General features: G+C 43.1%; 1 protein-coding gene across 1 annotated transcript; it reads left to right on the plus strand.

Moving 5' to 3' along the window:
* The first annotated feature begins 76,160 nt into the window (after positions 1–76,160).
* Positions 76,161–232,810, plus strand: LOC126481688 (protein patched). The gene is made up of 23 exons (XM_050105629.1): positions 76,161–76,654; positions 113,162–113,354; positions 189,813–190,008; positions 195,724–195,793; positions 195,881–195,984; positions 196,132–196,246; positions 204,038–204,130; positions 208,894–209,015; positions 209,099–209,246; positions 209,338–209,478; positions 211,008–211,166; positions 211,250–211,345; positions 211,682–211,807; positions 215,485–215,853; positions 217,848–218,003; positions 218,374–218,686; positions 220,541–220,950; positions 221,264–221,590; positions 222,773–222,915; positions 223,619–223,718; positions 223,941–224,192; positions 227,315–227,441; positions 231,434–232,810. The coding sequence occupies exons 1-23, from the start codon at positions 76,493–76,495 to the stop codon at positions 231,526–231,528; spliced, it is 4,017 nt and encodes a 1,338-aa protein (XP_049961586.1). The 5' UTR covers positions 76,161–76,492; the 3' UTR covers positions 231,529–232,810.
* The last annotated feature ends 45,119 nt before the right edge of the window (positions 232,811–277,929 follow it).

Consider the following 277,929-nt stretch of genomic DNA (forward strand, 5'->3'; position numbering starts at 1 on the left):
ACTGAAGTCACTCTCAGAACTGTTCCACAAATTCAGTCTCGTTCCCCCCTCAGCACAAACGCGTTACTGTTCCTGCTCCCGACCTGCTTCCTTGCTCTTCTACACCCATCTCCAGACTCTGGGATTACAAGAACACGTGTATTTTCGCAATGTTTGCCATAATATTATACCATTTTCGCGGTGCTCCTCGATATAAAGCACACAGCAGTATCCTACTGCATGTTTTTGGATAGGGTCTGCTTTTAGGAAATAAAATATTTAAAATAGTAGTAAGACCCAAACAATAACAGATAATATATTGGTACTGTTGCCTTCTAGATGAAACACCAAGTCGCATCCAACAACTCCACACTGATATAAACAAAGTACACCCAAAACCAAAATACACCATAGAAACAGAATACATCAAAAGGTTAAACTTCCTTGACCTCAAATACACAGACAAAACAACCCCCACTAATTCTCTGCATTCAGGAAAGTGACCACCACTAGCAAAGCCATTCACAAAGATTCTAATCATCCGATTACACACAAAGTAGCTGGCTTCCAGTATATGCTACACAGACTGAACAAAACCCCACTCACTGAAATCAACTACAAGAATGAATTATAGACAATCAGACAAATAGAAATGGAGAATGGATATGACACAAACACTATAGATAAACTGAACCACAAAATCAAAACGAAATTAAGAAGGTCATGCAACACACAAAAACAAAAGCCTCCTCATCGACTTACAAACACATAGAACACACATATGAGCACAGATGAACAAGAAACACCCACAATGACAAACAAGTGGTTCACTCTCACCTACAACAACAAAGCAGTCCTCAGAATAGGCAACATACACAAAAAAACAAGGTGTAAAAATAGCCTATAGGAGAGACAACTCAACACAGAGAAAACTAAGGACAACCAGCACAAGCACAGACAAACACAACACATCTGGTATTTAGCAACTAACATGTCAGGACTGAAAATCAGTCTATATAGGGCAGACAAGCAGAAACTTTAATACCAAATGCACAGAACACAAAAGAGCATTAAAAAGTGACAGCTGTCATTTCACATTTGCTGAACACCTTATGGAGAAGAAACATAACCTAACAAACATCAATACTGACTTGAAAATTCTCAAATGCAGCAAGAGCCCCCCACAAAAATTAATAACTGAAGAAAATTATCAGATACAAGAAGCCATAGTGGAAGGAAACCAAGTGATAAATGAATACAAAGCTCCCTGCAATGGAACTCAGTTCTCTGCCCTCAAAGAATTATCAGACAAGACCAACCTACAGAGCTCTCACCCTTCCCACCCCACCCCACCCCCTCACACACACACACACACACACACACACACACACACACACAAAATCCTCAAACCTACTGTCATACTCACCTTTCCACTCTCTCTCTCTCTCTTCACACACACAGAACTACTCGTAATAATAATAATGAAAAACCCTCAAACCTGCTCTCTCTCACTCTCTTTCTCTCTCTCTCTCTCTTTCTCTCTCTCTCACACACACACACACGCGCACACCAACACACACAAACAAACAAACAAAAAATGCACAGACACCTCTGAAAGATTCAGAACAACCGCCAGGAACACCTTCAACTGTTCCACTGTCAGCCATCTTGTTTTTACACCTTCAACTGTACCACTGTCCGCCGTGTCTGTTTTTACAGCTGGTAAACAGTGAAACAGTGACAGTGACAGGTACAGTGACAGCTCGATATATAGTGTTTGACAATGATGAAGATGAGGAAAAAGAAAACGTAAGTGAAACATAATGTAAATAGACCCACACATCCACACACAGAGAATTAATGAATTTAAGGCATAGAAATAACAGTTTTCAAATCGCAATTTTGGCTTAAACAATTCATCTACTTTAAGGTGTAATTGGTTGCAGATGACAAACTGTGGAACAAAACTGTCGCTTTAGAAACACAACACATCAGAAAAACTAAACCATGTGGTAAAAACGTATGAATTCATAATTTTTAGTGTTTATTCAAATATCCGTAATTATGATTTAAAAACTAATAGTTACATGTATACAAACAGTAAAGAATATTCTTTATCTTTAACAGCCATAAAATAAAAGCCCACTGAAGATACTGCACCTGCAGTGAAACATGTTTGGGTTAAAAAAACAAAACTGTGTTTTGCTAAAGGCAGACCATATCCAAAAACATACGTATTGTTACAGCAAACACGGAAAAAAGTGCTTCAACCCCAAAATGAGTATCCTACCGATCACTCGCGCAACATAATTCGGAAGATATATAGACCTGAAATTATTTCTCTACATTCCCGAAACTTTAGCTAGGTGGGGCCAGCTGTAAACTACTGACTAACTAGAAACTTGTCACGTCTGCGAAGACATTTACGTGAAAACTCGAAAAAAAGAGAGAAAACTGATATTTTCACTCAGGAATACCGATGTCGATGATGTAGGAGATTCCAAATCATCCCTATAATTGACAAGTGTTTCTCATGTCTAGAGAACCGGAAAACTTGTCTTACACATGCTAGATGCACACTCCACAATCGATCTTCTTTCAACTAACTAAGGCACGGAACGTGCAGAAACAACCAAACAATTTACATCGGAGGGAATAGCGGTCCAGCGCAAACACACGTCCATATTCAATCTTCTCAGATTTCCACGCGATCGCGAAAGCTATCCAACACGTACTAAGTATTAGTTCGCTATTCGGCTGTCTCCATTCAGACGGCCGTTGTCGTTCGCTGGAAACGTGAATCACTTCCACCACAGGCCACGCATAGACGGAATCATCCTACAAAAGCAGTCACATATATATTTGATCGCTATACTTATAATTAAATGTTATGATTGCAATTTCAGTTGAATGACATTTGACAATGAGCGAAGTATCGGAAATACATCCTGCTGATGGCTTTGGCTCTGGAAATAGAAATATCTGTACCATTCTTATGACTTAACATACTCTTCCCTCTGCTATCACAGTAATCCACAGTCATCTCCTTTGCACATGTCGGAACACAAACACATACTTTATAAGCCTGATGCTCAAGGCAAACCTGTCACGCATCCCCTACTAATACTAAGTATAATACTTCGTCAATAACTGATTGCCTACAATACGAAATAATACTGAGAGAAAATCAGTGATGGGTAGACATGTCTAATAAGTTTTTCTTGTGAGTGATACCACTGTGTCTCAGAAAGATAGGCGTAATCGTCTCATATGTTAAAAAGCCCGATCTCAACAACTATTCTATGTTACTGTCACACGTGCTCTTAGTTCTACATGTGCGCACAAGTACCCATGCTAAAAGCTATACTTGTTTCACAAATCGAGATACGACATTACCTGTGAATGAGATGGTTTTTTGTCCAGACAAATACCGAGACGGTGATCGCTGGAGTGTATATTATCAAACCAGAAGCCCAGTTACACGTAGCCTATGATGCAACCTCGTAATAAAATCGCTGAATTTTGAAAGTGATTCAGCTAAGGAACATGGTATGTAAGCAGTATCTGCGACTCCCTCACGCCGCCCCAGCTAGCTATTTCTATAGTATTTGTAGCGTATTCTGTCTCAATACCATGTCAGAGGTTTTGCGATATATCAACTGATCTATAGGCGATGAATGATTGAGAAGAACCACAAACAGTAGTAGTAGATGGTGTGCTGATTGAGGTCATAAGAAAATGTACACTAGCATTTCAGAGATCTAGGTGTTACGCTGTCTGCTAGTAATGATGTCTATGATTTGGAATCAGGTCTTTCCATTCAAACACATACTTGCGTTAGATGCTATTTACAAGTCCTTCAATGATTTCAACCATTACTCAATCATATTTCTGGCACTGTCATGTCTCGAAACGAGTCACCTTTCTCGAACCTGTCTGCTACAGTAAAATTTCAACCTGGTTTTAGTTAGCCCCTATGCAGCTTGCAACTCCTTCTATTTCTACATCTTTGACCATGTGATCGTTCCAATTTAAGTTGGAACTGAGCAGAAGTCGGAGAAAGCTATATCCACCACCTTCTGCAACCCGTGTAGAAACAGAACGATCTGAGTTAGTGCAAAAGGACCGTGTTTTAACCATTCGTTGGAAATGTGCACATTGTGGTGCGTCTCCAAACCAGTTACAGATACTACAGTCCAAAGCAGAACCGCGTTCATACACATCTATCAGCTCAACATGCTATCATCGTTATTCTGTACCACACAACAGAGAAAAATTACGAACTGTAAGAGCTCCACTAACTTCATTCAGTATGGAACTCACCTTGGCACCGATGCTGGCACGATGACACAGCTGTGGCGGGGGCCCAGCATGGAGAGAGAGATGTCGCAATGCTTCCCAGATTAGTACAGCGTGCATTCCTCCTAGCAATCCTAACGGGACAGCCCATCCATCACTGAATTCACCCGTCAAACTGCTGTTGCTGGTGGTGGTGTGGGATGATCCTATTAAATACACAGGTATTGATCAACCGCAGAGGCCAGTTTAAAGATTCACCACCTGTACTGTAGAAGGATGATAGTATCGTGTGGACTATACTGTAAATCGCAAGAGACGCTCTTTGTGGCCCTATCTCGTTGTTTGGAACATAATTTTTTTCTGGTGTTGCACGCTTTGTACACTGCCATACATTTTCCTTTTCTGCCACCATTTCGAGGTCAGTGTCAGGTTCTAAAATGATATTAAGATGTTCCGATCCGCAGCCTCTCACAGAAAACTAGACTTCACACCTTGTAAAGCATATTGTTACTGCGGCTACCATAATATTTCACACAAACTGGAAGATTTTAAATAAAGGCAGTTACAACATAAGGAAACTGGAAGAGTCTGGTCGCATTGTGGAGAGTTTCCAGACTACAGTCTGAAGGTGATCCACGAGCTCTACATTTAAATTCATCTGTCATAGCGATGGAATAGCTGATGACTCTATGTTCTGTTTCGACTGATTCATCATACTGCAGTCATGTACATGATCACTGTTTCGGTGATATCAACCCTAGAAGTTGCTGTCCCTCCACCAAAACTCTTTCTTCAACTCAAACAAGCGATGTCAGTCAATCATTATTTGGTAACCAATAGCGTGCCGGTCAGCAGATGGGATGGAAAAGGCACCATGGATGTACTCTAATAATAAGTATCACAGTTGATAGTGTGAATAGCTATAGCAGTTTTAAAGTAATTTGAACACCGACCAATGATGTGACAGCATGTTCCCCAATTCCAGTATCATAGCTAAACCACCCTTCTCTACTTTGAGAGAAGATTGAATATGGAGGTGTGTTTGCGCTGGACCATTATTCCCGGCGATGTAAATCGTTTGGTTGATTGCTTCCGCACATTTAGTACCTTTATTTAGTTGAGAGAAGATCGATTGTGGAGTATACCCTCAAGCATGTGTAAGACACGTTTTCCGGTTCTCTAGACATGAGAAACACCTTAGTTGATTTTGTCAATTATACGGATGATTTGGAATCTGCTATATCACCGACATTGGTATTCGTGAGTGGAAATATCAGTTTTCTCTTTTTTTTTCGAGTTTTCACGTAAATGTCTTCGCAGGCGTGACAAGTTTCTAGCTAGTGGTTTACAGCTTGCCCCACCTAGCTAACGTTTAAGGGCATGTAGAGCAATAAGTCCCTATCTTCCGAATTATTTTGCGCGAGCGATCGGTAGAATACTGCTGTGTGTTTGATATCGAGAAGTACCGCGAAAGTGGTATAATATTATGGCAAACCATCCGGAAATACATGTGTTCTTGTAATCCCAGAGTCTGGAGATGAGTGCAGAATTGCAAGCAAGCAAACAGGTCTGGACCAGAAACAGTACGCGTCTGTGCTGAGGGAGAACAAGCCCGAATTTGTAGAACAGTTCTGAGAGTGACTTCAGTCCACTGAGTGCACTCTGGTCACCTGTCGGGAGTGGATGAACGCCGACCTCGCAGGGAAATATCTAGTGCTGCGAGGAGTGTGTACGGTGTTGGCTGTCTTCATAGTATATCTATAAATGATGTAAAAGGACCGATTTTGTATGGCGCAGGATACAAATTGTATGTTTACTACATCGAAATGGTACGCAGTGATACTTTGCTGGGTTGGAGAACTGTTTCGAACTCTAATATTCAAGCTGCTGTCCACAGTGGGAGAGCAATGTAATTGAGAAAGAGTCTTTCTGTATTTGACGATCTTAGGTCACGTTGCAGGGTTTAATTGTCGGTGCAATATAGTAATCTGTACAAAATACAATCATAATGCTCTATTCATTCTGAAGACATCCTTTGTGCCAGGACATAGGAGCGTGCACAAACTGATTCGCATAAGATGGAGGCGAGGTATGTATGGAAAGTTCTGAGTAAGCAAGTGTTCTAAGACAACTTGAAGCAGAGCATCCATCTCTGGCGAGGATGCTGTCGCTTATCCACAACTGTGCCATTAGGACACCTTGAGACCTGTAGCTGTAGGATACCAAAAATTCCGGCCATTTTTTCTCTCCTATAAGACAGAATTCTGTTTGCGTAATTGTTCCGATTTCCCCCCATCTGTGCTTAGACAGTGCTCTCTTTCCAAATAACAAGAATGCTTTTATGATTAAAGTGTTTTCGCTAATGGTGAGAACATGTAACGTTTCCGAGATGTATATTCATAGCAGGACGAACATTTTTCACGATGCATCAGCCACGCTGGGTATGCATGCACGGCTAGACGCAGCTCGCAAGTTCGTTTAGGGACAATGCACCCTGTGCTACTCTGTGACATCAGTATCCATAGGTATCGCGCCAGCAGTGGTAAACACACATGCTGCCCAGCGGCGCCTCGCATATTGGGGCAGCGTGAGCCTGCCTTGGAGTTCTGTGACATCAGTGAAGTTCTGTGAAGAACTCTAACTGCATACACGAAAACAGAGAAAACTTTCACCTGTTCGCTGTAAGCAGCAGTGGCATGAGAGCAATGACTCACAATGCCTTGCATCCGATGGTGGCATCGAAGCGCTTGCCCCCTTGGAGCATTTGAGCTCTGCAAATAGGTCTTTGCTCACGTCAGGTCTCGTCAGCATCAGTGTCTAGGTGATCATGTAGTTTGAGAGGAATTTATGAGGTGTCAAGTATGAAAGGGATGCTGCCACCTCATGCTTGAGGGATCTGAACGGGCACCTTTGTGTGGCTTGGCAGCTCAAGGCTGCGCCACTTTGCAGGGGCTGTCGGTGCATCCCAACTTCTGGGAGCATGTGCAGTAGTCTCCTGTGTGGTCCAGTGGAGAGGGGGAGGGCGGTGGACAGTGCATGCACACGTTGTTTGTGTGTCTGTTGCATTATTTTGCGAGCAGATCTGTTGACTGTGCTATGCGTTATTTGGACAGTTCACAAGTTGATTTCTGTCTGCACATCAGTGTGCTGCATTATTTAGGAGGAGTATGCTTGTCTGTATGCTGTCTACTGAAATTATTTCGGTAATCTTGGATGACGTCATCAGATGACGTCACAGCCGCCATATTGCATAACGTCATCGCCGCCATCTTGGGTAACGGTACTTTTTACTGATGTCCCCTTTTCCCCAGTACTTACGTTTGCTGCGAAGCCCCACGTGGAGTGGCCGTGCGGTTCTAGGCTTGGAACCGAGCGACCGCTACGGTCGCAGGTTCTAATCCTGCCTCGGGCACAGGTGTGTGTGAGGTCCTTAGGTTAGTTAGGTTTAATTATTTCTAAGTTCTAGGCGACTGATGACCTCAGAAGTTAAGTCGCATAGTGCTCAGAGCCATTTGAACAATTTTTTGAACCCCCCGTTCAACAGTGTGTGCTGAACGGTTTGCTCCGAAACTCTTGTCCCTGCACCAGCACTGTACTCTTCCGCCAGACCCGCCATGGATCGCCGCCTATCGTGCTTACAGAGAGACGAAGCCTCCGACCTCCGCATTCTGTGATGAGGGGTGGACCTCCGACAACTTTTCATCTTCTCGTGGTTTCACCGTCCTTCAACTACTTTCCATAGATGAACGACAGTTGCTCACGAACAGCAAGCCAGCTTCGCCGTTTCCGAAATACTCGTTCATGGTCACCGGGCCGTAACAACCGGCTCTTTATCAAAATAGTTTATTTAGTGGATTACCATATTTGTAGTCCGTATCGTCGTTAGAATGATTACACTCGCCGGTTGTATTCTTTTCTTGTCTCGTTACATGCCCCCAGTGCCATCACGCGGCATTCAGTCTCGCGGTGGGAAATTATCATAATGTTTTGATTGATCATTGTGTCCTGCTCTACGCCATTTCCTCGACAATCGCGCTATCGACCTGATGTCTTTCTCTCCACTGATAACATTCAGTACGTGTGCAGTTAATGGCAACGTTCTCGATTATTACTCATCATTATCATAGCTCTCTCTCTCTCTCTCTCTGTGTGTGTGTGTGTGTGTGTGTGTGTGTGTGTGTGCGTGTGTGTGTATGTTAGTTTCATGCCACACACGCAAAGGTCTCCATTCGATTCTTTAACCAAACGCCGTGTTTAGCCCTTCCAGTGATTCGTTAACTAGAAAAACGGGAAGTTTCAACTTTGTTCGCGGCCCACCTCAAATTGTAGAAGCGAAGGGCAATGACCTCAACAGAACAGTGCTCAGTAAAGCACTACCCTACCAAGAGTGAAATATCACTAGAGTGTGTCAGTTAGAATGGTCTGCATGCCAAATCATTCGAGAGCAATCCAGTAAGTGCTGAGAACTGGGCTTCAAATACAATGCCGATACCTGACAGTAAAAACTTTAGGGTAACTCTGTTACAGATAAAAAGCTGGGTGTGCAGCGATGTAAAGTTTATCTGAATAAGTTCTCTAATGAGGCAACAGAGAGCATTCGAATGAACAGCACCGTACACTTAACTTCGATGTGATCTAGACATGAATCGATGATGCTGACCGAACTAATTCATCGAAAGTCGGGCAGACTAACAACATTGCCAGCCATTAAAGCTGTAACACCAGGAAGGTGGCTTCCAACAGGTGTTTCATCGGTATTACGCGTACAACACCCTTGGATATGCAAACTATTAACCATTCAGCGTAATCGCAGAAAAAGGTGTTAGAACGCCATTTACATTCTGTACGTAAGTAATCAGTACTCACATAGTCTGTGATTCAGAAATTATACTGGGATATAATTAGTTTGAGAGAATGTCGTGTTCCGCTTCGTATAAAAAGAGAAACATCTACCAGCATGTGTTAGAATTCCACAGCGGCGGGCATGTGTTCAGTCATGGTTTCAAAACAGCCATACTCAACGCTATGCAGCCTCTCCACGAGCCAGTGCAACTAGTGCCCTAAAGGACTTATTGTTCTCTCAGCACTACAGAATCGTTCACCCAAGTCACGCAGTTTGAGTCAGGAAATGCGCTTGTTCGCCGAAAATGATAAGTATAAGTGAAGTACACAGAAATGAAGGAGGAAATGAAATGAAAGATCACGGGTTCAGAGGGTATGTGATGCTATTTCAGTGAATTATCATATCGAGTTAAATTTACAAAGAATTTGGCAGTATGAACCCACTTGTCAGCATTGTTTTGCACCCCACCTACATCTACAACTTCATGGCAACTCTAAAATTCACACTTAATTTCCTAACAGAACGTTCATCAAGCCACCTTCACAATAATTCTCTATTATTGCTCTCTCGAACAGCGCGCGGGAGAAACGAACCCTATAAATTTCCGTGCGAGCTCTGATTTCACTTATTTTATTATGATGATCATTTATCCCCTTGCAGAGCGACGTCAAGAAAATATTTTCGCATTCTGAGGAAAAAGTTGGTGTTGAAATTTCAGAAAAAGATCCCGCCGCAATGAAAAACGCCTTTGTCTTAATGATGTCCACATCAAATCCTGTACCACGCCAGTGACACTCTCTCCTCTATTTCTCAATAATGCAGAACGTGCTGCCCTTCTTTGAACTTTCTCGATGTACTATGTTAATCTTATCTGGCAAGGAACCCACAGCGCGCAGCAGTACTCCAAAAGAGGACAAACAAGCGCAGCTGGATGCATGCATTGATTCGGTTGAGAAGGGTGTTATAAAGTAGTTGTACACTCTTCTAAGACAAGCTGACCCACAACAGCTGTAACTGGCATCTGATGCCGGCCGGAGTGGCCGAGCGCTACACTCTGGAACCGCGCGACCGCTACGGTCGCAGGTTCGAATCCTGCCTCGGGCATGGACGTTTGTGATGTCCTTAGGTTAGTTAGGTTTAAGTAGTTCTAAGTTCTAGGGGACTGATGACATCAGAAGTTAAGTCCCATAGTCCTCGGAGGCATTTTTTGGCAGCTGATATCCTGGGTACTGCCAATGAGACAGAGTTGGCGTCTGAACTGGTCCCACACGTTTCTGTCGGAGAAAGATCTAGGGATCTTGCTGACCACGGGACTACATCAACGTCACGCAGACAGTTCATAGAGGCATGTGTCAGTAATAAGAGCATTGTCCAATTGAAAAACGTCACCAGGGTACTGTCGCTTCAGAGGCAACATAAAAGGACGTAGGATGTCTGTGACGTATCGTTGTGCCACCAGACTTCCCTCAATAACTACCAGTGGTGACATGAATCATATCCTATGGCTGCTCACGCCATGACGCCAGAAGTACCACAGCTGTGCCCCTCTAAAACGTTGGAAGTTTGCGACCTCTCTGCTGGTCGCCCCCATAGTCGCCGGGGGCAATTCATCGCTGAACACAATGCGATGCTATTCATCATCAGTCCATATTTCCTGGTTACTGCGCAGCACGAAACGCAGACATTTGTGTGTCACGTCCCAGCTCAGGTCCTGTCAGAAGCTTTGGACGAATGTGTGACCTGTATGCTGCAATCAGGACAATTACGATAATATGGCCCGAGTTTTAGGTGACAAAAATGACACCGCTGTGCGAATATGTGCAAGCTTGGCAGTATGAACCCACTTGTCAGCATTGTTTTGCACCCCATCTACATCTACAACTTCATGGCAACTCTACAATTACTCTCTCATTACTCACACTAACAGCTCTTGTGCAGTAGGAAAAATGATTTATGGATTTACTAACGTGCTAGTGAATCAAGTCCACTTGTATTATTCACTAAAAAGACAGTATTCCAAGTTTTAATGGACTGTGTTGGTATGACTACGACTGATGAAAGAGCAAAGCGTATAAGCACGAATCTGCATGGTTTTGCTGCAAGCATGTAGGGGGGTTGGCCAAGAGGCAGACGGATAACAGCTGAAAGCCACGTGACAACTTTAAAATAAAAAAGGAGTTCCTACGCAGTTGCGCGAGGGCATTGATTCATATAAATGTCTATCGCTTGAAGAACTTTACAACAGAAATATTTTGAAATCATTGATATGGCTGTCCAAGGGTTTAGATATCGAATAATTGCCCAATATGGCGTGAAGAAACAGGTTCCTTGAAAAAACTGTTGTTGGAGAAAAAAGGACATGTGGTAGAGCCATATGCTACCCGAAAATCGATGTTTAGTCTCTGATAACAGAGCTTGAATTCTTTTATCTATGATCCAAAGTAAAATGCCTCAAAGGCACAAAAGATGTTTTGGTTTCTATGAAAAAAGAAGTTCGAGAATTATTTTCTAATGTTCAAACTTTGATAAGATTTATGCTTACGTACTCAGCCTCACGCTGCGAGCGTGGTGTAACACAGTTTTACTGCTCTATGACGACTGAAAAACTATCTGCATGCAACAATGACACAGCAGAGGTTCAATCACGGAACAGTTTTCAGTGTCCCCAAGTTGCCTATGGGTCAGATAGACTTAACATATGTTGCTAGAATACAAAGTGTGTGTCCCAGTTCTGTTAGAACTGCTTATGTGAAATTTCAAACTGCAATGCTATCTCGTTGCAAGCTGCGCCGTTACGAACCTTGAAGTTTCGAAAACATCTGTGCAGGAAGTCAAAGCTCTGGCATTGCTGCAGCAGGCATTCTGGGCGCGAATGTAACAGTACATGTCTGACACTCATCAGAAACTGACAGTGGAGTAGTGAGGAAACATCAAGTTTTTTGAGTCCTCCAGCGTTTGTGGCTCAGAATTCGTCGAATTCGTCCCGAATACCGATTGATTGGTTCGATGGATGTTTAAAGGAACCAAACTATTAGGTCATCAGTCCCTTTGTTCTCGAATAGGCGGGTCCATATGACTGTAGATCAGTGATAGCCTACCACGCAAAACCCAAGGTACAACAACCCCAAGATCCACCAATGTCAGTGCAGCTGAGGTAAGGAACAAACAGAAGAAAGGGAGACAGAGGAAGAAAGGCAAACAAGGGCGCCACATCTAAGGAGCAGCTGGAAGCCCCTGAAAGCAGAGTGCAATGAAGGGACATACATCCCCCAGCCCCCGCCACTTACCAGTGGTACTCTACTCCGAGACTGCCTTGAAGAGACTAGCAACAGGGGCAGGGCAAGAGAAGCACAGAAAGACGAAAGACGAACGAATCTAACAGACCAAATGAGAGGGGGGAGAGGGGAAGAAGTCTAAAGGAGCAGGTACTCTGGGGATTGGGCTGGACCACCAAGCCCAAGCAGCTGCAGGCTGGTCTGGGCAGAGGAAGCAACAAAGTGTTCTGCCAACCCCTCAATGAGCTGAAAAGGTTAAGTGGCCCTCCCTTATTGGTAAAAGCCCGCCTCACCAATAAAACGTAAAAGTGAGTCAGCCTCTGAGGCATCGTCTCCTAACATCAGGGGTAGTGAGTCAGGGAGATTAAGAGTCAGCTGCAGGGTGGCTAAGTTGGGACAGTCTAGCAAAATGTGGACCATCGTTAAATGGGCGCCACAACAACACTGGGGTGGGTCCTCGCTACGGAGGAAATGACCACGAGTCAGTTAAGTATGGCCGTTGCAGAGCCAGCAAAGGAACGTTGAGACCTTGGAACAGGCCTGCATGGAGGACCTCCACAGATTTTTAGTATCCTTTATCACCTGTAGTTTGTTTGGTGAAGTCAGAGTGAGCCATTCAGTGTTATGGGCACCTAAAACTTAATGGCGTAATACCGATCGGAGATGTGTTTCCGGAATACCGATCTCAAGAGTAGGTTGACTGGCAGCTAGTTTAGCCAAGCTATGAGCGAGTTCATTCCCCAGGATCCCGATGTGGCCCAGGGTCCACACGAACGTTATGAAGTGTCCACACTGTTCAAGGGCATACAAGGAATCCTGGATATTAATGACCACAGGATGGCGAGAGCTTGAAAACTGCTCAAATAGTCGCTGCAGATGAGAAAGCATCCCATCAGTGCATGAAAAGATATGCTCAAGAGCCCGAGAGATGAATAGCAACTTCACAGTGAAATCACTACAGTCATCTAGTAAGAGGAGTAATTCAGTATGTCCTGCATAAGTAAAGCCTACATGGCCAACACCCATCGAATCATCAGTGTAGACAACTTGGGATGCGCCAAAGATGGAGAAAAATTGGCGGGAGCGCCTCAGGATGAACCGAGTCTTCTGGACCTCATGACTAGTCAAGATGAAGCCATGCTCAATGAATGCATCATGAAGGTGCATGGGTGTGGGTCCAGAGGAGGGTTGGAAGAAGAAACAACTGAAGTTCAGAGAAAACAGATCAGATGCGGATTGCGATTGTAATCTAGGATCAGGGCCCATGTTGTGGGAGATTCATTGCCACGTTTGGAAAGAGGAGAAAGTAGTTCAGATGCTTAGGGGAGCTGCAAACGTGGGTAGCATAATTGACAAGCCGTTGTTGGCGCCTGATCTGCAATGGAGGGACCCCAACCTCTGCGAGTAAGCTGTTTAGAGGGCTAGTTCGAAAGACTCCTGTCGTAAGTCGAACACCACAATGGTGTATCGGATCCAGTATCCACAATTTCGAGGTTGATGATGAACCATGTGCCACACTCGCATAATGGAGGTAGGATTGTATCAGGGCTTCTTAGAGCTGCAACAGGGTATTGCAATCAGCACCCCAACTGGTGTTACTCAGGCAGTGAAGTGTATTAAGGTGCAGCCAGCACTTTCGCATAAGCTGGCGAAGATAAGGAATCCATGTCAACCATGAATCGAAGACCAATCGTAAAAAGCGATAATTCTCCACCATATTGAGTAGTTGGTCCTCAAGGTAAGTTCTGGTTGTGGGTGAACGGTACAATGTCGACAGAAGCGCTTAACGTGAGTCTTGATGGTGGAGAATCGAAAGCCATGGGTGAGGGTCCATGGCTAAGCATTTCGTATGGCGCCTTGTAGTCGTCGTTCAGTGATACCCACACTACAGGAGGAATTGTAGAGTCAAAAATCATCATCATACAAGGAGCATGATACTGAAGACCCCACAGCTGCTGCTAGACCATTGAAGGCTATTAGAGGGACTCTCAGTACAGAGCCCTACAGGATCCCAGTGTCTTGGGTATGGGGTGTACTCTGGGAAGCACAAACTCGAACTTGGAACATACTGTGCGACAGGAAGCTCTGGATCAAAATCAAGAGTAACCCCAGAGATCCCAATCACGTAGAGTAACAAGGATGTGGTGTCATCATGTGATGTCATTAGCCTTTTGCAGGTTGAAGAATATAAGGTGATGACGTTGGGCAAAAGCTGTTCACATGGCAGACTTCAGGTAAATCAGATTATCAGTATTGAAGCGGTCTTGCCGAAAACCAACCTGGGATGGAGCCAGAAGAGCCCAAGACTCAAGGAGCCATACAGGCGCTGACTCAGCATATGCCCAAACACCTTACAGATGACATTGGTGAGACTTATTGGATGATAACTGTTCATCCTTATGGGGTGCTTACCCAGTTTCAATATTGGGTCAATTATGGTTCAAATGGCTCTGAGCACTATGGGACTCAACTGCTGAGGTCATTAGTCCCCTAGAACTTAGAACTAGTTAAACCTAACTAACCTAAGGACATCACAAACATCCATGCCCGAGGCAGGATTCGAACCTGCGACCGTAGCGGTCTTGGTCAATTATGTTTTATCACCATTATGACGGGAACTAGCCTTTGCTCCAGGTGCAGTTAAAGATGGCAAGGATATGGTGCTGGCAATCCACCAGCAGGTGCTTCATCATTCAGTTGTAGATGCAGTCTGGCCCTCAGGCTGTATCAGGGCAGTGAGCGAGGATACTGACGGATTCCCACTCACTGAATGGAGCATTATATGGCTCCAGGAGGAGTGTAGTACAAGATTATTGCTTTCACTCCACTGCTGTTTTAGGACACGAAAGGCAGATTGATAATTCTCAGACACAGACGCTTGAGCATAGTGCAGACCAAAATGTTCGGCAATGGTGTCTGGGTCAGTGTAGATAATGCCATTCAAGGTTATAACAGATACACCAGCAGGCGTCTGGTGTCCATACAGACGTCTGGTCTTAGCCCAAACATGTGATGGAGAAGTACGTGGTCTGATGGTTGAAACATACAAGTCCAAGTTTTCTTGCTTCAGTCTTTTTATTAGGTGGCGGACCCAGGCATGGAGCCACCTACAGGCAATGAGGTGCTCCACACTTGGGTGTCACCTATAGTGTTGGAGACCCTGCTATGACCTCGAATGGCCTTTGTGATTTCTGATGACCACCAAGGTACCGTCTTCCATTGGGGAAGGCACAACGAACAGGGGATAACTAAATCAGCTGCTGAGAGAATGGACTGCCTCATCGATATCTCCTTGTGGCAGGGAGCCGAGATCGACAGCAGAGGCGAAAGCATCCCAGTCATCACTGTTGACAGCCCATCTGGACAGGCGGCCATGGCAGTGACAATGAGGGAGGGCAGGAAGACTGGGAAATAGTCAATACCACACAGGTCAACATGTACTCTCCAGTGGATCGATGGGAGTAGACAAGGGCTGCAAATGGAATGGTCCATATCCGAGAAGGTTCCATGCAATACACTGAAATATGTGGGGTACCAGTATTTAGGAGGAAAAGGTTAAGCTGTGCCAGTGAATTTTTGAGGTCTTTACCATGACCAGTGACCATGGTTCCACCCTGAAGTATGTTCTGAGGTACTTCACTACCAGGAGGGAGGTAAATATTGCAGATGGTAATATCTTGAAATGCCGTCATCTGAACAGCTACTGCCTCCAAAGGTGTCTTAAGAGGAACGAGTTCGCTATACATAGTGTCTAGAACATATGTGCAAACTCCACCTGACACCCTGTCATAGGCAGCGTCATTCTTATAATAGTCCCATTCTCCAAGACTGAATGGGGTCTGCATTGCTGGAAACCAAGTCTCCTGAAGAGCAATGCAGAGGGCAAGGGAAGTGCTTACAAATGTCATAGCTCAGACAGGTGGCGAGAACCACTACAGTATCATTGGAGAATACTGTTGTCAATGTACAATGAGGCCATGGAGGGACCAAGGGGCAGGTTATGCTTTAGGATCACCTGCTGCCACTGGTTGAGGTGTTGTGACATCAGTATACATTGGTTCTGAATCCCATTGTGTGGTGTGAACTAGGACTGCAGCAGCTGCTGGAGTCTCCAACTAGGCCACAGGAGTGGACAGGCAGGATCTGGTGGTGTGGAGACCACCAGAATGTCCTCCTTCTTGGAGGACTTTTCCTTATCTTTCCCCTCCTTAGAGGATTTCGATGATTGCAAGGGCTTCTCTGAATCAGCTTGAGGTAAAGAGGATAGTTGCAAACCCCTGTGACCAGCAGACTGTGGCTCCTTCAGCCACTGGCTGGTGTCGAGCTGTAGACTTGCAGAAACGTTGGAAGGTAGTTTCCTGAGGGACCCCTTCCTGGTGAGAGAAGCTGGAAGAAGGTGATTTGTCTGTGGCTGAGAAGTGGGGACCAATGTCCCTTGTGTGTGGGAAACCATTGATCCCAAAATAGATGTGGGGAAAGCAGCAAGAGTGGAGTCTCCAACCATCACAGGGGCAGGCATGGTTGAATGGCCCTGAGCGCCCACTGTAGAAAGTGTACTGGACAGCAGTATTGTCAGCAGAGGGTGTGACATTGTTATAGCCATAGCATATGACATTGTCTGACATACTTAAAGAGTCTTGTATTCTTGTATCTTCTTTCCTCTCTGGGAAACAGTGCAATCTGGTGAGCAAGAAGAACGATGTTTTGCACAATTGACACAGATGTAGGGAGGTGCAAGGGAGCATTTGCATGCAGTGCTCGTCCACAGTCTCTACAACATGAAGATGTGCCCAAATTCCAAGAATTTGAAGCACTGCATTGGGGTGGGGGGGGGAGGGGAACAAACAGTTCCACATCACATCGATATACCATCACCTTGACATTTTCAGGCAATGAATCACACTAAAAGGTCAAGGTAAAGGCACTGGTATCAATCCTATTGTCCTTTGACCCCTATACACATGACAGACAAAGTGTACATCCTGTCACTCCAAGTTGATGAGTAGCTCATCATCTGATTGTAAGAGTAGGTGTCTGTGGCTTGTAGCTTATCATCATCATATCATAAGAGCAGGTATCTGTGGAAAATGATCCCCTGAGCTACATGTAGACTGTTATGGAGAGTGACAGTCATTGCTATGTCACCCAGCTTGTTACAAGCGAGCAGTGGTCGTGATAGGGCATGGGATACCGTTTTGGTCAGAACTAACCCACTTTTCATTTTAGAGATGGCTGCCTCTTCCCCAAAAATGTCTTCTAAGTTATCCACAAAGAACTAAGGCTTTGTGGCCAAGAAGGAATCACCATCAGTTCTTGTACAAACAATATACTGTGGGGACTGTTGCTCTGCTTGCCACTTAGCCCTACATTCCACCCACAGCACAGCAAAGGAAGGAAACATTTTGCGGTCATATCTTTCTGCATCAAAAAAGGACTGTCCTTTCATAGATACTGCTAGGGTTATATAGCCACCAGTGGTAGATAAGTTCATCCACTACATTTGCAGCTGCCACCCACTCTGGATGGGAGCTCTCCCCATGGGCACTACCCAGCCTGACCAGTAATCCATTGCTCGGAAAACCCATGCCCCAGTCATAACAAGCACATTCTCCCTGGCATGCATGGAGAGTTCTCAGCTCAGGCACCAACAGTGCAATTCCTGAATGGTCAGGGAGCTACCACCATGCAGCTACTTGACAGTATACCCCACAACCCCATGACTACCATACCGAATTTTGCGTGTACTATTTCACTAAAGGGAAGAGCGCACAGATGGAAAGGCACAAAGATGAAGCACACACTACATTGGGCGGCCTCCCTTGCACGATCCGCACTTCCGGAGAATTTTGAAAACTGGTGGCAGGTCAAACACAACGACAGGGACCATGGTTGTTTGATGAAAAGTTTTAGAATTTACTGGAAGTGAAATCTCGAGACCCAATCACAAACCAGCTCTAAGCAGGCTCAGCACCAATAAAACCATCCGATGGAGAGGCAGAGGGAAAAAGGGACAGTGGAAGTACAAGCATGCAGTAAAGAAAGGAAATAATGCTCCAAAGCCTGGGACCCCATGGTAGCCAAGCATATACCCACAAAAGAGTTACGAGCTCCCTGGAGGCCTGGGGGGCCGAATATCGAGAAGCATGTTCCTGTTTGCTGCCCCACGACGACACTCCAGTCCACAAAGCTTAGATTGTGGACCAGCTTTTAGCCAGCAAATGAATCACAGTCCTGAATTAACCACTGTATTCACCGGATTTTGCCCCAGCTGACTTCTGGTTGTTTCCCAGGTCAATTTGGCAATGGAAGTAAACCGTTACGGCGCAATTGAGGACATCCAAGAGAGAACACTTTTAAAACGATTTCAGCTGTGTTTTGATTCAGGAGGAGACTATTTTGAATAAATACAATTATTTTGTGAACATAATCTATGATTTTTTTTTTCATAGCCACCGATCTAAGGGCACTGCACTGGGACCACTGTATATTTACATCCAAGGTTCACAAGAGGAGAAATATCTGGATCACTATAGGGTGAACTTAATGAGATTATTTTACCTTATGCTCCAGACATTTTATTTGTCATTTCTTACTTTTTAACTACTTACATTTTTATTCCTAATTTCATAGTTTTCAATTTGTTTTTAAATGAATTTTTAATGTTTGAAAACTAAACTAAACAAAATCGTGTATGAAATGCTCTATTTATTTACATTTCCAATAAAAATCAAGCAGAATTTAGTTTGAAAAACTATTCAGTTTCAGTTTCCTGGTTCCTTGTGACATAATAATCATACACACACTGTCGATAAATATAAACGTTAATATTATACAACGTTTTTATAATTGGTATTCGCAAAATACGTTTTAATCCAGGCTTAAATTGACAGACTTCAGGAGTTCTAAGTGACACTGAAATATATGGTCTGATGCATCCAGAATGCATAAAAATGTGGTTTTAGATCATAATTTTTTTCAACTTTTTCCAAAGGAATGTTCAGCTAATGCTCTCTTGTCATCTATACCCTTTCTATATTGAGTCGTCTCTCCCCAACAATTCAGTGCTGATGACGCCCCTGGGAGGAAATGGCACGAAAAAACTCTACAACTCCAGAGTGCTGACGGATGAATGTGGCATGGAGGTGGGTCTAAAGGTCACTTTTGTACGTTTTTCTAGAATAACACGAAGACTTATTCTAGTACAAGATGTAATTACATTAAATATTCTACAAAAAGATACTGCTTATTTTTTCTGTAGGACTAACAGTTAGTGCGTAGCGAGCGAGAGAATATGAAAATCTCGCGTATAGTTTATAAAGGCCAGTTATGACATTGCGGGCTGCGTAAAACACAGCAGTAGGAGCAGGTGAATCACACTGAATACTGACTTTTCAGGGCTCTTGGACGAGTTTCTCTCATAGCGTCGCTTTCCCCTAACTCTTCTCTAATTCCTAGAAATGTCCGACCTCGGTTTAAATCATTCACAGGTCTGTGACATAAAAATTGTTTCAAATTTGTTAAGTGATTTTTATAGCGTTTCCAAAGCTGATTTCGGGAAAAATAGTGAAAAAATTCCATCACGTACAGTTATTTCACAAACTGCTTGTCTAGTTTTAGCTTTTTTCGATATTTCAGCACTCTAGTGAATTTGAATTTTGGTTTTTAGGATCTCCATAAACTGTTATTTAGCCGTTCTTGGATGATATAGATGATCACTAGTCATTGGCTCAGCAAGGTCACAATGAAGAAAACAGAGATTGCTACGATCCTGGCACAACCGATCCCATTCAATTCTCACAATCTGAACTGAACGATTTAGTTAGATACCTAGGCCTTTCTAAAGAATCGGCAGAGGTTTTAGGATCTAGATTGAAAGATAAACGTATGTTGGCTCCAGGTACATCCTTTTCGTGGTATCGGTCAAGGGAAAAGGAGTTTGTATCTTTCTTGTCTCAAGAAGGTGAGCTGGTATTTTGCATTGATGTTCCTGGACTTATGGCACATTTCAAAATAGGATATGCTCCTGATGAGTGGAGAATTTTTATTGATTCTTCAAAAAGAAGCCTCAAAGCAGTACTTCTACACAATGGCAATAAGTATGCTTCTATACCAGTTGGACTCTCGGTTCACTTAAAAGAATGTTACGAAAACCTTTAACTGTTTTGAAGCAAACTCTGCTATTTACACCACCAATGGACACTATGTGGTGATTTAAAAGTGATTTCAATGCTGCTTGGTCAACAAAGTGGCTACACAAAGTTCCCTTGCTTTCTCTGTGAATGGGGCAGTAGAGACAGAAAACAACAGTACATAAAAAAGCTTAGCCCTTGAGAAAAACCTTACAGGTAGGGGTAATAAATGTTGAGAGGAAAAGCCTTGTGGATCCCAAAAATGTGTTACTTGCACCACTTCACATTAAGTTGGGGCTGATGAAACAATTTTTTAAGGCATTGCCAAAAGAAGGGGAGTGTTTCAGATATCTTTGTGGACAGTTTCCTGGTTTATCAGAGGCAAAGCTATAGGAAGGAATCTTTGTCGGACCAGACACTAGAAAACTAATGACAGATCCCAACTTTGTTGACAAAATGAAAACAAAATAGAAGGCAGCATGGACATCTTTTAAATTAGTTGTTACCGGTTTCCTAGGAAACAAAAGAGATCCAAACTACAAGACAATCGTCGCAGGCATGCTCGACAACTTTAAGAAGCTGGGTTGTAAGATGAGCATCAAAGTTCATTTCTCCACTCACATCTTGACTACTTCCCTGCAAACCTTGGTGATGTAAGTGAAGAGCAGGACGAAAGATTCCACCAAGACATCAAATAAATGGAAAGAAGATATCAAGGAAGATGAAACGTCAACATGATAGCGGACTACTGCTGGATGATAAAAAGAGATGATCCTCAATGAGTCCACAGCCGGAAAAGCAATAAAAGAAGTGTTATTATAAGGATTTATGAGCTTAAAGTGAAGTGGAAGTGTTCTGGAAATGTAGTTTACAACATGAATTATAAATAAAATAAAATTTTGTAACTTTGGAAAAAATGTGATAAATTGCTTAAATTTTGTTATCATACCCAAAAATACTCCCTTTTTGTGAGAAAACCTGACGTGCTAGAAAAAAAAAGTCGATTGCATTTTTGAAATCAGCGCTGAAAAGTACATAAAAGTCAGATAACAAATTTCAAACAACTTTCGAAAAATATTTTTTTGCAGACCTGTGTAATTCTCAAACGCAGGTGAACTTGCTACCATTTCCACGTTTACTTCGGCGGTTTCATCGCTGTTACCGACGTTTCATAAAGGGCTGCTATGTTCTGTCAGTGACCGTCGCTCAATGGCCGCTCCACTGTCCCCTCTGTGTGCTTTCACTGCTGTGAGACCTTCTACTTCACACCAGCCGCATCATACCTCTCCTTATATTACTAGAATTTGACAGCGATGGGATGGTAATTCCCTAGTGCGGCTGCAGCTAGTCTCAGACTAACGGTGCGGTATGATACAGAATGTGGCAGTCAGTCCATTACCTGTTCTCACATGGCAAGTGCAGGTGTGTGTTGGTACGCAATACGACCGTCCTCCATTATGGTGGTCAAACGCAGTCGACTGGAACCTCTATAATGAATCTGCTTGCCCTCACGTTGCATGCCGTCCAACAGCGAGCCACTGCCACATCCGAATGACCCACAAATCTGGATGTTGCGCGATGTGACCGGCCGGCCAAATGGAGACCCACAATAAGGTCCCTTTCAAACTCTGTGAGGTACTGATAACGCTTTTTACACGAAGACATGGCGTCTCCGTGTCCTTCACTGTGATCACTCAACATATGACGTTGTTTATGTCCCTTGTACACATATACCGTATCAGGTCTGGTAACAATACCGTACACAAACAACTCCGATGCACCAGTACTAGAGAAAAGAGAGCATGAGTGCACTTTGTTAGAGCAGGTTGCATACACTCAGGACAAGCATACATTCAGGGGCAATGATGACGTCATGCTAACATATGTTCTTCATGTCAGCCCTTAAATATTGTTTATGGCATTTTGTATAAACCGACATCAAATTATCCATGTAAATTAATTAAATTGATCAGTTAATTACCCCACACCCTTTTGAAAACTAGTTCTGAGCCAGTTTTCTTTATCACCTTTCCCTCTGGGAAATCCCCACTCCTCACCCATCTCTTCACCCTCCTTCCTCCCCTTAATCTATTGTTCAGTTCTACGCCACTTTTCCCAGTATTCTGTCATTAAACACGAGCTTCTTCAGATCGGGCCCTAATTATTCAAATAGCCCCTCCCAATCTAGCAATTTTACTGACTAATTAATTACATTGATAACCCTTTGTGTGGGACAGTTTTCCTTGGTGGATACTGCCCCCTTCTTGAAAGATCGACTGATTGGCTATTTGGCAGGAAATCGATTGCAGTGTATGGAATATCGGTTAAACAATTTCTGATAGACAAGGCAGTGTGTGGAATATTGTTTATTAATTTATGGAGTTTGTTGGAAAATTGACTGCAATGTATGTAATACTGTTTATTTAAACAATTTGTGAGTGACAAGGCAGTATGGAATATTTAAAGAATTGCAGCACTTTTTTATTTCACTCGTGGAAGGAAAACTGTCATGAAACACTCACCACACATAATCATACCATCACAGATTGCGTTAAGTGTATCTGGGGAAAAAACTCCTGATCACATCACTGACTGCTGGGTTGATTGTACTGCACCACACCACACACGCCAGGGACTGCAGCAGCGCTGGAGTGCACTAATCATCCACAAACAAAGCATCAGGTAGTGGCATCTCTTTGAAATTTGGTACCAGACTCACTTCCTGCCTGCTCTCTCCCTCCTCTCTCTCCCTTCTCCTATCTCCCCCGCCCCCTCTCTCCTCCACCTCTCTCTACCACCATCTCTCCCCTACCTCTCTCTCCCCGTCTCTCCCCCTCTCCCCAACTTTACTCACCTCTCCCCCCACCTCTCTCTCCCCAGTCTCTCCCACCCTCTGCTCTCCTCCCCCTTCACCCTCCCAACTCACTCTACCCTCTTCCCCTCCCTCTCCCAGCTCTCCCCTCCCTCTCTCCTCCCTCACTCCCTTCTCCACGATCCTCCCCCCCCTTCCCCCATGTGTAATTGTATTAAATCCTAGCTGTACTTTGTGCCAGTTACTCCTGTTTGGTGTCAATTAATGAATAAGTTATAGCTGTTGTGTGGTGTTCAACAGTGTCCTACAGTTTGTCTACTGAGGCAATAAGAACACCTGAAAATTGACTGGTGTACAAATAAGCTTTCCAGACAAGCAAGATGGAGAAAAGATTATGAATTATGTTGCATCTCCATACAGATTTAATTATTTATCTGTGAAGTAAGAGGAAAAACTTAATATGGACGCCAGCAAAAACAACATAAGTGTTATAGTAAAGCAGAATAAACATATTTTTCGAATTCAGGACATTGTTCTTCACAATACAGTCATATATAGATATTTCCGTATTGGAACTGGTTCCCACGAATAATTTTATTCCATAGGGATCAAGAAAATGAACCAGTGTATCAAAGAGACTTAAAGCATTCCCTATCAAAGAGACTTAAACCATCCCCCATTAAAGAAATTACTCCTTTAGGTGCAGTTAATGTCTTATGTGCACGGAAAACAAAACTGAAAATGGAAGAGGTCATAGCCAAAAAACGAAAACTGAAGGTCATGCAAAAACAATTACCACAAAAGAGGAATATAAACTGCTACTGGAGAAAGTGAAGACCATTGCAGATGTGCTCGAAAGGCTTATATATTACTTTAAACACAGTGTCTGGAAAAATCTGGATGTAACTGGGGAATATAAGATATAAGCATTTGCTGCAAATGGCATTGGTAAGGAGCCATTTGTTGGAGTACTAGCCGAAAAAGTCGGAATCTAGAATGTTTAAAAGGACACAAAAATTGTTTATAAATCTCCATCGCCATCTGGATCTGCTTAAAAAGAATTAGCTCCAAATGCTGTGAACTGGATGTTGTGCGCCTTACAATAGAACAGCCACTCACAGAGTTCAAAACCGATGCAGTAACAACATTTAACGCTAATTTGTTTGCGAAAGTTGTAAACTTAAAGTTATAGGTGGAAATTCCAGAAGAATATGGAGCAGAAGAGTTGCCATTGTACACCTGGGAGGATGAGGACTATTTTAACAACAGTGCTGTTCATTTTTGGAACACAACCTACGACCAGCTTAGAGACAGAAGTGATGACACTTTCTGCTGGACCTGACCATCATTTCGCAGGACAATGCTCAAGCGGGAACAGTGCAAGCTGTTACTGATTTGTTTGACTGATTCGGCTGCTAAGTGCTATACCACCTACTGCACTCCCCTGACTTAAGCCCTTGTGAATTCAACTCGATTTGTAAACTGAAGGAAACACTTCACGGCATCCACATCAGAACGGCTACAAATTCGTCGGGCAATAGAACGTGCCGCTCGAACTGTCAACACAACTGGCACTGTTCAGAGTATCCTACGACTTCCACATCACTGGAATGGGTTATACACAATACTGGGGACTACTTTGAATGTCAGTAAAACTTCGAAACCGGTATCTATTTTGAACGAGCTGTAAAATAAATAGTTGCCATTATTAATGTTCCAATCCTCGTAATAATAATCGTTTCAAATTATCGATCCATAATTTTGTTCATCAGATGCAGTCACTTGTGCGTTAGGGGACAAATTACTTGTAAATTTCACGTGAAATGAGGGGATAAAAAATAATGCAGCTAGGAGCATGGAGTCACTGATATCAACACTACAGTTGAGAAGTATTCACTAGCGAGTAAAAACGACACACGGCATTCGTTCCTTCAGTTATATTTTCATCTATCGGCAAGGCACAAAGAGTAATACAGTATTCGGCCACAGTAAACGAACAACACCAGAGAATAGTGCTGTACACGCAGCCACAGCTGAGAACGTGAGCCAGGTGTCAACATCACGACTAGGTCGCTAAGACCGGAATGGATCGTTTTTCAGTTCACAAGCCTCCACCACTAGCAGAAGGTTTGACTAATGCAGCTAGAGAGCTGTAAAAGTTTTCTGCTCACATGATCGTACAAGATCGAGCTACTGCCGAAATGGGAGTGAAGATTGTACTTGAAGGAATGTACAGAGCCCACAAGTAACCAAGTCAAACACATATTTGACTACCAGCAAACACTGAGCATTGAAAAGATTGTTTTGACAAATTGGCTAGTTCCATCACCACTTTGCAAATTCAGTACATTCAGTAACAGCTGTGACTATCCCAAAACATAATACGAAACAATATTTAAAACTTATTATCGTATTAGTTTTCAACAAATATCCCTTCCCTTACCAACATTTCCAACACTGATCATACAAGCCTTGGGTCAACAAGGCAAAACATTTGATTGGAAAGCTGTTCAGAAACGCCGTCACATTCGATTGAATCTATTCAGTACTCTTAAAATGGTCCCCTTGAGTATGGGAAAGAGCGTGAAGTTTGCTCGGACCAAATCAAGCAAATATAGGTCTGAGGGATTGTTGGAAAGCTATCATCCCTCTCTAGACCAAAATCTGACACAATAGAACAGTGTTGTGGGTCACCAAACAATATGAAGAAAATTACAGCAAACATCCTTCTGCATAGATGCATATTTGATCGATTTGGAGTAGTAATTACAATCCATGAAGAAGAAATAAAAACTTTGACGTTTGTCGATGACATTGTAATTCTGTCAGAGACAGCAAAGGACCTGGAAGAGCAGTTGAACGGAATGGACAGTGTCTTGAAAGGAGGATGTAAGATGAACATGAACAAAAACAAAACGAGGATAATGGAATGTACTAGAATGAAACCATGTGATGCTGAGGAATTTAGATTAGGAAATGAAACCCTTAAAGTAATAGATAAGTTTTGCTATTTGGGGAGCAAAATAACTAATGATGGTCGAAGTAGAGAGGCTATGGCAAGGAAAGCGTTTCTGAAGAAGAGAAATTTGTTAACATCGAGTATAGATTCAAGTGTTAGGAAGCCTTTCCTGAAAGTAGTTGTATAGAATGTAGCAATATATGGAAGTGAAACATGGACGATAAACAGTTTAGACAAAAAAAGAACAAAAGCTTTCGAAATGTGGTTCTACAGAAGAATGCTGAAGATTAGATGGGTAGATCACGTAACTAATGAGAGGTACTGAACAAAATTGGCGAGAAGAGGAATATGTGGCACAACTTGACTAGAAGAAGGGATCGGTTCTGAGGCACCAAGGTATCACCAATTTAGTATTGGAGGGAAGCGCGGAGAGTAAAAATCGCAGAAGGAGACCAAGGGATGAATACACTAAACAGATTCAGAAGGATGTAGGTTGCAGTAGTTATTCAGAGATGAAGAAGCTTGCACAGGATAGAGTAGCATGGATAAATGCATCAGACCAGTCTCTGGACTGAAGACCACAGCCGCGCAGAGTAGCCGCGCGCTCTGCGGCACGTTGCTACGGTCCGCGCGGTTCACCCCGTCGGAAGTTCGACTCCTCCCTCCGGCATGGGTGTGTGTGTTGTCCTTAGCGTAAGTTAGTTTAAGTAGTATGTAAGCCTAGGGACCGATGACCTCAGCAGTTTGGTCCCATAGGAACTTACCACAAATTTCCAGTTGAAGACCACAACAATAACAATAGCGTCACTTGTATCCAGGTCATCTCGATTCAGGTTTCCATGATTACTCTGAATCATTTGAAGCCCTAACATTAAGACAAAAATTTTATTTCTCAATTCTCTTCTTCTTAAACTGACACCGCTGTTCTAGGCTGAAGATTCGTACCATCATGACAGGACTTACTGACTTACGGTACTTCTGGTTGTAGTATTCCCTTGTTCCGTGTGACACAGACCAACTCACTCGGCGAAATAGGATGTTGTCCCAAATTAAACGTGCAGATTTATTATTGGTTATTTCAGGTGAACCATATATCACTCTGTAGTCCTAACATTACCTGATACGAAACGAAGCAAAAGAAGAGAACTTACAGGTTTCTATTTAAGTCACTAATTGCGTTGGTGTTTCCTCTGCCATGTCGGTTGACGTCCTGCCACAGACTTTTATTTCATTCCACATCATTCAACGTACGAGTAGCTAATAATAACGAGTTCAAACTAGGAATCCATAAATTTTCAATGATTAGGCCTTGAAGTTATTTTTGGCTGTGAGCAGCAGAGGATTACACAAAAATCAGTCAACAAGTTGCGCATCCGAACTGAGACGGAGGACCACCCGTAAAAGAATGAGATCTATTGTGGATGTGGTGACTAAGACAAGAACCCAGCTAGTTGTATGTAGTTCTGCCAAGTGCTACTTTGTTACGGGTGCCAAAAATGCGACGAACGTTATGGCTCACACTGTGCAAATACGTTCTAAATTCCAGTAGTGTGCACTCAAGAGCGGCTTGATACGCCTCATTTACCTACGTCAATCAAACTAAGAAAAGTCACAACTAATTTTTTTCGCATTTCTTTGCGTCTTATTTGTTTTATATACTTATCTTACAACGAATATAGTCGCATAGATGTAATCGCTCCGTCACACAACATAAACAATATTATCGCTTTAGATTGTTAGCCTTTTTTATTTCGTTGTTGAATTGGGCAAAGAAGTAAAAAGGTAGGATGAAGATTCTTCCTTCCAGCTCTAAACTAAATGTTGACGTTGATTCTGAAGTGACCGTTACTTATGATTATTTTATATGGTAGTTGTATTGTGCTCAATGTTGAGAACGTCTAATCTGTTGTAAAATGGCTATTTCTTTATGATGTTATTGGGTGTATTAATATTTCTAAAGCCGGCCGAGGTGGCCGAGCGGTTCTAGGCGCTACAGTCTGGAACTGCGCGACCGCCACGGTCGCAGGTTCGAATCCTGCCTCGGGCATGGATGTGTGCGATGTCCTTAGGTTTGTTAGGTTTAATTAGTTCTAAGTTCTAGGCGACTGATGACCTCAGAAGTTAAGTCGCATAGTGCTCAGAGCCATTTGAACCAATATTTCTAAAGGAAAATGAAATATTTGAAGAATTGTGGTCAGAGAAACAGTTTTTAGGCAACAGTATCTTTGTCTGCGATGGCAGCACTGTTGAGTAGTAGAATCTTTGACGGTCAGCAGTGGATAGCTGCAGTGTACAGCAGGCGGATTCTTTTGTTGAGTGTACAGCGTAATGCATGAACGCAGTTTTGGAATTGTACATTTATTACGAGGAGGAATGATGACTCAGAACAATGGCTGGATGGCATATGGACATAAAAAAGGTTTGGAAATGAAGAACAAGGTATTACTTGATGAGTTTATTTTTATTTTTGTAGTCTTATATTGTTCGTCAACTTCACCCTCGTCACAGTCGAGTTTTTGATAATTGTTCTATTGATTGATCCTCTGAGTTAATTTACTGTACCATGGAAGTTATTAGATTAAATGAATATTCATATCAGAGTCTCTAATTGATCGCATTAATAAGTTCCTTCCTAACTGAAATTTCAGAACTTAAAGGTTGAGCCATGTGTTTCATTGGCATTCTGTGTCAAGATTACGAACGCAATTTTCCCAGATCAACGGTAGTTAGGTTTGGCAGTATTTTTTTGCTGTTTCGGAGTCTTGCTGTATTGCTGTTTCTGCCAGCACTTCATTTTGCAGGCGAGATTCACAATACGTGATTGTTTCGTTTCCTTTGCGCAATGTAAGCTGTGTCAGGTTTTTTATTTTACCAGCGCCATATGTCAGTCCAGAAATTTATGTGTGTTCTGGTTACATTCTTATACAGGTTGACATTACAGTTTGTTTGTTTTTTATGTACAACTACTTTTTTTTCAGTCAGTTCGCACTGGCCAAGTCCAGTCTGAGCGTAAAATTATTGGTTTGCTTTTTTTTTCATATGAATGAGATCGGTTTTCACACACACAGGATTCTTTTCAGTTTAATGTAATTGATGTGGCTTTGAGCTCAGGAGCACATTTAGGTTGTCGGTTCACGTTCCCTGGTTTGTATTTAAGATAAAACACTCAAGAAAAGGCTACTCACTTACATTATGTCGAACTCTACCTGAACATATGATATCCAAGTTAGTAAAGCGACAGTATTGCCGACTGAATTCAAAATCTCAAACGCAACAATGTTATATTTTGTAATCTGGCGCATAGTGTTTACAAATGGTTCAATAGTACCAAACAGTGCTGCGGAGATGCAGTCCTCGATAAGAATTCATGGTGTCTTCTTTCAGAGATGTCAGCCGCATCAGGACTTCGTGCAGAATGAGAGGCGACGAGTAAAAATGTGTGCCGGGCCGGAACTGCTGGCCCAGAACTGCTGGACCGGTGCTCGAACCCGGGATTTCCTACTTTCTAGGCAGTTGCATTAACCAATGCACCTCCTGGACACAAGAGTTTATCGCATGTCCAAAAGAAAAGATACCACGCATTTATATAATTGATTCCCCTCGATGGGCATTGAATCCACCACCTTCAATGCGGACGCACATTTACCTTAGACCTCAGCGGGTATCTAAAATTAGCGAGCATGGAGGACACGGACAGGGACGGCAGATAGGCGGCTCTAGGCGGGGATGCGGGTCGGCCGAGAAGCGGGCCGAAATAGTGCGCGCATTTGCGATAAATATTGTGTCTGGGTCGCGCACTGGGTATCACAATCCGCCCAGTAAGCAGGAGACCGTGGGGTCGAGTCCCCATCCCACACACATTTTAACTCGTTGCCGCGGACTCCGCACAAAGTTCCGATGCGGTTGATATCATTAGTAAATCCCCGTTCTTTTCCTTTCATTCCCCCCCCCCCCCCCCCCCTACATCTTCAGTTTACTCGATGTGGAAGTTGCACATGGCCAAGCATTTTTATTACTCATGAAAACGTCCGCGCTAACAGTTCAATTGCTTGCTGCTTTACTAGCTACTCTACAAGCACCGTCCGCAGCTCGTAGTCTCACGCTAGCGTTCTCGCTAACCGAGCGCGGGGTCCGGGTTCGATACCCGGCGGGGTCAGGGATTTTCACCTTTCTCGAGGTGACTAAGTGTTGTCATCATTACAGTCGGAGGAAGGCAATGGCAAACCTTGCCTAGTCCAGCGGTGCGGGTCTCCCACATCGTCTCCTATGCTCCGTCAAGGAGTATGGGACTTCATCAACATCTACAAGCACGAGAGCTACAAGTTGACAGATTCACAATATGTGAAATTTAAAATTTTCCCGGCGAACTAAATATTCAAAAAGATTTCGGGCTTGCAGCCAGCCATCCTCAGGCGAGCCATCGAAGACTGACGAAGACGCCTTTTTTTTTCCTTTATTGTAATTTTCATCACCTGATACAGGCGGACTGGCAGCAGCATAGTACGCTGCTCTTCAGCCTTAAGTGGAACAATAACAAGGCATATAGGTGATACAGACACTACAGTAAAAACGGCGGGCAAAAAAAGGAGATTTAAAAAAACAATAAACATGAAGCTGTTCACGCTGGACTCGAAAAAACAGGAAACACTTGGTGACATGGCGCACAGAACACGGATGACGGCGAAGGCACACGTGAACAGTTGATGCGTGACGGTGACAGAACACTAAACACAAATCGAGGCACACACACGACACACAGATGGCGACGATCTCCGGCGCGCGAAAGTCCACTGAGCGTGTACGAGTCCGGGGACCTGCCAAGAGAGGAGGAGGAGGAAGGGGAGTGGGACAGCGAGAGGGGAGAGCAGAGATGCCACGGGCAGGGGAGAGAGGTGGGGAGGGAGGAAGGGGGAGGGGAAGCCTGGGGGAAGAGGGGTGGAGGGAGGGGATGGGGGAAAAGGAAAAAGAAGGGAAGAGAAGGGAGGGAGGGTGCCGAAAGGAAAGGACACCGGAAGTGGGGGGTGGGGCAGGATCAAAGTTGATAGGAGGGGTAGATGGAGGGGACGAGGACATCATCAGGGAGGGGGAGCTGGTGGAAGCCACCTTGGGAGAGGGTAAGGAGGGTGGAGAGATGGAGACCGGGTGGGACGTGGGAATACAGGTGTGGCAGCGGGCAGGGGTGGGAGAGGATCGGGGACACGAGCGGGTGAGGAGGATCGAGTTTGCGGGAGGTGTACAGGATTCGTATCCTTTCAAGGAAAAGGAGGAGGTGGGGGAAGGGGATGAGATTGTACAGGATCCGCGTGGGGGAGGGGAGACGGATGCGATAGGCGAGGCGGAGAGCATGACGTTAAGGATTTGGAGGGATTTATAAAAGGTAGGGGGTGCGGAGATCCAAGCCGGATGGGCATAACAAAGGATAGGGCGGATGAGGGACTTATAGGTGTGGAGGATGGTGGAGGGGTCCAGACCCCACGTACGGCCAGAGAGGAGCTTGAGGAGACTGAGGTGGGAGCGTGCCTTGGCTTGGATTGTCCGGAGGTGGGGAGTCCAGGAGAGGCGACGGTCGAGGGTGACGCCAAGGTACTTAAGGGTGGGAGACGAAGACGCCCGCCATTCCGTAATATATAGCGTGCAGCGAGTATCCCGCGCATGCGTCAAAATCATATGGAGAGACGAACCACACCGCCCACCAGCCCCTCGCTGGTGGAACTGCAGAACTCAGCTTGTCAGTGTGGCATGTCATATATAGGACAAACATTGCGAACAGTAGAAGAACGTTGCACTGAACATCAGAGCTGTACTCGTCTTTTGCAACCTAGCAAGTCTGCAATTGCTGAGCACTGCATTTCCACTGGACACTCAATGGAGTATGACAAGGCAACAATTTCGGCCACAGCAAGATCCTTTTGGGACTCCGTCATAAAAGAATCAGTGGAAATTCGCATGACAGACAATCTTACCAACAATGACAATGGCTACCAGCTAGATAATGCACGGAATCCCGTCATTTCTAAGATCTGCTCCAGACGAAGACGTCAGAGTACTCCGATGGCCGCGGCAATTGACAACGCCGAAGACAGCTGAGTTCTGCAGTTCCACCAGCGAGTGCGCTGCTGGCGGGCGGCGTGGTTCGTCTCTCCATATGATTTTGACGCATGCGCGGAATACTCGCTGCACGCTATATATTACGGAACGGAGGGCGTCTTCGTCAGTCATTGATGGCTCATCTGAGGATGGCTGGCAGTTGTCCAGTCGAAATATCGTGGATGGAAGCTAACGACGATCGGCTGCAAGCCCGAAATCTTTAATGCCTTCTGTTACTTATGATGGCATCAGGAAGAACTTAAAGACATCGAGCAGAGGAATCCTAATTAATTTTACTATAATGATTGACCTGCACAAATCTATCTTTTTTTAATACTATGCAACACCACATAAAGATCAAAGAACAAACTGTCAAGTTTTCCAGAAATGTAGTAAAAATTTCAACAGTTAGTAACCTACTCAACCTTCTTTAAAATTCTGATTACATTCAAATACGTACATGCCCTGAACAAATGCCTTATTCAACATAAAGCTTAAACCAAATAAAAGATAACATTATCTGACTACTAGTTTTGAACAGAACAAGAGAAGAATAGGAGTAGCTTACTTTGCATAACTTAATAACACCTGGATTGAGTCTATGATCGTACTAATTTGTGATACACTCGTAGCATGGATACAAAACGTGTAACTAACATAACTTGTAGCCAAGTTAGGTGCTGTGAGCATGCTTGCCTCAGTCTGGATAGAAATATGAAATTTTAAGCATCGTTGTAATCAACTTGTATATAAAGTTATGAACCGCCATCTCTCTCTGCACTTCCGACTGATGACATCTTCTGGCCTGAAAAAAAAAATGTGTGGAAATAGCCAAAAAGTACTATTGACTGCAGTTTTGATTAACGTGTATACTGATTGTAATAGTAACCCAGTAATACGTGAGTGGTAGGACAAGGCCAGCGTCGCCCCACTCTACATTATTGCCAAATTTATTCAAGATGGTGGATCCAAGATGGCGGCGACAGATATGGCAATGTCGCAATGACGTCATGGGGGGACCTACAAACTTTAGCGGGAAAATAGGTCAATTGGGTTACCTCCACTAACCTAACCCCCTTCCCTTGTCCCTCCCCCTCCTCCCACCCCTCTCAAAGAAAATGGCGGGAAGATTAAATTTTAGTGGTAAAAAGGTCAATTGGGCTTCCACCACTCACCTGAGAAAATGGCGGGAAAAAAGGTTTCTTGGGCTACCTCCACTAACCTATCTAACAGCTACCTCTTCCTAGGAATTGGCGGGAAAAGAACTCAGCCTGTGCTCGGCTGCTGGATAGGGTGGATATAACTCTTTATTTTGCATGCAGTGCTCATTTAAACAATTTGAGGCAGTAGCTTCATCCAGTGTGTTCACTATGGGTATTCCAGATCCCTATTGACCTAGTAGACAGTACTGCCACCAGAGGGCACCATCACCCCCCCTTGATGTAATCCAAGATGGAGGTCTGGGGAAAAGTAGCAGGAAAAGGAGTCAGACTGTTCTGGGCTGCTGGGCAGAGGAAGAAGAGTACTTTATTTACTTTGGAACAATTTATTTAGGGATGGATTTGACAACACCACAAAACTTTTATAATTTCCTTATAATGTGACTGTCTTTCAGTTAAATTCATCCACTGTGTGTGGTGTGTTATGGTAGCAGAAGTAACTACATGATTTACACCGTGCGACGTCTAGATTTCTGTGAGAAGCAATGGATCAGAATGTGTTAATGTCAGTTTAGGACCTGACACAGATCTCGAAGTCGTGTTGGAATAAACAACATGTATGGCAGTATACAAAGCGTATTACAGCAGAAAAAACAATTTCCAAACAAAGACACAGGGCCACAGGGGGTGTCTCTTGCGACTGATAGTATAGTTTGTGGGACGGTCATCCTCCTACAGTACAGGCGATGCAACTTTACACTGGTCTGTGCAGAGGATCAATACCTGTATATCTAATAAGAATATCCCACGTTCTCGATGCCGGCATGCAGATGGTATTTGTTTTCGATATACGGGAGGAGAGAGATGCACTAAAAATCTTACGGAGTTCTCCATCGGATGAAGTTAGTGGAGCTTTTATAGTTTGTAATTTTTCTCTGTTGGATGGTACAGAGTAACAATGATAGCATGTTGCAGTGATGGACATGAATGGCCCCTGAGGGACACGGATCTAATTCGAACTGAAGTATCTATATGTAGTTTGGTGATGCACCATAATGCAGTAGCAAGCTCCCCATCCTTCTCCCGGTTCCAGTACTGTCTTTTATACAACCTCTTGTTGCAGAAGCAGGCTTCGTTTCTCACTGGTCTTACACATCATACATTGCTGGCGGAGCTATGACAATTTGTTCCCATTTTGACCGAATGGTCAAAACACGGTCCAGTCGCACTAACTCAGGTCACTCTGTTTCTACATGGGTTGCAGATGGTGGTGGATATCGCTATCTCTGACTAATGCTCAGTTCCACCTTAAATTGAAATGATCACATGTGCAAAGCTGCAGAAATGTCAGCAGTAGCAAGAGGCATAGGACTTATCTAAAACTTTACTGTAGCAGATAGGTTCGAAAAAGGTCTCTCGTTTCGAGATTTGAGAGTGCCAGGAATATCATTCACTTGAGGCGGTAATCATTGTAGGACTTCTCCATGAGATACAATAGTGGTATGTGGTTGAATGGAAAGACTTGATTCCAAATCACAGACTTCATTTTTACCTTAAAGCGTAACACTATAGATCTGAAAAGCTAGTGTACATTTCTTACGACTTCAATCAGCACTCCATCTACTGTTTGTGGTCCTTCTCAATCAACCATCGCCTATAACCCAGTCGATATATCACCAAACCTCTGATGTGACATCAAGACTGAACCATTTCAAATATTGGAGAAATATCTATCGGCAGCATGAGGAAGTTGCAAATACCTACTACATACCATGTTCCTTAGCTGAATCATTTTCTAAATTTGGTAATTTTATTATGAGTTTGCACCGTCAGTGACGTGTAACCGTTCTGTTGGTCTGATAATATACACTTCCATGTCATGGTATTTGATGGTAAAAAACCACTTAATTTGGAGGAAATGCCATACCTCTATTTATAAATCCAGTATAGCGTTTAACATGCATACTTGTATGCATCTGTAGAACCAAGACTGCTTGTGTCAGTAACATACAGTAGTTGTTGCGATCGTGATTTTTAATTTCTGGTGGTTGGTAAGACGATTACGTCTCTCTTTCTAAGATACAGCGGTATAAATCACAAGAAACACTTTTGAGACATGTCCACCCATCGCTGATTTTCGGTCAGTATTATTTCGTACCGTCAGTAATCAGTTATAGGCGAAGTATTGTACTTAGTAGTAGGGGATGCATGATAGGTTTGCATTAAGCATCAGGCTTGTAAAGTGTTGTGTTTGTGTTCTGACATGTGTAAAGGAAATGACTATGTCCAGTCATAAGGAAGGTATGGATTTAACGTGGAATACCGTAATATCAAAGGGAAGAGTATGTCAAGTCATAAGGATGGTGCACATATTTCTATTTCAAGAGCCACAGCTGTCAGCAGGATGTATTTCCAATACTTTGCTCATTGCCGAATGTCGTCCAACTGAGTCCACGATCGTAATATTTAACTGTGAGTATGTGATAAAATATATAAATGTCCGGTTTACTAGGATGATTCTTGCTTCACCGGTAGCCTGTGAGGGGAATGATTCACGTTTCTCGTTAACGGTAGGAGCTGTCCAAATGGAGAGGCCTGTTGGGATGCAGGAATGTCGCTGACTTAACAGTGTCGTCCTCTAGACGCCCGAATACAGAACTAATACTTAGTATGTGTTGGATAGCTTTCGTGATAGCGTGGAAACTTGAGAAGATTCAGTATGGACGTAAGTTTGTGCTTGACCATTATTCCCTCCCATGTAAATTGTCTGGTTGACTGCTTTTACTCATTTCGCACCTGTATTTAGTTGAGGAGACATCGATTATGGTGTGTGCCCCTAACAGGTGAAAGACGGGTGGAAGACACATTTGCTGGTTCTCTAGACAAGAGAAATACCTTAGTTGACTTTGTTAATTATAAGAATGATTTGGTATCAGTTACATCACCAACACCGTTATTCGCAAGAGGAAATATTTTTTTAAATTTATTTATTTATTAATTAATTTATTTTTTTTTAGTTCTCACGTAAAGGTCTTCGCAGATGGAATAAGGTTCTAGTTACTCAGTGGTTTATAGCACGCTCCACCTCTCTGAAGTTTCGTGTTTCTAGAGAAATGGAAATTGAAATGAGTGTTTGACGTCATTGGCTGGGAGGGGCAGGTCCGGCCGCCTTGGTGCAGGTCTTATTACGTTCGACGCCACATTGGGCGACCTGCGCGCCGGATGGTGTTGAAACGATGATGAAGACAAACACAACACCTAGTCCCTGAGCGGTGAAAATTCTGGCCCAGCTGGGAGCCGAATCCTGGCCGCTTAGGACAGCAGTCCGTCACGCTAACCATTCAGCTATTCTGGCGGACTCTAGAGAAATAATTTCCAGTCTATATCTTTTGAATTATACTGTGCATGCAATACTACTACAATACAATCGATATTGCCGTGTGCTTGATATCGAGAAGTGTCACGTAAATGTTATGATATTCTGGCAAACCATGTGAAAGGTCTCTGTTGCATTCTTTTCACGTTAATTTCTTAAATCTGTTGTCATTTACGGCATACATTCCACTTCTAAATTTACTGTGGTGTTTCTGACTCTATCTGGGAGGAGACTGAGCAGTGGAACGTGTTACTTTTACACATAATCAAGAACGATCTGTCACATTACTACACTTTAAAACACAGTTTATTTGTAATTCATGTCACACAGTCTCGTACGGAACCTACATCCGCTTTCTTTGATATACTGTATATGATAAGGTACTGTCATCCCCCTTCCTTTCTGTGTTAAAGGATGAAGCAAATGTATTTCTAGTTGTATGCTTGATGGTAGCAGACAAGCCTGTCTGCTAGAGAACAGTAGGACTAACGTCGGAACAGGTAACTACGCTTTCTAAAATCAAAGAGGTTTCTATTCTTAGTATGGTCCTGTCCGTCCCTTGTCATGTTGGTATAGGAAGCTGCCTATCTGGTCACTTCCGTTTTGTATCTAGAAGCACCCTTGCAGGGGCCCACGGCAGTCTGTCTGCGGCGAGCGTCTGAAGTGGTAAGATCTCCAGCTAAGTGCGTCTCTGCTAAGTCCGTGGGACAATGGATTCCTTAAGTTCAGCCTAACTGAAAATTTAATCATCTTTATTTCAGGTTTAGATCTAAAATATCTAATGTTATCTTAAATTGTAACACAGTGTAATTCGAGTGTGAAGTTCAGAAGACGTTCCAGTAGTTGCTTTGTCACTACTTTGTGAGCAAATTGGAACCACGTGTGGATGATCCGTAACTCTAACTAAGATCATCAATCTTAAATGCGAATGTGTATGAGATTATAACGTCTCGTCTTGACAATATTTTTCAATATAGCAACTTTTCTTTATCTTTAACCCATGTGGGTGTACTTTGTGAGACCAGTACCACGTGCTTATACAATTGTTTGACCCATCAGGTTAATAGTAAGACAATAGTAACCAGTTCGATGTTTTTCTTTTGTAAATTGCGTTTCGATGTAATTTATTTTAATTATCAAAATTATTGTGAAGTTACACTCTTTGTGTAAACCAAGTTGACCACGTGAAGGATGTGGTGTAATCATCAAAGTAGCCCTCAGCTATTTTTTTCGGGAAGATTTCACAGATAGTTAGTATGAATTTAGTATACCAGTATGTGGTAATTTCATGACGGACAGGATTGCGCTACGAACGTAACTTCTTTGGGTGCAAATTGAATCGGTTGGTTGTGGTTAATTTCCTCTTGCATGAACCATGGACCTTGTCGTTGGTGGGGAGGCTTGTGTGCCTCAGCGATACAGATGGCCGTACCGTAGGTGCAACCACAACGGAGGGGTATCTGTTGAGAGGCCAGACAAACGTGTGGTTCCTGAAGAGGGGCAGCAGCCTTTTCAGTAGTTGCAGGGGCAACAGTCTGGATGATTGACTGACCTGGCCTTGCAACATTAACCAAAACGGACTTGCTGTGCTGGTACTGCGAACGGCTGAAAGCAAGGGGAAACTACAGCCATAATTTTTCCCGAGGGGATGCAGCTCTACTGTATGGATAAATCATGATGGCGTCCTCTTGGGTAAAATATTCCGGAGGTAAAATAGTCCCCCATTCGGATCTCTGGGCGGGGACTACTCAAGAGGACGTCGTTATCAGGAAAAAGAAAACTGGTGTTCTACGGATCGGAGCGTGGAATGTCAGATCCCTTAACCGGGCAGGTAGATTAGAAAATTTGAAAAGGGAAATGGATAGGTTAAAGTTAGATATAGTGGGAATTAGTGAAGTTCGGTGGCAGGAGGAACAAGACTTTTGGTCAGGTGAATACGGGGTTATAAACACAAAATCAAATAGGTGTAATGCAGGAGTAGGTTTAATAATGAATAAAAAAATAGGAGTGCGGGTAAGCTACTACAAACAGCATAGTGAACACATTATTGTGGCCAAGATAGACACGAAGCCCCCGCCTACTACAGTCGTACAAGTTTATATGCCAACTAGCTCTGCAGATGATGAAGAAATTGAAGAAATGTATGATGAGATAAAAGAAATTATTCAGATAGTGAAGGGAGATGAAAATTTAATAGTCATGGGTGACTGGAATTCGAGAGTAGGAAAAGGGAGAGATGGAAACATAGTAGGTGAATATGGATTGGGGCTAAGAAATGAAAGAGGCAACCGCCTGGTAGAGTTTTGCACAGAGCATAACTTAATCATAGTTAACACTTGGTTCAAGAATCATGAAAGGAGGTTGTATACATGGAAGAATCCTGGAGATACTAGAAGGTATCAGATAGATTATATTATGGTAAGACAGAGATTTAGGAACCAGGTTTTAAATTGTAAGACATTTCCAGTGGCAGATGTGGACTCTGACCACAATATATTGGTTATGAACTGTAGATTAGAACTGAAGAAACTGCAAAAAGGTGGGAATTTAAGGAGATGGGACCTGGATAAACTGAATAAACCGGAGGTTGTACAGAGTTTCAGGGAGAGCATACGGGAACAATTGACGGGAATGGGGGAAAGAAATACAGTAGAAGAAGAATGGGTAGCTCTGAGAGATGAAGTAGTGAAGGCAGCAGAGGATCAAGCAGGTAAAAAAACGAGGGCTAGTAGAAATCCTTGGGTAAAAGAAGAAATACTGAATTTAATTAATGAAAGGAGAAAATATAAAAATGTAGTAAATGAGGCAGGAAAAAAGGAATACAAAAGTCTCAAAAATGAGATCGACAGGAAGTGCAAAATGGCTAAGCAGGGATGGCTAGAGGACAAATGTAAGCATGCAGAGGCTTTATCTCACTAGGGGTACGATAGATACCGCCTACAGGAAAATTAAAGAGACCCTTGGAGAAAAGAGAACCACTTGCATGAATATCAAGAGCTCAGATGGAAACCTAGTTCTAAGCAAAGAAGGGAAAGCACAAAGGTGGAAGGAGTATATAGAGGATCTATACAAGGGCGATGTACTTGAGGACAATATTATGGAAATGGAAGAGGATGTAGATGATGATGAAAGGGGAGATTTGATATTGCGTGAAGAGATTGACAGAGCACTGAAAAACCTGAGTTGAAACAAGGCCCCAGGAGTAGACAACATTCCATTAGAACTACTGATGGCCTTGTGAGAGCCAGTCCTGACAAAACTCTACCATCTGGGGAGCAAGATGTATGAGACAGGTGAAATACCTTCAGACTTCAAGAAGAATATAATAATTCCAATCCCAAAGAAAACAGGTGTTGACAGATTGAAAATTACCAAACTATCAGTTTAATAAGACACTGCTGCAAAATACTAACACGAATTCTTTACAGACGAATGGAAAAACTGGTAGACGCTGACCTCGAGGAAGATCAGTTTGGATTTCGTAGAAATGTTGGAACACGTGAGGCAATACTGACTCTACGACTTATCTTAGAAGCTAGATTAAGAAAAGGTAAAGCTACGTTTCTAGCATTTGTAGACTTAGAGAAAGCTTTAGACAATGTTGACGGGAATACGCTCTTTCAAATTGTGAAGATGGCAGGGGTAAACTACAGGGAGCGAAAGGCTATTTACAATTTGTACAGAACCCAGATGGCGGTTATAAGAGTCGCTGGGCATGAAAGGGAAGCATTGGTTGGGAAGGGAGTGAGACAGGGTTGTAGGCTCTCCCCAATGTTATTCAATCTGTATATTGAGCAAGCAGTAAAGGAAACAAAAGAAAAATTCGAAGTAGGTATTAAAATCCATGGAGAAGAAATAAAAACTTTGAGGTTCGCCGATGACATTGTAATTCTGTCAGAGACAGCAAAGGACTTGGAAGAGCAGTTGAACGGAATGGACAGTGTCTTGAAAGGAGGATATAAGATGAACATCAACAAAAGCAAAAGGAGGATAATGGAATGTAGTCGAATTAAGTCGGGTGATGCTGAGGGAATTAGATTAGGAAATCAGACACTTAAAATAGTAAAGGAGTTTTGCTATTTGAGAAGCAAAATAACTGATGATGGTCGAAGTAGAGAAGATATAAAATGTAGACTGGCAATGCAAGGAAAGCGTTTCTGAAGAAGAGAAATTTGTTAATATCGAGTATAGATTTAAGTGTCAGGAAGTCGTTTCTGAAAGTATTTGTATGGAGTGTAGCCATGTATGGAAGTGAAACGTGGACAATAAATAGTTTGGACAGGAAGAGAATAGAAGCTTTCGAAATGTGGTGCTACAGAAGAATGCTGAAGATTAGATGGGTAATCACACAACTAATGATGAAGTATTGAATAGAATTGGGGAGAAGAGGAGTATGTGGCACAACTTGACAAAAAGACATGTTCTGAGGCATCAAGGGATCACAAATTTAGTATTGGAGGGCAGCGTGGAGGGTAAAAATCGTAGAGGGAGACCAAGAGATGAATACACTAAGCAGATTCAGAAGGATGTGGGTTGCAGTAAGTACTGGGAGATGAAGAAGCTTGCACAGGATAGGGTAGCATGGAGAGCTGCAGCAAACCAGTCTCAGGACTGAAGACCACAACAACAACATGTTTCAACATTCTTTGTGTGTTATTTTATGAATGCAGTGTTGTATGCATTATCCCATTCTTGGCTCCATATTTGATGTGTTCCGTAAGATTACAAACTCACATTTTCGCAATCCTAAATAAGGCACCAGTTTAGTTATGAATCAAGTTTAATATGCTGAAAATTTAACGGAACAATGATCAATGTTAAAATAAATGTCCAAATATAAACTGATTTATTTCTTTTTATTTAAATTCTCTTTTTACATATATATCACCAGTTGTTGTAAGATGACTATTAAAAGATTATAATTATTGTTAGTCTGGTTGGAAATTTGGTAAACTTGACTGGATACCTAGTGAAACAGTTGCTCAGTAATAATGTAATGCGAGGTTAACTTCTCCAGATAGCTCACAGCTTTTAACCCGCTTTTATTGTCTTGATTATCAGCACTGCTATAAGAACAAATTAATGCATCAACATTACACATGTGAAATTACACATTTTCTTGTTATCCCAGAGTCTGGAGATGGGGATAGAAAGCAAGCACCCAAGCAGGTCGGGTCCAGTAACAATAACGCCTTTGTGCTGAGGGGAAATGCTTCAGTCCACTGAGGGCACTTTGGTCATGCTCATGAGCGGATGACTTGTGACGATCAGCTGCGATGGATGACCACCCAGTCTTGCTGGAAAATATTTACTGGTGCAAGGGTATATACAGTGCACAGACTTAAGCTGTCTGCCTATTTGTCATATGTACAAGTGTCTGGCGGTTGATAGCTACATGAATGATGCAAAAGGGGCGATTTTGTATGGCGCAGGATAAGGATTGTATGTTTACTACATCGACACAGTAGATGATGATATATTGTCTGGTTAGAGACCAGTTTCACGCTCTAATATTCAAGCTTCCATCCCCAGTGCCAAAGCAGTGTAATTGAGTATCAGTCTGTCTGTATTTGACGATGCTGCCACTTTTTCAGGGCTTAACTGTCGGCGCAATATAGCGATCTCTACAAAATAGTTTTGCCATTGAAAGTCTTGTCTGCAGAAAGAGAAAGGCGGACAGTGCTTACACACTGGCAGCATCACTAACTTGGTGGGTAAATTCAGTAAGAGCCAATCATAATGCTCCATTCATTCACAAGACATCCTTTGTCCTCGGACTTAGGAGCTTCTACATAGGGTTGAGAACATTTGTTTTGGAGATGTTTGTTGAAAGCAGGACTTAACGATTTCCAGGAAGGGTAACACGTGTTGGACATTGTGCCACGTTAGGACCATCAGGAGGAATGCATTCGACATTATTCTGGGCTATTTTCGTAAACAGGTTCTGTTAGGAAAAGAATTTCCATGTGGACAAGCTGAGACATCATGGAAGCTCCTACAAAAGCGACCGTTAACTATTTCTGCGACACTTTTCAAATTCCAAGAGGAAAACTTGACTCTTATTTACATAGCCACATGACGTCAGTATAACATTAAAATCTTTTAGATGCACCTGCAATGGTGAGTCACTACACAAACATTACGTTGCAATGCATCAATTAAGTTGGGCAGGTAAATGCATGCATGGCTAGATGGAGCTTGCTTGTCCCGTTAGGATCGCTAGGAACAATTCACCCTGTGCTATTCTGGGAAGCATTGGAACAGATTTCTACAGCATGACCTGTGATGTCAATATAACATTTTATCAGCGTCTGCGAGGGTGAATCACTTGCCAATCAGGTCTTCACTGGACCGTAGGCAGAGAGGCATCGTGCCAGCAATGGTAAACGCATGCACGTCCAGAGCGTGGCTTGGCTGTTATTTCCATAGACATGTGACATCAGTATAACACTCGTAGTATTCTAAATGTATACCCGTAAATATATGCGACTTTCTCCTACTTGCAGTAGGTGGCAGTGGTATGAGATTGATGGCTCATGGCTCGCACCCTGGAGTTTGTCTCTCCGGAGCTGGCTTGTGTCCGACTGGCCCTGTATTGCTCCTGTGCAGTGTCGGCAGCATCAGCATGTGTGCATCTGGAAACACTTCACTGATACATCATGGTTGACGATAATTTGAAAGCCTTTTTTACGTGCACTGACTGTTTGTGTAGCTGTTGTGCGGCTGTTTAAGCGTTGTGAGCGTGTTTGCAGTGCCTTTTACATGTATTATTATGACAACTAATTGTCTGTATATATGTGTACTGCATTATTTCGGTAAATTACGAGTAGTTTGCAGGTTTGTATTCTGTGTACTGCATTATTTTGACAGTTTAGAATTAGTGAGCGTGTCTGCAGAGCATTTTACATATGTTATTTTTGATAATTTACGAGTTGTTTTCGTGTCTGCACATCAGTAAACTGCATTATTTTGGTGATTTATTAGTAGTTTACAGGCCTGTAGGCTACGTAGTGTGACCGCAAGCACGTCAGAGCGACTGTTTTGTATCATTGTAATAAATATACTACATCAAATCCATCCATAAATAAATTGTTCCAAAACAAATAAAGTAAACTCCTTTCTTTGTCCAGCAGCCGAGAAGAGGCTGCATCCTTTTCCCGCCACATTCCCCGACCGCCATCTTGGATTACACCACGGGAGGGACAACGGTGCCCTCTGGTGGCAGTACTGTGTACTAGGTCAATAAGGATCTGAATCTCATGGTGAACACACTGGATGGAGCTACTGCCTCAAATTGTTTAAATGAGCACTGCATGCAAAATAAAGAGTTACATCCACCCTATCCAGCAGCCCAGCACAGTTAGAGTTCTTTTCATGTCAATTCCTAGGAAAAGGTGGCGGTCAGATGACTTAGGGTAGTGGAGGTAGCCCAAGTGACCTTCTTTTTCAGCCAAAATTTGAACTTTCCATCATGACGTCATTGCAATGTTGCCATATCTATCACCGCCATTTTGGATCCGCCGTCGTGAATAAATTTGGCAACAATGGAGAGTGGGGCGATGCTGGCCTTGTCCTACCTAATGCTGGTACCTCTGCTGATGGCTAAATATTTGTACTTTTGGTTATATAGTTCGACACAGATTACAAAGTACACACTCTATCGTAAAAAATATTGGAATCTTTGAGCAGTAACAGGGGATCACGCACAAACCTCGCAAATTTTGTCTCAAGACAGAATACAGCATAATGCAGCACACAATCACTAGCGCATGAAACACCTGGTACAACAGACCACGCCCAAAGGAAAAAAAATTAAAAGAATTTTATTTTCTATAGGATGTGTTGAAACCAGTTCACTAGACGAGAATGGATGAGTTCAGCAACGCTAGTATTCGGATGAACAGATGTACATCCTATTCTGTACTATTCCTGGAGAACTTACCACCTCACCAAACAATGAACATTAGTTTGAGGGTATTTTCGCTCTGTCGTTGCAACTACAAATAAATGCGTGATTTTTCACCAGACGCGTTTCGCTCTATTTTAGGTAAAGCAGCATCAGTGGTCTGTAATTAAGTTACTTGCGTTTTGATTTGCTTTAAGACGGAAAACAAGTTCGTTAACAATACGCTGGTTTTCACTTCTTCTTTTTACTCCGATCTTACAGAAAATAAAATGTAAATAATTTGATTACAGACCACTGATGATACTTTACTTCAATAAAGCCAAAGGCATCTGGTGGAAAAACCACGCATTTTTTGTAGTTGCAACGCCAGAAAAACTTCTCTCAACAATTGTAAAGCAACTACGGACAATATGGCCACAAACAAGGAATTTAATGAACATTAGGTTTGAATACAGGTAAATGCACGCTAAATACAAGGAAGTGCTGCAGATACAAATGCGCGAAACCGCGCGATGCACGGCGGACCTCGGCAAATACCTGTAACACGAGATCAACAAAACGTGACTTCAATTCTACTTAACACATTACTCCATCAAAGCAGCGCCTCTGCACTCCGAAACACGCCAACCGCAAGCAAGACTAGCCTTCGCTTTGACCGTCTAAACCGCAAGTTCCCAGCTTAACATGCGGCGTGCTCGTCCCTGATTGGCTGGCCTTACAGCTGGTCAAAGAGTTTCATCTGATTTAGTGCGCCTGCTTAGCTGGGTGGTAACGTGCTCGCCTCCCATGCAAGCGGACGCTGTTTCGATTCCCGGCCGGGTTGGAGATTTTCTCCGCTCGTGGACTGGGTGTCGTGTTGTCCTCATCATCATTTCAGCCTCATCCCCGGCGCGCAAGTCACCCAATGTGGCTTCGAATGAAATAAGACTTGCACTTGGCGGCCGAACTTCCCGGGATGGGGCCTCCCGGCCAACGATGCCTTACGCTCATTTCCATTTCCCATCTCATATAGCGCTATCTGCGAGCTCTATACTAAATTGGAGAGACTACTCCCCGAAACCAAGCCATGACGCAATACGTCAGAGCCGCCATGGGCAAACTGTCAAGAAGTCCTACTAAACAGGAGAAATGAAATCACCGTAAAAGATAACACGTGACGCTGTGTAGTTTAATGACTTCCGAGAAGCATTGACACAACCACACTACAGACTATTTACAGAGATACAAGCATACGGCATAGGTTCCCCAACATGTGAGTGGCTCGAAGACTATAGCAACAGAACCTAACATTCTGTCCTCGATGGCGAATGTTCATCAGAGACGAAGGTAATGTCGAGAGTGCCCGGAGTTCCCCAGGGAAGTGTGATAGGACCACTGCTATTTTCTGTATACATAAATGATCTGGCAGACAGGGCGGGCAGCAATCTGCGGTTGTTTGCTGATGATACTTCAAAATGGCTGTAAGCACTATGGGACTTAACATCTGAAGTCATCAGTCCCCTAGACTTAGAACTACTTAAACCTAACTAACCTAAGGACATCACACACACCCATGCCCGAGGCAGGATTCGAACCTGCGACCATAACAGTAGCGCGGTTCCGGTCTGAAGCAGCTAGAACCGCTGGGTCACAGCGGCCGGCGCTGATGATACTAAGGCATATGGTAAGGTACCGAAGATGAGTGAGTATAAGACGGTGCAAGACGACTAACAAAATTTTTAGTTGTTGTGATGAATGGCAGCTAGTTCTAAATGTGCAAAAATCCAAATTAATGCGGGCGAGTAGGAAAAACAAATCTGTAGTGTTCAGTAACAGCATTAGTAGCGTCCTACTTGACACAGTCACGTCGATTAAATATCTGGGCGTAATGCTGCAAAACGATATGAAATGGAACAGGTGTGTGAGAATTGTGCTAGGGAAAGCGAATGATCGACATTCGGTTTACTGGGAAAATTCTGGGAAAGTGTGACTCATCTGTAAAGGAGGCCGCATATAGGACGCTAGTGCGACCTGTTCTAGCGTACTGCTCGAGTGTTTGGGATTCATATCAGTTCGGATTAAAGGCCGCGCGGGGCAGCCGAGCGGTCTTGGGCGTCTTGTCACGGTCCGCGCGGCTTCCCCTCGCGGAGGTTCGAGTCTTCCCTCGGGCATGGGTGTGTGTGTCGTCCTTAGCGTACGTTAGTTTAAGTTAGATTAAGTAGTATGTAAGTAGTCTTGCAGGAACTCCGGAAGGTGGTGGAAGAGAAGAGTCTAGATGTACTCTGTTTACAGGAACCGTACTCCCAAGCGGGGCGGATCCCATTCATGGCTGCCAATTGGCAAGTCATACACTCTGACATAGAGCCAAAAGCTGCAGTAGTAGTTACCAACAGATCATTTAGAGCCACAGTCCTTGCGCAGTTTTCTGGCGAACACTGCAATGCCGTGGAACTTCAAACACCTACAGGAGTGTTATACATCTCCAATATATACTTCCAATATGGAAAGGAAATAGACGAGTTCTTGGAGACACTTACACAAGTTGCCAAGGCATTGCGGGGACGCGGGATGCTCGTGACGGCAGATATAAATGCGAAGTCCCCCCTATGGTTCAGTGGCACGCACGACGATCGGGGGCTAAAGGCTGAGGAGACTATCATGGCATTGCAACTGGTGGTTGCCAACCAACAAGGGAACCCCCCCCCCCCCCCCACCTATATTGGCGGCGGGGGAGAAAGCACAAACATTGACGTTACGTTAGTAACACCAAACCTGGCAACAAAAGTCGACAACTGGAAAGTGTGGGACAGAGCAACCACCAGTGATCATAATTTAATGACATTCACTATTGGGGAAAGGGAGTGCCACTGGGACATGGGGTGGGAACTGCAGCTCAACTACAACAAGACCAACTGGGACCGTCTCGCGGAAGAGTGCAACATCCCGACATTGCTGGAGGGTGACGAAAACGTGGAAGAATGCGCCGAAGGACTGGTACAGGCGATCACCAGGGCGGTGCGAGCTGCTGTACCAACCAGGAGGAGAGCCGTTGCGGCCACCCCCACACCATGGTCGGTCGAATTAGGACAGATGCGCCAGGCTGTGAGGAGGGCAAGGAGGTACTACCAGCGGAGTGTCGTCTGGAGAGAAAAACAAAGATGGCTGCAGATCTATAGAGAAAGCAAGGATCAATTTCAACAGGAGCTAAGGGCAGTCAGACTTAGAAGCTGGGAAAATTACGTAAAAAGCCAACTGGCTACAGACCCATGGGGAGCCCCGTACAAACTGGTACGAGAAAAGATAAGATCACCTATGGTGCTATTCACCGTCAGGGACGGGGACCGGATGACGGGCACGTGGCAGGAAACTGCTGAGGCCCTCCTTCGGGTCCTGTTACCTGACGATGTGGAGGAAAACGAGACAGAAGAACAAAAAAGAATAAGGAGAGAAGACCGAAGGGACTACAACAATAACATTAGAACTTACCCCTTCTCTGAGGAGGAGGTTGCTGCCCAGATCAGGGCCCTCAAAAGAGGAAAAGCTCCTGGCCCGGACGGCATTACTGCGGAAGTGGTGCAATTCCTTGCCCCCCAGCTCGTAGCTCCTCTCACTAAGTTATACAACGAGTGTCTGAAACTCTGGAAATTCCCAGAAATATGGAAAAAAGCTAATGTAATCATCATTAAAAAGAGTCCAGACAAAGATCCCACAGAAATTAAGTCTTACAGACCCATCTGCTTGTTAGACGTACTGGGCAAACTTTTTGAGAGGCTACTGGCGAACGGACTGACAGCACACCGCATGCTGTGCGGGATGAGTGACAGACAATTCGGTTTTCGGTCTGGGCGTTCTGCGTCTGACGCAATCGCCCTGGCTGCCGAGGTCTGTGGCTCCACCCCGAACAAGTATGTCGTCGGCATCATGGTGGACATCAGTGGCGCCTTCGACAACCTGTGGTGGCCCTCACTCTTTTCCTGCTTGCGGGAGAAGAACTGCCCAGGGCTACTATACGGCTGTCTGAGGAGCTATTGTGCAGGCAGGGAGGTCTGGCTATCGCCCCTAGCGGCATAGTCAGGAAGACTGTTACCAAAGGATGTCCTCAAGGCTCTGTCCTAGGACCTCTCTTTTGGGACATCAATATGGAGCCACTACTTGAAAACCTAAAGAACTGTGACGATGTGCTAGAGGTCATAGCATACGCTGACGACCTCCTCCTGCTGGTCGGCGGCCGAAGCCGCGAGGACTTAGAGCCGAAAGTGGAGAGAGCCTTAACTGTACTTACATCGTGGTGTCATAAAAGCAAAATGACGATTGCGCCCAATAAATCCACATACCTACTCCTCAAAGGCCAATTGGTCAGAAACCCCACTGTAAGAATCAATGGCACGCCAGTTCTTCGGCGCCGCGAGGCCCGACACCTGGGTGTAATCATCGATGAGAGGTGGAACTTTGCATCACACATTGATACCGTATCTCAGAAATCTTTGGTTCTATTAAACAATCTCATCGGAATTGGTCATAAGCGGTTTCACCTTCCACCCAACTTAATCAAGTTATATTACAATAGCATCTTGACCTCAATAGTAGGATACGGATCAGGAGTCTGGGCGCACAGACTCATGAGGGTCATGCCTGCCATGGCCGTAAGAAGAGTGCAGCGGAACATGCTTCTACGTTCAGCAGGGGCCTACAGGACAACACCTGGGGGAGCGCTGTTAGTGCTAATGGGAATCTGTCCATTGGACATAAAAATTCGTGAGCAGGCTGCCTGGTACTGGGCGAAAAAGGAGAACAGGGACAAAACCAGGGAGATACTTGGGGTTTATGCTGGGGACAAGTACGCCATCAAAAAGAGAGGGATCGAACTGTGGCAAGAACAATGGAACAATGAGGATACGGGACGCAGAACCTATGAGCTGCTACCAGATATAGAGGAAAGAATAAAACTTACATTTTTCACGCCTACGAGAGGAATGCTGCACTTTCTTACTGGACATGGACCATATCCAACATATCTATGCAGGTTTGGGAAGCAGGCTACACCAGCGTGTGACTGTGGCGCAGTGCAAGGCACCCCAGAAGATGTGGTGTATGAGTGCCACCTCTTCGATAATGTAGCCCATGATTTAAGACAACACCTACCAAACAATGACACGTACCACTTATTAAGGCACGACAACACTTTTAACACCCTAAATAAACTCACAGATGAGATATCAAAAAAGGTACTTAAGAACTTTTTAAAGGACAATCATCATTAAAGGCAAAAAACTTTCACCGACTTAGACTTCGTGCACCCTTCCTGTACCGCCGGGTAGGGACTGGCCAGCCGCTTCACGGCTGGAATCCGCCTTGCCCTGGACTAGGAGGGAGGGAGGTACATAAACACCGGACTAAAACGCACACCGATTATGACTTATGTAATTAGAGTAGATGTAGAAGATAGGATAACACCTTAGAATAGACTGCAGCGATACTAAGTTAAGGGCCAGCCCAGTGCCAGGGGCATGCCCACTGGGATTAGCTCAGTGGGCCTGGCCAACAACTAGTAGGTTTATAGTAGCACTGGCACACTTGTAACGCTGCATGTAGCATGTAGTTTCCTCGTAGATTAAGTAGCTTAGAGCCTCATAGCGGTAAGATTAGAGTAAATAATAATAATAATAATAAAATTATCTGTAGTGTAGAACAAAAAGCTGCATTTTCTCTGTATCATTATTAGGACCCACTAATGTAGTCAGGTAGTGGGTTAGTATGTATAATGTAATGGATTGAATAAAGATTTTTTTTTTAAAGTATTATGTGAGCTTAGGTACCGATGATCTCAGCAGTTTGATCCAATAAGACCTTACCACAAATTTCCATTTCGTATTAAAGGAAGCAATCGAAGCAATTCAGAAGCGGGCTGCTAGATTTGTTACCGGTAGGTTCAAACAACACGCAAGTATTCGGAGAAGATTCAGGAACACAAACGCAAATCGTTAAAGAAAAGGTGACGTTCTTTATTATTGAGAAAATTTAGAGAATCACCATTTGAAGTTGACTGCAGAACGATTCTAATGCCGCCAAAATGCATTTCCCATAAGGACCGGGAAAATAAGAGAAATTACGGCTCATACGTAGACATACGGACAGTCGTTTTTCCCTTTCTGTATTAGCGAGCGGAACAGGAAAGGAAACAACAAGTAGTGATACAGGGTGTCCTCCGCCACGGATCGTACGGTGGCTTGTGGAGTATGTATGTAGATAAAGCTGAATGAAAGAATCGCTCGAAAGTCGTAAGCACAAACAATACTAACATGCCCCCCGCCAATATGGCGCGCTTGCCAAATGCAGTCAGGGTTTTATATGCAAAGACATCTTTGAATAGTCTCTCCAACGTAACTGACCTCACTGATCGCTAATGTGAGTTCGTCAAAGGTAATGGTACCTTCAGAGATCGATTTTTCTGTATAGAAACAGCTTTGCAGAAAATGTTCAAATGTGTGTGAAATCTTATGGGACTTAACTGCTAAGGTTATCAGTCCCTAAGCTTACGCACTACTTAACCTAAATTATCCTCAGTGCAAACACACACACCCATGCCCGAGGAGGACTCGAACCTCCGCCGGGACCAGCCGCAAAACAGCTTTGCAGATTGTCTGCAGTTTAGAATATGCGGAAGAAAAATCAATCCTGAGAGTTGTGACTGTGACAGTCAACTGACAAACTTTAATTCTCCATATTCTCTATTCGCCCTGAAAATCCTACTGTCTTTTTGCAGTCGACATTTTGAAACGAAAACATTAATAGGGCTATCCAACAGGTCATGCCACAGCACCTATAGTTCCTTAATTTTCGTCTCGACCGGAAGGAGATAGTCACGGAGCACATAAAATAGCTATGGTACGAAGAAAACGAAACACCTACCGAAGTTAGCACTTCCTGCATTGAGATTGTTGTGTAACAAAAAATATTACATTTTTAAAAGAAAATACGTTAAGACACAACAAGTAAAAAGCTAAAACACTCAAGTTGGCTTCTGTAGTCAAAAAGAAACTTCTCTGTAATGCATGGAAGTAAAAGAAACCGTAAGATAGCTATAATTAGTGATTTCTTTATTGCCATGACCTATTTCGTTGCATTAAAACAACATCCTCACGTGAACTACATAAAAAGGAAAGGATCCAATTTAATAGATACTACCATAATATTATAATATACTTTTAAAAGTTTTTTTTTAATTTTGATTTTATTCGAGAATTTTTAAGATAATTTTTTAACATTTTTATAGGTCCTTTGTAAGGTATTTAAACTGGAAGAAAAAATCAAATTAAAACGTCCTCACACCAGTGTCATATTAGCGGTGCCAGATAACATCCCAAAGATGTTCGGCTCACATGCGGTTCCTCTTCGTCGAAATGTCTTGACTCAAACTCGTCTAGGGGTTGAACCGCAGGTGTCGCATTACACGCCCTAAATTAGACACTTTGGTTAAATTGTCTGGCTGGTGGCAAGTTTACGAAATATGAAGTTAACATATCTTATAAAAACAGTGATAATAATATCGGGAAGCTAAATTAACGACCTATAAATGATGTGGGCCACACAGTTGCGAATTGGTTAGAATAATGTTTATCCAGAAAGCAAACAAAAAGCGAAAGTGGTCGAATTTAGAATTACTATTACACTCGACCGCATATACATTTGACACAGTTCGATCATTCACAATGTCGATACTCCACCTCGTTAACTATGCGAAAAGTTGAGAGTTCACACCAGGCGCGCGGGTGCTCACCGCTCAGAGACTAAGCCCCGCGATACCACACAACGCATTTTCTAAGTCTTATATGGATATGGTGTACGAATGTAGTGTGTAGACATACACGGTGAGAATGTGGGTCTCGCGGGAGGCGTGCGCGACGTAGTCCCTGCAGTCGCACTATCTTCTGTGCCCTGGTGGCTCAGATGGGCGCCGGCACGGTAGCTCAGCTTGTTCGGTCAGACGGTTACCTGCCTTCTGTAAAAAACAAAATGAGTTAACCGATCAAAGATGAACTTAAACGGGTGTCTTACGACGTCCGCCCCGAGCAGATGCAACGAACGAAAACGAAAAAAAAAAGATTAAAAAAAAAAAAAGATGGTAGAGCGTCTGCTATGTAAGCACTCATGTCATGCAGTCATAGTTCATTGTGGTTTGTGTGGGGGAAATGATGATTTTATCCTTAACTGAAAATGCTGATAATTTTAATTTTCTGTATCTTTTAAACAAATGAAGTTACGGTATTGATATTTACAACATTTGTCATTTTAATGATGCGTTGCTATATGAAATGTCGATCGTTACGATCGACTAAAGCGTTCAGATCTTAGCATTCGAGTCTTTGCTACAAAACTTGTGAATTTCACTTTAATAGTAAATCCTACACTATTATAGATTGATCAATATTCAAGTTTTATTGAGATTACCATGAAAATTTATGAAGGATGGTAGATTAAACTTAGTGTGGCTTGATTCCCTGCACTACTTGCACAGGATAGGGTAGCATGGAGAGCTGCATCAAACCAGTCTCAGGACTGAAGACCACAACAACAACAACAACATAAATGTATCCATTTAGGACGACCTTAGGTCCGCCGTATTTAGCACTGCTACGTCTCTTTGGCCACAAAAGCCTTCTACTGGGTTTCCCTATGACGTAGGTTCTCGTCTGTCTCACTCGCACTCTACAGCGCTTAGGCCTCAACAGACAATAGACGCCTGTGAGTTTCCCCATCTCGTGGTGAATCTGCGCCCATTGTGGCATGCGGTCCTGGACAACAGGGTTCGTTTCACAATTCCTGTAGGCTGACACTTTCGGCCGCATATTTAAATGAGAGCGCAATACTCGTTAACTGACAACGCACAAAGATGCACCAACGTTCGTAGTCAAAAATCAAACCCCTGAAGAGGGGAAGTAGTCAAAATAATCAGAATAGGACATCAGGTCTATTAGTGCGGTGGCGCACTACGAAGGAAGAAAGATATCCCAGCACAATGAGTGGAAACGAAAGAGATAAATAAGTAAAGATCAAAACTGGGGGTCCAGCGAGCTAAATAACCAACATCCCCCGCCAACGCTTTCTCACACCCTTACCCCTTCACTCACCCTCATACCATTATGAATAAATGAATAAATGTCAAGACTATAAGGCTAATTGAGCAATAAGCCGATAAGCGTATTCGTGTGGAACCCATGAAATGGAGAACAGTGAATTAAAACCCCTACATACTGACAGTTATTGGCACAATAAAAATTTTTAAATCGGGCGCACTATATCAAGTGCAAGGACATCTAACCATGACAGAAATTTAAGATAATAAGATAGTAAGGGACTAAGATAACGAAGTAAAATAAAAGGAGACTCTCTACACATCCTGTGTTGGTTGCAAGGGTACAGCACGGAAGGCGGTCGTTTGTCTACTAACAAGGAAAGATGACATACGAAGGGAGGTGCTAGTAAGCGGCGGTACGACCGCGACATAAGGTCAACCCGGCGGTCTTTTTGAATGCGGAAGGTAACCATCAATTATAGCTGTCTTGCTGTTCATTTTACTTCCGTGGAGTATGAAGTTTAACGGCCGTGGCTGCCAGCATTACAAAGTTCTAAGGTTCTGCTACTGCTTTTCTCTTGCGAGTGCGGTAGAGGTTCATGGCTTGACAACTTAGCCAGTAAGACCATTGCCCACGAAAGTCTGGATACTGGGTTTCAACCGCTGTCCGGCAAACAGTTCTCATCTGTCTGGAAGTTTCAAAACAGAGTACACAAAGTTACAGCGAGTGATCCATTCTGGGCAAAGAAAAATACATTAGAGTGATGAAGATATCATAACTGATTTATCCGTCATCAAACAACTGTGGTGTTGTATAAGGCATCGTCAGTACATAGATAATTATACAAATGGTTAACATGTGTAAGTACTGTTAGACAGAACTGCTTATTTGTACTCGTGACATAATTAGTTTTGCTACACGATTTCATAGACTACAAGTTAGGTTGAATGCCACAAATTAAAATTTGGCTTGTTCAAAGTCATGTACATAATAAAAGATAGTTAATTTTCACACTACATATGAACTTATTTGTGTTACAGAACGCAGTTTCCTTCAATCATGCCTCTACCGCGATTTTAAATTTATTTTTACGCAATATCCTTGTGTCGTATGGTACATTGTTGAGGAGACAAAAGTCATGGAACAGCGATATGCACGTATACAGATGGCATAGAAAAGGTAGTGCGTTGGCGGATCCGTCATTTGTACTCAGTTGATTCGTTTGAAAAGGTTCCTGACGCGATTATTTCCGCACGAGGGAAATTAACAGAGTTTGAACGCGGAATGGTAATTGGAGCTAGAAGCATGGGACATTCCATTTCGGAAATCGTTAGGAAATTCAGTATTCCGAGATCCATAGTATCAAGAGTATACCGAAAACATAAAATTTCAGACATTGCCTCTCGCCACGGAGAACGCAGTGGCCGACGACCTTCACTTAACGACCGACAACAGTGGCGTTTACGTAGAATTGTCAGTGCTAACATACAAGCACCACTACGCAAAATAATCGCACAGATCAATGTGGAACGTACCACGAATGTATCCACTAGGACGGTGCGGCAAAATTTGGCGTTAATGGGCTATGGCAGCAGACGGCCGACACGAGAGCCTTTGCTAACAGCACGACTTCGCCTGCAGCGCATCTCCTGATATCGTGACCATTGCGGTTGGACCCTAGACAACTGGAATACAGTGGGCTGCTCAGATGAGTCTCAATTTCAGTTGTTAAGAGCTGATGGTAGGGTTCGAGTGTGGTCCAGACGTCACAAGGCACTGTGCGAGCTGGTGATGAATCTACAATGGTGTGAGCTGTGTTTACATGGTATGGACGGGGTCCTCTGGTCAACCTGAACCGACCATTGACTGAAAATGGTTATGTTCGCTTACTTAGAGAGCATTTGCAGCCATTCGTGGACTTCATGTTCCCAAACAACGATGATATTTTTATAGAAGGCAATGCGCCGTGTCACAGGGCCAAAGTTGTGCGCGATTCGTTTGAAGGACATTCTGGGCAACTCGAGCGAATGGTGTGGCCACCCAGATCGCCCGACATGAATCCCATCGAAAACGTTTATGGGACGTAATCGAAAGGCACTCACAATTATGGACGGCTACAGAGGCAGTATGGCTCAATATTCCTGCGGTGAAGTTCCAGCGACTTGTTGAGTTCGTGTCACATGAGTTGTTGCCTATGCCGGGCAAAAGGAGGTCCGACACGATATTACGAGGTATTCCCTGACTTTTATCAACTCGCTGTAATGTATGCTTACGAAACTGTCAAAACGATCCATTTAATTAGTGAACTGACTCTTTGGATGCATTGCCGATTGCCATTCAAAAGAAAATCGATAAAGATTGGGGATAAGGAAAGACATCTCAGATCCATAAGCAGAATAAAAAAAGCCGGTGGCAGGAAACCGACCACCCGTGTCATACTGCGGTGTTTAATACTCCAAACTCGGCGATGATCTCAGAACTTTTCCTTCTAAGAGGCCGATTTTCCATCGCGTTTCTGCCCAGTTGAGTTAGTGATATATTTCTAACGCTCTTGACAGGGCATTAAATTCCAATCATCAGTCGTTTTCCACGGAGATTTCCCGCAACAATTAGACAAATGTCAGCACCGAGAACCTCTCTTACACAAAACAAGAATCTGTAACAAAAAGTAAGCATATACAACCCCAAATGTGGAAAACGAACTGATTCAAACAGCGAAACATTCAGTTCAAAAATGGTTCAAATGGCTCTGAGACCTATGGGGCTTAACATTGGAAGTCTTCAGTCCCCTAGAACTTAGAACTACTTAAACCTAACTAACCTAAGGACATCACACATATCCATGTCAGAGGCAGGATTCGAACCTGCGACCGTAGCGGTCGCGCGGTTCCAGGCTGAAGCGCCTAGAACCGCTCGGCCACAGCGGCCGGCAAACATTAAGTCAGCTGACAAGTTTAAAGAACATAGCACTCTGTGCAGCATTTTTCGAAATTTGCTTATTCAGCAAAGTCTATTCGTTTCCCCCTGGGGAGGCCATCTACCCTCCGATTGGTTTGATGTGCCATGCCACGATATCGTGACAATCTCTGCATCTCAGAGTATGACATACACCCAATGTTCTCAGTAACTCGTTCTATGTGTTCTGATCTAAGTCTTCTCCTCCAAATTTTGCTCTCTATAGCTCCCACTAGAGCCGTGCAAGTTACTCCCTGGTCTCTTAGCACAGTGCATATCATCCTTTCCCTTCCAGTTAGTGCTTCCCATATATTCTTTTTCTCGTAAATTCTACGTTGAAACTCCTCATATTACCTGTGCACTTCATTTTCAGCATTCTTCTGCAATACCATATTTCAAACTCTTCACTTCCTCAGTGGCGTAAATAAGTAATTGTGGCTGCACAGCTGCATCTGTGTAGAAGTATGCTCTTATGATACATACAAGTAACTTTATTGTTTTGCCCAAGATGATTTATGGACACCGCCGCTTTTTTGTAAATTTCACTGATGAGAAAACTGCAACAAACCACACTTTTTGAATGAGTGATTTATTTCACTGCAGGCATAGGCCAATTGTCATACGCCACCGAGAATGTCTCGTCTAACTCATGGTTCTGCATGTTATACACGATATGTTAAAAAAATAGGACGACGTATTTTGAAAGGTGGTATGGACCAATATAAGAAATAAATGTGCAGTAATTGTAGGTTCTTCAGGTGCCTTCAGACGGGCCATATTTTACGGCAATATTTGGCGGCAACAGCGTTGCTGCAATGTGGCTGCAAAAGACGGCAGTTTTACGATATGACTGTGCAACACTGCTGATGTTGCAGGCTGTTGGTGATAGTTGCTGACTTATTGCGGAGTGGAGAATATTTCATATTGCATGTATGTGCTACCTTCTCGCCCTCACCTATGTTTACTGTTCCATCGACGAAAGCACTGCAGTCACGTGTCTGACCGAAAACAATATCGTTTCGCTTTTGCCATGTCGTTCGCTTTTGTTGCCAGGAGTTTCATAGTATCTCGAGATTTACATGGAGTAAGAAATAATAGTGTAAGCATTGGCTGAACAAAAATAAAATAAAAATTGTGTTCTTTTTTTCAAACTTCCCTCAATGAAATGTTTCAGTCCTTCCTCCAAAGCACTGTATACTTCTGGTACCAAGATGCCTATTGACGGATAGTGAACTTTAAAGAGGTACATTAAACTTCTGTAGAAATCGACATTGGCTAAGAGCAGAAAGCTGATCGCCAGTTGGGTTGTAATTGTTATACACTCACTCATATTTGTATCGGTTTTTTAACAGTTCTCGGACAGACTGCTTGTACGAGATATTCAAAATCGTGTTCCGACATTCTGCTAAAAATTTGAAAGAGACATGTATCCAACATCAGTTCACTAGTTAAATTTTCTGAAACACTTCGCTTACTTAAAAAGGAACGCATCTACAAAGCTCGACTGCTGTTGTCATTTTTAACTGTATTCCTCGTGTGATGTAAAACATGTGGAGCCGCACTTCATCTAGCTCGCGTCCGTCCATTTCGTGGCAGTAGTGTTGTCGCTTGTAAAAACTTCAGCCCGAAAATTTATTGCCGCAAACATTTCTCGGCTGTAGTGGTCGGTAATGTTGTAGTGCATGTTATTGCAATTTTTTTGTGGCCGCGGTGTCCCGGACAACGTAGTCGGGATATATTGTCGGCAATATGGAGTTTTATGGCACATGTAAACGTACCATAAATGAATACCTCAAAAACTCTGAGCACTTGTTCGTCTTCTCTACAGTGAAACACGTATCTTCTACTGCAGGCTCTTTGCTATTACGGACCTGCAGAATGCAGCAAATAAACGAGTAAACAATTGAGAACACGTTATGCTATTACTGTGAAACAGCAGAGCTTCTAATGTTATCTGCCTGCTATTTCATACGACCTGCACTTGTGGGCCATCAATAAAGGAGGTGTGCTTATGTTGTCCATTGATAGTAAGGCATGCTTCTGTCCGACGTCTGAGGGAATCACACACTCTCCGAAAGTCTGCGGGTTGGCCACGGATGCGCTGGCAGGCTATGATGACGCGTTCCTGCAGTGTTCGTACGTTATTAACGTGGCTTGTAAAGACCAAAGATTTCCAGTGTCCCCACAGCAACAAATCCAAGGAATTAAGGTTGGGGGAACGAGCTGACCAACATGGTGGACATGTCCGACCAATCCATAGCCCACTGACTGTCGCTTTGAGGTGTTCTCGGACATTTCGGAGCAAATTGTCTGGTACATCATTATGCTTGAACCATATCACCGGCAGTTGTTGGAGATCAGAAGCCACAGTCTGCTAGTCGTTCGAAAAGATGGCTGAATAATTGCGCAGGTACTACGCTGCGTTCTGGATAGGGCTGTTGATAAATTATCGATAATTAGATACATCGATATTTTCTCCAAGGAATTACGATAAAGAAGGCTATATTTTATTTCCCGATATATCGATATTGAAATGACAATAACAGATTCCGATATTTTTATTTTATATTATATTTTCCCCAATTTTCGGTAAATATTTGAAATCTTTCTTTTGAAATTGTAGTAGAACATAACTTTACTTTCACTGTGTGAATGAGTCTTACTACTTTTTCAGCTTTCATCACATCCAGTCCTTCTCTTTGACTGTACGAAGCAAGTACAGGTGACACAAAGAAGTCAGATTGCACTGAAGAGTGGATGTGTGAGTAGAGTAGTAAGATTTACGATGTGAACCAGTTACGTTAAAAACAATTTTTATCGCAACTAGTGAGCTACTTCTTCACATTGGCCTTCTTCAAAAACAGTTGGTGAAAAAGATGAACAATATTGTAAATGACAAGACTGGTCTTCGCGGTGGTTGGAGTCGTGAGAGGGAGAAATTCTGACGTATATCGGTGCTCGGTGCTACTAACAGGAACCGCAACATTTAACTTCACCACGCAATTTTAACACTAAAACTGCTGGGTCGATTGGGTTTGCAGAAATGAAAAAACAGAGGTTAGACATGAAGTGCTCCAAACAAATTCGGCATGTGACAAAACCTGGGACGGACCCATCGGACACGTTTTTTTAGGCCACTTACTTGCAGTTGCCGTTTTTTTGCAAAGTGGTTATCGCCAAGCTTTGACGTGCATCGTTTTCCTTTCAATTCTTGCTCTAAGAGGGATAAGCAGCATGCTAGCTTGTTGATGTACAGAATAATGAATAACAGATCAATACTTAAATACAGGGTTATTACAAATGATTGAAGCGATTTCACAGCTCTACAATAACTTTATTATTTGAGATATTTTCACAATACTTTGCACACACATGCAAAAACTCAAAAAGTTTTTTTTAACATTCACAAATGTTCGATATGTGCCCCTTTAGTGATTTGGCAGACATCAAGCCGATAATCAAGTTCCTCCCACACTCGGCGCAGCATGTCCCCAGCAATGAGTTCGAAAGCATCGTTGATGCGAGCTCGCAGTTCTGGCACATTTCTTGGTAGAGGAGGTTTAAACACTTCACCATTAAGAAAAAATGTTGCTTCATCACTGAAAACAAGTTTCGCACTGAACGCATCCTCTTCCATGAGCTGTTGCAACCGCGCCGAAAATTCAAAGCGTTTGACTTTGTCATCGGGTGTCAGGGCTTGTAGCAATTGTTAACGGTAAGGCTTCTGCTTTAGCCTTTTCCGTAAGATTTTCCAAACCGTCGGCTGTGGTACGTTTAGCTCCCTGCTTGCTTTATTCGTCGACTTCCGCGGACTACGCGTGAAACCTGCCCGCACGCGTTCAACCGTTTCTTCGCTCACTGCAGGCCGACCCGTTGATTTCCCCTTACAGAGGCATCCAGAAGCTTTAAACTGCGCATACCATCGCCGAATGGAGTTAGCAGTTGGTGGATCTTTGTTGAACTTCGGCCTGAAGTGTCGTTGCACTGTTATGACTGACTGATGTGAGTGCATTTCAAGCACGACATACACTTTCTCGGCTCCTGTCGCCATTTTGTCTCACTGCACTCTCGAGCGCTCTGGCAGCAGAAACCTGAAGTGCGGCTTCAGCCGAACAAAACTTTATGAGTTTTTCTACGTATCTGTAGTGTGTCGTGACCATACGTCAATGAATGGAGCTACAGTGAATTTATGAAATCGATTCAATCATTTGTAATAGCCCTGTATACAGCTCTAAAATCGGCAGTATATTTTCTATGTGTAACCGATATTTTTATAGGCCGTTACGCCAATATATTTTTTTATATATAGATACTGTATTTCGATACGTCTGGTCTGTAATGATGTCTTTTTTAAATATTTATAGATCGGATCTCGATATTTCCAAAAATACCTACAGTCCTAGTTCTGGGTGTTCCTCAGTAGTACAGGACACGGCCTCCGCCGTTGGTTTCATTTCCCAGATCATGACATAAAGTCATGGCTGCCATTTTCCGTGTGGCGCCTCTTTATTAACGGCTTAGTAATGCCAAAAAGATACTCGTTTTTCAAAGTAATTCTACGTATGTAATGGTAATAACTACATCCTACAGTGTTGTGATTTATGTAAAGTGTCATGTAAGCATACAGCAGGGAGATAGCGCTCCTGCTTTGTTTCGTGTTTCGGTATATACAGGGTGTCCCATTTATCCTCACCACCCTAAATAAATGTTTGTCCAGATGCAAATCACAAAATGTTTCAAGTAAATGTTCTTTAGCCGTCAGGGGACATCAGTCAGTATGATTGCCTTCGTTGTAGCTTTGTGTTTTACAAAGATATGAACAGCGGTATGACTTTTTTAAATGGCACCCTGTATTTTTTATTCGGTAATTAATTTCCTCTCCTAAAGACCTATTCAAAAATGTATCACAGTGTACCATTCACTGAAACATAACGTCATTAATTACATAACTCAACATTGACGTTGACGCTCCCAGCGCTTAGTGCAGGTACTCGGGGTTATGGAACACATCCACGTGCTGACCTTGACAGAGGACAAATATAAATATAAGTAGAATGCACACCCGTCATTCCGTCAACCATCGTCAATTGAAGAGTTGTGTGAGTAGAATGTACACCAACGAAGAGAAGGTAGAAATGCCACTCGTCTATGGGGAATGTAAGTTAGCAGAACAGTTTTTGCAATACTGTTTTCTTATGTATGGGTACATTTAGTACAGTAGTTTAGTCATTTTAAATACTTTTGTGTAGAGTAGGCATACAGTAAAGGCTGTCCTTATTACAAACTGCATCAATATAACGTTTCTTTTATTGTTGCTGTTGTCGTTGAAGGTAGGCGAAATGCTACGCAGGCAACGGAACTGTACAGAGAGCGCTATCCTGACAAGAACCCACCTTCCCGACTGACGTTTTCTCGTCTTGTTGCGGCGCTTCAGGAAACGGGAAGTTTCAACCCACGACAACGCAATCGTCGTAGCACTCGCACAGACGAAGCTGCCGAAGTTACTGTTCTCGCCTCCGTTACTATGAACCGCATGTGAGCTGAGCACACGACAGCTCGAACACGAGATTAGCATTCCTAAAAGCAGTGTACATCGTATTCTTGCACGTCACCGGTTCCATCCTTACCATGTACACCTACATCAAGAATTGCATGGGAATGATTTCCAGAATCGCGCACAGTTCTGTCAGTGGACACAGCAGCAAATCTTCGCCAACCGGAACCTCTTCTCCAATGTTCTATTTATTGATGAATGTTCCTTCTCAAACGAAGGACAGGTAAATACAAGGAACGTGCATTATTGGTCCGGAGACAACCCTCGATGACTTAGACAGGTGGAACATCAGCGTCAGTGGAAAGTTAACGTCTGGTGTGGGATGCTTGGTACTACAATTATTACTTTCGATTTTTGTTGCACAAGAATCAAACATTGTACAGATATCATACATATGTCATTTTAAAGAGAAACCCTGAAAGTTTTTTTTTTTCATGTATACCGCCACAGCGTAGTTTGGTAATTTGCCGACAGTGAGCACTAGTCGCAAACATGGCGAGTTCATGAAATGGCCTCCCCGATTACCAGATCTCACTCCGTGTGACTTTTTTCTGTGGGGACACATTAACGATCTGGTGTATGTACCGCCTCTACCACGTGAGGTAGCAGAGCTCCGGGAGAGAATACGGGAAGCGACTGCCACAGTCGGAGATGCCATTCTGGGACGGGTATGGCAAGAATTCAAAAACGGTTCAAATGGCTCTGAGTACTATGGGACTTAACATTTGAGGTCATCAGTCCCTAGAAATTAGAACTACTTAAACCTAACTAACCTAAGGACATCACACACATCCATGCCCTATGCAGGATTCGAACCTGCGACCGTAGCAGTCATGCGGTTCTGGACTGAAGCGCCTAGAACCGCTCGGCCACCGCGGCCGGTTCAAGAATTCGATTACCGTATTGACGTCTGCCGGGTCACTCATGGTTCGCATATCCAATGTTTGTAAAAAATATTTTCAGAGTTTCTCTTCAAAATGCCATATGTATGACATCTGTGCAATGTTTAGTCCTCGTGCAATAAGTAATTGAATGTGTTCCCGTACTTTATGTACACCTTGTAATTCTTTCATTCAACGAGTGCACCACTGTATCGATGTCCAGGGCCACCACTTTGAGCACCTTTGAATGATTTACTCCTGGGCAATGGTACAGGAGAGTCAAAGTCAATTTTGTGTTATGTTTTACTTGGTTTGCATTTGTTTTTTGATAACTCCGGCAAGTGGACGAGTTGGTGATCCGGGGTTCAAAGTCAGTGTTGTGTTATGCAATTAATAACGTTGTGTTTCAGTGAATGGTACACTGTGATACATTTTTGAATAGGACTTTAGGAGAGGAAATTAATTACCGAATAAAAAATACAAGGTGCCATTTAAAAAAGTCATACCGCTGTTCATACTGTAAGTAGGCTGTTTAGGTATTTTTATTGGTAACGCCACCTCGGTATGAAAATCACTGGCTGTGCTGTGTGCAGTCTGTGTCTAGTTTGCATTGTTGTCTGCCATTGTAGTGTTGGACAGCTGGATGTTAACAGCGCGTAGCGTTGCGCAGTTGGAGGTGAGCCGCCAGCAGTGGTGGATGTGGGAAGAGAGATGGCGGAGTTTTGAAATTTTTCATGAACTGCTATATATATGATGATATCAAGGTAAATACATTGTTTGTTCTCTATTAATATCTTTCATTTGCTAACTATCCCTATCAGTAGTTAGTGCCTTCCACAGTTTGAATCTTTTATTTAGCTGGCAGTAGTGGCGCTCGCTGTATTGCAGTAGCTTGAGCAGCGAAGATTTTTGTGAGGTAAGTGATTTGTGAAAGGTATAGTTTAATGTTAGTCAGGGCCCATTATTTTGTACGGATTATTGAAAGTCAGATTGCGTTGCGCTAACAAAATATTGTGTGTCAGTTTAAGCACAGTCATGTATAATTGTTCAAAGGGGACGTTTCATATGTCGACCCTTAGCCGAGGATACCTCACTGGAATCTTCTGATTTTTTCTTGTAGTTTGTGTAATTAGTGTAGCTATTGTTTATTGATAGCGCGTAATTGTAGAGAAAATCTCCTTTGTAGTTGCAGACTTTCATTGTTGTACAGTAAAACAGTTGTGGCATGCATGTAGATTTGCACCAAGTATTTCGCAGCTGCAATTAACTAGATATTATTTTCAGTGCTATGTTAATGTGTTCTCTTATTTTTGATCTTCAAATTGTGTTTTTCTGTGTTGTCGTGTGAAATACTGTGACAATAATGGCGTGTGAAAAACGTAATACTAGGCTCCAAAGTAAACTGAGAAATGACAGTGAAAATGAAAGCAGTGTGTTAGCGCCACCGAGTAATGAATTAACTGATGTTCAAAGCAGTAATTTGGTAATTGTGCATATGGAAATGGAGCGGGCTGCAAACAATGGTGTAGACAGTGAAACAGGTAGTGAACAGGGAAGCATTATCGATCGATCGGTCGGCAACAGCTCGCCTCAGGAATCCGAAATGACAGGACACAATTTCGCAAATACTGTAGATTCAGGTTTTGGGTCATCACCGTTTTCTCAAATAAGTCAAGACACATTTTCTGCTTGTCAAAATGTGAATGTTGCCGGTGCAAATGCACTGCCGAAAAGCGTAGAGAAACAGATTCCAGACACTAATACATTATTATTGCAATTAATGCAACAAATGGAACAAAATCAGAGACAAATGGGACAAAATCTTAAAAAGTTAGACACAGTGGAACAAAATCTTAAAAAGTTAGACACAATGGAACAAAATCTTCAAAAGTTAGACATCACACTTGAACAAACGCGTGAAGATTTAACTACTGAGTTACATAACATTGAATCGAAATGTCAAAAAGTCTGTAATGACGTAAAAACTCAAATTTGTGAGCATTTTCAACCTATTTTTTTGCGGCATGAAAATGTATTACAGAATCACGAAGCAGCCATAAAAGAACTGCAAACTATTGTTCATGAAAATCATGAGACCTTGCAAGCTAAAATTGACTCAGTTGATCTACCGATTCGGTTACGCAACTTGCAAAAACTCAGGAAATCTTAAAGGACACAGTAGATTCGATTTCAACACAAATGGACACTCTGAAACTTGGTTCAGAAAAACACACTGAGGAAATGTGTTCACTATCGGAGAAAGTAGCCGAACTTTCGGATCAGGTCACTAACTTATCTACAAAGGTAGATGATGATCTGAATGGCACAAGACCCGTAGCCTTCACTGACACAGAAGAGTATCAACAAATTAGAAAATTCACACAAAATCAAAATCAAATCAATACACAGTACAAAAGAGAAATCCGGGAAGTGCAAGATCAGTTGGCACAAGTAGTACAAGAATTACGTATTTCAGAGGACACTCGCGCCCCAATACGGGAAGAGGGACATAGAAATACGGAACAACCACAAAATAATAACACAGGGCATTTCGGAAATTATGAAAGAAATTGGTAAGGTGCACCGAATTTTGAAATGGAACCGCCGAAACGACGTAACAATGACCGATATGCGACTCGCCAACATGATGACTTTGACTATAAGCTGTTCATTACTACACATAAATTCAAAACATTTAAGAATTCTGGCAACGACATTCATCCACAAGCGTGGCTCCATCAATTCTCTCATTGTTTTCCTCCCAACTGGTCATTAGAGCACAGATTAGAATTTATGTGTGGCTACTTGGAGAATGAACCAGCTGTAAGAATGCGATCGGTAATTCACGATTGCCACAGTGAAGGAGAGTTTTACCATGCCTTCCTCTCAGCATATTGGTCTCAAGCCACACAAGACCGAGTAAAACATAGCATCATAATGATGAAACGTTTCGAACAATCTGAATTTTCCAGTCTTATGAAATATTTTGAAGACATGTTGCATAAGAATCAGTATCTTTCAAACCCATACAGCCCCTCAGAACTCATCCGCATTTGCTTAATCAAACTGCCTGAACATTTACGACATATTATTTTGGCAGGACGTTGCAAAGACGACATTGAAGCATTTCAGGGACTCTTACAAGAATTAGAAATTGACACTGACAATCGCGGAACGCGAAACCAGGAACACAACAATTACAGGTCACATCCATCGCAATTCCGCGATGAAAGAAGTAATAACTTGACACGACAAGGCTATTCTCACAACACAAATCGTGACCAAAACAGACACCACCCGTATGACAACCGTTGGCAGATTAGTAATAACTACAGAGAAAGATCGCATTTCCGTAGTAATGAATATGACAGAGATTACCTTAGAAACAGACAATTTGGGAACCAAAATAATTATTATCAAGGGAGACAGAATAACTTTAGACGCAACGGTCCAGCGCGCAGTTACGATTCAGGGAGAAATTCTCCACCACTTAACCGACAAGAAAGAAACTACAGGAACTACCGACATGACGACAGACGATGTAATCATAACGACAGACGTCAATTTCATCAGAACTGGCGGGATTCTAACAGAGCTGGGCCCTCTCGGCAAGGCGAATTTGTAGAAGTTAGGTCTCCTAATCCCAATAACAACGCGCGCCAACAAAGAGACAGACAATGACTCGCACAGCAGGCACCCAGGTGCGCCGGCTGGCTCAGAGAAAAATAACATAGACGCTAACATTAAGAAAAATTCCAGTATTCTTTAACAACGTATACCGCTTGATAATTGCGTTGAAGTTGAAACGCTGCACACTAGAAAGGGTAAAAGATTGCAATACATTTCACATATAAAACCGTTTGTTGAAAGATAATCTGCTTTTTAACTTTGTCATTGCCATAAAACTTTTCGCTTCACATTACTAATATGCTTTGTCAGACTTAGAATCTGTTAACATACAACAATGTTTGAAGTTAAATATCCAATCAAGAACCAAGAGAACTTATTTAAACAGAAATGACGAATGCATTGTTATAGTGAACAGACGTCACAGCGTTATTGTGTGTGTACATTCTTGCTTGTTAGTTGCACGATTATGGAACGACTATAAGGCTTACATACTTAGAACATTTACCAGTACTGCTAATGAGATTTTAATGCAACATTTTGGTTTACTTGAAAATACATTCTGGATTTAAAGTACTTTCTGAGAGATACCAGATGACACAGTGGTTAGTTTATGTGACAGCTACACGATTTTATCACGACGCTACTAATGAGTGACAATTTACAATGTTGCTTTTGCAGTGTTTCTGTTTTATATCTGCACAGTTTTCTGTTTTATTCTGGAAAGTAAAACATGTTTTAGTAGTAACTTTTGTGGTATAGCTACAATGAGACTGCCTTTTCCGTAGCACAACAATACGTTACAGCACAGTACTTTCTTCATCATGGCAATAAGCGTAATAACTAAGATATCTATACATAAAGCATTTCACTTTTGTTTATCATGAGGTAAGTACATTGGCTTCTGCAGAACTTAGGTTTCGGAGAACGATAACTACGACACTTCCACAGAATTATCTTACAGCAAGACGCACATTTAGCGCTACGGGACACGCATTTGAGAGATTTTGTACTTAAGCCATTTATTTTTTAAGATTTTTGAATTACAAAGAAAGTTTTCCGTGATATATTTCATTCCATTGCTGTAATCTGTAACACCTGAGGGTACAATTACATTAATCCTCAGGGGGGTACACGCATACTTTGTGTACCATGTGTTTGGCAAGCATAAGGAGCCCTAGCTAATATGGTATTTGCTTATACAACTTTACGCATCGGTACCATATTTCTCTAACACAGAATTACACAGCTATCTGATTATTTGACAGAGAAACAAACATTCTTTTTACTACGTCAGCGACTGATGTTTATGCAATTACACAGTTGGATAACTTCACACTTATGAAACTGTATTTTGTCTGTACTTTGTAAACTGTTCATATTTTTTCGGAACCATTGTGATATTATGAGAGCTTTGAATCATATATTTGGTATGGGATCACGATTTTTAAAGTACGTTTGAGGCAGATGACACTTTTGACATGAGCAGAGAATTTTTTTTAGGTTTTGAAATTATTGGAGGAAGCTACGACGATTTTGAGGTTTGGCTTAGGTGTTATGGTATTACTATGATAACTATGTGTATTATGCTGTTGCGGTATGTTTATGATCAGTAAGCTGATGCTATATGAGGAGTTTGATTATGCTACGTATTTCTTATGATGAAATACTGAAGAAGTGTCGGCGAATAAGGTAAGGAATAATGAGTAGTGATTAGGGACTCTGATTTGTGAAAAAGGTTGTTGGAAACCAAGAATCGTACTTTAAGAGTTAAGAAATGTGTGTATATGCGTGACTGTATCACAATGCTGACGAATATTTTATTTGGACACTTATATTTATAGGATTTTCTTTCTACAGATTTGCAATGCTAATTGTTGACCTGTGAAATATTTTTATGTGAGACTGTCACTGTAACGGAAACTGCTGTCGTAAATATTTCCGTAAGAAAATTAAGTGACCACCTGCACGTAATGCGTCGTGGGCACCTACCTGGGCGACAGCCGCCCGAAAAAGAGCCATTAGCCTTTCAGCGGCACAGGTAGAAAGAATAAAAAAGAAAGGGGAGGCCATTGTCCTCGCTATTGACATTTCCTTGTTGAAAGCATACTGTGGAGCTCGTAATTTATGATATTTACTAAATTGCCTAATGAAATGACGAGAAATATTTTTATGTCTATACACCTGATTATGACTACTGTCTCTCTAGTTGAGAGATTTTTCTAACTAACTTATGAAATGCCTAATGACTACCGAATGATGTTTTTATGCTTTACTTTGTACATAGTTGCTTATTTCATTTGATATCTAGTTTCTAGCTGCACTGCAGCATTGGTTAAAATAAAATTTTATAGATGTACTGATATAAATATTTTCTGTCTACAGATCGAGTAAATAATAATTTTTTCAAAAAAATGAGGGAGCACAAAATGACATTTACCTTCACAGGAACTGCATTCATAATTTTCTTTTCAAGTAATTGGTAACTTTTTGGTAGAATAACTTCTTGTGGTGCACCACTTTAATTACTTAGACATTAAGATGTGATTATACATTTCCCTTATCTGCATTGTTATCTTAAGTGTACTATTTTTTCTGCTTCAGCTATGTCATGTTTAGATATAAGCTGCTGTTTGCCAGGCATGGTGCTACTGAACTTTAATTTGTGTTACTCTGCTAAGCCAGATTTATTTTTTTGTTTGCTGCGCATTGCCTCATATTAGTTGTAATGTTGAATTGCTTGGTAATTTAGATTTACTGTAGCTTGCTTTGCGATTTTCCATTTTTTTTATTGCTGTTTATATTAATTGTTTTATGTGCTGCTGCATTGCCTCGTCCCTTAGTTTAGCATCTGAGCTCAGTAGATTTAAGTTAGCTTAAGAGGGGGTAGACTATATAAGAAACTGACTATGGAGAATAGGTAAAGAATGCATTGCGAAGTTATATGAAAAAGATTTGGGCCCAAATGAGTATTGTACAATCAGAAATAATTATTTTGAAAGAAATATGAACAGAATACAGAAAGCAGGCTTAGATAGGACTTTTTGGGAATAATGATGAACAAAGGGAGATCTCCATGCAAAATACTGCAGTAAAACAAACCCTGTCCTTTCCCTTTTGTGTTATCCCACTATATGTTTGTGTACCCTTGTGTATTTGTTTTCTTCCTGTCTCTGTGTACTGTTTCATAGAACTTTTTTCTCTTCTAATACTAAGTTACATTCACTATGATGAGGAATACTGTTATCCTCAAATACAATTGGCATTAATAATGTGTTATTTACTTTGTAAAGATGTTTAGACATTATTTATTCTGTTTTGTGTTAATGCTCATGTGTGAAGTTGATGTTTCGAAAGTTATTCTGATCTTTTATGTATGTACTCATGTCATAATTCCTGTAACACTGACGTATATGTCTATTTCTATTCTTTTGTAACGCCTGTTTTACTACAAATGTTATCTGTATTGTTATGTTCTTTAATGATGTATTTTGTACCTTTGTAATTGTATTCTCATGTTATAAAATTGTAATTGACACCAGTTCATCTTATTATTAACTTGTAAGTTACATTTCACTGCACACGTTTCTGTTGGTCATAGTATATGGACAATATGTGAGAAGTAGGGACTGTTAGTGTTTGCACGTGTGTTAATAATTCAGCAAGGGACTGGATAACAGCATTGTTGGTTCTAAGGACAGTTCCGAAAACTTTGTGAGTGCACAAGTGGTGGTTTATGGACTTGCTATATTATCTGCAAGACTCTTCAATGGTGATTGTGCACCTGCACAGTCACAACAGATGGCTGCTGGCTATCTCTACAAGGACTACAGTGGGTCTACATCTTTGATGATCCATCAATACCATTATTTCTACAAGGACTGCATTGGGTCTGCACCTCTGGTGGCCCACCAATACCACAATCTCTACCAGGACTACAGTGGGTCTGCTCTGTGATGACCTACCTACCAATAGTCTTCAAAACTTCGAATGACTGTTGTGGGTTTGCTCTGTTGTGGCCCATTACCTGTCTGCATGTCGAGAGTCAGCACTGTCTTTTCGTTGGAAGGCAACACTACTTCTTCAAGACTGCATGGAAATCCACTACTTCTGTGTGCATTCTCTTTTACTGTTCAGACTTTGAAAAAAAAAAAAACACTGTAATTTTACTGTGATGAATCAGGACTGTCTTTATAGACTGTGAGAAAATTTTAGCTTTTGACCAACATTGTATCAATAAGTGTGTTCATTTGATATCTTTGTTATTGTAATAATGAAAAATTTTATCAAATCATTATTGGGCACTGCCCAAAACAATTTGTAAAATTTTTTGTGGGGAGCATGGGGGCTATGTAAGTAGGCTGTTTAGGTATTTTTATTGGTAACGCCACCTCTGTATGAAAATCACTGGCTGTGCTGTGTGCAGTCTGTGTCTAGTTTGCATTGTTGTCTGCCATTGTAGTGTTGGGCAGCTGGATGTTAACAGCGCGTAGCGTTGCGCAGTTGTAGGTGAGCCGCCAGCAGTGGTGGATGTGGGGAGAGAGATGGCGGAGTTTTGAAATTTGTCATGAACTGCTATATATATGATGATATCAAGGTAAATACATTGTTTGTTCTCTATTAATATCTTTCATTTGCTAACTATCCCTATCAGTAGTTAGTGCCTTCCACAGTTTGAATCTTTTATTTAGCTGGCAGTAGTGGCGCTCGCTGTATTGCAGTAGCTTGAGCAGCGAAGATTTTTGTGAGGTAAGTGATTTGTGAAAGGTATAGTTTAATGTTAGTCAGGGCCCATTATTTTGTACGGATTATTGAAAGTCAGATTGCGTTGCGCTAACAAAATATTGTGTGTCAGTTTAAGCACAGCCCTGTATAAATTGTTCAAAAGGGGACGTTTCAATATCTTTGTAAAAAACAAAGCTGCAACGAAGGCAATCATGCTGATTGATGCCCCCTGACGGCTAAAGAACATTTACTTGAAACATTTTTTGTAATTTGCATCTGGACAACCAGTTATTTAGCGTGGTCAAGATAAATGGGAAAATGGTTCAAATGGCTCTAAGCACCATGAGACTTAACATCTGAGGTCATCAGTCCCCTAGACATAGAATTACTTAAACCTAACAAACCTAAAGACATCACACACACCCATGCCCGAGGCAGGATTCGAACCTGCGACCGTAGCAGCGGCGTGGTTCCGGACTGAAGCGCCTAGAACCGCTCGACCACAGCGACGGCCGGCGATAAATGGGACACCCTCTATAGTTATTCATGACAATGACTCGCTCAGTCTATTCTCTTCTGTTTGTCTTTAAGATTTCCTTCTTGTGAGATAAATTCAAATAATAGTTGGGGTCAGTAATAAAGTGCTAAGCTACAATTTAAAGACATCTCACAAACTTATCACTGCACTGACTTGTACCATTAGAACTAATGTATGCATCCTACTTACCCAGAACTCAGTATACGGTTTACTGGAACAATACTAACGAATGTTTACTGCATGCTGTTTTCACGGACAGCATCACAGGAGTGTGTGTCCTCGTTCGTTTACTGCATTCTCTACGTCGTCCGTAATCGCAAAGGGCATGGAGTAGAAGAGCTGTGTTTTGCAGTAGCGAAGATGTGCATTTGCTCATTGCTCTTAAGGTATGAATTTTAGAGGGCATGTTCACTGGAATTTTTTTGTTTTTGCTACCTCTCAAAATTTGGAACTGCGAAGCGCACATGGTCAAATGGTTTATCAGTCCCCTAGAACTTAGAACTACTTAAACCTAACTATCCTAAGGACATCACACACATCCATGCCCGAGGCAGGATTCGAACCTGTGACCGTAGCGGTCGCGCGGTTCCAGACTGTAGCGCCTAGAACCGCTCGGCCACCCCGGCCGGCAAGCGCACGTATCTGTAGGCGAAAACGATCACCATCTACGGAGCTATGAAGAGGTGTTGTCATACAGACGATTACTAAATCGCGTTGAAGACACGCAAAGCAGCTGCGACCAGCAAATACAAGTTGTCCAGTATGTTATATACTACAGACAAAATTCAATCTTTGTTTCCGTTTCTAATACCAACTCGGCAAAATATATACCTGAGCAATGCTGGGTTTTTCAGCTTAGTAGATGTATGAAGAGAAACATTTCCTCAAGATAAAACCGCGAAAATTGTGAGAAAAATCCTGGCTGATAATGGGCCCAGGCGTGAAACTAGTTACGATGAATTGGTTGGTTGATTGGTTGCTTGCTTGCTTGGCTGTAGGGGACCAAACAGCGAGGTCATCGATCCCATCAGATTAGGGAAGGATGGGGAAGGAAGTCGACCGTGCCCTTTTCAGAGGAACCATCCCGGCATTTGCCTGAAGCAATTTAGGGACATCATCGGAAACCTAAATCAAAATGGTCAGATGCGGGTTTGAACCGACGTCCTCCCGAATGCGAGTCCCCTGTGCTTACCCCTGCGCCACCTCGCTCGGTACGATGAATTAAATCATTCATTCAAAAAATGTGACTGACTAAAGCTTTTTCTTCAGTGATGCATACAAGTAAGCTTGTATGTTTATGCTACTTTGTCGAAAATTGTCAATTTGAGACCATGATTGTGCAAAATGCAGGTTGATTCTTGCAGAGAAGGATAACGCAACGAGCCCATTTTTATCATGGTATTTATTTAAATAAATAGCGCCACTACTGGTGTCGAACCCACAGGTTCATCATCAGACGGCTTGTCCACGTTAAGACACATTTTTATTGTTGTTATTATTATTATTATTATTATCGTATGCATCAATTACAGTGATACACATTTAGCAAAACAAAGAAATATGTATAAAAATGAACATGTGAAATTATATATAGTACACAAGTATTAAAACGGCTCAGACTACACTCAGTTGGCCGGCCGGAGTGGCCGTGCGGTTCTAGGCGCTACAGTTTGGAACCGCGAGATCCCTACGGTCGCAGGTTCGAATCTTGCCTTGGGCATGGATGTGTGTGATGTCCTTAGGTTAGTTAGGTTTGCCGGCCGCGGTGGTCTCGCGGTTCTAGGCGCTCTGTCCGGAACCGCGCGACTGCTACGGTCGCAGGTTCGAATCCTGCCTCGGGCATGGATGTGTGTGATGTCCTTAGGTTAGTTAGGTTTAAGTAGTTCTAAGTTCTAGGGGACTGATGACCACAGATGTTAAGTCCCATAGTGCTCAGAGCCATTTGAACCATTTTTTTAGTTAGGTTTAAGTAGTTCTAAGTTCTAGGGGACTGATGACCTCAGCAATTAAGCCCCATAGTGCTCAGAGCCATTTGAACACTCGGATGTTGATGGACTCGATCCAGCGGAGTGCCTCTTGGGATGCTTGATGCAGCTTCTCAATGCCACCAGGGAAGCGTCTGATAGGACAGTCACTCACAGTGTGGCTCATTGTTTGGGTGTCACCACCGTCACACACACTGTCACTTGAAAAGCCCCATTTGTGCATGTTGTATTTGCGCCTACCCTCTTCAGTCCGATATCTGTTTAATTGCACCCACACCTCCCTTGGTTGGTGGAAGCCTGGAACTGGAACTGTTGGATTGTCTACAAGTTCGTGGTTTCTGGTTCTTGTAGCTTGCCACTCACGTCTCCACTCTGCAGTCCTGGTCAAATCCTGTGGATAGCATTTGGACTCCCATTTCATATGCTTGTCTTCCAGATTTGAGGCGTTTCCTGGGCAGTGATAGCAAATCGTCATGAAGAGGGATCGAGTTGTTTTCAGAAACTTGCTGACAGAGCTTGTAAAGAGCAGCCTTTCGGCGGAGGTCTGGTGGGCAGATGTTTGAAAGCACTGGTAGTCAGCGTGTAGGTGTAGACCGGACTGTACCACTAATTACTCTCATAACTGAATTCAGTTGGACGTCTACTTTAACTTCGTAGGCGCTTCGGAGCCAAACTGGTGCACAGTATTCTGCTGCAGAGTATACCAGCGCAAGGGATGCTCCTCGGAGGACTGATGTGGTTGCTCGCCATGTACTGCCTGCCAGCTTTCTCACGAGGTTCACTCGTGTTTGTATCTTCTTGGCCAAGTTGGAAAGGTGTTTTTTGTATGTTAAGGTTCTGTCCAGAGTGACTCCCAGGTATTTTGGGCTTTCGTTGCATCTGACTGTGCCAAGAGGACCGAACTGTGGGGTGATCTTTGCTGATGAAAGACGATTAGAGAAATGGAACAGGCTTACCTCGATTTTAGAAACTTTTTATCGTAATGTATTGCCCACTCCAAGGAATTTTTACCATATGGGAGTATAAAAAGTGCAAGCTAATGTATACTACAACAAAAATGTATCTTAACGTGAACAGGCCGTCTGATGATGAACCTGTCGGTTCGAAACTGATAACGGCGCTGTTTATGAAAATAAGTAACATTCTAAAAAGTGGCATTGTCATCTCTGCAAGAATCAACCTGCATTAGTTGTGTTAATCTGTTTATCGCACAGAATGGCAAATAGTGTACGCTTTGCTTCGAGAAAGACTTTACTCCTCGCAAAAAGGCAAGAAAAGGCCTCGGACAAGTGTTTCGCGCGCCGCGTTCGGGACATTTCTATTGCCGGTTTAAGCTTGTCGTTTATCAATGGTCGTCCTCGGACGGCAGCCGGCGAACAATTGACATGTCCACCTCTGCCAGGTGGTCCGTGGAACCACCCACGACAGCGGCGTCCGTTTCAAAAGCGGAGCGGTGACTTCGCAAGACAGCGTCGGAAGCCGTCAGGTGCACAATAGCCTGGCTCGCGACTAGGTGGTCGTAATTTCGAGAGGGGGGTGGAGGGAGGAAGGAAGGACACGTGTACGGCAAAAGCAGCGGTAGGTACGCGCCAACATGCGTAGTAGCCGGTGGGAGCAGCTATTTGCTGCACTAATGGCAGTGCCATTTGGGCCAGTCACGAGCGAGCGGGTACCGCTGGCCGCGGTCTCTCCCTCTCTCTCTTTCTCTCTCTCTCTCCCCCGGCCGGGAGGTTTTTGTGAGCGCGCTCCGTGACGCCCGCCTCGGGGCCAGATTTCTCTGTCCCGCCACCACGTGTGTGGTCCAGCGGCGCGGGCGCTGGCGCGGGCGGCGGCGGGGAGCTGGAGGAGAGTGGGGCGCCGCGGGGAGGGGAGGGGGCGGCCTCGGCGCAGGTTGCCAGGCAACGGCCGCGGCGCCAGCCAATCCCAGCGCTCGGCCATCTCCGGCCGCCGTCGGCCGCCGCCGAGCTGCGGAGCGAGGAGCGGCAGAGAGCGGAGTATACCAGAAGGAAGTCGCAGGCGAACGCGCATCAGTCCGGACCGAAAAGCGCGTAGCGGACGTTCTTCTCAGTGCTTGCGACAGTGCGCGTCGTTTGAGAGGTAGTGCGGTGCCGCGCCCGCGGCGATCGTAGTCAGTCACGGTGCCGGCTTCAGGGAGCAACCGTCGCGCGAGCCAGCGGGTCGCGTTTCTGTTGGGACGCCTGCCCCCCGGCGCGAGGGCGCGTGTGACGGCAGAGAGTGTTGTCGAGTGCGGAGCGCCGCCACCACCCGCCTAAATGTGGATACTGGAGGCTGGCGGCGTGCAGTGGCTGCTGAAGCGGACGGCCGAGCTGCCTGCCCCTCCGCACCGACATGGTGAGCGCGGCGGCGACCACGACGACCGCGACTACGACGACGACCTCGTCCCGGAGGGCGTCCTCTTCTTCGTCCTCCTCGAAGCCGCCGACGGATCCGGACCTGCTCGTCAGGCCTAGCTGGACCGACGCCGCAGTCGCGCTCGCCCAGGTCGACAAGGTAAGCGCAGAGCGCCAGTGGCACAGTAGTTGCGCGTGCGCGCGGTGGGGTAACGGGTTATAGGGAGAGGGCCGCTGACCCGTGCTGCCAACAGCTGGCGCGCGGCACACATACACAAGGACGTCTCGCGGCCGCCGCCACTGGCGGAGCCGGGCTGCGCTGTTTAAATCTCGCGCACTGCCCTGCACGTGTGCGCAAGTGCCGATGCGCGGGGACGCCAGTTTCCTGGCGACTGGCGAGCGTGACACGCTTGCGGCGGCGGCCGGGACCACCCACGATCCACGCCACACCGAGGCGAGGCGCGGTGCTTTCTTTATGGAAGACTCTCCCGGCCCTCCTCCGCGGAGGACAAGAAAACGACAAAAAGGCCGCCACTCTGTCTTTCCCAAACTGTTGTGACAGGCGACAGGCGGCGCTCTGGCACTCTCTGCAGCTTCCCAATTGCCTGACACTGCAAAAAAAAAAAAAAAACCGTCTCCACTTGTCAGCTCCTCTCGACGTCATGTATTGAGAGCTTCCGCTCTAAACCTCCAGTTTTGAAGTCATCCAAGCATAAATCCGGCAGCTTACCGCACAAAATCACACTAATTCGTTCATTAGCGGTTTTCTTTATGCCCCTGTACCCCAAAGTTGGCTGACGAAGCATTTAACTTAACGTAGCACCCAACTTTCCGAGTGTGAATTTACATACCTTATCACAAACCTTAGAAAGCCACTGTCATGTGGCAGGACTTTGCTAAGTTGAACGTTTTTGCGGAGAACACGGTGCAAATTTAGTAGCAACACCCGTTTTTCCCTTTCATTTAAGTTTCTAATTCAACATAATAAACCTGTCCAACATAGTTAATATTTATGTTCACTTAGTGCTGTGAAAAATAAGAGAAAAATTCCACACAGCTCGTACATAAGACCTCTGCTACACTATCAAAGATCTGCGACAAATATTTTATAAAATAATGTTCGTTTGCATGGGCATTTACTGCAGCAGCTGTCAAAATCAATTATTATTCGTTTCTCCGTCTTAAGCTGACTGCCATTAATCAAAGAGAATTTTACACCAGTCGCGTTTCAAATTGGATATAAATGTTTGTGCATTTTTCGTTATTTTAGATTCCAACCAGTATTTTGTTTATAAAGTAGATGTGGCAATTTGCTTACGGTATTTCAGCCTCTTGTTTACAAATTCTCCAAAATACTGGAGAATATGTAAACAAGACACATGAAGACCGTAATTAAATCGCACACCAACTTTATAAACAAATTGTTGGTTTTAATTTAAAACAACCAAACTGGCAGAATGACCACAGAAGATGCTTTGTAAATAAAAGCAAAACGCCTCTGGTGTAAAATTATCTTTATTTAATTCCAGTAATGTTAAGAAGGAAAAGCCAATAATAATTCCTTTTATAAAATCTATGACCACACTGTAACTTACAAAATACGTCAAATATTTCATAAGAAGTCTTTTATAAACAATCTCTGACAGATTTATTTTAGACTGTAACACGGTTCTAAAAGATTTACATTGCGGCACATGCAGACGCCGGTACATAATCCATTCTCTACCCTACTTTGACACTTCCGCGGTTTTTTCCAACACACATTGCGTCTCCTCTGTGATACAGGCCAGGAATGTGTTCTTTCTCATCTCTATGTTGCGTGCTGACGCCTTTGACCACATTTAAACTAAAAATGCTCGCCGTCATTTGATTGACTGTGTCACTCAGTCTCTAACTGCAAAAGTAAATGTTATTTTTAGTCAGTTGTTGTTGTATTTCTACACTGAATATTTCATTAAATCATAAATTTTCCAGTTTTGTTTACATTTGACCCTCGCTAAGCAGGAAAATGCCGTCTTTGTTGGAGATAAGTAGATGTAATAACAGCTTTCTAAACTACGTCCTCACAATCCTCTTGCTCGTCGTACTAAAAGTGCAAGTATTAAGATATTTTGAAACGAAAATCAGGACCGTAAAAATAAGAACAAATCGACAAAAAATGCCACATTATGTAACCGAAATAGACTCCAGAAGTAGCATTTTTACTAACAGTGACAATGACTTGGTATATCCATCAATTCCTTTAATACACTGGAGACAAAATTGTTATGGATTTAGAGTATATCTCAACCATTCATCAAAAAACGAGAGATGAGCACATTTTTTGGCTCGGAAGTGTGTACCGTCACTCAACTTGTACTATAATATCTCTTGTAACCCTTCCTATATTTCTTGTTGCATTTCTAGTCCTCTGACAATTACTTTCTTATAAACCTTATTCGGTTAATATTCGTGCGATTTAACTTCAACTGGGCAGCATAAATTCACCACGACACTTGTTAAACTTAGTTTTCGCTTCTTATTTAGCTGTGATCGAGAGCAGCTGACATAATGCACTTGGAAATGGACTTCCTGGTAATTGCATATCATTATTGGACGCATATAGATTATATACTTCGAGGTATTTTATCATTTGATACCAGAAATTCATGATCCACACCGAAAACGTACTGCGAGGGTTGCCGTTCTCTTTTGTGCAGTATTGCACTTGTTTTGTCGATTTATACGTTTTAGAACGGTCCTTTCAGGACGGCAGCAACTAACAATTGTGTAACTTAGTGTGGAAACACCCCGCTGGCGCTGACGTTCAGCACTTCAACAGAATTATCGATTTCAATTTTCGTTTCAGTATTCAGTGTCAATAGCGTAGCACTACTGTTATTTGTGGTAAGCTTCGATGTTACTAAAAAAAACAGTGGACCTAGAGTTCTGTGAGAATTCATTCTTTCCAAGAAAAAGGGTCTTTCCTACATACCTGAAGAAAATATATCAACAGCGGTAACTTTATTTAATAATTTTATTTCGGTGCCTCATTACCAATCAGAGTTGTTGTTGGAGGTGCAGAGAGTCCACATCTATGGAGGAGTTCTAGCTGTGTACGGAAACCAGTTGGATATAGAAGTCTCTATAATAACACAAACGACTGGGTGACTTACGTAGTGTCGTGTATAGGACCCTGAAGATCGTGCCAGTGAGCCACCGAACCCGACAGCTAAATAAAATTATTGAATAAAATTACGGCTGTTAGTATCTATTTTCTTCAGGTCTTAGAGCAGGCGACTCCCCATTCCATCACACAAGATGGAATTACAGGACCTTTCCTGAAGTTTCTTGAGACACTTAGAAATTTCAGTAACTGCCTTGTTTAAGCAGTGCAGTAACTTTATTGACAGAGAGTTAGTAGCCAGTAGTGAACGTCAGCAGTCGTTAAAGAAGCTGTGTTACAATCATTTTTCGACATTAATTTACGAAGTTCGTGATGTACACGTAGTGAAGAGGAGAAAACATTGACGAATCGCTCGCCGTCCATTGAAGAGGAATCTAGGGACGTTTCGTAAAGAACAAATACATTTTTGAGACACTGCAAAATTTCAGTGGTTATTTTGTTCGTGCAAACGCAGTACCTTTAATATCAGGGAGTGAGTTTTTCCTGCACAGAATGTAAACAATCAGTATGGATTCCTCAGAAAACAGTGTTACAGTAATTTTTCTGCGTTAATTTACGAACTTTGTCATGTAAATCTTATGAAGAGCACAAAACAACGGTGATCGCTCGCTCTGATGGAGATCTAGCGAAATTTAGTGAAGGAGACATACACGTTTGAGACCCTGCGATATTTCAGTGGTTGTTTTGTTTTTGCATTCGTAGTAACTTTGCTGTCAGAGAGTGAGTTTGTGCCGATAGTTATTGTAAACAATCCGTGTAATGGTTCTTCAACAGTCGGTAGAAAACCGTGTGAGAATAACCTGCCATTTACAACGTTAGGCTAAGCTAGTGGAGAGCTCAAAGCGATCATGAACCACTCGTCGTGTTTTCAGGTGGGAGAGGAGGGGGATGGCTGTAGTTCAAATCCCCGTCAGGCCATCTAGTTTTCGTTTTCCGTGGTTTCTCTAAATAGCTTTGCAAGGTAAATGCCCAGGTGCCTCTGAAAAGGAAACGACTGATTCGCTTTCAGCCAGAGCTTGAGTTCCGTGTGTAATCTCATGGTTGGCGGGATTTCGAGACCGTAACCCTCTCTCGGCTGTAGTTGTAGGCAGGCTGGGCACGGCTCACAGTAGCTTGCTGGACGGGCGCCCGCCGCTGACTGGGCCAGCTCATGAATGGAGCCGCGGGCGCCTGCCGGCTGTTACGTAACGCTGACTGACATCAGCCCCCGCCAATGACGCGCGCCGACCTGGCCTCGAAGTGGGGACAGCCGCGCGGGTCCCCTCTTGCTATCTGTCGCACACGAATGCCGGATATTTGCCACGCCGGACGTTTGCCACGCCGGACGTTTGCCACACTTGCTCCTTCGCCAGGTAACGATCCCTCAGGTAAGGGCCGTCCTTCCTCGTGCTACTTCTGTCCGCTTTCAAACCGTCGTATCCACATCTTACTCGATACAACCAGTACGTAAGGGACCTTCTTCTTCGACATCTTGGCCAAATACAGGGCTTCTTTTCCGAAATCGAAATATTCACAACTTTTGGCAAACGAAAGCAATACCGACGGTTATGTCAGTATGTAATTAGTTCTGCCAAGTATAATATAAATCCCTCTGTCTCCCTACGATAGCTTCGTTTCACGCTTACTGATTGCGATAGAAACAGTCCATCGCCATGGGAGCAACAAGAAAGGAACGATGTAAAGAGAATGCGAATGTACGCTAATCATTTCTTCTTGATCACTGCATTTGTGCCTACTTTAATTACTACAACTGCATGCCCAAAAGACAATAAGGAAAGAAGAAACTGGTAATTGAATGTTTGAAAAGAAGAACGACATACTCCATATTAATTTACTCTCTAAAATGCGATATCCCTTGCGGTGAAACACGTGTAGCGGGACAGTATTCAAAACATGACTGAAAATACGTTCACTAAATGGAGATAAGAACATCTATGTCTGATATGTCATCTAAAGTCGACGTACAATTTTAAAATGTTAGAAATAAGGAAATGAAGTAATACAGGAGGGAAAAGCCCTAATTGTAATGATCTGCACTACAACAGAAACAAGAAGCAGAACTTAAGGAAAAATAATGTAATGTGTGTTCCAGTTCACAAACGACATTGAAGCAGGTAGCTCCTGTGACTTAGTATGGGCAGAGGCTATATTCTACAACCGGATTAAATTAATAACTGGCTCCTTTTACCGACCCCCGGTCTCAGATGAAACAATTGCTGAACAGTTAAAAGAAAACTAGAGTATCATCACAAATAGGTACCCTACTCATACAATTATACTTGGCAGTGACTTCAATCTACCTTCTGTATGTTAACAAAAATACATTTTCAGACCCTATTGTAGATAGAAAACAACTTCCGTAATTGTTCTAATGCTTTTTTAAAAATTATTTTGAACAATTAGTTCACGAGGCCATTCAAATTGCAAATGGTTACGAAAACACACTTGACCTCTTAGCCACAAATAATCCTGAACATCACGACGGATACAGGGATTAGTGAACACACAGTCGTAGCGAGGCTCAATTCCGTAACAAAGAAATTCACCAAAACTAAACACGAAATATATATATTTATAAAAGCAGCTAAAAATTCGGTTGACTTCTTTCTAGGAGACAGTCTCCAATCCTTCCAAACTATGTAAGTGAAAACCATATCTGGCTTAAGTTCAAAGAAATAGTATCAACAGCACTCGAGAGGTTCATACCAAATAAATTAATAAGAGACGGAACTGATCCCCCATGGTACACAAAACAGGACAGAAAGCTGCTGCAGGAGCACCGAAAAAGGCAAGTATAATTTAGACGAACGCAAAATCTCCAAGACTGGCGAAGATTTACTGAGGCTCGAAATTTGGTTCGGATTTCAATGCGAGATGCATTTAATAGTTTCCGCAATGAAATTCTCTCTAGTAATGTGGCGGAAAATGCAGAGAGATTCTGCTTCTATGTTAAGTAAACCAGCGGAAAAGCTCAGTAACTGATGATGATGATGAGGAGGAGGAGGAAGAGGAGGAGGAGGAGGAGGGGGAGACGACAAGGGACCCGACTCTTTCGGAGCAGGTAAAATCGTGGCAAATGTCCGACGTGGCAAATGTCCGTACACCGTCGCACACACCCCTGCCGTCAAAAACTGCACGCCGGCCAAAAGGCTTCCGAAGATACATTCAGTGTTGTGCCGAAATAGAGGAAAATGCCAAGCAGCTAACTGCAAACTCTGCAGAAGCGATTCGATGTTTTACTCTCAGTATCAGTTTCATTCACACATGACATATCGAAAGCTTCGGGTCAACGCTGTCAGATAGATGCACTATTTCTTGATTTCCGAAAAGCATTTGACTCAGCACCATATCTACGATTACTATCAAAACTAAAATCATACGGGATGTCAAGTGAAATTTGCAACTTTATGGAAGACTTTTTCGTAGGGAGGACTCAGCCTGTTACCTTGGTTAGAGTGTCATAGTCAGATGTAGAAGTAACTTCTGGTATACCCGCGGGAAGTGTTTGGGACTCTTGCTGTTCATATTGTATAGTAATGACCTTGCTGACAACGTTAATGGTAACCTCAGACTTTTTGCAGATGTCTGTGATGAAGTACTATCTGAAAGAATCTGCATAAATATTCAGCCATACCTCGATAAGATTTCAAAGGGGTACAAAGATGGGCAACTAGCTTCATATATTCAGAAATGTAAAGTTGTGCACTTCACAAAAAGAAAAAAACGTAGTATGTAGGACTATAATATCAATGAGTTAATGCTGGAATCGGCCAACTCGTGCAAATACTTGGGTATACTTTGTGGGAATATGAAACGGAATGATAACAAAGGTTCAATCACGGATAAAGCAGGTGGTAGACTTCGGTTTATTGGTAGAATAGTGGGGAAGTGCAATCAGGAATTGCTTACAAATGACTCCTGCGGCAGTTTCTAGAATATTGCCAAAGAGTGTGGGATCCGTACCGAACAGAACTAACGGGGGATATTGAACGTCTACAGAGAAGTGCAGCACGAATCACAGATCCGTGGGAGAGTGTCACAGATACTGGAGGAACGGAACTGGAAGACTCTCGAAGATAGACGTAAACTATCCGAGAAAGTCTAACCTGCTTTAATTGATGACTCTAGGAATATACTACAATCCCCTACGTTTCGCTCACATAGGAATCGCCAGGAAAAGGTTAGAATAATTACTGCACGCACAGACGTATTCAAACAATTATTCTTCCCGCGCTCCGGACGAGAATGGAATGGGAAGAAACTCTAATAACTGGTATAGAGGGATGTACCCTCTGTCATGCACCTCACTGTGAATTGCAGAATATAGATGTAGATCAGGCAAAGCTGTCCCCAACGCGAAAGCTTCTCCCTGTTCGAAATATTTTATCGTTGCCTTCCCCAACCCTTAAAATCATTTACCTGCCAATTATTCGGGGACCTGCAGTTTATTGTAGACTCAGAACGACGGCGACAGTGTCGTCAAGAGTGCCCGAGGGAAGTGTGATAGAACCGCTATTATTTTCTATATACGTAAATGATCTGGCGGATCGGGTGGACAGCTATCTGCGGTTGTTAGCTGATTTTCTTTTTTATTTTCTTTTTAAACTTACTGGCTTTCAGAACTTGTCCATACAGCCATCTTATCACAGGAAATGCCACATTACAATTGGTTTTGACAGTTAATGGTGCAGATATTACTTAAGATGTACCTTGTTACTGCGTAACATAGGAGTAACAAAGGGCTGGTTCGAGACAAAATAAGATTTAACAAGATTGTACGAAAACGACGAACACGTAACACAGGGGGGGGGGGGGGGGGTACACACTGGTCGTATACTGTAAAAATCCTACTATTAATACAATAAGAAATGATAAATTGACGTTGGTATACATTCGGGATATTCCCAATTCAGTCAACATTAATGAAAGTATATCTAAATTAATATTAAAATATTCTTCGTACGTCCTTCGAGAATTCTTTCAAAAGTACTGGATAGAGAACTGAATATCTGTGCAAGTCTCGAAGTACCACCTAGACAGACCAACAGAACAGTTTAAAAGCTTGTTTGCTGATGATGCTGTTGTGTACGGGAAGGTGTTGCAGTCAAGTGACTGTAGGAGGATAAAAGATGACTTAAACAAAATTTCTAGTTGATGTGATGACTCGCAGCTAGCTCTAAATGTACAAAAATGTAAATTAATTCGGATGAGTAGAAAAACAAACTCGTCCGCAGCTCGTGGTCGTGCGGTAGCGTTCTCGCTTCCCACGCCCGGGTTCGATTCCCGGCGGGGTCAGGGATTTTCTCTGCCTCGTGATGACTGGGTGTTGTGTGATGTCCTTAGGTTAGTTAAGTTTAAGTAGTTCTAAGTCCCATAGTGCTCAGAGCCATTTTTGAAAAACAAACTCGTAATGTTCGGATGCAGCATTAGTAGTGTCCTGCTTGACACAGTCACTTCGACTAAATGTCTAGGTATCAAGGTGCCATACGGTATGAAATGGAACGAACATATGAGCATTGTGATAGGGAAAGCTTGACATTCGGTTTACTGGGAGAATTTTGGGAAAGCGTGGAGCGTGGTTCGTCTGTAAAGGAGGCCACATATAGGACGCTGTAGTGCGACTTATTCTTGAGTACTGCTCGGGTGTTTGGGATCCGCACTAGGTCGCATTAAAGGAAGACACCGATGCAAATTCAGAGGCGAGCTGTTAGCTTTGTTATCAGTAGGTTCGAACAACACGCAACGGATTTTCGGGAACTCAAATAGGAATCCCTGAAGGTAAAGGCGACGTTCGTTTCGAGAAACACTGTTGAGAAAATTTAGAGAACCAGCATCTGAAATTGACTGCAGATCGATTCTATTGCTGCCAACATACATTTTGCGAAAGAATCTCGAAGATAAAATAAGATACATCGCTCTATTTGCGAGTGGGTCAGGAAAGGAAATAAATGGCAGTGACACAGGATAGTAAGTAGATACAGGTGTAGAATTTTCACATTAACAGACTATAATGACAGAAAGAAAGAAAAGACCGATTGCGGACTAAACCCTGCTTCTTTAGATTTGAAGGGTCAGGAAACTGAACTGAATTTTTGCTTGACGTAACAACTGCTACGACGGTGGTGTAGCTCCATCTGTATTCCGCCGCGTGTGTTAGACAAACTAATATTGTTTTTCCCCATTCCAGCGTACGAAACTAATAAATGTAAATTTATTTCAATATGGGTGATGATAAATTTAAATTAATACATTTTTTCTTAAAAGGAAATATTCCAAAATGCTAATCGTTTCCACAGTCAATATCAGGAACACTAAGTCGGCGTAAGTATATCAAATAATGCAGTGATTGTATTGCTTTCTTTCTAGAAGTGCTTATTGTAGGTTAACTTGACTCTCCAGCTGTAGGCACAGAGAAAAAACATGTATACTTGGATGACTGGCAGTGACTGTGAAATAAGTGAAATGTCCTAACGCGCTGCATTAAGAAACATACGTCAGTGTGCTTGTGGAATGTGAGTAATTTTGATGTCACCCTTATAGCTGTACACACATTTTAAGCAACGTAGCTGCTCGTTGTCATTCTTGTGCAGTTTTCCGCAACATGTGTGACGAACACTGCCTCTGTGGCGGTTTTCTGTGTTTATGACGACATATACTAAATGCCATTCCGACAATTTCCTCCAGCGAACACAGTAAGTCAAAATAACAAATCTACATGACTGTAATGAATAAAGGATAGTAGAATCTTTTCTCATAAATGTTGACATGCTCCAGTAGGAGTATATGTTTGTATTATCATTGCAGGCACTCTTATTCTGTTTAAAAATTATACACGTTCATCTAACTGTACAGACTATTTTGTTCACTATTTCGAGGTAAACAATATATCAGTAACAAAAATAGAGGGTGTTTACTGAAGCGTTACAAATGGATAACCAGCTAACCTTCACGTAAAAATAAATGAAAGTATGTATACATTTTTTCAGCGATTAAAGAATACATATAACATATGCCAATGGTACCTCGACGTTTTATATATATTTTATAATTAATGACTTGTACGTTGTTAACCTTTTAGCCACCAGGAATGTTTTCGCACTGTGTGTCAGGTAGAGGAAGTGTTTGCTTGAGAGGACAGGAGTGAATTCTGAAACTGATTGACGAACAGCAGGCCCATCGCATATTTGTTCCTTATTTCTAATTCCTCCTCCAAAGACGATAGCAATATTAATAATAAAATTAGCAGCCTCAGACTTTGCAGTAAAGGAGCTTCTCTACGGTAGTCTGCAACTCGTTGTCTGTGTCAAAGTGATGTTTTCATAGCCAGCGGTTTCCGTGAGCAGATACTAAACTCAGGAGAGTCCAGTTACGGCCTTTATTGTGAGTGATCAAACGCCTCCCATCGAAAACGTTGTAGGTGCGTCTCCATTGTCCCTGCGGAGTGCGGTTGAGAATTGTCATGAAGAAGGAAACGAATGACAGTTACTTTATATGGGCTGCTTGGCATCAGGCAATATGTCTCACCAGGTCCTCATACTTGTGGGAGACACTATTTTCTAGGTATCGTTACGTGATTATTGTGCGCTGTGATGTGATCGATGGGCACACTAGAGACACGGTCTAACACATCTGTGCAAAGCTTCATCAGATATTCACTGTGGTTTCCATTTCGTGCCCGGTCGGACCTTAGTTTCCGAATAGCCCTCGTAACATTCCTGAATTGGCCCGGCCTCCCAGAATTCCGACCTGAACCCAATAGAACGCCGTTGGGATGAGTTACAAGCGATTAGCGTCATTACCCTCCTTGATTTTGGCTGTAGAGCGAAGAAAAATGGTTTGTCATTCCTCCACAGACTTTCAGACATCACATTCAAAGAGTCTCGAGTAGAGTTCAAGCCGTCACAAAGGCGAACTGTGGACGTACCCCTATTTATGATCACTAATGGGTGTGCGGATACTTTCTGCTTGGTAGTGTTTGTAAGTCATATCGCAAGGCAGCGCCTGCAGGTGGCGCCTCGGACGGACGGCGGCGGCCGCGTCCTTCGCCTCAGTTGTGGCGAGGGCGTGCCCCTGGTGCGGTGCGGCTCCGCGCGTAGGCGTGGGCGGGGATAAGCGGCGGGTCGGCCGTGAGGCGCCGCGGGTGGTCCCGCCGGTGACGTCACGCCATTGTCACCCGGGCGAAACAGCGGCGCGCGGGCCCGCGGTAGTGCAGCAGCGAGGGGCTCTACCGCCCATTTCGGCCGTCACGTGACGTGAGGTGACGTGCGCACGCAGCCGCCCATTCCGACAACTAGTGTTTGTGCGACGGTGTCCGCACAGACAAATTCGTCCATAGATCCCTCGCTCGTCTAGAAATAGGAATACGAAGAGATTATAAGAGACTGTCTTGGCCACATGTTGCTTTATTAAAATACTCAGCATTGCCCGTATATGTAATTATTCCAATCTTCTATTAGTCATTCTCCTTCTTCTCTTTCTCTCTGTTCATCTTCTCCTTCACATCCTCTACGTCCATATCTCCTACAAGCCATCTCCCTATTCAACACTTCCATTCCCTCCCTCCCCCCCCCCCCCCCCCGCCCCTCTCTGTGTCCATCTCCTCCTCCCGACTCTCCGTGCCCGTTTGTTCTTATCCTTCTGTCCATCCTTTCCTTCTCCCTCTGTCCATCTTCTCCTTCCCCCTTTGCCCATCTCCTCCTATAGACCTTTTTTCTCCCCACGTTTACCGAGCGAGGTGGCGCAGTGGTTAGCACACTGGACTCGCATTCGGGAGGACGACGGTTCAATCCTGCGTCTGGCCATCCTGATTTAGGTTTTCCGTGATTTCCCTGAATCGCTCCAGGCGAATGCCGGGATGGTTCCTTTGAAAGGGCACGGCCGACTTCCTTCTCTGTCCTTCCCTGATCCGATGAGACCGATGACCTTGCTGTTTGGTCTCTTCCCCCAAACAATCCAACCCAACCCTCTCCCCACGTTATCACACCAACGTTTGGTTCTTATCCTCACAGTATTTATACTGAGGCAATATGCACATATACCGCTGGCGGTAACACCGCGTACACAAGGTACAAAAGGGCAGTGCATTGATGGAGCTGTCACTTGGACTCAGTTGATTCTTGTTAAAAGGTTTCAAACGTGATTTTGGCCACACGACAGGAATTAAGACTTTCGCCGAGGAATAGTAGTTGGACCTAGACCCATGGGACATTCCATTTCGAAAATCGTTTGCGAATTCGGTATTCAAAGATCCACAGTGTCAAGAATGTGCCGAGAATACCAAATTACAGGCTTTCCCTCTCACCATACACAACGTAATGGCTGACAGCCTTCACTTAGCGACTGAAAGCAGCGGCGTTTGTGTAGAGTTGTCAGTGGTGCCAGATAAGCAACACTGCGTGAAATAACCGCAGAAATCAATGTCGGACGTACGACGAACACATCCGTTAAGACAGTGCGGGGAAATTTGGCGTTAATGAGATATGGCAGCAGACGGCCTAGGCGAGTGTCTCTGCTCGCTCTGGCTCATGGTGTCCTGGGCTCAATTCCCGGCAGGTTGGGGAATTTCTCTGCCCGGGGACTGGGTGTTTGTGTTGCTCTCGTCATTTCATCATCATCATTATTGTGCCAGTGGCTAGATTGGACTGTGTGTACATTGGACTGTGTGAACATTGGACTGTGTGAACATTGGACTGTGTGAACATTGGACTGTGTGAACATTGGACTGTGTGAACATTGGACTGTGTGAACATTGGACTGTGTGAACATTGGACTGTGTGAACATTGGGACTTTGTACGGGCACTGATGACCCGTAGTTGAGCGCCCCTCAAACCCGTCATCATCATCATTCATTCCAGATGTTTAGACATTGGAGGAGCATATTCATGCTGCCTTTGACACTGTTCGCATGCAGCTTGGCCAGTGTGAACGTGTGACACATAACACGCTACTGCGCATACAGGAGCGCACTGAGGCACATGGAAACCATTTTCAGCACATACTGTAACTGTGGCTGCACGATACATCGCGTATTAGATCGCAGTCTCTGTAACAATGTATGACTGAATAAATGGTCTCTATCAGGGAAGCCATGTATTTCCAGACGTAAGTTTATTAGACCTTTTTTGTTCCGTATCCTCTCACCATCATTGGATAGCGTTTTGAAACGTACGATTTTTTACCCATTTTCATTTTCCTGACTACAGCGTCATCAGTCGCGAAAGGAAAAAAAAGGTTTCAGAAGAAACTTATTCATTTTTGTCCAATTCTACAATGAAAAAGTTGCTGCCCCGCTCCTACACACGAGCTGGGGTGGGCGGTCGAGTTCGATATCGTTGGATGTGCCCCTCCAAGACGAACAAATTTTAAACTATAAATTAAAATTTTAAACTATAAATTATTTCTATCCGACGTGTAGTTTTCGATATAGTTCAGTGCCTTCTGATAAACCGAACAGCCTGTATACACGATTCAGATGGACTCGGTATGCCGTTGTCTTTTGTGAGCCAGCTCTCCCAGCACCACCTCCACGCTGCGAGGCTAGGGCAATAATTTCATAATTTTTAATAAGAAACTCTATTCTCGACGTTGTATTCCTCCGACAAAACGCCACTGTGGCCGTGTAGCGCGAACTGCGACTTACGATGACAGGCAGTGCAGTCCGTTTAATAGGTGTGAAATAATCGTCCCTCCTGCCCTCGCACCGTCATACGATTTTCTACACATTTTGATTTTTCCGATTAAAGCGGCTATCTGTCGCGTAACTGAAAAAAAATATTTCAGGTAAAACTTAGAATTTTTCCGTGGAATCCGAATTTGTAATTAAAAAATGGGGGTTCGCATTTAAGATTTCAAGGTAGACCTCCCTCCAGCCCGCCCCCACATACGGGGTGGGGTATGGGTTGAGTTTGGTACCATTGGATGCTTCCCATCCCCGCACACCGTCCCTCGCCCCCCCTCCCCACCCTTCCCCCACCCAAGACGGACAAATATTAATTATAATTTTTTTGTATCCAATGCGTTGTTTTCGAGATATTTCAATGTCTTCAGATAAACCGAACACACTGTGTAGTATGCTGGTGTCTATGTCAACTTTCAGGCTGCTGACTTACATCGTTGTCATTACAAATTAAGCTCTGTAACAGAACTCCACTCGGTACTACCCGATTCTCACTAAACTAGCTGTTGCTGCGAGAGATGCTCCGAGCATCTCTAGGGGAAGATTGGAGGCCAAGCGTCCTTTGGTGCTCCTAGTGAAGGCGGCTGCTTTCAGTTTTACGAGCCATAAATACGGCCGGATTTAAGGCGAACGATTCGGGCTATCAAAATAAAAGGCGCCGGCTGTGGCGTGACCTGTGTCCGCAGAGTGGCTTTTAGCACGCGCCGGAGCTCCTTGCAGGCAGCTAGGCCCGTTTTAAAGTTACGACGGTCGCGGGATACAGCGCCCACAGGATTGAGACCTCTTGCTTCCGGATGTGACGGGATGAGTAAGTCTTCTCTACAGTTAACCACGCATGAATACTCCACCAACAATTTTAATGAGCACAGTAGAAGAATCTGTTGTCAGTATTGTTCAGCATAGGGTATAGAGAAAACCGAAGACAACAACTGCTTCAGCGCCTTCATGTTGGAGTCTTTTTTTTTCTACTTAGTTACCAACTCGCAAGAAAAAATTTGAGATATCGTAACATGAGAGGTTTCATATGCCTCGGGAATGCCATTATATGTGATTTCAGCCAGTTACACCTCGTAAGTGCTTCGAATCGTTGAGTTTCAACCCAATCCTTGAAGCTGAAGAAAACTCTGTCTCTCTTTCCACAATATATATCACTAAGAAGGCGAATTATGACTGTGTCCAAAGTCGAGGCTAACAATTTCCCATCGCAATTTGTACTGTGCCAAAAGTCGTAGCATACCTACTAACATCGTGTCGGACCTCCTTCTACCCAGCATAGTGGCTCGACGTGGCATGGCGTCAACAAGCTGTTGAAGCCCCTGCAGAAATGTTGAGCCTGGCAGCCACAACAGCCGTCCATTTTTACGGAAGAGCTGCCGGTGCAGGATACTGTGCTCAAACGGACCTCACAACTATGTCCCATAAATGTTCGTTGGGCTCTGTCAGACGATCTGGCTGGTCAAATCATTCGCTCGAATTGTCCACAATGTCCTTCAAACCATTTGCAAACAACAGTTGCATGGTGATATGGTGCACTGTCATCCATAAAAAATCCATTGTTGTTTGGCTGCAAATGGTCTACAAGTAGCCGAACGTGAAAATTACCAGACAATGATAGGGTTATTTGGACCAGAGGATCCAGTCCATTCATCGTAGACAATACCTACACCATTGTGTAGCCACTACTATCTGGCACACTTCCCTGTTATCAACTTGGGTCCACGGCTCCGTGGGATCCATCAGCTCTTACCAACTGAAATCGGGACTCATCTCCAGGCCACGGTTTTTCAGTAGTCTAAGGCCCAACCGATACGGTCACGAGATCAGGCGATGCGCTGCAGGCGATGTCGAGCTGTTAGCAGAGGCACTCGCGTTGGTCGTCTGCTGCCATAGCCCATTAACGGCAAATTTCCCCGTAGTGTCTTAACAGGTATATTCGCCGTACGTCCCACATTGATTTCACGCAGTGACAATTCTACACAGACCCGTTGCTCTCGATCGTTAACTGAAGGCCGTCGGCCACTGCGTTGTTCGTGGTGAGAGCTAATACACGAAATTTGGTATTCTCGGCACAATCTTGACACTGAGTATCTAGCAATATTCAATTCCCTAAACATTTCCAAACTGGAATGTCCCATGAGTGCAGCTCTAACTGACATGTGATTACATTTTCACGCAGTTTGGGTGCATAGATCTAGTGAAATCAGTACCAAGAACAACCACCTCTGGCCGTAATAACGGCCCTGATACGCCTGGGCATTGAGTCAAACGAAGCTTGGATGGCGTGTACAGGTACAGCTGCACATGCAGCTTCAACACGATACCACAGTTCATCAAGAGTAGTGACTGGCGTACTGTGACGAGCCAGTTGCTCGGCCACCATTGACCAGACGTTTTCAGTTGGTGAGAGATCTGGAGAATGTGCTGGCCAGGGCTGCAGTCGAACATTTTCTGCATCCAGAAAGGCCCATACAGAACCTGCAACATACGGTCGTGCATTATCCTGCTGAAATGTAAGGTTTCACAGGGATAGAATGAAGGGTAGAGCCACGGGTCGTAACACATCTGAAATGTAACGTCCACTGTTCAAAGTGCCGTCAATGCGAACAAGAGGTGACCGAGACGTGTAACCAATGGCACCCCATACCATCACGCCTGGTGATGCGCCAGTATGGCGACGACGAATACACGCTTCCAATGTGCGTTCACCGCGATGTCGCCAAACACGGATGCGACCATCATGATGCTGTAAACAGAACCTGGATTCATCCGAAAAAATGACGTTTCGCCATTCGTGCATCCAGGTTCGTACACCATCGCAGGCGCTCCTGTCTGTGATGTAGCGTCAAGGGTAACCGCATCCATGGTCTCCGAGCTGATAGTCCATGCAGCTGCAAACATCGTCGAACTGTTCGTGCAGATGGTTGTTGACTTGCAAACGTCGCCATCTGTTGACTCAGAGATCGATACGTGGCTGCACGATCCGCTACAGCCATGCGGATAAGATGCCTGTCATCTCGACTTCTAGTGATACGAGGCCGTTGGGATCCAGCACGGCTTTCCGTATTACCCTCCTGAACCCACCGATTCCATATCCTGCTAACAGTCATTGGATCTCGACCAACGCGAGCAGCAATGTCGCGATACGATAAACCGCAATCGCGTTAGGCTACAATCAGACCTTTATCAAAGTCGGAAACGTGATAGTATGTATTTCTCCTCCTTACATGAGGTATCACAACAACGTTTCACCAGGCAATGCCGGTCAACTACTGTTTGTGTATGAGAAATCGGTTGGAAACTTTCCTCATGTCAGCACGTTTTAGGTGTCGCCACCGGCGCCAACCTTGTGTGAATGGTCTGAAAAGCTAATCATTTGCATATCACAGCATGTTCTTCCTGTCGGTTAAATCTCGCGTCTGTAGTACGTCATCTTCGTGGTGTAGCAATTTTAATGGCCAGTAGTGTACAACTCCGAAAGCAAAGTCTGTTAATTTCCGTCATGCGGTCATAATCTCGTCGGAAACCTTTTCACATGAATCACCTAAGCACAAATGTCAACTCCGCCAGTGCCCTGGCCGTTTGTACCTCGTGTACGTGATACTGCCACCATTTGGATATATGCATATGTGCATATAGCTATCCCATGATTTTTTTTGCTCAGTGTCTTAATCCTGTAATAGTGCTCGTGCAAGCGTTATTTCTTAGCACACCACTAATTTATTTAGCATCCTCATCATAGACATTGCATATTCTTGCATTTCATCAGCTTGAGAGGTAACTCATCTCATCAGATGGAGGAATCTGGGAGGGGGGAGAGGTTGAAATTTAACTTGAAATTTGTCACAAGCACAAACTATTACCAAAATAGACGTTTACGTTAAGTGACAGTTTAAAATTTTTAGCACCACCGAATAAGTAATGCAACAGGGCGTCCTTCTGGTTCGTAAACACTTTTACTGTGATTCTTCTATGAACTTGATTTGTGAATGGATCTGTAACTATGCCATAGGATTTACTGTTGTTTCCACTTAGAAATAAATATAATTCACTCGAAGGTACTTAGAATGCAATATCTTATTCGGGTTCACAATCGCTAGAAGCAACTGCTTTGTTTTGAGCTCTTCCCTTGAGGTATTTCTCGGGATAATAATATAAATCTCAGACGCATATCCTTGCGTCGTTCTTGTTGTGGCTTCCTCAAAGTTCAGTGGGGATTTGTGTGGCGCTTTCGTGCCGACTAAACAAACCCGACCCGAAACGTAACTCTTCCCTGGACGTTTTCAGTTTCGTACCGCAAGCATTCCAAGCTGTCTGACAATAACTGAGAAAAGATTTACAAGAAAGTTACCGAGCAGCGAAGTGTTCTAAGAATTCTCGCTTTTTACCTCTCTTTTTCTTTCAGTTGCTCGTTCCAGTGTTTATAACGACTTAACTTACACATACAACCCAGGTGAATGCTGAACTACCAACATTATAGTTAAATGAAAACAGAATTTTTCGTGCATTTAAATTAGTCTTCTTGCACCGACTTGGGTTCGACTGCGTGCGAAGCGTAGATTCTCAGGAGGTATTCCAGAATTTCATGTCAATCTCTTCAGAACGTCGTCTATTGGAAAACAATTTAGTAGCATCTGCGTGAAGTGTGAAGTTAGTTTGCTATCGATATTGTTTGTCATTTCATTTACGCTGAAGAGCCAAAATTTATGGAATACGCTCCTAATGTCGTATAAAACCTCCTTGTCCAGGCCCATGTAGCAACTTGGCTTGTCATGAGTCTGTCGGCGAAACGCTTCAAAGGTATCTCAGTCTGTGTCGTCTAGATAGCCTTTCCTAGTATCTTTATTGTTGCAAACAGAGAATGTGACACATGAATAGAAACTTCTGTTTCGCGAGTATGTCAAAGATGATATATTACGTCACATCTGGCGAAACAGGCCGCAAAATAATTCGTTAAACGTGTTCAGAATTCTCTTCAAACGAAACCCTGACAATCTTTACTCTGTTATACGGTGAAATTTTACTGCCATGTCCTATGTTGTGGCGCTATTGTTATTGACTCTAGTACACTCCTCATTTAACGTGGTCCTTCAAATCGGTCGGCTATTAGCACGGGCTATTGTGCTCAGCCGTAGACAGTCACATTCCTTACTCAGAAGTAATAGGTCTTCCCTGGCGATTTGAGTGAACAGATGTCTAAAATTCTTCAGAATGATCCAATGTCCCCCGCTCAAATGTAGGATCCGCTTCAACGGGGGAGAAAGACAAAGAGACAGAGAGAGAGAGAGAGAGAGAGAGAGAGAGAAAAAGAGAAAGAGAGATGTGTGCCAAACCTCGCTTCTGAATCATGGCGCTAAACACAAGAGATTAGTTTCGCTTGTCGGAACGCAGACTGACAGATGACACGTACGTACTCATCCTGTCTCATCAGGCTGAAGAGCATAGTGACAGAAAAGAGATAATCCACCAGACGCTCATTTAAGCCATTAATCCACCGACGATGTACTTCACCACAGATGCCAATGAACAGTCTAATTCTCTTTCATAAATATGGATCCTTTCGGCCCGAAAGCCAATGATTATCCCTTCTTGTAGCTCAAATAAAATCTTCATTTACGTCTGACAGCAATGGACTAAATGGATACATGCAGACTTGCAGACGTCTAAGGACCTTATTCGCTTTTTGATGCACATAAGATGACGTACGCTAAGAACTACGCGTTCTAGACATCAAATGTGGGAGGTAACACGGGCATTCGAAAAAAAATTTCCAGGGGAGGGAGGGGTAAAACCATTAAACATACTACATCCATATCCCCCACCTTTCCAATTAAAACAGGCTTACGAAGGGGAGACGTTCTTTCATGTGTCCTCTTCAACCTTGCATTAGAGAAAGTGGTTCGGGAGAGTAATTTACATCTATACAATGGTCTCCGATTCGAACACAGTGAAGTAAACCTCCTGGCTTATGCAGATGATATAGTGTTGCTGAGTGAAACTGAAGAAGAACTGAAAGACATGTACAGACCTCTCAGGCACAGTGCCAGCAAAATCGGGCTTTTGATTAACCAAGAGGAAACCGAAATATGGAAATAGGTCGAGTCATAAACCCAAATCCTTACTTTGAAATTGATCAACATTCTAAATTCAGAAAAGTTCTCCAGTTTAAATACCTTGGATCACGTTTCAACAGTAAAAATATCATAACAATGGATATAAATGAAAGGATAGCCTCAGGGTCAAGATGTCTATACTCACTAAGCAACCCACTCAAAAGTAAAGCTTTGTCAATCACCACAAAGATGAAGATATACAACACTATTATCTGCCCCATAGTACTATACGGTTCAGAAAGCTGGACTCTTACAAAGAATGAAAGAGAAAAACTGAATGTTTTCGAAAGAAAACTAATGAGAAAAAGCTGGGGACCTGTGTTGAAGAACGGCGCATGGAGAATTCGAAGGAATATTGAAATTTATCAGTTAATGTAGCAACCCACTATCATCCAGAAATCAAAAAGTAGGAGACTGCAATGGGCTGGACACGTGGCCAGAATGGAAAACAACAGGATCACGAAGAAACCATTTGAAGGAACTCTCCAGGCAACAAGACCATTGGGCCAACCTCGTACAAGGTGGAAAGATGACATAGAGAAGGACATCGCAGCATTAGGAATTTTCGCAGGGTGGAGAGAGTCTGCGAGAGATAGAAGGCGGTGGAACCAGATCGTTGATGCAGCGCGTGGTCTACAGGGCCTGTGATCACTGAGAAGATGGATAGATTGGAGGGAGGGGTAGACTCTAAAACTACCATTTCTGACATTAATGAATGGTGGCGCTGAGAACTATAATGACCTAAAGCACATCATCGTCGATTATGCTATTGTAGTTTGTATTCATGATTCTGACATCTGTTGATCTTACGATGAGTCAGGCTTATCTGTCCTGTAGGCCCACATTGTATGTATGAACATTCACGAAAAGCTGTCTCGCCGGTTTCTCTGATATTCACTTAAATGTGAGTTAACGACGGTGTCCGATTATGGTTCTCAGCGTCTAAATTGTTCAGTTTCGAGACATGTCATTCCCTAAGAACTGAATTTTTTAGATGACCTTATAACCTATTGTATCCCAGAAAATTGATGGTTGCTTGCCCACTCAGAAGATCAAAACTCTGAAGTCTAGATTCCATTCGAGCTGAACGGGTGCCCGCGTAGGGAGGGGGGGGGGAGGCAAGTGACCTCTCTTGCTACCCCCCCCCCCTCCCCTCTCACCCACCTCGCTGACACCTACTATGGGAATGGGCACAATAATAAAGTGTTCGTCAGTGGAGATGTAAGAACCTCATCCGATGTGGCCCACCTGCGAGCACTAGTAATTTGTGGCCCTACTTGCCTATAATGGCCGGCAGCAAAAATGTACGCGTCGTGGCGCTGCGTCGTATAACCACGAGCAGCGTCCACCGTCGTACAGCTATCAAATCAGCACAAAAAGTAAAGCGTCCACAACGGTACGCCCGTCTGTGCCCGCACGAACCCTTCCTATGACTATTACAGCTCATCAGCCTCCCATTTACGGGCGGCAATTTAGAACTAGTTTTACTATGGGCGTAGCCTTGCGAAATAAACACTCTCTGTCATGTGGTCTCTGCCCCTCGCTGTTGTTACTGCCGGTGACTGGCTAATTATACTGGAAAAGTGGCTCATCGTGAGTCTGTAGCTTTGTACTGAACTATAGTTATTACTTTGTAACTGTAGATCCACAGAAAATAATTGTTGTATACCGTCGATGTCGCTTTTCTCTTGTTTTCTATAGTATTTTGCCAAGTTTTCCGTAGAAAGCATACCAGTAATTTTCAACAGCTAGAGTACAAGTTTTCGACTTAGCATAAAATACCTCGTATCAACATGATGTATCTTGCCCCAGTAATGATGCATCACTTAACACAAAAGGAGGAAATTACGTAAGGACTTCGGAAAGTAATTCATGTCGTCTGAAGCTAAGAGCATTGTGCAACTTGAGTGGCAATTTGTCAGAAGAGAGTACACGTCCTGGGTTTCATGAAGACGCAATTACACTGCGTTACGGATAACAAGCGCGTCACAATGTGGGAGTAAAATTGTGCGGTAACTGGAAACGTACTCCAAAGTTTGACAGAGCGGCTCTTTCGGGCAAAACGTCTAAATGACGCTCAGATTAGTCGTGAAATTCTGGCGGTGTATGGACCAAAAACACGCTGTCGCGGCCAGCTGTTGTTAAATCGTGCCAGTAGTTTCACCAAGGCAGCACAAACATGAATGTTTCTGGCAGGGAAAGTCATCGGCATCGGCCAAGGACGACAGTGTCCAGGGAATCGGCAACCTTAAAGAATATCTGCAGGGAGGGGTAGTGGGGAGGGGGGGGGGGGGAGAGGATTTCCAACGATAAGGACGTTCACATAGCGATTCTGGAATGGCTCCGTGACCAAGGAGGAGATTTATATCTTCGAGGAACTGAACGATTGATTGAACGTTCCTATCATTCTATACAGAAACTTGATAACTATGTTGAAAAATACTGCCTTGTATCTGCGTCGCTTTGAAATGTATTGGAGCATTCAATGAAAGTAACTTGGCCTGCCGTAATAATATGTAACTTACTGTTTGATTGGTTGTTTCAAAGTCACTTAATATATTAAACGTAATACACTGAAGCGCCAAAGAAACAAGTATAGGCATGCGTATTCAAATACAGAGACATGGAAATAGGCAGAATACGGAGCTGTGGGCGGCAACGTCTACTAAAACAACAAGTGTCTGGCGCAATTGTTTCATCGGTTACTGCTGCTACAATGGCAGGCTATCAACATTCAAGTGAGCTTCAACGTGGTGCTATAGTCGGCGCACGAGCGATGGGACACAGCATCTCCAAGATAGCGATGAAGTGGGAATTTTTCCGTACGACCATTTCACGAGTGTACCCTGAATATCAGGAATCTGGGAAAACATCAAATCTTCAACATCGCTGCGGCCAGAAAAAGATCCTGCAAGAACGGGACCAACGACGACTGAAGAGAATCATTCAAAGTGACAGAAGTGCAAACCCTTCCGCAAATTGCTGCAGATTTCAGTGCTGGGCCATCAACAAGTGTCAGCGTGTGAATCATTCAACGAAGCATCATCGATATGGGTTTTCGGAGTCGAAGGCCCACTTGTGTACCCTTGATGACTGCACGACACAAAGCTTTACGCCTCGCCTGAGCCTGTCGACACCGACACTGGGCTGTTGATGACTGGAAACATGTTGCCTGACCGGACGAGTCTCCTTTCAAATTGTATCGAGCGGACAGTCGCGTACGGGTAGCCGCGCGGGATTAGCCGAGCGGTCTAGGGCGCTGCAGTCATGGACTGTGCGGCTGATCCCAACGAAGGTTCGAGTCCTCCCTCGGGCATGGGTGTGTGTGTGTGTGTGTTTGTCGTTAGGATAATTTAGGTTAAGTAGTGTGCCACACATTTGAACATTTGATTTCGTGTACGGCTATGGAGACAAACTCATAAATACAGGGACCCTGTATGTCAGCAGGGGACTGTTCAAGCTGGTGGAGGCTCTGTAATGTTGTGGGGCGTGTGCAGTTGGAGTGATATGGGACACCTGATACATCTAGATACGATTCTGACATGTGACACGTACGTTCTCATCCTGTCTGATCACCTGCATCCATTCATGTCCATTGTGCATTCCGACGGACTTGGGAAATTCCACATGACAATGCTATACCCCACACGTCCATAATTGCTACAGAGTGTCACAAGGAACACTCTTCTGAGTTTAAACACTTCCGCTGCCCACCAAACACCCCAGACATGAATATTTCTGAGCACTTCGGGGATGCCTTGCAACGTGCTGTTCAGAAGAGATCTCCACCCCCTCGTACTGTTACGAATTTATGGACAGCCCTGCAAATTTCATGGTGTCAATTCCCTCCAGCACTAGTTCAGACATTAGTAGAGTTCAATGCCACATCGTGTTGCGGCACTTCTGCGTGCTCACGGGGGCTCTACACGATATTAGGCAGGTGTGCCACTTTCTATGGCTCTTCAGTATATATTTCGAGGCGCACGTTCCGGGTTCAGTCGCTGAAAGGGGTGTAAGTTTCAAATAACCTCTAATAAGCCTACATGTTTCGTTTAGCACTTTGTCAACTATTTTTGTGGATATGGATTTGTATCATACTGGGCAACTCATACTCTGCAGCACTGTAACATGTTAATAGCGCCGTCGTTTCCAGGATTTGTGGTCGAGGGCCCTAAGAACTACCAGTAATCCTTGCAAAGGATATTAATCCTGGACTTCACCTTCATTCTCATATTCTCGCAGCGCTGCTTGTACGTCAGAGTGCGATCCAGATTTGACACAGCCTGGTTTTACGTTGTTACGTTAAAAGTAGACCGCGCAGTTGCCGCCGTGCGTGTGGACTAGGCGAGCTCCTCGCCTTCGGTAGTGTGCCCACTGGGCGATCTCTGATGTGGACTGAGTCGTTATCTTGAATCAGGAAGCGTCCAGCGGCCGGCTCTTCTCAGAAGGCATGCGCCTGGGGGCCATTCAGTGCCTGCTGGAGGCCTGCCAACAACTCTCCCTAAAGTAGATGTACCCGTCGCTTCTGTGACCTTATATCTAAAGCGAGGGATTCGGCTGCTTAGCTGACTCTCATTGATATTGTATTTTGTCTCTGCCGACATCGATGTTATTAGTATGGCCAGACGTTTTCTAAACACCCATACAAAGATCGCTTGGAGTTGTTCCTCGAATCCCTTGTTGCAGTTCGAAACTCTATTTTCTCGTTTTGCAGTTGAAATCAGTCTAAGAAATTATAGTCCACGTGGCACGTTAAACATACTTTTGACAGATTTCGCGGACGAACGAGCATGGATACCCGCTGTTTAAATAAATATGACAACCTCGGCTGTAAACAATAGCTAGGTTGTTTTGAGAAATTGCACAGTAAATTTTCAATAAAATCTCATAAATGAGGTATGTCAAGTATATCCATTAAGATTTATTTATTCAGATAAGTCACTGTTTTCAAACATCTCAAGAATAATGACAGACTTTTAAATATTGTACATTCATTCCAAAATTTTGTTAGTGGGTACTTAACATTGTTTACAAGCAAACTGAATGCACTTAACATGGCATAGAATTGACGTACAACTGCTTACTTGTTGGGACAGTAAACGAAACGTTACTATGAAACCTCTCAACACAAATTTAAAACGTCCGAATTGTTACAGTCTATGATACTAAGATTTCCATTACCAGGATTTTCAGTAGTAATTATAGCTACTTCAGAAATTTAATCTATGTTAAACACGATATGTCGCCTTACTGTAGCACGTAAGCATGTTAAAGATGCCCCTTGACATACCTCCCATCAACGTGTCGCACAAATTCGCGTAAACAATGGCAAGGGACACAATATTGTTCACTTACTTAAATGATTATTCACGTTTACCTCATTAGCAGTAGCTTTTTAGATCATTTGCGATCAGGAACGCATTCAAAATCTTTATCTGAGTCGTAGTTACGCACTCACCCTCGGATTTGTACTAAACGTGCCTGAAAAGCATTTGCCTCGCACGAACATCACACACGTTACTACTACTACTGGCGGCCATGTTTTTGACACTTACCACCGTTTACACGTACACATCCTGACAAAGTTTCCGTTAGTTCAAAAATGGTTCAAATGGCTCTGAGCACTATGGGACCTAACCTAAGGACATCACACACATCCATGCCCGAGGCAGGATTCGAACCTGAGACCGTAGCGGTCGCGCAGCTCCAGACTGAAGCGCCTAGATCCGCCTGAGAGCCAACCAGCATGTCTCTGGATAACGCGTGTGGTATTTAAACTTTGCATCTCCCGATAGTCCTACAAACGGGCGAAGGCTATCGAGTATTTTCGATATTCTAGCTGCGTCTGTTCCAAACTTGAAATGCCTCCCTGCGTGCCTCCTGTTCGCCGTGACTAAGAGTCTCTTAATGCTACAGCATTTGGAATCCTACAAGCACGGCAGTTTCTTCGTCTGGTGCAAGTCTTTTAATTGGACGCTACTTCGGCTACTTGCTTGTCCTTAATCGGTTCTAATTATCCAACTCCGGTTAAAGTGGACCTACAGTTTAGAGCGTAATTCGAACCACGTGTCGTTCCTCGTGATACCTCACATCGTTTAGAACTGAAGGCTAGGTTAAAAGCAGACTAAAAATTTCCGTGGTCCGACGTGAGCTCGATCTCGCGACCTCTCGGTTTCCAGTCTTGTACTTCACCGCTATACCGCCACGCCTCATTAAGCATAGTATAGCTGTTATCACTGGCTAATGACGTTAACACGTCATATGGGAGAGGGCGGAAAACGTATGCACTAACCACACTTCCATAACTACACTCCTGGAAATTGAAATAAGAACACCGTGAATTCATTGTCCCAGGAAGGGGAAACTTTATTGACACATTCCTGGGGTCAGATACATCACATGATCACACTGACAGAACCACAGGCACATAGACACAGGCAACAGAGCATGCACAATGTCGGCACTAGTACAGTGTATATCCACCTTTCGCAGCAATGCAGGCTGCTATTCTCCCATGGAGACGATCGTAGAGATGCTGGATGTAGTCCTGTGGAACGGCTTGCCATGCCATTTCCATCTGGCGCCTCAGTTGGACCAGCGTTCGTGCTGGACGTGCAGACCGCGTGAGACGACGCTTCATCCAGTCCCAAACATGCTCAATGGGGGACAGATCCGGAGATCTTGCTGGCCAGGGTAGTTGACTTACACCTTCTAGAGCACGTTGGGTGGCACGGGATACATGCGGACGTGCATTGTCCTGTTGGAACAGCAAGTTCCCTTGCCGGTCTAGGAATGGTAGAACGATGGGTTCGATGACGGTTTGGATGTACCGTGCACTATTCAGTGTCCCCTCGACGATCACCAGTAGTGTACGGCCAGTGTAGGAGATCGCTCCCCACATCATGATGCCGGGTGTTGGCCCTGTGTGCCTCGGTCGTATGCAGTCCTGATTGTGGCGCTCACCTGTACGGCGCCAAACACGCATACGACCATCATTGGAACCAAGGCAGAAGCGACTCTCATCGCTGAAGACGACACGTCTCCATTCGTCCTCCATTCACGCCTGTCGCGACACCACTGGAGGCGGGCTGCACGATGTTGGGGCGTGAGCGGAAGACGGCTTAACGGTGTGCGGGACCGTAGCCCAGCTTCATGGAGACGGTTGCGAATGGTCCTCGCCGATACCCCAGGAGCAACAGTGTCCCTAATTTGCTGGGAAGTGGCGGTGTGGTCCCCTACGGCACTGCGTAGGATCCTACGGCCTTGGCGTGCATCCGAGCGTCGCTGCGGTCCGGTCCCAGGTCGACGGGCACGTGCACCTTCCGCCGACCACTGGCGACAACATCGATGTACTGTGGAGACCTCACGCCCCACGTGTTGAGCAATTCGGCGGTACGTCCACCCGACCTCCCGCATGCCCACTATACGCCCTCGCTCAAAGTCCGTCAACTGCACATACGGTTCACGTCCACGCTGTCGCGGCATGCTACCAGTGTTAAAGACTGCGATGGAGCTCCGTATGCCACGGCAAACTGGCTGACACTGACGGCGGCGGTGCACAAATGCTGCGCAGCTAGCGCCATTCGACGGCCAACACCGCGGTTCCTGGTGTGTCCGCTGTGCCGTGCGTGTGATCATTGCTTGTACAGCCCTCTCGCAGTGTCCGGAGCAAGTATGGTGGGTCTGACACACCGGTGTCAATGTGTTCTTTTTTCCATTTCCAGGAGTGTACATCCCGTTTGGAACTATCTACGACCAGACGGATTTTCGGCAAACAGCATGTACTTAACGTCGGTATTGAAAGTACTGCAACGGCTTTATATTTCCAAAGGCTCTTTTTACGGGAGAATCTCTAATAAGCAGATGTATGGATCAAGATTAAGTTTCTTGAAATTCGCCTCGACAGATCTCTGTAGAATACTCAGTTTTACGTTTAGTGAATGTCAGAGAAAGCATTCTCCGTAGGACCCAAAGTGATTACCCAGAGTAATTGAATTTATATTCTGAACTGACACGGTTAAAAGAATGTTTCTTTCTTTTTTCTACGTGACATTTTTTCACATTTAGCAATGCCTTGGTACGTCAAAAAAAGGCCGGGTATACTTTGGTTCCGATTCCTCTTTAAATTCTTAAGATCGAGTCGATTTACTATCGCCCGAAGACAAGCACCTCCAGTAGGATCATGCCGAGAAAAGCACTTTGAGGTTGGTTACCTGAGAAACAGATCACCCAGCTAGAAAAGACAAGAGTATTGCTGCTTTGTTTTCGGTGATAACCCTGAAATATATATATATATATATATATATATATATATATATATATATATATATATATATATTTGTTTTAACACGATGTTAATACCCTCCACGCCTTCCCCAAAATAGCTAATGTTTCCAATCTGCTTGTTATGATATCGCCAGAACATTGACATTCTTGCCTTTCTTCCGCCGTATAACGTTTCAGTTTGAAACGGTACCATCTCGCGAATTCATATATACAAACTATTTCCATGAATACACTCACTTTTACAACTCAGATGGAATCCTACAAGAATCCAGTAATCGACCTGCAAGCCACTGGAGTATTAAAATGGTTCATCTCGTGGTCTGGTATCTGGCGTCTTCTGTTGTCATACTGAACTAGAAACCTGCCTTTTAAACTAGGTGTTCGTTGATTAAAAACGCTTTTTAGATAAGTAAAATACTCTTGCACTGGGGAATCTCTGCTCTAATATTATAAAATATCTCGGAGAGAACGATCTGTTAACACACAACCAGGGTGGATTCAGAAAATATCGTTCTTGTGAAGCACAACTGGCTCTTTATTCACACGCGGTAATAATTGCTATCGACAGTTGATTTTATATTTCTAGATGTGCAGAAGGCTTTAGACACCGTTACCCACAAGCAGCTTCTAGTCAAATTTTGCGCTTATGAAACACTACCTCATATTTGCGACTGGATTCATAACTTGTTATGTTCGTAGTAACTGACGGGAAGTCATCGAAGTGGTATCTGACGTTCTCCAAGGAAATGTTACAGTCTCTCTACCTTTCTTAATCTATATAAACGGTTTAGGAGACAATGTAAGCCGCCATCTAGGAATGTTTGCACATATGCTGTCGTTTAGCGTCGAGTCATCAGAAGATCAATACGAATTTCAAAAGATTTAGTCGAGATCTGCACCTGACGCAGTTGGCCCTGAACAATTATAAGTAAGATATTCCAAATCAGTACTAAAAAATCCGTTAAATTTCACTTACACGATAAATTACACAAATTTCAATGTAGTTGATTCAACTAAATACCTAATTATTAAACTTAATTACAACTTATATAGGAACTATCTCATAGGAAATATTCTGGGAAAGGTGAACCAAAGACAGCGCTTTATTGGCAAATACTTAGAAGATGGAACAACTCTACTAAAGAAATTGCCTACACTATGCTTGTTCGTCCTTTTCTTGCTTTCTGCTGCGTGTTATGGGATATTTACCAGATAATACTGGCAGAATACGCCGAGAAAGGTAAGGAAGGGCAGCTGGTTTCGTACTGTCGCGAAGCAGAGAAGACACTGTCACGCATATGACACGCGACTTGGGGTGGCCATAAGTAAAACTAAGGCGTTTTTCGGCGTGGCTTGATCTTTTCACGTAATCTCAATCACCAAATTTCTCATCCCAATGCGAAAATTAGAGAAACCAGGGCTCGTACAGAGAGATTTAGGTGTTAACTTTTATCACGCGCTATTCGATAGTGGAACGGTCGAAGAAGATGTACACCAGCGTCTGCAGAAGCCTCACTGGAGTCCAGAATCGGCATCAGCAGACGCGGCACCGTCTGTGGAAGGCGGCCTTGAGCTCAACGCGTGCCGAACGCCAGTCTGCGAACGCGGTCGGCTGGGCAGGCGCGGCTGCCTCTGTTTTGACACCCCGATCTCCCTCACCCTAAATCTGCCCGAATTTATGGCTCGTAAAACTGGGAGGGCGCCGTCCTCTGGCGCAGAAGCGGCCGTGGAGGTTAGTCTTCGATTGGGTCATCGCCTCCGTTGAGTCAACCATTTGCCAAAACTGTGTTGGCGCTTGCACCAAGAGGAGCCAGCTCGGAATGAATCCTTCATTTGTAGCACTAGTGCCAGTCAAGCAGTGTGAATGGTGCTGGAAATAGCGCACTTAACAAACACGGTTCCGGGCCGCGCATTCGAGAGGGACGAGCATCGTATCATACAGATTTAGGTATCCCAAAATCACCTCTGACGATTACTGCAAAAACTTTCTTAGAAACGCCTAAGCCGCATCCTATCAACACCCTCCTCGAACGTTTTTAATGGCTGCCGACGAGGCGAGAAACTAGAATCTTGCAGCCTGTCTATCGCAGAAAGCTATTTTAAAGTCGCGCCTGTGAATTTACATTTGTGTAATATATCGTTTCCTCCCCACCCAACGAGTTCCTGAAGTTGAAACTCTGCGTGTAAACTATTTTGTATGCACGAATGTTTTCTTTCAGTTCATATGCGTGTTGGTACCTCATCTACAGTTGTCGCCATTAAACGATCGATTATCCACAAAGTATGGCTCGGTGGTTCACGGATAATTGCCTGAACTCCGCTCCAAAGGTCTAGGGTTCGATCCAACCACATAGTAGTTAGGAGTCATGCTAATCTGTAGCTCGCAGCTCCGGCTTGTTCGGTAAGTTAGTTCAAACATCGGAGGAAGTGAAATCACCTCCAATAAAGCACTCTGGAGTTCAGATCAACGTTGATGACAAATTCATTTATAAGTTTTAACATTTGTCTTTATTACTAACTAAATACATTTTCGTCAACGGCCTTGCCGCAGTGGTAACACCGGTTGCCATCAGATCACCGAAGTTAAGAGCTGTCGGGCTGGGCTAGCAGTTGGATGGGTGACCATCCGGTCTGCCGATCGCTGTTGGCAAACGGGGTGCACTCAGCCCTTGTGAGGCAAACTGAGGAACTACTTGATTGAGAAGTAGCGGCTCCGGTCTCGGAAACTGACATACGGCCGGGAGAGCGGTGTGCTGACCACATGCCCCTCTCTATCCGCATCCAGTGATGCCTGTGGTATGAGGATGACACGGCGGCCGGTCGGTACCGTTGGGCCTTCATGGCCTGTTCGGGAGGAGAGGAGAAATGCATTTTCTCTAATATCGAAACTGATGGTATTGGATGGGCAACTGCAAGCACTTTCGAACAATTCATGTACTACAAAGTGTGGTGCATAAATGCAGAGTTTGAAGTGAGATTTACGTATATTTAACCTATGCTACCGCTTATTTCTATATTTCAGATTTTCTTTTCAGCCCGAACGTTACGTAAACCTAATTCTTTGATACGGTATGTAATTCAGATTCACATATAACGCATCAAAGATATGCTAGTTACTTAAACTACGTTTATGTACCTAACAGAAGCCTAAACAAGATCAGATATTATACTTGAATTATTTTTCTCTTTTAAGATAGGTATATCTTTCTTGAAGTGAGATTGTTCAGTAAAACTCACATCACCGTAACTTAGTTGAGTAAATGATAGACCAGCAGTTATAATGTCCGATGCTGCCTCTATTTCTTGGCATTTCCACTTTCCCAGGCCTTTCTCTGAGCAACTAACACCTTCATTCTGATTCCACTATACGTCCATCCATTACTAGGATCATAAGCTCGTTCTCATGTCGAAGAAGGAAAAGATGATACCACATCGAACACGGCTACGTCTAATAAAGAATTATACCTTTCAAAAAACTTTACCTCAAAGTATTAATCTTCGAAATCATTAATAAGTTATTTGCTTGTTGTTTTGCGTAAAAGGTAGATCACAGGCAGTAAAGAGTACGGGTCACATGGTAATAAATTGCCACGCAATATTTTCCACGGTGCCATAAAGATTCATGCCCATACTTTTGTCGTGACGCCTAAGTTAACACGACGCCTGGAAAGCTTGTAAGAGTGTTGCAGGGTAGGTTGTGCTGATAAATAATTGTTCAGAAAAGAAATTCGGTACGTTGTCCCGTTTCCGAGTGAATTAGGATTGAAATTAGCCAATGAAGCCGTTGAGGCTCAAATTGAAGCGGCCTGCAAGATACAATTAACATCAGGTGTTCTCATAGCGCAGATGACAGCACACGAGACTACGGTACTTGGGTCGGTTTCTATCCTTACTACCGTTCCATGTCCAATTTTTGTATCGCTCTCTTGCTCATATTTAGGAATCCAAGCGAAGAACACGTTTGTCGCTATTGCGTCTGTGGCGGGCCACTTGAATTTGCTCGCGCAACGGCCTGATTGACTAACTTCGATGTTAACTAGTTTGAAAACGGCGTAATACATCGATTTTTTTTCTTAAGGATTATTTCTCAGCATAACCTAACCTAAAACACCCTTACAAGTTTTTCAGACGGTTTCTGACCGCACTGTATGTATGTTCCTATTAATACAGTATCTGTATTATTGTTTGTCACAATCTTCACCCATTTATTAAATATTCATGTCACAGTTTAGGTGAGGACTTTAGAAAGAAAAGGGTAAAGGAAGTTATGTCTTCTTCTTCCTTCTCCTGCTGCTTCTCCCCAGTTCAGGTGGAACGTAATTTCCTACAGTGTGCAATTTCTTATTTTTCACAACTGCTATAATAGTTTCAAAGTAGCTAGCCAGATGGTTGTCACCACAGCCACACGCTGGAGGATCGTCTTGCGCCCAGGTGGTCTTGTTTCAGTAGAGCTGATTTACACACCTGTGGAACCTGACCGCGCTTGTGTGGCTTCGCGGGCAGACCTGTTGCTTTCAGTTGACCCCATTACTGCCAATGCGTTGCTTCCTCAACGACGACACGCAATACTTTCTGAGAGCACGCATTGTAACCTTGACTTATGCTTTCTATGCAAGGTCTTAGAGGAGATGATTTGCCTTTACCTCCCACAAACCTGCTATGAGATGTCACGTGTGTATGTCTGTCGTCTGAATGACTGCGACGAATATTGATACAGTGTTGTGCTGGGTTTGTTATGGATGAAGGGAAGGGAGAGGGTGAAACTCAGTAATGGCACTTATCCTACTCCTCTCGAAAAGGACCAAGATGCCGCCGAGCTTAACCTTCATATCCGACAGGCGGATCACCGATAACTCTCAATTTATGAGAGGTTAGGAATTTATTCTAGGATACTGGCGCAAAGACTGTTGATCAGAAGCTTTACGCCACCGCCTCTCCTTCCCTTACCGGCCAAAGCAGGCCGGTGTGGCCGTGCGGTTCTAGACGCTGCAGTCTGGAGCCGAGCGACCGCTACGGTCGCAGGTTCAAATCCTGCCTCGGGCATGGATGTGTGTGCTGTCCTTAGGTTAGTTAGGTTTAATTAGTTCTAAGTTCTTGGCGACTGATGACCTCAGAAGTTAAGTTGCATAGTGCTCAGAGCCATTTGAACCATTTTACCGGCCAAATACCGGTCTTGAATATTTCATCCAGCACAAGGATTCGAACCAACTTACCTCCGAGTGGAGCGCCATTACATAGCGGTGCGTTAGCGGCCCTGGCTATGGAGCCAGGTTAGAACTTTGCAGTGTTAAATAATTTTTCGGGTTGGTGACCTCTCTCCTCCTCCTACAATATACTATCCGGTACGAATCCGAACCAACACAGAAGCCGCTGCAATTAGGACCGTGGAGTAGGAAGCAGGACGAAGATGACTTTAGTTTCGTTTTGGAAATCCTGATTTAGCTTCTCTATGGTTCACATAAACCAATTCGAAAAAGCCTCTGTGGTATCTGCAACGAAGCCAGTGCTGATACCAAACAACTGTTCTGCATTCTGGATTATGCGAACTAGCAAGAATCTCTGCTTAAAGATCAGCGTTATAAACGACTTGAATTACTCAAAAAAGCCAGCAACAGCTGAATCCCGCCTCTCACTGCTTCATGAAATAGTCTGTGGCAATACCAAAGGGATGGAAGGGGCGTGCAACTACGAACGTATGGGACAATGACAGCGGTGAGTGTATCACAGTTCTCGAAACGATTTTATCTGCTGTGATAGGAGACATTCCATGAAACATGGACTATCTCATCTGATTAACACAAATGCTGTCCGCCCCTGGTAGCTGAGTGGTCAGCGTGACAGACTGTCAATCCTAAGGGCCCGGGTTCGATTCCCGGCTGGGTCGGAGATTTTCTCCGCTCAGGGACTGGGTGTTGTGTTGTCCTAATCATTTCATCCCCATCGACGCGCAGGTCGCCGAAGTGGCGTCAACTCGAAAGACCTGCACCAGGCGAACGGTCTACCCGACGGGAGGCTCTAGCCATACGACATTTCATTTTCAACACAAATGCTCGTCGGGTACGGCTGTCACGGCCGGGTTCGCCTGTTGTTTAGGCTACACCTCTAGGCACTCCGTACAGTTCCTGGAAAATCCAAAATTGCATTCGTAAAACTGTACTGTTATATATGTTACAGTACTATGATGGGACTTTTCAACTTGCCTGTCACCGTTGTCGTAGGGTCGGTTTGTTGTATGGGGTTTGGAAATGTTAGCGACAGTGGGTGGCCGGATGCTCTTCGTGACGCTACTACTCCCCCCTCCTCCTCCTTCCCCCCCCCTCCTCCCCCCCCCCCGGGCCTTCCCCCCTCGACGGGACGCAATCTGTGTACCCCATCTCATCTGTCTGCTTCTGGAGCAAATCACATGTTCAAAAGTGTAAAAAAAACTGTTTCATCGCTAATAATGTGTTTTTTGTGGATTGCGACCGATAATCTGAACGAAAATATGATAATATCTGCGTCGGTCACAAATTTAGTCTTTAATCTAGTATTCCCTCAAATTGTATAGGGTAATTTTGTGACGGAAGGAATTAGTTCATTCACTTTACTCTATCGTAAAATATGTAATATGATAATACATGTACTCATCCAACTAACGTCTGCTCCAAACTTTTGACGTATTTTCTTTGGTCCTACGTGAAAATTGTGACGTCTTTACTGCACAGCCTTACCATCGTCTCAATTAGTGTATAATGGAACACATGAGCGATTTTTTGCGTCGCAATACGAAACTTAGCTTTTATACCTGTACAGCTTCTTCCTGTGTCACCTGTATAAGTGCAAAGTATAATAATGCAGAGATAACATGTCAGTATTAACGCAAGACTAACACCACACCGCAATTTCCTGCAAGAATACAGCCGCTGATTTTCGCTAACAGCAGTTACATTAACCCGACTTCCAAACTGATGAAAGAAGGCTCATGTGGCACTGTTGACAGGGAAACCTCGAGGGACGGGTTCAGGCGTCTTCGGAAAAGGCTTTTTCTCATTCGCTGACAATGGCAGCTTTCCTCGGCATGTGTCAGAGTTGCATCTTAACGGCATGTGTTGTGTGTAAGTGTCTGTAATGGATTTGTCTAATGCGTGGTGTCATGTTTGTATTGCATGATGGTGAGAGAATGGAGAGGACAAAACTCTGTGCGGGCATATAGTTTGTTCCTCTCGAATAGAAACAAGGGGACTGCCGGGCTTAATGTCCCCACCCAACCTACAGATCACCACTAACTCCATCACGTGATTGTATGGAGTGGTTTAGAATTTAATGCAGCACAGTGGTGGAAAGTCTGGTGGTCGAAAATTTTACGCCAACATGTCTTCTTCCCTTGATAAAATTTTTTCCATCATCAGGATGCCAGCCAGATACCTCCGAGTCGAGTGCCACCACACAGGCCTATGTTAACTATCTCGACTACAAAATAGGGGGGTGGTGGTGGTGGTGGTGGTGGTGAACTAATCAGGTGATCTTCCCTTGATAAATTTTTTTTCCATCATCAGGATGCCAGCCAGATACCTCCGAGTCGAGTGCCACCACACAGGCCTATGTTAACTATCTCGACTACAAAAGAGGGGGGTGGTGGTGGTGGTGGTGGTGGTGGTGGTGGTGGTGGTGGTGGTGGTGAACTAATCAGGTGATGATGAGGAGGAGGAGGAGGAGAATGAGGAGGAGAAGGAGGATGATGATGATGACGATGATGAGGATGACGATGATGAGGATGATGCTGATGAGGATGATGTGATGAGGATGATGATGATGAGGAGGAGGAGGAGGAGGATGATGATGATGAGCATGATGATGATGATGATGATGATGATGATGATGATGATGATGATGAGAATGAGGATGATGAGGTGAACGATCTGATGATGATAAACACCATGCATGTACGTAACATAGCTGTTCATACAATGCTGGTCATCTGAGGCTTGGTGCCGTTCTGTAACCACTGCGCCACCCGGACATTGTGTTTATTGCGATTGCGTGGACTATCTCGACACGCCTCTTGGACGAGCCACAGTCCCACATAGCGCTGTTTATCCGCGGTCCCCATCTATGTCCCCCGTGCTCCCTACTTTGAGAATCCCACAGGAGGTCTGACATAATTGTGCATCCGCACTGAAAGTGGTGGATTCATTGCCTGTGGAGGCGAATCAGTTATGCGAATGCATGGTGTCTGTTCTCTCGAAAATGTCCGAAAGAACTGACACCATCCATTCATATCGGTTCATATAACAGTTTACATCGAGCTCCTGCGATTTTAACAAACAGTAATGTAAATGTGTGATTCCCTAGCAGGTGACTGCGCCAGACAGACATCTTGAGCGTGTGCTGCATACTGTGCTGCCGTTATATGGCAGGTAGAGCAGAGTGTGACGGAGTTGCTTTTGCAGGGCAAGGCGAGCGGCGTGCGCAGCGCGCTGTGGGCGCGCGCCTGGCTGCAGGGCCACCTGTTCCAGCTGGGCCGCTTCCTGCACCGGCACGCCGGCAAGGTGCTCTTCGTCGCCGTGCTCGTGCTCTCCACCTTCTGTGTCGGACTCAAGTCTGCGCAGCTGCACTCGCGCGTCGACCAGCTCTGGGTACAAGGTCAGTAGCTACGTCACTCACCACTTGGCCAGCCAGCCCCCATTTTTCGCGAAAATTTTTCCATTTTTTAAGGGATCACTCCTTTCTCTGGGCCCTCTCAAACACCAGACGATGTTTTGACAGTGAGGCTCAGTATCACTCCAAATGGGGCAGGAAGAGCACCCTGCCATGAAGTCAAATATTTTTAAAAAAGCCACGTCATTAAGACATAGAGAGTTGCGTACCAGATAAGAGTTAAGAAGAAGAAGAAGAGATGCATCACTTCCGAATAGTCACCAATTTCAAATTTGATCAGTATTACATTGGCATCTGCTTAACCATCAGGGTTTCCCAGTACGCCCAGAGCTGACCTCTGTGTTCTCTAGGCTTGACTCTCGGCATAAACGTTCGAGAAAGAGGCAATGGCTGAAAGCCACTGATCCTTTGTCGAAGGTAAATCCCGAGAGTCAAGCCTAGAGAACGCAGAGGTGAGTTCTAAAATACAGAAGTTGCCACTGGGCATGTTGTGAAACCCTGATGGTTAAACAGATCCCAAGATCTAGGAAGTCAGAATAGACCATTATCGTGATCTACCGATCAGTGGAATCTATCTTGGCGGTATGCATTAGTCCGCATACATCCTTATGTTACATTTCATGATTACAGTCCTATTGTCACTACAGGGTAAACCCCTCATGGATCAGAAAATGCCCGATTGTGTGTTCGTTCCCACTACATGTCCATAAGACATACACTACCGGGGCAAAATGCTACACCCGTACACCCGTAAGGACTGTGTTCAATGCCACCAGGTTTTATGTCCATACTAAGATGTTGTGAGTCATTTGCCACGGTCATCAGTGATGAACAGGCGCTCTGGAGCCCTGTCTGTAAGCCCTTTGTTTTCACTCTGCAGGTAGTAACCGTGCTGAGTTCAGAGGCGAACACCGTGTGCAACATTCATTCTAGGGTACAATGATGACCCACCGACGAATACGTACTCCTGTGTAACAACTTCAGCCATTTGAAAAGGGTCGCGTTGTGGGACTGTGGGAAGCGGGATGGCTCCATCGGCCGGTTGCTGCACATGTTGTGCACAGTGTATCCGTGGTGTGTTGCTGCTTTCAGTAGTGGTCAGCAGAACATTTCCACACCCGTAGGCCAGGTCGGGTCATCCATGTAGTGCAGATGCACATCAAGATAGACGCATCGCGAGAGCAATAGTGGCCGACCGAACATCTTCCAGGGGAGATATCTGGCCATATATTGCACCTGTTGTCTTACTGAGGACCAGTGGCAACAATTGCTTGTATCAGGACTAAGATGATGTGTATCTCTGAACACGCTACCACTCACACCACGTCTCCAAGCACGACTACTCTGGTGTGATGGAAGAATCGACTGGAGAGTGGAGTGTCACTCTTGTTGTCTTCGATGATGAGAACAGGTTCTGCCTGTATGCGAATGGGACATACACGTGTACGGTGTAAAACTGGTGAGCAGCCTATTCCGGAGTATAGCCTATTCGCCCACGACTCACAGGTCCCACTCGAGACTTCATATTGCAGCGAGCCATCAGCTACAGCTCTCGCTCCCATTTGGTGTTTCTGAAGGGTAATGCAACCACCGCGCACTACATGCACAGGCTGTTATCCTCGCGCTACTGCCATTTCTTCCACATGAAGGTGATGTGCTTCTTTAGCAGGACAGTGCACCTCCACATACGGCTGTTTCGACGCAATGTGCTCCTCATAGTGTACGACTACTGCTCTGGCCAACAAGATCTCCAGATCACTCGCCAATTGAACATGTGTGGGACATGGTGAAGCGGGAACTTACTCACTCCAGAGCCTACAAGAACCATTGCCGAATTGCAGCAAAAAGTGCAAGTTGTTTGGGACTGCACGTCGGAGTAGGCTATTCGGCACCTTCAAGATCGCTTGCACGCAATAATACACGCCTGCGATGCCGTCAGAGTGGGGTAACTGTGTGCTGGTGCGACTGTTTGGGCACCCTTTATTGTAACATGTGTATTTCATTTGCTCTGAAATTGTCATATACTCATACAACGATGAACCACCTGTCACATCGCCTATTAATAATGGCCTTGTCTTTAAGGTTGTTGCATTTTTGTCGACAGTGTACATGCTGAACGTTGCGATAGAGCGAGATTCTAGAGTGAAACCAAATCACCGTAACTGCCGACTAAGCTCATTCTAATTACTACTTACAGTGAGCTACTCAAGACTTTAACCATCCCAAGTCTACCAAACAAAATGCGCGTCACGGTCGTGCGTCCGGTTAAGTCTTTTAAAATATCGGCCGATCTGAAAAGGAATACGGAAGGAATCAGCATTTCAGTGAGACGTAACCGCTAGCTGTTTTCTTTACGCCGACCGGTACAAGATTGCGAAGCAGAACGAAAGGAGTACAACCGCTGGTGCGTAAACGCCACGCTGTAGTTTCCGCCTGTAGTTTTTGTGTCTTGAGGCAGCCCAGAGGTCGCTGTTATCGTTTTTGCTCCGAGTAATCAGTTCACGGTCAGAAGAAGTCCGAGCAATTAAGTCATAAAAAGCTTACGATAGCTGCTCCCGCTGCTGACAGCAGGGAGTTCATTCGCTATCAGTGTGCTACGCTCCTCTGGTTTACGACCTGTGGAAACCCTTCTTCACACAGAGTAAAATATGACGTTAGTCTATACGCATATACTAAAGGACCTCATGTATACTGACATAAAGCAAACTTAAATTTTGAAAAAGCTACCCGACATCGAACTTTCTAGGGGGCAAATAGGGCAGGCACTTTTTCTTCGCTTCCGAGTTTTTCTTTCAGGGAGTTTACAATCTCAATCCCTCGGCGTCATAATCGAGAACTGAGGAGGAAAAAAATTGAGACCAAGAATCTTTTGTGATAACACCAGCAAAACCTGTTTGTTGAAGGAGCTGTGCTTCAGTAAAAAATGTTATCGCTAGTTTCAAAACCCCCTCGGTCGACATGGAGGCAATGGACTGTGGTTGACACATGTGAGAATGAAGAACTGCTTGGATTTTTGACGTGACACCTATTTGGTTACAAAATAAGAAGTGCAGCAGAGAAAGTATGGTGTAACGAAAATGACATCATACTGGACAACTAGGCGGACGACCAGGATGTCCATACTGTGCTCCTTCATAAGGCAAACGTGTTTTTTTCCTCTGGAAGAATTTTTAGCTATTTTCAGCGCTGTGTGATTTTTCGTGGGATTTGAACACTACTGCAAAATTACTAATTTTTTCCGTGTTGATGTTGCTTAGTGCCGCAAATTGAATGAAGGTGCGTGTGCATCCTATGGACTAGCTGGCAGGGTGTGGTAGATAAGTATGGATGGGGAAATGGAGGAGTGGATTCAACAGACATCCGATTCGTTAAAGAAACTGTTGCAGTGTTTCATGATTATACAGTTCTAGAAGTATCTTGAATACTGTCACCCTCTTTTTGTCAAAATGTTAGTTAATTTTACACAAAAACTGCAACTCACATAGCTCCTCGTCTTCCAAAACGATGCACAAAAACAAGAACTTCCTAAATGACAGCAGTCTGCTGTAATGTCTGTCATTAGCTGGAGTAAAATATCCTTTTCTGTGGATTGCCTTCTTTTGCACGGGTTAGGCTGTGTGACTTTCAAGTGTCTAAAATACATGCTAGATGTGTCCTGGAACTAGCTGCTCACTAAATCACTGCCTAACTGCAACCTAAGAGTCCTCGCCCACCGGAAACGCTCCCTGTGAGTCACTGTCTACCTCTACTCCCCAAGTCTTTGTCCACACCAGTGGATGGCCGCTTGAACAATCACCCTTACTACGGTTAACTTTCGTATTAGCAACTTCGTGTTTTTTGTATGTCTGTGTGCGTAGAGGTTCGATATGGAAGTTTTCGCGACCTTCCACACTAGGCCGGGTATGAAGGGTACTCACATATCACAAAAAGAACCAAAGTAGACGGGATGGTATTGGGCTCTGCTCAAAACAGAAATTGGCTTATTGTCGAGGAATACTTCAGACCAAAAACTGTAAGTTCAAACGATTATTAATGTGGAGCTCCTGATGATGATCCTTAGAAGGACATTACACTGAATCAGGCATAGAAGAAGGCACGAGATACAGAAGAGAACAAAAATTTGGAAGGACCAAAAACACAGGGTGTAGGAAAACCGTTGGCATTCAGTCAGTTCCCAGTCGTCTAGGAATGAATAAATACAGGTCCAAAACATTGGAGCGTAGCGATCACACATCCTTCTCTCCAAAGTAGACTACAAAAGGTCGATAATATTGAGATCTGGCGAGTGTGGTGGCCAGGGGACAAGCGACAATCCATTCTCGTGCTCGAAAAACCAGTACTGGACGATACGAGCTCTGTGAACAGAGGCCCTGTCGTCTTAGAACACAGCATCATCATGGGCGAACAAACATTGTAACAGGAAATGGACCTGATCAGCCAACTGGGTCAGATAATGCTTGGCAGTAATACGATCTTGCAGTGTAAGCATGGGACCCACGGAATACCTCGATATGGTTTCCTAAATCATCATCGAATCCACAACATGTTTCAGTCTTTGGACATAAACTCGGCCGGAAGCTGGAAACAGTGTGAAACAACACTCATCCGACCAAATACCTATCTTCCAACGCTCCATAGTCAGTTTTACGGCTCCGGCACCAGGTTTTTCAATTATGGGTACTTGTATCACTGATGAGTGATTTTGAAGTTCCAGCTCGCACTCCAGTTCCCAGCTTGTGGAGCTCCCTTCGTGCTGTGTTAGTGCTGACAGGATTCGCGAGAACATTCAGTTCTGCAGTCAGTTTTGCAGCTGTCGTTTTTCTATTTTTCACCACAGTATTCGCCAATGTCTGTCTGTCACGATAACTGGTGTCCAAGTTGTGGCTTAGCGGATAATGTTTTTCCGTTTTCCTTGTATGCGGTGTAAATCTTCGTACGGTGCGTCTTGAAACACGAAAAACTTCGGCTCCCTTGGTCACGGAAGCACCAACCATAAGGACAACAATAATTTATCCACGTTCGAATTCATTACACTGCGACATAATGCTCTCACAATTACACATAATACTGCACAGGTTCCGCCGTTCGTGGTGAAATACAACAGGGCAACCTTGAGGCTTGGCTTGCATCTGCATTTGTTTTGAAGCATGTATTTCTCATTGTGTTCCATGCTTTTGTCCAACTTCTGTACATGAGATAAGACTGAATTAGGCGCAGAAGGAGGCCCGAAATATTATGACAACTTTCGAGTGTAAAAAATTTGGCTTTACGGTTCTCGTTGCAGTAAATCCAGTCCACGTCAGTAGTCATTACAAAGTAAAAAAAATACGTAACAGCCCTCAGGTCTACTGCCTGCCGGACAACATGCCGAGTTCAAACAGGGGGTTTTAGTAGACACATGCTCTACCAAAATTACGGTTCGGTAGTTTTGGTACACTACATAAATGTCGCATTAAATGGTAGCATTACCGGTAGTTTTGGTAAAATTGGTGGGGAATGGAACATAAATGAATGTGTAAGAGAGAAACTGAGAGTCGTCAACTTCTCTTTGCCTTTTTGTTTGCTTGGTTGTTTGTTTTGCACCTAATTAGAACCGCACATTATTCAGTGTTAGTTCATTGTATATTTAATAAACTTACAGAATATGTGTTGTATTTTATAAGTAATAAAAATTAGTTGATAGGGCGACTTCTGCGATTTTGACTAACCAAAGCGAAACTGTTGATTCAAATGCAGTTTACATACACAAACATAAAAATATATAATTATTGTCGTATTTTGCCCTCAGTAGTACGTTCTTCATCATGATCAAAGGCAAGAGTTTCTGCCATTACTGATAAATCCGAAAGCTGTTGACGAATAAGAAAACGTGTTTTATACAAGTTCAACGAAGTACTAAAGCGATGTTTGGTATACACTGAAGCGCCAAATTACAGATATAAGCATGGGTATTCAAATACAGAGATATGTAAATAGGCAAACACAGCGCTGCGTTCGGCAACGGCTACTAAGACATCAAATATCTGGCGTAGTTGTTAGCCGTTTACTACTGCTACAATGGCAGGTTGTCAAGATTCAAGTGAGTTTAAACGTGGTGTTACAGTTGGCGCACGAGCGATGGGACACAGCATCTCTAAGATAGCGATGAAGTGGGAATTCTCCCGTTAGACCATTTCACGAGTGTACCGTGAATATCAGGAATCCGGGAAAACTTCAAATCTTCGACATCGTTGCGCCCGGAAAAAGATCCTGCAAGAATGGGACCAACGACGACCGAAGAGAATCGTTCAACGTGACAGAAGTGCAACCCTTACGTAAACTGTTGCTGATTACAGTGCTGGGCCATGAACAAGTGTCACCGTGAGAACCAATCAACAAACACCACCGATATGGTCTTTCGGAGCCGAAGGCCCACTCATGTGCTCTTGATGACTGCACGACTTAAAGCTTTACGCCTCGCCTGGGCGCATCAACACTGAGATTGGAGTGTTGATGACTGGAAACAAGTTGGTCGGACGAGTCTCCTTTCAAATTGTATCGAGCGGATAGACGTGTACGGGTGTGGAGACAACCTCATGAATCCATGGGACCTGCATGTCAGCAGGGGATTGTTCACGCTCGTAGAGGCTCTGTAATATTGTAGGGCATCATCAGTTGGAGTGATATGGGACCCCTGACATGTGACATGTACGTAAGCATACTGACTGATCACCTGCATGCATTCATGTCCATTGTGCATTCCGACGGACTTGGGCAATTCCAACAGGACAATGCGATACCCCACACGCCCAGAATTGCTACAGAGTGGCTCCAGGAAAACTCTTATGCGATTAAAGACTTCCGTTGGTCACCAAACACTCCAGACAAAACGTTATTGACCATATCTGGGAAAAGATCTCCACTCCCTCGTACTCTTACGGATTTATGGACAGCCCTCCAGGATTCTTGGTGTCTATTCTCTCCAGCACTACCTCAGATATGAGAGTGTATACCATGTCGTGCTGCTGCACTTCGCCGGCCGTTGGTGGCCGAGCGGTTCTAGGCGCTTCAGTCTGGAACCGCACGACCGCTACGGTCGCAGGTTCGAATCCTGCCTCGGGCATGGATGTGTGTGATGTCCTTAGGTTGGATAGGTTTAAGTAGTTCTAAGTTCTAGGGGACTGATGACCTGAGATGTTAAGTGCCATAGTGCTCAGAGCCATTTGAACCATTTTTTTGCTACACTTCTGTGTGCCCGCGGGGTCCCTACAGGATACTAGGCACATGTACCACTTTCTTTGACTTTTTAGTTTATTTTTGTTTTGGGGATTTTTTTACACCACAATTCTGTTGAGAAAATTGTGTTTTCTAGCGCTATATGACAAACCTTTATTGTTTTCTTTCTTTTAAAACAACATCCCACTGTTCCACGTTAAAAATCAACAGTTTTCGAATATAACCCAAATTAAACGGTGACCATTTCAGTCCTGCAATAAACACTGTTTATTCTTAACTAATAAAGAGGAGGATAATTATGTAAAACAAAAATGTTCCGTAGATTACCCTGCCCTTTAGGGTTATAGGTTCACCACTTCCGGTTTTTCGGGGAATCTATTAAGACAGTGGTCGCATACGTAAAGAAAGCGATCGTTACGAAGTAACACCGAAGGTATGCAACACACTTAACATACGGGTAACGCGGGTACGACGTTAACTGACCAAAGCTACTAGGAGAACTACGGCAGTCCATGCTTACGTGTGGTAGTCTACGTTAGTCTACGGTAGTTTTACAACTTCAGGTATTAGTGGACCTTTCCTCGACATTGTCTGGACGCACTGGGCACAGCTTACAGGATACCTCCTCTTTACGTAAAGTAGTGGCGAGTCACGCACGCCACCAGGAAGTGAGGGGTCCGGAGGCAGTCGCGGCAGCAGAAGTCCCCTCGGGCTTGCCCGCTCGCTACGCGGTATGCGTGCTGCGTCCTCGCCCCGGTGCGACTCAAGGTCGCGGTCAACCGCCTGCCGAGGGCGCGCCGCCCCCCACCTGCTTCCGGATGACCGCGAGCGCGCTGCAGTGGTAACAGCCGTGGCGTGCACTTGCCCGTTCCATCTCTGACGATATCAGCCGGCACGAAAACCAAAGGGCTACACACGCACAGTAAAACTGCACATTCCCTATGTTTCACCTTAATAGTAAATCTGCCATCCATCTGAAGATACGATTAAACACCACATTTTTTTTTTCTATGCATGGTCTTGACGGAGGTGGTATCCAGTGGGCTTCTTGCCAGATGCGAACTGACTTGCCCAAAGAGTTATAGGGGGGCCTACTGTTTAATTTGGACTGCCCAACTTGGCATTTTTCACATCGCTCAAAAGAGGAAAGGCCGCTGGACCTGATGGGATACCAGTTCGATTTCACACAGAGTACGCTAAGGATCTTGCCCTCCTTCTTGCAGCGGTGTACCGTAGGTCTCTAGAAGAGAGTAGCGATCCAAAGGATTGGAAAAAGGCACAGGTCATCGCCTTTTTCAAGAAGGGACGTCGAACAGATGTGCAGAACTATAGACCTATATGTCTAACATCGATCAGTTGTAGAATTTTGGAACATGTATTAAGTTCGAGGATAATGGCTTTTCTGGGGACTAGAAATCTACTCTGTAGGAACCAGCATGGGTTTCGAAAAAGACGATCGTGTGCAAGCCAGCTCGCGCTCTTCGTCCACGAGACTCAGAGGGCCATAGACAAGGGTTCCCAGGTGGATGCCGTGTTTTTTGACTTCCGCAAGGCGTTCGATACGGTTCCCCACACTCATTTAATGAACAAAGTAAGAGCATATGGACTATCAGACCAATTGTGTGATTGAAGAGTTCCTAGATAACAGAACGCAGCACGGAGAGAAATCTTCCGAAGTAAGAGTGATTTCAGATGTGCTGCAGGGGAGTGTCGTAGGACCGTTGCTATTCACAATATACATAAATGACCTTGTGGATAACATCGGAAGTTCACTGAGGCTTTTTGCGGATGATGCTGTTGTACATCGAGAGGTTGTAACAATGGGAAATTGTACCGAAATGCAGGACGATCTGCAACGAATTGACGCACGGTGCAGGGAATGGCAATTGAATCTCAATGTAGACAAGTGTAAGGTGCTGCGAATACACAGAAATAAAGATCCTTTATCTTTTAGCTACAATATAGCAGGTCAGCAACTGGATGCAGTTAATTCCATAAATTATCTGGGAGTAGGCATTAGGAGTGATTTAAAATGGAATGAACACATAAAGTTTATCGTCGGTAAAGCAGATGCCAGACTGAGAGTCATTGGAAGAATACAAAGGAAACGCAATCCGAAAACAAAGGAAGTAGGATACAGTAAACTTGTTGGGCCACTGATTGAATATTGCTCACCTGTGTGGGATCCGTACCAGATGGGGCTGATGGAAGAGATAGAGAAGATCAAACGGAGAGCAGCGCGCTTCGTTAAAGAATCATTTAGTAATCGCGAAAGCGTTACGGAGATGACAGATAAACTCCAGCGGAAGACTCTGCAGGAGAGACGCTCAGTAGCTCGGTACGGGCTTTTGTTGAAGTTTCGAGAACATACCTTCACCGAGGAGTCAAGCAGTATATTGCTCCGTCCTACGTATATCTTGCGAAGAGACCATGAGGATAAAACCAGAGAGATTAGAGCCCACACAGAGGCATACCGACTATCTTTCTTTCCACGAACAATACGAGACTGGAATAGAAGGGAGAACCGATAGAGGTACTCAAGTACCCTCCGCCACACACCGTCAGGTGGCTTGCGGAGTATGGATGTAGATGTAGAAGAAACACCAGTGAAACCCACTAAACAGCTTCAAACGAGTGACTACTTTACAAATGAGTGATGTGTTGAAACACCTGGTATGAAGAGCGTAAACAAGAAAAAGTTTAGGAAAGGTTTGATTTGTATTTAAATTTTATTGTAAATCGCTAAGTGCTCTCATTATGAAACACTAGAAGACCTTAGGTGAGTGGCCAGCGAGTCTGACTGCCATCAGGCGGGTCTGGGTTCGATTTCCGGCCGGATCGGAGATTTCTCTGCTAGGGGACTGGGTATTGTGGTGTACTCCTCATTTCATCGTCATCGACACGCAAGTCGCCCATTGTGGCCTCAACTGAAAAGACTCGCGACTCTGTGGTCGAATTTCCCAGGTGGGGACTCCCGGTCATCAATGCCTATACGATCACTTCATCTCATTTCACTAGACGACTGTTAGTTAATTTGCGCCCCGTATTAAGCAAAAGCTAGTATTGCACGCAACTTAATGTTTTTCAGGTCATATAACCTGAATTATGTGACGTACAATGACATAATTTTGCAAGTGTATTCAATGCGGATACTGTCTGCAAAATGTGTTGGGAATAGAGTTAGTAGCAGAGAAACCACAAATCAAAACATGATGCCTTGTTCTAGAATTGTGCTGCGTGAATAGCGAAAATGTAGTAAACCATAAACTTCTTCATTTTACCATTTTAGGCGGGCGTCGTGGAGAGTTTCGTAAATATTTCAAATTACGTGTAAAGTTTTTTGGAAGTCGCCAAGTACTCTAATTCTGAAATACTGGATGAAAATACTCTGGATAATGTGCGTGTCATGAAATAACGGTAACACTTGTCTTAATGTGTTAAACCGTTAACGTGAGATTGTATTTCTTACTGAGTAGATTATGGCAGCTTTTTAAATTTTTAAATTCAGCCAGTAATTGTATGGAGTATTAAAAACCTAATATCTGTTGCCCCTGGAAGCCGTTAGTTACGCAGCCCTGATTTGGGATTATGCCCCGTGTTAGACGTTTAATATAAGGGGCAGTCAAATGAAAACCGATAACCCGCCACAACGGGATCATGGAACGGATCCATTCAAATGCAGTCACCACACGCATTACAACATTTATCCCACTGGGAGACGTGACGAGCAATTCCCATTTCATAGAAAGCGGTCGGCTGCTGACGGATGCACAACCGCACACACTTCGCACTTGCTCGTCTGACTGAAACCGACGTCAACGCAATTCTTCCTTCAGGTCCCAAAAACATGTGAAAACTACACGTTGAAACAGAATGAGATTTTCACTCTGCAGCGGAGTGTGCGCTGTTATGAAACTTCCTGGCAGATTAAAACTGTGTGCTATACGAGATTGGAATAATAGAGAATAGTGAAGGTGGTTCGATGAAGCCTCTGCCAGGCACTTGAATGTTGTTTGCAGAGTGTAGATGTAGATGTAATTCTGCAAGGTTCGCAGGTTAGCTTCTGTGAAGTTTGGAAGGTAGGAGACGAGGTACCGGCAGAATTGAAGCTGTGAGGGCGGGTCGTGAGTCGTGCTTGGATAACTCAGTTGGTAGAGCACTTGCCCGCGAAAGACAAAGGTCCCGAGTTCGAGTCTCGGTCCGGCACACAGTTTTAATCTGCCAGGAAGTTTCATATGAGCGCACACTCCGCTGCAGAGTGAAATTCTCATTCCAGCTCTTATCTTTCTTGTTGGCGACACTACAGGAGCAAAGTGGGGCTTCCCCCGCTCGCCCCGCTCCATTTCCAGTGACACTTGCCGCGCTCTGTGAAAGCGCCAGAGGAAACAAAAAGAAAACTGTACGGATTATATTTCCTTACTCTCTCTCCCTGTCTCTCCTTTGTACGGGCGGCGGTGTTTGGCTTAGGAAACATTTACAAGCCACGATAGCGGGTAATGTACGCTACGGGGCACGCCCGCGCGTAGCATTGTGATGGCGGCGTATTTACTGCGACCGTGGAGTCGCGCCCGCTATTACAGGCGGCGGTAACGCGCCCGCTGTCCACTACATCACGGCGGCGTGGGCGTGGGCGTCGGCGCTTGCCTCTCTTCCTGACGTCGCCAACGACGGTGACCCGAGCAGGCAGTCCGGCAACAACAACACACTGAGGTGACAAGTCATCGGATAGCGACAAGCACATACACAGCTGGCGGTAGTATAGCGTACACGAAGTATAAAAGGGCAGCACATTGACGGAGTTGTCATTTGTACTCAGGTGATTCACGTGAAAAGCTTTCCGACGCGATTAGTGCGGTACGACGACAATTAACAGACTTTGAACACAGAATCGTCATTGAATCTAGACGCATGACACATTTCATTTCGGAAACTGTTAGGGAATTCAGTATTCAGAGATCCACAGTGTCAATAGTGTGCCAAGAATGCCAGATTTCAAGTATTACCTCTCACCACGGACAACGCACTGACCGTCGGCCTTTACATAACGATCAAGAGCAGCGGCGTTTGAGTAGAGTTATCAGTGCTAACAGACAAGCAACAATGCGTGAAATAAACGCAGAAATCATTGTGGGAAGTACGACGAACGTATCCTTCAGGACAGTGCAGTAAAATTTGGCGTTAATGGGCTATGGCAGCGGATGACAGACCTTTGCTAACAGCACGATATCCCGTGCAGCGCGTTTTCTGGACTCGTGATCATGTCGGTTGGACCGTAGACGACATGAAAACCGCGGCATGGTCATGAATCCCGATTTCAGTTGGTAAGACTTGATGGCAGGGTTCGTGTGTGGCGCAGAGCCCACGAAGCCATGGGCCAAATTTGTCAACAAGACATTGCGCAAGCTGGTGGTGGCTCCGTAATGGCGTGGGCTGCGTTAACCTGGAATGGGCTGGGTCCTCTGCTAGAAATGAACATGAAATCTATGAATGGCTAAAGAGTGTCTCAAAGTAGTCGAGCATAACGCTTTCCAATCAATGATTGGTTCATTTGGATAGGAATCCATTCCATGTGAACACAGCCCACATCACTACGGAGCCGCCACCAGTTTGCGCAGTACCTTGTTGTCAACTTGGGTCCATGGCTTCGTGGCGTCTGCACCACACTCGAACCCTACCATGAGCTCTTGCCAACTGAAACTGGGTCTCATCCGACCAGATCACGGTTTTCCAGTCGTCTAGGGTCCAACCGATATGATCACGAGCCCAGGAGCGGCGCTGCAGGCGATGTCGCGCTGGTAGTCAAAGGCCGTCTGCTGCAATAGCCCATTAACGCTAAATTTCCCGGCACTGACCTAATATATATTTCACGCAGTGTTGCTTGTCTGGTAGTACTAACAACTCTACGCAAAAACCGCTGCATCAGCCACTGGGTTTTCTGTGGTGAGAGGTAATGCCTAAAATTTCATATTCTCGACAGACTCCTGACACTATGGCTCTCGGACCGTTTCCGAAATGGAACGTCGCATGTGTATAGTTCCAACTACGTTCCGGCGTTCAAAGTCTGTTAATCACCGTCGAGCGGCCATAATCCCGCCGGAAAGCTCCGCCAATGCTCTGTCCTTCTACGAGGGCAGTTCAATAAGTAATGCAACACATTTTTTTTCTCGGCCAATTTTGGTTGAAAAAACCGGAGATTTCTTGTGGAATATTTTCAAACATTCCCGCTTCGTCTCGTATAGTTTCATTGACTTCCGACTGGTGGCAGCGCTGTACGGAGCTGTTAAAATGGCGTCTGTAACGGATGTGCGTTGCAAACAACGGGCAGTGATCGAGTTTCTTTTGGCGGAAAACCAGGGCATCTCAGATATTCATAGGCGCTTGCAGAATGTCTACGGTGATCTGGCAGTGGACGAAAGCACGGTGAGTCGTTGGGCAAAGCGTGTGTCATCATCGCCGCAAGGTCAAGCAAGGCTCAACTTGACATCTCTGTTGGTAGTGCTGTCACAATTGTTCACCAGTTGGGATATTCAAAGGTTTGTTCCCGCTGGGTCCCTCGTTGTCTAACCGAACACCATAAAGAGCAAAGGAGAACCATCTGTGCGGAATTGCTTGCTCGTCATGTGGCTGAGGGTGACAATTTCTTGTCAAAGATTGTTACAGGCGATGAAACATGGGTTCATCACTTCGAACCTGAAACAAAACGGCAATCATTGGAGTGGCGCCACACCCACTCCCCTACCAAGAAAAAGTTTAAAGCCATACCCTCAGCCGGTAAAGTCATGGTTACAGTCTTCTGGGACGCTCAAGGGGTTATTCTGTTCGATGTCCTTCCCCATGGTCAAACGATCAACTCTGAAGTGTATTGTGCTACTCTTCAGAAATTGAAGAAACGACTTCAGCGTGTTCGTAGGCACAAAAATCTGAACGAACTTCTCCTTCTTCATGACAACGCAAGACCTCACACAAGTCTTCGCACCCGAGAGGAGCTCACAAAACTTCAGTGGACTGTTCTTCCTCATGCACCCTACAGCCCCGATCTCGCACCGTCGGATTTCCGTATGCTTGGCCCAATGAAGAACGCAATCCGTGGGAGGCACTACGTGGATGATGAAGAAGTTATTGATGCAGTACGACGTTGGCTCCGACATCGACCAGTGGAATGGTACCGTGCAGGCATACAGGCCCTCATTTCAAGGTGGCGTAAGGCCGTAGCATTGAATGGAGATTACGTTGAAAAATAGTGTTGTGTAGCTAAAAGATTGGGGAATAACCTGGTGTATTTCAATGCTGAATAAAACAACCCCTGTTTCAGAAAAAAAAATGTGTTGCATTACTTATTGAACTGCCCTCGTATATCCTGCGTACACTGTACTATCGCCATCTGTGCTATCCCATGACTTCTGTCACCTCAGTGGCTACCACACTAATAATCATTTAAATTAAGTAACCGGCACGAGTTTACGAAGTTTATCAGCGTAGACGCGGTGAATGTGGTAAAGACTGAAGCCACGGCTTCTGGCATGACAATTTCTCCTTCCTTACAGCGTAAAGATTGCGTCACGAGGAGAAAACCTGGCCTTCGTTCTCTGAGGCAGGGAAGTATTGATACATCGATGTTCAACAAATCTCGCAAGTGATATCAGTGCTGTCGATATGAAAGCTACAGTTCAGTCCGGTCCTCTAGGGCCGTCCAGAACCGACCGACGCAGTACCATCTTCTATGGTGTCATTCTTATGGCCATGTGGTCAACACACCACTCCTCCAGTCGTTGTCAGCTTCCCAGACTTGGACCCGCTACTTCTCATTCAAGTAGCTCTTCAGCTGACATCCCGAGGCGTAGTACACCCGGTTCTGGTTCTCTCACCAAAGAAAAATACCAATCAGTGCCGGGAATTGAATACCATTTGTCGATATATCAAATGTAAAATATCGATATATTCGACTTATCGTACTTTTGATAAAAATTAACTAAGAACTCTGGAATTGCACACGCCTTTCATTGCAGTTTCTCCGCGTAACAGTGAGTTGAAGTATGCGTACACTATAGGGTCCCGTCAAAGTCGTGTTTCATTGTAGTATTTAGAGAAAGATGGAGGAAGAAATCGGCAATGGTCCTTTAAATGGGCCATCCTACTACGTTCCTGAACTGATTTAAGAAAACCACGGAATGCATGAGGAAGCCACGCTCCTTCTGTGTGTGGCTCTGTGCTGTGCTATCATACGTCTGACAGACGAAATCAGAATAGCGCTAATGGCAGAATGAATTTGGTTCAAATGGCTCTGAGCAATATGGGTCTTAACTTCTGAGGTCATCAGTCCCATAGAACTTAGAACTACTTAAACCTAACTAACCTAAGGACGTCACACACATCCATGCCCGAGGCAGGATTCGAACCTGTGACAGTTGCGGTCGCGCGGTTCCAGACTGTAGCGCCTAGAACCGCTAGGCCACTCTGGTCGGCACAGAATGAATTGGAAGGAGAAACTTTGAGCTTCATGTCTTTAGAGCTTAAATACTGGCTTAGTCTGGGAAGGATAGCGAGACGAACAGACTGCAGTTTTGTCACAGGAACCATCCCAGTATTCATCTGAAGCAATTTACGGAAATCACACAGAATTAAAGTTTTTTTTTTTTTTTTTTTTTTTAAATAAACTCGGAGAAATTTGCTGGGATATGAGAGCAACGCCTCTCGCTGGGCCGGCGGGTTGCGTAAGTGGCTCGGAATTCTGTTGAGGCGCTGCCAAGACGTTCCTCCGTGCGGAAACTCCCGTCAGCTGATAAGGCGGGGCCAACTTCCCCGCTCGCCTGCGTGCACACTACACACCATACACTTCCAGCTGAGGTCGTAAGTCCAGCGTCCTGTTCGTAGGTTGTCTCCTGCCGGAGACGGCTGCTCACCAATACCCTCTCTTCCTGACCTCTTCGCCCGTAGTGATTTCTCACGGACATAGACACAGACGAACTCATTATATTCTACGTCTCTAGAATTCTCATAAGCATTCCACAAGGTAATGCGAGCGAACTATATGAAACTGTGTTTGACTATTATGGCAACAAACGAAAGGGGCCAATAAAGAACAATGAAACAAGGAAATTATCGAAATAAACATATGTCCGAAAACCAACTGTTTCCCCAATGCGACGTTTGCGCAAGTGCAGTCATGCCTGCGTTAGTATAGTGGCAATGTCTAAGACTAAGTTTATTTCCAAACACCGCAAGGAGCGTAAATTATAATGTAATAAGCTGCCCTCGTTTGATCTTATCATCATTCCAGATACCTAAGTACTGGCAAACAGCTTTTGGACAACAAGTATAATGCTCGCCAATACTACGGCCTGCCAGGTTTCCCGACTTGAACGACCTGGATTTTCTTTTTGTGGAGATATTTAAAACATTTGATGTATTCCAGCCCTCGTAACACTGACGATGAACTATGGGAACGCATTGTGGATGATTGTCATTGCCTTCTGTATACGCCTGGGATTTTTATAAAAAAAATGAGTGGACGAATACTTTTTGAAGTAGCCCTTGAATAAATTCTCAATTTTGTCAAATTTTTTAACGCTATGGATGTATGTATTTCCTTGTCCGTCAATAAAAATGACTTACCAAAGTTCGTTGCGTATGACTGGATGTTCACATTTTATGTTCCCTTCCTTTCACGTGACATATACTTAGCTCTAAAAAAAAAAAAAAAAAAAAAAAAAAAAAAAAAAATTACAGCTAGACGAATACTTTTTGGACTCACTGTATATAGAACGGCTCCCCTTTAGCTTTTATCAAAGATCTTTGCTAAAAGCTTCCCTACTACACTGCCAAAGATTTAACCAAAGGGCTTTGATAAGTATTTATCACTGGCCTCGAACACTACATTGCTGACGTCACACAGACGTGCACTCGGACTCGTATTTATCGTTGGCCACGATCACGTCGTAGTGACGTCACGGAGAAGTGTTGCAGAAGTGAATCTAGCTTCTCCCAACGCACGCGGGGTGCCTCGATTTGAGAGTGGGCGCGTAAAGCGTGGTAGCCGGCAGCCAGCTACTGGCCTGCCACCGGGCAGCGCGCGCACCCGCGCGGCGGCGAGTGAGTCATGCGCGCGCGCGGACAGCCCGTGGCCGTGCATTCCCGCGTGCCTCGCCGGGGCTGTTGTGTAGTAAGCGGCGGCCCGGCCGGCCAGCGCAGCGCCGTCACAAACCGGTTGCCCTCGTGCTGGCGCAGCTGCCTGCCGCCGGTGGTGGGGGCCGGGACGGCAGGCGGGGAGGTGCGGTGTGGAGGGGAGGGAAGGCCACCCAGGTCGCGGACCACACGGCCGCGATGAATGGAGGGAATGGAAACGAAGGGAAGGGAAAACACCCGGCCTGCGCGGAGCGCCGCATGCCTGTGTGCGCTCTCGGTCGCCGACGATGGAGCCGGAAAAGCTGCGCGTTGCGTTGCGTAGCTGCTGGTCTGCTCCGCCGGGCTCGGGAGCCGACAAGTCTTCCGCTGCTACCGCGGGCAGGCGCCTCGGCCGGGCAGTTTCTCCGGCGACGCCGTGCAGCGTAATGTTGCGCAACGAGACAGAAGGCATTTCGCCAGTTCTTCAGTGCGAAACGTCTTAAGTTTTCTGTGGTTTTAGACCTACAGGGTGTCCGAAAAGTCTTTCCCTGATTACATAAATTGATAACTCACAAGGGAACCTCCCCATCGCACCCCCCTCAGATTTAGTTATAAGTTGGCACAGTGGATAGGCCTTGAAAAACTGAACACAGATCACTCGAGAAAACAGGAAAAAGTTGTGTGGAACTATGAAAAAAATTAGTAAAATATACAAACTGAGTAGTCCATCCGAAGATAGGCAACATCCAAGGACAATGGGAGTCAAGGAGCGCCGTGGTCCCGTGGTTAGCGAGAGCAGCTACGGAACGAGAGGTCCTAGGTTCAAGTCTGCCCTCGAGTGAAAAGTTTAATTTTTTATTTTCAGTTTATGTGACAAACTCTTATGGTTTCATCACTTTTTTGGGAGTGATTATCACATCCACAAGAAAACCTAAATCGGGCAAGGTAGAAGAATCTTTTTACCCATTCGCTAAGTGTACAAGTTAGGTGGGCCGACAACATATTCCTGTCATGTGACGCACATGCCGTCACCAGTGTCGTATAGAATATATCAGACGTGTTTTCCTGTGGAGGAATCGGTTGACCTATGACCTTGCGATCAAATGTTTTCGGTTCCCATTGGAGAGGCACGTCCTTTCGTCTACTAATTGCACGGTTTTGCGGTGCGGTCGCAAAACACAGACACTAAACTTATTACAGTGAACGGAGACGTCAATGAACGAACGGACAGATCATAACTTTGCGAAAATAAAGTAAAATTTTCAGTCGAGGGAGGACTTGAACCAAGGATCTCTCGTTCCGCAGCTACTCACGGTAACCACGGGACCACGAGGCCCCTGAGCACACATTCTCCTTGATGTTGCGCATGTTCGCATGGCCTACTCAGTTTGTATATTTTATTAATTTTTTTCATAGTTCCACACAACTTCTTCCTGTTTTCTCGATTGATCTGTATTCAGTTTTTCAAGGCCTATCCTCTGTGCCAACTTATAACTAAATCTGAGGCGGGTGCGATGGGGAGGTTCCCTTGTCAGGCTAGAAGTAAGATACAAATATGAAACTGGTGTCTAATTGTTTACAAACTATCAAAGTTTTTTTCACACATCAGTAAAATCCCACATGAGCACCCTTGGTAGCACGTATCACACCTAGGGTATATTCAATTTCCGTCCGCACATTGGCCAACATCACTGGAGGGATCGATTCAACGACTGTGATTATCCGTTGCCGCAGGGTTTCAAGATCTGGTACACGTGTTCGGTAGACCACGTCCTTGACAAAACCCCATAAAAAGAAGTCTATGGGGGTATGTCAGGAGAGCGTGGAGACCAAACCGTTGGCCCATCACGACCAATGCATCGCCCAGGAAAGGTCATATCGAGATAGGCACGGACGTCCAAATCCCAATGGCGCGGTGCACCGTCTTGCTGAAACAAGACATCGGGGTGATACTGAAGCAGCTGAGGAACAGCATACAGTTGCAACATGTCCAGATACGCTGCAGATGTGACGGTAGCCTCAGCGAAGAAGAATGGCCCGATAATTCGATCGTGCAATAGCCCGCACCAAACATTCTCCTTTGTACTGCCTCTGGTGCACTCCATGACCTCGCCAGTGGGTTGTGAACCCCAAATGCGCACACTATGGCGATTCACTACTCAACTGACAAAAAAGGTCGCTTCGTCGAAAAAGGCAATTCGTCTGAGATAACCATCATCGTCCTCAATACGTGATAGCATTTCGACCGCAAAGTCATATCGACGTGTACTGTCATTGGGCAACAAGGCCTGAACGATTTGCACTTTGTATGCACAAAACAATAAACGTTTGTGTAAAATGTCATGGAGAGAGCTTTTTGGCATCTGTAATTCACGTGAGACCCTGCGCACCGACTTCTTCGGACTTAGCAGAAAAGACTGTCTTACAGCTTCCACCCTGTCTGCTGAGGTTCTTGGTCGACCAGACCTCGGAAGGCCACCAACCGATCCTGTGTTCTTGAACTTCTCATACCAGGCTTTAATGCTCTTGACATCAGGTGGATTCCTTCCAAATGTTGTCTGGAATGTCTCTGCATTGTGGTTGGTGATCGTGCATCATGGTACCACAGGACACACTGTGCCTTCTCCGGATTGGTTCGGTAGCGTTCCCACTTCCCGCGCCCGGGTTCCCGGGTTCGATTCCCGGCGGGGTCAGGGATTTTCTCTGCCTCGTGATGACTGGGTGTTGTGTGCTGTTCTAGGGGACTGATGACCATAGATGATAAGTCCCATAGTGCTCAGAGCCATTTCAACCATTTGAACCTGATTGATTAACATGGCTTCTTGGGCACTGCACCTCATCCACTACTTACGTACTGCGAACGTAAAACAGAAAAAAAACTTTGATAGTTGGAAACAATTCGACACAAGTTTCATATTTGTATCTTTTTTCTAGCCTGAGTTATCAATCTATGTAATCAGGGAAAGACTTCTCGGACACCCTGTATTTTATTTTGACTGGGATTTAGGGGAATTTGGAGTAAAATCGAACTTGAAGTGGTAATCCTATTATTGGGGCCCACTCTGTGGCCGCACCGATTTATCAAAGGGGATTCCCTGAGACTGTTATTGCATATAAGTGTCTAATTTTCACTTGCTGTAATAATTGTGCTATTACCGTTAGTAAGGGTGTCATCAGAGCTTCATTATATTACTACACTAATCGCAAAAAAGGAAGAAGGAAGGAAGATTGGCTTTAACTTCCCGTCGACATAGAGGTCATTAGACACATAGCACCAGCTCGGATTGTATTAAGGATGGGGAAGGATATCGACCGTGCCCCTACCTGGAACCCATTCTGGCATTTGCCTCGAGTGATGTAGGTATATCACGGAAAACCAAAATTTGTGTGGCCGGAAGCGAGTGTGAACCGTCGTTGCGTCTCCTCGCTCGGTACTAATGGCACGAAAACTTCATTTTACACCGGGACGTGAGAAGATGTGCCGCTGTGCGGTATAGGGATGCGAGAAGGGAAATATTTTCGTGTTTGTCTTCCAGCTGATCCCAAGTAGCACGGAATGTGGAAGAAGTCTGTGATAGATATGTGTAGCCATTTTTGTTTATGGTGACAAAAAGCAGATAATAAATGCAGACGTCAAGCTCTCATCGAAACCAAGAATTTTGAGGTTGAAGGTCAGGAAGAAATATAAAAAATCACAGTGAAATTTATTGGTTTAAGTTACTAACTCTGAAGATCATCGTGGCCATTTTACTTACGAAAATGTCGAAGTGGACATTTCACTTTTACTAGCAATTTCATCGTGAAATGCTGAGGTAGAAAGATTATTCAGTGTTCTCAAAAATGTAAAAAGTGCCAAATGAAATACACAACCACAAAACCCTTAAGTAGTTGCTTCATAAAACTGGGAATTATATGAATATGTAGTGTCGGTCTTTCGGACATTTCCTAAAGAAGAGACCCCACACGTTCATGTAACTGATTTTCGTCAGTGGGCAACGTATCCACCACCTCCAGTGCCACTGCACAGTTACGTTAGACCTCCTGCGGGAATCTCAAAATAGCGAGCATTGAGGACATTGACGGGGACTGCAACTGCAGATGTGTGGCGAAAAGAGGGAGTGTGATTCGGCTGGAGGCAATTGTGATAAACACTGTGTCCGGATGGCATAGTTGTTAATGCAACTGTCTAGTACGCACGAGATCCCGGGTATGAATACCATTCCAGCACACATTTTCACTTATTGTCTTTGACTCCGCATGAAGTCCCGATGCAGCTGACATCAATATTTTCTTCCCTGCTCTTTCCTTTCATTTCCTTTCCTCCCCCCCCCCCCCCCACCTCCCTCCGTCTTCAATATACATAAAACAGGAAACACTAGCTAATTACTCAATTTCAGAATCCAACAGTGCTATGCTAAATGCAGTGAAGACATATACAAATAATGTTTCAGTTTCTGACCCTGTAGATCTGTGAACGATTCGTATAGTGTACTATAGGTATTTTATGTTATTAAATATCTGAAATAATGTTGTTCTTTCTGGTAATTATATGTCCTAAGTCTCGGGATTTTGGGGGAAATTTAGTGATAATTCAGAAATAAACTATGATTAAACGAAAATCGTAAGTGGAAACACTGGGAAAAATAAAAAAAACCAACTGTGTCACTACGCAAAGCGAACTGAAAGCCTGGTCAAGGTGGCAGCACCGCCTAATTTACGCTAGAGAAAATTGGCACTCAGTGCTAAGCGAAGCTTGAGGTGTACAAAGAGCGACGCCACTGGATGGTGTATGACTGGTTCAAAAAATGGTTCAAATGGCTCTGAGCACTATGGGACTTAACATCTTAGGTCATCAGTCCCCTAGAACTTAGAACTACTTAAACCTAACTAACCTAAGGACATCACACAACACCCAACCATCACGAGGCAGAGAAAATCCCTGACCCCGCCGGGCGTATGACTGGAAACGACTGATTTGTAGAGATGAATCACGCAATACCCTGTGGCAATCCGATGGAAGGGCGTGTGTTTGTCGAAAACCTGGAGAACGGTACCTGGCATCACGTGTAGTGAAGTACAGAGGAGCTAGTGTTACTGTATGGGCTGTTTCTCGTGGTTCATCTACATTTACGTGATTACTCTGCTATTCACAATAAAGTGACTGGCAGAGGGTTCAATGAAACACCTTCGAGCTGTCTCCACAGTTCCACTCTCGAACGGCGCACGGGAAGAACGAGCACTTAATTTTTTCTTTTCGATCCCTGATTTCTGTTATTTTATCGTGATGATCATTTCTTCCTATGTAGGTAGGTGCCAAAAGAATGTTTTCGAAATCAGAGGAGAAAATTAGTGATGAAAATTTCATGAGAAGGTCCCGTCGCAATGAGAAACACCTTTGTCTTAATGATTGCCACTCCAATTCACGTGTCATACCTCCCCTGTTTCGCGATAATACAAACGAGCCGCCCTTCTTTGAACTTTTTCGATGTCATCCGTCAGTCCCACCTGATGCGGATCCCACACCGCACGGCAATACTCCAGAATAGGGTGGACAATTGTGGTGTAAGCAGTCTCTTTAGTAGATCTGTTGCACCGTCTAAGTGTTCTGTTAATGAATCGCGGTCTTTGATTTGCTCTACCCACAAAATTATCTGTGTGACCGTTCCAATTTAGGTTATGTGTAATTGAAATCCCTAAGTATTTAGTTGAATATACGGCCTTCAGATTTGTGTGACTTATCGCGTAATCGAAATTTAGCGGATTTCTTTTAGTACTCATGTGAATAATTTCACACTTTTCTTTATTCAGGGTCAACTGGTACTTTTCGCACCACACATGTATCTTATCTAAACCATTTTGCACTTCGTTTTGGTCATCTGTCTTTACAAGACGGTAAATAACAGCATCTGCAAATAATCTAAGAGGGCTACTCAGATTGTATCCTATGTCGCTGATATAGATCAAAAACAGTAGAGGGCCTGTAACACTTCCTTGGGGAACGCCAGATATTACTTATGTTTTACTCGATGACTTTCCGTTTATTAGTATGAACTGTAACCTTTCTGACAGGAACTCACGAATCCAGTCGCACAACTGAGGCGATATTCCATAGGCACGCAGTTTGGTTAGCAGACGCTTATGAGGAACGGTGTCGAAAGCCTTCTGGAAATCTAAAAATAAGGAATCATATTTGACATCCCCTGTCGATAGCACTCATTACTTCATGAGTATAAAGAGGTAGTTGTGTTTCACAAGAACGATGTTTTTTTGAATCCGTGCTAAGTATGTGTCAATAAATCGTTTTCTTAGAGGTAATTTAGGTTATGGTGTGATCCTCTTATTGCGTTTAAGGAAATGCTGTACGTGGGAGGATATGAACCCATTTTCCGGCATTGTGTACTGCATACACAATGCAGAGATGATAGTTTGTAGCAGCACCACGTGATGCATCCTTGAGGCAATGGTAACTGGATATCAACATTCATGAAATAGACTGGCCTGCCCAATGTCATGACCTGAACCCAATGCAATAACTTCGGGATGCGTTACTACGTCAATTTTGCTCCAGACTCTAGCGTCCAACTCTAGAACTTGCTCTAGTTTCTGCTCTTGAGGAAGAATGGGTTGCCACACCCCCACGCATCATCAGACCACTCATTGGAAGTGTCGTTAACAGATTTCAAGCCGTCACACGGCGAAGAATGAACACACCATCATATCTCGTTCACTAATAGATGTCCGGATACTTTTGATCAGATGGTGCGGTTCTCTGAGAGACTGGAAATTTCATTTTTGCAGTCTAAGTTGCGTATTGAAAGCAATTAAGACGCAACTATCTTAACGTCGCGATCGCAACATCCGTGTCTTACATGCGTGCCGAGTGAGGAAAAGCGGATGTGCCTTCTGCTCAAGGTCACGGGAAGGTAAAAGAAATCTTTGGAAGTGTAGTGTGGGCCGCGGCGCGGAGCGAGCGGATTGGGAGCTCTGGTAATTGCGAGGTTTAAACGCGCGGCCGGCGAGCGTGCGCCGACATGGCGGACGTTGGGCTAGGTCGTGCGCTCGCAATTAAACTGCACTAAAGGCGGGGGCACGGCCGCACCGTAAAGTACGAGCGGCAGGGCAGCCCGTGCCGGCAACATGAAACGTGGGCAGCGCGCCTGTGTTGTCTGCCAGGTGCCATACCTAGGCCTGGCCAGCTAACCTCTCCTATTAATCCTTCGTGCGATCTGCCCCCTAATGTCCAATACCACGTTTCCATTATGACTATTTTTAGGAACAGGACGGCACACGAAATGACACCATTTTGTTTTTGTATAAACGCTTTGCTATTATGACAAACTCGGAGGAACATTGAAACGTCCCCTTTGGAAAATAATAAATGACAGTGCAGGAAAACCTCTTACGTTATTTGATTTTCAAACAGCTGACCAAAACTGAACGTACTCAGACTTATTCTGATCATCATTATACTGACACACAATATTTTTATCGCAACGCGCTCTGACTTTCAATAATCCCTGCAAAAGAATGTCCCTGACTAACAATAACCTAAACCTTTCACGAATCACTTACCTCTCGAAAATCTTCGTTACTCGAACTACTGCAATACAGCGAGCGCCAATACTGCCAGCTAAATAAAAGATTCTAACTACTGAAGGCACTAACTACTGATAGGCATAGTTAGCAAATAAAAGATTTTGGTAGAGAACAAACAATATATTTGCCTTTTGAAAAGTCATTATATATATATAATCTCAGTACATGACATCCAGTCTTACAAATTTCGTTTTTCTGACGAACACACGTCCAAATCGTCCGTTCTCAAAATTCTGCCATCTCTCTCCCCACATCCATCACTGCTGGCAGCTCACCTCCAACTGCCCAACGCAACGCGCTGTTCACATTCAACTGCCCAACACTACAATAGCGAATATTCCAACAATGCCAACCAGCTACAGATTGCATACAGCACAGCCAGTGATTTTCATACAGAGCGCTACGTGGCGTTACCAACATAAAAACCTAAACAACCTATTTACAACATGTGTTACCATGGCAAAAATTCTGTGGAGAATTGTTTTACCCCATGACGTTCTCAATATGTCCACCATTTTGATTCCTAACTTCCTCCATACAAACTCTGGTATTAGCGATAACCCTACGTCACATGTCTTCCGTGATTTCACTGCAAGCTTCAAGAATAAAGCGTCTGAGCTCCATTAAATCACGTGGATGTTTCGGGAAAGTTGTTTCCTTTAGGAGCCCCCCAGTGGCGGCTCGTGAGCATACGTTCTGGGTGTTTACAAATTTTTAAATTCAGATGAATGTGAATGTGTGAAATTAATAACGTCTGGTGTATAACACCTACGCTTATCAACAAGTGTATACTATGACAACCACTGTCAATAATAATAACAGTAATACTAATAATAATAATATGTGTAATCATCTGACAAAAGAAAGAATTGTTTTTGTGGAATTTTGTTGTTTTGTTCATAAATAAGTACAGTTTAGTGCAAAAAATGGTTCAAATGGCTCTGAGCACTATGGGACTCAACTGCTGTGGTCATAAGTCCCCTAGAACTTAGAACTACTTAAACATAACTAACCTAAGGACATCACACACATCCATGCCCGAGGCAGGATTCGAACCTGCGACCGTAGCCGTCGTGTGGTTCCAGACTGTAGCGCCTTTAACCGCTCCGCCACTCCGGCCGGAGTTTAGTTCAATAATGTAATAATATGTAAACTTTTGCAACTCTCCATTTCGCATTTTTGTGTACGTGGGAGTTTTTGTGCTTTTCCACTTTTTCGGACCAATGTACAAGATCCCTGGCAGATGTGTCAGTTCACGAATTTACTTTAGGGCAGAAAATCAGATATTCTTACGCTGTTCCCACACAACAGCTTGTACTAACTGCACACTTCCTTGTTGAACGTTCGCTTGTAGTCACGCTTATTTGGTTTCGTCACTCACCCAGTCAAAGGATCTGTTCTCCGAGGCCTAATTCCTTTGCGGCTAACTTTTAATGGTAATTTACTTTTCGGTTCCCAGAATGAGATTTTCACTCTGCAGCAGAGTGTGCGCTAATAATAAACTTCCTGGAAGATTAAAGCTATAACCCGCATATCTAAAAGCTCGTAAAAGAAATCTGACACAGTGTCTGCAGTATTTGGCCTTGCTCCATTTTGCGTGAATCACTGCGTATTGAGGGTAAACACAGTAGCAAGAAACTGTGGAACGCAGTTAATTGCGGAGAATGCTCAAATAACGCACACATTTGAATGGAGTGTACTCATGTATGGAAGTGAAACATGGACAATAAACAGTTTGGACAAGAAGAGAATAGAAGCTTTTGAAATGCTGAAGATAAGATGGCGAGATCACGCAATTAATGAGGAGGTGCAGAATAGATCTGTGAAGAAAAGAAATTTATGGCACAGCATAACTAGGAGGAGGACACATTCTGAGAGGTCAAAGGAGCACCAATTTAGTACTGGAGTGAAGTGTGTGTGTGTGTTGGGGGGGGGGGGGGGGTAAAAATCGTATAGGGAAACCCAGAGATGAATCCAGTAAGCAGTTTGAGATGGGTAATGTAGTTAATCGGAGATGATTAGGGTTCCACAGAATAGAATAGCATGGAGAGCTGCATCAAACCAAGTCTTCGGACTGAAGACCAAAACGACAACACAAGTATTTGGAAAGGAAAACTACATCGTCAGCGTAGATAGGTAGATCAGACAACGCATGAAGAGATACCAGATCGAATTGGGAGGGGGGAGGGGGGAATAAATGTATGGCACAACTTGACTAAAAGAAAGGATCGGTTGTAGGAAGCATCATGGAATCGTCATTTCGGCAATGGAAGGAAGCATGGTCGAAATTGTAGAGGGAAGCCAAGACTTAGATACAATAAGTAGGTTCCAATGCAAGTAGGTTGCTATAGTTATACAGAGATGAACAGGCTTACAAAGGATATACTAATGTGCAGTGCGGCGTCAAAGCAGGCTTCGGACTGAAAACCACAACTACTTCATTACAGATTACTGAATCACCTGCAAGATGGACTGAGCGTGCTACTAACATTGTCTGGAGCAGTGCGCATGCGGCCTCCTCCCTCATCCCTTTCATCATTCTTGATGATTACAGTAGTATCACCGCTCTCTGTAACGGAAGGTGGTAGGCAGCATAAAGAGGCTGCGGTACCTTCGCGGAGCCATCGGCTGTGTGTCCAGCGGCAGGTGGCGAACACAATGGCGGCTAATGGAAGGGCCCACGTCACCCACACTGCCGGCTCTATTAGCAGCCAAACACGTCCGGGCAGCTGTGCGTGGGAATCCCACCGACAAACACGCCGCCGCGGTATCTGTCTCAGAGGCCCTGACAAAACACCGACATCACCAAGACCGGTAGTCCGTTCGTGTAGTCTTATTTATTCGTCCAAAGCATCAAAATTGGTTCCGAAGTGATGAGTGCCTGATGTTTCTCTACCCCTCCCTCCCCCCCCCCCCCTCCCCAAAAGAAGGTAGGGATACCGCCGCATTCGTCCAGTGAATAGGAAGCAACGCCTTTAAACAATCAAGAAGTTTTTAGAGACAGCTTCATTCTTAAAATATTGTTCACCTCAACAAAATTAGATGCCCACTGCAGGGATTGTATTCTGGAGCAACATGTATGTGTGGTTGGTCAAGAAATATCGTCTTAAACAAGTTCTCAGTAGCAAATACCTAAATTGTAGGGTGCACAAGTCTTGAAAAATGAAGCTGCCTAGTAGCTCATAAGATTTTATATAGTGTGATGACGGTTGGCTGTGACCATACCGGCATACCTGGGTAACATCTGTGTTAGGCCCCGTCATTTCTCTTCTCTGCTTCTTCTTCATTAACAATGTTTCCAACGCACTTTTGGGATGCCTGTCGAGAACTCTACTAATGCCTAAACGCTGACGAAATACACTAATGGAAAAAAAAGTCGCATCGCCCAAAAAAGTTAATGTAGAGTAATGAAATTTCGGGAATGCAGTTGCCTCGGTAGCACATTTAAGCGATTAACGTTGCAAGATCACCGGTTAATGCACGCGCGAGATAAACAACTGCAAATGTGAAATGCTGGTACATTAATGACCGGTGTAACCGCCAGAATGTTGAATATAAGCATGCAAAACATGCATGCATTTTGTTTTACAGGTGCCGGATGTCAGTTTGTACGATTGCGTTCCATACGTGTTGCAGCTGGTCAGTCAGCACAGGGACTGTTGATGCTGTTTGTGGAAGCTGCTGGAATTGTCGTCCGATGATGTCCAATATGTGCTTGGTTGAAGACAGATCTGGTGATCGAGCAGACCAAGGCAACTTGTCTGCACTCTGTAGAGCGTGTTGGGTTCCAACAACGGTACGTGAGCGAGCGTTGTCCTGCTGGAAATGACCACCTGGAATGGTGTTCATGATGGGTAGCACAAGAGATCGAATCATCAGACTGACGTATAATTTTGCAGTCAGGACGTCTGGGATAACTTGTAGAACGTTCCTGCTGTCATACGAAATCGCAACGTCACACCATAACTCCAGGTGGAAATGCAGTGTGTCTAGCATGCAGGCAGGCTGGTAACTGGCACCGAGGCAGAACCACCTTTCATCACAAAACACAACAGCTCTCTAGACTGCCCTCCAATGAGCTCTCACTTTATACCCCTGAGGTCACAAACGGCGGTGGTTTAGGGTCAGTGTAACGTACGCTGTAGGGTGTCTTGACTTGGCGCTGTCCTTGATGTAACCAATCTGTAACAGCTCGTTGCGTCACTATGGGGCCAACTGATACTCATATTGCTGCTGCAGATGCAGTACGATAAGCCAGAGCCATACGCCGGAAATGGTGGTCTTCCCTCTCGGTAGTGCCACGTGTCCGTCCGGAGTCAGATCTTCTTGCGACCTACATTTTCGTGAGCACCACTGCCAGCAATCATGTACAGTGGCTAAATTTCTGCCAAGTTTTTCTGCACTATCGAAGAAGGAACATAGAGCTTCTCGTAGCCCTTTACACGACGCCGTTCAAACTCAGTGAGGTGTTGATAATGGCGCCTTTGTCGCCTTAAAGGCAGTTTTGACTAACGCGGACTCACCACGTCCAGTCCCAAAGGTAACTAACGCTCACGATCGTTAAAGCGTGTATTTAAACCAAATCTGCCTCGCATCGTCATAGTGGCGCTACTAGCTCCACTCTCATGTAACTGGAATGAAATGTGAGTAGACATCATCGTTGATGATGTGTAGAAACACGCGTACCAACTTTCGTTTATGTCACACAACTCCTTCTTGGTGTTTCTATTTTTCTTTTTTCCCGTCAGTGTAGATAGTCCCTTCTCCATCGCGAGAGAAATTGTTTTGAAACATTGAGTTGGTGAAGAAGGCGTAGAGAAACGACGAAGTCTAGCAAGCCAGAAGATACTTACTTAGATCGACAACGACCACAAAAACGTGCAGTATAATACATACATGTATATACTTGGTTCTCTTGTCGGTTGATCTTCGGTGGCGGTCCCTTACGTTTACCCGCGAAAGCCAAACTACGTACACAAAATTTTAAAGTGTTTAGAGGAGATAAAAAGCAACACTTTATGTGACAAAAAGGTCACAGGTCGACCGTTTTCTCACTAAATGTCCACTAAGGTGTTGACGCTACTGATTTGCAGACGTTATGATCAAGCTGCCGTGTGATAAGCCTGCTTTAGTTATTTGTCTCCCTCCTACGAATTTATTATTGGGGGGGGGGGGGGACGAACCGTTTGTGTGCGAGGGGCCAATAGCCTGCAGCCACTATCCACTATTCATGAAACAGCTGGTTGTTCTGAACGTGTTAGACTATCATTAGCAAGCATATGCCCGTTGTGAATTAATGTAAACAGATGAAATTTTCAGTAACATCTCTAAAACAATATTCATCACATGGCAGTTTGAACACAGCCCTGAACATTACTAGGGTCAAAACTTTCACACACCCTATAGCACCTGTGAAATTTTCATCAGATAAGAAAGCGTTATTTTATCTGTTATTAACATTCCAAAATTTTGTATCCGTAGTCCTCTTACATCCTATATTTTGTTCAGCAAGACGCATTGTTACATGGCAGTAAATGGTGGTCGTTATAACTATATGAAACTGAGGAAGGTACTGTGTGGAGAGGATAGGATTTTATCTTTGCTAAATTTCGTCAGAACATCTTGGATTTATAGTAAACATTCCAACAGCATGGCGCTGAAAGCAGTCAATGTACAACAGGCTGTACTTGAGTAAACTGAGGACAGGAGAATTAAATTACTGAACCATGTTCTAAGGCAGAAAACTGCGACCGATTGTGGAGCGAAGGTAAACGAGACTCTGAAGGAAAAAAATTGTGGGGGGACATAAAGAGCAGCAGAGAATTCCTAACATTTGTGGACCTCAAAAGAATCGCCATGATGGCGATAAAAAGACGTTCCCATTAGATACTGAAGATGATGTTCGTGGTGGTGAAAGAAGCGGTGGGGTCTTGTTTATGATGGTTGTGTTCGCGGTCATTTGCGTCAGCTGCTACTTTTTGACTGCAATATCTTTTTTGTATGAATTACCTGAGATACAACACTTTTCTATAACTGACTCTCATTGCACCTACTGTGTTTCATGAAAATGGTCACTGCAGCTTTCCATTCCGTGATGGTGTGCAAAATCAAATTTCTACATTGCCATGATAACGTTCTCGAAGCGAAAGTTCAGCTTCGCTTACAAGTTTGCTCTCATGTCCGTTTCGCCATCTTCAAATAAACGAAATTAGCGTTTGTGCCAAGAGGTAATGTAACCCAGCGTTTATTACAGCATAAAAAGTAATGTCTTACGATTTCGAGACCACACCACCTTCACATTTTCCCGAAAACTTTGCCTGACATGATGATTCTTCGAGGGATACGTCCAGTGAGTGGCTGTGACCTGGTGAAGGTTTAAGCGATGACGCGTCTCAAGTTGTAAGTAGTAATGGACATCAGCTGACCCTAGATAACCCAGGCTCACATGTTTGTCAATAGCGGAAGGAGGCGAACATCTGGCTTCCTCTGCGCACGTCTCTTCCCATTTCGATTATGCTTGTAAATGTTGGGAATGAAACCAACACCCATTAAACAGCAGGAAACTAAAATATCCAGCCAACGTTCGAACCTAGAACTTTCCAATAACATGTCTCGACTCTCATTAATTCGAGCTAGACAGACGTACATTATTTTTTCCCATCTATTGATAGTTGTGTGATGCCTTTAACATGTACTTCGCATACCACCGTAATGTGTGTGCTGCAGGAAACATACTATATTATTAGGAGTTTCTCATTATGAGAAACGAGAAGTAGTGATCTGTATATATTCTAAAGAGAATGTAGCCAAAAGCTCCTTCAAAACTGTTTTTATTGACTGGTTTTGAGAGGTGTGGTTATTACCTTCAAATCTTTAAAAACTTTTTGGTTGTACGTCACGTTCCATTGTGCATTCAATACTCATGCCATGTTAACATTTTAGTGGAGAATATACTGCTCATTCCACACGGGTTTGTCAAAAAGAAAATTACAAACAAGTAAAAATACGTGCAGGTAAAATGCACTTGTGTAACTTGGCATGTCTACATACGTAGCTAATCCTTTGATGCTTGTCAGTTGTTAAAATCCACAATATATACTAAAAGTGCAGATTTATACCAATGTTTACATATACATGACGAGTGAAGCACATACTGCAACCTTCTCATTCTAAATGGTGCACCATGTCGGTATAGTCAATACGAAAGAGTAACAGAGATGATCGAAAAACTCTGGGAGAGAAACATGACGTATTCGAGGAAGGCTGTGCGAACATTCTGCTGCCGTCATCGTAAACCTCGTGTAGGGATCATGAAAATAAGATGGCAGAGGTGAGGGCCCATGCATAGACGTCTAGACAGTCATTTCCCCTCGCTCACTACGCGAATAGAACGCAACAGAAAACTGCCAACGTCGGTGCGAAGTATCTCTGCCATATACTGTCCAGTGGCTCGTAGAGCAAACAGGATGATCCAGCTGCCACTACCGCTGTCGTTTTATGCAACCCTCATGTTATAGCTGGCCTTCATAAACCATGCGCAAAATGTTCATATTCTCTCGCTCGCTACGTGCAAACTATTGGTCCTACAGAAAAAACACATACAGAACCCTTTTGTAAGAAATGTAATGTCGTAAAATTTTGTACTGGGAGATCACGGTTTTAGAGTTCCAGATAAACGTACAAAGCTACCTTCAAACGCATCTTCCCCCCCACACTCATCCGTCACCAGTCAGGACTTCTAGTGTGTTGTTCGTGGCACTCCCTCCTACCATCAGTCCTATTGGCAGAATCGCTACAGGCAACTCCTTTAGTATCAACAAAAAAATAGGCAAAAATGTGGAACGATATTGCCCATGAGGAACATCAGACCCTCAAAAAACCTGACACAATACCAGCCGATATGAAATTAACGCGAGCGACGTGCCTGGAAAACAATTAATCGGACTCTTAGAGGCCATGACATCTGTGCATCTTCTCAATGTGACTGTGGAAATGAACACCAGACGACCCATCACATCGTAACAAGTTGTAGCAGAAGAGCCTACCACGGGAACTCAGGAGATTTCGTTCAAGTGGCAGAGGCAGCCATTGAATGGATCGACAAATTAGATATTTATAGACTTATTTTTTAAATTATTAATTATGAAATTAATATATTTTTGAGTAATTTTGTAAAATTATGTAATCCACAATTGTTGCCATACGTTAAATAAATAAATATCCTACCACGAACTATTCCCGATTTTAGACCTTTTTGGGTCTTCACTGATAGGGCTGTTACATTACCAGCATAGTCGCCTACTTCGTTAACATAATAAATTTAAAAGTGCCCGTGAGGGTAATGAACGAAAAACTACTTTTGTAAGGTTTCGCTAAAACTAATGACGTTAACAATTCGATCCAAACTTAACCCGTACAATCGCAGTAGTTTGGTAGGCAGAAGGCCTGACGAATACGACAATGTAACTGTTTATTTTATGCTGATAAAATTCACAAAATTGCTTGGTAAAATATACATAAACGTCAGTCTTGCAATTTGTAAGTGCTTAGCTAAGCCGGTGGCGTAATAAGGCCAGATAATCAAGACCCAAAAATGTCGTACGTGGGAAATACTTCTTGCAGTCGGAAATATATGTGCAGATATAGGAGGTAGTACCATGAACAACATACTAGAAATCCTGATAAGTCGGAGCTGAGTGTGGGAGTGAGGGTGTGTTTGAATGTCACTTTTGTACATTTCTCTTGAATAACAGGAAAACTACTGTCTCTAGCGAAAATGTATCCCATTACTAAATTTAACTGCATTAAATGTCCGACATATAATATAGTGTTCGTTTTTTCTATAGGACTAAAAGTTTGCGCGTAGCAAGCGAGAGAATATAAAAACCTCGCGCATGCCAGAAAGAACACTGCGGGTTGCATAAAACGACAGCGGTAGGGGCAGTTGAATCACCTTGTGTATGCAGATATATATTCCACTCACCAGACTTCATTTCATATTTCATCATCTTGAAGCCTATTTAGGATAGCGAACGATGCGAATGGGAGGAGAATGGCGCAACGCTGTGTTTAGTGATGAGAGCCATGCCTGACTTGTCAGTGAGGTCGTCCGAGCAGGTGGCGTCGACTAGGAAAGTAGCAACTGTGGGAGTGCGTGAGGCAGCGACGTACTAGGAAAAACTCTGGGCACTACACTAGTGGGAGCGATAGCTTACCGTAGGAGTACATTTCTGGTATTTGTAGAGGGAACACTGTACAGTGCAAGATTCAATCAAAGCTGAGCAGAGAACAGGAAATAATAATGAAATTTATGAGATGCTGAACGAGCCCAATGATTCAGAATATCAAAAGAGCAGAAGATTATTTCAATGGGTTGGTCACCTAGTATGCCAGAGACCCAGGTTCATAAGCAACCTTTTACTGCCTACATTACAACAAAAAGACCCCTGGGCAGGCAAAAAACAGATGTGAAGGATGCGGGCCGGCCGAAGTGGCCGTGCGGTTAACGGCGCTGCAGTCTGGAACCGCAAGACCGCTACGGTCGCAGGTTCGAATCCTGCCTCGGGCATGGATGTTTGTGATGTCCTTAGGTTAGTTAGGTTTAACTAGTTCTAAGTTCTAGGGGACTAATGACCTCAGCAGTTGAGTCCCATAGTGCTCAGAGCCATTTGAACCATTTTTTGAAGGATGCGGAAGCTTTCAGAGATGTCTGTTGGGCGGAAACGGGAACGGACAGATTACAATGGAAACAGATTGTAAACATAGCGATTGGTCTCCAGGGACGGTGCACGTCGGATGAGTATATAAAGCATGTAGTCCATTCGTGCCGTTATTTCAGCATAAAAGGTAAAAAACCATTGTGAAAAGTTTCAGCTCTGCCCGACAAATTAAACACGAGCACGCATTTTTATTAACTATAATTCGTAATTTTTTATTCCTCTCCATTATTTGATTATCAAGTACTTTATCCCCAAACCTTTTGGGGAAGCGGAACATCGTATTCCACCTTACATCTTCGAAGACAACGAAGTGAAGGAAAGGGGATAACAGGGACGATGGCGCGGTAACAGGAGTCACACATGGCGCGGATTTGCGGAATAAGAGAAGTAGGCAAGGCGGCGCCGCGCGCTGGCGTAGGTGCGGCATTCCATCAGAACCTGTGTCGGCGCTCGGCGCGGTGCGCCGGCGGCCAGCTAGGCGCCATTGCCGGTTTGTCCAGGTTACGCCGCCGTGTGTGGCCGGAAGCAGGTATACAACAAGAACCGAGCGAAAGCGGCCCGGCCGCAAGAGACGGGCACGGGCCGGCCGCGCTCTTAATGAAGACGTAACGGCCGGCCACACCAGGATCTAGGCTCGCCGCGGCCGCCGAAAGCGGGCCCGTGGCGCCGGATCCAGGTTCGCCCACTCTGCTAACGCCACTTGGCATTTTCCGGTACTGTTCAGTATCGGAGGCTGCAGTCTACGATTCAAAACTCTTTTCTATCTTCTTACTTACTAATATCCTTAATAAATGAATTGTTAATTTACTAATTAGTTCTAAGTTTCGACGAATATAACGCTGCCAATTTATTAAAACACTAAGAAACCAAATAAGCTTCATTTTAAGGATGTGTACAATCTAACATTGTGATAAGACGACTGTCTTAGTCGCTAAGATGGCAGGTCAAATGTAAATGACAGCAAAGAAAATAATGTTCAGCGCTGGAAGGAGAGTAAATAAAGGATAATTTATATTAGCCTATAGTGGATATTGTTTCAAAAATATGGATACATCGATAAACTCTTGCACGTACTAGAAAATTTGTTGCAGTTTAAATGAAGCCTATTCGGAAAGTACAACCCATTCGGTCATATCGTTAGGCCAAGCTGTTACTGGTGGTGTTAGTTTGCTAAAAACGTACTTCGCTTTACCAGGTAATCGCCGTTATTTGACCAACAAAAGGGCGAAAATATAAATGCTGATAACCCGAAACTGGAAGATGCTTGTAGTTAGAAGCGGCAGCGTAGGTTAGAAATTTCAAGAACCGGTATTACGTGAGTAATCTGGGAATGAACAACTCTCTACGTATCGCTACTGTAGAGACCGCGAAGAAAGCACTAGACTAGTTTAGAGTTGTAAAACTACTACAGTAGACTGCCATAGGTAAGCGTAGTCTTCTGTAGTTTTCTCAGTTGCTTTGGTCAGGTTAAGGTCCGTACTCACGTTATCTGTACATTAGGTGTGTTGAATACATATCGGGCGTTACCTCACAACGTTAGTTTTCTTTATATATACGATCAGTGTCTTACCAGATTCCCCTGAAAATCAGAAACTGTGAACCCTATAGAAACTGAAAAAAAATGTGTGAATTCCTAAGAGACCAAACTGCTGAAGTTATCGGTCCCTACTAGAAACTGAGTAAAGCTATATAAAGAGCCATTCGGCGCACTGGACCGGAACAGCATGTGAACCCTTGGTTTGCGAGACCGTGTCCCACTTTCTTTATACTTCACACGTCGCTCCCATAGTCTACCACATTTGGAGCCTGGGGAAAAAGTCGACATTTCCAGACATTCTTAAAAAGCATCTGCTGCATTTTCAACCTACTTTGAAAGACCCATGCACCAGGATCACAGCGACATCAATAAACTACCAAACATCACGTATTGCTGATGTAAAGAAATTTCTGTTATTAAATGCACTCCGAATGGTCTCCAGTTTCCCTAGTGCACTGTTGACTGACTCTCTACTGCTATACCTGAATTGAGAATACCGGTGAGAGTGCTGGCCATACCACTACGATTTGCTATCAGTACTCACATTCGAAACTGAATGTCAGGTAGCTCATATTTCTTGCGTACCTCATTTGTCGTGGTTTCCTCGAGACTGCTGTAAAGGCAAAATCGGAGTCGATCGTGCTCCGCGATGCGTTCGTGACGTGGAGGGCTATCGCCCGCATCTTCTCGAGTGACGTCGCTTCCGGTCCCGCAGAATCACCCTTGCAGCCTGCACCGTTTCCGCCCTTCGGATAGCGGAGGCTCTCGCGAGAAAAATCAGTAAAACCCTTGTTCTGAAGCAGAAATATTCACTCCAGCTTGAATTCCTTTATGTGAGTCGAAAAGCCTTAGAATTACATTCACAATGACCAAGAGACCTTCATCTGTAGAGGCGAATCGCTAGATTTCTTACTGGTAGATACGATCAACACACAAGCATTAGGTAAGTGCTCCGTGAAATCAAACGGGGATCCCTGGAGAGAAGAAAACGTTCTTTTCGAGAAACATTATTGAGAAATTTTAGATAATTGCATTTGCGAGGTCTGCAGAACGTTTCTGTTGGCACAAGCGTTCATAACAAGCAGGGACCGCGAAGACAAAACGAGACAAATCAGGGCTCTTACAGAAGCATATTGGCAGCTGTTCCTCCCTCACTCTATTTGCCTGTGGAGTGGGAAAGGGAATGACTAGCATATACCCTCGGCCACGCACCGTATGTAAACGTACACCCTTTACAAGTCTTTTCATTCGACCCCTCTTTTGAAAGTTTTTCGTCGCTGTGCAGTCTGCTTATCGACGCAGGCATCTAGTCTTTTGGCGTAAAACAGTTGAGTGAACTCTGTTCCCAGTCATTCTACTCCGAACTTTCACAGTAAGTTTCCGCAAGTAGCAAACAGAACAGTTGCCTCGTTAGCAACAAACGCTTACTGTTGATAACTCCTTTGAAACATAATTCTCTGAACTTCTGTAACAATGTATCTTTGAACGAATAACTGCCACTTAACCAGAACTTCACCAACAAACTTTCGGAGGTGGTAGTATGGACCAAAACAAGAAGAAAGGTCTAGTAAACATGCGTAACTTGAGAGCTATGAGCATTTGTTCACCTTCCACTATCCTGAAACACATCTTTTCTACTGCAAGCTCTTTGGTTTCCATGTTTTTGGAGATGTTAATATGGTTCAAAATAAGAAAAAAGTGTCCAGTAAATAAGGGCTCTAAAATGCATACCTTAAAAGCTATGGACTCTTCTTCAGTTGAGGAGATGATTTTCAGACATGTATGAAAAGTGCACCCAGTGAAATTTCTACCTAATCTGAAATAGTGAAATTTTCACCCACTATACCTGTAAACTACCTCCTCACTACGTCACGGTCTAACATCACCCCGAATGCAAACGACCAAAATAAACAAAACATCCTATTGCCGGAATAAACGCAAGAGCGCCACCAGTTGTCTGCATAACATTGTGCGATATTCCCTCATACATACAAATATGGTACTGGTTGTATTTCTTTCAAAGTTAATATCCTGCTTTCTATCCTAAAATGAAAAATCGTTATGCACTGTCACCTTAAAATTTGATTGTTTTTTCTTACGTGAGTTGTGGTGAACAATCCGCTCATTTAAAATGTGTCTTACTCAGTACACAATTTTATAATGCTCATATACAATTTTATAAGCTCTTTCACTTTCCAATAACAACAATGTTATGCAGAACAATCCAGGACCATTGCTCTTACATAAGTCTCGCACCACTGCAAAGATGAGCGTACACTTGCAAGCCCCTAGTCCTGCATTCGTACATTTAAGTTTAGAGTGTGTAATATGAGTGGACTCACTTCTCTCCTCTTGTTCCCACTCCACAATTAGACGGGACACAGCTGTCATACTGTATAAAAATACCTTATCCGTGTTTCTTTACTATGTGCACAGGGTGATGATATTCGGTTATACTTGACAAGGTGCCCGAGAGCTGCAGCCTTGGCTGGTCGAGACACACGTCTGCTCGCTGCAGTGCCTCCAGGCTACCTGAGGCATCCGCTCTCAACGGATGTTCGGCAGGACCTGCGAACACAAAGGACCTGGAAAATCCAGTTCGGAACACACAAAGTTATATTTCCCGACAAGGAACAGATTGTATTGGACAGACAGACCTCGCCAGTTTGCAAAAACGCCACTACATAGCGCTTGGAGTAGCAACAGACTTATGGAACACAACAATGAGTGATGTAGATATTAGTGTCAGAGGTGGTGGGAAACAGCTAAAGTCTCTAAAATGTAACAAAGCTTTAGGACCGAATGGAGTCCCTATCACATTCTACACCAGATTTCCGTCTGAGTTAGCTCTTCTTTTAACCATGATCTGTTGTAGACCCGTCGAACAAAAATTGGTGCCCCGTAGTTCGAAGAAGGCAGAGGACACACACATCCGCAAGAAGCGTGTTAGACGTGAACAACAAAACTAACATCCAGTATCCTTGAGATCCATGTTTTGCACAATCTTAGCATATTCTGCGCTCAAACAAAATGAGATATCTCGAAAAGAATGACCTCCTCCATGCCAACACCATGAATTCCGAAAATATCGGCCATGTGGAACCTAACTCGCAGCTTTTTCATATGACATGCTGAAAGTCATGGATCAAGGCATTTAGGTAGATGCAATATTTTTCCAATTTCCCAAAAGCCTTTGACTCAATAGCACATCTGCGCTTATTATCAAAATTACGACCTATGGAGTATCAAGCAAAATTTGTGACTGGACTGAGTAGTTTTTCGTAGTGACGACGCAGCAAGTTATTTTCTATGGAAAGTCATGAACGGATGTAGTAGTAACTTCGAGTGCGCCCCACGGATGTGTGTTGGGGCCCGTATTGTTAATGTTGTATAGTAGTGACCTTGCAGACAATGTTTTCATAACCTTTCGCAGATGATGTAGTTATCTATAATGCGGTGCTGTCCGAAACACCTGCACAAATATTCAGTTAAATCTCCATGTGATTTCGAAGTCATTAAAAGATTGGAAACTTGCTTTAAATGGTAAGAAATGTAAAACTGGGCTCTTCACAAAACGAAAGTAACATGGTAGCGCCTGATTACAGTATCAACGACTCATGATTGGAATCGGTCAACAAGTACAAGTGCCTGGGCTGAACAATTCGTACGGGTATGAATGGAATGATCACATGGGCTCAGTCGCCCGTAAAGCGGGTGATACACGTTGGTTTGTTGGTAGAATACTGGGGAAGTGCAATCAATTTACAAGGGAAATTGTTAACAAAACATTCGCGCGACAAATCTTAGAATATTGCTTAAGTATTTGGGACCCGTACCAGATAGAACTATAGGACTAAAAGGATTTACATAGAAGCGCAGCAGTAACGGTCAAACGTTTGTTTGACCAATAGTGTGTGTCACGGAGATGCTGGTGAACTGAACTGACAACACTTGAAGATCCAAGCAAATTGTCCCGAGAAAGCCTATTTAGTAAATTTCAGAACCCAGCTTTAAATGATGAATCTAGGAATATACTACAACCTCCTACGTATCGGTCCATCAATGATCACGAGGACAAGTTTAGAGTGATTACAGCGCCCACTGGAGGTTTATGCAATCGTGCTCCATACGTGAATGGAGTGTTAAGAAACTTTAGGAACTGGTGCAATGGGAAGTACCATCTGGCACGTTTTCACAGTGGTTTGCACAGTATGGGTGTAGATATAGAATTATTGCACTAAATAAAATTATTTTCGTCATTGCTAAGTCACACGTAGAGGACGCGCACACGTAGCGGTGGAAGTGGGAGAAGGAACTACGTACAACTCAAGTCACATATACAGGGTGAACTAGAACTCCACCAACAAAATGTCGGAGGTTGTTCAGAGATATTTTCTGAGTATTTAGGTACAAGGGGACTGTGATCTCCTGTGGCTTGTTACAGAGTAGTAATGAAATTATATTTTTATTTGGCTTTGCTCCTGTGAAAATGCTTTAACAGTGAAAAATCCAGTAAAATGTAATCATCAAAACGTAGTAACACGAAAGGATCCTGTTATTCCTTGGTGCCTTCTTACAGATGCGAAACTACCGTCAAATAGTTGCCGTCACTACAGAAACAGTAGAGCATATCGTCGTCATGCCGATTTTCCATTGCATTTAGTTAACATACTCTGATAAGCCGAAGCATTATGGCCATGTGCTTAATAGCTTGTTTGGCCGTCTTGCGACGAAGTCCATCATTGATTTTGGGTATCAGGGATCAGACACTTTGTTAGTAAGTTTGTGGAGGTATGTGGCATTATATGTCTACGCACAGGTCATGTAATTTGCGTCAGCAACGCACCGCTGATTTGCGCACGCGATTATAGCCCCCCGATAGTGACCCGTATGGGTTCCATGGGATTTACATTGGCGAGTTTGGTCGCCGAGACATCAACGTGAGTTCGCTGTAACGCTCCTCAAACCATTGTAGCAGGTTCCGGCTCCGAGTCACGGACAATTATGCCGCTGAAAGACGACATCGCCGTCGGGGAAGACATCAAGCATGAAGGGAAGCACGTGATACGCATCAGTCAGTGGCGCGCTGCCCGTTTCGAGCCGCCGTTCCGTTCACCTCGATGACGGCGTTTGAGGAGACGACCATCGACCTAGTGTAGCAAAAATGTGATTCACCCGAAGATCCGACACGTTTCCATCGATGGACGGCCGAATGCCGATGGTGCCGTGCCCACTGCAATCGTAATTGACGATGCCTTTGGATCAATATGTGAGGGTGGCTTACTGCGGAGCTCTATGTTCAACAATGTGCGATGAACGGTGTGCTCCGAAACACATGTACGTGCACCAGCATTGCAGAGATGCCACAGATCACCATCTATCCTACTTTACAGAACAGACAAGCCTCCAAACCCCACATTATGTGAAGAGTCGTGGACGTCCAACCATTTAGCGCCTAGTGGTAGTTTCACTGCCCTCCTACCTCTTTCTGCAGATGCTCACGACAGTTGCACGTCAACATTCGACCAGCTTCACCGTTTTCGAAATACTCGTACGCAGGCTCTGCATAATAATAATCTTCCCTTTGTCAAAGTCGCTTACCTCGATGGATTTCCCCATTTGCAGCCCATATCTTCGCTAGGGTAATCCCCCGTCCGTGTCTGCTCCGCTTACATACTTTTGTTACCGCGTCACGTGCCCACAAGGCTACATGGTGGCATCCATCGTAGCGACGGGCATTGGTCATAATATTTTGACTGATAAGTGTATATGATTCTTGCATATCGGCGGATTTTTCATCTGTAAACCTATCCGTACTGCTGGGTAACACTGTTAACGTACAACTAATGCTGCCAGAAAAATAAACGCGAAACTGGACCGGGCAGTACTGAATGCAAGCTGGAGCACCAACAGTAAAGTAGGCCTTACTGGTGTCAACGGCAAGTACCATGAGCATATTTGACAAGTTTATTTCCCAAAAAGATACACAGTGCATACCGCAGACATTTTCAGTGTTGAGCAGATGTTTTCAGTGCAATACCGATAGAAGGGGTAAGGAGTAGAACGGAATGTAATTACTCTCTAACGAGCCACGGGAGACGACGTGTCCTTTAAACCAAAATACTCAGAAAATGTTCCTGAGTAAACTCCGAAAATTTGTCGGAGTTTTGGCTCGCCCTGTATACATGCATATTGACCTATTCGTTGGAATGACAACGAATCATATGTACGTTATATGTACAATATGCTGATCCACGCGCACTAACCATATTTTATCTTACAGAATGCTTTGTCGAGTAGAAGAAATACTATTTTTAAAATCCGTGTATGTGATTCGATTTTAATCTTTTCGCTTGTATTTTCTGAAGATCTGGTCGTAAGTTAAAAAAAGTGTTATTGGGTCCGACAAAAAACAAAAAAGTTATCACTTCCGGTTATAAGAATTCAGGCATTACAATTCTTGTTAGAGCGTGTTCAGTCCGCTTCATCAGCACAGCAAGTACGGGTCCTCGGCTCTTCTACCTGCTGGGCAAGCGACGGATTTCGGACGGGGGATTAGTGGACCCTTCCTCTCCCTTTTCTGGGTGCAGACTTCGCAGGTAGCAGTTTACAGGACACTGTTTTTCACGTAACGAACTTGGACAATTGCTCATAGTTCATTATGCATGCACTCTTTACGTGTGCACTTTAGAGCACAATTTTTTTTCCCTTGCTTTGGCTCATACTACCACTTCTGAAAGTTGTCTACCCTACAATCTTACCAACAATAGTACTGGTACATGTATTCTCCTCTCAGAGGTGTCGGAACGATTTTGCTAGTAACCTTCGAGTAGGTAGTTTCCGGACCAGGGTTCCTCACCTCAAATTGATACATTTACACTTCTTCATACTCCCTGGATGTTCGTAACGTCATCACAGAATGAACCTGTGTTCGTACAAGGGGTATTCAATAAATAATGCAACACATTTCTTTTCTGAAAGCAGGTTGGTTTTATTCAGGATTCAGATACACCACTCTGTTGACTAGAGCACACTGTTTTCCAACATAATCCGACGGCCTTGCGCCACGTAATTGAGAGGGCCTGTATGCACGCATGATACCACGCTACTGGTCAACGTCGGAACCGTCGTCTTGCTGCATGAATAATGTCCTCATGATTCACGTGCTGCTTCTCGGAGTGCATCCTCCATTGGGCCTTGCGTTCTGATGGACATCGAAAAGTTCGTTTGCATTTTTGTGGAGACGAACACGCTGAAGTCGTTTCTTCACTTTTTTCTCAATGCACTTCAAAGTTCGTCGTTGCACCACGAGGGAGAACATCAAACAGAATAACCCCTTCAGAGTCCCAGAAGACCATCGTCATGACTTAACCAGCTGAGTATGCGGCTTTGAACTTTTTCTCCGGAGGAGAGGTGGTGTGGCGCCGCTCGATCAACTGCCGTTTTGTTTCCGGTTCGAAATGATGAACCCATATTTCATAGACTGTGACAACGTTCGACAAAAAATTGTCATGATCAGCCTCGTGACGCGCAAGCAATTCCTGACAGATGGTCGTTGTTTACGGTTAGGCGGCGAGGACTTAAAAGCAAGCACAGACCTAACAATGATTTCATCTTGGAACTCTTCCATTTGGTCCGTGTTTCCATAGAAAACAGTAATATCAGAAAATTGAGTCCGCCTTGATGCAAAACACCTTGTTATTCGTTTATTTCTTTATTCTCTCAAACTAGTTTAAGCAATTATTGTCGCTGTTTGCAACATATTTTCTGTGCGCTTTTTTTCTCTGTTGCCGTATTTTACTTAGCGATCATCATGTCATGTTCGCTGGATGGTATTTAGCTACTTTTATACACAGAAAAACGAAACTTTAGCACTTTGTTTCTGATCCAGAAGTAATTGCTTAAAACACTCTGTAACATACAATAAATAAGATTAAAAAGAAATTGATGTTGGTGATATTTGTCGCCAAAATTAGTTTGGGAGAATAAAGAAATAAACGAATAACAAGGTGTTTTGCATCAAGGCGGACTCAATTTTCTGATATTACAAATGGCTCTGAGCACTGTGGGACTTTACATCTATGGTCATCAGTCCCCTAGAACTTAGAACTGCTTAAACCTAACTAACCTAAGGACATCACACAACACCCAGTCACCTCGAGGAAGAGAAAATCCCTGACCCCGCCGGGAATCGAACCCGGGAACCCGGTGATATTACAGGCGCACACCTTTTGAGTACGCCATCTGGTAGATGTATGTGTTAGCACTACCAACGGAGACGTCCAGTTGAGCTGCAAAGTTTTTGATTGTGATTCGTGGATCACCTCGGATGAGTGTGTCCGCACGTTCCTACATTGCAGGAGTCACAGCTGTGTGCGCCCGGCCGGCACGTGGGAGATCGGACAGGTTTGTGCGACGTTGTTGCGACGAAGAGAGACCCTCGCCCAGCGACTCACCGCGCTTTTGTTGACTGTCAGATCTCAGTAGACATTCTGCAAGTGCCTATCAGTACTGTTCTCTGCTCTGAACGCGTCTCCGTTACAGACGCAATTTTGAAGGCTACCTATAGCGCCGCGAAGTATCGGAACTTAGGAGCTGAAGCGGGAATATTCCTCATGCACGGATTTTTTTTTCGACCGAAATTGGCCGAGGAAAACAAAATTCTTGCATTTCTTACTGAACGCACCTCATATACCGGGTGATCAAAAAGTCAGGATAAATTTGAAAACTTAATAAACCACGGAATAATGTAGATAGAGAGGTAAAAATTGACACACATGCTTAGAATGACATGGGGTTTTATTAGAACCAAAAAACAACAAAGTTCACAAAATGTCCGACAGATCTCTTGCGCGTGGCGTTTGGTGATGATCGTGTGCTCAGCCGCCACTGTCGTCATGCTTGGCCTCGCAGGTCCCCAGACCTCAGTCCGTGCGATTATTGGCTTCGGTGTTAGCTGAAGTCGCAAGTGCATCGTGATCGACCGACATCTCTAGGGATGCTGAAAGACAACATCCAACGCCAATGCCTTACCATAACTCTGGACATGCTTTACAGTGCTGTTGACAACATTATTCCTCGACTACAGCTATTGTTGAGGAATGATGGTGGACATATTGAGCATTTCCTGTAAAGAACATCATCTTTGCTTTGTCTTACTTTGTTACGCTAATTATTGCGATTCTGATCACATGAACCGCCATCTGTCGGACATTTTTTGAACTTTTGTATTTTTTTTGGTTCTAATAAAACCCTACGTCATTCCAAGCATGTGTGTCAATTTGTACCTCTCTATCTACATTATTCCGTGATTTATTCAGTTTTCAAATTTATGCTGACATTTTGATCACGCGGTACGTATGCTACAGCAACGGTTGCTCTAGGGTCGCATCAGGTCAATATGACTCTACTCTTGCATCAGCCTACAGCCTGTGTGCTCTGAAGAAGTGGGAGCATTTTTTTGTATATGATCCGTAACTCCGTCAGCATTCTCGACGGAACATTAAGTTTTCGCTAGGGCCGCTGTGCAGGTTAGTGGGTGGGTGGATGCGGGTGGTGTCGGCGCGGTGCGTGGCTGGGCAAAAGTAGGTAAGGCGGTGGCGAGCGGTCCGGAAGCGGGCAGGGCCCGGCTGTGCGGCGGCAGCGGGGCGGCAGGTGGTCGGCGGCCTTTGGCCGGGCCACACACGTCGCCCGCGGGCCATGTGGCAACGCGGCAGCGCGCAGCCGCACGGCACGCCAGCGGCAGACACCGGCCTCGGACGCCCCCTCGCGGCACGCCGCGGCGCCGCCTCGGAAGTGGGTGAGCGGCGGCCGGTCGTTGCCCGGCAACCCTCCCCCGTCCAAACTTTATTCGGAAATCGGCCTTCACTCTTAATATTTACGCCTCTTTCCACCATCGCAGACACATCCGCAAGACACTAACAATGCATCGCGGAAGGTACCATCCAAATACACTACTGCATATTAAAATTGCTGCACCACCAAGATGACGTGCTACAGACGCGAAATTTAGCCGACAGGAAGAACATGCTGTGATATGCAAATGATTAGCTTTTCAGAGCATTCACACAAGGTTGGCGCCGGTGGCGACTCCCACAACGTGCTGACATGAGGAAAGTTTCCAACCGATTCCTCATACAAAAACAGCAGTTGACCGGCGTTGCCTGGTGAAACGTTGTTGTGATGCCTCGTATAAGGAGGAGAAATGCGTACCATCACGTTTCCGAGTTTGATAAAGGTCGGATTGTAGCCTATAGTGTTTGCGGTTTATCGTATCGCGACATTGCTGCTCTCGTTGGTCGAGATCCAATGACTGTTAGCAGAATATGGAATCGGTGGGTTCAGGAGAGAATACGGAACGCCGTGCTGGATCCCAACGGCCTCGTATCACTACCAGTCGAGTTGACAGGCATCTTATCCGCATGGCTGTAGCGGATCGTGCAGCCACGTCTCGATCCCTGAGTCGACAGATGGGGACGTTTGCAAGACAACAACCATTTGCACGAACAGTTCGACGAAGTTTGCAGCAGCATGGACTATCATCTCGGAGACCATGGCTGCGGATACCCTTGACGCTGCATCACAGACAGGAGCGCCTGCGATGGTGTACTCAACGACGAACGTGGGTGCACGAATGGCAAAACGTCATTTTTTCGGATGAATCCAGGTTCTGTTTACGGCATCATGATGGTCGTATCCGTGTTTGGCGACATCGCGGTGAACGCACATTGGAAGCGTGTATTCGTCATCGCCATACTGGGGTATCACCCGGTGTGATGGTTGGGGTGCCATTGGTTACACGTCTCGGTCACCTCTTGTTCGCATTGACGGCATTTTGAACAGTGACGTTACATTTCAGATGTGTTACGACCCGTGCCTCTACCCTTCATTCGGTCTCTGCGAAACCCTACATTTCAGCAGGATAATGCACGACCTCATGTTACAGGTTCTGTACAGACCTTTCTGGACACAGAAAATGTTCGATTGCTGCCCTGGCCAGCACACTCTCCAGATCTCACACCAATTGAAAACATCTGGTCAATGGTGGCTGAGCAACTGGCTCGTCACAATACGCCATTCACTATTCTTGATGAACAGTGGTATCGTGTTGAAGCTGTTGGGTAGCTGTACCTGGACACCCCATCCAAACTCTGACTCAATGCCCAGGCGTATCAAGGCCGTTATTACGGCCAGAGGTGATTGTTCTGGGTACTGATTTCTCAGGATCTAAGCACCCAAATTGCGTGAAAATGTAATCACATGTCAGTTCTAGTATAATGTGTTTGTCCAATGAATACCGGTTTATCACCTGAATTTCTTCTTGGTGTAGCAATTTTAATGGCCAGTAGTGTACAATTCACGAGTGACGAGGCTGTCCATTACACTGAGGTGACAGGAGTCGCGGGATACCTCCTAATATCATGTCGGACCTTTTTTTGCCCGAAAATGACTCAAGTCGTTGGGAGTCCTCTGCAGAAATATTGAGCCACGGGCTGCTTCTATAGCCGTACATAATTACGGAAGTGTTGGTGCAGTATTTTGTGCAAGAACTGATGGCTCGATTGTGTCCCATAAATGTTCGATACGATTCATGTCGAGCGATCTGAGTGGCCAAATCATCTCCCCAAACTGTCCAGAATGTTCTTCAAATCAATCTCGAACAATAAAAATTCCATCGTTGTTTGGGAACATGAACTCCATGAATGGTTGTAAATAGTTGGCGAACATAACCTAGCCCAGTTAATGATTGGTTCAGCTGGACCAGAAAACTCAGTCCATTCCATGTAAACGCAGTCCACACCATTATGGAGCTTGTGCAGTATCTTGTTGATAACTTGGGACCAGGGTTTCGTGGGATCTGCGCCACACTCGAATCCTACCATCAGCTCTTACCAACTGAAATCGTGGTTCATCTGACCAAACCACGAAAAAAATGGCTCTGAGCACTATGGGACTTAACATCCATGGTCATCAGTCCCCTAGAACTTAGAACTACTTAAACCTAACCAACCTAAGGACATCACACAACACCCAGCCATCACGAAGTAGAGAAAATCCCTGACCCCGCAGGGAATCGAACCCGGGAACCCGGGCGTGGGAAGCGAGAACGCTACCGCACGACCACGAGATGCGGGCACCAAACCACGAATTTCCAGTCGTCTAGGGTCCAATCGATATGTTCATGAGCCCAGGAGAGGCGCTGCAGGCGATGTGCTATTAGCAAAGGCACTGGCGTCGGTCGTCTGCTGCCATAACCTATTAATACGACGTTTCGCCGCACTGTCCCAACGGACATGTTCGAAGTACGTACCATATTCATTTCTGCCGTCATTTCACGCATTGTCGCTTGTCTGTTAGCACTAACAGCTGTACGCAAATGCCACTGCTCTCGGTCGTTAAGTGAAGAACGTCGGCCACTGCGTTGTCCGCAGAGAAAGGTATCCGAGCTAAAGAGAGGGTTCAAGTCTCTCTTCAGTTCAGTTATCTACGGAACCAGACGCTATTACTGGTGCCTGTCTTATACATGCACGAGTAGTACTTGGTGTGCCGCGCGGGATTAGCCGAGCGGTCAAGGCGCTGCAGTCATGGACTGTGCGGCTGGTCCCGGCGGAAGTTCGAGTCCTCCCTCGGGCATGGGTGTGTGTGTTTGTCCTTAAGATAATTTAGTTTACGTAGTGTGTAAGCTTAGGGACTGATGACCTCAGCAGTCAAGTCCCATAAGATTTCACACACATTTTTGAGTACTTGGTGTTATTCACGCAACAGCCCTGAAGAAGACGTGATTGGAAATCGAAACTGGTTGCCTAATAAAACAATCAAAAGGACGGCTTTTCGTACAGTATTATTATTTTCCAGTTTGTTAAAAATAGTGCATCAAGTGATGCTTTGTTATTGCGCGAAATTTGTAAATTATCTAGTACTCATGTGGAATAAAACTGTGCCAGAGGTAAACAAATCTTTTATTCTTTAATGTAATGAACTGAATTATTATTTCATGCGTTAAAGCCTCATCAGCCTTCTTTGAGAGCAATCAAAGAACCTACAGTTGTGACCAGACGAAGGTAATTTCGCCTGGTCATAAAAGCTGTTGTGCTCATCAATCTGAAACCAACCCACTTACTGTATTCAGGCCCGGCTCTCTCTTCTCTCTCTCTCTCTCTCTCTCTCTCTCTCTCTATATATATATATATATATATATATATATATATATATATATATATATATATGGCCAGGGGTCTGTGTACCAAAATACTGTGAAAATATGCTGGAAAACATCCGTAATTTCGTCAATGGAGTTCGGTCTCACCATATACCGTACACAGCCAGTTTTACGTAGCTCTGGCGTTTGGAACGTGCCTTATAAAAAGGAACTTCCCTGAATGGTGGTAGCAGGTTGTAATCTGCTTTATTATGTTACGGAAAACCAATAATTTAACAGTCATACAATCCGGAAGTGAAAGGATAAAATTCGTGTATCTTACGGGCACGTAAAAAGTGGTAGGGAAGGTAATAATTTGGCGTGCGAGTAGCCAGGAGGGGGGGAACCGAAATCGGGCAGTAAAGGGAGCGGCCCGAGGCCCGGCCATACATCATGCGGCGCGGCTCGGCTTATTACAGGAGGCCGGCCCTGACCTACAGCGCCGCTCGCGCCTGACGATGGCGAGGTCGAGCCGAAACGTTCCCTGCCACTTCGTAATTACGGCCTCGCGCAGGGCGTTTACGATCCGAAAGCTTCGTGCAGAATTCTGTAACAAGAGCAAACAAAGTGAGGAGACAGTTTGCCAGTGCCCACCGACGTTTCATGAGCTGAGGTGCTCGATGTACTACAAGGCGTCCCACATAAAATCGGTGCGCCTCACGCCCGAGATTCAAATAACAATGAGTTAACTAAAAAAAGAATAGTTACCTGTCTATAGGAGATGCTGGAAGCTGTGTCCGCGGGCATCCAAACATCGCTGACTTCGTGTGAGCCGGCCGCTGTGGCCGAGCGGTTCTAGGCGCTTCAGTCCCGAACCGCACTGCTGCTACGGTCGCAGGTTCGAATCCTGCCTCGGCATGGATGTGTGTGATGTCCTTAGGTTAGTTAGGTTTAAGTAGTTCTAAGTCTAGGGGGCTGATGACCTCAGATGTTAAGTCCCATAGTGCTTAGAGCCATTTGAACCAACTTCGTGTGACGACGTTATCAGTAACACCCCGTAATTCTGCAGGCGTGATGTCAGAGTTCTTAGTAATGTTCCGTTTAAGATCGTCTATTGTGCAAAGATTGTCAGCATATATATGCTTTTTAGTGTGCCCCATAAATAAAAATCACACGATCTTAAGTCCGGGGACGTTGGGGGGCCAGAAGCCTCTACTGACAAGCCTGTCTTCAGGAAACACGTTGATGATGTGGGCCATACCTTCGCTGGATGTGTGAGCGGTTGCTCCGTCTCGTTGGGATACTGACTGGATAAAGCTTCTTTGCATCTGTTAACTGTGCATAGAAACAGTCAAAGATCTCTAGATATTTGGCGCTGTTTAAGATGTAATTGAAAAATATGGGGCCAATAAAGCGCAGGCCGGACAATGCACACCAAACACATGTCTTCTCTGAGTGGAAAGATTCATCAGCAGAAAATGTGGGTTTTCCCGTGACCTGTATCTGCAGTTTTGGGAGCTTACATAGCCTGCTAATGAAACCAGACTTCATTTGATATGAAGTAAACCGAGGGGTCCAAGTAAACGTTAGCAGTTGATGTTAACAGCCACTTATAATAAAGAACTCTTTTTCTTTTTTTTTTCCTGATCCTCAAATTTCAACTCTTGTGCAACACTCACACGATTGGCTTTTAACTTCATATCAGTTAGTGCACGATGACACGATGTCCTGCAGCGATAACCACCTTACTTACTCTGTTTATAGTTTCAGGGGTCCTTACTGTCAGTCGCCTATCCTGTACGGATCCTACAACCCTCCCATTTCTTGTACAGATCTTGAATAGTGCTGGTCGTGGGGAGTTTCCTATCAGAATACTTCGCCTGAAACATTTATTTTTGATGAAACCTATCTTTATGCAACACTCCACTATATCAATTCACTGTTCTAATGCAAATAGTCCAATTACTGTAACAACTCAACAATACGATCTTCCTACGACAACTGAAGCGCGCGCGCGCGCGCGCGCACACACACACACACACACATCCACACACACACACACAGTTGCATTCAACTTTACAATAAAATGCAGTTAGCCAGCTTTCGAGACAGTGTTGCCACTACACAAGCAATTCGACTAGAGATAATTAACCAGTAGGTGAGGCGCACCAGTTTTTGTGCGCTCTACCGAAACTACGGTTCGGTATCTAATTTTTGGTATATGACATAAATGACCTAGTCAATAGTAGGATTACCGGTAGGGAAAGAAACGTAAGTGAATGTGTGTGAGAGAAACTGGGAGCCGACGACTTCTCTTTGTTATTTATAAGGATGTAACCTCCAGAAGCCGCCTGAAGATGAGCCTGGAAAGGTTCGAAAAGCGGTTCATGGAATAGAACATAATTATTCAAAAAAGTGACTGGTTGCTTTTTTATTTACATTCTTTGTTATTTCGTTTCATTGTTTGTTTTGCACATAATTGGAGCCAAACATCATTCAGTGTTAATCTATTGCATATTTTATATTTATTGCATTTTATTTGATCGCGTAATTTCTACACCTTATGTAACCAAAGCAATTACCTTCGATGTAAGTAAAATTTACATGCACAAACATAATATATTTAATTTTGGTAGTTATTTTGTATTCACTAGAACTTTATGATGGTCAAAGGCAAGATTTTCCTTTTAATATTGATAAATGCGAAAGTTGTTAATGAATAACAGAAACATGTGTTATATAAGTTCGACGAAGTATTGAAGCGATTTTGATATATTTTTGTGTAGGTTTTTTGATTTTCCCTTTTCGTTGAGAAAATTGCGTTCTCTAGCGTTATATGGTAAATTTGTGTTGTTTTCTTTATTTTTACTACAACATCCCTCTGTTTCAGGTTACAAATCAACAAAACCTGAATTAAACATTGACAATTTCAATTTTACTATAAATATTTTAATATTAATTGACAGGAGGATAGCTATGTTTAACAAAAATGTTTCGTGGGTTACCCAACCCTTTGCATATCCTCTGTCAGTTTCTAGAAAGCCCACCGCGTTCTGTTTTTAGGAGGATCTAGTAAGACACTGAGCGCATATGTTATTGAAAACGACTGTTATGGACAACGCCCAAAAGGTATGCAACACACCTAATGTAAAGATAGCACAGGTAGGACCTTAACTGACCAAAGCTATGGGAGAACTGCCGTAGTGTCCACTTACTTATGATAGTGTGCTGTAGCCTATGGTAGTTCTACAACTCGTTAAGCACTACACATCGTCCGCTATACGTTTGTCCAGATAACTTTCATTCTGGTGATGGGTGGAGAGAAGCCAAAACATGGACGATTATCTGCTTCCGGAGAAACTTTTGCAACTAAGCACCTTGTGCATTGTTAGCAGCTCCACGACTTATTATGGTGATGTGTAATACTGGTGTAAGAGATGTATGAGGGAGGCTAAATACCCTAAGACTTCAGGAAGAATGTAATAATTCCACTTCCAAAGACGGCAAGTGCTGACAGGTGTGAACGCTGCGGGACCATCAGTTTAATAAGTCAGGGTTGAAAATATTGACATGTCTTATGTACAGAAGAATGGAAAAACTGGTAGAAGAACCTTGGGAAGATCAGTTTGGGCTCACGAGAAATATAGGAATACGAGAGACAGTTAAGATACGTTGAAGGAAGGCAAAACTGTATTTATAGCATTCTTAGATATAGAGAAAGCTTTTGACAATGTGGTGTGGACTACACTCTCTGAAATTCTGAAGGTAGCAGAGATAAACTACAGGGTTATTTACATCTTGTTCAGAAATCAGTCTTCATATATAAGAGTCGAAGAACGTGGAAGGGAAGCAATAGTGAGAAGGGAGTGAAACGGGGTTCTAGAGTGTCTCCCATGTTAATCAATCTAGTAAAGGAAACCAAGGAGAAATTTGTGGTGGGGAAATGAAGTCTATGGAGAAGAGAGTTTTTAATTCCGTCAGAGATGGCAAAGGATATGGAAGAGCATTTGAATGGTACGGATAGTATCTTGAAAAGAGATTGTAAGATGAACATCAACAAAAGTGAAAAAGGTTTATGGAGTGTAATCGAATTAAATCAGATGACGGTGAGTGAATTAGATTAGGAAATGAGAAACTGAAAGCAATAGACGAAGTTTGCTATTTGGGCAGTAAAGTAACATATGATGACCGAAGTAGATAGGATATAAAATGTAGACAGGCAACAGGAAGAAAAGCATTTTTGAAAAAGAGGAATTTTTTAGCATGTGATGTGACCTATACACTATGAGATGCACGGACAACTCGCAACTCCGTCCAAGAGCGCGTAACGTTACACTCTCACCTGCGAGAGAGTTCAGTGAACTTACAAGGGGAGGCCGCCAATTGTGAAATTCAGATTCGATTCATACTGCGCATAATAAAAGCTCATGGCCAGAGGTGTAATGTGGCAAACCACCAAGATGCACTTCTCAGCCGTTGTCGAGAAAATCGACAGTTAAAAGAAACCGTTGCGGTGAAATACTCTCTACGATTAATAATTTTCTACAGCGTCGTGGCGCAGCGGTAAGCGCTCGGGTTCGTAATCCGAAGGTCGCCGGATCGAATCTCGCGCCATGCAATTTTTTTATTATTAGTTTTTTGTAACTCTCTCTCTCTCTCTCTCTCTCTCTCTCTATATATATATATATATATATATATATATATATATATATATATATATATATATATTAATGAATTGCTTATGCATGTTGGTGAAGGCGGATCGCTCTCCAATTGTACCGCCTCCATTTTTCAGTTTTTTTAACAGGGTGTACCAAAACTCTCCCGTCCGCAGTGATTTTCGACGATGTTATAAGTTGCGCTAGGGGCCGCATCTAGCTTCTTTCGAAGTTCGCAGGCAACTACGCTGTTATGTGGCGGCTCGTTTCGGCCTATTCAACATCTGTCCTTCAAGTGTAACGAGCGAGTAACGGAGTTTATATTTCATACCTGCCACAGCGAATTTGTGTTCGTGGGGTCTCATTTCTAATTCCAACGTTTGACTTACGTTATACGTATTCGTTTCGGAATATCGTTTCTACGTCTTCCGTTAACTATACGTGGTTAACATTATGAAGACAATTAATAACATTTGTGAAATACAACTTTGTTTGCGGAAAACATAATGATGTTCGAAGTTGCCAGTTTTTCCGCTACAAACGACTTTCAACAACTTATTATATGCATAATTGTTGCAACTGGTTGCCGGGAAATATATATATCTGAATTACAAAAAACAAATACTAAAAAAAAAGTTGCATGGTGCGAGATACGAGCCGGCGACCTTCGGATTACAAACCCGAGCGCTTACCGCTGCGCCACGACGCTGTAGAAAATTATTAATCGTAGAGAGTATTTCACCGCAACGGTTTCTTTTAACTGTTGATTTTCTCGACAACGGCTGAGAAGTGCATCTTGGTGCTTTGCCACATTACACATCTAGCCATGAGCTTTTATTATGCGCAGTATGAATCGAATCTGAATTTCACAATTGGCGGCCTCCCCTTGTTAGCCTTGGTTGGCCGGCTGTCTTAAGCTTGTGGCCGCGAGCCTTGTTCGTTAAACGGTGAACATGTATATTTTGACATGTGTATGTTCATTCAACTCTGAATAATAAATAATTCACTAAACACCATTCACTATAATCTGAATGAATCCGAATCACTATGGAATCCTTCTAAATTGATGGCCATCTAGTAACGTATATAGGTTACATTTCGTCAGCGGTCGCAGATAAAGACTTTTCACCACGCTTCTGAAATTCTCTAGTAAATGTTAACTGGTTTCGTACCTCCAGGTAACAAAATCATTATCAATGAACGTGGATCTTCTGGCATACACGTCTCGAAGGAAGCTAACATTGTGAAACGGACGAAAGATTTTGTACGACGTTATTTCTTTCAGACAGCGTAATGAACCTGTCTCCAAGGTTGCCAGATTGACCGGGGAAAAGTTTCGTCTAATAATATTCCGTATTTTCTCTTTAATATAATTCGTCTTACATTATTGCACGGATCTCATCACCATTCTTTGACGTGATCCTTTTTGCACCTGTTTTAAAATATTTCAACCTCTTCTTCATTAACCAGGTGTGGCTAATATAACAAAGTACGTGTATTTCTTGCTTTCCACCTATGTTATTCCCGCTTAGACAGGTGTGGTGTCTAGCAGTAAGGCCTATGCCTGGAAACCGAGAGGTTGCAGGAACGAATGCGATCCGGGCCACGGAAATTTCCAAAAAATGGTTCAAATGGCTCTGAGCACTATGGGACTCAACTGCTGTGGTCATAAGTCCCCTAGAACTTAGAACTACTTAAACCTAACTAACCTAAGGACATCACACACATCCATGCCCGAGGCAGGATTCGAACCTGCGACCGTAGCGGTCGTGCGGTTCCAGACTGTAGCGCCTTTAACCGCTCGGCCACTCCGGCCGGCCGGAAATTTCCAATCTGCCATTAAAGGCGGCCACACACGTAACTGAACGTTTGACCAGCAAGCATGCACTAGTGTGTACGCTTGCCCGTGTGTAGGATAAATATGCGCAAGCATCAGGACTGTACAGGTAACATGATGCTTGATCGAATTTCGACTATGCGTGTCTGTGCGAGCGTCAAGCATGGGCACGATTGATAATAGGGAGACTTGTGCAGGCATTCGATAGCGGTTTGATTTAATTTGTATTAGGTCTCGTAAAATTACATTCTGTATAAAGGTTGTACTATAGCCGGCGGGGGTGGCCGAGCGGTTCTAGGCGCTACAGTCTGGAACCGCGCGACCGCTACGGTCGCAAGTTCGAATCTTGCCTCGGGCATGGATGTGTGTGATGTCCTTAGGTTAGTTAGGTTTAAGTAGTTCTAAGTTCTAGGGGACTGATGACCTTAGAAGTTAAGTCCCATAGTGCTCAGAGCCATTTGAACCAAGGTTGTACTATAATGTACGACAAGTGAAAGAACACAGTATTACATGGAGAAAAAGAGAGGAATAATATTTTCGTTTTTTTTTTACCACTCTTTACTCCACATATCACGTTTTCTTTTCGTAACAAGCAAAACGACTGCCAAAGCCAAAGCGTTGTCGCCTGAGTTCGAATTTTCTGGTAAACAAACTGATGCTTGTACAAGCACGCTTGAGCAGTGTGGGCATGCATGCTTGTCAAGCATGCAGAAACGTGTGTGGTCGCTTAACGATGCAAGCAGGAATAACAGCTGGGACTTCCTACGGTACACCAGTAATCACCAGGAACGATCCGTGATACGAATTCCACATTTAACTTAGGTCCTCTTTCCCCGCTGGATAACTGAGGTAGATAAGAGACACACGAGTCGCAAACGTGGCGTCTCATTGAAAGACTTGCACTCAAGCCATTGTACATAGGAAATTCCAGCCGTTATTCCTGCTTGCATTTTTGCGAACTGCACACCTTTGTAGCTTTTCGTTCCTGGTATGCAGTAAATGTAACTTTACTGCCCTCTGGGAGTTTACGGTGGAAGCAGAGACATTCGTTACTTCGGGGTCTTTATCTACAGTGCGAACGAATGTATTTTATATAAAAAATGTTTTATGTAAAGACTTCAGGTTTAGAGGAGACCTCTCACAGAAAAGCAGAAGCGCTGAGTTGTGGATAGGCATACAAAAACTATCTTTCGGAGTTATACTGTGACGACCTAGAGCACATTCAAATAAAATACACACACACACACACCATGTAGGGGCACAGGCGTCTGTATGCGTACGTATGTGTGTGTCTACATTTGATTTTATTTTACTCCAGCTCGTCAAAGAACAACTCCGAAAGTCTTGCAAGTTTTCTTTATTTTTTTTGTATGTCTATCGACAACTAAGCGCCTCTGCTTTTTGAGGAGTGGACTTCATAACGTATTTACATTCTGTAACAACTTTCCGACACTAAATTTTGTTTTATATATCTTTGATTTTTTTCGTCGTAGGTCGTTCTCTCGGTGCGCTTCAAAGACACGTTGTCAAATATCGATCTCATTACGTCACAACAAGCTCCTGGCCTACGTGAATAACTGCCATTGGAAGTATAATAGCGGCCGCGTGTTTTGCGTGGATGCGCGTGTGGGGCCAGAGAACGGCACTGCGTGGGCAGGGTGTAGCATGGAATGGCAGCTGGGGCTGTTTCCGGCGCCGGGGTGGCCTCACGTCTCGTCTCCTCTCCTTCTCTTTTCCCCCCTTCTTCCCTCCTCTCCCCTCCGCCCCACGGCGAGTGTTCGCTGACAGATGTTTCGCCAAGGACTCTCTGTTAGCGCAGCATCTCGCCGGAGGCGCCCACACGAACTCCTTCGGAAGCGGGCGCCACGGCTGCTCGCCGCGCGTCGTACATGTCACCCAAGTTCCACGTCGCGATATTCAACACGAATTACTTTCAGGTATTTCTTTCAACTGTATCTCCCTTTCCTGCGGAGCAAAGGGAGATTTCTATTCGGTTAAGGTACTGGATTGTCTTTCGAAGAACTGGGGTTCCATTTAGTACTTGACTATCCAGATTGAGCTTTCTCGTGCTTTCTCTAAATCACTAAAAGCGGATGTCTGATACGAGCTTGTGCTATGTTTCTTATAACCATAAGTTACTGGAACATGAACAGATGCATGTAGGTGACACTCTTGAGTCCATTTCCTAACATCCACCCAGCATTTGATAATTTTCTTGTATTTTTCTTCTAATGAAAAACCGATGCTTATCAACGCCACAGGAATCTCAGGAATTTCAGTCTTGACGTTGCCACAGGGAGTACTAGAAGTGGATGGTTTACCCTCGCTATCGTCCGATGTGAGAATGCCTCTCTACCTGGATTGGAATCATTCGCCGATCGAGATGTTATCGCTTACAAGACCTGGCATTGTGGAATAGATGCTAAAACCCAATCTAGACCTAGTTATGTATACAGTAATATGCCGTTTACATTGTATACCCGCTTCTGTCGTAAAGTTAGTAACGATGAAAAAATACATGTATGGATGAATGGACTTGTTGTACTTGCTGAGAATGTAACTGTAACTGGTGATGTAACTTTGTACTGTAATTGTTAATAAAGTGTTATACGTGAGCATGAAGCTATATTCTTCAAAATGCTTGCCCTTTACAATCAATAAAGAAGGTACAATACGCCACCTGATCCGAAGAATCTAGCCACCCCGGTGATGATACGATCGGCGGACCCGCCAGTGTAAGAGGACGAAGGGAGTGTTGTGCTGACAGCAGAGAAGCAGCAACAGCAAAATTGCTCGATCAGTGGATCACAGTGACTTCGAACGTGGACTTGTCGTTGGAAGTCCTCTGAGTAACGTTTCCGCATTGCACAGGTCGGCTGTAAAAAAAAAATGGGTGAAATCAGCGGAAGGAATCAGTCTTCATTTCCTAAGTGTTACCAACAGTCCATCTAACGTCCGCAGCTCGTGCTCTCGCGGTCGCGTTCTCGCTTCCCGAGCATGGGGTCGCGGGTTCGATTCTCGGCGGGGTCAGGGATTTTCACCTGCCCCGAGATGACTGGGTGTTTGTGTTGTCCTCATCATTTCATCCTCATTCATGAAAGTGACGAGATTGGGCTGAGCAAAGGTTGGGAATCTGTACGGGCGCTGATAACCACGCAGTTGAGCACCTCCCCAAACCAAACATCATCATCAGTCCATCTAACACAATGACTGCGTATAGAAAGTTAAAAAGAATGACATACCATGTTCGTGCAGGTTTTCAAAAGGCTCACATTTCTGTAGTCAGTGCTAAGATATGGTGTAAAGAGGGACGTCACCGGACAGTGGATGAATGGAAGCAAATGATTTTAGAGACGAATCACGCTATACCCTGCGGCAAGTCGACGGAATGGTTTGGATTTGGCGAATGCTTTGAGAACGTTACCTGCCATCAAGTGTAGTGGCAATAGTGACGTGCAGATGAAGTGGTGTTACGTTATGGGGATGTTTCTTTGAGCAGGGTGTGGTACCTTGCGGCCAAGAAAACGCTAAATGCCGAAGGCTATGAACACATTTTACAGCATTGTGTACTGCGTAAAGTAGATGAACAGTTCGGAGATAATGATGGTTTGCTCAGCATAACGATGCTCCCTGTCATAAAGCGGCATCTGCGGGGCAATGCAAACGGAATCGCCTGCCTAGAATCCCGACGTGAACACAATAAACACGATGCGGATGAGTCGGAACCCCTACTTCTCCCCAGATCCCTGCGTCCAAAATCACCACCACCTCTGGTCGATGCTCTTGAGGAAGAATGAGCTACTCATCCTCCACAGACATTCAGACGCCTAATTGAAAGTGTCCTCAGTAGTGTTCAAGCCGTCATAAGGATAAAGGTCGGACACACCCCATATTAATATACAGCAATAGCTGTCAGGATACTTTTGACCAGATTGTGTACATACTGCTGTGTGGCAGTAAAAATACGTGGGAGAGAGAATTTTATTGCGCTACCTCCATCACTCTTCTGCTTATAAAATTAACTGTTGTCTGGCGAGAAGCTACTGTATAGACGTATTTCCTTACAATGTGCGGTAGCGTTCTCGCTTCCCGCGCCCGGGTTCCCGGGTTCGATTCCCGGCGGGGTCAGGGATTTTCTCTGCCTCGTGATGACTGGGTGTTGTGTGATGTCCTTAGGTTAGTTAGGTTTAAGTAGTTCTAAGTTCTAGGGGACTGATGACCATAGATGTTAAGTCCCACAGTGCTCAGAGCCGTTTTGAACCTTAAAATGACTTAATGAGGTAGCACTGTTTGTGTTCATTAACTCCGGAATCAGTGTTAGTAATACCAATTAATTTGTTATTAATTCATTTTATAGATAAATTACGTTAAACAAATAATTCACTGGGTAAGGAAATACTGAGATTCAGTAGGTTTCGTGGCCGGCCGCGGTGGTCTAGCGGTTCTAGGCGCTCAGTCCGGAGCCGCGCGACTGCTACGGTCGCAGGTTCGAATCCTGCCTCGGGCATGGATGTATGTGATGTCCTTAGGTTAGTTAGGTTTAAGTAGTTCTAAGTTCTAGGGGACTGATGACCATAGATGTTAAGTCCCATAGTGCTCAGAGCCATTTGAACCAGTAGGTTTCATCATGCTGAGTATGAGATTTAAAGCCCCGCCTTCTGGAAAACAAAATGTTTTTCTTAATTTTCGTTCTTTACTCATACACGTGTTGAGACCGTTGCGTATTTTCAGTGGATCTTGTTTTATTTCTGTAAAATTTTTTTACTAAATAATTTGGTTGGTTTCCTATTTTATATCCAAAAACTATAATGTATGGATAATTGGTCCTTGTAAGTGTTCACTTGAAATTTCATAAAGAAGTGATTGAAGAGGCTCTCCTACTTTTGTACTTTTTGTGACATGACTAAATGCAATCTAGACAGTAGTCACGAACACGGAAAAGCATCAACAGGAGCTTCCAACCCCAGCAGAATGATTATTTCATTACGTTGTCATAGTTGACACACTATCAGAAAATGATATACGGCCAGCCTTTACGTTAAAATCGTTTTTCTCGAGTGGTAGAAGTGGAGGTCGGAAAGGGCAAGGTCAGGGCTATACGGCGAGAGAGCCATTCCTTCAAGCGTGAGTTCCCGCAGCGTTTCACCAGTGTGGGCAGCGGTATGTCGTACAACAACACAACACATTTCGACATATTCCATTCCATATTCTGCTGTTTACTCTCCGGCTCGTACTGGTGGATCCGTGTTTCATCACCAACGATGATTCCGTCTAAGAAGCCGTCACGTTTTTACCACAGCGATCCAACTGTTTTTTGGCAGATGTCCAAGCGCGTTTGTTTGTGCACGACTGTGGGTTGTTTCGGAACCCATGTTGCACAGATTCTATGAAACCCAAGTCTGCTGCCGATAATTTCGTAGGCAGAATCATGAATAATCTGCAAACGATGTATAACTTATCAGTAGTAACTCGTCCGTCTACCAGAAACGTGCCACGTGCTCTTTCAGGCTTGTCATTTGTGGCCGTGGATGGTCGTCCGGCTCCTTCCTCAAGCGTAACACCAATGCGACAATTTCTGAATTTGCAATCCACTGGTACACACTCCGTTGCAGCAAGACACGGTTCCCGCATTATGCCGAAATTCTGATGGATTGCAGCCCCAGATACACCTTCGATCACAAAAACCGTATCGCCGCTCGTTGTTCCTCCTTGGTGCAAACTTCTAATGGTGCGGCCATGATCTATCTGCAACAAAAGAAAGAGAAATGGTGGAAGTAGGCTCAGACTTTCATAACAGTACCACAACAGCTCATCAAAAATTAAACCAGGACGATGTCAGTATTAATAATGTGAGAAGAGTTACGTCAGCATTGCGGATAATTTTCGACTTACCCTCGTAGGTCTATACCTAATACAGCTGACGTCACGAAATACTGTCACCGAATTAGTTTAGAGTTATTTATTTTTACTGTTTATTAGCACTGTTTCCGTTTCCTCTCGTATTTGCCTTTTTGGACACCCGTTGAAGCTGCTTCCTTGGTATTTCAGTAATGATCATACACTGAAGAGCTAAAGAAACTGGTACACCTGCCTAATATCGAGTAGGGCCCAGGCGAGCACGCAGAAGTGCCACAGTATGACGTGGCATGGACTCCACTAATGTCTGAAGTAGTGCTGGAGGGAACTGACACCAAGAATTCTGCAGCGCTGTTCATAAACCCATAAGAGTACGAGGGTATGAAGATCTCATCTCAATAGCACGTTGCAAGCCATTCCAGATATGCTCAGTAATATTCCTGTCTGGGAAGTTTGGTGGCGAGTGGAACTGTCCAACTCAGAAGAGAGTTCCTGGAGCCACTCTTTAGAAATTCTGGACTTGTGTCGCATTGTCCTGCTGGAATTGCCCAGGTCCATCGGAATCCACGAAGAGCATGAATAGATGCAGGTGTTAGAGAGGGTCTTACGTACGTGTCACCTGACACAGTCGTACCTGCACGCATCAGGGATCCAATATCACTCAGACTGCACACGCCGCACACCATTACAGAGCTTCCAACAGCTTGAACAGTCCTCTGCTGACATTCAGGGTCCATGGATTCATGAGGTTGTCTCTATACCCGTACACGTCCATCCGTTCGATAGAATTTGAAACGAGACTCGTCCGACCAGGCAACATGATTCCAGTCATCAACAGTCCAATGTCGGTGTTGACAGGCCCAGACGAGTCGTAAAGCTTTGTATCATGCAGTTATCAAGAACATACGAGTGGGCCTTCGGCTCTGAAAGCCCATATCGATGGTGTTTCGTTGAATGGTCCGCACGCTGACACTTGCTGGTGGCCCAGCATTGAAATCTGCAGCAATTTGCGGAAGGGTTGCCCTTCTGTTACTCTGAACGATTCTCTTCAGTGGTCGTTGGTCCGGTTCTTCCAGGATTTTTTTCCTGGTCGCAGCGATGTCAGAGATTTGATGTTTTACCGGATTCCTGATATTCACGGTACGGGAAAATGCCCACTACATCGCTACCTCGGAGCTGCTGTGTCCCATCGCTGGTGCGCCGACCATAACACCACGTTCAAACTCACTTAAACCCTGATAACCTGCCACTGTCGCAGCAGTAACCGATCTAACAACTGCGCCTGTCACTTGTCTTATATAGGCGTTGCCGTCTGCAGCGCCGTATTCTGCGTGTTTACATTTCTCTGTATCTAAATACACATGCCTATACCAGTTTCCTTGGCGCTTCAGTGTACCACTCGAACATTTTTATCTTATTTTAGCGTGTGTTGGTGTACGGTGAGAGCTACGCTTGTAGATTGTGATAGTCGGACTTGTGTGTCCTCGTGACGCTGATAGCCAGCTGGTGGCACTCGCAACTCGGTGTTGTTCCTCCGCGGCCAGTGAGTCAGCAGTCCCGCATCGCCCTGTGTGGTCGACGGGCGGCGATCTCAGGCGCTACGTGTGTGGTCAAGCAGCTGCCACGGATTAACGACGACTCGCAACGATAAGTTTATCTGTCATGTCCAGGCCACGGTCTATATTTCCTGCAGTACATCTCTCCTGCTATTGATGGCCATCTATTGAAACACGATAATTTATTTGCGCATTTACTTCTCTTGCACACGTCCCGGTACTGCTCTAACAGACTCGTCCTCACCATAAAACTGGCCGAAACAGAATGGTATTTAAATAGTTTACTACTTGTAATCTTGATTTAAGGCGGTCGTCAATCTGATGGTTTGTTCAAGACCCGTAATACTTTACTCGCTATCTCCTTACGTCAGAATACGCCTTGCACAACACACTGATAATCGTGATCTCGCATTCATTTGCATTTGCATGCTGACATTTACCAACTGAACCACCATACCGCATAAGTCTCACTTACACACTTTTATGAACTCTGATCCCCACGCCAGGTCGTCACAGGTTCAAAATGGTTCAAATGGCTCTGAGCACTATGGGACTTAACAGCTTAGGTCATCAGTCCCCTAGAACTTAGAACTACTTAAACCTAACTAACCTAAGGACATCACACAACACCCAGCCGTCACGAGGCAGAGAAAATCCCTGACCCCGCCGGGAATCGAACCCGGGAACCCGGGCGTGGGAAGCGAGAACGCTACCGCATGACCACGAGATGCGGGCTTTCACAGGTTCAATCAAAAGAAATAATTTGAGAAAGCGAACTAAAAGTTTGTCGAACCTCTTCACTAAATAGGTAGAATAAATGAAACTAAACTCCATCCGTGCGCAAACACTGTCTCCACGTACGCGTACACCTTAATTGCTCTACCACGCAAACATTTGGGGTTACATTCCTCTGGTATGAGACGTTCCCGGGTGGGTCCACTGGGGACCATATCGCACAATAACCCTGGGTTTGGCGTGGGGTGGCAATAGGGTGGGTGGACTGCTGTGACCTGTTGTGGGGTTGTGGACCACTGTGGGCTGCGGCGCAACGAAGCCTCTCCGTCGTTTCTAGGTCCCCGGCTCAATACGCTAACTCCGCCTGAACAGGCCATGAAGGCCCAATGGTACCGACTGGCCGCCGTGTCATCCTCAGCCCACAGGCGTCACTGGATGCGGATATGGAGAGGCATGTGGGCAGCACACCGCTCTCCCGGCCATGTGTCGGTTTACGAGACTGGAGCCGCCACTTCTCAGTCGAGTAGCTCATCAGTTTGGCTCACAAATTCAGTCGAGTAGCTCATCAGTTTGGCTCACAAATTCAGTCGAGTAGCTCATCAGTTTGGCTCACAAATGCTGAGTGCACCGGACTTGCCAACAGCGCTCGGCAGACTGGATGGTCACTCATCCAAGTGCTAGACCAGCCCGACAGCGCTTAACTTAGGTGATCCGACGGGCCGTTGGCTTAATAGGTAAACTAGGGGTTCTATATAGGGAACATCTGTATAAATTTCTGAAAATGCCAATATTGTTCCATGCTCAGCGCTACGCCATGTAAAGGTACAGACTGTTGGACACACTCATGAATGTGACGTTTGGTGAGTCACCAGCGATATCCAGAATTTCAGGTCGATTCCATGAATATTTTTGCTTTTCTGTCTTCGTACCGATAGTCACTAATTCTAATCGTTGCACGAGGGGGCGTTCAATTAGAAATGTAACACATTTTCTGAAAGCAGTTTAGTTTTATTCAGGATTCCGATGCACCACATCATTCCTCACTCTTTTGGCTACGAAACTCTATTTTTCAACATAATCTCCGTTCAGTGCGTCGGGCTTACGCCACCTTTCCGGTAGGGCCTGTAATCCCGCATGGTACCACGCTAGTGGTCGACGTCAGAGCCAACTTCTTGCTGCATCAGCAACCTCCCCATCATTCACGTACTGTTTCCTGCGGATTGTATCCTTCATTGGACCAAACAGATGGAAGCCGGAAGGTGTGATATCCGGGCTATAGGCTGGATGATGAAGAACAGTCCAATGAAGTTTTCTGAGCTCCTCTCGAGTGCGCGGACTTGTGTGAGGCATTGTATTACCGTGGAGAAAGAGAAGTTAGTTTGCATTATTGTGGAGACGTGCACTCTGAAGCCATTTCTTCAGTTTCCTCGCCCAACGACTCAACGTGCTTTTGTTCACCGCCGGGTCTCCGTAGACACTCTGCAAGCGCTTATGAATGTCTGCGATGCTCTGGTTTTCCGCCAAAAGAAATTCAACAACAGGTCTCTGCTTGGAACGCAACTCCGTTATAGACGCCATTTTGAAGGCTACGTATAGCCGTCCTAACTATCAGAACTTCATGATGATGATTACAATTATCAGTGTGTTGTGCAAGGCGTATTGTGACGTAAGGAGATGCCCCGTAAAGTATTACGGGGTTTGAACGAACCATCAGGTTGACGACCGCCTTAAATCAAGATTACAAGTAGAGTCTATTAAACTATTTAAATACCGTTCTGTTTCGGACAGTTTTAATATGGTGAGGACGAGTCTGAAGCGAAAATATTCCACGATGTCCCACAAAAAATGCTGCCATTTTGCAACCGAAATTGGGCAAGAAAGAAACGTGCTGTATACTTACTGAATGCCACTCTTATGTTACTGCCAAAGTATATACGATAACTACGTTACTAGAACATTCACTCATTCATCAGTATGCAAATATTTGTGTTCCATTCATATTTAACGCTCGTACCAGTTGCTTTTTTGTTGCTCATCTGTGCTCTCATTTATATTAAATATCTCTAATTCCTTTATGATTTTTTTCGTTTTTATTTCCTCTCTATCAGTATATCCAATAGTTCTTACGAATATCATTTCCGCTGTCAATGACGGACGAAGAGAAAAAGAGTAGCTGAGGCGTCACAGGTGTCATAAAACTAGTCCCTCTAGGAGAATCAAATCCGAAATGAAACAAGGTAGGGAAAGATTTGTCAGCTACGGCGAATGCAGCTTCTCTAGCGGTAAGAGATTCCGAAATGAAGTCCTAGGAAACAAAGGACTTACAGACAGTCTCGCCAGCGACCATTGATTAAAATCAATGGGGAAAGTTGAAAATTTGCGCTGGACCGGGATTCGAACCCAGATGTCCTATTTACTAGACAGATGTTCCGATCGCTAAGCCATCTGGACGCAGTAGTCCGCTACGATCGGCCCTCTTGGAACGTCTGGGATGAGAAGATGCCACGTGGAAACGAGTTAGGTCCGCGGGAAGTGTGCTTTAGTAAATGATTTCCATTTATAATTTCTGCTATCGAGCGAACATAACTCTGTAATGTATTCACCGTTGTTTTCTGATTCATAGTCCGCAGCTCGTGGTCTTCCGGCAGCGTTCTCGCTTCCCGGGCACGGGGTCCCGGATTCGATTCTCGACGGGGTCAGGGATTTTTCCTGCCTCGAGATATCTGGGTGTTGTTGTGCCGTCTTCACCATCATCATTCATCCCCATTACGGTCGGAGGAAGGCAAAGGCAAACCACCTCCACTAGGACCTTGCCTAGTACAGCAGTGCGGCTCTCCTGCATCGTCCCCCACGCTCCTCGGAGTGTGGAACATCATCATCATCTGATTCATAGTAAACTTTTCCGTCAGAATTTGTTGCGTATGAGACGCCATACAAGTTTAAATTGCTAGTACTGCTTTTAATGAGTAACAAACCTATGTCGCATACTTTTTATTGATTGTCATATGTTTCATTTGTGTTGTGGTTCAGACATTTTTGTTTTGTTGTTTAAGACTTGCACGACGAAATTTGTTTTATTAACCCTTTTGTCCGACTACCACGTGTTTAATCACAGCACGACGTCTCTGCCCCCCCCCCCCCCCCCCAACAGCCCTCCCCCAGATTCCAGGCTTCTACTCGAAGCAAAAAGGTTTCAAATAAATTTAAGAAAATTTATCCCTTCACCTTACCGATGATATACCGGAACTATATCCGTCTTCCAAATTTACTGTATAGATTTAGTTCGTTTTGCACAGGTGATAAAAGTGAAGCGTTATCAATTAAGTTTATAATTTATTTGATATCTAACATTTATCAAAGGTGCCTCATTTCAGCTATATAATTCTAGGATCTAGTCGATTATTTCGTTGCTCAGACTTCTACATATCTGTATGTATAGACCCCCGGCCACCGTATATCGTATACCGATCCGAGAAATTAAAGTCAATTTATGATCACTGATCTAGTTCCACGCAATCTATGCGCCCATCAGCTAGCTTCCTTATTGGGCAGCCATTAATTAGTATAACTGACAACTATCACAGCGGAGATCCCGCTTACGTATTTCGAGCCAGAGGAGAAACTGCTCCATAAGGAAGAGGAGTCATATATTGGCTATAAAGTCGGGCAGACGCTACATGCTAATCATGCAGCCTTGCACGAGCTTAATTTATTTGAAAATAAATATGAAAAAAATTATGATGGGGGTGTTGAGCAAGCGTTACACAATGACTGTAAGGCATTGAACAGTTGCTAGCAGAAGAGATAAAAATTAACTTAAAACCGCGTTCAGATCGTCGTCCGGCCGTTGTGATTTAGGTTTTCCGTTGTTCCTGAATATGCAGTGGTCCTTTGTCTGTCCCATCCTTATCCAACCGTGCTATCTATTCAAGCTGATATTGCCGAGATACTGTATACTCATACTGTATACTCATACATTCTTGCTTTTGTTTCTCTGACTTGTCGGTACATCTTTCCAAGTGTGTGGGCAGGACTGAAATTCGTAAGTTTTCTCATACAGAGTTTTATATCGGTTGAATACAGAATTCGCAACACGATATACTCATAAGAAGTATTTACCCCAAAGCAGCAAACATTGTCGTAATCTGTTACGTTTGAAAAGTCGCTTACAGAGTGCGTGGCTTGTTACAACAGAGAACTTGACTGCGGCTTTCCAGGTGCAATGTGTCTTGTTGGATAAGCTACGCCTCACTGTACTACAGTGGTCTTGCGAGACCAGACGCTGCTCATTGTGGTAAATATGAGAAGCAATGTCTTCTGCACAGAGAGAATTTTGTGAGTCTGAGAGAAGCGAGCAAATAGATTTTCCACGAGGAGGCGAATAAAAGGGCATCACTCGGAAGACGACGCCCTGGACGTAGCCTCCCTTCTAAAGAACTGGTACTGTATGTTGCAGAGGAGATTGATTTCCAATGTAGTAGCAGACATGAAAGAAAAGAGTGCAGGTTTTTCACCGCCGCGTCGTCCACTTCGAGGCGGCTGTCAGGATGCGAAATTGCTCGCGACAGGTCATTTACATACCCCAACAACGGGTCGTTTCTTATTCTGGTCCTCCGCCGCAGTTGACATCAGTCAACATCGTACTTCCTATACTTATCTTCGCATTCTTGGCAGGTACTTGGGCCGATCTGGACGTTTCGAATCACTTATGGTGAAGAAGATCGATGGTACCGGATTTGTCAAACAGCAAGCTGAGTTCAGAAAGCGCACTGAGGACTGTGAACGATCTTTATCACCCTAGATCGCCGCACAGTAACAAATTTTTCGATTTGAGTCAAAAGCTATCAATATCATACTATAATCGTGACTTCATCTCGTTCTCACGTAGCATGCGGAAAATTTGCGACTTGCAACGTGCCAGCAGTCTTAAATGGAATTTGGTAACGAATAGTGTCGTTACGTAATAGTTACATATAACGATTCACGTAATGTTAGGCTAATTTTTTATTAAAGTACCCAAAGCACGCCTCGAAAAGAAGCCTCCTACAGTTACAGAGGCAGCGTCCATGTTTCACAGTGTCTTCGAGATGATCTGGGTTGAAGGCTATGCAACAATCCCAGAAAGCTAGCACACAAACTAAGTCTCTTCTGTATAAATGCCCTGTTCTCGCCCTTGGTGACGCGCAAAATATAGCGACATTGGCCAATTGCAGATCTTACATTCTCTTTAAGTTTGGTTTCATTTCTCTCCGTGGACAGAGTTGTTGCTGTCAACGACAGAGAGAGGAGACGATTGGTGGACGGGATCACGCCGCCGTATTTAGGAGAATTGTTATTTTATTTCAGTTTTGCCACTCATTTACTTGTTCTTTCCAGTTCTCACCAAACAACGATGAGCTCCTTGTGTATAGCATCATGGAGGTCATTGACGTATTTCCATACAACTTCAAAACAGTTTCTGACACTGGGCGGCTGGCCGCGGTGGTCTAGCGGTTCAGGCGCTCAGTCCGGAACCGCGCGACTGCTACGGTCGCAGGTTCGAATCCTGCCTCGGGCATGGATGTGTGTGACGTCCTTAGGTTAGTTAGGTTTAAGTAGTTCTAAGTTCTAGGGGACTGATGACCACAGATGTAAAGTCCCATAGTGCTCAGAGCCATTTGAACCATTTGACACTGGGCGGATGATAGCCTAAGTATCACACTTCGAAAATTTATCGAAAAAATAAGTCCCATATTAGACTCGTACTTGAGAGCTCGAAACCAGACCCGGCCATACCGATTTATGTATTCCGCGACTTCCCTCGCCCATTTCAGGCTGATGCCAAGATGGTTTCTTCATCATGGTCATCGTCGATTCTTCTTCATTTCTAATCGAAATGTGCTTCTGCTCTCTGTGTGTTATGATGTCAACACCACCACACGAGGCTCACGAGAAAGACTGGCCGCGACGCATACGTCACGCCTACAAGTGACAGCAGCCTTATCTGGCGGGGGTGCGTAACTACTTCAGATGAGTTTAACAATTCATAACTGCGCGTTTAAATACCCGAAAACTTTCGATAGCACACGGCAAAGTTAAGACGTTTCGTGGGTACCTTTCCACTGACATTCCAATTTCCCGCGAGCCCTGCAATGAGCCGAGCGTTCGCGAAGTACGACGGACAAGCCGACTAGTGTTATGTCACAAGTTCGTTGTGGGGGCCCGTATTTCTCTTGGGCTCCGCACCATCACGTTCAGCCCGGTATACTCCATTCTCGTTTTCCGTGCCCGCCACGGTCTCGCAACATTCTAACAAGTGTTATAATGTTTCCTTTTCTGTCGTGATCCTACAGGCCGCTCGCGTTGGTCACGTAGCAAATGTGTTCTACCGGCCTGCAATCTGCTGGTATCGACGTGCCAATTTTTGCTGATTTATGGCAGCTACACGCTTTCACGGTTGAAGCAGAAGAGACGTGCGGCGGGGATTGATTCAGGTCATTAAACTACTTACTTCGGGAAGAGGCAATCACGTAAATAAACACAGAGACATGAAGAAGCGAAATTTTGTTGCTGGCGGCCCGATGGGTGAACTTGTTCTTTCTTTTTTTTTCATTCAGAGGCCGCGATTAGGACAGCGTAGCGTAGAATGAAGCGGCCCTCGTGAGTAGCATTGCATGCTTAATGCATTAGCGGCCAGTAATGGCCCGGACGGACGGCGAGCAGTCTGTAATTGCGGTCGCGGGTAATTGGAATACTGCAGAGCACAGGGCAGGAGGCGCACGGGGTACGCGGAAGGATACGGCGTCCAGGCCGCTGCCTCCCAGGCAGCAAACACCCTCACGTTCATAAAAACAAGATCCCGCAAGAATTCAGTGTCAGTCAATTAATTTACCTTTGAATGCAGCGGCATGAAACGTTTTCCCGTTAAGCTGCACAGTTGCTCATGCCACTGCTCGGATAAAGCGCCATTCACTTGTCGCATCGTGTGCTATTAGTCAAAACGAAGACCTGTATCCTATGTCGCGGCTGCCGTGAACACAGTGAGACTGAATACATAGAAGAATATTCCCGACCACTCACTTACGCTTCTGTAATCACAACACACATTTAGAAGTAGTTACATTTTCGTATATAGTTGACTGAATTGGAACTTTCTAGTATAATAAAACTGTGTCGCGGACTGGGACTCGAAACTAGGACCTTTACCTTTCGCGGGCAAGTGCTCTCCCAACTTTTTTTCCGTTATTGTTCGTTGCATTTGTTCCAGGCGGGCGTCCCATGACACCCGTTCAGTTTCTTTGTTGATCCATTCACTCAGTTTTTTTATTACAGAGGGCAGCTAACATTCTGACCGAATACGCTGAGTTACCGTGCCGCTATCCAACTGAGCTACCCGAAACAAGACTCACGATCGACCTCACAGCTCTACGTCCGCAGCACATTCTATCCTCCAAACTTCACAAAAGTGCTCTTGCGTAACATGCAGGACTAGCACGCCTGGAAGAAAGGATATTGCAGAGACACGGCTTAGCCACAGCCTGAAGATTGTTTCCAGAAATAATGAGCGCACACTCCGCTACAGAGTGAAAATTCATTCTGGAGACGTTCCCCAGGTTGTGGCTAAGCCATGTCTCAGCAGCAACCTTTCTTCCAGGCGTGCTAGTCCTACAAGTTACGAAGGAGAACTTCTGTGAAGTTTAGATGATAGGAGATAGGTACTGGAGGAAATACCGGGTGATCAAAAAGTCAGTATAAATTTGAAAACTTAATAAACCACGGAATAATGTAGATAGAGAGGTAAAAATTGAGAAACATGCTTGGAATGACATGGGGTTTTATTAGAACCAAAAAAAAAAAAAAACAATGTTCACAAAATATCCTACAGATGCGCGTCGTTTGGTGATGACCGTGTGCTCAGCCGCCACTTTCGTCATGCTTGGCCTCTCAGGTCCCCAGACCTCAATCCGTGCGATTATTGGCTTTAGGATTACCTGATGTCGCAAGTGTATCGTGATCGACCGACATCTCTAGGGATGCTGAAAGACAACATCCGACGCCAATGCCTCACCATAACTCTGGACATGCTTTACAGTGCTCTCTATCTAAATTATTCCTTGATTTATTCAGTTTTCAAATTTATACTGACTTTTTGATCACCCTGTAAATCTACGAGGTCGGGTTGTGAGTCGTGCTCGGGTAACTCAGGTGGTAGATGACCCGCCCGTGAAAGGCGAAGATCCTAGGTATGACTTCCAGTCGGGCACACAGTTTTAATCTGCCAGGAAGTTTCATATCAGCGCACACTTTACCGCAGAGGGAAAATTCATTATCGACTACCGAGCGAGGTGGCGCAGTGGTTACCACACTGGACTCGCATTCGGGAGGACGACGGTTCAATCCCGTCTCCGGCCATCCTGATTTAGGTTTTCCGTGATTTCCCTAAATCGTTTCAGGCGAATGCCGAGATGGTTCCTTTGAAAGGGCACGGTCGATTTCCTTCCCAATCCTTCCCTAACCCAAGCTTGCGCTCCGTCTCTAATGACCTCGTTGTCGACGGGACGTTAAACACTAACCACCACCACCACCACCACCACCACCATTATCGACTGAGGTAGTGTAAATGTATCACAAAAAGGAAATGCAAACAGTGATAATGGAGTGCGAATCGGAAGTTCCAGATGTATGAATAGCTACGCTCTATAAATTAAAAAAATATGTCCAATTACGTTATTAGCAGATTGTGAAATTGTAAACATCATGGGCTAGGATCCCTAACACGTCAAACATATGATCTTACACGGACTATGCCAATACTGTGAACAGTCAAACACAATCGTATAGAAATTATCTACTAATATGAGTTTCATACTCGTGTCATAGTGACCGTTACGAAATCGAAATGTGGAGAGCTGGGGCACACGAGTTACATAAGCTGCGGAAGATTGGCAAAGAAAACTGGTAAGAAACTATTTAAACGACGGTATAATGGGAGATGAGTAAATCTCAGATTACATACTAATTTGATGACATTGCTTGTTAACTGTCAACAGTCTTTACACCACCTGTTATATATTGGAGTTTAACCTATTAGTATGAGATACGGCATTAGACAAATTATGTATATTTTACATGCAACCAAGGAACATCGTAATCTTTGGTATGCCGTTGAGACATTTATGAGTAGTATGTATTTTTGATCCGAAGTTAAAGCGCTGTCGGGCTGGGCTAGCACTTGGATGGGTGACCATCCGGTCTGCCGACCGCTGTTGGCAAGCGGGGCTACACTTAGCCCTTGTGAGGCCAATTGATGAGTTACTTGATGGGGGAGCAGCGGCTTCAGTCACGAAAACTGACAACAGCTGGGAGAGCGGTGTGCTGACCACATGCCCCTCCATATCCGCATCCAGTGGCGCCTGTGGGCTGAGGTTGACACGGCGGCCGGTCGGTACCGTTGGGCCTTTCAAGGCCTGTTCAGACGGAGTTTTTTTACGCATTTTTAATCCTTCTGAGGTACTGCTTTGTAAGTACTAACTATGATTAAAACGTACCTAAGTAAAAAAGTTGAGATTTTCATTCTTCTAGTCTGTGTATACTACAAAGGTTTTTTCTGCTTTTGTTGGTTACTCATCCAGTGATGTTGGTTATAGTAACCTAAGCGTTAAAGAATAAAACTGAATGTGTACAGCTGACGGCCACAAAAATGATTCTTTTTTTTTCAAATTCCCAACTACGAGGGACGTTCAATAAGTAATGCACCACTTTTTATTCTCGGCCAATTTCGATCGAAAAAAATGCGGAGTTTGATGTGGGATATCGTGGAATATTCTCGCTTCAGCCCGTATAGTTTGATGAAGTTCAGTAGGTGGTGGCGCTATACATAGCCTTCCAAATGGCGTCTATAACAGAAGTGCGTTCCAAGCAGACAACTGTCACTGAGTTTCTGTTGGTGGAAAACAAGAGCATAGCAGATATTCATTGGCGCTTGCAGTGTGTCTACGGGAACCTGGCGGTGAATGAAAGCACAGTTGGGCAAGGCGTCTGTCATCGCAACAAGGTCGCACAAACCAGTCCGACCTCCCACGTGTCTGCCATTAGCACACAGCTGTGACTACCTCAGTGTTGGACGTGAGAACACTCTCATTCGAGGTGATCGACGGATCACAATCGAACACCTCGCTGTCGATCTGGATATCTCTGTCGGTAGCACAGACACAAGTGCCCACCATTTGGGGTACTCAAGGGTATGTGGCCGCTGAGTCCCTTGCTGTCTAACAGAAGACCATAAAGAACAACGAAGGGTCATCTCTTTAGCCGAGTGAACGATGCACTCCGTGGGAAACAGTACATGAATGATGCGGAGGTTATTGATACAACAAGACATTGGTCCGACGTCCACCAGCAAAGTGGTACCAAGTGTACTTACAGGCCCTTCCAGTACGGTGGCATAAAGCTGTCACATGCAACGGAGATTACGTTGGTAAATACGATTTTGTAGCCAGAAGAGAGGGGAATAATGTGACGTATTGGAATCCTGAATAAAATCAACCTGCTTTCTGAAAAAACAAGTGTTGCATGACTACTGAACGCCCCTCGCACTTGTCTTTTGCAGCTTTCTTTAGTTGCCTGTCTATTGTAATTTTGGCTTTCTCACTTTTTCCTCCCAGTATCAAGCTTTTGGTCTTTTATTCATTCCTACTTTTCGCATTTGCCATTTAGATTTTGAACAGTTTCACTAAACACGTTCTTGGACGTAGTGGCCATGTTGTCTAGCACTAGACTCCGACCCTAGAGGTCTTGGGTTTAGGCCCGGATAGAGGCAAAGATTTTTCTTCCTTCGAGGCTGGTCACATGTCCTCTCACTGTCCTATCAAATCAGTACCGGGGATCTCTCGCAATGGTAAAAGGTCCCTGGAGCGACGGCCTCACCAATCTCCCCCTCTTTAGCGCCGCGGCAGAAAAAAAAAAAAAAAAAAGCACCCTGCCTGCAGCCAAGCCAATTGCTCGGCCACGGGCTTGCGCCGCACACAATGCCTTCACCTTTAACTTCTTGGATTCTGCCAACACCGCCATGTCGTCAGCGATGCATATACACCCACCGTTTTGCCTTCGACTCATTCCTCTGGTTTCATGGCAAACAACGTAGGTGAAAGGCGGTATCCATGTCTGATTCCTCTTCGTAATCCCTCCTTCAGTTCTCTGCCAGTTCTGACTGATTTTTCGCTTAAGGCTGGATGTGTGTTAAATTGTTCAAAATTTTTGAAATTATTTTTGCCACCAGATAAGTTTTGTAGCATGTTAGAAATATTGTCTCCAATTTTCAGAGATCAGTTCGTGTTACAAATGATGTAAAAGCCATCTTGTTCAAACTAATGCGCAGTGCCACGCCCCCTTTCTACATGACTCCGTGCTTGTTTGCGCTATTTTATTATTTCCTGCCATCAGAGGAGACATCTGTGGAGTATAGAAGGTTCTGAGTCCATTTACGAATCGATTAATTACAATTTACTAAAGAAACGCACACGTGGGGAGAACACACAGCCCGAACGAAAGTTTTAATAACCTTATTTAGAAGAAACGTCGAAAGACAATATTTTGCTCCTCTACTATTGCTGAAATTTCTTCATATGATGCTAATGTGATGTTCAATGATATTAACTTTGAAAGAATCAGGACCCTTATGAGACTAGGATTAGATGCGGTAGATGCGGGTTGCTTCCCTGAAAACGTACGTATGATGATATGCGTACCGCTAGTTCTGAAATTTTGGTGTGGGATATTGGCAAAAGGACACGTCAGAAGGATGAGACTAGGAGAGAGCTAAATGAAGACAAAAAAGAGCAAATATATTGTTATGCCCAACACTAAGGTACTTGTTTCTGACATAAATGCTAATAAAATCTGTTTCATTTCCTGCATTTTTCATTTTTCAGTTTATAAGGAATATTTTCTGATGAACCAAAAGATAAAATTTTCTACAGATTTTGTATGAGTACATACTATAACACAACTTCCTACGGCATAAAATTTTTCAACGTGCATTACTGACAAATTTATTAATTTTTTGTGAAATAAAAATTGCTAATTGCTATGTAAAAATTCCAGATGTAGCCAGTAACATAATGACAACAAGTGCAAAATTAGGTCATTTATCTCTTAAACAGTGAAATTTACGTCAGCTTTTACGTATCTGTGTATTTTCTCTCAAGTCCCCCCTTGAGGAATAGCTCCTTAATTTTGTTTCGCCTCAATCATGCGGGGTTTGTCCCACCTCACCCTATCGAAAACTTTTTCTTTCCAAATCACTAAAAACCGCATAAATCTTCCAAAAAATTGCAAGAGGTACTTTTGTTTGCAAGTTATTTGCACTTCCTGCAGGCGACGTTTCCAGTCATCCTGCGTAGAACAAGAACAAAAGATGGTCTCACTATCGAGTCTTGTGGGACACTGTTGGTGATAAGGCCCCGGCACCGCATCCAGCTTGCTGGTACGCTAACATGCTGCCGTTTTGGTCCGCAGAAGGGGGTCGGCTGGAGCAGGAGCTGGCGTACACGCGCCAGGCGCTGGGCGAGGCGGCGGCCAGCACGCACCAGCTGTTCATCCAAACGCCGCGCGACGCCGACGCGGGCGGCTCCCTGCTGCACCCAGGGGCGCTGCTGGCTCACCTCGCCGCCGTACGGGCCGCCTCCGCTGCCACCGTCACCCTCTTCGACATGTGAGTACCTCTCCTCTAGAGACTTGCGATATGCTCTGCTTACTGGCACTGTGAAAACACTGTTCTATCCTCATCTAGAGGAGCGAGACTCGCTGATGTGAGACGTACTCTTTGCAGTAATTGGTTATTACTAAGCTAAATACAACCTCTGACAATAGTGTCTACCAAACTTGAGAACAGCACAAGGAAGATTAACGACGACACAGTCCCACGAGGCTGGTAAATGGTAGGCAGTCTCTTGATGAACATGAGGGGCTGTGACAAGGTCCTATGATACTGATAGCTAGTAGGCATTCTACTGGTAACGGCACGGTCCATGTGAAGTTGGTGGCTTGTAAGCAGTCGACTGGTAACGACACCGTCCTATGAGGCAGATGACTCGTAGGCAGTGCACTGGTAACGACATGGTCCTACTAGCTGGTGGCTCGTAGGCAGTGCACTGGTAACGACACAGTCCTAAAAGGCTGGTGACTCGTTGGCAGTGCTGTGGTAATGTCATGGTCCTACGAGGCTGGTGGCTCATAGGCAGTGCACTGGTAATGACACAGTCCAACTAGCTGGTACCTCGTAGGCTGTCCACTGGTAACAATATGGTCCTATGAGGCAGCTGGCTCGTAGGCGGTGCACTGGTGACACACTCCTACAAGGCTGGTGACTCGTAGGCAGTGCACTGGTAACGACATAGTCCTAAGAAGCTGGTGGCTCGTAGACAGTGCACTGGTAATGGCACAGTCCTAAGAGGCTGGTGACTTGTAGGCAGTGCTCTGGTAATGTCATGGTCCTACGAGGCTGGTGGTTGGTAGGCAGTGCACTGGTAACGACACGGTCCTACTAGCTGGCGGCTCGTAGGCAGTCCACTGGTAAAGACATGGTCCTGTGAGGCTGGTGACTCGTAGGCATTGCACTGGTAACATCATGGTCCTACGAGCTGGTGGCTCATAGGCAGTCCACTGATAAAGAAACAGTCCCACAAGATGATGAGCACGTGGGCAGTCACAACAGATACTGGAAAGCCGTGCCTTTGGGGCGGGTGGTGGAAGCGCAGCATTGGACGTGACTCGGGACGGGGGTGGCACAGCATCTTGGCAGATACCGAAGTGAAAGCAGCAGCGTCTGTAGCGTAGACGTTAGGCGGCTGTTAGTAGCTCGGAGCTCGGGACTCAACTGGCTCTACGTTGGCGGGGAGTAGACTTAAGTGTATCACGCAAGGATGTGACAGTGCGAACATAAATTAGTGCCCGCAACAGCAGCACTTCGTGCTTTGACTTGCACGCAATGTGATGGCGAGACTGGCGCCCCCTGGGCGCTGTGACGAGTGCTGGCGGTTGACTGTACATAGCACTTTTGTTTACAGATAACCAAATAACCTCCTAAGTGAGACAGGGGCCGTACCTGACCTGCGAAACAGTCACATAAATGCGGTGGCCAAAATATGTAGGGGGCATCATCACATACCCAACAAATACATCATTTTTGTTGTATTAAGCTCACCGGATAATTGCTAGTCATGCACTTTTAAGAACGGAAAGGCCTCTTTGGAGCTCTGTGGATGGTGTAGAGCTGGTACCAGGTGGTCGTGTGATGCCCCACGGCTGACGTAAGTCATGGCAGCGAAAGGAAGTGATTGTCAAAGTCGGTTGCACGGAATCACAGTCGTAAGAAAGGCCGACGTGACAGAATGGCAGAAAGTAGCTGTCGTAGACTCTAAGGCAAAAAAATCGCAGGAATTACATGAATGGTACGGAATTCGATAAGTGTGATGTACACGTACAAATAAACAAATGATTAAATTTCAAAAAAATTGGATGATTTCTCCAAGAGAAATAGCTTCGCAAACGGAACCAGTCAGTAAGGCGTTGGTCCACCTCTGGCCTTTATGCCAGCAGTTATTCGGCTTGGCATTGACTGATAGTTGTTGGATGCCCTGCTGAGGGATATCGTGCCACATTCTGTCCAATTGGCGCATTGAATCATCAAAATCCCAAGCTGGTTGGGGGCTCTGCCCGTAATGCTCTAAACGTTCTCACATTGGGAGAGATCCAGCGACTTCTCTGGTCGAGGTAGGGTTTGGCAAGAACGAAGGCAAACGTTGGGAACTCCCACTGTGTGTGGGCGGGCTTATCTCGCTGAAATGTAAACCTAGGACAGCTTGCCATGAAGGGCAACAAAACGGGGCGTAGGGCATCATCGACGTATCGATGTGCTGTTAGGGTGCCGCGGATGACAACCAAAGGGGTCCTACTATTAAAAGAAATGGCTCCCCCGACCATCGCTCCTGGTGTCGAGAAGTATCACGGACGACAGGATACCAATCTGGCTACGAATCTAGAAAAGTAGTACGTGAACACGCTCATAGTAAGACTTCGATTAACCGACCCGGGTTCAAAGCCTAGGTTTCGTGCAAATTTTCATTCGTTGCTCAGTCGGCACACGATGCTTAGACTTGGACAGGTCTCTGGAACCATATATTTTCATTTGATTAAGCACCTACACCTGGTTTTCAGGCAAGAACCACCCCTTCTCCCATTTCATTTGATGCAGAGATTCCAATTGGATATAGTTGAAGAGTCTCTGCTGTACTGTGCTGTTAGTGTTAGGGGGAATACCACGTGGCCTGAGGCGTGACTAGGAAGTTGAATTGAGGAGGGAGGCGTGATGGGGTAGTCCGTGTAGTTGTGAAATCCATTTGTGTCAAGGTGGCGTAGTGGTTACATCAGAGTAGTGAACAGGAGACTCGGGTTTGGATCCCGGCCTTGGTACAAATTTTCATTCGCTGCTTCAGTTGGCGTATGAACATCAAATAATATTATCGAGCCATCCTGTTCTGTAAATAAAGACTATTTCTCTCTTCTAACATATCTCATCAAAATAATTGGGAGAGGGAATGGATTTAACAGGATCGAAGAACCAGGCTGTTTTGGATGTTAAAATAGTACCTACTACATATTAGACGGACGTTTACGTTGTTATTTAGCCCCGCGGCTGCGTGGAGATTTGCATAGCTGGTCGGTCGTCCCGCCACCAGAGCTGCGCGCAGCGGGTTGCGTACCTCGCGGAGCGCAGGCTTCGCCCACGCCCGCTCTGCTGTTTACGAGCCGGCTTGCGCTTCACTGACAGTCAATAGTGCCGACCGCTGTGCCGTTTGTAACTGCAGTGTAAATTACAAACGAGACTCGCGGTTTATTCATTAAGCAGCCGGCGCATGGTAAATACTTGTCGGAAATATTTTAGCCGGGGCTAAATTATGCTCGCAGGCGTGCGATGCAGGGGAGGAGAGGAAATGTACGACACCTTTGAACAAGTTCTTGCGTGCTGCGAGCGAGTACGTGTGTGGTATTTGTGCAGAGTGTGAGGCTGCATTTTATTTTTATTTTTAAAGTTCAACGTTTTTACTTTCAAGGTTACGCTATTTTTGTTCTCTGCCAATCAACGCTAAAGTACAACAAAAAGTTCGTGTTTCGTGAATAAACGCCGACATTCACGACTCTGGTGACCACCTTTCCCGTTTGTTTTGTATTTCAGATGAATGCTCATCAGAGTATTTATAAAAAAGCGGCGCCCCGGTCTTTGCAACTATTCGCATTTTGCTCAGTGAACATTCGTCTTGTTTTATTGTTACTTACTGAAATGCCAAATTGAATTAAGATGTTAGGTTAGGTTAAGCTGCAACTTACCGTCAGTGACGCTATATGCTACGTAACGGAAATTGTTATGGTCCATACAAAATTAATTACATTCACTGAAATGTATGGGTTTTGTAAACCCTCGTTGCCAGTTTTGTAAAGGCCTTGTCGCTACTGCTGTGGAGACCGAGTTGCCACTGTTGCTACGGTAGGCCGAGTCTATGAGTTAGTGAAACGGCTTCTGGTGCAGTACATCGCTAAGACTATTTTTCTCTGCCACTATTACACAGCTATGGCGCAGAGTCACGTAACAGTATAGGAGAACGAAGGTTCCACAAGACTCCAACAAATTAGTAACAAAGTCACACAAATGAGTCAAAAAGGTTTACTTATCTTTGTGACTTGTTGAATAATGAAGTCCGCAACACTACTTGTAATATAACACAAAAAGGCCCTCAATGGTCAGACGCAATTATCGTAGGTAAACTTCACAGTACATAGCAAATGCAATTTATAATTGTCTGTTCGCTTCTAAGAGTTCCGGTCGCAGGTTCGAATCCTGCCTCAGGCATGGATGTGTGTGATGTCCTTAGGTTAGTTAGGTTTAATTAGTTGTAAGTTCTAGGCGACTGATGACCTCAGAAGTTAAGTCGCATAGTGCTCAGAGCCATTTCTAAGATTTCTCTAAAAGACGTTCCCTGTCTAAGTCAGGCCAGGACGATAATCTATAACCAAGTGGGCGAGAGCTGTTCTTCTATCTTCAGAGTAGGCTTCTGTCCGTTGCTGTCCCGTCATTGACTGACTGTACTCGGCCGGAAATTACCCGAGGCGAAGTATATATCTTCATCATCAGCGCCACCCGTGGCGCTAGTGGAACTCGCGCAAGTGGCGAGTCTATGGCACTGGGACCAGCTCGCATTTTTGCGCCTGTGGTGCTTTTGCCCTGGCCGTGACCTGTTCGGTCGACACAGCAATGTGGATGAAATTAATGAAGATGCAGCGACATGAAATGCAACCTGGTCTGAATCGAGAATGCAATGGATACGCATCGCCAATTAAAAATTTGAGCCAGATTGGGTAATTAAATTGAAAAGCACCGCATTTCTGTTCAGTAGCGAGTAGAGGCTTACAAAAGTGAGAGGCTCGAGGCAGCTACACAAATACCGTATCAGTAGGTACAGCAATTAGTAAAATATGTTAGGCAGAAATGGAGATGAAAAAGGGGAAAAAAATGTTTTGTGTTTACCCGCTGTCACGTGGCAGATACAGTTCCCAATCAGAAGTTTAGCAACGTATAAAGTTTATTGTTGGGAGATGTAGGACATCGTACTTTTTTTCGAAAGGACTGGGGTTGAAATTCCAGTCTAAAAAGCCTTTAACACCGTGATCAGGCACAGAGAACTGCGCGATGCAGCATGTCCCCGTACTACATGGCATCATTCGGATGCAGGGTGGAGCGGTAAGGGATCAACACACAGCTCTCTCGGCCGTTGTCTGCATTCCTGACCTTGGAGCAGCTACTATGCGGCCAAGTAGCTCCTTAATTGGCATCACGAGCCTGGGTGACCCCGTTCCAGTCAACCTACCAAGGGAAAGTTTCTGGTAGTTCCGCGAACTGAACCTAGGCCCTCCGCCTTGCGGTCATACGTGGTAGCCACCCTACTCCGGAACAGTACGCTCTCCATTCCTTTCTTCAACATTAAATGTGTTACTTCTTCACTGGCTTTTAACGAACAATTATTTGTTTCGTGGAATCTCTTCGCATTACGTATCTCGGGTCTTCCAAGACTTATGCTTGCCAATTGTTATTACGCATGCTTATAGCAGGCCCTGATACAAGTAAGCTTGATGACAAATGCCGCGGCCGACCGCGGTGGCCACGCGGTTCTAGGCGCTGCAGTCCGGAACCGCGTGACTGCTACGGTCGCAGGTTCGAATCCTGCCTCGGGCATGGATGTGTGTGATGTCCTTAGGTTAGTTAGGTTTAAGTAGTTCTAAGTTCTAGGGGACTGATGACCTCAGAAGTTAAGTCCCATAGTGCTCAGAGCCGTTTGAACCGTTTGACAAATGCCTCGTTTTCTTCTTGTTGCAGAACGTGGAGGTTGAAAGATCTGTGTTATTCGCCCAGTGTGCCAGATTTTGAAGAGCATTACATTGAGCAGGTACGTGCATTTTGCCCGTTCTTGTCATCTCCGCGGTTGTGCTACGAAAGAAACAGGATCAACATTTATTGTCGTTTTGTTGCGCAGATATTCGAGAACATCATGCCGTGTACCTTCATCTCTCCCCTGGACTGCTTCTGGGAAGGCTCCAAACTGCTGGGGCCAGAACCAGGATACCCCGTTACCATTCCGTAAGTGACTGCTTCCTATCTCTCGTTTCGATCCATGTTAAACTCCATTCTTAGGGCTTAAATTTAAAAAAAAAAAATAATCAGTAAGTGTTCCTGCAATTAGCGCATCACTCATCACAACCTTTTTTTTTTCTCCTTTTGTTACAGGGTCATCGGATCTAACGTTCGGTGGACGAACTTGCACCCACAGAAATTAGTTGAACAGATGAAATCGTTCGACTTCAACTTCCACTTCGGTACGCTGGAAGGATACATGAAGAGAGTAAGTACGATTGTTTTACTTCTCTTTTAGCTTACTGACGAATCAATTTTTTTGTCGGACGATTATTTTAAATGCACCGACTGACGTTCTATGCAGTATATTAGAGGTGCCACGCTTCATTTAATTGACACTGTGACAGTTTTGGAAATGAAGTGTCATGTAAATCGTGCTTCACTATCTCCCTATTGCTGCTCCACAACTTTAGCGAGTCCTGTTGGCTAGCTATGATGTTACAGCGTATCAAAAATATGATATCTTTAGTGAACGTTATCCTTCTTAAATATATTTCCATTTCCTACCAATATTGTGGAAGAAAGCTACTTAATAATAGCCGAAGGAAGGAAAATTAAGATGTGATATCCCATCGACTACGAGGACTTACAGTTTGATTTAAATTAGTTGACGTTTGACAGATACTGACTGGACTAATCCTGCCTGCAATATGAGCAATGGTAGCCTGGCTTTTTCAGCTGTTACTTTGTTGCCTCCACCCCCCCCCCCCCCCACACACACACACACACCCACACCGCGCTGTGCAAAGCATTGTGCCTGGCAGTTCCCAAGTAACTTTTCTGGAAGCGTAAATTCGCCAATCTCAAGGAAAAACGTATTCCTGGCCCTAATTAAAATTAAGAACATAATTAGTAACAATATAGAGATCTATGCTATACATGAATTACAAAATTTTTATGTCATTTTTGATAGGAATTAGTCTTCAGGATTTATATTGTTGCGAATAAAAATAACGAGAAATTTTTGAATAAATTACTTTTTACGAAGTTTATACGAGGGGTGTTCAATACGTAATGCAACACATTTTCTTCTGAAAGCATCTTGGTTTTTTATTTTCTCAGGATTCCAATGCACCATACCATTCCCCATTCTTTTGTCTACAAAACCCTATTTTTCTACATAATCTCCGTTCAATCCGACAGCCTTACGCCTCTTTACTGGGGGCGGGGACTGTATGCCCGCGTGGTACCACCCCAGTGGTCGATGTCGGAGCCAGTGTCTTGTGCATAAATAACCACGTACTGCTTTCTGTGAAGTGCATCCTTCATTGGGCCAAGCAGATAGAGTCGTAAGGTGGAAGATCCGGGCTGTAGACTGGATGAGGAAGAACAGTCCAATGAAGTTTTTTCAGCTTCTCTCGGGTGCGCAGACTTGGGTTGTCATGGAGGAGGAAAATTGTCTTCGCATTTTTGTGGCGATGAACATGCTGCAGTCGTTTCTTCAATTTCCTGAGGGTTGCACAGTACACTTCAGAGTTGATCGTTGCACCACGAGGGAGGGCCTAAACAGAATAACCGCTTCACAGCCCCAGAAGACCTTCGCCATAATATTACCGGCTAATGGTGCGGCTTTGAACGTTTTCTTCGTCGAAGAGGTGTGGCGCACTCCATGTATTCTCGTTTTGTTTCCTGTTCGAATTGATGAATCCGTGTTCGACAAAAATTGGTCGCGATCAGCCTCGTAACACGGAAGCAATTCCGCACAGATGGTCCTTCGTTGCTCTTTATTGTCTTCCTTCAGGCGGTGAGGAACCCAGCATACACACACATTTGAGTAGCCCATCACGTCCAGTTGAGCAGCGAGGTGACTGATTGTGGTCTGAGGATCAGCCCGAATGAGTGTGCACATGTTCCAACATTGCAGGAGCGACAGCTTTGTGCGGCGGGCCGCCACGCGGGATATGGACAAGTTTGCGCGACCTTATTGCGGATATGACAGACGCCTTGCCCAACGACTCACCGCGATTTTGTTCACTCCCAAGTCTCCGCAGACCTTGTGCAAGTGCCTATGAATATCTACGATGCTCTGGTTTTCGGCCAAAAGAAACTGAATGACAGTTTTCTGATTGGAGCGCACCTCCAGTACAGACGCCGCCACCTGTTAGAAACTCACGAAATTATAGGGCCTGAAGCGGGAATATTTCGCGATGTCCCACAACAAATTCCGCATTCTTTCAATCGAAATTGGCCGAGAAAGAAAATGTGTTGCATTACTTATTGAACGCCCCTCGTACATAGCAAACACTAAGCGATACGCAAATTTGGAAAGATCCATTGCTGAGCGAGGCATTTTGGTTATCATAAGAGAGTATTTCAGTGAGTTCAATCCTTTTCGAGATGTGACATGGTAAGTTCCCCAAAAAATTTGCCCGCTTCAAAGAAAAATAAAATAATAAATATAACTCTGTTACTAATTCAAATGAAGAACAGTTTTTGACAAGCTTAGGGGCACTATACTGGGTGTAAACGATAACTGTTTACAATGTACCACAACAGTGTAGGGGAGTGTGAGATGAACATTTCATGTAGGACATTTGGTCTAGCAAGCTGAGAAACAGCCTTAAATTGGCCCAAAAAAAAAAAAAAAAAAAAAAAAAAAAGAGGCAACCCAAGTACAGCGCATGCGCGCCGCCCGAAATTTTAAATATCATCTCGCTCTCTTACGCCAGCAGCTTAGTTGGTTCTTTCGCTGACATTATTATTTTACTCTTTCCCGTGACAGTAATGAGAGAAATTTTTTCGTTAACTTCATCGGACTGTTCTTCCTCATCCAGTCTACAGCCCCGGATCTTGCACCGTAAGACTTCTGTTTGGCCCAACGAAGGATGTATTCCATGGGAAGCAGTACGTGGTTATTTATGCAGCAAGACACTGGCTCCGACGTCGACCGGTGGGGAAATTAATTACGTTTTCAATTCAACTACGAAACTGCTGTGCTCGTAAGGGTAAATTTAGAACGGAAGACAAACAACCCGATTTAATTGTTAATTTTATGCTGTTAAAATTCACAATATTTAGAGTCAAAATTTATGCAAACGTTAGTTTTAAATTTTGTGAGTCCAACAACAAGGAGTTTTTAATATTCAAGTACGATTTTAGCTAAAATCTCGGACGGCGCGTATCTTTTGCAGGCCAATTTGATGCTGTTTCGCGACTTGATAGAACAAGTCTTCTCAGTCAATTTGTTCGCAAACAGTTATGGCTTACAGCCTGTCGAAAATTAGCCATTCGTGGAACTTAGATTTTTTACGTCATTTTTTCAGGAGATAGATTTTTTAAAGACGTTTTCAATCGCCGCAGGGCGCCGTGACGCGTGCCTACAGGCAGTACTTCTCGCGAAAACGTCATAACTTCGCGCCTGAAGTCAGATGCCAAATAATATAATCATTCTTTAGAGACAGAGCAGAAACCTGTAATGGTGAAGGATGGATTAGGAAATGGACTTTGTTCTTTTCGTGAGAACCATACCAGCACTGGCACCGAGCAATTGAGGCAAACCGCTTGGCCGCCTCGCTCCGTTGTATCAGTCGACCATGCTGAGGTGACAAAAGTCATGGGATACCGCGTAATATCGTGTTGGACCTCCTTTTACCCGGCGTATTGCAGCAACTCGACGTAGCGTAGACTCAACAAGTCGTTGGAAGTCCACTGCAGTATTATTGAGCCTAGCTACCTCTATAGCCGTCCATAATTGCGAACGTGTTGCCGGTGCAGAGTTTTGTGCACGAACTGATCACCTCCCATAATTGTTCGATGTGATTCGTGTCGGGCGATTTGGGCGACCCAGCTATTCCCTCGAATTGTCCAGAATGTTCTTCAAACCAGTCGTGTGCAATTGTGGCCGGTGACATGGCGCACTGTCATCCATAAAAAGTCCGTGAAATTGCTGCAAATAATCTCATTGTAGCCGAACACAGCCATTTCTAGTCAATTATCGGCTCACTGGACCAGAGGACTCAGTCCACTCTATGTAAACATCCCACACCACTATGAATCCATCATCAGCTTGCACAGTGCCTTGTTTACAACTTGGGTTTCTTGCTTCGTCGTGTCTGCACCTCAGTCTAAGCCAACAATCAGCCATTACCGATTAAAATCGGGACTCATCTGCCCAGGTCGCGGTTCTTCAGTCATCTAGGGTCCAACCGATATGGTCACGCAGTCACTCACCTCGGGCGTTTACTGCCATAACCCATTAACACCAAATTTCGCCGCACTGTCCTAACGGATACATGTCGTACGTCCCATATCGATTTCTGCGGTTATTTCGCATAGTGTTGCTTGACTGTTAGCACTGACAGCGCTTCGCAAAAGCCGCTGCTCTCGGTCGTTCAGTGAAGGCCGACGGCCACTGTGTTGTCTTAGGTGAGAGGTATGCCTCAAATTTGGTATTCTCGGCATACTCTTGTTGTGGACCTCAGAATTCCCCAACGATTTCCAAAACAGAATGTCTCATGCGTCTAGCTCCAACTACCATTCCGCGTTCAAATTTTGTTAATTCCCTACGTGCGGCCATAATCAATTTGGAAACCTTTTCATATGAATCACTTGAGAACAAATGACAACTCCGGCAAAGCACTGCCCTTTTATACTTTATGTACGCGATACTACCGCCATTTGTATATGTGCATATCGGTGTCCCGTGACTTTTGTCACCGCAGTGTAAAGCAGCGACGCTGTCTCGAGATGAAAGTAAAGTCGAGGCTGTAAGCGTGTCATTGCGCAGCTGTGAGGCGACCTTTTGTAAACGCCGTGCTCAGCCCACAGCCCCCCTGCGTGTCCGCCGGGCCTTCAGACTGGCTCAGCGGCGTGTATTTTGAGAGCGGCCCACCGGCCGCGGAGGTAGCTGCTGTCAGCCCGGACCACCCAGGGGCTGCCGCCTGGGCACGCACGCCACGCATAAATAACGCAATTGTCTCGGACCGCCCTCTCCTCTCTGGAATTCCCGCGCGCGCACCGCCGCTGTAAATCCGGAGGGAGCAAAGCGGAGCAACGGAAGAAAGAAGAAAGAAAGAAAGAAAGAGAGAGAGAGAGACGGAGACATCAAACGGATACGGCCATCGACCGAAGGAGAACAATTAAGAGCTTTTGGTGGACAGCCCTGCGATGAACGGCTTGGACCGCATCAGGCGCCTGGAATGTATTGTAGGTCGTACTGAAGCGGCACCTCGAAGCGACCCTGCGACATTCTCTGTCTTGAACAGCCATCCGCATATAGGCTTCTGCTAAGCATTCCTGATTGGAAAACGTTTCAGCAGCTGACACGGGCGCCCATACGGTAGTTGTAAGGGGGGGGGGGGGGGCGGCAAGACATTGGAGTATTTTTAATATTTTGGAAGACAAATGGTGACTTGCAAGCAACTATAAAAATGTTCAAGTTCCTGCCATTGTTAAAAACCTGCGTAAACCAACATCTTGAAATAAAAAAATTCCTGTCTAAGCTGTATTTTTTATCTTCGCTGAGAGCTAGGGAGGATGCGCCCCGCTCGCACCTCCCCCTCCCCCCTCCTGTGCGTCCTGGAGCAGCTCACATTGTTACGTTACGGTGCTATTTTCGACTACTGTACGCGTCACGGTGAAGGGATTAACTAAATAACGCTCCCTATTAGATTCAGATTAGCAGACCACGGAAAAGCAGCGTCATCTGGCGAGGAATGACTGCTAGTCGGACACATTCACTGTGCGTGTTGTATCAGTACGGGTGCTCTACATGTTTACAATGGGGAAGGCGCGCCATCTATCGGAGTTTGACCGAGTGCAGATTGTGATGGCAGTTTCGGAAACTGCATGACTTGTCGAGTGTCCGAGGAGTACTATGGTGAGTGTCGTCAACACGTGACGAAACCAAAGTGAAACCACTTCCAGATGTCGTAGGTTGGGCGGCCATTCCTCATTACAGGAGTCGGACATCGTAGGCTGGGCAGACTGCTGAAACAGGACAGACGGCGAACTGTGGCGGAACTAACATCAGATTTTAATGCTAGGCAGAGTACAACTGTGTCTGAACGCACAGTGCACCGAGCACTCCTAACGATGGGCCTCCACAGCTGACGACCCGTGTATGTACCAATGCTGGGACCACGTACACCCCTTCATGACAATTATGTTTCCCGACGGCAGTGGGGCTTTTCAACAAGATAACGCGCCATGTCACAAGGCCAGGAGTGCGAAGGAGTGGTTCGAGGAACACAATGGCGAGTACCGATTGATGTCCTCACCCTCTCCCCACTCCTCCTATCTCGCCAGACCTGAACCCGATCGAACACATCTGAAATGTGACTGAACGTGGCATCAGAGCTCATCGCCCCTCTTTCCGTGTTGTCAGCTCCCTCCAGCGGCCTCCCAAGGCCTCATTGCTTCCATGCCACGACGCTCCGCCACTGTTATCCTCGCCAGGGGTGAACATACAGGCTATTACGCAGGTGGTCGTAATGTTCAGGCTGAACAGTGTAAATCAGTAATGTTTCACTGCGATCAGCCACGTAATGCAACAACTGGCTGAAAGAGGGGTGTAACGGAATTATAGGAAATCACTTCTCGAATCGTTTGAGATTCAGTAATAAATTTAAAAAATCTATGTTCTAGATTCCACAGACGGGGGCGTGTTATCCTCCCTGCCCCGCTGTAGTGAACACCTATGGACCAGGTGTAAATGATCAGGCCATAAATTAATAGCTGGCGTTTTTTCGCCGTTGTTTCTGGTTTGCAAGTAACGTTAAGACGATGAAATTCCAAAATCCCACTAAATTTCAATGAAATACTCATTAATTGATGCCAAGGCATTCCACGTTTCTCTTTATATTACCGTGGCTGCGCTCTTTCAGGCCAATGCGCTCTCGCAGAAGCACTGTGCATGCCGGTTACGTTATTACTGCGGTGTCCGCAACACTGCATACCTTCCAACATTATTTATTTAGAACTGTTGAGAACTATGGCTTCATGAAAACGTATTACGGCAATGCAGGAGCCATCAGAACCTCACAATCTCAATTTGTACTTTCAGCTTGCACTTAATTTCCCAACCGAGAAATCACGTTACTCTAACTAGCGGTTCCACTTGACAAATTCCCCATTTACATTAATTTCCGACACACAACTTTCTCTACGTGGCTACTGAATATCATCGATGTCAGTACGATTTTACTCCTCCGCATTTTCGGATTAATTCATTACGAATCCTTTTCAAACTAGTTTGCTGATTAATTTCCCCAGACAAACAAAGAATATGTAATCGCATTCCAAACAATATCGTCTCTCGATCGTCACATGGATGCATGCTGTCTAGACGCGAAGGCCACATTAAAACGTCCATTTGACGCAATCCTGTTAATCTATGGGACTGTGGAACGAGATGATACATTTCATACTGCTCTCCGGTCCGCATCCCTTTTTATCTGTTAGTTTCAGGCCACCAACTGGTTTTACTCATCTTCTACTGCAATTCCCTGCACTTCATCATAAACTACTTATCAGTTACTTGCAAAATTCCCATCGATTTTGGCCTCAAAGACATTAAATTTTTAGGCGCAGACACGAAAATTTATAGTACTCTTACCATCGAATACTGACACAGGGTCAACATTCAGTGATTAGAGGCACAATTACATGCGTTTGTCAGCGGTCAAAGTAGAAACGTTTGCCGCTCGGTGGCATTACATTTGTCCACTTATTTCCCAATGTACAATCTCCAGTGATCTTTAATGCTCATAACAGCACCAAACCCCATCAGTTAAAGAAAGGAATGCTGTTTGGATCGTGAATGGGAAAAACTGAATCACTCAGCATAAAATTCCTTTACAAATTAGTGTTGGTTAGTGGTGAATCCATCTGCTATTCAGTACATTATGCATTGGTAGGGCACAACTAAAACAAGATTTTTGTAGACGGAGAGATTGTAATACGATTTAGCTGCAGCCAGTAAAAGAGAGATCAGTGTAATTTGAGTAAGCCTGCAGTTGTGTGGAGACCGAGGTGCCTAATTATCGGCTTTGTGTTACAGGCGGGAATAAGCAGCGCCTACCAGGAGAAGCCCTGCCTCAACCCGTTGGACCCCGAGTGTCCAGAGACGGCGCCCAACAAGAAGACGGGACAGGTAAGCCACACTGTGTTAGGGGCTCTCTTGCAAAATAATGTCTTGTGAATTATCAAGCGCTGTACCGCGACCAGCTCCGTAGCCAAATATTACAAGCAGTGGCAGATCAGCAACTCATTCGATATGTATTCGACAGCGGTACGATATTGACGAAATGCTAGTTTTCGCAGGGGAGAATCGTTGCAGAGCGAGTATTCCTATAACTAAGGTTCCAGCCATTGCTTCTGATAGTTCCGAGGTAATAATAAATAGCGAGATTTCTTGTCTCAAGCGCCATGTTTCGAGGTTGAGTTCAGTTGTGTTGTTGGGATTTTGCTTAATTCACGCGATGGGATCGCTGGGTAACGTACTACAGCAGAAAACGGGATCAATATATATCTCTGTCATGTAAAGATACCATAGGTTGCCAGGCTTCTCAACACTGTGCACAAGAGCATGCCCAGGATCTGAGATGGGGCGCAACTCACAGTTTGAGATTTCATGACAAATGGATCCAGGACACTCACTGCTAGTTAGTATCCATCTCAACGTGCTTCAAACCAATACTGAAATAATATGTCTGTTGTGTGGTGAGGCATGATTTGTTCGATTTGTGAAGATCTTTTCTAGGGACCGCGAGAGACGAACAATAGCTTGTTAAACAAGGCTTTAACTATATATCATAAAGCAGGATTGGAAACACCAACAATGAAAGTAGTGTATCTGCAACATTAGTTGCAAATTCCCTCTGGTTCCTGCCTGATTCTACTTCTACTAACAAATAACAGCTATCTGCTATTAAAGGGTAAATTAGCGTCAAATTAGGCGCTTCTCACTGCAACAATCCATTCATCGTTAACTTCTTGATGTTTCTCATTTTCAGACGAATTCCATATCTCTTACTACTATTGTCTATGTTGTCGGATCGGAGACAAGTATTAAAATTCAGGCTATGTTTCTCTACCTGTAGATGTTCTGGACGAGGTCAATATTGACGCTGTAACTTCTGGAAAAAGCAGATGCTCGCAGGAAATTTTCAGTACTAATTGCTTCACGTATCGCAGGCGTGCAGCCACCGCCTACGTATTTTTTAACGCCCTGCCGACGGTTATTCCACCCTGTAATGAAAAAGTGCGGCAACAGTTACTGGTCAATCCAGTCACAACTACAGGGGTAGGATGTCAGCCGTGGTCATCGGTTTACGAAATTCGTTTCTGGGAGCCTCATGTAAACGGGATGACACAGTGTGTACCATTACGGTACGACTGCTTGTGTGAATTTCCAAACTGCAGGCCTATCTCGTGGCGAGTTGCGGTGTTACGATCCTTGAAGTTTCAAAAACAGCTGTACAATTCAAAGCTGCAGCAGGCATCCTGGCCGCGAATGTAAGAACAGTACGTATCTGACGCTCACCGGCAATGGAGCAGTGAGGCAACATCAAGCGATTTGGGTCCTCCAACATTTCTGGGCGAGAATTCGTCAGTTCGACCCGAATACCGAGAGGCAGGTTCCTAGTTGCTCCTCCATGATAACAGCCCATTCCACAAGCGAAGATTGTAGACGAGTTTTCGGCCAGCAAATGGATCACAGTCCTGGATTACCAACAGTATTCGCCGGATTTGGCCCCAGCCGACTTCTGGTTGTTTCCCAAATTGAAGCTGGCAATAAAAGGACACTATTATGATGCAATTAAGGCCATTGACGAAAACTGTCCTGCAGTACTAAATGCACCTCCGAAAAAGGGCTACAGTGGCTAGTTGAAAACACTTTGAAAACGATTTCAGCTGTGTTTAGATTCAGGAGAAACTATTTGGAATAAAAACAGTGACTTACTGAACATAACCCATGACTTTTATTTTTATAGTCACAGTTTCCATCGAACTAACACACACTGTGTGTAGCTCCTGACCTCCAAATTTACATGCTTTTTTTTCCGGAATCGCCTTGTGTGTTGAATCAACAGCGCTGGCAAATGGAACTGGATTGCAGAAACTTTATCTGACACTCTGAACATCTTAAATATTTCGTCAGAGTTCACCATGCGGGGATAGGCGGTGAAAATCGCGGCTTATATGTGACACCTGGCAAAAATTCCACACTTTGCGCTCGGCACAGGTGCAGAGAAGGACGAGGAGCGACTCTCCCTCCCTTTGAAACCTAAAAGGCACCGTGGCAGAGTTTGTGTGGTCGCGAGAAGCCACAGCCCCACGGATATCTCAATTTCGGGGACTGCTTTTGTGGGACACTTTTCCGCTCGTAATGGGAAGTACGGCCGCCAGTCGCCAGTCAGCACACAATACGGCCCGACGGCGGGTAGCTTGATGTATCGCCGCGTGACAATAGCCGCAGGTAGGTGAGCGGAGGCCGAGAATGTAAGGTACGGGCCGCCACCTGGCATGTCCGAGTCGGTGGTCTGCTGCCCCCTTCCCTCGTATTTTTCTCTTTGGGCTGCGTCGCTCCTGGCTTGGTTTATAGCACAAAGTTGATTCAGTTTCCATAGTTGCCGGACAATGACATTGCTTAGATTTCAGAGGCAGCTGAACCATGGTGCAGCTCGACATTTTTTATACACAGAAAGCCTACGAGGCAAAATTTATATACGAGGAGTAGTCATAAGTTTTAATTACGACCTCGAAAAGTAAAGTTATATGTCTGCATTCCAGCTACACATCGAACTCCCTGCGCTACAGTACCGTAACTCGACGCTAGAGGAGCCAGAAAAAGAAGCGAAGCAGCCGATTGAAAAAGTGGACATTTTGTTTGGCTTCTGCAGCGGCGTGCAACAGTACTGTGGCGAGGGTCTTTTACACTGAGGTGACAAGTCATGGGATAGCAATCTGCACATATACCGATGGCGGTAGCAATCCGTACACAAGGTATAAAACGGCTGTGCATTGGCTTAGCTGTCACTTGTACTCAGCTGATTCATGTGAAAAGCTTTCCAGCGTGATTATGGCCGCACGATGCCAACTAACAGACATTGAACGTGGAATGGTAGTGGAAGCTAGACGCATGGGACATTTCATTTCGGAAACCATTAGGGAATTAAGTATACAACATCCACAGTGTCGACAGTTTACCGAGAATACCAAATATCAGTTATTACCTCTCATCACGGACAACACAGCGGCCGACGGCCTTCACTTAACGACCGAGAGCAGCGCCGTCTGCGTAGAATTGTGTATGCTAACATACAAGCAGCCTTGCGTGAAATAACCGCAGAAATCAAAATGGGGCATACGACGAACATATCTGTTAGGACAGTGTGACGAAATTTGCCATTAATGGGCTATGACAGCAGACGACTGATGCGAGTGGCTTTGTTAACAGCATGACATCGCCTGCAGCACCTTCGGCTCATGACGATGTAGATTGGATCCTAGATGACTGAAAACCCATGGCCTGGACAGATAAGTCCCGATTTCAGTTGGTAAGAGCTGATGATAGCGTTCAAGTGTGGCACAGACCCCACAAAGCCAAGACCCAGCACATTCTGGACAATTTGAGTGAATGATTTGGCCAGCCAGAACGCCTGCCCGGCATATATCCTGTCAAACATTTATGGGACATAATCGAGAGGTCAGCCCATACACGAGATCCTGCGCTACCAGTTATGGATGGCTATAGATTCAGCATTGCTCAATATTTCTGCAGGGGAGCAGCATGGTTCAATATTTCAGCAGGGGACTTCCATGTCAAGTTGCTGCACTACACCAGGCAAAAGGAGATCCAACATGATATTAGGTGGTATCCCATGACTTTTGTCACCACAGTGTATAAAGTGCACCATGGCTGTAGACATGTACTTGCAAACAAATAAAAAATGAATGACTTAATATTATTATTTTGAGGTGATAAAACTGTGACTGCTTTTCATACATTCCCCCACTATGTTATTGGACTGTGCCATAATGTTTGGCACGTTAATAAGGTATTGCAGTGTGATAATTTCAATGTATACTAGAACTGCAAACATACACATACAAACAAACGAAAATTGAATTACCTGGCATGCTGGTTATGCCTTGTGTAAATTAAATTGAAAAATTATAGGATCGACAGGAACTTGAGCTTCATACACCTACATTATTCACCTGGCACTAAAAGAGCCACCAACCCATACAGACCTCTATCCCAAAGACAGTAAAGCAAGTCAGTGTGATGTGAAAATCACAACAACTTATAGTGAGATCCTCACCCCTAACTGACAATATACTCCCTGGAAACTGTACAAAAGCTCAGTACAAAGTAGTTTCAGAATTGCTTCACATCCTCATTGGATTTTCTGTGTAGGTATCCTCTTTTCTCATCAGAGATTATTCAGTTATACATATTTCTGCTGGTTTTTGTGAACTGTCTGTGTGACTTGAAGTTTCTTAGCACAGTAGAGAATTCCATATAATTCATCATAGCCTAATTGTACAAATAACTTTGTGTGCCATGCTGCAATCATATAGCACTACTTGAGTCTGAGTGGAAACAAAAGTCTCCCTTTACTCTATTGTTTATGTTGCCATGAACATTTCCACTTTCACAATGATTTTCAACTAATAATTTGCCTCTGAAAATTTTGTGTGTGTGTGTGTGTGAAAGAGAGAGAGAGAGAGAGAGAGAGGGAGAGGGAGATAGAGAGAGAGAGAGAGAGGGAGAGAGAGAGAGAGAGAGAGAGTGATTTCTTTGAAGAACATTAATCCAGTTAAAACCACGTATCATACCATAATGATTCTGAAATATTAAATATGTGAATACGGTACTATTTTTTTCTTCTTCAACTCACATTTCAGATACCTGATATAGGGGCAGAACTGACAGGTGGCTGCTATGGTTTTGCTGCAAAGTATATGCATTGGCCTGAGGATTTGATAGTTGGAGGCACAGTCAAGAATAAGACTGGACATATTAAAAAGTAAGCTGTTGTCTGCTTTCTGGTATTTGCCACTGTTAATGCTCTACATCCTGCTATCACTAATGCCTGTTTATAATTTTCAGAGCTCGAGCTCTCCAAACTGTTGTGCAGTTGATGGGAGAACGAGAGTTATATGATTTCTGGTCAGCATCGTACAAAGTCCATCATGTTGAATGGACCCCTGAAAAAGCTGCCTTGGTGCTCGATACTTGGCAGAGGAGGTTCTCGGAGGTATGAATTTATGTACTTCCAATGACATTAATTAAATATGGACAGTATCTCCCACATTACTTATCAATACTTCTTTCTTATATACTTGCAGGAACTTCAGAAGTATATGAATGGAGACAACGGCACATCTCCATATAGCATGTATTCATTTTCCACTACTACATTGAATGATATTCTAAGTCAATTTTCGGAACTGCGGTTAGAGAAAGTAATCGCTGGATATGTATTAATGGTAAGCCATGTAAAAAACTAACTAATCACCTTTTATCAGTATGAAAACAAACCTCATAGACAATAGTGCAGAAATGAGATTAGTTTGTTTAACCCTTTAAGGTCCCAACAATATGAAAAAACATCACTTTAAAATTTTTCACAAAATTAACCTTTATTATAAAATAAGAAATATGTTACAAAATAAGAAACTGGCAAAAAGCAAACAATCAGTTCTTTTAAAGAGTTGGTTTCACTTTGGAACCTCTGGGATGTATAGTTTACAACTACCTGTCATTTTGTGTGATGTATTTGAAAGCAATTACGAACTTTTCCTGGACGCAATCTCACACCTTGAAAATCCCATGCAGCACAATCTCCATGTCGACTGTTGCTTTAAATGCTGTAAATAACTGCTACAATGCACTACATTTGTAAAGTATCTCAGTATGTCTCTGGTTTGCAATAGCATCGGTTGTTCCATGTAAAAGGCATTGGTACTTCAAAACAAAATTAATAATGCAGTGGTTTGATGCAAGATTACTGGTACTCAGAGAGTTAAAAGGCCTATTAGTATTCTATATTTTTTCGTAACAAAAGGGTGTATTATTGTTGCATGCCAAGAATGAAGTTTAATGGTGATGTTTTCTGACTCTAGATAGCGTAAGACATTTTTATCTGATTGTATGGATTGCTAAGCATTTGAACCTGCTAGAAAAGTGTGGTCTTGTCTGAGTTCCAACAGCTATTAAGCAACTCATATTTTAGCTGTAATATAACAAGATAACTTTTTATGTGTACCTGGGCAGAATACCATATTTGGGCCAGAGATCCAGGATCTTCTCCTGACCCGTACAGTAAAGGCTCTCTGCTGACTTTAGTGGTGGGGGGCAGGGGAGTTTCTAGGAAATATTTTCTATCAGAATGCTCCACTTTGTTCTCCAGAAATTTACTTGCACAATGTTAAATTTACCATTACAATAGAGGAACGAGATTTTTCAGACAGTAGGTAAGAATTCAATAGAGCCACAAACAAAAGCAGTAAACTTCTTTCTTTCCCCCATTTCTCCCCTGGAACCTAAAGTAGCACACGAAACAGTATTTTTCTTAGAGAATAGTTAGTAAATTGTTTTGAGTGGTCATAGGCTGCCCAACAGTACTTATCCAGTTTGTCAGTACATTTCCTGGCATCAGTTGTTATACTTGCCATAGCAGTACTGGGTTCCACTCCACTTTGTTTTAAAGAGTGAATAAGATTTCCACGGTCAGGTACCCTCCAGTGTATTCAATTTACTTAGCCATTAGAGTACAACGCCTTCAGTATTCAATATAATAAACTGAATTATCTTAGTATGACAAAAATCACTAAAAATATACTTTGAACTGACACTTCTCTGAGTGTCAAAACATCTCAAAATTAATTTTGGCTGCAGTGCACCTAGCTGTACCAAAACATAGCATACAGTTAACTCATGACATTTAACAAAAGTAATGTGGTTACAATTTCATCCCCAGTCTTTTTGAGATTGAAGCAAAGTGACTTATTTCCAGCTGTTATATGCTGGACTGTCGCTTCTGCGGTGGAGCGATCCGGTGCGCTCACAGACAGGTGTGGGTGTGGCAGGTGTGGTGCTAGTATCCATTACAGTGGCTGCTGGACTGGGCTTCTGTGCTTTGCTTGGCATCGCCTTCAATGCCTCAACCACGCAGGTGAGTACCTTGACCACAGCTTTTCTCTATAGCAGCACAACTGCCAATCAACTGGCTGACTAATGACTTGCTCTCCATTGCAGATTGTGCCATTTCTAGCACTTGGACTTGGTGTAGATGATATGTTTCTCTTGACACACACTTATGCTGACCAGGAAGTCACCAACATACAAACAGATGTAAGTACAGATTGCATAAAGCATTTTCCCATCTTATTCTTGTCTATAAAATGCATCCTATTCACACACAGGAACTAAGTATGTTGTAAGATTATACGTATCATTGCAACAAAAATTTGAAAAAATGATTTGAATGAAATAGCAGGACTCTATACAACTGTGATGCTGATTCTGTTTGCTCTTGCATCGTAGTAATATTCAGTGTCTCAATAATTTAGACTCATCAATCATGCTAATTTTTTATACCAAGCAAAATTACAAATAAGTTGTAAAATTACTATGATCATTGTCCAATCATTAAATATTTCATCAAAAGGACTGCCTCTTTTGTTCCAGGAACAAACGGGCATGGTCCTGAAGCGGTCTGGTCTCAGCGTGCTGCTGACATCATTGAGCAATGCTTGCGCCTTCTTTGCTGCTGCACTCATCCCCATTCCTGCTCTCAGAGTCTTTTCACTGCAGGTTAGTTGGAAAACATTAAACACATGTCTGCTAATTGTAAATAAAAATAAAAGGAAGATTGTGTAACAGTTATATTTAAACAAGTTATCTGAATAAATATTGCAATCGCACACCCTATTTTTATGTATGTTTTACCCTTCCATTATGCCTTTAATTAATAACAGCAGAAATCCCTCCTAAAACAGGTTATATAGATATCAAAATATAGCAGTAACTTGTTAGAAAAATTATCAAACATGGTATTAATTCAGTCTTGTAATTTCTTAATTGAGGAAAAGATAAAATCTTAATAGGTTTCATTTTCTTATGTCATTGAGAATTTAATTTTACATCAAAATTATGTTGAAAATTAGCTTCAGATAAAGGGTTATATCACATTTTCCTACACCTGGATATGCACATATTCATGAATCATGGATTTGGTTAGGTATAATCTGGAAATCTTCATGTAACTATTGCTTCCACATTCCGATTTTTCCACCCACCTGGCAGACATAACAATGGAGCACTAAATATAAATATTATTCGTATTGACAAACTTTCCAGCATTTAGTATTATAAATTATCACAAACAAGCCTGTAAAAATATAAGTGTTCAGACACTCACTTAATTACCATAAAATTTTGTCCCCAGTTTTTATATCTACCACATATCACACAACAGCAAAGGAAAATAATGTGCAGGATCACAGAATACACAAAAGTATATTTTATTGTTTCTCAGTTGACTTATCAACACTGTTCTACAGAAATAATAAGAGCTCAAAAAGGCATGTGTCCAAGATCTATCAATAATGATAGTCATTGCATGGCAGAATTTCACCCCAGTAATCTGTTTGTAAATGATACTTTGTTCTGCCTTATAAGCAAACTTCAAACTAAAAAACTGAAAACAACTTTGGTAGAGTCATAGTGTCATATTCCTGACTGCTAAATCTAGTTTACATCTTTACCACTGGAGGCCAAGTTTGTTTTTGACAAGGCTAGTACAGCAATTATTAAATTGCATAAAAGAAGGAAAAAAGGTCTCTCACCAAGGGACCTGACCACTGAATTTTATTCTGACTGCCATAGTTGTAGCATTCTGTTTTTTCTTCCAAATGAATACAAGGTGTTACAAAAAGGTACGGCCAAACTTTCAGGAAACATTCCTCACACACAAATAAAGAAAAGATGTTATGTGGACATGTGTCCGGAAACGCTTAATTTCCATGTTAGAGCTCATTTTAGTTTCGTCAGTATGTACTGTACTTCCTTGATTCACTGCCAGTTGGTCCAATTGAAGGAAGGTAATGTTGACTTCAGTGCTTGTGTTGACATACGACCCATTGCTCTACAGTACTAGCATCAAGCACATCAGTATGTAGCATCAACAGGTTAGTGTTCATCACGAACGTGGTTTTGCAGTCAGTGCAATGCTTACAAATGCGTAGTTGGCAGATGCCCATTTGATGTATGGATTAGCACGGGGCAATAGCCGTGGCGCGGTATGTTTGTATCGAGACAGATTTCCAGAATGAAGGTGTCCCGAGAGGAAGATGTTCGTAGCAATTGATCGGCGTCTTAGGGAGCACGGACCATTCCAGCCTATGACTCGCGACTGGGGAAGACCTAGAACGATGAGGGCACCTGAAATGGATGAGGCAATTCTTCGTGCAGTTGACGATAACCCTAATGTCAGCATCAGAGAAGTTGCTGCTGTACAAGGTAACACTGACCACGTCACTGTATGGAGAGTGCTACGGGAGAACCAGTTGTTTCCGTACCATGTACAGCGTGTGCTGGCACTATCAGCAGCTGATTGGCCTCCATGGGTACACTTCTGCGAATGGTTCATCCAACAATGTGTCAATCCTCATTTCAGTGCAAATGTTCTCTTTATGGATGAGGCTTCATTCCAACGTGATCAAATTGTAAATTTTCACAATCAACATGTGTGGGCTGACGAGAATCCGCATGCAATTGTGCAATCACGTCATCAACACAGATTTTCTGTGAACGTTTGGCAGACATTGTTGGTGATGTCTTGATTGGGCCCCATGTTCTTCCACCTACGCTCGATGGAACATGTTATCATGATTTCATACGGGATACTCTACCTGTGCTGCTAGAACATGTGCCTTTACAAGTACGACACAACATGTGGTTCATGCACGATGGAGCTCCTGCACATTTCAGTCAAAGTGTTCGTACATTTCTCAACAACAGATTCGGTGACCAATGGATTGGTAGAGGCGGACCAATTCCATGGCCTCCAGGCTCTCCTGACCTCAACCCTCTTGACTTTCATTTATGGGGGTATTTGAAAGCTCTTGCCTACGCAACCCCGGTACCAAATGTAGAGACTCTTCGTGCTCGTATTGTGGCCGGCTGTGATACAATACGCCATTCTCCAGGGCTGCACCAGTGCATCAGGGATTCCATGCAATGGAGGGTGGATGCATGTATCCTCGCTAACGGAGGACATTTTGAACATTTCCTGTAACAAAGTGTTTGAAGTCACGCTGGTACGTTCTGTTGCTGTGTGTTTCCATTCCATGATTAATGTGATTTGAAGAGAAGTAATAAAATGAGCTGTAACATGGAACGTAAGCATTTCCGGACACTTGTCCACATAACATTTTTTTTTTCTTTGTGTGTGAGGAATGTTTCCTGAAAGTTTGGCCGTGTCTTTTTGTAACACCCTGTATAGTGATACACCAAGCTTCTGGGTTATTGCAGACCAGAAACTGCTCAGATGACCAAAAAACAAAGACACTCCATATTTTTACTGGAAACTGCTATTTACTATATTTAAAAAACTTGCTTCATGACACATTTTAAAGCTCGCATTACTTATGCATTACTCGATAGGTGCCAACAAATTCCTTACAAAATTAAGTTTAAAAAGCAGTGTATTTTGGATCACCTGTTCTTAGTTTGTTTTCGGGAAACAGTCATCCAAATTTTCTGTTTTTCATTCATTTTCCTCTTGACAATGATTCCCACTTTTTGAAGAGCCACAACATCGGTATAGTTAAATGAATTTTGTTCTAATAACGCTTTTCAGTGTATAGGTGTGTGTGATTACAGTTTCCTCAATCCCCTCACATCTTCACTCTTGTCCTCTACTTTTGTTCACTACATGCATATCAAACTCACTGCTCCATTTCAAGTTCACATGCACTGCTACTCAACCACTTGTGAATGTTTTTTTACCCACGCATTCACAACAAGAAATTTTTCAAGTCTGTGTAGTGTGTTTAAAAAAATATTTCTTTTAATTATAATAAAATACTTCAGGCATAGTTTTTTTTTTTTTTTATTTTTCAAAAATTGCTGAACCATGCATAGATAACATATTTTGCAAATCAGATAATCCACAGTCTTATAATTGAGGTCTTGCTGTAGTTTTAAAATATTCATTTCCAGTGTTATTATTATTATTATTATTAGATCTCAAAGTTGTGAGTTGTGTGTCCATACCTGTTGTTCCAACCAAGATTTACAAAATTACAGGTGTTTCTTCCATGAAATTGCTTATTATTACGATCACCATAAAAAAAACCTGTTAACCATCTAACCTCACTTATTTTTTATTTTTAAACCATTCTTGCATAAGATGTGTTAAAAAATTTCTACCATCAAAGTATTTACTCCATAATGTTTATTTATATTGTAACATTTCTGCTTTACAGGCAGCAGTGCTCATGCTCTTTAACCTGGCAGCAATGTTGCTTGTGTACCCTGCAATTGTAAGCCTCGACCTGCGGCGACGACGTGCCGGTCGAGCTGATGTCCTCTGCTGCTGCACTTGTCCACAGCAGCCAGCTTTTACAAGTAGTTGTGTGACGTCAGATGGGGAGTCAGATCGGGGGCGGCCCAGGGCTACACGTATCACACCTGAGCCGCCCCCACCTCAGCCACGCAAGCTGACAGCTATCACTCGTGCACTGCCTCCAGACCGTCAGCAAACTGTCACTGTGCTTGCAGCACCACCTCAAGCGACACAGGGTGCCTCTACAGCTCCACCTTCACCACTAGCCTCCCGAACACATCATTCAGCTGTGAGTATTTTATTTTACACATAGCCCTGTCCACCACACTTCAGTTTTGTGTCTTTTGATTATATATTGGGAATGGTTATAGTATGTATCTTTCCGTTCCATATATTGGTTTAGCTGTACTTCGAATCTCACTGCTTCATGCCTGGTAACAACCAGGTTCTCTTTTGTCTCCCAATACCCAGACTTTAATTGCTAGAAGTCAAAGAAAGCACTAAATAACCCCTCATTATATTGCGGAGGCACTTAGCGATAGATAAACACGTAAGCATGGACTGTAGTATGGTAGCTGAGTTTATTATCTTCTGTTCATTGTAAGAACACACTGCCCCACACTCTACATACATGCCTATCCGGTTATCTGTTAGGGAATGATGCACATTTCTGAATTGACAGAGAAAGAAAGAATATATAAATTATCTCTGGAAAAAGTCAGTGGAGATAAACAGTGGAGAATACTGCTGGAAATAATCCTGGGCAAACACAGTGGAAGAAGGAAACATAAAACTGTTAAAACTACTGAGCTGGGAAACATGAAGATAATGAAATTAGTAATAACAATTGTAGGTAATAAGGATACAAAATAATTCAACTGCATGAAAAATTTCCTCTTGCACAATTGATGATAATGCATGGGAAAAAAGTAGACTGGTTAAACATATCAGCATAGGTGGAAGAGGCATGGAAAGATCAGAAGTGCCTTTTAGACAAATAGTATATTTTCTTCTTTCTATCAAATTATACAACAATGCTGTAGCACAGAACTCACAAAATTCCAATGTTTTGTTGTGTTTCCAGAATACTGTGCAAAAATGAGTGACAATAGCTCTTTCTGGAGAGTCATAGACAACACAATAACCTCTTCAAGAGAGAATTTCTTTGATTAAAGGAAGCTTTTAAGCATTCACATTCCAGGGTAGCATTCTATAAGAAGCAAGAAACACAAATTCCAGTTGTTTTATTGACAGTGCAAGATTAACAAGGAGAAACCTACCTTCCCCTCCCCACAGCTATTTTTGTCCATTAGTGAAGCTGCCTCTCTCTGTTGCCTAATACCTATTTCTGAAGCTAGCACTGAAAATCTGCATGAACAGTACTGCTGTTTACATAGGACTTTTATTCAGTACTGCTAACTTGCCTCCCTTGAGAAGGTCACTAACATACCCCTGAGTGGTGTTATGGTGTTACTTAACTTAGCGGTAGTCTGTTCAAATCTTGATGGTGGAAGAAATCGTCACCACCAGTATTTTGCTCCAAACGGAGGTTAGGTGATGGAGTAAAGCTCCTGGTCACCATATTTTGTGGCAATGTCCTGTATTAAATTCCAAACCTCCCTGCAGTTTCTCAGGCAGATGTCAGATGGGGCATTAAGCCTGATGGTGCCATTCACGAGCAATATACTACCTTGCAACTGCAGGATTAACTCTCTTCCTTTCTGTCATCATTACACAACACAAATGTAGCACCATACTGTACACACACCCACTGCGGTCATCTGCACTCAACAGATACACCTATGAAACAATTCCCCTGCACTACATGAAAAGGGACATTTGTGATTACATAGCTTAATAAGCCCTTGGGGTATCTCAGCCAACAATGCCATATGGCTCTGCCTTTTCTCAAACTTCCCAAAGGGAAACAAACAGCTCTAGTTTCTGCAAATGGTGTATACAAAAGATCACAAGATGAATTTCATAAGTGTTTAAAGAAATACTGCTGAATCCCCAAGCAAGCTTTGCTTAAGTAACAAAATGATATAGAACTAGCACACATTTGACTCTGAAAGGGAAAATATGAGTGTATGAGACATGTATGTGTCTTACTCAAAGATGCAGTGACCAATTAAATAATTTTTTGTCCATAAATTAGTATTTCATATAATCTAAGCATAAATGAGTACAGATACCTTAGTGCAACTTTAGAACAGTTGAAAAAATTGTTTAAACTTCTCAAGTGTCATTTCTGTAAATGTATAATTGCAACATTGCTTGCAGGAATGTTGGGTGGGTTCACGAGAAGTACTGACAGTGGATCCAGAGAGCGGTGAACAGCATTCCACTAGCTGTCCAATACATGGCTGTTGGCGGTGGTCACTGACACGAGCAGCTGCACAACATTATGCACCTTTTATTGCCAAAACCAGTGTCAAGGTATGTATCATATTCATGCAGTGCTAGTCACCTCTTTATTGTCTGCCAGTTTTGACAAGTTAAGCATTTAAAAACGTGAGTACAATAACCTTATACAACTCAGAAATCCCAGTATCAGTGTTCTCTACAGTACGAGCTAATAAAAAAAAAAATCTTGGCTTAAATTTGTTTGTATGTAAATTGGAGACATTGCTCAGAACATGAAAACAGATCTTACCATCAACTTACTACTGCTGTGATATACATTGACTAAAAGCAAAATATATCTCACTGCAAAAATTAAACTTCCAAGAACAGTTCATCCAGCTAACCACTTTTATCATATTTCATCTTGGAATAGTCATTATATTTGTGCTCTTTTTTCACACAGGTATTTTCCATGGTGCTAATGATCTTCGTCCTCGCTGGCAGTGTGTGGGGAGTATTTAAAGTCAGTGATGGGTTGGATCTGACGGATATTGTGCCACAGAACACTGAAGAGCATGCATTCCTTGGCGCACAAGAAAAGTATTTTGGCTTCTACAACATGTATGCTGTCACTCAGGGAAACTTTGAGTATCCAAATAATCAGAGGCTGCTGTATGAATACCACGAGGCCTTTATGAGGGTGCCCAACATTGTTAAAAATGACAATGGTGGTCTTCCAGATTTCTGGCTCAGCATGTTCAGAGATTGGCTCATAGGTGAGTGTTCTTTTCGTCAAGTACTCTCTGAGTGATTATAGAAACTGGTTTTGAAAAATGAATTTACCTGTGATTGTGTTGACATGACACCATATATCTAACACTCTAACAATTAAAGCTTTAGACCACTGGCCATCGTCAACTTTCCTTCTCGTAATATTGTTGCATTCCGTCCCAGATTTTCCATTGTCTGATTTAACTTTCACAAAGAAATTTTTTGAATCCACAGTATTAAAATACAGTATCTGATTACTTTAAAAAATCTCAGATCATTCCAGAAAAACCTGCCAAATGCTGTGCGGGCACAACAGATCTTTGCAACCTTTGCATAGCGAGTATGTGACAAGATATTGTCTTCGCAAAGGAGTTTTTTGGTTTATTGTTCGACACAGATTCAGTTCACTTTTGTTTTCTTGCAAGGAAACATCATCAACCTGACTTCATATTTTAAGGAAAAAAAGTACGCTTGCAAGATATCAGCCCCAGCAATCAAACGTGAAAATTTGTGCCATAATTCTGACAGTACGTAGTTATGACCTTCTGAAAGTACATCTTTTAAACTTTTATGCACACCGTTTGTTTCTCACTCAGTCTGCCCTACTGCAGTCACTTCATGCCCAAGTACGAAGTACTATACAGTGGAGTGAGAGGTTCACGAAATACTGTTTTTTCATTGGTAACATGTTTTGTTGACTGTTTCTAACATGTAGTTAATGACTGAGATCTCTTTTCTCTGAACATTTTTATGTTGCGATTCACAAATGCAATGTATATGAATGAAACAAATTAGTGGATCATTACCAAAGTAGAGTGGAACTATTTAATTTTTTTATCATCACTGTTATTCATTTTCAGGAGAGACACTGTTCTTCAGTGAGATTCATATCATTAAATTGTAAAACAAAATTTATTAACTTCTTTCCAAAAAAGTTCTTCAGGTTCTTAGGTTTGTTCATTTTGTTGAGGCATATATACGCCTGCAATACGTGTATATCGATATGAGAAATTGTTAAAATGTTACTGAACTTACATGTGCATGAGGCTGACATATTACATACTCATAGGTATAGTATACTTCCTGTTTTTCATGTAGAATAACATCTGTTCTCGATCAAGATTTCAAAACACATTGGGCAGATGTGGCACTTTAGGCATAAGGCAACTGCAGTGGGGTAGAATGAGTGACAAACAAGCAATGTGTGTGAAAGTTTACGAGCTGTACTTTGAGAAGTTCAAAACAGTGTGTTATCAAAATTAGGGCCAAATTGTTGTATGGGACAGTTTCCTGGGGCTGATATCTTGCAAGTGTGCTTTTTCTGCTTAAAATATGAGGTCAAGGTTGGTAATGTTTCCTTGTCAATGTTACTGAAAATCTTCAGTGTAAGTCAGAAAGGCTACATTTAGACCAAAGTTTTTTTGAATAATGTAGAATTAATATCAGTTGTGAGCACCAATCTTACAATGTAAGGAAATATAGCAACAATAACAACAAAAGTGATTAACACTTATTATTAACACTTTAAAAAAGAAAAGAAAAAAGTATATATGAAAAAGAAGTCTGAATTTTAAAGACTTGAAGAGATATGCTATGAAAAAATGTTTCAGGGCAAATTAGAAATGAATTGCTAAGATAACTATTATAATTCATAAAAAGTTAAAATACGGCAATGAGAACCCTGAAATAACTTGATTAAGGATCATTATATAGGGGTTTGAATCTGCCTTTAAGAGATTCATATTCTTCCTTACATTCATTTGTGCAAGAATGCTTATGTGAAAGAAGAAGTTATACCTTAATTCACCTTCAGGATCAGATGTCCTCACAAAATTGATATTTTCTTTTCTCATTTTCAGAGCTTCAAAAGGCATTTGATCATGACTGGGAGCGTGGCTGCATAACACAGGAGAAATGGTACGCAAATGCCTCCGATGAAGCCATCCTAGCGTACAAGCTATTAGTCCAGACAGGACATGTAGACAACCCTGTAGACAAGTCACAAGTTCGCCAGCTACGCCTTGTTGATGCAGAGGGCATTATAAGTCCAAAGGCATTCTATAATTACCTGAGTGCCTGGGCCACAAATGATGTACTAGCATACGGTGCATCCCAGGGCAACTTGAGACCCAAACCACGTTCATGGCTGCATGCACCTAGTGATGTTGGTCTCAAGATCCCCAAGTCACCACCACTTACATATGCACAGATGCCTTTCTATTTGCATGGGCTTGGTGACACACAGAGCATCACACACCTCATCGGAGAGGTAAGACACACGCTTTCAAATGTTTTAATTACACTTGTCAATGCAACAATAACAGTAGACATTCAAATGATGTATGATTTCTAGATTTCATTTTAAAATGTCAGAGTATCACAAGGACAGATGGAACCATCAATATGTAAATGTCTTTATAGTCAAAGATATTTGATCCCATTTACCAGCAAATTCAGTGTAGATTCTATAAGTTTTTAAAGTGAATAGTCAGAAAAAAGTTCTAAATTTACACAATTTGAAACAAATCAAATTTCATGTTGTTCATTCTGTAAATGTCATTTCTTGTGATCTAACACAACAGGTACGTGCAGTATGTGAGAAATTTGAAGAGCGTGGCCTGCCGAACTTTCCATCAGGAATACCATTCCTCTTCTGGGAACAGTACCTGGGGCTTCGGCAGTCACTGAGCTTGGCACTAGCTTGTGCACTTGCAGCAGTTTTTGTTGTTGTCACAGTTCTGCTTGTGAATCCACGTGCAGCAGCACTAATCACACTCTCATTGGCTGCAATCGTGCTGCAGCTACTGGGTGCCATGGGCATGCTTGGTATTAAGCTCAGTGCCATCCCTGCAGTGCTGCTCATTGTTGCTGTAGGGATTGGTGTCCACTTTACGGTCCACATCTGCCTGGTAAGTTTACACCTATCTGCAGTTAGCTTAATTAGAATTATTTACATCCACCATCTAACAACCAAAGTACCTTCTTTTTCTGTGAAATTACTGTGTATGTCAATTGTTTTTAACTGAGGATATAGCAGAATTGTATTACACAGTTATTACTAAATGTTTTTGGATGAACTTATAAATACTTTGTATACCCCACCAGGATATATTACATACATCCGCTTTTGACAGTGATTGCATTATATTCTAGAAATCAACTACCGGTACATTACATTTAACATTTTTTATGGATTCATAAAGTGAATTGGCACTGTCATTAACATTTTGCCTCAAATTCAGGAGTAGTGTGGTTCAAATCTCCATCTGGCTGTCCTGATTTTGTTCTCCTAATACAATTAATATGAATGCTGGGTTGTTTCCAAGACAGTTACCCTCCCACCCTTGTCCCACTCATTTTTATACTCTGTTTCTAATGGCTTTGTTGTTCATAGGATGTTAAGACCAACTTTCTTTTCTATTTCTATTTCTCATAAAACCAAGTTTCTTGATAATACTCACCTTACAGCAGAGATTAGACTATGGTACCTCTTTCCAGTTTATGGACTCTAGAAATATGAAAGGACATGTTTGGCTGGCTTTATACTCTGTATTGCATTCCAGCTTCTCTGCATACGCAACTATGCAGAGAAGAACTGATTGGTAGTATGTCTGTCTTACCTTCATAAATCAGACTATTAATTAGTAACAAGACATTTAAATGAAAGTTTTTTGTCTGTTCGTATTAGTACTAAACTGGGTGGCAAGTATGAGGAAAAATGTTTCACCTTTCTATGATACATGTTCTTAAAGAGGAGGGAGGGAGAATAAGGTATTTTGTAAAGGTATATAAATTTATATAAGCATTTTTGCAACTACATTACCCTCCATGTCTTGGGTTTCTGCTTCTACAATGGTAAATAATGCTGCACTGGTTTATCCAACTGAAATCTCTCCTATCTAGATGTGAACATTATATATGCATATTTAAATAAAAAGAATGGTACAAGTTCTGATAGCAACGTTTGTAGGTTATAACTATCCCCTCTTTCTCAGCAGTAAACTTTCTCTTAATCCTCTTAAATAATGTGTACTGAATTTTTTTTTCCAATATCTGATTAAAAAACACTAAAGACTTCTTTTTTCCCTCAGGGCTTTGTGACTTGTATTGGAAGTAGAGAGCGCAGGACAAAACTGGCACTAGAGTACATGCTAGCACCAGTAGTACACGGGGCATTCGCTACTCTTCTGGGAGTTCTTATGCTTGCCTTCTCAGAATTTGATTTTATAGTAAGGTAAGTAAAATGAAAATAGCAACTGAATCTTACATTATTTGTATTAAAATTAACACAAGGTGTACTGAAACTCGTTTTCTTCAGTCAGGTGTGATGTGCAAACTTAAAAAATAACATTTACAGATGCAGATTTTGTCAATGTGAACAAAATAATTTTTTTTAACAGAACTACATAAGTACACATAATTAAAAACACCAATAGACAGTAGCATTAAAAACGGGGGAGGGAGAGGGGGGGGGCACACTCACAACAATCAGCAAAATTGTCATGATTCAGCTAAAGTCTTAACTCCTTCAGACTTTTTATACGCTATTAGTAATGCATTGTGAATGACAGCACTTATTTCAAATTGTTGCCACGCACTGTGTTGTCCTTAGCGTAAGTTAGTTTAAGTAGTGTGTAAGTCTAGGGATGGATGACCTCACATTTGAACATTTTTTTTAATTGTTGAGGATTATTGGAAAGACTGTTTTGCTACAAGGACATAAAAACTCATAGATATTATAAAACTGAAAACTAGTGCCATGAAAATCAGTACTAGCTCACTAATGTAAATGGTATGCCTAGTATTGTTCATAAAAACACCTAAAATAGAACGCAATACTCCTAACCTTGTTTGGAATTCTGTTTTATACACTTGAAGTCAGACATATGACCCTTCCTTATCTTCAATTGTGTAAAATGTGCTTATTTCATTTTCAGGTACTTTTTCTATGTGCTCTTCATACTTATTGCTGTGGGACTTCTTAATGGGCTCCTGTTCTTTCCTGTTCTATTGTCGATGATTGGGCCTCCAGCTGAGGTAAGAAATACATATACTCGCGGGAGATACATGTAACAAAATTGGGTGTACTGAATTCTTTTTCTTGATGAAGTGTGCAAATAAGATAACACTTACCACTGATTTTTACATTTGAAGCTTCCATTTTTTTCCTACACCGATTTCGTATAAATATAGTGCTTTCTCTGTCTTCACTTGTATTACATTTCATACATGCTCTAAAAATGTTTTCTGATTACGTAGGTAATTCCTCACGAGCACACTGATCGAATTTCCACACCTACTCCACCTCCATCACCTGCACATGGCCGATCGGGTTCTTGTCGGATAACAAAAGTGGCTCCACCACGTCGCAGTGCGCACTGCAACCGTCTGCATGCAGAACCCTCCCTCACAACAATTACTGAGGAAGGAAACTCTTGGCACTCTACACATGAAATAGTTGTGCAGCCGGAACTTGTTGTTGAAACAACATATGCTCCAGCAACAGCTTCAGTGAGTTCTTTTTGTGTTTTATTTATAATATTCTGCTCTGAAAATGCAATTTTTTGAATAAAATTTGGATTAGCTGCTAATGTGTAAACTGTGCTTGCATTCATTTAGGACTGTTTCAACTCTCATAGCGTAATCTGTAAAAATATCTGCAGAGATAAAATATCAGTATTTAATAGAAAACATAAAGTTTCTCAGCTTAACCCTAGGACTCACTCTGCTAAAATTTCCCTAGTACTCCATTTGGGGTCATACATGACCCTAATCAATATATAATTGACTGTGTGTACTAATCATTCAGAGAACAACGTACTGTCATTTAATACTGTTTGTTTACATTTTATTTATTATTTAGACACATTTCACAGCTTTTTTAACAGGTATGTACATAGTAGAATTAAATTACATATGGCAGAGTAATTACATATCAGAAGTTACAATATTACTCTAAGTCATAATTTGTTTCACTCATAAATGTTTCACAATGGCTTCAAATTTACAGAAAATGTGATGAAAAACTCAACAGGAAACATAATTCTAACCGGAATCCATACCATAGTCATCTGCACATATTTTGCAAGTAGTAACTATTTCAGAATGTTCCTTGCAAACAAATTTGTTACACTTTTTGCATGTTGAACTGTATTTTGTGTCCTTTGATCGGGGGCAAATGGAGCATCTGCCTCGCTTTCTCTTCTGATTGTCGGGTATTACGTCTGGATGTCCATTGTCTAACAGATCATCAAATCCACACCGTTTGATACTGCTAATAATATCCTTGTTCCTTGCTTGTGGTAAACTCAAACGACGTTCCACTTGGGGCTTTGCCATTTCTTTGGCCAACTTCATTAGAAAAAGACGTCTCTCTGTTTTTTCAACAGCAACACAGAAGAGTCTGTAGGCATTGAGTGCAGCTAGAACGAAAAGATCATAAAATACTGCTAATGGCCAACATTTTTTACCCTTTTTCACAGAATAGTAAGAGCTCATTTGATCTAGCGTATCACCACCTGATTTTGTTGAGTTGTAATACAACACTACTTCTGGTTTTCGTTTCAAGTTGTTTTCTTTGGGCACTTCAAATGATTGATGTTGTGTTGACAGGAGTAGCACAGCCTTATTTCTTTTTGGAACGTACAAAACTAATAGGGTTTTACCACTGTATGCAAATCTGGTAGTGCATTCTTCCCTAGTTTTCGAAGGCAAAAACTCTTTTGGGACTTCTTTTCTTGTAGAACGTAGAGTACCTACAAGTGTCAACTTCATTTTCTACAATTCTTGGCCAAGGTCATAGCTCGTGAAAAAATTGTCAGTGGTAATATTCCTACCACTGCCAGCCAGATGATGCACTAAATCTAAGACCACTCTCTTGCCTTGATTCACTTCTCTCACATCACCACTCCTTCCAGTGTACATTTGAAGATTTGTCAGATTACCATGTTCACAGTCTACTGCGCACCATATCTTGATGCCATACTTTCCTGGCTTTGAAGGAATGTAGACCTTGAAACTGCACCAACCTCTGTATACGCAAAGATGTTCATCAACAGTAATGTTGCTGGAAGGTATAAATGATGTTTGACATTGCACGGCAAACAAATCAAATATTTCCTGTACAGCTTCAGCCTTATTTCCAGTCCTCTCTTTCCTTTCAAGTCTTGTGATGCGGTCGTCAAAACGAAGTGAACGCAGAATGTCCTGATATCGCCTCCTCGACATAGTAGCACGGAATAGAGGAGTGCCATATTCAGAGTCCCAAAATCCGTCAATAGGTTTCCCCCGGCTCTTCTGTACGCCATACAGAATGAGCAAGCCTAAAAATGAAAGAAGCTCGCCTCTGTCTGTATCACGCCAGTCAACTTATTTTCCAGACACTTTCAATTCATTTCCTCGTTGATTTGTGAAATGAACTATTATATCCAGCAATTCATTAGTAATAAACTGCCTGAAACAGTCAACAGCTGAGCTAACACTAACTGTACTAGGAATACCTGCTGAAAATCGTTGTATGTTGCGGATTGGAAATCTACAAATTGATGGTTCTTTTGTACTCCATGCAATATCCCGACCCCTGCTTACCAGTACTGCGCTTTCATCTTCTCCACTGTCATCATTTTCAGCAAGAATATAATTTTCTTCTAATTCATGTAAACAAATTTCATCACTTTGGTCTACCTGTGTCTCTGTTCCATCATCTTCGGCGTCACTACCTTCTGAATCACTACTGCTACGAAATAAGTCTTCCATAGCTTGTTCTACACTATAGCCAGGAGCAAAACGTATTCCATCCATGCTGAAATTACACTGCAACAACAAACGTACAAACGAACTTCCAGTTTGAGGTTAGTTCTGAGTAACACCTGAATTCAGTGTTACCAACTCAAAATACTCAAGAAAGAGATTGATAGTTGATAATCTATACATTCTATGAATGTTACATATAATCTATCTGGGGTCATAATTGACCCCAACAGTAGTTTTTGTTAATTATTGATTTAAATGTTGCGTCAAGCGCTCTAAAAATTTTTGTGAGAGAACTGCAATACTGTGTGGTAAAAGTCATACAATTCTGGATTTTTACAAGAAATAGAAATATTATTTTATCCATAGTAAAGATGATTGGGGTCACCTATGACCCCAGAGTGAGTACTAGGGTTAAAGTATTTTTCTTGAGTTATTCTTTTGTTCCATGAGTGATACACTATACTTTGTAAGAGCTACAAATGTACTGCAATGAGCAATTTTATAAACAAAACTGTTGCTGTACATTTTACTACAGAAAGACAGTACCTTAATGTTAAAAATAAATTAATATCATTAATCTTTCCACTGCTGTGGGAAACAGTGATAATTAACTATACTGTCCCAATTAGATTACTTCAAATTAATAACTTTTTAATTAATATATTTCATACAACAGTTCCCATTTACATCACAAATTTGTTTTGGAGATGATTTGGATTGTTTTTATAGCTCACAATTTTTATGAGAAAATGAACAAGTATCATTTCACGCATTGAACTGGGAACAAACATTTTACTGTTGCTTCAATACCATGTGACACTGATGAACAGATAATATTTGAAGTCAGAATTATAAAAATTGTTTCTTTTTTTTTTTAACAGAGTTCCTCTCAGAACAGTGATAATTCATCACAAAGTTCAACCTCAACACCAACACCACAGCCACATGTTACAACAAAGGTCACTGCTACAGCTCACGTCAAGGTTGAGGTCCATACACCGCTACCAAGTAAGTGCAAGGGCTTTTAGTCTTTAAATTTTTTTCCAGCTGAGTGCACTATTTCTGGCAGTTTAATCCAACTCCTCCTAATCTGCTGCAAACTGTTACATCCAAAAAGGTTATAGAACATTTCTGGAATATTAATTACATAAGCCAGCTACCTGCATCTTGAAGTAAATACTAGTAAAAATCTCAAAGAAGAATATGGTGTGCCTAGCATAAATAGAACTACACAGACAGAATACAACAAATAGGAACACAGATAGATTAGGATTTCACATTCCATCATAGATAACTAGGGGCAGCTTTTCAGCAAAATGATAACCCAAAAATAATGTAAAATTGCAAAGACAGGTTTACCAATATTCGTGACTGATATTTATTGAATGCTTAAATTGGATTTTGCCTTTTCTTCGCCCTTCAAGCTGAGGTTTGTGTATAATCTTAAAATGACTGTTCCTTTCCTGCATAATGAACTATGATGTGATGTCAAAAACAGCACCAATATTGACAAAAAACAGTTAATTTTACAATAAACACACCAAAATTTACAAAAGACAGTGAAATTAATTTGGCATAAAACCACTGAATCTGGCAAAAAATAACCAAAACTGGAGAAAATGTAACCTTGGGAATTTGGCAAAAGAACACAGAAACCAGCAAAAAAAAACTAATTTCTTAAAAAAATATCAAAATTAGCAACAAAATTCTACAGGCATTTGAAAAAATATTTCCCAAAATTGGCAAAAATTAACTAAATTTAGTAAAAAATATTTTTAGATTTGGCAAACAATAATACTAACACTGGGCAAAAATAACATCAAATTTGGCAGAAAATAGCACCAAATTTGATCAAAAAATAACACCATTTTTTTCTGTCCCTATTAATAAATCATTAGACATGGATCACAAGCTCAAGTAGGAATAGGAACTATCCTGGCATTCACTTTAACTGACTTTGTAAAATCCTAGGTAACCAAAATTTTGAAGGTTGGATGGGGAGTTGGAACCCACTCCCCCCAAACAAAAATGCATTTCCTCAACAATCACACTGTCTTCATTGGTAAGGATATGTGATGTAGGGAAAGTCGTTTCAATGGTAAAGGTTATAGAGAACTGCAGGAAACAAGCTCTGGAACTGAAAAGAAGGAAATAATATAATAATAATAATAATAATAATAATAATAATAATGCCAAGATTAACAGGCAAAGAGACAGGAGAAATGAAATATCAAGGGAAAGAGACATGCTACATATGATTATATTTTTTAAGGCCATTAATTGGAGGGTGACCTAAGCCAGCAAACATAAAATAACAGGACTCCAACTACAGATAAGCCAGACACTGGGACTACCCAGATGATTCCAAATTAGCTTCATTTACCACCTCAAGACACTATACTCTATACTCCAACTCTCTCTCTCTTCCTTCCTTCCTTCTACCTGCTGCTCTGTACAAAAGTTACATTTTTCTGCGTTTTTCCTTTTCATTTATAAAAGTTCTTTCTACCAGTACAGTCTACTAGACACCACTTTCCACTGCACTGTACTTCCCATCTGACCTTGAAATTGTCACTGGGTTGGCAAACAAGTTAAGTCTCCTGCCTTGTATGCACATAGTAAGAACATAAAAAAAGTCCCAGCAAGTAACTGGATATCTAAAATATACCTATAAAAGTTCATTAATATTTTGCTTTAATACCAAAAAGCTTCTGTCAGTAACATGCACACATACATTTGTCACTGTAATCATGATATTTGATGTATCCTGTCATGATATTTGATACATCTTGAAGTTGAAACTTGACAGTAGTGAGAAGTCTACTTAGATATACTACAATGCTGTCAAAGAATGAATATTTTTTTTCACTATAGTTAATTCCTTTGCACTTGTCTGCTGTGTTTTTGTACAGATGTATTAATAACTTGTCATCCACATATCTTCAGAAAGGAAAAAGGAATTGGCTAGGTGCAGTTGAATACAGGTCGCTCACAAACCCATGCCACATGGGGCCCACATTGTATCTTATTTCACATCAACACAACCTATATAATTTTGTCCAAACATTTCTTTTTCTCAGTTTTATTTAACATTTTTTAAATGTATTGTATGAAAACAGCTGCTTTTTCCATTATCGATCTACTGCAGTTACCTATCTCCTGTGCATCTAGCTTCTATTAATGTACTGTTTTCAATGAACTAACCCCATCCCCAGTCATGCTTGCACCCTTACACAGTTTCAAAAAACTTCATAATGCTCACTAAGCCCTCTCCTCTCCTCTTTGACAGAAAAACTGAGCAATCATTAATAGATCTGTAATGTAACTCTTCACTGTGCACTGAATTTCTGACTTTGTTTCCCCATACAACACTAATTCTATTTATGAAGAAAGGAGAAATGAAAATAGCTAGTTTTCTGGTAGAACTCACATTGGCATAATTCAACAAACTGCCTAAAATGCTGTGTTCTTGACTGCTGTGCCTTAGGGTATTTTGATGGTAATACTATTACCCCAATTTATCACTACACAACATTGATTTTATTCTTCAACAATTGAAAGGCTGTTAATTGAATACTTTTCAGAATTAATTAAAATAAATATGGTTACAAAGTACAGGGTGGGTCATGGAAGTATCCCTTCTTTCAAGGCGAATTTGTGAAGGGAGGGAGGATAGGAAGGATGAGTATGGGCTCTATCGATGCAGTGCAGTGGAAGTTCCAACTGGTGCCACTGTCAGTTGTAAACGTGGCTTGGTCAAAAGAGCACTATTGCTGTTGAAATGCACTTTTCCCAAAACTAGTCTACTGTTGCAGTACAGCATATGGTGCATACTCGTTATCAAATACACCCCCTCAAAACTCTGTTCCTGACTGGAAATCAATTTTTTTACTGGTGAAGAACTTCCATGGAACACAGTGAAAGCATAATCGGGCCTTACTGTTTTGAGGAGAACGACCGTGCTGTTATCATCAATTCTGAGCAATGTCACCATGATCCAACAATTTTTTGAACTACAGCATCAACAAATAGATTTGGAACTTCTGTCTTTCAGCCACATGAGTGACATGGACCACGCTGCTAAAAATTCGATGGCTGTTTTGAGGGAAATCTTCCCCGGATACTTGATCTCCTGGAATGGGGACACTCTACAGCCTGTGTACTTGCCGTCTTTAACTCCATGTAATTGGTTTTTATTGGTTTATCTCAAGATTAAGGTGTATGAACATTAATCCACAACCCTGTGAACCTTGAAGCATGGAATAAGTCTTGAAGTAGGCTGCATTGCACTACAGAAGCTTCACAAAGTTTTGCAGAACACCAGTATATTAACAATGAGAGAAGTCTCTTGAAAGACTTGTTGTTTAAAGCCTCATGAAATTAATTTCAATTTGTATCCTACTGATACCAAAATACAATTTTGTTCTACATTGCATTTTTAAAAAAATAATTAACCTTCAAAGTTAGGGATAGTTTCCTGCCCAACCTTTAGCATACTGAGATCAATGTGTACACCACCTTCTTACATACTATATCTTCAGATTAACACATTGCTAAATCACAAATATTAACAAGCATACAGCTGTAGGTAATATTACAAGCAGTAACTACACTTATTATCGATAATGTCAAATTTATTCTATTCTGTGATGTATACATTTCAGCCTATTCTCATGTTACCTTCCTGACAGACAATGGCAAAATTCAGTAAGTTATTCCTTCGGCTGTAGCCTCGTAGCAGTATCTACTTCACTCCTACTGCAAGTGCAGACTCTATGGTGTGATCTTTCTAAAAGACTACCACAGAACTACTGTATGTAGTTCTCTGGAATGGTACTATGATAGCTGTAATTATCATCTTTTGTTTTTAAGATCTTATTTTCATTCTGAAGAAGTAAATAATCACTTACAACTCTGTGCATCTATCAGCTATAATTTTAAAAGAAATATCTTTTGGAAAGTATAATTTGCTGAAACAAAATTTGTTGTTGCCTCTTCAGGTACAATGGAAAGGGAATGCAGTAGCAAGTCTCGCCAGAGTCGTCGGAGGGATTCAAGCTCTGAGCGTGATTCCACAGACAAAAATGCTTCTTAACCTATCATTTATATATCATGTTACCATTGTCCATAGGACATTCAACAAACAAGTATAAATTAATGTACCTGCACAATTCACAATTAGTGTGTACCTCACAAACCTTAAGTGTATGTATTTCTAACTCCAGGGTCATTTAAAACATCTACACTACTGGCCTCTTAAGAGATACAATTAGTTGCAGCCATAATGTTACCAGTCTTTATAAAAACAAACCAATGATTAATATATACAGTTTTGTATGAAAAAGAACTCAACACAAGTGGTTATTCTAGAGAAATTTGTTGCACTAGTTTAAGCACTTGTATTAAGAAACTATTTTCATACTTTCCGGTATTTTGAAATATAGAAAGAAGTCAAATACATTTTCTAAGAGCTTGTTAATCAAGTTTCCGAATGTTGCTTTATTCGCTAACACTTTCAATTTTAGCATGGTTGTAAGTAATGTCAGAAATGTTTAAAAATAAAAAGGATTTCTTAGAAAAATTATGTTATATGATTATATTTTAATAAAAATCATATTAAATAAACCTACTTAAATTTTATATGAAATTAAATGAATAGTTATGGCATTAGGTTTAGATCAAATAGTATGCCCAGTTTATTTTATCACTTTTAACTGAAGAGGTGTTGGCAAAGGTGTAGTTAAATGCCCGGAGTTAAGGACGACAGGTCCCCATTTTGTCTGAGGGGAATCACTACACCATTACTTTAATCATATAGTACTATTTATATTATCAATTCAGATTTCATTTAATTTATGGACTGCATAATGCAGTTTTGTGCTTGTAAATGCATTTACATCATTTCTTCATAACACATATATATATTCATAAACATACATATATATTATTTATAAAAATGAGAGTTTTTAATTTTATACTATTTGTACAGAAAGTGTGCCACTTTATTTGTATATTGGATCGTTATAAGGAGCCAAATATTACTTAGCAATAATGCACAACGAAAAATGTACAAAAATGTAAATAATTGTACAGACAATCAAAGATGTAACTATACTTAATATATGTAAATTGTATTCTATGTAAATAATTTAACAAGTGTAAAACTATGTTTTACAGATACAAATACCTCTTAAGAAGATTGTAACATATGTATGAACTACTTTCTTGGTAACTAAATGAACCAAGGAATTTGTATGTACTTAGTCACACTTATTTAAAAAAAGACATATTGCAGAAAAATACAGAAACTTCTGTGGCAAAAAATCTGTCATGATCAAAAATGAAGACTGTATTGAATGTGTAGTCAAGGAAAATGATAACTGAAAAATATACTTTCTTTCATAAACTTTTAAAAAGAGAAATGCATTTGTTTATTTTGATACCCTGAGTGCTAAGTGTGTGAGCCATAGCTGCTCCTCTAACTGCTGTTATTCTGTACTTCACTCTAGCCCAAAGCCAAAAAAATATTTACATCAACTACTTTAGATTCAATACTTATTTTAACTCTGTTATAACTATACCAAGGCATATGTTTATATTTTGATCACTGTTATAAGTTGCCTGTCACTTTTCTCAGCATTATCCAAGAGTACTTCCCTCTTCATTTTCTCCCTGGTCTCTCCCAACTAACCTAGAGACCTGAAAGTTTGAGAGCCACCTTTTGTTTATGCTGCTGCTAAGTGCTGCACCAAATGCATGTTTCTATCATTGACAATCTCTTACAATGGAGTATAAAAAGTTTATACAGAGTGTAATAACTTCTGTATACACATTTTAAAGTGTTTACAGGAGATAAAAAGAAACTTGTTATGTGACAAAAATGTCACAGGTAGACCATTCCCCACTAAGGGTCCATGAAGGTTTTGATGCCAGTGATGATCACAGTGTTCAGACTGCCATGTAATGAATATTGTTTTAAGGATGTTGCTGAACATGGCATCCATTGACATTAATGCTCAACTGGCCTCTGCGTACTAATGACTGTCTAACACTGCAAAACTGGGAGTTTCACAAATAATGGCTGCAGCTTCAGCCAAATGGGCAACCATCTCTTCTAGAGTGTCTCTCAGTGTCTGATACACCAAATACTTCCCCCCCCCCCCCCTCCCCACCAAAAAAGAAATTCATAGGAATGAGGTTGGGAGAATGAGAAGGCCATGATACTGTTCAAGTCCTCTCAATCTAGCAGTTGGGGAAAACATTGTTTAAATGCTCAGACACCAATGGTAAAATGGAGTGGGTCCCCATTATGCTGGAATAATTGTTGCCTCACTCCTTGCTGAATATTCCCCAACATTTTCCGTGATATTTCACAGAGAAAGGTATTGCAGTTTCTTACAGCAAGTGGGTTAGGCAGAAGACACCTACCAATCAGATGGCCATAAACACACTAGCCAACACTTTATGGTGAATCTCTGTTTATGGTGGAATACAAGAGTTGTCTTAGGATTTTCCAATTTACACATCAACAGTTGATAGGCCTTGTACCTTCTGATACTTGAATGGATGTGTGCCCATCTCATGCAGTACTTTCCACACAATGACACTAGGTATATTAAGTTCCTTGGCCATTGATTGTGTCCTGGTACTGGGATGTCCTCAGTTTGGAGTGCCACAGCTTCCTCAAATTGAGTAATTTACTCTCTTCAAGGTCTACCATTGTCCATTCGGTCTGGTCTAAGGAATCCTGTTCCACGAAGAAGGCCACAAGTGTTTGAAATGTGACATGGTTTGGTAACCTCATCCCTGGAAAACATTCTGCATATAGATACTTTGCTGCTGTCTGATACATTACGCCTCCCAGTAAATGAGTTAATTAAGTTAGAATGTAATCTGCCACTGAGAACCAGTACACACCAGCACAAAGCTAAACAAAAACAATAATAATTTTGATGATGAATTTTGTCCAAAAGCTGAAAGTTTCTAGCAATCTGTTTCATTCTGCCTGTCTGTGATTCAACACCACTTCTATCATTTCCATATTGTTATTATTCCAGCCCAAACTTTCCACTGTTTACTACTGTAACTGTATGTCCAGGGATTTGGATACCTCTAGCAGTAATAAAAACAGTAGTTTCACAGTGGTGTGCACATAAGGTGTTGGTGGGATAATACCAAGTGGCAAGGAGCAGTGTACTACATTACTCTCCAGCCAACAGCATCTTTTTGTCATATCTGCCTATAGCATGTGCACTGGGGTGCTTGCAGAACATTTAGTATGGATTTTCGTGTTAGTTTTGGTAAGGTGAGGTTACTGAGTCACTGCAGTGATCATTGTGGTAGACATAAAATAAACTTGACAAGCATTATATTAAGATGGGACAGCAATAGTTTTCCAATATGTACATGAATTCGACTAGATAGTCAGAAGCAGAAACATTGGTCAGTTGTAGGTCTTATCTTTGCACTGCCAGAACCCTATCAAGGTAGGCAATGGCTGGAAGGTAAGATGCAAATCAGATTCCAATATCAATGTGTTGCCTGTGATGCAGCGGAAACAACTTGAGCATTGCCGTAAGGGAAGTCCAGCATCAAACCCTTCAAGGACCCCTAGCAGGGAAACTGTACTTGCGACATTTGTGCGACATAATGGAACTGATTCTTTTAATTTCCTCTAATAACTCTACAAATTTGTATAGTTAGTTTTTGTTACATCCTGCAGAGTCTGATTCATGACATCAAATGACCTTGTTACTTAAACTGATGTCAAATACAAATGATAATATGCAATGTATCACATAAAAACCATTTTGAAAATGATTGTGAGAGGTAAATGTCTTGAGTAGAAACACTTCGTTTGGAATGACCATAAAATATGAATCACGAAAGTCACACAATCTAGGTTATGTTTATTTTGCTACATAATCATTATTACTCCCCAACTGCTGTTGGTACTATAGAACTTTGACAAAGCAAGTTCCTTCATGTGGGGTCGGGAAATGTGCCTTGTGGCTCACTAGCTGAATGACAGACTACAAATCCGGAGATCTGGGATTCGATCTCCAGTTAGTCCTCAGATATTCAGCTGCCACCCTCTATAATTTCTTTCACCTCCAGCAATGACTGCAGATGTGAAAACTTAATGCAAACTTAACAGATACTGGGTGCAATACCACAACTGAAAAGATCCCACCTAAACTTCTAAAATGTTTAAATAGTGTGTGCAGCAATGTACGAGCACATATTAAGCTATCAGAATTATACAAGTCATTCTTTAAGGCTTGCGCCAACTTCAAACACTTCTTTTATTAGATCACACAAACCTCATAGTATTTTATCAGTTTTAGATATCGCTTTCTTTTAAAGGTTATCTTCGCATAGCTAATGACGCATTTAGATAGCATGGAACAAGTTGACTGAAGTAACAAATTGGTTTCATGATTAAGGTGGTGAGTTACATACCAACTCAATCAAACAAACATGCAAGTTATTTAATTAAATTACTGATGGAAACCAAAATGACAGCTTACACAAGTATAAATTTCACACTTCTACAGTGCATATAATCTCATAAGGGGGTGGGGGTCAGTGGATGCATGAAGAGTGACAAAAGAGAGAGAAACCTTCTACATTACCAAACCTTACAAATGTGTTGCTGCATGGCTCTCACAATGATGCCACATGCTTCTACATTTCATTTTTGTAACTTCCAAATATCAAAAACAGGAATCCTGCTTCTAGACTGTATAAACATGGTGAGTAAATAAATATCTTGCCTGCATGTAAAGCACTTCATGTTTGGTGCAATGATCAGGCATTTATTTATAGATTGCCCTTGTATGTCTGCAGATAAACATTCACAGCTATATATCATTTGTTGGCGATGAACAATTTGGTTGCACGGTGAGTTAGATTATAATATCACTGAAACATGGCTACAATGCATTATGGAAGAGACCAGTATTATGACAAGGTACCCAGAATGACACAAATTGTCACTGACTGACAACAGATGGTGGTAGATGTACAGCACATTTCAAAACTACGTTGCCCTCTGAGATTATATGCTCTACAATAGTCTATGTGACTTAAGCGATTAATCTAGGGCCATCAGACTGCTGAAAGCTCTAGTGAGTACACTTGACACAAAAAGCATTATCATCCTGCCAATCTCACTGGTGCAGAAGACACACGAGCAATCTAGATGCAGTTATTGTACCTGCTGGCATTCACAGCAATCAGATGGACAGCTGACAGAGTGTACTCCACAGCTAACCAAAAGAAGTGCTGCAAACAAAATGTTTCAACACAATGAAATTTTGGTGTGTTTGGGATTTGGATACTGCTAAGCTAGGTTATAAGATACCATATAAATTTGCGAGGGACTCTGTGTGAAATACATATTATGTAGCAATAAAATGCAAAATACATGGCCAGTACATGATTCAAGCTGCTTGAATGTGAGTTTGAACTCTTCCCTTGATGACTAAATCCACTGGCTCAGTGCCCACCATCTTACTCACTTCACGAAACTAAAAACAGATATATGGTGAAAATATTATAGTTACAAAGCAACAACAGACATACACAGTAAATAGTGGCAGAAAATATTAGCTTTGAGAAGTGGTAAGGTCTTTCATTTAACAACAAGAAAGGAAAGAGATGGAGCAATGACCCACTTCAGAAATGAAGTTGAAAGTCAATCACGAAGCCAGGGCAAGTGAAACATAGCACAGGAGAAGGCAAAAAATTGGAAAATCATGATGACAGGTGATATTTGAAAACTTAAAGGTGCAAAGAGAGTGGAAAAAAGGAGCTAATAAAAGGGCAGATTGAAACTAAAGGTATAGATGAGAGAAAAATGGACAGCAATCAAGAAGCAGAAAATTAAAAGCACATGGTGGGGATGTCATCACGAAACACAACAGAATATGAAGAGAGAGACAAAACTCAAATACGGTGGACAATGAAGGCTAAAATCAGTGGATATGGGAGATGCTGTGAATGGGATTTGGACAACGAGTGATTGGCATATTTAGAAAGCATTCTAATTGACTGCATGAGCAAGGAACTGGTATGTATGGAAACGCCCACTGAGGATAAAAAGTTCTTAAAGTTTAAGAACACCCATTACCTTGAATGCTGTCCCCTTGTCATATATGCTGACTTTGAGCGCTTACTAGTTTGTGTGGTGCTCTGTGAAGATGTTCCCACAGCCTCTCATACAGGTTGGGACAAGCAGTGGGTAGGAATAAAGAACATAATGTTTAGGAATTTCCCATCTGCAATATTCTGAGAAGATGGAGCTACGGAAAAAAATTGAAATTCTACCCATTCTTCTTTGTCACAGCTTAGTGGTGGTGAGGGTGACATATAAAACTAAATAGCAGTTGCACATCTGCAAATGTATGGTATATGTTATCTATTGAATCAGATACTACCACTGACAGTGCTACAGACAACAGTTGGCCACAAGAGTAAGAAACTTAAGGCATGGAAATGTACAGGGGTTGGCCAGTTTTTTACAGAGGTTGAGAGAAAAGTACAGTACTCCTGGCAGTTTCAGGAGGGAAATGGGTGAGCAGCATTTATTTTGGTATGCAGTTTCAGAAAATAAGAGCCTCAGTTTGGGAGTTAGTTGTGTTCTGGGTCAGAATACTATTCTGTAAGAAGAAATGCTACTCTTTAGTTGTTTCTAAAGTGAGTAACATTTAGTGACTTGGATGCACCAAAAATGTGCATGTGAATATAGTATAATCAGAAGTGATTGAATTGGACTGATGAGGTTAAAGGGACCAAACTATGAGGTTATCAGTCCTTCCATCCTATATGTGTCAAGCCAGGAAGAGTCCTCAGAGAAGGAGGACACTGAAGACAAATCTGGCGAACCTGACTCTAACCAAGAATCAATAAAACCAAGAGACAGAAGCAAATGGAAGTGAGAGAAGGGTAAGGGGGTGAAGATGGGTGAGTTGCTCTCCCAAGAAACAAATGGCGGTCTCTGGGACATGTTATGCAATGGGAGATGCACCTGCTGCATATGACCAGTGTTTCCTCACCCTACATTACCACAAAAAGTCAGTGATGTCAACAAGCTGATAAAATCTCAAGAAAGAGAACAATGATGACAGGACAGTAAACCAACAGACGCAAAAGAATAAGGGGAATTAAAAAGGTGAAGGCAACTCTCCAATTCCTCAAGTGGCCAACATGGCCAATATGCCCTACCTCACAGAGGAGTAGAAGCCATCTCCACATGTAAACACAGAACCAGATCAGCTGCCCTGCACTGCTCGCTAGCACCAGAGGCAACATGTTTGCAAGTTTAAGTTTCCACTGTAAGGCAAACAAATTAGGGCAGTGCAGTACGACGTGGGCCACCACCAGACATGCACCACAATGACAGTGGGGTGGATCCTTATGTTGTAGGATGTAGCCATGAGTCAGCCAAGTGTGGCCAATATGAAGCCAACCGAGAATGGTAGATTGCCTGTGACAAGCAAGAAAGTGAAGACTGCCACATGACTGTGACTCCATTTATTATTTGCAGTTTGTTCAGAGAAGCGACAGCAAACCCATTCATATTTCAAGCCTCCAATAATTGATGACATATAGGGTCAACTGAAGGCTGAGTTCCGATATCCCATCTCCAAAGTCAGTATCTTTGTAGCCAGCTTGGCTAACTGGTCAGCTTGTTTGTTCCCTGAGATCCCAATGTGATCTGGGGTCTAGACAAAGACAACCATCTAGCTTGATGGAGGTCGGAAAGGAGATCCTAGACAGTCACAACCATTGGGTGTCAAGGGTAGCATAGGTCAATAGCCTGAAGGCTACTCAGGGAGTCGCTGCAGATTAAGGTGGTTTCTGGAGCAAGAACAAACGTGATTGAGGACTCAGGTGATGACCACCAATTCTGCAGTGAATACACTGCATCCGTTTGGCAGGGAACATAGTTCCCTATACTTTACATGTGTGTAGGGCATCAAGGACGGCCAGGAACAAGTGGCAAAAAACAATGGGGTCAACACAGTCTTTTGGCCAAAGAATAGGCCAAGACAGATCTAAGTACAGGGTACACACCATGGGGGCCTATGCAATTGCTCCCTGACAAAAGACGACTGTAGAGGAAAGTTGGAGTTCAGAGCAGAGACAGTGTATGCAGTCCGTGATCGTGACTCCAGTCCTGGGCCTCTAATGTGGTAGATGGCTCTCGAGACTCAGGAGGTGGACATGATATTTCAGATGCTCAGAGGAGCAGTAAATGTGTATCATATAGTTGAGCTGTAGTTGTTGGTGCCTGTTCTGTAGTGCCAGTAGGCTGTTCACAGGGCTGGCCCAAAAGGCACCTGCTACAAGTTGAACCCCACAATGGTTATCAGGTCCAGCATCCACAATGCTGAAAACAATGTCGAGCCATATGCCAGATTCCCATGATCAAGACATAATAATAATAATAATAATAATAATAATAAAGATTTTATTGTCTTTAGGCCATTGCAGCAAGTGACAATGTCAAATGAAGTTACAATTAATAATACAGTGTGATAAGGTATTTACTACTGAAATATTTTATCTTATATTACAATAAATGTACAGTGGGTCATCTGTTGGATTACTGCATTTTACAGTTAAGGAATTCATTGATATCATAGAACGGGTGGGAAATAAACCATTCATGCAGTCTTTCTTTGAATGTACGTTCAGGAAGATCCTGTATGGCATGTGGCAGCTTATTAAATAGTTTGTACCCTGTGACTTCATGGCTATTTATTGATTTTGATAGTCTGTGGTAAGGTGTGTGTATGTATTTGATGCTTCTTGTGATGTAACAATGTACATTTTCTCTACGTTTCACATCTTGTAGGTTCTTCTTCGTAAAGATTAAGACATTGTATATATAGAGGTTTATTACAGTCATAATTTTTTGTATAGTAAATAAGGGTTTGCAGTGAGCCTTATGTGAGGAATTTGTAATTATCCTACTGGCTTTCTTCTGCAATAATAGGATGTCATGTATATGACTACAGTTACCCCACAAGATAATGCCATAGGATATTATACTTTGGAAAAATGCAAAATAAGATGATCTGATGTATGTTTCAGGTACACAATTTCTGAGTTGTCTTAATAAATAAATTACTCTAGATAGCTTACTACTAATATAGTTTACATTTTGGCCCCAGGATAACTTTTCGTCTAAATGAACTCCCAGGAATTTAACAGAACTAGGGTCATCAGATAGTGGCTTGTCTCTTAGAGTGAAGATTATCTGCTGAGTTTTATTTTCATTTAGCAGGAAACCATTTGCTCTGAACCAATATGCTGCATGAGTGAGTGTATTTTCAGCACAGGTTTTAAGATCATTAAGATTGTTACTGCTATGAAGAAAAGTCGTATCATCTGCATACAATACAGTGGTGGATCTAATAAATGAGGGGAGGTCATTGATCATTATCAGAAACAGGAAGGGCTCTAGTACAGATCCCTGAGGCACACCTACTTTAACATTTTCTATGTTTGACATTTCCTTACCAACACAAACTACCTGTTTACGGTTGTTGAGATAAGCTTTTAATAGTCTGAGACTGTTTTCTTTGATGCCGTAGAATTCTAGTTTCTCTAGTAGTGGCATGTGCTCAACACAGTCGAAGGCCTTGCTTAGGTCACAGAATGAGACCTGAGCAAAGCCTTTGTTCTCAAAAACTTTGAGGATGTAACTGACTACCGTGTTGATTGCATCAATGGTCGACAGATTCTTCCTAAACCCGTATTGTGTAGCATTAATTATTCCTAGATTCTCAAAGTGAGAGGACTGGGTCAGGGTTTTGTAAAGCCACAAAAGGGTTGAGCATTCTGTACCCCAGCTAGTATTACTGAAATTGTGAAGAGTATTAAGGTGTAACCAGCACATTCACCTAAGTTGGCAAAGATGGAGAAACCATGTCAACCAGGCATTGAAGACAAGTCCCACAAACCAGTAAGACTTCATCACACTGAGCTATTGGCTGTAGAGGTAGAGTTCTGGTTGTGGGTGGACAGTACAAAGGTGACAGGAGTACATGACACACGTCTTGGTGGTTGAAAACTGGAAGCCATGAGTGAGATTCCAAGACTGTGCCTTACATATGGCACCCTGCAGTCAATGTTCAGTAACACCTGAAGTTGAGGAGCAACAGTAAATGCAAAAATTGTCAGCAAATGGGGAGGAAACACTGTAGGTCTCATAGCTGTAGCTAGACCATTGATAACCAGTACAAAAAGGGTTCGCCACTGTACTCCAGTCTCCTGCACATGGGGTACTAGGAAAAGCACCAATTTGAACCTGGAAAGCACAGTACAACAAGAAATTCCAGATAAAAATTGGGAGAAGGCCCCAGAGACCCCACTCGTGTAGGTAGGGTAATGAGGTTGTTATGACACCAGTTGATGTCATAAACCTTCCGCAAGTCGAAGAGACTAGTGATAAGGTGTTGATGACAGACAAGAGCTGTTTAGATAGCAGACTCCATGCAGTCCACATTGTCAGCATTAGAACAGCCTAGGCACAAGCTATCATCGGACAGAGTCAAAAGACCCCGAGACTCGAGGTACAATACAGCCACTGGCTCACCGTACATTTGAGCAAGTTGCAGAAAGCATTTGTGAAACTAATAAGGTGACAGCTATTCTGCTCAAGGGAGTGTTTACCCAGTTTCAGTACCAGGACAATCACGCTTTCTCGTCAATGGGATGGGAACTAACCCTCACTCCAGATGCATTTGAAAATGGCGAGGACATGATGTTGGCAATCCACCAATAGGTGTTTGAGCATTTGACTGCAGATGTGGTCTAGTCCTGGAGTCATGTCATGGCAAATGTTTACAGTACTGAGGAATTACCACTCATTGGGTGGAACATTATAGGGCTTCACGTGATGTGTAGTGAAAGGTAAGTGACTTTGTTCCACTCGCTGTTTGAGCACACAAAATGCAAGCCGTGATTCTCAGATGCAAAAGCTCAAGCATACTGCAGAGCACAACGTTTGGCGACAGCATCTGCGTCAGTGTAGACAACACACTTCATGGAGACACCAGATAAACCTGTGGGGGAATGGTGTCCTTAGAGGCATCAAAACTTTGCCCAAACCCGTGAAGAAGGGGTACTTGGCCCAAAGTGGCAATCACAGTTATTTCTGATGTCTGAAGTGTCTTCTGATGGTAGAATCCCATGAAAGGGATTCGTTAAGTCTGCTGCTGAGAGAATGGCTGCAGTTGTGTTCTGGACAGGCATATCAATACTTCCACATGGCAGGTTGCTAAGAGTGATAGCAGTGGCAAATGCATCCCAGTCAGCATTGGTTAGAGGCCACCTGGGTGGAGGTCCAGTTGAGAGATGCTGAGGGAGGGACAGAATAATCGAAATGTGATCACTATTACATTGGTCATCACGGACTCTCCAATTGATGGGGAGTGGGGGGGGAGGGGGCAGTGGAGGGAAGGCCAGGGTTGCAGATGGAAAGATATCAACGGCTGAATATGATCCAAATGCCACACTGAAGTGTGTGGGGGCACCGATAATCAAGAGACAAAGATTGAGCTCTGGGAGCAAAATTTCAATCACTTGACTGCAGCCAGTGGACATAGTTCCACCCCATAAGGGACTGTGGGCACTGAAGCAACCCAAAATCAGTTGGATGGAGGGAGTTGAGAAACCAGTGCAGACAGCACGGCCTGGGGCACTTCACCATTGGGTGGGAGATACAAATTACAGCAAAGTCCTCAAACGAACAGCCACAGCCACCAAAGTCTTATTGAGTGGCACACGTTTGCTGTAGACAGGGCTCAAAATGTACAAGCAACCTCCCAGCCATTTCACAGTTAGCTTGATTCTTAAATAGCCCCAACAGCTATGGAGGGCAGCGGTTAGCAATTCAGGAAGCAAGTGTCCTGAAGGGCAATGCAGAAAGCAGACATCATAGCTGTGCGAGGTGGTGGAAAAAACTGCTACATTTCCATTGGAGGATCATGTAATCAGTATCCTGAGAGGGTATGAAGTAACAAAGTGTGCAGCGAAGGAGCTAAGGATACAGTTTATGCCCAATGGTCATTTACTGCCACCAAATGCAAGGATACAGCATCAATATACATGGGTTCTGAAATAGGTTGTGTTGGGGGATTTGGCAGCACCAGTGGAGTTACCGTGGAGTTACCAGGAACTCTGCCTTGGGTATAGAGTCAGAACATGCAAGGTCCAACAGCATGGGGACTACTGGCACCTTCATCATCTCGCCGGTCTTCTTTTTGTCCCTCTTCTGCTTGGATGATTTCGATGTCTGGGAAGGCTCAGTCCTAGTTTCAAGGACAGAGGAGGTACACGGAGCTCTACAACCAGCAATCTGTGACTTCTTACTCCAATGGCTGGTATTCGGTCGCAGAATCCTGGGAGGGGAGCATCCCAAGGGACCACTTCCTAGTGAGAGATGCCAGCAGAGGGTGTCGCTTCTCCAGTTGGCAGTTGGGGATTGACATCACCCACGGATGGGGAGTCAACACTCCCAAAGTGAATGTGGGGAAACAAGAGGAGAGCTCCTACCACCAAAGGAGTGGGTGTAGTCGAGTGGCTCCGAGAGCCCAAAGCAGAAGGCATGGAGGGTCAGGGTGCTGTCGCGAGACAGGACGACATTGTCATAGCCTTAGCAAATATCATCATCATACATACAGGATGCAATCAGATTTCTTCTTGGTCTCCTGATACATGGGTCAGTCAAGTCTTGTACTCTCGGATTTCTTTTTTTCCTCTTTGGAAGATGGTGCACTCTGATGAAAAGGGGGAATGGTGCACCCCACTGTTGACACAGTTGGGGGGGGGGGGGGGGGCGGCGGCACAAGTAGTGTCCATGTGCAACAGATGTCCACAATCCCTACAGGTGGGGCAGATGTCACAATGCAAAGACATGTGCCCGAATCTCATGCATCTGAAGCACTGCATGGAATTGAGAATACACAGTTTCACATTGCATCAACACACTATCTTCTTCACACTTTCAGGCCACAAGTCACCTTCAAAGGCCAATGTGAAGGCCTAGTATCAACCCTATTGTCCTCTGGCATCCGCTGGACATGACAGACAAAATGCACACCCCATCGTCCAAATTGATAAGCAACTCGTCGTCACTGGTCTGCAAAAGGTGGTCACAGTGGAAAATGATACCTTGTACTATACTGAGGCTATTATGGTGGCGGTAGTTATAGGAATGTCATCTAGCTTGCCACGGATAAGCAGCACCTCTGACTGAGCAGAGGACATCATTTTAATGAGTACTGAACTTCTTTTAATTTTTGAAATCACTGTTACTTCCCAAACCTGTCCTCAAGGTGTTCAACAAAGAATAATGCCTTTCTGGCCAAAAAGGAAATTCCGTCAGTCCAAGACCAAAGTATTTTGGGAGAGTATTTCTTCCCTTCCAGGAGACGAGGTACTGGCGGAATTAAAGCTGTGAGGACAGGTTGTGAGTCATGCTTGGGTAGCTCAGTTGGTAGAGCACTTGCCCGTGAAAGGCAAAGGTGCCGAGTTCGAGTCTCAATCCAGCACACAGTTTTAATCCTGCCAGGAAGTTTTATTTCTCCCCTTGTCTTTAAGCCCTACATTTCTCCCTTGGTGTAGCAAGGGAAGGAAACACTGTACGGTCACATTTCTCAGCTTTGTAGTAATTCTTTCCCTTGGAAGAATCTGCTGGGGCCGTGTGGCCATCAGCAGAAGAAAATTTGAGTCGCTTCGTTTGCGAGTCATCTGCCTTTTCTTGCCACCATAAGAGAGACAGTGGTGACATGAGCACTGTATTTTAGTAAAAAAAATGAATACCATGTCTACAGGGAAAGGAGTGTTTCACATGGAAGGAATAGCAATTCTCAAAGCACACAAAGTGCTCTTCTTTGTTGGTATCCATCAGTGAGATCAACAGAGGCTTGCAAGGTGTAGTGTGGGAATACAACAGGCGCAGATTTCAGACAGCCTACACAATATTTAAGGTGGGCGAAAGACTTCCGATATTAATACACCAAAGTTTAATAAATTATCTAGATCATTTAATATAGTTCGGATATAATAGAGGGAATTAATATAGTTCTTAATTTATAATGACATTTCAGGTACTGCCATCATCACATGCATAATTAAGTTTAAAGGAACATAAGAATGAGAGCTGTTAATCATAAATTACCACGGAAAAAAACTCGTCAAAATTTTGAATTTATAAAACAGAGTTCACTGTAAGTTGCAATAAAAGTTATGCTTAAGTAACTACCAACTTGTCTCAAAGTTTATAGAAATACAATAGTTCATACATCATGTATGTGCAACACCACCATAAAACTTAAATTTTAAATACACAGGGTGTCCCAAAGCCTTTCCCTGATTAGAAACATGCATAAGGCAGAAAATATGACACATAGACACAAGAGATTTATCTTGAAGTACAGGTAATATATTCAAGTTTGTGTACATGCACACAATTAATAAATTTCGACATGTGCTCCTTTCGTTGTCCAATGGATATCCAGGGAATATTCCAATGCCACCCATGTGTTACTCAACATTTTGTGAGAGATGGATGTTATGATGCTAATAATTCTGCACCCTAATGCTGCAATGTCATTCACTGGTGTTTGGTAAACCTGGTCCCTGACATAACCCCAAAGAAAGAAATCCAGTGGTGTTATATCTGATGATCACGGAGACCAGCTGACGCAACAATCATGCCCATTCCATCTTCCCGGAAATATTGCATCCAACTAGACAAGAACATCTACACAACCCACAACAACTTGCTGGAAAATTAAGTCCGGAATGTTCTGAATCTGTGACACAACAAATAACTGCAACATACCAAGATAGGTACTAAATATGATTGTCATTTCATTGAAGGAAAAAAGGTCCTATGATTATCTTGCACATGACCCATTGGCTAGAGGGACTGCATGATATGGACTCTGTACGCATAGACAAGAAGTTGTTTACATAGGATGCGGTGCACTGACACCTTCGGAATCTGCAACTCATGTGAGGCTCTGTGGACTGACTTCCTGGGACTTCTCATGAAGGCATCTCTCACTGCCTGAATTGTCTACACACTAGGTCAAGGCCTGCCTGTTCTAAGGAGACCACAAACATTCCCTGTTTCTTTAGACTTTGCATACCACATCTTGATGGTTGTCTATAGTTTGTTGTCTGACATTTTCTCTGGACTGTTTTTGGTGACTGTCTCTCATGACACCTGAAGATACATTAGGCTGATCTGAGTACATTTTGCTTGCAAAAGGTATTCAATTCAACTGTTGTTACATTACTGAGCCCTGTAACAAACAAAGTAACAGTACATATGTACTATAATATCCATTGGTCCATGTTAGCCAGTAGAAATCATGGATCAATCAGCTGATCAGTTCAACAACCTTCCTATTGTTATTGGTTTAAAGTATGTATGAAGTGTGTGCAATGAAACAGTCATTGTTAGCAACCATATTGTTTAATTTGTGTTTAATGTGGAGTTTAGTAATGGCCGTAAAACAGTCTGTTGCATTTCAAAGGTAATTGTACATACTTAATTTTGATCAAAGGTTTCAGTGATGAACTGTTATGTACTACAAGCTTTTATAGGACTTCGACCATTTGTTGGTCGATGTTTGCTGTAGATACCTGTTTCAATAACATGGTCAAAAGCATAGAGAAAGTTTTCTCTGCTAAAAAGAACTCATTTCACTCGCAGACAATCATCGAATGACCAAATGTGAATGGCAATGTTCCAATTCGAGAAGATCCTATAGAAGTTTTCTTTATCTTACATTTCAAGAATTTTACAGGCAACCATCGGAGTCGACAGCTGCTTCTGCACCACGAGAGTAACTTGCCTACGTGTACGAAATTATGTATGCTGTGGAAGTAGTAGACACCACTCGAGATATTGTCCTTCACAAACATACAAACAGGGGCACTACACACACTAGTTCAATAACAATGACTTCAATATTACCAGCTTAAAACATTGATTTCTTCTTTTGAGCAGTAATATTATAGGACGCAAAAACTTGGAAATGTCACATGAAATTCAAATTAAAAAGTATTTGTCTATGTGTTATATTTTATGTTTTATGAATGTTTGGAATCATTGGAAGATTACTAGACACCCACTATTTTGGCTTAACATGCTGCTGCTGTGATTATAAAAATTGTTTCCAGAAGCAGATATGGATTCTGTTGTGGTTGGCAGGAGAGCCAACACCGTGTTATTAGAGGAGGCCGAAAGGCACAAGTTTTAGCTCACGTAGGTTGGCGTGAGGTCTGGAACAGGACCAGGAAATTAGAATTTAGAAAAACGGACGTAGCTGGTGGAATACTTAACTTTAATCCATTAATGATGAGCGTCGGTCTTGACGGTACATGATTCACAATATCAATAGTAACTGATAATGGCGCCTTGCTATGTCGTAGCAAATGACGCAGCTGAAGGCTATGCTAAACTATCGTCTCGGAAAATGAGAACGTAGGTAGGCAGTGAACCATCGCTAGGAAAGTCGGCTGTACAACTGGGGCGAGTGCTAGGAAGTCTCTCTAGACCTGCCGTGTGGCGGCGCTCGGTCTGCAATCACTGATAGTGGCAACACGCGGGTCCGACATATACTAACGGACCGCGGCCGATTTAAAGGCTACCACCTAGCAAGTGTGGTGTCTGGCGGTGACACCACAGATTCTGACTAATTTAAGTAAAGCATTTAAACACCACTCATGGATTAGGCCTTAGGCCTGTTCTGATTGGCTGACAACTACCTGCAAGGTAATACAAAGGATCATCCGTGATCATGGGACATGTAATCAGCATTTCGCCAGCCTCTCCAGCTGTTACTACCAGCAATTAATTAATCCTGATGATGCCACTGCTTCTTTATTCAAGCAGCTCCCATTTGGCCTTAATCCTCATTTGGCCTCACCTACCTCAGAAAATAATTTGAGGAAGTACTGTGAATCAAAAACAGGTCCTTCCATACCAATGGAAGCAACATTAAGCATTCAGCCACAGGGGTAGTCTCTTTATTGTCTGTGAAATACAGACTAAACCTGAAGAAATGCAAAAATGTTACGAAATTAAGAAGATGAAACCTGGATAAATAGAGACAACAATAAAGTGATAGGATTTTCAAAGAGAGCATTAGACAACAACTAACTGAAAAAGGCAACAGAAATACAACAGACAATGAATGAGTAGATTAAAACTGTGTGGTGGACTGAGATTCGAACTCGAGACCTTTGTTTTTCGAGCACAAGTGCTCTACCATCTGAGATACCCAAGCACGAGCCACGCTCCGTCCTCACAGCTTTACTTCTGCAAGGTTCGCAGGAGAGCTTCTGTAATGTTTGGAAGGTAGGAGACGAGATACTGGCAGAAGTAAAGCTGTGAGGACAGGGCATGAGTCATGCTTGGGTAGCTCAAATGGTAGAGCACTTGCCCACAAAAGGCAAAGGTCCCGAATTTGAGTCTTGGTTCGGCACACACTTTTAATCTGCCAGGAAGTTTCATATCAGCGCACACTCCGCTGCAGAGTGAAAATCTCATTCTGGAAACATCCCCCAGCCTGTGGCTAAGTCATGTCTCCACAATATCCTTTCTTTCAGAAGTGCTAGTTCTGCAAGGTTCACAGGAGAGCTTCTGTAAAGTTTAGAAGGTAGGATATGAGATACTGGCAGAAGTAAAGCTGTGAGGACAGGGCATGAGTCGTGCTTGGGTAGCTCAAATGGTAGAGCACTTGCCCGCGAAAGGCAAAGGTCCCGAATTTGAGTCTCGGTCTGGCACACACTTTTAATCTGCCAGGAAGTTTCATATCAGCACACACTCCGCTGCAGAGTGAAAATCTCATTCTGGAATGAATGAGTAGCTTATGAGATGAAAAGGTGAAGCCAGCAAAGCAAGCATTAGCCTAAAAGACACAAAACGTCCGAAATCCTTGGATAACACACAATGTATTAAATTTAGTTGATGAAAGGTGAAAATATAATAGCCCAGCTAATGAAACAGGCACAAGAGTATTTAGTCACACAGAAGATGAAACTGAAAGAAGTGCAAATAGGTAAAGTAGGAATTGTTGAAGGAGAAACACAAAGATGAAGAATGTGAGGGTGTGAAATTTTCCAGATTTTTGTAGCCAAAGCATGGAATTAAATAAATTTGTAGAGTGGAAGTGAATCTCGTACTAATTTTAAATGTAAATAAATGAGCATTATTAGTACAATTATATGCACCTTTGTTATCCTAAATTATTGTTCAGAATATAAAGTTTTAATTATTCAGCAAAAAGTTTTATTTTAGGACAATCTTGTTTTTTCTTCCAGTAATTTTCGGGTTTGCAACCAGATCCCGTCAACATTCTGCCACGATATTTCGGCCCAGAAACATATCATCTACGTAATGCCAAAAAACCGTAGGCTTTACAACAGCAGATTCAAGAGCTTTCTCCTCAAAGTCTCCATAAAAAGATTGGCCACCACAGGGGACAAGGGGCTCCCCATGGAGACACCGGTTTTTTGGCATAACATAGATGATTTTTCGTTGTATGGCCTCATGGCAGACAAGAACTGGAAAAATTCCTTTGTCATTTAAACTCTTTACATCAGAACATCAAGTTTTTAGACGTGTTAGTACACCAGAAAAATGATGGGTCTTGGGGACATTCGGTGTACAGACAACCCACACATAAAAATCTGTATCTTCAGGTGTCCAGCTGCTATCAGCCTGCACAAACCAGCAGTGTTCTCAGTACTTTAATTCATCGGGCACATGTAATATTGGATGCTGATGGCCTTCACAAATTAGTACATCTGTAGAATGTTTTTTAAAGAGAATGGCTGTACTTCGTGTGAAATATGGAAGGCCAAGCACAATTATAATAACTAGAAGCAATTCTCTGAGGAGACTAATGACTATAAATCATCTGCGTTCCTTCCATATGCCGGGAACGTATCTTCTAAAATAGGCAGATTGCTTAGGAAGAATAATATCAGTGTCATCTTCCGTCCACCAGCGAAGAGCAGGGTCTTAGTCAGATCTGTTAAAGACGATTTACAATTGAGGAAGGCAGGTGTTTATAAAATTCCCTGTGAGTGTGGCTCAGCATATATAGGCCAGACGACATGAATGGTTCAGGAATGCTGTGTAGAACACAAAAGACATATCTGTCTGCGGCAACCCTTAAAATCAGCAGTAGCAGATCATTGCATTTCCATGTGACATTCAATGGAATACAATAATACCAAAATTTTAGCACTGGCTTCCAGCTTCTGGGACTGTCTTGCTGACAATTTAATGAATCATGATAACAAAAATTGGAATCCAATAGGGGCAATATGAAGGATGCTACAGTTCTTGGAACTTTGTAAGTAGACTTTCATGGCATAGTTTGTGTCTATCTTCAAGTGTTTGCAAGTTCAGGTTTTTCAGCATTTTGTGGCACACACTTCAGGCTCAGACAAATCTGTCAACAACTGGGCAGCCCTTTTTTGTTAGTGTTGTATATCACTTGTTAGACCTATTGTGTATGGGATCCATGCCAAATTCTAGGATAAGGAATGACAATTTTGTAAGCAATCTCTTCCATAGATTGATTACCTTCCCCTGTGAGCCTACCAATAAATCAATGTCTGCCACCTGCATTACATATGATTACATCTAAGACTCATTCCAATTCATACCTCCTCAAACTGTTGCACACTCAGGTACCTGCACAAGTAGATTGAATCCAATTGTGAATCACTTATGTTTTAATCATAGGATAGTATGTTTACGACTTTTGTGATGTTAAATTAGAATTCACATATATCTAATGATCAGTCAGTTGCAGCTTCAAGGGCAGCACATCATTGTTCTGCTCTGGCAACTGCCACCAGGAAATGTTATAAGAATCTCTGCCAAATGTCAGTGACCACAACTCTGGCTGTGCAACAGACATGAATTACTGACTGTTACTGCAGGTCCCGTCAGTGTTCGTTAATTGACTATTGGAGATATAACCGTATTTGTAAATTTATCCAATAAAATTGTAATTGTTGAAATAAAAAAATTGAGAACAAGGTAGTGCAAACATTGCCATTATAAGTTTGGCAGAATAATTTTACTGTACACATTTAAATATTTTAAAAATTTCTACCAGGTGAGTACAGAATGGAGTATATTAAACCTGGGATGGACCACTAATTTTTGTGCCAACACGGTGTACCAACTACACAACAGTCCTCAGAAATAGGCAGACAGAAATGCAAGCAATGCTGTGCTTCTTAATAAGGTGCTGCAAGATAATGCTATGTAACTTCATCACCAAGAAAAGAAACAAGTTCAGCAACACAGAGTTATTACTGAATTACCACACTGAGGCAAAGAGCAATGGCGTGTCCGGTAAATGAGGACAAATGCACTCATATACACATAGCCACCGCATCATGGGTACGGACTTGGCTCAGTAAATAGAGAGGCTTTTGGAGCTCAAGAAAACATTCTGTTGCATTGCCATTCTGTCCACATTGCTAGAACCAAAGAGAAAGACAGTTTATTGAGTTTCAGTGAAACCACAACAAACTGATTAATGATGGCCAGCTGCTGACTTCAACACCAGGATGCAGGTGAATTGATGCATACCACAGCTGTGGTCTGTTTGTGCTGACTACTAGGTCATTGCTCATGAGAAGACTCAGGAGTGGCCATCCCTCCTCCACTACTGGATCATTGTGGATGGTCTGCAAGCTGTCATCTTCACACTGACCAGGCAAGGTGTGTCTGCATAGCCTCTTGGCCGATTCATTAGCATCTGCTGCAGTCTTGGTAAATCCTGGTGATCGATCAGGAACTAGACTCCATGACAACTGACATCCTGGGTCACAGTCGGCAGTCTCCACCTGAGCAGACGATGGGCTGTACTCAAGAGTGCTGATGTGGGAGCTGTACTACATCACCGTGGAACAAATTGGTGGGCAGTTGCTGACACATCATGCAGCCATGGCACTGATCAGCAGTGGAGATATCGCGACTCACTGACGAGGTGTCAGCACTCCTTCGAGACATGTGTGCTTATGCCCGGCCACCAACTGCAGCCCTAAAGACACTTATTGCCCTGTACACTCTGCATGATAAATAAATGTTATTACAGATATTGCTGTGTTGCTGACAGCTCCAGCCATGCGCTTGACCACTCACCTTCACTTTACACCCAACCTCCTGATCACAATGCACCCCTGGCCCATGGAGCACAACAGGAGTTTCAGAAGCATTAAAATGGGTCTCCAGTTTTTACACTATCGTGACAAGCAACAGGAATGTAATCAGCAGTGTATCACCCTCATACATAAGCAACACCAGGAGCAACTACAGACATTACTGGCATTCCTAAAAAAGAGCCAATCAGCATTAAGTAATCCTTGTAAATTCTCTCCCCACTCAAAAGTGTAACCACTATCATTCACATCATTTTTAGGGGATGATGGGGATTGGGACACTTTTGAGAAATGGCCAGGCAGCATGTCAAGTGTACCAAGTACTAGGTTCACAAGCTCCAAAATCTCATTTTCTTGCTTTGTCTGCTCCCAAAATCTACAGCTCTTACATTTGCTGTCTCCACTCACTGATCAGATAGCTCTAACTTCTGATTCACTTGGAAACCTCTAGCACAGAAATTTTCATGCTCAAGCTCATGTTGTGGCTTTCCACTTTCAGTTCCCGTCCTGTCACAAGAAAGCAAATCAATGTTATTGGACACGGTTCACTGATCTACATTGGTACTGCGGTTTTACATGTGATGGCCGTCAGAAATCTCAAGCAGATTCTCTTAATCAAAACATGACTGTTAGATTTGCTACTGACTCAGAGATTTAGTGAGATGGCCTTATCTTTCTATAATTTTGCTATCAGAAGTCCTCCAGATTGCTTCTGCTTTCGAAACAGCACACTTGGATGACTTACAGCTACAAGAGGCTCCCAACAACTGTGAAGTTCCTGCCATTAAACTGCCCTCATATGATGCAGCACAACCATGGACATGTGTTCCCAACCATCAACAGTTTTCTTCCTTTACAGCCAACAAGCATGACTGGGGAACACCCTTGACAGCTGACATGGTAATAGTTCCTGGGATTGTTTCTGGAACCACTATTAATTCCAGTACCTATACTCCACTGAAACATGTATACAATCTGGAAAAGAGGGTCACATGGTGGAAATTTGTAAAAACGAACGACAAGCCCATGATTCTGATGTGCCGGTGAATATTCATGCTATTCCAGCAAAGGCATGTTCACCACCAGATGTTCCCATGCATCTTTTTCTGAAACTTGAAGTTATTGAGCAACAGATATTGCAGAAGTCACTTAACAAGCCCGTCGCATGTAACAAACAAGCCATTCTCATGTGCAGCATAATCACTACACAATTGATGTAATAACAGTTTCATTGTTCCTTGGGCCTAGTGGTCATCAAGACAACCCCCTCCCCCCAACAATTATAAATATATTTGCACTAGATGTGTTTCACTCTTTGGTTTCTCTATCTCAGGTTCTGTCAGTTTCCTGTCTGATACCACTCTGTTTACAAATATTCAGGAGATCTTTCAAGAATACGCATCCCTTTGCAAGCTTGGGTTCAGCTATGCTAATGATGTCCTAGCCAAAAACTCTCTCAAACCCACAACAGTTCCCAAATTTTTTGCACGTCTGCAGTACAGTTTGCCTTCAAAACCTGCTCTTAAAGACAAACTTGACTGCCTTCAGATCTTTGGTGTATTTGAACTGTCACCACTAGCAGTTGGGCTGCACCCACCTCTGTGATTAGTAAACCTCTGGGTTCGTTGTGCATCCACAGAAATTTCAAGGCCACCATTAATACTCAAGCCATCACCGACTAGTATCCTATTCTGAGGCTCAAGGATTATCATTCAAAATTAGCACCAGGATAATACTTTCCTAAAATTGAGCAGGCAGATGCTTATCTACAGCTTCTATTGGACCTGGACTCTCAACATCTTGTTGTTCTGAATACACCTTTTAGATCATACTGGCATCACGTCATTTTTCAACATTATCTGGAATAACTAACATGTGAAATCCCATACTGTGCAAACTATTAGATGATACTGGCAATGCCGAAATTCAGCAGGAACATCTATAGATTTCATCTGCTTTTTCCTTCTCTGCAAACAGCAATCTTGCTCTGTAACCTACAAAAACATGTATTTTTTCTAAGACCCACTGAATATCTGAGCCATGTCTTCAGCAAAGATGTTACGAGTACCTCTGCCTCGTGTCAGTGGCCACACTTATAGGACCAGAAATAAATGCTGCTGCGCTGCCAAAAGCCTGTAGCTCAAATTGCTCCATGAATGCCCAGCAAGACTAAATTTAGAAGAACTATCAACAATTAAATCAATTTTCTCTACAACACCAACATGGTGGATATTTGGATTCATTGTGCATTTCAATTGTAGACTCTGGCTGTGCATTGAACATGAATCAGTGACCGGTACTGCAAGTCCAATCAAAAAATATGAAGTTAAGTGACTACAAGGGGACTGATGACCATAGCTGTTAAGTCTCATATGCTCAGAGCCATTTGACTACGAGGGTCAGAACTGTGTAGGTGTCAGTTTCTTTAATAAAGATGTGGTTGTTGAAATACAACATGTGAAGGTCACAATTTTACATTTCTGAAAATTCAGAAAAGTTGCCAATCTCTGCACCACTTTGAAGTCTTATCAAGACCCAGCAGAATATTTGTGCAGCTCTTTTTGGATAGTACTTGACAATGCATAAGTGTATTATTTGTTGAAAGTCTAAGGTTATTATTAAGCAAATGATTAATAAGCATTGGTGCAGTACTGAGTCAAATGCTTTTTGGAAATCAAGAGAAACTGCATCCATCTGACTCCTTTGATCCATGGCTTTTAGGATGCCACGTTTGAAATGGGATTTGTATGATCAATGTTACTGGAATGTAAGAGGTACATACCTCATTACACTTGAATTCAATATATGCTCTAAGATTCTACAACAGATGGGTGTCAATGGCATGGGACAGTAGTTTTGTGGATCATTTCTGCTACCTATCTTGTAGACAGGTGTCACCTGTGTGTTCTTCCAACTACTGGGCAACTTTTTTGTTTGAGGGATCTGTAGTAGATTACGGTTCAAAAAGGGGGCTTATTCAGCCGCAAATTCTATACAGAATGTGGTCGGGATGTCCTGGTGCCTTTTCTATTCAGCAATTTTAGCTGTTTCATAATGTCACTGGCTATCTACATCCTTCATTTTTGCAATGGTGCAACAAATAACTGGGCAGTACACCTGGATCTTCCTTTGTAAAGAGGTTTTGTGAGATGTCTTTTGATAAAATTTTTCTACGGCAGTCTTTGAACACTTCACATATATCCCGCTGCAACATAATACGACTTGCCATTTTTCACATATATAATCTGTTACTTGAAATGTAAGAAATAACATGTACATTCAGAAATTTAACAAGTGTAAATTAAACAAATAAAAGTGGGTATTTATCCGTTACAGAAATTTAACCAGAGGAAAGACTGGCATTATATGTACAGGCAAAAGTTATGGGAAATCATACTTTTGCATGTCAGTCTTCCTTTCATGGGAGGAAAAAAGAGGAGAAACATAAATAGAATGCAACAAATTCATACAAGTGGTGAGAGGGAAAATTCACACAGGACCTCGAATAAAGTGTTTTAACTGTAACAGATGTGAGTGAAAGCCATTAATACTATATGTGACTTGAAAGCTATTAATGCAACAAAATAACAGCTAAATAGCTCACACTGAGCAGGCAGAAACAACAAACTTAATAAAATGAAAGATATGAAAAAAGTTACTTTAAGTGTAATGTTGGGTGCTCACAGAGATTTCGCACCGAAACTATTAGACAAGCACTACATTCTGTGGGCAGAATGCTTACCATATAAAATAGTGTGGGTGCTGGTCTTTTGGGAAGAGGAGTTCGATCTGATTGGACTTTCGCACTGACTGGTGGTGTGCAGAGGTTACACAAGAAGGTTTTGAGTACCATACAGCATTTTAACTCTTTTAGCACTTTAGCCATCTTGAATATCTGGGTGCTTTGATAATAAATGGGACAAAACTAGGAAGAGATGGTGACTGTCATTCATCCTTGAAAAGGTAGTGCATATATGAGCCTGAAATTGGGGCTCACTCATGGTAACACTTCCATGACACAAATGTGTCATAGTATCTGCTGATACGGAAGACATCTGTACAGCTGACGGGAAATGTGATAGAGCCTCCATAACTATAAAACACATGTGATGTAGGCAGATTGCACTGAATTATTTGTGGACACAATCCCAGGAAACCTGTTTAGGTGATAACCATTCATGTTGCCATCCATGTTTATGGCTGATTACATTAGACTTACTTCTTGTTCCAATAAATCATTGATACCAAAGTGGTCTATATCAGCCCCCAGGGGTTGACTTCAACCTGCAAAGGTTCCACAGCAGCAAGAAAAGAAATTGTGGTGTCACAACCAAAATTCCGAATTCTTCTTACAGAGCTGAAGCTAGATAGTGTGTATGTAACTGTTCATCACATCAGGTAAGAGACAGGGTGGAGTAACTCTTTACTTTCACATTCCTGCTTGCATTAATTTGCGACACAGCACAACAATCACTTCGCAGACATTACATACACAGAGTTCTGCATTACACTGCTGAGGTCAGCAGCAGCCAGACATAAAATGAGCAGGCTGAAGTCGACCAACTACTGATCCAAAACGAGAGAGCGCCCATTTATCACTTTGTGAGCAGACTATAGTTAAGAGCTACAAAAGTTACAGTGAATCAATGCCATGTTGTTTGGGGCTGCCAGAGAATAATAAGTAAATTATTTTTCATCTTTTTATAGATCCTTCAATTGTGTAGAGGGTTGCTTTTGATTGCTGTGTCTTACTGTATTTACCTAATTAGCTTAATTTTTGTCCATAGATAACTGATGCTAAACATAGCAGAATTTAAAAATAAATGAAGACAGTACAATGTAGATTATTTTAAGTTTGGCTTCATTGCATCGTTACTGAACAAATGATTACTGATATGCCTTTTATGCAAACAAGTGCTAAGCAATGACACTATGAAACCATCCAAACTGGAGGATCATCTGGGAATGTATCACCCTGATAAAACAGCTACAGTTTTGAAACGCTTTCAAATACTAAAAGAAAGACTTAGAGAAAAACTTAGAAGAGACCCACAGTGGAAAGTATGTTCACTTCAATGGCAGAGATGATGAGGGTTTTGGTCTCTTACGATGTGTGTCTACCTGTGGCAAAATCTGGAAAACTGCACACTATCGGGGAACACTTAATTTTGCCAGCTACTGAAGAGGTTTTAAAACTGTTCTACACAAATTGCCTATGATACACACAAAAGAATTTTTTTCAACAACAACACTTCAAAGATGGATTGATGAAATGAGTTATGATTTTGAAAATATCTTGTGTAATTATCTGCAAATGAGCCATTTCTCCATACAACTGAATGAGTCAGCTTCAGCTGGTAATGAAGCATTGTTATTGACATATGTTCATTTTGTTATGAACAAAGAAAGCTGCATGAGTACTGTGACAGCAGACACTAAAGGTGAATCAATATTTAATATTTTGAAAGATTATACATGGAAAAAGCAATTCCTGTATCAAATATAATATCAGCAGCAGCAAGTGGAGCACCTGCATTGTTTGGGCACAATTATGGATTTATAAGACATTTAGAACAAAATGCGCCCAGGGTGTTATCCATCAATGACCTTTAGCTGCTAAAAATTTGAGTGGTAGATTGCAATAATCTCTTCCATCTGTCATTGGCACAGTTAATTTGAAACAATGTGTTGAATTCTACCTTATTTGCACAATTATGTGAAGAAAACGATGAAAACTATGATTGGTTACCCCTTCACACTGAAGTATACTGGATGTCAAAAGGCTTATGCTTGACATGCTTTTTCTGACTTTTTGAGAATGTTTTCGTTTTGGGATGCTAAAGATCCAGTTTTAATCGAGTGGAAACCAAATATTGCTTCTTTACTAGATTCTTTTACTGCAGTTAATTAACTTATAGCTACACTGGTGACAGTCTACTCTCAATAAAAACAATGTCCATCATTTCAGCTTCCTTTGCCAGAATTAAACTAATGGAGCAAAACTACTGATGGTGTGAATTTTCTCATTTGACAATTTGTCATAAACTGCCAGGATGATGATGTTTAAATCTATGTTCAACATTTATATGTCCTTCACAGACTCTGAAACTAGGTTTGAGGACATCCTGACTATGGAAGTACCACAGTGGATTATCAATCATAGCAGTGGCATTGAAAAAAGGGTTATCTATGACATAAAGAACTTCCTGGGATAAGCACTAATGAAGAACAATTTAGGAAGACCATCAGCAATTCTGGCTTCAGAGAAGCTTATCTGTTACTTTTCCAAAGAAAAACAAATATGCTAATGTACTTTCCACAGACCCAAAGTGAAATGGTCCTCATGGATACAGAATAAGTTAAGAAATCTTAAACATATTTTTACTTAACCCTTTATTTGGCAAATATAAAAATTGTAGAGAAAAAAGGGATGTCTATAACACAAAGAACTTCCTGGGATAAGCACTAATGAATCGTTATTCTGTGTCTATATAATGAGGATAAACAAGGAAATATTTAATGTTTATTCTTGTATTTCTGTCATGTTCTACACCCACGAGGGTCTCTTCACTATGGAACTATAGCAGAGGTTATCAAACTTTTTTGTCTCTTAGACTGTTTGCCTATTTTTTGTGTTTTGGTAGGCCCTTGCCTTTAAAGTAATAATTTTTTAGAAATAATTCATGAGTATCAAATCTGTTTTTTGCAGTTGATACAGTGCTGTTCACTTTGATAGGTATAACTGTGGAAGAGTAGAGTGAAAAACATATTAACACATAAATGCTTTTAAGAGGAGGTATGAACCCGATGCTTTGTTAGGAATCTGGCATTTGTGCAGAATGGCATGACTGACGGGCACACAAAATCTGCAGTGACAGCCAACAGTCTTGATTCCAGAGTGGCAAGTATAGCATCCGAAGTTGTACTGAGGCTGCTAAGGGATCAACAATATTCCCACCTGAGGAAAACACTGATCACCCACCTGTGCAAGGTGGTGGAACAATGACTACAGCAAGTGATACATGGCAAACAGATGGGAATACTGGCATCACTTACAAGGAATTGTAAGCAAAGAAGGACTGTCAGACGTAATATTGTGGCAGGTATGGGTGGGTATGAGGGGACACACATCACTTTGTTATTTGCAGCAGCAGATAGAGTGTATGCAGCACTGGACCTAGCAATCAGATCGAGTGTGACAAAAGCGACCAGGGAGCCAGCACCCAAGGGATTGCAGCATTCTGGAAAAAACATCACACAGACATTATTAAGCAATGAAATAGTCTGAAAGGGCAGGTAGATGCTCTGCAACAGGAGATAGTGATGTTGGTGCAGGATAAGAAGATTACTCCCAAGAAACACTAAGAACAGAGAAAAATCATTTCAACAAAGGCAACAAGAACAAGTTTGACGGTAGCACCGACATTTTGGCTAGTAAGCCACAAGATGTAAGTTTCCATGTACTTACCCAAATGGAGTCAGCCAGTAGTAGGCATGACAAGTCACAGGAGCAAACAGAAGTGCCACAACAAGAGAGTCACAGACACTGTAGCCACCAGGCAAGGGAGTAATCAATCCAAACTGTTAACACTGTCATGTAGGTTGTATGTGAGGGATTATGCAACAGGTTGTGGCTTTCTAGTTATCACTGGGTCAGACGTTAGCACACAGGCAGCCACTTATGAAAAAGAGAGCAATGACAGCCATTCTCACGCACCTCATGGCAAGCAATAATTCATCGAGAGAGAGAGAGAGAGAGAGAGAGAGAGAGAGAGAGAGAGAGAGAGAGAGAGAGAGAAAGGGAGAGTGGATCTTGGGTTTAGTAAAAAATGACAGTAGGAGTTTGTGCTTGCGAATGTGACGGGACCAATATTAGGCACAGATTTCATCATCCACCAGCAGCTTGAGGCAGACCCCAGTGCAGAGCAAATTAAGAGGGAAGAAGACATCATGACAGATTCATCAGGATGAACAGTTGTGAGCATAATGGGCCCAAGTGAAGACTGAAATACATACAAAGAAGAACAAAGCAGTGAGAGTTAAGAACTCAATTCATAACACTGTCCAGCACATTAAGACTGTATCTGGTCAATTGGTACCGTAGCAGCCTAGAAGGTTAGTGTCTGGCTGTTTTGCCACAGCGAAGGCAGAATTCAAGAGTATGTGCATGCTAGGGTTGTACACAGGTAAGTAGCCTGTGGGCGTCAGAAGGGATGGCTCCAGGAGGTCCTGCGGAGAGCAATAAAAACTGAATGCATGTACAATTCCAGACTGGTATCTAGTGCTTAATATGAGGACTTTCACCAATGTGCTAGTGAGGACCATGATTTTCAGCATCATAGATTGCAAAAAAGCTTATAACCGAACATCTGTGGAAGAAAAAAATGTGCCGAAGATTGCTGTAACAACTTCATTCAGTTTATCTGAACATTTACGAATGTCGTTCAGACTAAAAACATTGCAATTTTCACAGATGATATCCTATGGGGGCTACTCAGCTGTTTTGCCTATCTCGAAGATATTTTGGTAGTAATTTGTTGGTAAATGAGTAACATCTCTAAATGGTATTTGAACAGATCAGCAAATATGGCACAGCTGTCAACAAGGCAAAATGTAATCTGCAACAGAAACAAGCAACATTTCTAGGCCACTCACAGTGTCAGTGGCCAGCATTTGTCGTATGAAAGACAAGGTCAGTGTCATAAAGGACATAACTCACCCAATGAATTATCATCAGTTAAAAAGGTTCCTAGAAGTCATAAACTCCTATTGTCAACAGCTACCAGGAGCAGCCAAGGTGCAAGCACCTCTGATGGTACCACTGGCAAGTAAAGATATCTCACAACAACGGCTGCTGCCACGGATGGCAGAGATGCAACAGTCTTTTGACCAGATTAAAGCCAGCTTAGAAAAAACAGTTCTTTTAACTTATCCCATTAACTAGGTGCTGCTATCAGTGGTGGTAAATGCAAGTCAACAGGCAACTGGAGCTGCACTGACATCAGTTGGTGCAAAACCAATGGCAGCTGTTAGAGTTTCTCTTGCACAAGTTCACAGAAGCAGAGGTCAAATGGAGTGCTTATGACCACGGGCTGCTAGCCATTTATGAAAGGATAAACATTTTCGATCAAGTGTGGAAGCAAAATCATATATTGTGTATATAGCTCATGCATCAATAACTTTTGCTTTTAATAAAACCAAAGACAGCTGCTACCCGAGGCAATTCCGATAGCTGGCATTCATCAGCCAATTTCCAATAGATTTGAGGCACATTAGACGAGTCGAGAATATAGAGGCCAATTTTTACATCCATGCCGAGGCAGGATTTGAACCTGCAACCGTAGCGGTTGCTCGGTTCCTGACTGTAGTGTCTAGAACCGCTCAGCCACTCTGACCGGCGACTAATGGATTCATAAAGCCCAGCACCAAGAGCAGCTGCAGGTAGGTGAGGGATTGCAAGTCATGCCAGCAATGCAGGATGGGAAGACATGCACATAAACAGGTCAGATAGTTTCCAAAGACAACAGACTGGTTCTCACATTTACATTTAAATACTGTAAGATCACTGACCCCTCTGAGGGGTATCACTATTTAATGACTGCCATCAATAGGCATACTCAATGAGTCAAAATTTCACCAGTCACACATATATCAGTGGTAATGGCAAAGTGGCTCTTTTTATCAACATGAATAGTGCGCTTTGGCTGCCCATCACAAGTCACCATGGGTAAAAGATGGCAGTTTGACTCAACCCTGTTCCATGAGCTATCCAGTCTGTGCAGATTTCAGCATGATCGTACCACCATTTACCATCCATCAAATAACACGATGATGGAGCAGTGGCACTGAACATTAAAGGCCACACTCATGTACCATACAAACAATTGATCTCCACGCAAGCGCTGGTTTTGATGGACCTCCAAACCACATGCAAACCAAACACTGGAGATTCCACAGAGAAGAAGCTATATTTAGAGGCTTTACATCTTCCATAAAGTTTTTTCCAGACGGCCTGGACCGGAAGACACAAATTTACACACTTGCTTCAACAAGGACAGAGCCAAATTGTGGAGCTGTACCCTACTCCAGCATCACAGTACGGCAATAACAATATTTTCATCCACAATGATTTGTGAACATGCTCATGCTATGAGCAAATGCAGTACAATGCCTTCTGCAACCATCATACATCAGGCCGTACAAAGTGTTATAATGAGATGAGCGTACCTTATGCATGCAATGTAACAGCAACCAGCAGAAGGTGTCAATCGAACAAATGAAACCAGCTTACATTCTCATATCAGATGCTGAGGCAGTTCAAGAGGGACAGAACTGGCATCTGCTACACCTGTACAGTTATTTCTTTATCACCTTTCTTAAATGAAGACTTAACTTCAGATATTTCAGCCACTCACGAAATGTTACACTGATAAATGACTGATTACAAAGATAACTTAATATGGCATTAAACTCAATGCACACTCTTTAATTAGTTTATTTTGTTAATATTTTGCCATAATCACAAGACTTTTTGATTTTAAAGACTTTTTATGGAGGATACTTCTACTGTGAGGATCATATTCCTCCATCCCTAGATCCCATATTTTCTTTATTGTTATCTGATATGGTTATCTTTTTCTCATAATGCCTTTTCTTTGATGTCCATATTAATTTACTTACTTTAATATTTTGCAGTATGTCTTGTAATGAGCTGTGGTATCAACATCAGAGCTGTTTCTGAGAGAGCTGGACACCAAACATATCTTCATCCAAATTGTTTGGCACAAGGCGTGCTACAATGTCCCTTGCTGATGAAGGCCAAAACCTCAGATCAAGTTGTTGTTAGGTTGCAACCTGATCTTCGCTGCTAGAAATGAGGAAAACACCTAGACAGCCTTTTACTGATGGGTCAGACAGAATAAGTTCTTGTGGTGTGGTTTCTGTGGGCAGCAACTGAGGCCGCCCCTCTGTCATAGAGCAAAGACAGGGTATAGTCATTTGCTGGTGGATCTGTGATATGCACAGCATTCAATTCAGACTGATGAGAACTGCAAGGAGCTGATGTTCTAACTGGCAAGAGACTTTCAACAAGATATCACAACTGCCATGAGGTACAATTAGGAGACAGGAACAGGCACCAGTACTGGCATGGAGGAACATAGTTTTAAAATTAATATGGTAATTTCAACTACTGATAAGCAATGCCCAATGTTTTTACCATAGTGAAGCACAGATTTATTAAAATTCTTGACCACGGTTTTGGTATATCTAAACATACCTTCATCAGAAGTAAAATGTTTATCCTGCAACTGTTTTGGCTGTCATCATTTACCGAGAAGAATTTCAACTTTCAACAGCTGCTGTTTCAGCCATGTTTAAAATCTTGAAATACGTACCTGCCCAGGTTTCAAAGGCTGTTTCGAAATACATGGACATCTCATTTAAAATCCTGAAAACAGGTGTATTTTACTTCTGATGAAGGTATATTTAGATATACCGAAACCATGGTCAAGAATTTTAATAAATCTTTATCCTACAACTGTTTTGGCTGTCATCATTTACCATGATGAAAATACTATATTCTTATTTCTCTGTGAGGTTTGGATGGATTACACAAAAGGTTTCGAAAGCTAGGCATATTTTTTATTTCACTAATTCAATTCAATTCAATTCAATTTTTATTATCACATAACATGCCTTATACAATCAAATATTGTGACATAGGTGACTTGTCAGTTTTACACTATATATAACAATACTAAAAATAGACAATAAACTAATAATATATAACATCTTCAAAGAGGTATTTTAATTACAATTATAATGCATTGTTGCCATTCACAAAATCTTCTACACTATAGTAACATTTATCTTTCACATATTTTTCCAGGTCTCTTTTGGTACCTTTTACATTTGGGCCATCCATATCTTTCCATATTTTATTTACAAATTTCATGCCCATATAGTATGGGGTTTTTTCATATGATTTTAAACGGTGGGTAGGTAACATGCAGCTCATTCTATATCTATTATCATATGGATGCAAGAAGGAGTTACCTTCAAAAAGTTGTGGGTTTCTTTTCGTGAAAGTGAGAGTTTCATAGATGTATATGCTTGGAATAAAGGTTTACAATGTTGCTTTGGTTTCGCCCCCACCATTACTCGGATGATTCTTTTTTGTAGTCTAAAAGCTCTAAGTAAATCTGTTTTTTCAGACCCCCAGAAAATTATACTATACCTAATGACTGAAAAAAAAAATGCATTATATACAGTTTTTCTTACAGTGAAATCAGTAATACTATACAAGATATTCATAATATACAGGGTGTTACAAAAAGGTACGGCTAAATTTTGAGGAAACATTCCTCACACACAAAGAAAGAAAATATGTTATGTGGACATGTGTCCGGAAACGCTTACTTTCCATGTTAGAGCTCATTTTATTACTTCTCTTCAAATCACATTAATCATGGAATGGAAACACACAGCAACAGAACGTGCCAGTGTGACTTCAAACACTTTGTTACAGGAAATGTTCAAAATGTCCTCCGTTAGCGAGGATACATGCATCCACCCTCTGTCGCATGGAATCGCTGATGCAGCCCTGGAGAATGGCGTATTGTATCACAGCCGTCCACAATACGAGCACGAAGAGTCTCTACATTTGGTACCGGGGTTGCGTAGACAAGAGCTTTCAAATGACCCCATAAATGAAAGTCAAGAGGGTTGAGGTCATGAGAGCGTGGAAAACATGGAATTGGTCCGCTTCTACCAACCCATCGGTCACCGAATCTGTTGTTGAGAAGCGTACGAACACTTCGACTGAAATGTGCAGGAGCTCCATCATGCATGAACCACATGTTGTGTCGTACTTGTAAGGCACATGTTCTAGCAGCACAGGTAGAGTATCCTGTATGAAATCATGATAACATGCTCCATTGAGCGTAGGTGGACGAAACTAAAATGAGCTCTAACATGGAAATTAAGCGTTTCCGGACACATGTCCACATAACATCTTTTCTTTATTTGTGTGTGATGAATGTTTCCCGAAAGTTTGGCTGTACCTTTTTGTAACACCCTGTATACAAGGCTATTCAGACGATCCAGTATGTTGTCCACATGGTGACTCCATAACAGGTTTTTATTGACTAATACACCAAGGAATTTGACATAGTCTGCAGTCTAATTTTTTGTCCATATACCTTATTTCACTTATAGACTGTGCAGATTGTTTTGTGGTGAAATGAACAATTTCTGTTTTTGTAAAATTTAATGTCAAGTTATTGTTTTTGAGCCATGCCTCCACTTCCCCAAGTGTTTGTTCAATATGACAAATTAGGTCTACCTCATTTTTACAACAGACTACAGCTGTTGAGTCATCTGCATGGAGGATAGTATCAGGCTGGACCTGACATGACATATCATTAATATAATACAGAAAAAGTAGTGGCCGTAATATTGAACCTTGTGGAACACCTAATTGAGTGTGTTTCCAGCCAGAGAGAAATTTCTTGCTGTTGATGTTAACAAGTACTCTTTGTTTTCTGTTTGCCAAGTATGATGACATCCAGCTAAGAGATTTGCCTTGAAAACCATAGTGTGCCAATTTTTGGAGAAGCAGGTCATGATTTACAGTGTCGAAGGCTTTGGACAGGTCACAAAAGATGCCTGGCACACACATTCTATCATCAAGACATCTGCTGACTTTTGTGACTAATTCATTTATTGCATGGATTGTGCTGCGGCCTTTTCTGAAACCATATTGATTGCCTAAGATAATGCTGTTAGATGAATTGTGATTTTCGATCTGATCACATGCAGCTCTTTCAAACATTTTTGAGAAAATTGGTAACAGTGAGATTGGCACCTATAGTTGCCCAATTCATCTTGTTTGCCTTTTTTATGTATGGGGTCATTCCATGTCAAGTCACCCAGGCCTTGACACCAACCATGTCAGATTTTGATGAAACTTGGTACAATTACTTCTATTATCATCATTTTTTTGCTCTATCTCTTATAGTTTTTCTTTTATAAATTTTTAAAGGTTTTAGATTTGGCGTTGTTTCAGCAGTCGGAAATCGTAAGTTAAACGTGTCCTCACAACTAAAAAATTTGTATGTTAAAGAATACTCAAGATATCAGTATGAAATTTTGGAATAAGTTTGTGTATTATATCTAAATGTTAAAAAAAATTACCATAAAGATATATTAAAATCTTCCAAATGAAAAAAAAATTACAAGTAGTTGTTGGGTTTTTTTTTTTTTTTGGTTAAGTTTTACAAAAACTGCAATATCTAGAGTCTCAGACCTGATAGAAAGCTCAAATTTGTTTTAAAATACTCTTAACTGTATAGGCTATTAGATAAAAGAAAAATTATGTTGGCTTTTTAACCTGTTCAATAGTTATCTAATTTTTAAATAATATTAATTATATTTTAAAAATAAAAAGTACCAAGTGACTTAGACACTAAAAATAAGTTTTTGTCTTCTTGGAGTAACAATGTATGCTTGGATTTTGTTTTGTTATTCCTGTGTTTTGAAGTAAAAAATTATTACAGTGTTAAATAGTGCTTGGATAGTATTTTACTAAGTTTATTCGAACTTTCAGTAAGTACTGTTACTTAGTTTACAGAGATTCTTTTCCAATATCCTATAAAAGTAACCAGAACAGTAATCAGACCAAAAGTGAAACCTGTAGCGTAGGGTTACTTAAAAAATCTGACTGTTTCCAAACAACCTACACACCTTCAAAAAAGTTACAAACAATACCTGAATTGAGTGAGGAAGAAAAAAATTTGATCCACTTATGATCTGGAATTAACCTGTGTGAATTTAAGAATATATGTTCACACCACAGCTACTACTTTTTAAATGTTTTTGAAAAGTATCAAACAACATGTGTAGACCCACTAAAAAAACACAAAAAGCCCATCAAAAGTCGTAGAGAAGTGTAGGCTTGGATCTTTCTAAACAATTACTGACAAAAAATAGTAGCATAAAACCTGGACAAAAGCTTTGCTCAACATGCCGTAACTTTTGTGAGGAAAATTAAGAGTTGAAGTCAATGAAAGTGAAACAGATGATGAAGTAATGGTTGAATTAGAATCCAGAAATGAATCCCTCGTACAAACAAACATTGCTCTTGATAATTTAGATTTAACACCGATAAAGTTTAATGGCTTGTCAGAACAAAGTAAAGGGTCTTATTTTAAAAGGAAGGTTAGTAGTATTGAAAAGACTGCAAAAAAGGCGGTTTCAAAAGCATTAAAATATGATGCACCAAGTTCTGATGATGATAAAGAAGATACAAGTGTGGTTGAGAAAGCAAAGGATTTTGATGTAATGATTTCTCTTATGAAAGAGAAGATGTCATCTGTTGGATGTCTAGAAAAATCCAGATTCTGATCTTGGCTCCAGATTCTTGGAGTCGAAATAAAGTGATGAAAGAATTTAATGTACGTGAGTACATGGTGCGACAAGCTAGAAAGCTAAAATCTGAAAAGGGTATTTTGGAAACTCCTGGTCCAAAAAAAGGTAAAACTCTTTCTGAAAATACAGTAAGACTTGTAACAGATTTTTATGAAAAGGATGTAAGTTCCAGAGTGCTACCTGGAACAAAAGACAAAGTAAGTGTTCAAAAAAATGTGTACATGCAAAAAAGACTCATTTTGTGTAACTTGAGAGAACTCTATTATTCTTTCAAATGGGATAATCCTGAGGTAGAAGTAGGATTTTCAAAATTTTGTTTCTTGAGACCTAAATGGTGTATCCTTGCTGGTGCTGCAGGCACACACACTGTATGTGTATGCAGTATCCACCAGAATGTTAAACTATTATTCGATGCTGTGAAAATTGAAGAATCTTATAAAGACCTAATTAAGATGCTTGTGTGCAACACGGAAAACCAAAACTGCATGCTACATCATTGCGACAGCTGTCCTGCAAATGCTGCACTAACTGAGTACTTAACTGAAAAACTAAGTGAAGATTATGATTTAGAAGAAGAAATTGTAATCAGTCAGTGGGTTAACACAGACAGGGCAGTAATGATCAAACAGTCTATCAGTGTTGAAGACTACATTTCTTTATTGGTTAGGTCATTGAAAAAGCTCACCCCGCACTCGTTTATAGCAAAATCTCAATCAGCAGCCTTTAAAAGATTGAAAGAAGACCCACCACCCAAAACAGCAATTATTGTGATGGATTTCAGTGAAAATTATTCCTTTGTTATACAAAATGAGATCCAAAGTTACCACTGGAATAGAGGTGGTTGTACTCTACACCCAGTTGGAGTTTTCCTAGGAAATGAGGAAAACAATGTTTTTGTTTCCAACCACTGTTTTATTAGTGATGACCAAGAACATGACACTGGTTTTGTTAACTTTGTACAAAAAGAAATTACAAAGTGGCTGTCATTACATCATACTGACATTGACTCAGTTCACTACTTTACAGATGGTTGTGGTGGGCAGTACAAAAATAGAAACAGTTTTAAAAATTTGACTGAACACTTGAGAGACTTTAATTTGAAGGCCCAACACTCTTTTTTTGCAACAAGTCATGGGAAGTCAATTTGTGATGGCCTAGGAGGAACTATTAAAAGAATTTTAAGGAAAGCCAATCTACAGCTTTCAGATGAAGACAGCAATCGATGTGTACAAGTTTTGTGAAAAAAATATTGAAAACATTCATTTCCACTTTGAAACTTCCTGGCAAATTAAAACTGTGTGCCCGACCGAGACTCGAACTCGGGACCTTTGCCTTTCGCGGGCAAGTACTCTACCAACTGAGCTACCAAAGCATGACTCACGCCCGGTACTCACAGCTTTACTTCTGCCAGTACCTCGTCTCCTACCTTCCAAACTTTACAGAAGCTCTCCTGCGAAACATTTTCACTTTATTGACAAAAAAGAAGCTGATTTGCTATGGTTAAAACTAGAGAAACGTTTTTTCAGCAACCCGAACCATTCCTGGAACAAGAAGTTTTCATAACTTCAAACCACTTCCAACAAACAATCTTGAAATTAGAAAGACTACAGATAGTGTAAAACCCTCCTTAGTCTTTTCTTTCCATTCTTCTTCTGATTGGGTTCGTGTTGAACCATGGAAATCATGATGGTAACTGGTACTTTGGACAGGTAAAAACAATATTCAATGATGAAGAAGATGCAGAAATTCTATTTCTACATCCTTCAGGACCAGCTGCATCATTTTATTGGCCTGAAAGAGAAGATTCTTGCATAGTGCCTTTGGAGCACATAGTCTGTGTAGTAGACACACCTCAATCAAGCAGCACTGGAAGAATGTATTACTTCAAAAAAGACTGTATCAAAAGAACTGAAAGCTCTTGGGTGAAGTGGAAAAACAGTCTGAATCAGCATTAATGTTTATTAAAAAGACAAAATTACTCAAAAAATTCAATGTTTCAAGCAATCAGTTGGGTTATACATAAGTGTTGTAAGAACACTATCTTTGTACATAATTCTAATTCTAATGTAATCTACTATAATTAATAAACATGTTAAAAAGCCATCATTATTTTTGTTTTATCAAGTAGCCTATATGTTTAAGAGTAAATTAAAACAAATTTGAGCATTCTATCAGGTCTGAGACTCTAGATATTGCAATTCTTATAAAACAAAACATCTGTTAAAAAAAAGAAAATATATATATATATATATATATATAATAGAGGGAAACATTCCACGTGGGAAAAATATATCTAAAAAGAAAGATGATGAAACTTACCAAACAAAAGCGCTGGCAGGTCGATAGACACACAAACAAACACAAACATACACACAAAATTCTAGCTTTCGCAACCAATGGTTGCCTCGTCAGGAAAGAGGGAAGGAGAAGGAAAGACAAAAGGATATGGGTTTTAAGGGAGAGGGTAAGGAGTCATTCCAATCCCGGGAGCGGAAAGACTTACCTTAGGGGGAAAAAAGGACAGGTATACACTCGCACACACACACATATCCATCCACACATACACAGACACAAGCAGACATTTGTAAAGGCAAAGAGTTTGGGCATTTTTTGGGCAGAGATGTCAGTCGGGGCGGATGTACAGAGGCAAAGATGAAGTTGAAAGACAGGTGAGGTATGAGCGGCGGCAAATTGAAATTAGAAATTAGCGGAGATTGAGGCCTGGCGGATAGCGAGAAGAAAGGATATGCTGAAGGGCAAGTTCCCATCTCCGGAGTTCTGACAGGTTGGTGTTAGTGGGAAGTATCCAGATAACCCGGACGGTGTAACACTGTGCCAAGATGTGCTGGCCGTGCACCAAGGCATGTTTAGCCACAGGGTGATCCTCATTACCAACAAACACTGTCTGCCTGTGTCCATTCATGCGAATGGACAGTTTGTTGCTGGTCATTCCCACATAGAACGCTTCACAGTGTAGGCAGGTCAGTTGGTAAATCACGTGGGTGCTTTCACACGTGGCTCTGCCTTTGATCGTGTACACCTTCCGGGTTACAGGACTGGAATAGGTGGTGGTGGGAGGGTGCATGGGACAGGTTTTACACCGGGGGCGGTTACAGGGGTAGGAGCCAGAGGGTAGGGAAGGTGGTTCGGGGATTTCATAGGGATGAACTAAGAGGTTGCGAAGGTTAGGTGGACGGCGGAAAGACACTCTTGGTGGAGTGGGGAGGATTTCATGAAGGATGGATCTCATTTCAGGGCAGGATTTGAGGAAGTCGTATCCCTGCTGGAGAGCCACATTCAGAATCTGATCCAGTCCCGGAAAGTATCCTGTCACAAGTGGGGCACTTTTGGGGTTCTTCTGTGGAAGGTTCCGGGTTTGAGGAGATGAGGATGTGGCTCTGGTTATTTGCTTCTGTACCAGGTCGGGAGGGTAGTTACGGGATGCAAAAGCTGTTTTCAGGTTGTTGGTGTAATGGTTCAAGGATTCCGGACTGGAGCAGATTCGTTTGCCACGAAGACCTAGGCTGTAGGGAAGGGACCGTTTGATGTGGAATGGGTGGCAGCTGTCATAATGGAGGTACTGTTGCTTGTTGGTGGGTTTAATGTGGACGGACGTGTGAAGCTGGCCATTGGACAGGTGGAGGTCAACGTCAAGGAAAGTGGCATGGGATTTGGAGTAGGACCAGGTGAATCTGATGGAACCAAAGGAGTTGAGGTTGGAGAGGAAATTCTGGAGTTCTTCTTCACTGTGAGTCCAGATCACGAAAATGTCATCAATAAATCTGTACCAAACTTCGGGTTGGCAGGCCTGGGTAACCAGGAAGGCTTCCTCTAAGCGACCCATGAATAGGTTGGCATACGAGGGGGCCATCCTGGTACCCATGGCTGTTCCCTTTAATTGTTGGTATGTCTGGCCTTCAAAAGTGAAGAAGTTGTGGGTCAGGATGAAGCTGGCTAAGGTAATGAGGAAAGAGGTTTTAGGTAGGGCGGCAGGTGATCGGCGTGAAAGGAAGTGCTCCATCGCAGCGAGGCCCTGGACATGCGGAATATTTGTGTATAAGGAAGTGGCATCAATGGTTACAAGGATGGTTTCCGGGGGTAACAGACTGGGTAGGGATTCCAGGCGTTTGAGAAAGTGGTTGGTGTCTTTGATGAAGGATGGGAGACTGCATGTAATGGGTTGAAGGTGTTGATCTACGTAGGCAGAGATGCGTTCGGTGGGGGCTTGGTAACCAGCTACAATGGGACGGCCGGGATGATTGGGTTTGTGAATTTTGGGAAGAAGGTAGAAGGTAGGGGTGCGGGGTGTTGGTGGGGTCAGGAGGTTGATGGAGTCGGGTGAAAGGTTTTGTAGGGGGCCTAAGGTTCTGAGGATTCCTTGAAGCTCCGCCTGGACATCAGGAATGGGATTGCCTTGGCAAACTTTGTAAGTAGTGTTGTCTGAAAGCTGACGCAGTCCCTCAGCCACATACTCCCGACGATCAAGTACCACAGTTGTGGAACCCTTGTCCACCGGAAGAATGACGATGGATCGGTCAGCCTTCAGATCACGGATAGCCTGGGCTTCAGCAGTGGTGATGTTGGGAGTAGGATTAAGGTTTTTTAAAAAGGATTGAGAGGCAAGGCTGGAAGTCAGAAATTCCTGGAAGGTTAGGAGAGGGTGATTTTGAGGAAGAGGAGGTGGGTCCCGCTGTGACGGAGGACGGAACTGTTCCAGGCATGGTTCAATTTGGATAGTGTCTTGGGGAGTTGGATCCTTAGGAGTAGGATTAGGATCATTTTTCTTCGTGGCAAAGTGATATTTCCAGCAGAGAGTACGGGTGTAGGACAGTAAATCTTTGACGAGGGCTGTTTGGTTAAATCTGGGAGTGGGGCTGAAGGTGAGGCCTTTGGATAGGACAGAGGTTTCGGATTGGGAGAGAGGTTTGGAGGAAAGGTTAACTACTGAATTGGGGTGTTGTGGTTCCAGATTGCGTTGATTGGAATTTTGAGGTTTTGGAGGGAGTGGAGCTGGAAGTGGGAGATTGAGTAGATGGGAGAGACTGGGTTTGTGTGCAATGAGAGGAGGTTGAGGTTTGCTGGAAAGGTTGTGAAGGGTGAGTGAGTTGCCTTTCCGGAGGTGGGAAACCAGGAGATTGGATAGTTTTTTAAGGTGGAGGGTGGCATGCTGCTCTAATTTGCGGTTGGCCTGTAGGAGGATGCTCTGAACAACAGGTGTCAATGTGGGAGAGGAATCCACACCTGTTGTTCAGAGCATCCTCCTACAGGCCAACCGCAAATTAGAGCAGCATGCCACCCTCCACCTTAAAAAACTATCCAATCTCCTGGTTTCCCACCTCCGGAAAGGCAACTCACTCACCCTTCACAACCTTTCCAGCAAACCTCAACCTCCTCTCATTGCACACAAACCCAGTCTCTCCCATCTACTCAATCTCCCACTTCCAGCTCCACTCCCTCCAAAACCTCAAAATTCCAATCAACGCAATCTGGAACCACAACACCCCAATTCAGTAGTTAACCTTTCCTCCAAACCTCTCTCCCAATCCGAAACCTCTGTCCTATCCAAAGGCCTCACCTTCAGCCCCACTCCCAGATTTAACCAAACAGCCCTCGTCAAAGATTTACTGTCCTACACCCGTACTCTCTGCTGGAAATATCACTTTGCCACGAAGAAAAATGATCCTAATCCTACTCCTAAGGATCCAACTCCCCAAGACACTATCCAAATTGAACCATGCCTGGAACAGTTCCGTCCTCCGTCACAGCGGGACCCACCTCCTCTTCCTCAAAATCACCCTCTCCTAACCTTCCAGGAATTTCTGACTTCCAGCCTTGCCTCTCAATCCTTTTTAAAAAACCTTAATCCTACTCCCAACATCACCACTGCTGAAGCCCAGGCTATCCGTGATCTGAAGGCTGACCGATCCATCGTCATTCTTCCGGCGGACAAGGGTTCCACAACTGTGGTACTTGATCGTCGGGAGTATGTGGCTGAGGGACTGCGTCAGCTTTCAGACAACACTACTTACAAAGTTTGCCAAGGCAATCCCATTCCTGATGTCCAGGCGGAGCTTCAAGGAATCCTCAGAACCTTAGGCCCCCTACAAAACCTTTCACCCGACTCCATCAACCTCCTGACCCCACCAACACCCTGCACCCCTACCTTCTACCTTCTTCCCAAAATTCACAAACCCAATCATCCCGGCCGTCCCATTGTAGCTGGTTACCAAGCCCCCACCGAACGCATCTCTGCCTACGTAGATCAACACCTTCAACCCATTACATGCAGTCTCCCATCCTTCATCAAAGACACCAACCACTTTCTCAAACGCCTGGAATCCCTACCCAGTCTGTTACCCCCGGAAACCATCCTTGTAACCATTGATGCCACTTCCTTATACACAAATATTCCGCATGTCCAGGGCCTCGCTGCGATGGAGCACTTCCTTTCACGCCGATCACCTGCCGCCCTACCTAAAACCTCTTTCCTCATTACCTTAGCCAGCTTCATCCTGACCCACAACTTCTTCACTTTTGAAGGCCAGACATACCAACAATTAAAGGGAACAGCCATGGGTACCAGGATGGCCCCCTCGTATGCCAACCTATTCATGGGTCGCTTAGAGGAAGCCTTCCTGGTTACCCAGGCCTGCCAACCCGAAGTTTGGTACAGATTTATTGATGACATTTTCGTGATCTGGACTCACAGTGAAGAAGAACTCCAGAATTTCCTCTCCAACCTCAACTCCTTTGGTTCCATCAGATTCACCTGGTCCTACTCCAAATCCCATGCCACTTTCCTTGACGTTGACCTCCACCTGTCCAATGGCCAGCTTCACACGTCCGTCCACATTAAACCCACCAACAAGCAACAGTACCTCCATTATGACAGCTGCCACCCATTCCACATCAAACGGTCCCTTCCCTACAGCCTAGGTCTTCGTGGCAAACGAATCTGCTCCAGTCCGGAATCCTTGAACCATTACACCAACAACCTGAAAACAGCTTTTGCATCCCGTAACTACCCTCCCGACCTGGTACAGAAGCAAATAACCAGAGCCACATCCTCATCTCCTCAAACCCGGAACCTTCCACAGAAGAACCCCAAAAGTGCCCCACTTGTGACAGGATACTTTCCGGGACTGGATCAGATTCTGAATGTGGCTCTCCAGCAGGGATACGACTTCCTCAAATCCTGCCCTGAAATGAGATCCATCCTTCATGAAATCCTCCCCACTCCACCAAGAGTGTCTTTCCGCCGTCCACCTAACCTTCGCAACCTCTTAGTTCATCCCTATGAAATCCCCGAACCACCTTCCCTACCCTCTGGCTCCTACCCCTGTAACCGCCCCCGGTGTAAAACCTGTCCCATGCACCCTCCCACCACCACCTATTCCAGTCCTGTAACCCGGAAGGTGTACACGATCAAAGGCAGAGCCACGTGTGAAAGCACCCACGTGATTTACCAACTGACCTGCCTACACTGTGAAGCGTTCTATGTGGGAATGACCAGCAACAAACTGTCCATTCGCATGAATGGACACAGGCAGACAGTGTTTGTTGGTAATGAGGATCACCCTGTGGCTAAACATGCCTTGGTGCACGGCCAGCACATCTTGGCACAGTGTTACACCGTCCGGGTTATCTGGATACTTCCCACTAACACCAACCTGTCAGAACTCCGGAGATGGGAACTTGCCCTTCAGCATATCCTTTCTTCTCGCTATCCGCCAGGCCTCAATCTCCGCTAATTTCTAATTTCAATTTGCCGCCGCTCATACCTCACCTGTCTTTCAACTTCATCTTTGCCTCTGTACATCCGCCCCGACTGACATCTCTGCCCAAAAAATGCCCAAACTCTTTGCCTTTACAAATGTCTGCTTGTGTCTGTGTATGTGTGGATGGATATGTGTGTGTGTGCGAGTGTATACCTGTCCTTTTTTCCCCCTAAGGTAAGTCTTTCCGCTCCCGGGATTGGAATGACTCCTTACCCTCTCCCTTAAAACCCATATCCTTTTGTCTTTCCTTCTCCTTCCCTCTTTCCTGACGAGGCAACCATTGGTTGCGAAAGCTAGAATTTTGTGTGTATGTTTGTGTGTCTATCGACCTGCCAGCGCTTTTGTTTGGTAAGTTTCATCATCTTTCTTTTTAGATATATATATATATATATATATATATATATATATATATATATAATTTTTTCATAGAAAATATTAATATATTTTAATAGTATCATTGCTGCAAAAATTCATGATGTTATGTAAAAGAGTTTTTAAGATAAGCAATTTTAAAGTTTTGAATACAAATTAAATTTACCATTTCCAAAGGTTCGGAAAACGCGAAACATAAAAACTTTAAAAATTTATAAAAAAAACTATAAGAGATACAGCAAAAAAAAAATTACAGGTGTTGTCAGGATGGTATTAGAACCATTTGAGCCAAATTTCATGAAAATCTAAGGAGGTGGGTGTAAAATTTATTTTTTATTGGGTGATTTGATATGGAATGACCCTATGGGCCGAACTTTTGCATATTTTAATCGATCTGGGAAACATCCCTCATCAAAGGATTGGTTGATTATGAAAGAGAGTGGATATGCAATACTGTGACGGACTATTTTTATTATTTCCATGGGGACCTCATCCCACTCTGCAGATTTTGAATTTTTTTAAGGACATTATGATTTTGATGACATCTGAGATGGAAGCATGAGAAAACTTAAAATATGGGCAATTGGGCTTTGTTTTTGGTGGTGAACAATTGGGCTTTGTTTTTGGTGGTGAACAGTCACCCAATTTGCTACAGTTTATGAAAAAAGTCATTGAATGATTCACAAATGGCACTGGGTTCTGTACCAGCTGTACCATTTATCACTATCTTAGAAGGGCACATTCTCTCTGTCTCACTGCCAACTTCGCTTCTTATAACAGACCAAACAGCTTTTGATTTGTTTTTTGCATTTGAAATGAAGTTATTATTCGCAGTACGTTTTGATAGTTTAACTATTTTGTCGAATGTTTTTTTGTATGTGCTTACATACTACTTAAATTGTGGGCTTCTATTTACTTTTGCTTCCATATGCAGTTTCCTCTTAGTAGCACTAGACACTCTAATTCCTTTTGTTACCCAGGTTCTACTTTTTTGGGACTTGGTCCTCATTGTTACAAAAGGGAAGCATTCATTGGATATACCGAAGAATTCAGTTAAAAAGATATTGTAGGGTCGAGGCCCCAGTTATGGCCACATTAAGGGCAATTCGAGATACACCACATTTTTAGTATAGGAAGAAAGTATACAAATTACTTAAAAAAATCGTATCTATTGCTTCAAAGTCTACACATTACAACCATGTAGAAACAAATATTCTAAGTTATTTAACAAAAGCAGAAAAAAATATTGAAAAATAAATGGCGCATTTCCCCAGTTTTGGCCATGTTAACCCTACCTATGGCCAGTTGTTTCCCCACTTATGGCCACTTCATATTATAATTAAACTACGGCTAAAATAATTGTCAATCCATGTGCCAGAAAGTAATTTGTGCTTTATACAAGTATATAAGACAACAGACAACAAACATACATCAAATAGGTAAAAGGTACAGAAACTGAATGAACAGAAAAAAAAATTCGTTAGGCAAAGAATTGTCCCAGTAATTACTTAAATCAATTTCCACACAAGTTTATTTCTCACGAGTATCAATGGAACCAGAGAACTTTGTTTTTAATGACTGTCCTTCTTGCATCAAGACTGGATCTGGCAGTTTCCCTAAAATATCTTCACCCGTTATAGTCGAAACATCATTTTCAATGTATTCGAAACAAGTTTTCTGAACATTAGAAC

Source organism: Schistocerca serialis, chromosome 5, assembly GCF_023864345.2.
Source record: "Schistocerca serialis cubense isolate TAMUIC-IGC-003099 chromosome 5, iqSchSeri2.2, whole genome shotgun sequence".
NCBI classification, from domain to species: Eukaryota; Metazoa; Arthropoda; class Insecta; order Orthoptera; family Acrididae; genus Schistocerca; species Schistocerca serialis.

Bases quoted from the DNA above. Each gene is read 5' to 3' on its own strand.
- LOC126481688 (XM_050105629.1), top strand. From the start codon at position 76,493: ATGGTGAGCGCGGCGGCGACCACGACGACCGCGACTACGACGACGACC. The intron at 211,167-211,249 runs GTGAGTACCTTG...TCTCCATTGCAG, and splicing joins TCAATGCCTCAACCACGCAG to ATTGTGCCATTTCTAGCACT. The intron at 211,346-211,681 runs GTAAGTACAGAT...CTTTTGTTCCAG, and splicing joins TCACCAACATACAAACAGAT to GAACAAACGGGCATGGTCCT.